The sequence below is a fragment of the Vanessa cardui genome, chromosome 5, assembly GCF_905220365.1.
Source record: "Vanessa cardui chromosome 5, ilVanCard2.1, whole genome shotgun sequence".
NCBI classification, from domain to species: Eukaryota; Metazoa; Arthropoda; class Insecta; order Lepidoptera; family Nymphalidae; genus Vanessa; species Vanessa cardui.
The window spans coordinates 13,400,770-13,687,069 of NC_061127.1; the positions used below are offsets into that span (position 1 = coordinate 13,400,770).

The 286,300-nt window shown below is 32.5% G+C and overlaps 31 protein-coding genes and 1 long non-coding RNA gene across 39 annotated transcripts; 18 read left to right on the forward strand and 14 right to left on the reverse strand.

The window, feature by feature from the left end:
- The first annotated feature begins 21,597 nt into the window (after window positions 1–21,597).
- Window positions 21,598–23,134, forward strand: LOC124530048. Its single transcript, XM_047104025.1, has 3 exons — window positions 21,598–21,713; window positions 22,436–22,672; window positions 22,935–23,134. The coding sequence occupies exons 1-3, from the start codon at window positions 21,632–21,634 to the stop codon at window positions 23,087–23,089; spliced, it is 474 nt and encodes a 157-aa protein (XP_046959981.1). The 5' UTR covers window positions 21,598–21,631; the 3' UTR covers window positions 23,090–23,134.
- Window positions 23,135–23,865: 731 nt separating this feature from the next.
- Window positions 23,866–25,417, forward strand: LOC124529836. The gene is made up of 3 exons (XM_047103758.1): window positions 23,866–23,876; window positions 24,295–24,536; window positions 25,161–25,417. The coding sequence occupies exons 1-3, from the start codon at window positions 23,866–23,868 to the stop codon at window positions 25,415–25,417; spliced, it is 510 nt and encodes a 169-aa protein (XP_046959714.1).
- A 130-nt stretch (window positions 25,418–25,547) lies between these two features.
- LOC124530040 lies at window positions 25,548–26,956 on the reverse strand. The gene is made up of 4 exons (XM_047104015.1): window positions 26,670–26,956; window positions 26,026–26,149; window positions 25,899–25,925; window positions 25,548–25,739 (listed from the first exon to the last, which is right to left on the reverse strand). Exons 1-4 carry the CDS (start codon window positions 26,749–26,751, stop codon window positions 25,625–25,627), a joined length of 348 nt encoding a protein of 115 aa, XP_046959971.1. The 5' UTR covers window positions 26,752–26,956; the 3' UTR covers window positions 25,548–25,624.
- A 1,370-nt stretch (window positions 26,957–28,326) lies between these two features.
- Window positions 28,327–30,501, reverse strand: LOC124529933. The gene is made up of 4 exons (XM_047103875.1): window positions 29,103–30,501; window positions 28,861–28,979; window positions 28,639–28,793; window positions 28,327–28,541 (listed from the first exon to the last, which is right to left on the reverse strand). Exons 1-4 carry the CDS (start codon window positions 29,239–29,241, stop codon window positions 28,373–28,375), a joined length of 582 nt encoding a protein of 193 aa, XP_046959831.1. The 5' UTR covers window positions 29,242–30,501; the 3' UTR covers window positions 28,327–28,372.
- A 942-nt stretch (window positions 30,502–31,443) lies between these two features.
- Window positions 31,444–33,844, forward strand: LOC124530036 (leucine-rich repeat and death domain-containing protein 1-like). The gene is made up of 3 exons (XM_047104011.1): window positions 31,444–32,631; window positions 32,923–33,011; window positions 33,258–33,844. The coding sequence occupies exons 1-3, from the start codon at window positions 31,574–31,576 to the stop codon at window positions 33,518–33,520; spliced, it is 1,410 nt and encodes a 469-aa protein (XP_046959967.1). The 5' UTR covers window positions 31,444–31,573; the 3' UTR covers window positions 33,521–33,844.
- Window positions 33,845–34,098: 254 nt separating this feature from the next.
- LOC124529893 (cancer-related nucleoside-triphosphatase homolog) lies at window positions 34,099–35,378 on the reverse strand. The gene is given in 5 exon segments (XM_047103830.1): window positions 34,099–34,179; window positions 34,372–34,566; window positions 34,655–34,725; window positions 34,728–34,907; window positions 34,993–35,378. Coding segments are annotated over 5 exon segments (555 nt in total). The 5' UTR covers window positions 35,036–35,378; the 3' UTR covers window positions 34,099–34,113.
- A 528-nt stretch (window positions 35,379–35,906) lies between these two features.
- On the forward strand, window positions 35,907–38,767 carry LOC124529892 (probable enoyl-CoA hydratase, mitochondrial). Its single transcript, XM_047103829.1, has 6 exons — window positions 35,907–36,184; window positions 37,043–37,219; window positions 37,360–37,508; window positions 37,884–38,088; window positions 38,284–38,471; window positions 38,634–38,767. The coding sequence occupies exons 1-6, from the start codon at window positions 36,076–36,078 to the stop codon at window positions 38,697–38,699; spliced, it is 894 nt and encodes a 297-aa protein (XP_046959785.1). The 5' UTR covers window positions 35,907–36,075; the 3' UTR covers window positions 38,700–38,767.
- A 1,057-nt stretch (window positions 38,768–39,824) lies between these two features.
- Window positions 39,825–43,537, forward strand: LOC124529929. Its single transcript, XM_047103872.1, has 6 exons — window positions 39,825–40,263; window positions 40,405–40,555; window positions 40,966–41,143; window positions 41,475–41,665; window positions 42,155–42,340; window positions 42,510–43,537. Exons 2-6 carry the CDS (start codon window positions 40,415–40,417, stop codon window positions 43,272–43,274), a joined length of 1,461 nt encoding a protein of 486 aa, XP_046959828.1. The 5' UTR covers window positions 39,825–40,263; window positions 40,405–40,414; the 3' UTR covers window positions 43,275–43,537.
- A 653-nt stretch (window positions 43,538–44,190) lies between these two features.
- Window positions 44,191–58,795, reverse strand: LOC124529693 (glutaminyl-peptide cyclotransferase-like). Its single transcript, XM_047103557.1, has 5 exons — window positions 58,547–58,795; window positions 56,336–56,666; window positions 55,358–55,590; window positions 48,455–48,680; window positions 44,191–46,970 (listed from the first exon to the last, which is right to left on the reverse strand). Exons 1-5 carry the CDS (start codon window positions 58,634–58,636, stop codon window positions 46,819–46,821), a joined length of 1,032 nt encoding a protein of 343 aa, XP_046959513.1. The 5' UTR covers window positions 58,637–58,795; the 3' UTR covers window positions 44,191–46,818.
- Window positions 58,796–60,493: 1,698 nt separating this feature from the next.
- Window positions 60,494–62,014, reverse strand: LOC124529837 (raffinose invertase-like). Its single transcript, XM_047103759.1, has one exon. It carries the CDS (start codon window positions 62,012–62,014, stop codon window positions 60,494–60,496), a length of 1,521 nt encoding a protein of 506 aa, XP_046959715.1.
- Window positions 62,015–62,815: 801 nt separating this feature from the next.
- On the forward strand, window positions 62,816–64,860 carry LOC124529905 (ATP-dependent DNA helicase Q1-like). Its single transcript, XM_047103843.1, has one exon. The coding sequence runs from the start codon at window positions 62,913–62,915 to the stop codon at window positions 64,800–64,802; it is 1,890 nt and encodes a 629-aa protein (XP_046959799.1). The 5' UTR covers window positions 62,816–62,912; the 3' UTR covers window positions 64,803–64,860.
- On the reverse strand, window positions 64,819–66,452 carry LOC124529906 (UPF0193 protein EVG1 homolog). The gene is made up of 5 exons (XM_047103844.1): window positions 66,328–66,452; window positions 66,075–66,255; window positions 65,834–65,991; window positions 65,170–65,385; window positions 64,819–65,087 (listed from the first exon to the last, which is right to left on the reverse strand). The coding sequence occupies exons 1-5, from the start codon at window positions 66,449–66,451 to the stop codon at window positions 64,945–64,947; spliced, it is 822 nt and encodes a 273-aa protein (XP_046959800.1). The 5' UTR covers window position 66,452; the 3' UTR covers window positions 64,819–64,944.
- A 364-nt stretch (window positions 66,453–66,816) lies between these two features.
- On the forward strand, window positions 66,817–68,258 carry LOC124529838. The gene is made up of 4 exons (XM_047103761.1): window positions 66,817–66,901; window positions 66,977–67,179; window positions 67,839–68,110; window positions 68,204–68,258. The coding sequence occupies exons 1-4, from the start codon at window positions 66,817–66,819 to the stop codon at window positions 68,256–68,258; spliced, it is 615 nt and encodes a 204-aa protein (XP_046959717.1).
- Window positions 68,259–68,354: 96 nt separating this feature from the next.
- On the forward strand, window positions 68,355–69,370 carry LOC124529750. Its single transcript, XM_047103655.1, has 2 exons — window positions 68,355–68,539; window positions 68,932–69,370. Exons 1-2 carry the CDS (start codon window positions 68,514–68,516, stop codon window positions 69,311–69,313), a joined length of 408 nt encoding a protein of 135 aa, XP_046959611.1. The 5' UTR covers window positions 68,355–68,513; the 3' UTR covers window positions 69,314–69,370.
- Window positions 69,371–70,046: 676 nt separating this feature from the next.
- LOC124529749 (histone H3.3A) lies at window positions 70,047–71,398 on the reverse strand. The gene is made up of 3 exons (XM_047103654.1): window positions 71,165–71,398; window positions 70,743–71,030; window positions 70,047–70,633 (listed from the first exon to the last, which is right to left on the reverse strand). The coding sequence occupies exons 2-3, from the start codon at window positions 71,022–71,024 to the stop codon at window positions 70,505–70,507; spliced, it is 411 nt and encodes a 136-aa protein (XP_046959610.1). The 5' UTR covers window positions 71,025–71,030; window positions 71,165–71,398; the 3' UTR covers window positions 70,047–70,504.
- A 1,005-nt stretch (window positions 71,399–72,403) lies between these two features.
- On the reverse strand, window positions 72,404–76,427 carry LOC124530125 (sorting nexin-8-like). Of its 2 annotated transcripts, none has more exons than XM_047104128.1 (7): window positions 76,176–76,427; window positions 75,392–75,606; window positions 74,835–75,055; window positions 74,491–74,596; window positions 74,277–74,409; window positions 73,771–73,996; window positions 72,404–73,577 (listed from the first exon to the last, which is right to left on the reverse strand). In XM_047104128.1, the coding sequence occupies exons 2-7, from the start codon at window positions 75,465–75,467 to the stop codon at window positions 73,419–73,421; spliced, it is 921 nt and encodes a 306-aa protein (XP_046960084.1). In that variant the 5' UTR covers window positions 75,468–75,606; window positions 76,176–76,427; the 3' UTR covers window positions 72,404–73,418. The 2 variants fall into 2 exon arrangements, with proteins under 2 accessions (XP_046960084.1, XP_046960083.1); XM_047104127.1 differs by having other exon boundaries at window positions 74,835–75,060; window positions 76,176–76,426.
- Window positions 76,428–76,547: 120 nt separating this feature from the next.
- Window positions 76,548–77,740, reverse strand: LOC124529839 (N-acylneuraminate cytidylyltransferase). The gene is made up of 4 exons (XM_047103762.1): window positions 77,718–77,740; window positions 77,206–77,405; window positions 76,913–77,126; window positions 76,548–76,739 (listed from the first exon to the last, which is right to left on the reverse strand). The coding sequence occupies exons 1-4, from the start codon at window positions 77,738–77,740 to the stop codon at window positions 76,568–76,570; spliced, it is 609 nt and encodes a 202-aa protein (XP_046959718.1). The 3' UTR covers window positions 76,548–76,567.
- Window positions 77,741–78,277: 537 nt separating this feature from the next.
- Window positions 78,278–79,980, forward strand: LOC124530127. Of its 3 annotated transcripts, none has more exons than XR_006966452.1 (4): window positions 78,278–78,925; window positions 79,380–79,463; window positions 79,568–79,660; window positions 79,761–79,980. It is a non-coding gene; the product is annotated as an uncharacterized LOC124530127 (long non-coding RNA). The 3 variants fall into 3 exon arrangements; XR_006966453.1 differs by having other exon boundaries at window positions 78,278–78,555; window positions 78,868–79,463; XR_006966451.1 differs by having other exon boundaries at window positions 78,278–79,463.
- A 170-nt stretch (window positions 79,981–80,150) lies between these two features.
- Window positions 80,151–83,394, forward strand: LOC124530124 (piggyBac transposable element-derived protein 4-like). Its single transcript, XM_047104126.1, has 5 exons — window positions 80,151–80,164; window positions 80,392–80,460; window positions 80,681–80,716; window positions 80,954–81,025; window positions 81,103–83,394. The coding sequence occupies exon 5, from the start codon at window positions 81,132–81,134 to the stop codon at window positions 83,004–83,006; it is 1,875 nt and encodes a 624-aa protein (XP_046960082.1). The 5' UTR covers window positions 80,151–80,164; window positions 80,392–80,460; window positions 80,681–80,716; window positions 80,954–81,025; window positions 81,103–81,131; the 3' UTR covers window positions 83,007–83,394.
- A 776-nt stretch (window positions 83,395–84,170) lies between these two features.
- On the forward strand, window positions 84,171–92,098 carry LOC124530121 (putative E3 ubiquitin-protein ligase UNKL). Of its 2 annotated transcripts, none has more exons than XM_047104124.1 (6): window positions 84,171–84,519; window positions 84,602–84,832; window positions 85,802–86,085; window positions 86,272–86,372; window positions 86,450–86,687; window positions 86,791–92,098. In XM_047104124.1, exons 1-6 carry the CDS (start codon window positions 84,461–84,463, stop codon window positions 87,885–87,887), a joined length of 2,010 nt encoding a protein of 669 aa, XP_046960080.1. In that variant the 5' UTR covers window positions 84,171–84,460; the 3' UTR covers window positions 87,888–92,098. The 2 variants fall into 2 exon arrangements, with proteins under 2 accessions (XP_046960080.1, XP_046960081.1); XM_047104125.1 differs by having other exon boundaries at window positions 84,174–84,519; window positions 84,623–84,832.
- A 175-nt stretch (window positions 92,099–92,273) lies between these two features.
- LOC124530126 lies at window positions 92,274–111,191 on the reverse strand. The gene is made up of 22 exons (XM_047104130.1): window positions 110,648–111,191; window positions 109,131–109,284; window positions 106,130–106,348; window positions 105,957–106,062; window positions 105,209–105,349; window positions 104,691–104,849; window positions 104,469–104,608; window positions 103,541–103,808; window positions 102,778–103,031; window positions 101,842–101,965; window positions 101,527–101,647; window positions 101,051–101,291; window positions 100,815–100,936; window positions 100,594–100,747; window positions 100,097–100,253; window positions 99,833–99,979; window positions 99,334–99,465; window positions 98,875–99,037; window positions 98,541–98,679; window positions 98,292–98,383; window positions 98,003–98,129; window positions 92,274–96,750 (listed from the first exon to the last, which is right to left on the reverse strand). Exons 1-22 carry the CDS (start codon window positions 110,832–110,834, stop codon window positions 96,618–96,620), a joined length of 3,480 nt encoding a protein of 1,159 aa, XP_046960086.1. The 5' UTR covers window positions 110,835–111,191; the 3' UTR covers window positions 92,274–96,617.
- A 211-nt stretch (window positions 111,192–111,402) lies between these two features.
- On the forward strand, window positions 111,403–118,563 carry LOC124529928 (diphthine methyltransferase). The gene is made up of 5 exons (XM_047103871.1): window positions 111,403–111,617; window positions 116,053–116,190; window positions 116,663–117,130; window positions 117,217–117,349; window positions 117,422–118,563. The coding sequence occupies exons 2-5, from the start codon at window positions 116,058–116,060 to the stop codon at window positions 117,744–117,746; spliced, it is 1,059 nt and encodes a 352-aa protein (XP_046959827.1). The 5' UTR covers window positions 111,403–111,617; window positions 116,053–116,057; the 3' UTR covers window positions 117,747–118,563.
- Window positions 111,817–112,167, forward strand: LOC124529840 (cyclin-dependent kinase 2-associated protein 1-like). Its single transcript, XM_047103763.1, has one exon. The coding sequence runs from the start codon at window positions 111,817–111,819 to the stop codon at window positions 112,165–112,167; it is 351 nt and encodes a 116-aa protein (XP_046959719.1).
- Window positions 118,564–118,970: 407 nt separating the features above from the next.
- On the reverse strand, window positions 118,971–133,828 carry LOC124529927 (bromodomain-containing protein 4). 4 transcript variants are annotated; one of them, XM_047103869.1, is made up of 8 exons: window positions 133,214–133,828; window positions 130,518–130,646; window positions 127,138–127,250; window positions 123,259–123,341; window positions 122,690–123,003; window positions 121,614–122,603; window positions 121,269–121,537; window positions 118,971–120,804 (listed from the first exon to the last, which is right to left on the reverse strand). In XM_047103869.1, exons 1-8 carry the CDS (start codon window positions 133,283–133,285, stop codon window positions 120,510–120,512), a joined length of 2,265 nt encoding a protein of 754 aa, XP_046959825.1. In that variant the 5' UTR covers window positions 133,286–133,828; the 3' UTR covers window positions 118,971–120,509. The 4 variants fall into 4 exon arrangements, with proteins under 4 accessions (XP_046959825.1, XP_046959824.1, XP_046959826.1 ...); XM_047103868.1 differs by having other exon boundaries at window positions 130,518–130,652; XM_047103870.1 differs by having other exon boundaries at window positions 127,138–127,235; window positions 130,518–130,652; window positions 133,211–133,828.
- Window positions 133,829–134,190: 362 nt separating this feature from the next.
- LOC124530032 (B9 domain-containing protein 1) lies at window positions 134,191–141,234 on the forward strand. The gene is made up of 3 exons (XM_047104005.1): window positions 134,191–134,440; window positions 134,817–135,044; window positions 141,056–141,234. Exons 1-3 carry the CDS (start codon window positions 134,191–134,193, stop codon window positions 141,160–141,162), a joined length of 585 nt encoding a protein of 194 aa, XP_046959961.1. The 3' UTR covers window positions 141,163–141,234.
- A 6,250-nt stretch (window positions 141,235–147,484) lies between these two features.
- LOC124529618 lies at window positions 147,485–181,048 on the forward strand. Its single transcript, XM_047103426.1, has 3 exons — window positions 147,485–147,649; window positions 174,900–176,642; window positions 179,068–181,048. Exons 2-3 carry the CDS (start codon window positions 174,900–174,902, stop codon window positions 180,838–180,840), a joined length of 3,516 nt encoding a protein of 1,171 aa, XP_046959382.1. The 5' UTR covers window positions 147,485–147,649; the 3' UTR covers window positions 180,841–181,048.
- A 7,895-nt stretch (window positions 181,049–188,943) lies between these two features.
- Window positions 188,944–194,545, reverse strand: LOC124529926. The gene is made up of 3 exons (XM_047103866.1): window positions 193,996–194,545; window positions 191,724–191,865; window positions 188,944–190,726 (listed from the first exon to the last, which is right to left on the reverse strand). The coding sequence occupies exons 1-3, from the start codon at window positions 194,126–194,128 to the stop codon at window positions 190,357–190,359; spliced, it is 645 nt and encodes a 214-aa protein (XP_046959822.1). The 5' UTR covers window positions 194,129–194,545; the 3' UTR covers window positions 188,944–190,356.
- Window positions 194,546–197,108: 2,563 nt separating this feature from the next.
- On the forward strand, window positions 197,109–214,733 carry LOC124529757 (acylamino-acid-releasing enzyme-like). The gene is made up of 15 exons (XM_047103663.1): window positions 197,109–197,244; window positions 198,365–198,410; window positions 198,754–198,965; window positions 199,719–199,891; window positions 200,423–200,601; window positions 200,877–201,014; window positions 201,695–201,827; window positions 202,296–202,429; window positions 203,274–203,490; window positions 204,102–204,217; window positions 204,893–205,034; window positions 205,739–205,870; window positions 208,294–208,591; window positions 213,206–213,415; window positions 213,655–214,733. Exons 2-15 carry the CDS (start codon window positions 198,381–198,383, stop codon window positions 213,758–213,760), a joined length of 2,220 nt encoding a protein of 739 aa, XP_046959619.1. The 5' UTR covers window positions 197,109–197,244; window positions 198,365–198,380; the 3' UTR covers window positions 213,761–214,733.
- A 6,235-nt stretch (window positions 214,734–220,968) lies between these two features.
- LOC124530102 (forkhead box protein J1.2-like) lies at window positions 220,969–223,165 on the forward strand. The gene is made up of 2 exons (XM_047104102.1): window positions 220,969–221,603; window positions 222,061–223,165. The coding sequence occupies exons 1-2, from the start codon at window positions 220,974–220,976 to the stop codon at window positions 222,529–222,531; spliced, it is 1,101 nt and encodes a 366-aa protein (XP_046960058.1). The 5' UTR covers window positions 220,969–220,973; the 3' UTR covers window positions 222,532–223,165.
- Window positions 223,166–225,788: 2,623 nt separating this feature from the next.
- Window positions 225,789–229,530, reverse strand: LOC124530085 (glucose dehydrogenase [FAD, quinone]-like). The gene is made up of 3 exons (XM_047104079.1): window positions 229,307–229,530; window positions 228,999–229,201; window positions 225,789–228,477 (listed from the first exon to the last, which is right to left on the reverse strand). Exons 1-3 carry the CDS (start codon window positions 229,449–229,451, stop codon window positions 227,038–227,040), a joined length of 1,788 nt encoding a protein of 595 aa, XP_046960035.1. The 5' UTR covers window positions 229,452–229,530; the 3' UTR covers window positions 225,789–227,037.
- A 497-nt stretch (window positions 229,531–230,027) lies between these two features.
- LOC124529695 (geranylgeranyl transferase type-2 subunit beta) lies at window positions 230,028–232,167 on the reverse strand. Its single transcript, XM_047103565.1, has 6 exons — window positions 231,866–232,167; window positions 231,653–231,770; window positions 231,365–231,458; window positions 230,942–231,112; window positions 230,583–230,736; window positions 230,028–230,378 (listed from the first exon to the last, which is right to left on the reverse strand). The coding sequence occupies exons 1-6, from the start codon at window positions 232,057–232,059 to the stop codon at window positions 230,108–230,110; spliced, it is 1,002 nt and encodes a 333-aa protein (XP_046959521.1). The 5' UTR covers window positions 232,060–232,167; the 3' UTR covers window positions 230,028–230,107.
- A 5,117-nt stretch (window positions 232,168–237,284) lies between these two features.
- On the forward strand, window positions 237,285–284,206 carry LOC124529940 (galactokinase-like). The gene is made up of 9 exons (XM_047103891.1): window positions 237,285–237,371; window positions 245,611–245,775; window positions 249,128–249,311; window positions 250,753–250,879; window positions 253,591–253,716; window positions 254,026–254,207; window positions 266,474–266,589; window positions 267,734–267,892; window positions 284,064–284,206. The coding sequence occupies exons 2-9, from the start codon at window positions 245,611–245,613 to the stop codon at window positions 284,178–284,180; spliced, it is 1,176 nt and encodes a 391-aa protein (XP_046959847.1). The 5' UTR covers window positions 237,285–237,371; the 3' UTR covers window positions 284,181–284,206.
- The last annotated feature ends 2,094 nt before the right edge of the window (window positions 284,207–286,300 follow it).

Sequence of the window (286,300 nt, forward strand, 5' to 3'; positions counted from 1 at the left end):
TCATGAAGTCAATATCTGTACGAAGCAAGGAAAATATGTTTAATACATTAAATCGCTTCAGCTCATAAACAAATCGCACTCGTTAAGCAAATGCCTACTCTCAGAAAACAGTGATTGATCGAACGGACACGCCCGCGCAAAGTGCGTGTCAACGCAAATTAACCGCTACTTAGGAACCATTCCGGACAACCTGCTTCTAGACACATGTATGTACGTTCAGTTGAAGGAGGTGAAATATGTAATTGTCGTGATATATTTAAATGTATCTCGCATATATTTAATTTTATTAGTACGCCTTATTACCTTTTAATAACCGTTTGCTATATTACATTTATTATATTTTATAGCGATGCTTCCGTGGTTTCTGGTGCATGTAAAAGTGTCAGAAGGCCTTCGTGCAGGTTACACATTGGATGTATTTAAATAGATGTATTCCGGTTTGTAGGCTGAGTGAGCTAGTGTAATTACAGACAAATTTGACGTAACATCTTGTTTTTCCGGAAACGCTTATTCATTACCCGCCGTAACGTAACTACTGAAATAATATAATTTTGACCAACGGCTTCCGTATAAAATACACTCTTTTAATATTCCATAACATGGTTATCATTTCAACTGGTAAGAATAAAAGTAATGAATTATTTAATCGTAATATTTGTATCTTATTCTAAATTATACCTTTGTCTCTCTTACGTTTAAAAATATGCAATGAGCGGGCTTCGTGAAGAAGCCCGCTCATTGTCTTCACTGACGATACAAGTGCTACAATTTGGACCCAGATAATTTAAATTGCCACTCAACGGTCAAATGCTAGGTTAAAAATCTTGCCGACACTCGATGCGATTATATATATATATATATATATATATATATATATATATATATATATATATATATATATATATATATATATATATATATATATATATATATATATACATATATATATATATATATAACAATTATAATAATATATGTATATAATTGATACAAATGTAGTTATCATTTTGAAATATTCTTACTCATTCAAGTCCACGACGTAAATAATTCATATGTTAACAAATGTATTACATACTTTAAATGTTTTATCTTTTAGTATTTGTGGTTCAATTAACGGTATCTTTAATCTCACCATTTAATTAATACCTGTCGTCCTAATTGCAACTACATAATTATGATGCCTTCTAAAACCAAAATTAATGTGTAAAGATCTAAAAACTTTTACAAGCATTTGTGCGTGTTTTATGTCGTGTCTAATTTTCAACAAAATAGATGTAAGTTCTATTTCCACACAGGCACACGAATCCATCTTACATTTGAAACCGACAGACGAGGCATCAATCCAATTTCGGTCTTCTAACAATCCTCTTTTAGCTTATTTTTCCAGATCCTAACAACTTTTCTAGTAAGGGGAGCAGTTTACTCCTGCCCACACAATAAAATGTGATAATCTATATTAACAATTTCGTGCACGTCTACGATGGGCCAGATCGAAACCTATCCAAAGTTATAGACCAATAAAAAATATTATTTTATATTCAACAACATGTCTACCAAATTGGTACAATCGAGATATTTCCATATTAAATTCATGAAATTCAAAGACATTAATTTCAACGGGCTGCCATTGACGCTTATGGGTGCGTTCAGAGAGTTTGTTCAAAATAATTGTTTGTACGGTAGACTCGATGTAAAATTTATATAGTAGGTATAATAAATTAAAGATCGTTAAAAATAATGAATCAGTACCATAAATCCGCTAAGTGTCACCTGCCATCCATGAGGTACACATTTATTGTCTACGAGCGACCCGTCCCGGCTTCGTATGGGTGCAATGAATTTGACATCACAGTAGAAACTTCTAAATTTATCAGATTTTCTTTACTAAACTGACCATGTTATATCTAAAAAAACTTCTTCTCGGATTACTCTATCTACTAAAAACCGCATCAAAATCCGTTGCGTGGGTTTAAAGATTTAAGCAATAGTTTTATACTATATAGTGACTCTATATTAGTACTAGTCTATCTTAGTACTAAGTGTGAAAATTGAAAATGCGCAACTACTGTAAAATAAGCGTTGGAAATTCGAAACATTAATACCATGAGATTATTGTTGGAACTTAAATGAAAAATGAATATGTTAAAAATTATATGTTTTTACTATATTTGTTTATTTGTATTTATTTTACCTGAGCGAAGTCGAGTTTTCATTTAGTATATTTAAACGTCAGTACAGAAATCGCTCTACCCTTATTTATATTAATATAAATCAATACGATTTATATTGTACGAGTATAACAGAGCGAGAAGTGTTCAACTTATCGCTATCAATTAACCGAATAAAATGTAATACATTGAAAAAGGCACTAAATTACACAACCATCAACTGTCGCTTAAAGTGCCCCCTTTTTTCCTGACTTATATCCTAAGAAAGTTCTTTATTGAATGTCAGTATTTGGTTAACAAAAGCGGTATTCGATAATGAAGCCGCTTCATAATTGGTTGAAGAAATATGCGTCGTATGTCCTTATTCAGTTACATATTTTACAACGATTTAAAACTCGTTTGTTTTTATTACAACAATGAAGAGTAAAGAATCGGGCGACCGTAACAAGAGTTATGGGTACGTAAGACAAGGGGTTCTCGAGCTGGGAACAAATTATTGTGTGACGCCAATTATTTACTAGCAAGCTGTAACTGCCATAGCCATTGCCGGCAAAGAATTTTTTTAGATACTTTAATAGAAAGGAAGGTAACAATCTGTAAATATGTCACTGCTGAGCTTTCCTCTCTTAAGAAAACTATTTAATATTTGTAGCGTGGTGGAAAATTAAATTAAATTTAATGTCATATGTCATTGAGTCGAGATGGCCTAGTGGTTAGAACGCGTGCATCTTAACCGATGATTGCGAGTTCAAACCCAGGCAAGCACCGCTGATTCATGTGCTTAATTTGTCTTTATAATTCATCTCGTGCTCAGCGGTGAAGGAAAACATCGTGAGGAACCCTGCATGTGACAAATTTTATAGAAATTCTGCCACATGTGTATTCCACCAACCCGCATTGGAACAGCGTGGTGGAATATGTTCCAAACCTTCACCTCAAAGGGAGAGGAGGCCTTTAGCCCAGCAGTGGGAATTTACAGGCTGTTGTTGTTGTTTTAATGTCTTAACTTAAAGACAATAACTGAATACATGATAATTCGGAAGAGCTAGACCGATTTTGCACTCACAATCATCAATTAAGATTCTAGCCCTTCAACTATCTCGTATCACCTTCAAAATTTGTTAATAGTTTAAAAAATATCTCAAGATCGTTGTGAAAAAAGGATATAATTAATGTCAATAAATATCTTTCTACACTAAAAAAACATTATACTATGCAAAGGTGATATTCGTAGATAAGAACCAGTTGACCTTCGTCCGCCTGTTAGCTAAATTATAGGCCTGCTAAGCCCGGGACTAAATAAATACTATTTTTTTATCAAGAGTAAATACAAAATACGTCGATGGTCGTCGATCATGCTATCGAATTATGAAAGCGAATGAAATAATGGAATCTATCTAATCTATGGAAGTCGGCCGTAGACAAAATATCGTACTGCACATTGCACGATAAAGAAATATATTCATAAAAAGTTACAGACGAGTAACATACACTGAAATGTATATATAATTATGTTTGTATTTTACGGAAAAGATTAATGATGATACCTAATTGCATAGTGATTGTTGTATTATATTTCAAAACATTGTTGTTAAAAATGAGTACAAACTCAAGTTTCGGTAACTTATTATAAATTTAAAGTGAATATAACAAGCAGCATATTTGTAGTGTTTTAGTTTTCTCCTTAAAAGCAATATCAAAGAGCAAACATACAGATACTTACCAACATATCGATATGAGATGATTTAAAGATATTAGATAAGTTCTGTTTACAACCCAAGAAATACAATTAGACAATATCGTGGCTCAAAGCGCTCGCCGCCCATAACTGCCTAATACGGTATACCTTAACAGTGCGCGCAATGCCTATCGTTTAGATTTCAATAAACGTGGAAGAGAAACAATATTAATATTATTATCTGCATTAGATCACGAAGGTCTGGAAACTAGGTGCTTCTTTGTTACGATTATTGTAATTATTGTCAAGATAAACATTCCGCTCGAGACTTCGATTCGTCAATTCATGTATTTTTAAATTTAAAATTTTTATCATTCATCAATCATCTTATACCAGTGTATTATATATATATATTAATTTTTAAATGTGTAATATATGTAATGTTCAATATGTATATATAATAATATATAATAATTGGTTTAAATGTTTTTGTTATTTGTTCAAAAAAATAAGTCTTAAATTATTAAAAGCATTTTAATGATCAAGGGGTAAAACTAAAAAATGACAAAAGTTCGAAAATTCTAGACCTAATTTAGATTTGAATGAACATGGATCATATCACCTAAACTGAACGACGAGGATGTCGCTTTCTCTTTTTATATATTTCCTTCCTCACTTTTTAAAATAGTTTTCTTTTAAATAAACTTATTTTTATGGCACGACAATGTCGATATCTCATGTTTTCATAATAAATACTTTAATAATATTTTTTAGCATTACTAATTGCAAAAGAAATGATTTACAAAAAAATTAAGAGAATACTTTGCCATATAAATAAAACATACGAAAGAAAAAAATATATAACTAGTTATAATTAAGCATTAATTAAATTACCAAAATTATATTTACTCGAATGTATTTAAAAAGTTATATAATAATTGTAATTGAAAACGTATTTCATGGTTTCGTGGAGGTTTTGATGAAAAAGTATTAATTAAAATTTTAAATACATTTATTTTATAATAGAATTAAACCAGCCTTAAGTAAATGACTCTTAAACTATTCGAAATATAAAGTACAAAAGCAGCCTTAGCTTTAGCCTTTCAAAACATTGACGGTTAATGTTAATGGCAATGATGAAAGTGTACAAAGAAAATAACAGTATATAATATAATCCGTCTCATATTTCAATGTTATATTCCTCTCACTAACGATTTTATATTATCACTTATATTGTTCCGAGCATCGCCCGGAGCGAGGCGAGAGTTACTACCGAAGAAATGAGTTATAGGAACAGAGATACAGCGCATAGCATCACTTGATTCTAATTCATGGCCGGTTTGATTAACCGACAACACATAAACAGTGGTGTAGCTCATAAATTCCCTGTATCGAGTAAACTAAGCTCGGATAGAACAGTATTAGAGCTTTGATATGCCATTTATGCTGAAGAATGGTTCTTATTTATTATAATTCTCAAAATATTCTTTAGTTTTTCAGGCGGATCAGTCACATTTTGAAAAGTCACTGACTGGCTATTTTTAAAATATTTTACGTTTTAAACATTTGGTTTTAATTATGACAAACAAAAATACTAATCAATAAACTTACTACGTTACACTTAATGAGGCAAAAGATAACGTAAATATAGATAATAAAATACGCATTTTAGGTACACGGATCTATCTCTTTATGATATTGTTAGCTGGACGTGCAAATATGTAGACCAATAGATGAAAAGTGGTCACTATCACTAACGTTAATGGCACCACCAACCTTAGAAACTAAGATATGAAGTCCAACACGCGTGTAAATAGCTAAACACTTCACTAAGTTTTACTGTTTGCGGTAGATTATGGGATCCTATGGTCCCTAGACGATCTAGTACATCTTACCAAAGTGACAGATAAGTGACATTGTCAGAGGCATAAACGTTAAATACTTCTTAAGTTGTACACAACCAACAACTGGGTGGTAAGACTTAAAAGTCCTCCCACAAGGGTCTTCTTCATCATACGATGATATGAGTTCCAGTTTGAAGGATAAATAAGCCACTGTATCTACTCATACCAGGGAACATAACATCTCCGTTCCCAAGGATGGTGGCGCATTTGATTGATAACAACTTGCAACCAAATGGTGATCACTTAATTTCTGCCAGGCCACTTACTGTTACCAAATAGAAAATTAAATTCAGTCCCTTGGTAATGATTACACTGACTTATAAAAATTAAATTGAAAAGTATTATAATACAATTTATTATAAATATTTGCGGCTATATGAACAGATCACTGAGGACAACAAAACAAACCGCTGAGTTTGTCGTTCATTATAATCAGTTCTGGGTAGTTTGATTTCCTAACCAGTAGAAATTATTTGCTTTAACAGTCAATAATTAAGAATATCTGTTACGCATAAAAATTTCAAACCTACCCAGATAAGCTCGCACAAATATAGTAGTACCACATCCTTGTTGTGAGTAGCGAGGCATTTACACGCTACCATTTCCCTTAACCTATTTCTCCAATAACAATATACCACTCTTGCTAATTACAAAAAGATCTTTGTACTTTAAGCAATTAAACCTTATTATAATTACACTAATAGTTTCATTGGGTACTTTTAACATGGAAATTTCATTAGTCGTATTTAAACTGGAATGAACATTTTAAATAGCAAGTCTTATTGCATTCCTAGAATTCCTCAAAACTTTTATATAAGAAAATAAACTTTTATCGATAAAATATCTTATATTATCGAGCACTGATATTAAGGATCTTATTACTTGACAATTTTAAACTGGTATCAAGTAATGTTACGATTTTATAGTTCGAAGTTTTTAATAAGTGCAAAATAGATGGCCATTATAATTGTTATTTTAAAATAAAATGCATTGATACTGCCGTTAAATAAGCAATTATAATTGATTGCCTATAGAATCCGAAAAAAAACAAATATTTGCGTAACATTTTGTATATGAATGAAACCATCGCAACAAAAGTTTTCAAAAAATATATGGCGCTTATTATTGATTCGTAAAAATTGGTTCGGTTCAAATTTCGGCGAAATTGTTGCCTCCGCTGGTGACTGGTAGAATTCTACTGCCCAAACACCACGCTACAAATGATTTTTATGTGAGTAAAAAAAACTTATTCTTGATTAATATATATTATTATTCATAATACAACGCTATTCCATACGTCTTTCACTTACAAACGTAATTAAATAATATTAATTTGAATGAACTTCTTCTCAAAACGGAGTGGTTCAGACGCTTTTGTTGTCAGCAGTAAATAAAAACAATGGTCAAGGTTTTCATATGTAAATGCAGTTCACCTCGTGGTCCCGTCTAACCCGAGCTGGTCATTTGACAGATGAGTCGATAGCAGCTAAGTTGCAATTTGTATGCGGCACATAATGAACGCGCGAACAATGTCCTGCGCATCGCTACCGATTTTGAGGATTAAATGTGTGGAGTAGTTTCTGTACATTTTTATACAGTATTTTCTTAAGAGCATGGCTATTTTCAAGGTGAATTGACTATTAGATTTATTGACTAATAATGATTCAAACCTTAGTATGAGTAATGGAAATTGTAGCGATGACAATAACCATATATATTATACCGTATACTACCCAGACGATTTTGTGCAAGGCCATCTGGTGAGGAACACCCACTCATCATATATTTGACCGCCAAACAACAAAACTTTATATTGTTGTCTTTCGTTCTGATTGGCATTTCGGTCTGATTGGGATAAAATGTTAGTTGCCAAGGTTGTTGCCACATTGGTGATCTAAGGAATGGTTAATATTTCTTACAGCGCCAAAGTCTATGGGCGGAGGTAACCTACCATCAGATGGCTCGGTAGCCTATCCGCTTCCCTTTTTAAAAAAACTGAGCATACCATATAATTTCGATAAAGCTGCTTATTTTATGCATATATATTTAATTTAACTATTAAACAAAAAGTACCCGGTGCATCTACATTAAAATTAAGAGGCTGAACTATCATAAAATTATCTGCGGGTGGGTACACTCCCTTACTCGTAAATCCTCTCTGCTCTAAGTAGTTTCTCCCTGCTCCCTTTATTGGCACGTGGAAAATTTCATTGGTACAACTTTGGTTCCATTCGCGCATTCGTATATTGGATTCGAACTCGTGACTATTAGTAAAGATCTTGCGTTCTTATCCACAATAAAGACGATCTCGTTTAGAATAATGGTGCAATCGTGTTCCTTTTGGTTTTTCTCTAGTCTGTATTTCTTTTTTCAACCGATGGTATTTTCTTTACAATAATTAAGGGAATCACGTATTAATTTTAAACACGATGTTTCATTTAAAATTAATATGATAAATAAACAAATTTATGGTTTAATAATGTAGACATGCTTGAAATTAAACTAAATGCAAGGTAAATAATATTTTTAACTGAACTTAATGTATGAAGGAATGTCCACTCCACGTCGTTTCGTTCGGTGATGACATCTGCGGCGTGAAGTCCGTCCATTACCAACTATCGCACTTCGTTAGCCCAACACATTCTATCTCCTCGTTACACTAAAGACTATTATCCCTTAAACCGCATTCGATTCCAATACTGCGTTCGTGGTAATGATGCTAAATGCTATCGAACAATTTTAACCTTTGCCGAAGAAAGGTTCGTTTCAATTGGCTGATTTTGTAAAATTGTATCATTGTACCCTATTAAAATAATGCATAAGCTGTTTATTACTTTATATATAACATACGTTTAAAGGCAAATATAACAAGACGTATCTTAACCTACAATTATTATTATTGAAATATTATGTGTATCGAGTTTACTTATGTGACCTTTCATGCGTTTAGAAATCGAAATAATTACTATTTACTACACTTTAGAGAAACTTATTTTTGCATTACATTTACTGGTTTGTGACTACTCTTCCGATTGTTCGTTAACCCACACTTTGGACTAAATAAAAACGCAGAAAAGTTTTTATGTAACAGCCCACATAAAAGGTAGAGTAGTTATTTTTAGCAATGAACAACAATAAAAATATATAAATAAAATGCAACATACAAATAAAAAATTAAAAAAGGAATTGATACATCAATTTATTTAATATTAAAATCCAGTTCTTAAAACAAAGTTTTATAGTATTCATTAGTCGAATCAAGTCAGATAAATATGCATTGTCATCGCAACCTACGTTAAATTTCAACTCCTATGGCTAAAATAAAGTGATTCTAAATTAAGATTTAACCTAAACAAACAAAGGTTGCAAGTTACAATACATATACGTATATATATAACCTTGTAATAATAACAAATAAATAACTTAAAATTGTGTTGTGTTGTTAATTGAAGAGCAAGTGAGTCAGTATAATTACAGGCACAAGGATTATAACATCTTGATCCAAGAGCGGTGCATTGAGAGTGTGAGAAATGGTTTATATTTCTTACAGTCGCAATGTGAATGGGCGGTGGTGACCACTTACCATACATTTGCATTTAACCATTTATCATTATACAATTATATCACTATGTTGAGGTTTACTGCATTAAATACATTCATTTTCACTGACCACCGATTATTTAGCATGTTAAATACTTATATATATTTTTACATTCTGTAACAGTTTCATACAAATGTATAGTAATTTTTCAAAAGGCTAACTAATAGAGTGTTGAGTGTAATAACTGTTTATTGTGAGATTTAACTCGTGGTATATATTTTTTTTAATTTCACCTGTACCGTTACTTTTAACAACATAAATTAAACATCGTATGTTTTTGTAAATGTCAGATAATGTAGCGTTTAAAGATTAGTTCCACACCCATTGCGAGTTGTTTCCGATCAGGTTGATAAAGTCATAAATGTAGGCGGCGCGCCTGATTTCATTACTCTTGTTGCTCCACATAGCTCAGTTATATACGTATGTTTTTAATTCTAACGAGTTTGAATAATAAAACAATTTACTTTACATTAGTACTTCCTCGGAGAGAGGAAATACAAATTGCTGAGAACATCGAGATAATCCGATGCCTTTTTTATGCATACACAGATTTTATATAAGCACTTTATTCGGTAGATGGAGATCAAATTATTTATAGAGAAGTGTGAGTATTATTGTCGTTTGTCGTGTATCACTGTAGCTTGTTTTAATGTACCAGGGGTGTTATAAATAATGGGAAACAAAATATAAATTGAAAATATATATAATATTAATTAAAAAAAAATAATAAGTTATAGTTGGAATAACAGGTGAAACCAATAATATACCTATGGACTCGTATAATGTGTCTTTCAACGACTATGTTTAAACAATGATCCTAGTTTAAGAGAATTTCGTGACATTACAGTTATTTTTTTTTTTTTGAGTATAAATAGTCAAATAAACCACGTAATGTAAGTGGTCGCCACCACCCATAGACCGATGTCTATGGGTGGTGGCGAACACTTACATTGGTTACCACATTTACCAACATTGGTTTCTGTAGTCACAACCTAGTCAAGTAAGTTTGCACAGAGCCCTTCTACCGAATGACGTTATACAAAATATTAAAATATAATTAAAAATAATATTTATGTGGTTCACATCCTGTTTCATTAATGTGTCATGTAATTAGTTTAAACAAAATGTAGTAATTATAATAATACCGTATATTTCTAACTGAATGTTATATTGAGGTATGTTTATAGATTAGTTCCACGCCTAATCTCAATGGTAGCTGATCGGCAGATAAAGATATGAGATGTAGGCGGTTCAACTGAATTCTTCGAGTTGCTTTATTACGTACCAATGAAATTATAAATCAATATACGAATAGTTTTAAAATAATTAATGTAAAATAATAGTTGTAGTCGCAAATATTTGAAAGTGTGTTAAATATTAACTTAAAATTTTTGTCGATTTTATATTTTTCTAATTTAGGAAATAAGTTAAATAACACATATCAGTATAAGGCGTTTACTGATGCCTCTCATATCCTGCAACGCATATAATTTTCCATCCCTCGTTCAAACAGTCGCCCGTTTAAGTGTAAAACCTTTTGTCAATCTACCTCTAGAACGAATGTTCTAAGCCACTCGCCTCTATACCGTATGTGTTCAACTTACAACAGTATTCGATCTAATTACGATATTTTTACCGACCGTTTTAAAGCCCTTTAAAAACTGTTTAAAAAATAATGTTTCCATAGATTAAATAACTAAACTAAAAACAATAAATAAATAATTTGTATGCTGCTGTGATGAATTAGAAGCAAATTGTTACTACACTTAAATCATGTGTCCACGTAACCAAAAATATAATCATATTTTTTTGATTGTCATTTTATTTTTGTAGATATTTGAGCATAAAATAAAATAAAAAAAATAACTAACGTACGTATGTATGTGTGCTTTAAAGCTTTTAATAGGTTTAAATATTGACTACAATATAACTTTCGATGAATTAATTTCAAGAACATTCTTATTTATTGTTTAAGCGGTCTGAAATAAAATATTCTGCATAATCATTAATATAACTAACAATTAAAATATTACCTTTAGAGAACATACTATTAAAAAAAAAAATCATAAGTTTTATTAAATTTTACCGTCTGTTAGTGTCTATGTTTATGTTATTATAAGTAATTTATTTGTAGCCGCTAAAATTAAATGTAGAAGTTGTAATAGTAAATACGTGGTTTTAATATATAAATATATACCAAATAAATATACCATGCTGACCAATTTCGACCGTGACAGCAAACCTCAGGGAAGACTAATCTTTTCACAGGACACATTATAGTCTACAAGCGTGCGCGCAAACACAGGTTAACTCTCTATTGCCTGAATCATAATCAAGTGAAGTCAGGTTAATGAACACACTCCTTCATTTCAGTTTCCGCCCTGTTACTTAGAATTTAACGACAGGACAACCCAATAACAATTTATCGACTCAATCTGGGATTTGAACACAGGACCTCGGAATTTGGGGTCTAATATTTAGTCTCCAGATCAACAAGGCAAGTATGTGTAAATACAGGCATATTATTTAGAAATGCTTGATTCATTTTTATCCTGAATGCGCTCTACTATTACCTGAATGACTTAGCTCCTAATATTTTTTTATTGTTGACTCTTGGTTTGAAGTTACTGGTATAATATCATAAGTATGCAATACGCAACGCGCAAATCGTGATTGATCACAATAACACCTTAAGAGTCATTGCAGAGCATGCCAATCTTAAATTACTAAGCAATTGGTTCTGACCTCGCTTCCCGTCGCTATTAATGCAAAATTGGTAAATTCTACACCAACAATATAAATGAGCTTCTCATAAATGCATACAAATGGGAATATAGGTAATTACAATTTTGCAAAATGGTTACATGTTTAAACCAAACAAACTTTCCTTACAATATATCACCTTAAAACCTCCTTTCTTTATAGGGCTTTCTATTGTGTTGTAAAAAATAAACTAGGAACTGCTATGTTTATGCAAATAAGCAGACATTTCAAATCTTGTTAGTGTGGGATTCTGGAATCCTGATCCGAGAGACCTTTGTACACTAAGAGACGCGATTGAGACTCAATTTTAAATCTTTTACAAAAAAATACGTCTAACAAAAGTAAATTATATTAAATAAGTGTTTCATAATATTCTACAAATAAATCGTCTAAAATAAATTGTAACGAAATTAAAAGATAACTATATCGAGCTTATTATATGAGTAGATAGTTATAAAACCTGTTAATAGAAAATTTAGAGTTACTACGACCCTTCCGTCGTCGACGACGTCTAAAGCCGAAGATCGACCTCACTGTAGACTTTTATATCGCTTTCTCACATAGTGACACTGTAGAGGCCTATATTCTCAAAAAAATTAAAAAAGATAACGTAATGTTTATAATATGACAAATATGTCAGTTATAGCCGCATTGAGGAAAGCTGAGTATCGTGCATCGTGACAATATATTATTTTCAATTATGAAGACCACACGCAAAAAATAATTTATCATAATAAATAAAAATTGAAATTACGAAATGATAACTAACTCTCTGACTACAAGGATACGATCTACACACGCAGCATAGATTGCGCGAATACTCCCAGATATCTCTATCAGATAGATATTGTTCTACATTATTATTATTGCTGTAACACCGTACTTTAAACATTCATTTTTGTTTTTACTTTTAGTCGATTTACTTCTTTTAAGATAAAAGAGAAAGTAGGTGTTATGTTTATTTTATTATATTTTATTTAAAAACATGAAAATATGTACCTACTTACTTAAAAATGACGGTAAATTTCTATTAATTTTGAAATAAGAATACTTAAAAATTACCATTCACAAGGTTGTATACATAATTTCAATTAATTGGAATTATAATAACAATGCATATTTAAATAAAATAATATTTCGATCGTATTATTATGAATTCTTCATTGACTTAGAACTGGCCAGCTGTGATAGATAGAAATACCTTATAAATAATGAATATTACAGAATAATACAGTTGAATAAACAAATGCGGCTCGCCACGGGCAGATGAGATAGCGTACGCTCCTACAGCCGCCGCTACTACGAGTCCTTACTTTAAATGAAATGTTCGAACAGTAATAAAAATTAATAATCTCAAAGTGTGTACTTTAAGAAAAAGTATTTCTATAATACAAAGACGATGTGACATGTGTAACAGTTATTTAAAAAAAAAAAATTTCATCAAAGATCAAACGATTGATCTTTGGTTGGATATTTGATCATGTTGATTTTCTTATTGGCAATCATATCGCTGGAAATTATAATTACTTTTATTCAAAACAAAAATAAATAAAAACATAAGGAAGTTTTTTGGATAAAATCTTAAGGTTGACTTATAGTATAAAAGTTCGCTTATGCATTAAGCTGATTTCACCTCCTTTTAATTTCTTAATGTTCATTCATGTAAATCATCCCCCAACTATTATATATTGATGGCCCTATACCAAAGCCTTCGTACAACTACCAACACACAAAAAACGAACATAAAAAGACATTTGTTTCAATAAATATATAAATTGAATGTTACAAAAATCAAAAGTGAAAAATTGCAATCGAGAACCGATCGTATAATCGAGTTTCTGATATCAACGTCCATAATCAGATATCAGCTGTTTACATCCAGCCTCTGGGGAATTTAAATGTAGCGATGTTGTCTCTTGAACCTGCGGGTTAAGCGATGCAGCATGAGACGTACCGATATGAGAAGAGATTGAAATATAACACCGGAAGACCATCGTTCTGAGGCCTTTTATTTGATCTTAATAATCATTTGTTTATAGTATAAAGAAAATATAATTTCAGGACTTCCTACTTGAAGAGTCTACCTCCTCCTTCAGAATTCTTAGCTTAGGAAGTATCAAACTTATATTGCATAAGGAAATACTAACCAGTAATAAAGTAAAGGGTTTTTTAGGAATGCTAAGTTTGAAAATTTAGATACCATTGGTAAATAAGAATAAATGATTTTAACCAGCTATACTCAGCGGAGACCAACTGCGCAGGTAACATTATAATGAACGCTACTTCTTCAAACTCATGAGTCAATCGGACGGCAACCCGACACCAACGGCGATAGATCAGGCACAAGATCGATGACGATCAAATCCAATAACTAACCTTATCTTGGCAGTCAAAATCAACAACTTCCAAAGAGGCGATTCCCTTATTATCTAATAATAACGAAATGAGAAAAGTCTGAGATCTCATTACGATAACTACCTCATCTAATAAACAGTTTAAATTATTTCTTCATAATTGGAGTGCACAATTCCATGTGTTTATGATTGTAAAACGTGATTTTCCAATTAGTTTCCAATTCCCCTAACAGCTTTTGATTCGAGTCAAATTAGATCAACCATAAATACCAGCAATTTGAACAAACGATTCTCTTGTTTTTACAAAACTTTATCCTGTTTCTTTTATCTTTAATTTACTTGACTTAACGCTGAATTATTACTCTATAATTTAATTAGTCAAGTTTTTAAGATGTTTGTATCGACGTTACTTTACTTATATTTATCATACGGGTATCACGTTAATTTGAACTACTACCACAATCATTAATTAATCCTTGCATATCTACCAAATACAAATTAATGAAAATATACCAAGTGAAAATCAAAAGGTTAATAAGGCAAGAATTCTGTGCGTTTTTATCACCTAAATAATCTATATAGATTATCGATTCAGCGGTTTGTACAAATATGAATAGTCGTGAACTTTCCAAGCTATCCAATAAATCGTGCTCCGTACGGTTTATGATATCTAACACAATTACGTTGACATGGAGAACACGATAATACTAATTAATATCGTTCTGCCAGTTCAACTGTAAATGTTTATTAACCATAAATGCAGCACAAAGCCTGCGCCAAGTAAACAATGGTTTTGCCAGCCACGAACCGCTTTTAACAGATATGGTTGAGGAAGTACGAATAGAGTTTAACAATCGTTAGGATTACTATTATAATCTCTTGAACTTAATGGTGAGGATATTAGGAAATACTTGAAGAATTATTTATAATTTAAGGAGTGATAGCGAACTGGGAAATGCTATCTCACTCTCCACACAGAGTAAAATCATCTGCTTTTAACTAAGTTGGTTCGGAAAAATCTTTTTCGAAACTGTGTTAATTTTTGAATATCCCTAAATTACGTTACAAATCGTGCCGAACCTTTCGAATAACAAGCATGCTTAATAGAATTAAGTACTTATTTTAACGACGATTTTGTAGCCAGCCTATCCAATGCTGATTTGTTTAAGAAATCCATCCAATAATTTGACTTGCAAAAGATTTTTTTTTAATTAGTACCATAACATATTTTCTGATAAAATTAAATCATTCAAATATTTTTTATAAATAGTAAATTCTACTAATACTAGTACTTTTAAAGTAACTTGCTATTTATACCATATTTAAATCATTTGTATTTATTTGTATTGATTAAAGTAATAATAGACATGTAAATAGTTAAGGCTATTATTTTTTTAAATGGACGATTTATCAATTTTATATTATGTAATTTCTGATGTGAAATATATAATATAAATAAACGTACCATATCAAAAGCATTAAAGTAATATCTAGAGCCTGTAAATTTCCCACTGCTGGGCTAAGGCCTCCTCTACCATTAGGAGAGGATTTAGAACATATTCAACCACCCTGTTCCAATGCGGGTAGGTGGAACGCACGTGTGGCAGAATTTCGATGAAATTAGACACATGCAGGTTATCTGACGATGCTTTTCTTCACCTCCGAGCACGAGGTGAATTATAAACACTAATTTAGCACTTGGATATTCAATGGTGCTTGCCTGGATTTGAACTCGCAATCATTGGTTAAAATGCACGCGTTCTAACCACAGGGCCGGCTTTTTATCAAAAGCATTAATAGTACTAATTGAGCTATTGCTAAGAAACTTGCGTATAAAACTTTATAGTAACTTATAAGTAACTGTCCCTTCCGTAAGTATTAACCTTAATCCAACGGAATCGATCGCTATTGTTCTATAATGATTATATTCCATTTTTTTATAAGAGATCTGTCTAATATAAGCTTCATGTAAATATATTACTTGGACACGTGTAATTATGACCAATATAATATTAAATATTTAGAGAATATATAATAATTAAAATTTATATTAAAATAAGTGTGGGTCGAAATAGAACAATTTATATGTCGGCGCGAAACCACGAATTTAAGAAAAACTCCGACGAGCTTGCTCCGTTATATATATATTAACGAACATTAAACTATATCATTCTTAAATTTGATAATATGCCTCATACAGTTCAAACAATACTTGTAACTATTATTGGTACCTTATTTATCTTTCAGTTAACCATACCAAGGTGACGAAATAATAAAAATTAAACATAAATATCTATAAGTATAAATTTACAGCGATCTTTTATATGTACCAATAGATAAATCAATAGTTTATCTACTTTTCACACTGTTATAAAAATACCTTAAAATTGTTAAGATTATAAGAGGGATCTGGGCCCGCGATTTCTCTCCTTCCAGGAAATATTGGAGAGCTTATTAATGTATCATATGGTGAGTACTGCATAGTACATCGAAAGTTCGTACATACTTCTAAATGTGATCATATTACGTTAACTAGACAAAAAATAACCAAGATACTGAGATTTAAAATGATACCACGAATCTTAATTAAATATTCCTTAAGGTAACACAGCGAGTGTTTTGACTTATAAATGGTTTTGAAAGAAATTTAAAAAAAAAGGATAGTGGCTCACACAAAAGCAGGTCTTTTAAATTCCCACAAAATTATATGACAGCAAAGTCCAATGTAAATAAAACTAAGATATAAATTTAAAATAAAATTTAGAAGCAGAATCATTCAATAGCTCAGTACAATTAAAACATTTTATAATTTAGCCTAATTTAAGTTCTGGCTTGAAGTGATTTCAAGTCTCATTTTAATTTTCCTAAGTTAACTTAACTCTCGAACTAGTAAAATTATTCCGCGTCATATTTGATCAATTTGAATAATTCTTATTTAGCTGTAATCCAAACAGTCACTCTACACTGTTATGAGATAAATCGAAAAATAGCCCACGAATTAGGACGAAGCGGGTGCAGCCGCCGACGACAATTAATAGTCAATAAATTCTCCAGACTCTACAATATAATAATATAAACGTTGCAGCTTTGATTGCAATCGGCTATAATCCATTCAAAGGACGCTGGTATCGCTCGATAGGTCTCCGGAAAGCTTGAAAAGTCTACGGTCCGGATTAGTGTTCACTAAATGTCAACAGCTATTTGTAATATCCATTAAATAAGGTAATGTAGAAAACGCTTTAAATATGTACAATGTGTGCTCTGCTTAATGCATAAGCAATTGCTTAATTACAGGCACGTTAATGTTCAATACAAAATTCTTCATTCATAATAAAATATTATAATATCTTAATAATTTCTCATTAAAAATGTTGGTATTTTGCAGTAGACGTAAAAGCAAATTCTAAATTTATACAGATATATTCATATATAAAATTTTATGCTTAATCGGCAGACATGATGGAATAGCAGCTCGTTGAAGCAAATAATTAAGCGATTGCAATCCGAATAAATCATTAATTATTTATATGGAATGAATAACAATCGTTCGTGCTTCGATTACTATTTCCTGCAATGATGTCTCAAACCGCCGCCACCTACAGATACACTTACAAATTATGATCTTTTAAAATTCTTATATTTTATCGACAGAAAATACTCTTCACGGAAATATATTGAGATAAACTCCTACGTCATTAATTAATTATTTATATTTTGCCGCTGTATCGCGCGTGCCTTGTGTTTCCAGCAATGCTCGCATCCTATCTCGAATGCGATTGGCTAAAACAATACGGTTATAAGATGCCCCCTATCGTCTAATAGCGGTAACAATGGTGCCGATAACCGTCTCACCCCATTAGAGCGGCACGAATTTCGCTTGGCTGTAAGGAAAAACGCTTTATAATTTATATGCAAGCGGATTGTAATAAATTAGTATTTACTTATCTGAATACGTTTAATCAATATGTCGGTGAATAGTTATCTGTGCGGCGAATCTTTAAACTGTGAAATTAATATTCACTCAATAAAAGTTCTGATATAAATTATTGTAATTTACTTAAAGATATTTCGTCACTATTTATATTGCACAGATAATATAATATTATCTCACTAATAACATAAAAAAGTAAATCACACGTAGAATGTATGCGTTAACTCTAACTGACATATGTATTTATGTAATTTTTATTTATTTAATCTAACATAACAAATAAACACGTTATCAAAACGCTATCTGTCATAACTTATATATGAATAAGGATACAACATTTATATTATTATGGAGCGTTATTCCAGCAACATTTTCTAAGATTTCGACCCAAATTGATAACTAGTTACACAACCATCACAATTTTATCCTTTAGTTCGAAACAATAAAGCTGAATCGGTTAGTTATTTGTAATTGGCGCCACAATATCTCACAACAATGGCGCGATAAGCATTTGATGTATTATTTTGTCGTACAATTAGTGCGTGCTTTTCAGTGTAATATGCATTACGCACATCTGAGTGGGTTAAAATAAAATAAACTATATACATTGCCTTTTTATAACTGGCAACTAAGAAATGTGTAGCGAAAAATGTAAAAATTGATGTTTTTAACCACTATACTCAAAACACAACTCAGTATCGACGCTCGCAAGACCGTTTGCTGTAATAACGCTGCAGCACTTGGCAGACTTCGGCTTAGATGTAATAAAGTATTCACGTTTACGCCACACTAATTTATTTATTCAAATTTTAGCTTCATTTACGATACACACAAATAATAAACAAACATTTTAAGGCTATTTGAGGCAAAAACGTAAACATAGAAGCTTTCCTTCAGCGAGGGTCAATCAAGCAATAGCTGAGATATTAGAAAGATGAATTTCAGCTAACTGAGTGCACACTCGAACTGCTCGGTTTCGACCGTCGCCTCAATCGTAACTACTAACCCTATTTTTTTCAGTAAAAATCACACGTATTTAATACTTATGTATCACAAGTATTTAATAGTTATGATTTAAACCAGAGTCGGATTTAAAGGCCCCCGGGCCACAAAGCAGTGAAGGCCCTAGACAAACAGAAGCGTAAATACCATAATAATCATATTATTATGAATTAATTAGATTTTTTTTATTTCAATTAACATTACATTAACAAGCTATTTACTTTTATCGGTAACTTTTAAAGTATTAAGTAGTAACATTATTATAATTTGGTATGATATTAGTAACATTACTATATCTCGGTATTTGTTAACTCGGTGAAAACTGACGTGGCCCCCTCATGTGGAGGCCCCAGGGCAGTTGCCCCGGTTGCCCTTCCCTAAATACGGCCCTGATTTAAACACGATTTCAGACAGTTGATGCACATATTCCATGGTTTATATTATTAATAACGAGACTATTGAGAAAATATTGTTAACCATAGTTCAGTTAGTTATTAATTACGTTTGCTAATATTACATGTTCAATATTGCAAATAAATTTATCATTGAATGGCAAAAGTGGGTTTGATATGTCTGGGCACAGCTTAACCTGACAAATTGTAATTGCGACATTATATCTCAATCTTTAATAAGGCGATTAGTGTGTGTATTTTAGTATTTCATCGAGATAAGTTCATTTCGATATCAGGTGTTAGATATATGGTCGAGGCACTGGAATATAACCTGGAATGTGGAAAACTACGTTCGCTCTACACCGAGCTGTTCTTGGATTTAAAAATATTACTTATTTTAAGAATTTTTTAACGCTTCTTTAAGATGGTTTAAAATATAGCTCTACAGTAATTGAATCAATAAATGCGTAATTATTTTATATTAAAAGATAAATATTCGCTTCTATAATTATTACAAGACACGTTTTTTTCCAAAATAAAATGTTAATTTATTTTGGGACTTTTATGATCACATAATCTTGGTAACGTATCGACTTTAAAGTAAAGATTTCAATACTATAATCAATTCATAGCATGCGTGCACACTGCAGTCCTTAGTTAGGGCATACTTGTTATATAGACTGACAATAGTTTAGAAAGTACTTAAATAATTAATTAACTATGTTAATTTTAGGACTACTAAAGTCTATAGTCCTATCGCAATATCAAATTACAACAATTACTAAGACATATTACACGATAGATGATTATATAGACCATAAAAATGCAATAGCATTTGTTAATTTCCATGCAGGATCAATAATCAATTATATTTCATTGATAATTATCAAGGTATATAATTTCATTGCCAATACGCCTTACTTGAGTTTTTTGCCGATTACTCATAGTATAGTTTGCATTTCGCACCAGTGGTAACATTATATAAAAAATTATCTTGAAAAATTTAAAAACAAAAGTAATTAGGATGAAAATATAAAAAAAAAGTCCAATTGTTTTAAATTACTCTATAATCGATGTTTCAAAAACGATTTCCTTTAAATTATAACTATTATAATCTGATGGTGATATTATCTATGTAATAAAATAAAAAATCAATTCTATGATTGGTCATAATATAAAAAACTACTAAGAACATTGATCAAGTCGCCTGTCTTACGTATACAGAAGGCTGCAACGGATCAGATTCCATAAACAGCGTTGCAGTAAATTGTGTGCAAAGCGTGAAATGTGATTATAATTCGGTGCTATCTCTTGTCCCTGTCAAAGGCCGGTAATTAAGGAATTTCATTGTTTGAAGTGCGCAATGGTATCCATTGTTAATTGGTATGAATAAATTACATTCACTGCATTGTCTTGGGTAAATGTTAACAAACGATTTAAGAATCTCATGTTTACATCTGAAGGCATATCTTAAGATTCTTTATTCACATAGGCGTTTAATTAGTTATGAGCATTGACTTTGAGTTTTTTAAAATATTCGAGGAACATGACACCCATTATAACTGTAAAAAATGTAATATTGATTACTTTCCCAAATTTCATCAAATGGATTTCAAATAAATTAAATTAGTATTTCAGGAGTCTAATTTTACTCATGAAACTGCCACTTGTCTTACGAACGCTGAAAAGATTGTTCTTACACCTTGTTTTTGTAAAATAAACGATTTTCTGAACATGTAATAACTATTACAAAATTAATTGCTCTATAAATCTTGTAGTCGTTAGTTTGATTGTTTGAATGATTGCTATTTTTAACGACAACATTTAAGTAAAAAAGCATGGTGTGGAAACTCGTATCGCTTTGTATTTTGATCACATATCAAAATAAATTATGCCATGGTTACTTCGTTGGGGCTGGACGTGAGTTCCATAAAATATTAACTTTTCTCCCCGTATATCTATAAGCCTTCATGATTAAAACCTGTTACAGTGCTCTAGTCGGGATCACGTAACATTTGTTACATTAATTAAAATACCTATATAATCTTTTAATGGACATCAAAAACGAACCCGTCTTTGAAATATAGATATATAAGAATTTACATTAATTCAGTTTGTAATTAGATATAGATTTCCAATCACAGTTATGCAAAAACATCAGTATATACCATACCGGCTCATTCCCACCCGCTTCACTAGGCATTTCGTAAAAAAGGGAACGGAATTCAAAAACTTTATCGTCTATAGCCATTTACGGACGATTCCGCGTCGATTGGCCATAGTCTCATACCGATACGTTCAGTAGTTTTCACGTGATTCACGCACAAACAAAAAGACACAATATTTACATACATACCTATATAGTATAAATTATTAATATTGCAGTCTTACGTTCAAGCTTATATATAATAATTGTGTTTATTTAAGGGTATTAACAAAATCTCGTTATAAATGAACATAATCTAAAGTAAAATTATAAATGCAAAGGAGCTTCAGACGACGACTAGTCGTCAGTGTTCAGTGGTGTCTTCAGTAGTGTGCTCTTTATCGGATCTTAAAGACAAACAGACAAACATTAAACATTGATAGACATTATAATGTCAGTATAGATTAAACGAAAATAACCCAAGATTAATTTTCAGTAAATGTTCGCTTCGCGCAAATGCTCTACACTGACACGAAATATCAAGTACTGAGGGAGGAAATGGTGAAAGTTAATACGAGAAATTTAGTGTATCATTGCAGAGCGGATAAGAGCGACTGTGACGCCGCTTTGGCTAAAATGCGATACAAAGCCAGTAAGCATTTCTACGCATTATCTAAGGCTGTGGTCGATTACGTGAAGAATAAACGCCAAGCACGACCTACTGGTTACGTCGGTAAGTAATACAATTCTATTTTATAAAATGATAATGACCAATTGACCAAATGCAATACATACACATATACATGGTTTTATGCAAGCCCGTCTGAATAGCTGCCACCCACTCATCATATATTCTATTATGTATTTTATTTGTGGTTTAATAAATTATTGAGCCAGTGTAAATATAAACTCAAGTAACATCTCAGATCTTAGGATCTGAGGTTGGTGTAGCATAGCTGATGTAAAAAATATACTAGCTCTTAAACTCATTTTAGGTACAGCCACATTCTGTCAAGACAACATCTGCGTGCCGGATACCGACCCTCCCATCGTCTATGGAGGCTGCTTCACACTCATCTCCTGTGGCGGCAACCAAACCTGGCACCTCGATCCCGTTGTTTACAAGAAGAAGAAGAGCAGATATTATTAATTTATTTCAAAAGGATAGGAAAGTAAACAGAAACTGCTAAAAATATATGTTCGTGTGTTATTGCTCTATGTCGTATTTATAAAAATACCCAATAATATGTCAAGCCAAATAACATATTAATCATTTTTATTGACTTTCCCCAACTATTGAAAATCACTAGAGGTTTATTTTCGCGTTTTTGATTGAAATACTTTATTGTACAGCTTTTCGCAACCCAGTTCAAATGGTAAATTGATTAAACCATATAAAAAAGTGTACGCGCCAATATATGTAGTTGCACAATACCTCACTCTTATGATCCTATGATTGCAACTGATAATATCTTGACAGAAAAAACTCTATCTATCTATCAAACTAGACACCATACGAGCCTTACAAGCAAGGACTTCTCTGCCAAGTACCTAATAACCCATATCGATTACTATTACCCACAAAACCCTACATTTAGATCACGTAAAATTTATTCGTAACGCATATTATATAACATTCTAGCTTACATTCATTCATGACTTAAAAAAGTAACCAAAACCGAACACCTGTTGTATTGTACCGAAACAATGCATCTCAATTGGCATCTATAATTACTTATAGGTATATATACCTATAGCTAATAGCCTCAGATGTTCAGTTAAATTTGTACACTCGTGTAATCTATCTACAAAGTTTTAGGTATGCCTGAGTGTTAATAGTAGTTGCTGAAAATGAAGCGACTTTTGTATTTCTTTACAATAATTTTTTTCTGCAAGAGTGTAACTTTAGAAATAAGGGGGAGTGTGATGTTAAACAAGTAAGTAAATGGAGTCAAATATATATATTTTTATAACTTCGTTAGTATACCTGAACACGTATACTTATATTCAACCCAACCTATAAAATAAGTGCTATGACATATACAAAGAACATGCAATTTCAAGCGCAATAGTAGTTATACATATCACTTACAGTATGGGTAGATGAACGGATCACTTTTCAGTATTTCAATACAATAAAAGTAATTGAATTTTAAAGCACCATATATTTTAAATGTTATTATTATTATATCTATCCATGTATTTCAATGAAAAACTACAAGCGACAAAATAGCACTACTATTTTGAAGACTATTCCATTTTTGTAATTACTACTAACTTGTATATTTTTTACGTTTCAATAGTGATACTTATAAACATTATGTAATATGGACAAAACATATATTTGATATACAGATTGGCGAAAGTAAAGCCTGTGGGTGCAATTGTTAGCAAAAAGTTGATTCCTCTTACGGAGTTTCCGCCACCGCACGTACCACGCTTACATTCGGGGAGGAGACATTTCGAAGACGAGTGCAGCAAGCGGCCCCTCGCGCAAGAAGTATATGACGGGAATAAAGTAGATATTATAGGAGACTATTATGACGAAAAGGTGGCAAGGACTGTCGCTACTGTGATCATACCTGATCATATCGATTGTAAGTTATAATGATTTAGACTAATATTATAAACGCGAAAATATTATAAATGAGATACCTGGCCAGCGCAATCGTGAGCGCCAACTAGTATTTAAGTATATTTTGACGACCTCCATGGTCGAGTGGTGTGTACACCGGTTTTCATGGGTACGCCACTTTGAGGTCCCGGGTTCGATTGCCGGCCGTGTCGATGTACATTACCATTAGTTTTCTATGTTTTCTTGGGTCTGGGCGTTTGTGGTACCGTCGTTACTTCTGATTTCCATAACACAAGTGCTTCAGCTACTTACATTGGGATCAGAGTAATGTATGTGATATTGTCTCTTTTAATTTTAAACTATTCAGAAAATGATGCGTACAAGTGAATTTTATTATTATTATAATTAGCCAGCTTTCAAAAACGAAGATTTTATCGATCAAACTAACATTCTTATTCAACTCGAAAAGATAAAATATTTTCTTTATATATTAAGAGAAACTAGAGTAGGCTTTACTAGATAAATAAAACAGTCGTTCTTTAATAAAACTTCTTCGACGATTTGTACCAAAAAACGAACGAAACGAACCCGCTAATTTTAAATATGGTAACTTTACTTTGTTAACCGATAATTACTCTTTCCACAGATAAACATTTTCAAGTAACTACTCAAGTGCCATACCTAACATTGGGTCCCATAGAAGCTATAGGCTACCACCCAAGCACATTGAAAAGTGAACATCCCAGCGAATGTGAGAAGATCTATCAGGACCATATAGCTGAAATGTATTCCGATGAAAGTACAGATTATTCGGAAGAATCTTTGGAAATGGCAAAAATGCCCGTACAGCCCTTGTCCGCCTCTTTGGAACAGCGTTTGAATTACATGTACGATGAAGTGTAGAATTTTATTATATGTTTTGTACGTTTGTATTTTTTAATACATTTTATATTCATTAATAAAAAAATGATAAGATATATTGATTCATTTTTTTATTTTAAAAACATTCATAGAACGAAATAAAGACTTTACAAATGAATTTCGAATTTTTGCTCCTCATAACATTTAATCTTAAAGCTATATGAGTTCCTACTGAAAATAAATTAAAAACTACACCGGTCCCGCTTGTAAGTTAAATTTGTTTGGCAATTTTACATCTTTATCTTTCTCGTCTGCTATTTCATCTGTCTCGTCGTCATCAAAATCATCTATATCGAGAGGATTTCTGAAATAAATATGGGTTTAATTATAAATACATATAAAGTTATACAATATTTTTATAATAAATAGTTTCTGCAATTATATCCAACTCCTGGTATTTTCTTTTAGCAAAGTCTATTATAAGTATTGCTATTATTGTTTAAATGTTGTTTTATATACTTACTTATTCCAATCAATTTTATGTCGTTTTCTGAAATGCCAAAATAAAAAAAAAATTATTCAAATAATATATTTTACGAAACATCAAATTAACCGACGGCCTACGACACATTAATCGAAATTAATCTCACCTGTTTGTAGCAATATAATCCTGATCCATATATTCTTCTGATATTTCAACGGAGAGAGGCTGTCCGCGGTGATCTTGTAAGATCCCAAAGTATCTCGGTGCTCGGGTAACAGTAAACAAAACACCTAAACAAACAAACACAATGACTATATAATTTGTGGGACTTGAACCTAACCCTTATTTTTGTCACGCAGTTGTTCATAGAGGTACCCAGACCTTTGAGAAGAAATATGGGGCTATAGGAGGGGAGAAGTAACCCCGCGTTGTATCCACTAAACAGAATCGAAAATCTCCCCTTCCCGTTCTATAATTTGTATAAAGTTTCCTTAGAGTATCACCGACACATATTTTTACAGGGAGAGATCTCGTAGAACCTCGTAGACTAAGATCGGCCTCTTCGCATTCCACACGAGGTGCGCCTTCAACCTATTCCGACGTTATCCTGATCCACGGCAAAGAAGTGACGTCATTTATGGTCGTCACTTCGCCAATCTTACACAAGTATTCTCCAAAACAACCATGATCGATAACTTACTGTGTTCTAACATATCGCAGAGTGATACAAATATGTCTTTAATTCAAAGCTAAGGATGTAACGTGAATGATTGCTTAGCGTTTATTAAAATAAAACAATTTGATACTCACTGTCATCTACACTGTAATATCCTTTGAATAGTAAAGACAAAACTATTAAAACAATTTGTAGTTTTAATTGTTTTTCACACATTTTTAAATGTTTTTTGTTAAATACCTAAACCCTTTAACTATTACTTTAACTTCAAAAGTCACCGTACTATTGCTATGACCATAACTTGTGAGTGAAAAATAAATTGGATAAATATCATTCCAAATTTTCTTTTTCGTAATTACGTTCTCACAACTTCCTCTATGTTAAAGTTTAGAAAATAAAAGTTGTTGACCCAAACTTATCCATTGTTGAAATCGTTGTTTGATTTCGTGTTTAGAAAGAACGCGTGACTTAAAACAGTTAATGGAGTTATAACACTTGACCTATGTTATAATCACATACATACCATAATATTAATTAAACAACTGTATCTATCTATATGTATCTTTATTTGGATTATTATTCAAAAAAAATTGAGGGTTAAAGTATTTGGTTATACATTTTGAAATTGTGAATCAATTGAGTTTGCGAATTTTAAAAATACTGGTGATAACGGGCTGTTACTTATCACTGTAACGAAATGTCTTAAAATTTTACAAAGCAACTTAATACCCCTTTTTATCAAAAAGTATGAGCGAGTTGTGCTCTCAGTAAAGTTATATATATATAACATAAAAATGTTTATTATTATTGGTATCTCTATCGAAAAGAGGAAAAAAATAAAAACTACATGATACTTGAAAAACAAAATGGTTTTAAACTTTATCGACAACCTCATTTAAAGTTAACATTAAAAAATGCATGTAAATTAATATTTATACATAGTCTTCTATGAATATACTCAATGTTAAAATGATTTTTGCATTTTGTATGCAAAAAAAAATACAGTAAAAAGTTTAAAAACATATCACACAGAACAAACATTAGGTATGTTGTATGTAGATTCAAACGTTCATATTTAAGAATGTTGAAGTGAATTTATTTATTTAACGCACTTTTTACTTAGTTGCTTTATATATACTTTATTATATTCTTATTACTGGATGGAATATTCGAAATACCATGAATTTAGAGTGAGTGTTGTCGAACGATAATTTCAGTTTGGATTATACGCTTAGACTAGAAACAATGAAGAGTTTATCACAAAAGTGTCATCTAAACCGATTCGTTGGTTTTCAGAAACATTGAAAATAATAGAATGAAAAAAAAAAATGTTACAAAAACATTCAATAGAATCACTTATAATATAAAAACAGTGACAAGGGGAGAAAACCTTTGACTATTTTAGTCTAGCGTCCCATTCATGATTAAAAAATTCTCGTGTGATGCTCGTAGTTATCGGCATAACAAATGACATAATATACATATCGCATATATATAGGTATTTACATGATTTGTTACTTGGCACGCCGATATGATATAATGTACTTATTTACTAAATCGGCGCATATATCACGATGAACCAATAGCCTTAGCAAGTTATATAAACAAACAATTGCATTTTCCATTTTATATTTGGTAGTCAAATAAATTTAATTGCAAAGTGACATAACTTAGACAAATATAGTAATTACCTAAATATATTAATAATATTAGTTAACTATACAATTTTTTTTCGAATAGAAACATAATGGTCAAAGCTCTAATATTTAATGAGTAAATAAAAACAAAGTGTAAGAGGACATTCATTTATTTTATTTTTATTTAATTGACCATAAAATTATCTGTAGAACAGATTCCCTTCACCTCCCCAAAGTCGTCGTCCGCCATAGCCAATTAATTCTTGTCGTATCGAATTGTACTTTTTGAAGAACAATTTCTTGAGAATACGTTTACGACGTTTGTCTTCTTTTAAACAAGATTCCAGTTTATCCATACAGACATCTTCTCTGTAAATACATTACAATATAATAAGGCTCGAAATTGTGAAACAAAATATACATCAGAACTTGACATGTATAACACTGTCGACTGAAAGCTACTTACTTGTAATTTTGATCAAGTAACAACTTAATTGGCTCAGTTTTTGTGTATTTATCAGGAAGTCGGGACCCCGGGGGCATCTTAGCCAATTCCTTCATTACCCCCATAATGGTGTTTTCAAGTTGAGCCAATTTTGGTACCATAAGCCTTTTGATTACCTGTATAAAGAAAAGCCATAACAACACCAAAACATTGCACGAGATAGTAGATTAAAAAAAAACATACCTTTCCACATTTATTACCAGTTTTACATGGAGTTCTAAACCTCCTGCCAAGATCCATGTTTGGTAAATTTTGTATTTGTGTTATCACATTTGAAAATGTGCCAACAGCTGTATTTTGCTCTGTAAAATGTATATTTTTATAAAAAGAAATATATCTCCATATGTATATGTTCAATATATAATACGTTTTTAAATATATCTTATTGCATTATCAATTTTTAAAAAATAAATATGGTATATTACTCATTTTATCTCTTCTTGTTTTTCCTACTCTAGCTATATCCGGTTTGTTGAATTCATCTGAACTCTTGTCACATAATACACAATTAATTATAACTATTAACATGAAAAGCACCTTAATCATAAATGTTTGCAAAATCATTTTAAGTGAATTACATGAAGTGTCGAACACCAGTAACGACTAAAGATTTGCCTCAAGCTGTTTATAAACAAACTGCTTTAACGACGTTATTGAACGAATTAGGCAATTATAGCGTCATGAATTATTGTTTGTAAATATGTTTAAGCGATATTGAATTGACGTACCCACAGAAATAGATCTAATAATGTCTGAAAAAAAACCTTAAATTAGTAGAAATACGGCAATTCTACTAATTTTAGTAATAATAATTACTAAAATTAGACACGGTAATTTTATGTGATATATCCCTTAAAATATTAGTCTTCGAATCTAGACAGATTCAGACAGATTTTTTATCGGCCCGACTCGGTGTCCTATATTCAGAGGAAGAAAGTCCGACTTCTCAAAGTTAATACATCCTTCCTGGGACAGGGTATTCGTTTCTTTAATAAGATTCCAAAGCTTTTTTAAATAAAAAAAGCGTGTTTATTGATTTCTAGGCACAATATATATAAAATAAAATTCTTTACAACGTACTGTGTACTTAAAATAGTGCAAAGCAGTAACTACTTAGTTTCTTGTCGGTTATTTTTGATAATTTTGATAATAGAATCTTATTTTCGAACCAATGGTAGGCTACTTGAAATAAATAATGCTTTTATTTAGATTTTAATTTTTGAATTCGATAATAGTATCGAATTGTATTGTAAAGGTGGTCTAGTCGATAGCGACTAGATCTCCTCCACTAGAGTCTGTCGACTAGAACACTCCACTTTGCACGGTATTTAATGTCATCCTGTCATAAAGCCCTTTAAAGACATGAGAGCTCGGGCGCCTGGGAGGCCTAATTCCAGAGACAAACAACGAGGCACAATCTTATTTATTTATTGATAATGTTACACTATCATCACTTATCTTATCACTAAGCACTTAAATATAACAACTGATGTGTGTTATATTAAAAATGGTACGACTTTAAATATCTTAAACATCATCATGTCTTAGAGCTAGAAAATCGGCAGTAGCTCTGAGCAATAGATCGTGACAGAATCACTCAATAGATTTGCTCATAGCGTTAGAGCTCATCGCAAACAAAAGCGGAAAAAAGACACTTTTAGAAAACGTTCTCAAGCACAACCCTTTTACAAGTTCACCCTACGCGCCAGCTATAGGTTGCTCTCATCAACGTGCGCTATATCACTGGCGTCAGGCATGAGGGCCGGCTGTTTTTGTATGCATTCCAAGGCAATATTTATTTGATAAGTCCCACGATAAAAAGGCTTCTAAATCTATCTAAGAGTCTAGTCTAGAATAGTCTAATATCTAAGAGTGCCAAATGTAGACCTCTCTTTTTGTCCCTGTAAGCGTCAAGCAGATCAAAAGGCAAAAATTACAACCATGGTGCCCAATCCGGTTGGGAACCATACTGACACCCAGTAATACCCTCGGCGGAGCCTGAGGTTGATTACACGTTTGAAAAGTTAAATGGTATGACACATGATCTTGATCCCTTTATAAATTCCGCAAACATAAATACTGCCCCTGCCTTTGTAAACAGAAGGGATAACACTAAAGCGGTCAGTAATGCTTCAAGTGTTCAAGATGCAATTAAAAAACTCAGCAAACACACCAAAAGAGCCAAACAATTTCCACACCTCAATCGCTATGTCATCAAGTCCCACCGTTTTTCAGTTCTTCATGCGGCGATTATTATCCCTAGTTATTCTAGATTGCGTTTCTTGGCCAGTTTCTTTTTTGGGGTAATCATATGGTAACCCCAAACAGGCAACTGACCAAGACTATGTAGTCCATGACAAGTTAGTCACCTTGTTAATATGACATCTTCTGGTCAGTAAATATTAAATTTGAGTTAAATGGGACCCGCTCGAATATCGAACACGGCTGGAAACCCTCTGAATATAGAATCGAATAAAAACATAGGATAAGAATATATACAATAATTAACTATCACAAATAGAAAATTGTGTCGGTAAACATAATATTGTGATAAGAAACAAGCTAATAAATTCAAATGTGAATTTTACTTCACAACAATATTCGCCTCAATATGTATTTCATTCTGTATTTCAATTTCTACCTAATTCAATCATACATAAATAAATGATCGCTGTATTAGTTCTTTTTTTTTTTGCTGTATTAGTTACTGTTTTTAAAAAAGTTTGTTTGACATTGTCACTGTCACTTTATAAGTTGACACTGACTTTTATAACCAACTTTTTTGAGGTCATCCTTTTAAATAAAACACCGTTTATTTTGTTTTTTTTCTTCACTAACTAAATGTTGTTATTATATTTATAATACTAGTCACCAGACACTTTATACTACGTCAAAAATGGAAGAAAATGAAGGAAAATGCATTGTACCAAAAAATGGTCTTTCTACATTAAACTTAATGAAAGAATACATTACTGTCCTCGATCTGAGCAAACATTATACTAATATTATAGAAGAGAATATGCAGCTACCTATAAATCTAACTGAATTATATTTAAAGGACAATGATCTTACTGAAGTGCCTGTTCCAGTATTAAATCTTGAAAAAATTAAAATTTTAGATATTTCGTTCAATAACATACAATTCTTTGATGACACTCCAAACTTTTGCGAAACCATTGAAAAATTAAATATATCAAACAACAAACTATTGGGCCCTCCTTATTGGATATGGTCAGAAAAATGTAAACATTTAGTTGATGTTAATATAGGATTGAATATAAACATAACAAAATCTCTTGACAATGCTTATTTTGAAGAATTACTCAAATATAAGACACTAGTCACTAGAATAACAATTAATAATTGTATGTTAATAAAACATTTAGAGTTATTAGGTACATTTCCAAAAGCAAGAGAGCTTATCTTGGGGAGTTCTGAATTGAGCAATATGTGTTTTACAAACAAAATTGAAGAAGTGCCTTTTAATGGTTTAGATAAATGCTGTGATTTAGAAATATTAGAATTAAGCAATACAAACATTTACAATATGACACCTAATATAAATATGTACAAAAATTTAAAGAAAATTAATCTTTCACTAAACAAATTGTCTAGTCTTCCAGAAGAATTTTGTAGCTTAGTTAACTTAGAAATATGCATTTTGTCATGTAACAATTTGTTATATTTGCCCGATAATTTTTGTAAGCTTGATAAATTAAAAAGTCTTTTGATTGATAGCAACAGCCTGTGCATGCTTCCTAAAAATTTATGTCAATTACCAAATCTTAGAAAATTGGACTTGTATGATAATTATCTTTATGAAGCACCAGATGAAATGGAAAAACTACTGGAAATAGACCTGGCTCAAAATTATTTTGATGAGCCAGATAATGTTGATTATATGAATAAAAAAGAAAAAATTAGATTTAGCCAACTGGAAAGATATGATGGAAGGTAATTAAAAAAATATCAACTAACTCATTACATGTGTAATTAAAAAGTAAACTATTGTTTCTTTATTATATATTTAGAATCATATTTGTTTCTACCTATACGTAAGAGACAAGGCAGGTGTTAGGTATCCAGTTCTTTTTTCTGTTCTTAATAATATGTATGGGGAAAGTGATGCATGCAGTGTGTAAGAATAACAAAGGTTTAATTTTAGTCAGTTACTAAACAATCAATAGTTAAATTTCAATGTAAAATATTATCAATACACCTAATGCAAACTTTTTTTCCTTCAAGAAAATTAGAAGTTACAAAAACCGAAAGTGAATATTCTAAAGATGAGACTGATGATGAACTATTGTTCAGCGAAAAAAGTGAGGAAAAAGGTAAATGTACTAACTTAACATATATACCTTTTAATTTGAGGCATATTACTCTTAATATTTTAATAATCATGTGTGTCTTTACACACATGATTATTATCATAATTAGACAACAGATATAGGTAATATCATTAATAAAAAATAGGATCTTATAACTCGTGTGATAATCTAATAAAATATTTCCATTAAAAAATTTTCAAACACTCTCACTGTCCTGTTTTATTAATTCCATTGAATATATAATTGCAGAGGCAGACAACAGACCACTCGGTTCTCCAGAAGATTGGGATTCCGATGAATACTGGATTCCACATTTCTCACATCAGTCAAATGCACCACTGTCAACATGGCTTTACTTTGTCAAGCAGAAAATGAAAGAAGGCAACTTCTGTCCCATGGATGCCCACCCAGTACCTATAGCTGATAAAGTTAAATATGAAAAACTGTGCCATCCTCAAACTGAATATGAATCAGATGGTCAATTTGATGATTATTCTGGCGATGATAGCTGATATATATTATTTTCTAACTAGATAATTTTTCAAATCCTAAAACTGGCTAAATCATAAAGTAACTTTTAATATTATGAAACCTTAATTTACATACTAGCAATAATAATGGACTGACAACCTCAATTTTATGCATATGAATATAATAAATAATTAGCAAATACATGAAGTAACATAACATAAAAATATTTAAAGATACTTCATTTCTTCTATAGTAGGTAGTATTATGATTATTACTTTTTTTTACAAATTGGTATCCTTTAACTTCATAATTACTGATAATCATAAAAAAGATTATGCATATAACATTAACATAGCATTTTAACAGAAAAAAAAATCCATTTAATTTCCTTTTCTATGTCAAATATGTGAATGTGATGTTATTGATCATCTTTAAAATTTTCCAGAATATAATTTTGTGTTCAATCATTCTGCAGTAAACATATTTTTGTTTTACTTTTATTTTCTAAATGGGAGAAGTGTTTTATATTATGAATAAATAAACTAATTATATTTAATAAAAGATATGACCAGTATCAATATGAAAAACTGTTTATTTATTATTATTTTACATGATAGACTTATTTTTTCATATATTACATTGATAAATTAATTTCACTTAATATTTCTTCATGTATATTGTTCCGGTTCTCTCTTGTTACCTAGAACACATCCTAAACTAAATGTGGCTTTAAATAATATAACAAGATAAGAATCATTATTACTATATGAAATTATTTCTCTATAAAATATGGAAAGTAAATAACGATATATCATAAATATAGGCAATGCTATTCAATGTATCTAACAAAAGTACCAGTAATTTATAAAATAATACTAAGCCTAGTACTTACAGTCCATACTTTTGCCATACTGTTAGTTCTTATAGATTCTATAAGAGGATCACTCTTTCTTACGGGTATTGTGGCCAATACATAGTTCTTTGAATCAGAAGCAAAAATTTCCTTTATTCTAGATTTAAAGCTGGAACTGAAGAACTCCATTTTTCCTATCTCATCAATCACTACTAATGATTGTAATACTCCAGTCTGTAAATTATAATGAATGAAAAATTAATTGATATATTATTTAAAAAGTTAATTTTAATAGTAAAGTGCTTTTTATATGAAAAATTACGTTATTTATAGAGGGCAAGGCTACGTGTTCAAATTCTTGTAGGAGGACACCATATTTCCCTACAGTATATCAGGAGACTGAAGTAAATTTTGATCTCTGGCTAGGCGCCCTCTTATACCATCTAAAGTAACAACATCGAAGCCTTCTCTACATCTGTTTCGTCTAACCTCTTCAGTCAAGAACCCTACAGTTTTAACACCCTTCGAATTTAATAAGGTACATAGTTTCTTTATTAAAGTTGTCTTTCCAACTCCTGAAAATTAAATTAAATAACATTCAATAAATTTAAATAGGTCTCAAATTTAAATATTAAGATTTCGCGCCACTGAATACATAACCCGGATCACCGGTGATGATAAAGAATTTTATTTTCTTTTCCATAGTGATTCTTGTCTAGTTCTTTGTATTAAGAGTTTTAATTGTTAAATTTATTTCAGGATGTAAACTTTTCTTCAAACTTAATAAAAGATTAACAGCAAACAGCTGTTTCTTACAAATTATTATAATGTTGACATTTGTCATTTGAAATTGAAAGTTGTCATTTTTGGGTATAATAAGATGGATCGCATATTTATAAAATAATATATAAATATATGCTATATTGACAATTCTAATTTATTTTAATAATTAATATCTGATGCGGCTCGTTAGCGGAAGGACTTTTTTGATAAATATATTTAAGCTAAATTAATATTTTGTCAACTTCAAAGTGCGTTAAATATATCGTCGTTGTAAATAATACTTCGCAAAAAATCCAGTCAAGATGGAATGCTGTGAATGACAAAAGCAACTACTGAAGACAGTATATCTCTGTAACGTTATCAATAACACAAGGTTAGTTAGGTTAGCACCTAACACCAATAGTCTTGCTACACTGCCCAAATAGATTCAAGAGAGCCTTTAAGCACTCACCGAGATCATACCAAAAACTACGTATGCGTCGAAAACTTCAAAATAGACCCGATGTTATGATGAGCGTTTTACATAATTAGATAAAAAATTATAAATTGCAATTAAAAAGTAATAGGAACTTTGTGATTTCAATTTTACCGCCCTAAGTATAATTTTTCTTGAGGATACGCCGATTGCTTTAAAATTATTACAATCTATAAAAATCAACTATTTCCATTTTCTTCATTTCATGTAACTAAATAACTGGAGAGAAAATTACATAGAGTATTTGTTAAACTATTACTGTATTTCAATTCTCCAAATTCCAACGATATAAATTAAGTAGATTCTACTGGCAGCCCTGGAGATATCAGACGAGTTATCAGTACGTCTGTAAGCCGCTATTTGTTACTTTTGTTGAAAGGATAGTAGGTTTCAAAGTTCACATTTACAAAGTTAATAATATTCCATTTTCATCTTTAGTTTATTTTTTGACTCAACGGTGTTAGGACATTAGTCAATTTATTAAAATGGCTTCAGTTGCCGCAATTACTCGTGCTTTATTAAGCAAAAATGTTATAAATACCGGTCGTTTCGCAGCAGTATCTAATACCAGCTTAATAAAATTCTACAGCACCGGTAACTATACTTTTCCACATTTTGATAGTATTCATAAATGGGCTGTATCCTTAATTATATTATTTCGGTTTATATAAGTATATGTTATACACAGAATTTTGCATATAGTATGGTCTTATAGAAATTTAACTATACAATTAAAATGTAACTCTAGACCAATGAAATTTAGTTATAATCACTGGGCTCACATTTTCATGTATTCAAATTATTGAAATTCATTAAGAATTTTAGTGTAAACTTTAAGCCCCAGCATTTTTGAGTCTTAGTTTTACAGTTGGACAATATCCATATTATATTTTGGGTATCTATTCCGTCCTTGGCTAAATAAAAAACCACTTAATTAGCATGGAATAATAATCAAGTTTTTTATGTGATAAGCATATAAAGGTTATGTGGGTAACATTTAATCTATCTTTGTATAAATTGAATATATAACATGTTTGTTTAATTCAATTTTATAAACTCTTCTTTATCCTCTCTTATTATTTTTTTAACCAGATTACATGTTTTGTGTAATTTGCTGGTGTTAATTTTCAATATATTAAATGATATGATAATAGATTAAATATATGCTTGTCATTCCAAAAATAGATAAAATGTTATTTATATAGATAGATATATACTAGATTATTGACCCATGTATAACAGTATTCAGAGCACTATCTATATTACTGTGACCTTGACTCCTACTAAAAAATATTATCATTTATCTTGGTGATGACATATATTTAACTTTAGCTTTTGATGTTTAATATATAAATACTTTAAACATCTAGATACTTTATCACATATTTTTATTGTAACTGTATTTAAGACACAATGAATTATGATTATATAAATTAAATTTCATTTTTACAGCACCTGAATATGAAAATATTAAGGTAGACATTGTAGGTGCTAAGAAAAATGTTGGTTTAATTCAATTGAACCGGCCTAAGGCTCTGAATGCACTTTGCAATGCTCTCTTCAAGGAACTTGGCAAGGCTGTCATCGATTTTGATGCTGATGAAAAAATTGCTGCCATCGTAATTACTGGTAACTAATAAACTACTATGACTATTGAAAGAATGGTCAGGCACCCCATTTACCCAAATTAATTCTGTCTATGAAAATTATAACAAATATTAACATTTGCTTCAAAATAAAATCTTATTGCAACATTGTTTTTCTATCAGGTAATGAGAAGGCATTTGCTGCTGGAGCAGATATTAAGGAGATGCAAAACAATAATTACAGTAGCAATGCAAAGACTGGCTTTTTAAAGGAATGGGAAGATATATCTAACTGTGGAAAACCCATTATTGCTGCTGTTAATGGATTTGCTGTAAGTATTTGAAGAAGCCTAGTATATATATTTTTCTGCGTTTAATCAATTTATGATACCCATTTAGTTTTGTTGTTTTTATATTTTTAAATTTAAAGCCAATTAGATATTTTAAAACAGTTACACAAATGAATATTCATCTCTTTTTAGTTTCAATCTGTTAGAAAATATTTGCCTTGGTATTTCACATAGGTGTAAATATACTGAGGTCTGCCATATAGTGCCTCAAAAGTAATAGAAACTTGATATAATGTTTTAAACTTATTTCGAAAAAAAAAATTGATTTAGCAATGTCATTTTTAATTAACTGAGTACACAATTAATTTCTATTTCACTTGTAATTCTTTAATTTAATTGTATTTAATATTAAATTAGCTTGGAGGTGGTTGTGAGCTGGCTATGCTGTGTGATATTATTTATGCTGGAGAAAAAGCCAAGTTTGGACAGCCTGAAATCAACATTGGTACTATCCCCGGTGCTGGTGGCACTCAACGCTTACCCCGTTATGTTGGCAAATCTAAAGCCATGGAAATTGTCCTCACTGGCAACTTCATTGATGCTCTTGAGGCTGAAAAAATGGGTAAGAAAATATAAATAATATGGTGCTTTAATTTTTACAGTCATTCAAAAATGGAAAACAGAAAATAAAAAATTTACTATACTAATATTGAGTGAGAAGCTGTAATGAGTCTATTCTTATGTTTCTTTATTAAATGTTGCATATCTTCTCTATTTTTTTAATACCTTTTATTATATTTATTTTCTATTCCATTAGGTCTAGTCAGCAGAGTCTTCCCTGTTGAGAAACTTCTGGATGAAACTATCAAATTAGCTGAAAGAATTGGAACACATTCTCCTCTGATTGTAAAGTTAGCGAAGCAGTCAGTTAACCAAGCTTATGAGACAACCTTAAAATCTGGTCTACAATTTGAAAAATCAATATTCTATGGAACTTTTGCTACGGTAAGATTAATGGTGTATTTCAAATGTTATTTTAATCAATATATGCACCAAGAGGAGATCTTTAGATACATAGTGTCAACTTGCACATTTTCAAAATAATAGTTGTTTTTTTGCAAATTACATTAGATTCAATTTAAAAATGAAATCATTATTTTTTTGCAGGAGGACAGAAAAGAAGGCATGAGTGCCTTTGTTGAGAAGAGACCTCCCAATTTTAAAAATAATTAAGTGAAAATGAATATAGTTCACAGTCAAGAACTTCAAAAATTTTAATCACCATAAAAATATAGTTTTAAGAAACAAAAGAATTTATACACATTTGTAATTTTTTAATATTGATCCTGTTGAATTTTTAAAAAGTATATATATATTTAAAAAAACAAAGGTTGTTCTTAATTATTAACAATTCAAAACCATTTTCTTTCTTATATCTTATTTATTTAAGTGGCCAGTGTAATGTGTTTCTAACACAATAATAACACTTGATAGACATTGGGATAGAAAGGGAATAAATAACTAATATGAGACTACATCACATAAATTACTCTGATCCCAATGTAAGTACCTAAAGCACTTGTGTTATGTAAAATCAGAAGTAACGACGGTACCACAAAAACCCAGACACAAGACAACATAGAAATTTAATGGTAATCTGTATCAATACGGTCGGGAATCGAACCCGGGACTAACGAGTGACGTACCCATGAAAACCGGTGTATACACCACTCGACCACGGAGGTCGTCAATGAATGTTTCTTTAATAAATTAAATGGTCTATTGTATTCTATTTGTAAGTGTATGGAGGAAGAAATCTCTCAGTTCGGTGTATTCTACAGTGATTTGAGGTAGATGCCCCCGACTCTTCTGAAACCACACAACAACAACATTTAAAGAAATATTATGAAATTGAAAATATTGACTATCGTAGTCAACATCGTTTTTACGCAACAGACATCCATGTAATTTCAAATTCATCTTACCCCTCAGTAGAATCTCAATGAAAGTTTTTTCAATGGAATGGAATGTAATAGCAATACCAAATAGATATAACGATTTAATAATTTATTCGATTAAACAAAATCTAGTCTCATTGGGGCCTTTATCCGCCTAGCTACGCCATTAGACTTATACGAGTAAAACTAATATGTTTTTAGTTTTAAACTGTGTGATTAGTGTTTTTGCCTTTTCCAAGAGTAAGGAATGAAATAAAAATCTGTCAACTAAATGTCAACGTTAGTATCAACATCAAGTGTCAACAGACAACAACTCAACAGTCAATTTGACTGTTGAGTTGTAATTATATTGACTGAGTCAATATAATTACACAAATATATTTAGTTTTTAGTGCATGTTTTAACGCATTAATTATTATAAATAAATACTTAAAATATATATAAAAAAAGAAAAGAAAGCCTAACATATTATTTTACACTTTCATGAATTAAAAGAACGTCATTAAAATAAAATAAACGCGAAAGATAGTAAAACATAAGAATCATACTTCTTTAATTACTTTATACCATGAAGTATAACAATATATCAGCCAAAAATATCTCAGATAAAAGAAAGTAACTATTTATATTTGTTGTGGAAAGTAGTTTAAAGAGTTCTTCATGTTTTGGGATCATGTGTACCGAAACGGACATATTATGCAAGAATTTGAGGATATAGAAATACATAAAACAAGCGTATCCGTATTTGTGGCTTTGTTTTACTTGGAAATGTTATATATTTTGATTATGACCTTGTCAATTCTGAATAGACTTAACCAGAATTTATCATCATAATAAAAGTAAACATTTTTTTCTAATTCTATATATGCTTTGGCACTACAATACTATTAGCAAATATAAATAATGTTGTTTATAGTTGAAATATTCAATTTTAATTTGTCTTAAAATATGTTAATAATTTTTTGGAATATGTTTTCTAGCTGATTAAAAATGGCTGAAACAATTCAAAGAAATGATGAACGTCTATATTTACTAAAGGAAGGACAAAATGAAATTTATGTAAATAATTGTCAAAATTTGAAACAACATCAGATAAATGGATTGAGATTTCTTTTTATGCTGTTTAAAAGGGTAAGATAATATATTTATATATTCCTTGATAAATTGAGTTAACTTTATGTATGTGACCTGAGCTACTACAATGAAAAGAATGGATTCATATTTCTGGAAAAAAGATCCTGATTCTATCATAGTTTTTAATATTCTCTATTTCATTAAATGAAAACTTTACAATTAAAGTAGACATTGCCGGTTAACCTGCATTGTCTAATTAAATTCCCCTCATATGCAACTTTTGAAATGGAATTTGAATAAAATAGAAATAAAGCAGTTGAGTTGTTGAATAAATTTACTTAGAAGACCTTCAAAATTGTGTAACCACTTAAAACTTAGAAAATATTATACCATAAAAAACAAAATTGAAATTATTTCTGAATAATTTATTGATTTAAAAAACATAACTATGCATTTTTTTGTTTTAGAACAAGCCAGGTGCAATTGTAAATTTTCCTCAACACTGTGGTAAATCTATTACTGTTGCATTATTCTTATATGCAGTAAGAAATTTATTAGAGAAGCCTGTATTAATACTGTGTAAGAATGAAAATGAAATGTGTATATGGAGAGAAAATTTGTTAAGATGGACTGATTTTAATAATGGTTAGTATTTTAGAGAATAATAATTTTTAAAGATATTTAATGCACATTTGGGTTTCGGATTCTAGCTGTTTGTTTATGTAAGTACAAAAATATGAAATTGTTGCTTATTACATTAAAAGTCTCAATTGAAAAGGGAGCTACTTTGAAATGTACTGTATGCAAAAGATTTATGTATTGTCATTTAATCTTCTCTGAGTTTGGCATTAACAGATGCTCATTTATTTGTAAAGAGACATATTACCTTTCTGTTATATTAATTGCAGTTACATATGTATCTAGAAATATAATTTAAAGGTAACATCTTTATCCTTAACAAATTTATTTTCTACAGATGATATAATAATAGAATCCTCAAAGATATTAAAAGGCAAAAAGATCTTTATCAAAAATATAGATAACCTAGCATCCTACCAACAGCACAGTTGGAGCATTATTATAATCAAAGATGACTCGATCAACAAGGAAATATCTCGGATATCTGATGTTCGGTATAAAATATGGATTTCATCTACTGATATGAAGGTAAATTCTTCTTTGAGCATTAACGGTGAATTGGCTTCTATTGCCATACAACATTATCTATAAAATTACATATTGACATTGGTACAGCTGGTCAAGGTGGTTTAGTTTCGTAGCAACAGATTATTTTCTTTGTTTATTGACATTTGTACAATAAAGCTATACATTTGTGTAATGGTGTATTCCCACAGACATCGGCGCTACAATTTCACGTAACGCCGATGTCTGTGGTTGTAACATAATTGTCATTGTTACATTGTTATTATGTCTTGTACATCGGTAGCTTTATTTTTCAGACTGTAAAACACTGTCTTTCACCATAGTTTTACTAATAACTCAAATTAATGGAAACTTTTAGCCATAATTTTAGCATCAAATAATAAATATACAAAATATGATTAAAGTTGAAAAATTTTTTTGCAATCACACAAATCATTCAATTCAATTTTGAATTTATGTATTTTTCCCATTAAAAATAAAATAATATTACAGAAGGATCTTACTATGATGGCTTTTATTTACGATTGGCTTTATCCAAAACTAAAGATCAGTATTGAAGATTTTATACCTAGTGGCAATAACCCTAAAGACAATTATCTGAAGTCTATATATCTAGATACATTTTTAGAGGATTTTGTTGTAAGGGAAGAGAATATAAAACAATTTAATGAAACAAAGGTTTGTACTTATATATATTTAAAGATATTTTAATTTCACATTGGGGCTACCAAGCTGAAGAAAATATATTTTCATGTACTAATTTTCTATATATAAGCCCAACAAACATTATAAGAAAATAAGGCATTTGGTCTATAATCAATGACCCAGATGATGATTTATTTTCCAGAATTCTTTTACAACAGATATAATTACGAATCAAATAAATGAAAATAAATCAAAACAAACAAGAAAAAATAAAGATGACACAGGAACAAAAATCAAAAGATCGAGAAAAATTATTGATGCTGATTTAATAGAAATGCCAAATGATAATAAATGTAAGGAAACCATTCATGACATGAAAAATAGAAACATAGCGGTCGGAAATAGTGATGAACACAACGAATCTAATGTTACTGAGACATTAATTAATAATTTAAGTTATGAAAAAGTTAGCGAATGTAATAAACCTAACATTGGTAACTCTATTGAGCAAAGACAATATGCAAATGAAGATTCTACTGGAGGTATGGAATCTGATATAAACACAACAATGGAAATAGATTTTACAGAACCAATGAGCTTCGGTAATGCTATTGATGAAGTTGTTAAAATTGAAAATAACAATCAGGAAGAAAAGTACACTGAAGTTGAAATTGATTTTAAAAATAATCAGATTGACTTGGATGTGGAATGTAAGAAAAATATTGTTGAAAACAGTGGCAATAAAGAAGGGGTTCTAGATAATTATTTAAATATAAAGAGTAAAGAAAATGTAAGTAAGGAAATTTTTAATGACAATATAGAAAATGTAGGAACAACAGTAGATGGAAAAAGGGCACAATTAAGACAAGGTCTCCAAAGTCACAAAGACGTGGACACAAAATTATCAGAGTTGGAAGAAAGAACACTGAAAAAATTCAAAGGATCGTTATTAGATAGCATATTTTAATAAGTTCTTACTAAATTTTAAATCAAGTTATATATAGAAAAATATATTTTATTTTGCCAATTTTATACATTTTTGAATTATTACAAAATTAAAATAGCTATTTTATAGTGGTATAGAGTAGCTTTAAGTGTTTTGTTTATAATAATATTCATATGGTTTGAGTTGTATAAATTATTTTATCAATCGCTTAAATGTTACTAGCACAATACTTATTCATGTCCGTAGCACAGATAACCTATATTCAAATATACTATGGAAAACTTGATAGTCGTTTGATTTTATACTCTAGAATTTATACGATTTATTTAATCTATTGCACCCAAATTATTCTACGACCATATGGTGTAATATTTTTTTGCACAAAGGAGTCTTCAATTTCATATGTCAAATAAATTAACTGCAATTTTTATACACTAAGAAATAATACTAAAATAATAAATGCGTAAGTAACTGTCTGAGAGAAGAGCCGAGATGGCCCAGTGGTTAGAACGCGTGCATCTTAACCGATGATTTCGGGGCAAACCCAGGCAAGCACCACTACATATACATACATATGTGCTTAATTTGTGTTTATAATTCGTGCTCGGTGGTGTAGGAATACATCGTGAAGAAACCTTCACGTGTCTAATAGCATTGAAATTCTACCACATGTGCATTCCACCAATCCGCATTGGAACAGCGTGGTAGAATATGTTCAAAACCCTCTCCTTAATGGAAGAGGAGGCCTTAGCCCAGCAGTGGGAAATTTACAGGCTGTTACTTTACTTAACATTATGTAACTGTCTCTCTATCTCTTTTTCACGATCAAACCGCTGAATGGATTTCGATTAAATTTGGCTTTAAGCAATAGAACCGTATCCGGTAGCCGCAGGCGACAACTAATATTATATAAACTAAAAATAAATAAAACAATAAGTAATTTGCAACATTTATATATTATGTTAATGGAATTACTTTATTATAAGCTTTGTATACAGGAATGTAGATTTGCCTATTTAACAAGAAGTAACACATTAATCTAGGCAAAATATTTAATGACATGGAAGTCAACTTTACACATTGCATTTCATTTCAATTTGAAAATAATTATTAATTATAAGAAACCTGAAATGAAGTGTATATATAACATTATGCCATTTGCAAAGCCTTAAGAAAATATAAATTAATCTGTGCTAAAATTCCTAAAGCGTAACATTAAACAACAAAATTATACAATTAGGAAAAGTTAATATTTTAGTACCAGGGCACAGAATATATATATTTTAACATATTTAACTTAGGTCTAGGATTACTTTTGTAAGTATATTTATATGAGTATATTCGTCAATATGATATATCGATTTGCTCATTTCTATATGATACACAACGATTGTGTTCTATACAAAAGCAAGAAGGAATGTAAATTTGAACTATTTAAAAGATATATTTCCAATACGAATATAAAGTATTTTTTATTTAATTACTTGAAATAACAAGTTTTTTTACATTAGAATTATCAGATATAGATATATACATATATTTAAGAGATTTAATAATAATAATAATAGCTTAATGCATGAATTGACAATATATCTGTGATAGATTACACCAATTCGCTGTCTTATATTCGTGTTTAATTTCTGGAGTAGTTTATGTTTATCACAAACAATAACTCAGCACAGACAAACAATGCATTATTTATAAAACAAACGAGACACATATTTCCGTCATTCATATAGCTTTAAAAACCTACGTTCCGATGTTTCATTTTTTAAATTGTGTTTTAGTACTTTTATATAAAGATTAAGAGCATTATACTTAAATCATTATTTAAAGCACTCGATAGGGAATAATAAAATATGATAAAATAAACCAATCATAGAGATAACGTTTGTTATATTGATAAACAAAATTAATACTTATCACTAATAAGCTATTTTACATAAAAGGCACAGCGCTGCGAGTGATTTCAAACGCTTTCGAATTATTTTTAAAAGATAGATATACTGGTAAGGAAAATAATGAGCAATAAGATATTTAAAATCAAATTAGGTGAAAATGATGGTGAATTTTAATACCACTGCTCGAAATAGGAGTAAAATGTTTTCGTGGTGCTTGTATGTGTCTGTTTGTAAGTTTATTCATACGTTCTTCGAAAAAAAAAATCAATAACGCAGGGCGGTCCTTTATTTATTCCCAAATTATTTTTATTTAAGTACCATAGACTTAAAACACGTCGTGTCTGTGAATTTTTCTTATCACATAATGAGCGTATACTTTCTTAAAGCTTAGTCTACACATATAAGCATATAACATATCGATAAATATTTCTTATATACATGTGTCGTTACCATATTTATTTATTACATTCAAATATTACCAAGTTGTAATACTACTACAATATATTATTGATAATGAAATGTCGACAATAAATATAAAATTGAATTAAAATATAATTATAATATAAATAAAATAAATTTTGTAATAAACAACCATCATTAGGAACAAAGATCATCATTAGGATCAAAACAGCTTAGAATATTTTTTTATTAATGCCAAAAATGCTAAATCGTCAATTTCATAAGGAATTAAAAAATACTATCTATTCATGTTTAAATGAATACAAAAATATGTATTTATTAATTTGATTAAGCCTAAATAGCAGTCAATTGCTAGTACATTTGTAAACTAAAACAAAACTATGGAATTTCTTCAAAATTTATATTTTTGGGCTGTTACAATTATACAATATGTTAGTAACGCCGATCGTCGTTGAATTACGATAATTTATACATCATCATCTTATGTAAGATTGCGTATTAATATGCCGTATGATTACTTATAATACATAATTACACATATATGTATATCTCAACATTTTATTATGTATTACCAAAAATGTTGAGAAAATCACTGGAGTGACGTAACATAACACGATGTCCCGCTAATATCGACTATTGTGCGGCATTGTTAACTAAAGTACGATAATATTGTTTGCCTAGTGTGATTGAAGCCATTACAATGAGTCAATACAAATATTTTGAATTGTAAATAAATACATTTTAATCTAAATATATCCTGATTGGAAATACACGGCTTAATTAGTTTAATATGCAGACATTTAAAATTACTTTTCCTCGTTTAGCATTAATATGCATTTGATAATATTACAACCATCTATTTAAGCGCCTTATATCCTTGTATAACTATTTACATAGTATAATATTTTCGACAAGTTTGTCGAAAACTAGTTAGTTTGAGTATGCATTTTGATACATTATGATTTCAAAATACTTATATATAAGCCAAATATAAACATCCAATAATAGAACAAGAATATCTTTAAACTCTTTTTATTTAAAATTTTATCATAGGAATGATATAACATTTTTTTAAATTTAGAACACTTTTCTTTTCGGGCGCCAGCGCCTCTTTGTTTACCTACCGTCATTACATTTGTTTATGGTATATAAATAATTGTGCACGAACATTTTGCGTCAAGACATTCTCGTCAATAATCCATTGCGTTGAGGACGATTGCGGCCATCTCAAATCTCCACCGCCGCTAGGGTGTTAAATGGAGATACTCAGCCACAAACACTCGGAAGATCTTGTTAAGATTGTCTATGGTATTGAAGTCCAGCGCTGTGATATCGTCGTGCGCCGTGTGCCATATTTGCGGGAACGGATTCGGGATTACGTGAAGAATGTCCACGTCTAGAAAATGATAAAACGAATAAATATTATGATATTATATATATAATATAAATGTCATATCACATTATATAATATATAAATATTGTAATGTCATATCATAATATATAAATATGTATTATATATTATGATATGACATTTATATATAAAGCTTCCGGGAGGCGACGTTGAAAAAGGTTGACTCACATTGCTGTATTTTTTACATACTTTGCTAACTTAACAAATAAAGATAAACGTAATTAATAAATTTCGAGGGTGATAAATAGAGCTTGTAACAATTAGTACAATTATGTTGTTAAAAATCTTAATTCGGAGCATTCGTTTCAGAGTCAGTCAGTAAAAATTTAAGAATGGAAAATAACAATAAGATGTTCAGTGTCAGGAATTGCCTAAAAACACGCGATGTAGTTAGGCGAAACAATGCAACGATATTATATAATATTTTATATGAGTAATTAATGATATTGTATATTTTCTATCCTAACGTATCCTGTTGAATTTTAATAATAGGTGTTGCTCATCGAAATATGCATACAGATGATGGTTACATAATATCATTTTATAGATATGATGTTTAATACTTGCATTTATAATTAACAGATTGGTTTTTGGGCTGTGTACCGTATGAGGGTATTTAAACAAATATCTCTCACATTTAATTATCTTCGCGTTATTTGCGTCATGTTTTCACTCCACTGAACTAGCCTTGATTAAAGAGCACGTGGGAAGAATCATTGATGGAAATTGATAAATGTAAAAGCATTTTAGTAGCTATCTATTGATTCACCTGTATCTTGAATTTCTGATGAACTACAAAAAGGGTAATTCGGGGATTCATTATATTATCGTCATCGTTAGGTTAGCCTCAATGTTTTGCTTTCATGTATATGTAATCTAACTGCCCACCGTTCTATTTCTATTACTATGTTATTATAGAAAGACATAGGTAAATTTGATATACGTAGAGTATATGAAAGTCGAGTATGTGTCGAGATGGCCCAGTGGTTAGAACGCGTGCATCTTAACCGATGATTGCGGGTTCAAACCCAGGCAAGCACCGCTGATTCATGTGCATAATTTGTCTTTATAATTCATCTCGTGCTCAGCGGTGAAGGAAAACATCGTGAGGAAACCTGCATGTGACAAATTTCATAGAAATTCTGCCACATGTGCATTCCACCAACCCGCATTGGAACAGCGTGGTGGAATATGTTCCAAAAACCTTCTCCTCAAAAGGAGAGGAGGCCTTTAGCCCAGCGGTGGGAATTTACAGGCTGTTGAAAATGAAAAAATATGAAAGTCTGAATCGGGATATTGCGTCCTCGATAAAGCAATCAACGAACCACGGAACTTGATATGAAAAACATCGTGATAACTATATGTATGTATATGGTTTAGGTTACAACCTGCAACATATACTTATATCCACTAATTTGCATCAGAATGCAGACCAGTCTGTTACTCAAATTGATGCATTAGATACTCACTCTTTTTCATGAACGGTATGTGGTCGTCCTCGATGACAGCGTTCGAGCTGGAGAGCCGGAAGTATGTTTGCTCAGCCTTGCCCTGCGAGTACGCAGACATCTGCCCGAGTTCGGCTAAGCGCTGTTCCGCGGTTGCCATTCGTATGTACCACTTTTCAGTGGACTTGAAGTAGCTGTAGAACACTGGATCGGGACAGCCGAGAAGATCCAAAAGAACTAATACATCCTAAAATCAGATAATGTAAACAATAATTCAATTATCGGTAATTAAATTTTTTTTTCACTTAACATTTTTCATATTTTTTTATCAGTTCAACTATATAATGTTAAGAAACGATAACCGTAAAAACAAAAAAAACCTAATGCATTTGATATTATATACTTTCCGTTTTGGTTAAATATTTAACTATTTTCAATTGCAGAAGGATTGGAGACAAATAAACCCTGTAATAAACCCGTAAGTGGGAAGTTTCGTAAAACTTCGTATTTTTTTTATATATACATCTAATTTTTATTTCATTTATATACGTAGAACCATAATTATTATCAGTATTGTCGATCTCAAGAAATTACAATTATTTATATTCATTCCTTCTGAGATGCAATTTAGATACCATGTTATATAATTATCGTATACTAACAACCCGACTTCGCACAATACTAATACTAAATATACCTCCTACAGAATTTGTTTATTTATTACATTACATTAAAAAATTCTAAAATTATCAGTGTTTCTTTACTATATTGTCCATTATTATATACAAAAACCATCCTCTAGAATCACTCAATCTTTAAAAAAAACCGCATTAAAATCCGTTGCATAGTTTTAAAAGTTTAAGCATATATAGGCATATAGGGACAGAGAAAGTGACTTTGTTTTATACTATGTAGTGATAGTGAAGTAGACTTTTTATTACCTTTATCCTTAACTATAGCCTTCTATAATAGGCTATTTGACATTGCGAAAAATAAATTGTGAATTTTTGTAATCGGTGTATATTATGACTTTAAAAATGGTTATTTTCTAACGAAAGTTGAAAATAATACTTAATTTATTCAAAAATCCATAAATAAAAATGCAAATTTTCAAACGTTTGTCACGTGACACAAAACGCTCCTGATTGGCCGGGCTTATGATTAAGTCACTTTCTTGTAAACTTTGCTTTTCCTCTATATGTACCACAGATTAAAATATATGAAAGTGACGTCACCGACCCCATTGCAGCGCCATATTGTCCAAGTAGCGTTTGTGCGCGCTATTTAAATGTGGAATTTTTAATATGATATTTTTCGGCAAATATGTACTAGAAATAAAAAAAACAACATTTACTGGGTCCCTTACTTCTACTAAATAATATAAAATGGATTTTAAAAACCAGTCAAATAGCCTATTATTGATAGGTTATCAAAGATGATTATTCTGTACCAGAAACCCATTCAAAACCAACTTTTGCTCTAACGACCACAGCAACTAGTATCATACAAGTTAGTTTTACCGACTTGGTCTGAGTAAAATATAAATGTTGTTTAAATTTTTATATAATAAAAAAGGAGAGCAATTTGCTCTCCTAAACTTCGAAATCACTAAAAATTTAAAAACAGTTTTTCATGATTCTTATAAATGAAAACTATTCTATCAAATTTTCTGATTAAAGTATGCATTTAATTGTCAATCATATCATGTAAGTTATTTATTTTTTTTATTTCATGGAATAGGTTGGCGGACGAGCATATGGGCCACCTGATGGTAAGTGGTCACCATGACCCATAGACAATGACGCTGTAAGAAATATTAACTATTCCTTATATCGTCAATGCGCCACCAACCTTGGGAACTAAGATGCTATGTCCCTTGGGCCTGTAGTTACACTGGCCCACTCACCCTTCAAACCGGAACACAACAATACTGCATACTGTTGTTTAGCGGTAGAATATCTGATGAGTGAGTGGTACCTACCCAGGCGGGCTTGCACAAAGCCCTACCACCAAGTTAATGATGATTCCATCAGATTATTTGAAGCTTCGCGCTACCATTGCCAACATATTATATTCCGGTCTCGTATAAGAATCGCGATGCTACAGGGAAATGCTGATATCATTCCACGCATATGCCCATAGCATTGCCATCAGTCCACGCGGTCAAAATTTATACTTTTATACAGTAAATATTTTTAATTCACATTTGTATATAATAAGTCATTTAATGTTATCAATTCCTATGTTTAAAAAAGTATATATATATATATATATATATATTTCAATTTGAAAAAAAAAGTATTGCGCATTATAGAATCGACTACTATAATGATATAGGTACCAATTTATTTATTTTTTGTCGCCTCATGATTACAATGACCCTGATTATTTACGTATTGCAATAATATAATTCTGTTGTACATAAAAGGTGTCACTAAGGTCGCCTTTTTGTTATAGACTCTATTATGTAGTAAAGGCCTATATACGTTATTTCTTGTATGCCACTAACCATACTGAAAATGAGGACATAAGTATATTTGCGTAATTACAACCCGGTAGCGATAGATGGCGCTGCTTAAAAATATCACTTTGCCGATATTACTATTAATAATTTTATATTAAACCTCAACCAACAAACCAAATACATAGGTAATATACATTCCTATATAATCGGTTATATAATATACCACAATATTTAATGTTTTTAGTTTAAGAGTAAGATATTTTGTCAAAGTCGGTAATAGGAGATAATGAGTAGGTATAGAATCTAACATGCTTATTGTAAAGCCGCTTATTACATGGTACTTATAAAGAATAACAAATAACCTAACCTTGGTTAAGATACATTCAATGGTACAGTCTCATTACTTTCAAAGCAATACTAATGATTTCTGGCTTTATGTGTATGACTATTCTAATTCGTTTTTTTAACGTAGCCATTTGTACTTCCACTGACTTTTGCGTTCAATTTTCGCTGTGTTATATCGCAACATTTAAAAATAATATTCATATTTATATGTTAAATGTAAACATCTACATTCGAAAAATAAATACAAATTTATTTGTCTCTTTTCACTGCTTCTGTGCATTACAACCATAGAAGCTGTTCAGGTTTCAAAGTTTTGATTAATACCCGCATGATAAACTTTAAATTCCACGGAACACAGATAAAATATTCGTAAAGCGAAAATGTATACAAAATGTAGTTTCAATGAGAAACAAAAGATCAATATTTTCTAGCGTGTACTGTAAGCGCCACTTTATACGACCGAATGAGCTTAAATTTTTAATAAACAATTTTTGTTTTTGTTTCCTATTTATTAGGGTATATCAATATTTAAAAGAATAAAATTTGAATTTAGAAATTGATAGACGAGCTACGTGTGATTGATTCCAAATACAAATAAGTCGTAAAAAGAGATAAGTCAGAGACGTTTGATTTCGCAATAGTCCACGATTTGTAAACTACTACATTATCTGAGAGTTGTTTTTCAAATTAATGAAATATTTATATTTAATGTAACTTAATTGGGTTTTTCCAGTGACAAGGAGATATGTTTTATTTTTTTCCTCAAATAAATATTCGGAGTCTAGTTCACAGAACGCTAACTTTATTTTTAAATATTTATAGTTATTTTACCATCATAGGAATACATTTTAAGGTAGAATAAGAGTTTATAGTTTCTATATTGTAACATTTACTAACAAAAATTTGTTTCACTTTAGAAGTTTCGTTATTTTTTTTTATAATATCCTAGAATATATAAATAATACCAGAGTATTGTGGTAGTCTTATTATGTTCCAAAGTTAAGAAATGTGTCTCATTTAATAAATATTTGATTTTGATGGCATACAATATTAATACTATGGATCTTTAAGGACTATGATATACCCTTCGATTTAAATACCTATGAAATGCGATTTGATAGCACGTTTAGTACGAATAGTTCTTAATTAAAATATCTATTTATAATACGACACTTTTCTGCTGAACTAATCAAGTCCACTTTTATTTTACTTCAAATATCCAATAACTACTTTGCCAAAATTCAAAAGCCCATTTTTTTATCAGTAAAAATTCATGGATCAATCCATGAAGAATATATACTTTATGGTGATTCGTGAGCTTCTTTTGGTGTCTATTTCAACTAGAATTCGTGTTTCGTTCGAAAACTTTATACTTTTTAATATTTTAATAACAAATATTTTTGCAATGGATTTAAAATGATCAATACTTCTTAAGAATTTCTCTAAACAGATAGAAAGTTTGGTGTAAAAAAATAATATCCGCTACAAATTAAGTAGGTACATAATCGATACATAGGAAAAATTCTATCCCATACATCTTTTGGAATGGAGCGCCGTGTGAGGTTAACTGACGGCGACAAGTACCGTTAGCAAAGCTTATTTATAGTGCCAAACACGTGAATTTGATAAGAAGTCTTGCTTGAGAAATGCCTGTTCTATGAATGGATTAGAATAATTAGATATATGATGATATCAATATATGATTTTGTAATGACAATAATAATAACAACAAATAATTAATAAAATACAGAAAATTAATAAAATTACAGATTTCGTTAAGCTTTCGTTGTCATACTTATCATTGCTTAATTGCATTACCTAATAAAATAACGATTTAGATACTTTACTTTCAATTGTATTAAATTTATCCGATTTATTTTCTGACTCTACACATAATTAGTGCCATGTAACGTTATGATGAAAAGGTCATATCCAAACAACATTTGGAATATCGACTACGACATATTTCGAAGTTTAGTATATAACATGAATAACGCTTCGTTGAAGTTTCGTCAAATTTCGTTTTATCGCGATCGCTGAGTATTTGACGTTACTACTATACTAAATTAAAGTGGTATCGTACCTATTTAGAACACGACCAGACTTTTTAGGGCATTGCAAATAAAGTTAACGCAATACGTGCACTACAAAAACAAACTTAGATATCTTTCATTGATTTGATTTGTATGTAAAAATTTAAGACGCATCAATTTTAAGGCTTTCATAGAAATATCGTATTTATATGAAAGCTTCAATCATTTTGTCGTTGTTTGGAGTAACTATGTGATATTACTAAATATAAATTCATGTCATTGAGAAAACTTATGCAAAAGTTTTATTCCCGTCTTTGACTACGATTATTTACATCATAGTGTATTTGACTAGTCTTAATAAATGTAATGAAACACAAAGAAAGTTTAAAGCTCTTTCACACTAATATTATAATCTTTTTATATATCAATGAATTTATGTTTAAGTCTAAGCATTCGCGTGTTTTATTATTTATACCATCAATTTGAACGTTGCACAATTGTTACTGCAAGCCGTGAAGTTTTATGTGATGGTACTATCACCTTACGTTGAAAATACTGACATAATCTGAATATTGAAATTGGTGTTGCAAAACAAACAAATATTACCATTAGATAATAATCTATATCTAATACTCATATTTGTTTATACTATTTTATTGAATTAATTTAATGTTTTAAGGCACATATCTCTGGAACAACCACTCGGATTTGCAAACATATTTTTGCGTATCATTATCACTTCCATTTACATATACATATCACCGTAAAATATTTAAAATAATAATAATTATAGTTTACCTTACGAAATTAAACCGTCAAAAACAATTTTAGTATATATAATGTTGTCTTAAATTTTCGCGATTTTAGTATATAGTTTATAATATTTCGGTTAGATTAGAATTTTTATAATTCAATCGAAACTCACTTCGATAAATTAATCTTAAAGAAGTTTGTTACGGTTCACAGTCTTTCGTGAGTTTAAAATCTCGCGAGATCTAACGGTGTTTACAATTATACGGTGATACATAAAACAGTAAGTGGCAGATTTATACAATTTTCAAGTATGGTCTATACTATAATATATATCCTCAACCTCAGTGCCTAGTTTATTTCATTCGATTATATACAAGTATAATCTATTATGTATCTCAAATAAACAATTAAAGAAGAATGAAGATGTGGGTAACAAAAGAAAATCGTCTTACAGATTATTCGTTCGCTCTGTTCTGTAGTTAAAATCGAATATAGTAAATTTGCCGCCCGAGACTCAAGAAGTCATTTCAACGGTAAAATGTTCATTTGCAGTACCAGCAAACAGTTACAATAAAGTGGATCGTTAAAAAAACTCCATGAAATAATACACGTATAGGCCAGCTTTTATAGTAAATAAGCTATGATGGCATATTTATATATAACACAAGTATCCTAAATACATATCATTTGATTTTCGACCAAAGTGTGTTATAGTTCTAAAGATAAACAAGGAAAAATCATGTAGTAAATTTGGATGAAAGGGGTTTTCCCCGAACATATTATTTATTAATTATAAGACATTTTTTTCTATTTTTTCGTCACTCTGGGTATGTACAATTCAACCACTATATCCAAAATAGTTATCGAAGATTAAACAAACTCATTTATTTATTCATCTACGAGTATCTATTTTCATTCCAATATTTTATTATTTCCGTAAGATTTGTGCAAAAAAGCTTGTCCGAAGAACTGGGAATATAGCGTGCATAAAATGGATATAAATTTCATTCCACAGACATTTCCTTAATAAACTAAGTTTTATACGAAACTTAGTAAAACAAAAAAGAACGATTCAGATGGCGAATAAAAAAAGAACAATTGTGAATTTAATTCAGAAGAGAAACTCGAAAAAACAAGGAACAAAATGACAATACTTTTTTTCCGTTTTCCTATATTCATTAATCTTCTATTGAGCCAGTCGGAGCGAAATTTCGCTATCAAAATGAGATTTACCTACTTTAAAACCATTGATTATTCACATTTCATATTAGATTGTTTTACGGGTGTTCGGGCCAACCTTTCTAAGTAATAATAAAAAAAATCCATTACCATTCTTTGTAAATGATTAGCACCATCCTTGTACGGAGTCCCGTGCCACATGCTCGCTAAATGCCTGGCACCGTAAATAGAATCTTTGGGTCCCCATTGTCTGAACGCCTCTTCACCGTCGAAGAATATAAACATAAGGCTTGGCGATGAAGTCTTCAACTTATCCAACTGCTTCGACATAACCGCTGCGAGATTGATCATCATAGCACAAGGCACGGCAGAATCAGTCGCCCCTGATAAACCAAGATCAATGTTTGAGTGAGATTACGATATAAATGTTGATTATTATAAAACGAATTATTGAAGTATGCTAATAATTATTCGTTATAAATTATTTTTATCTAGTTTTAGTTTTATTAAGTTTCGGTAGAATCTTATATAATCTGAATATTATCATACTATTATTATAAATGCAAAAAAGTCTGGATGTTTACAATTTGGCACAGAGATAGATTATATCCTGGAATACCATTTATGCTACTTTAATACCTAAAACCTGCATCTTTAAAACGTTAATCTTAATTTAAAGTTGCGGCTTCAAACATATTTCATCTCGCTGATTGAGGAAAATATTATAAGGAGAGCTGCAGGTGTCTGATGATATTCTGCTATGCTTGCGAACCGCGCATTGGATTCGCGTAGTAGAATGAGCTGCCTTTTCGAAAGACGAGTTTTTATTTAACAGTGTAACTTTACTTTTATTTTAGTAGTACTCCTTTATGTGTAATACCTACGTATTTGCGCAAGCCGCTCTTTATAGGTATCACTTACTCATCAGATATTCCACAGTCAATCAGTAATCCTTGATATTGTTATGTTATGGTTAGGGTAAAAAGGCCTATATAACTAAAGGCACAAGGGACATAACATCTTAGCTCCAAAGGTTGGTGACTATTAAAAAAAATTTAAGAAGTACACATTGTGAGTTCTTTGTAATAGACATTGTGATGCAAGTATTTAAAACTACATAAAACTCACCGACAAAAACGTGTTCTCGTGTATACTTGCTGTCGTAATGGCACGCCAATACCAAATATCTGTCAGCATTAGGATTTAATTTAGCAATGATATTCTTAAAATTTAAAGTCCCGAAAACGGGGGTCTTATCGGGGAACACATCTTCAGTGACATCCCAACCTAGACCTCTCATCTCATTGGCAATGTAATTACCAACTTTTTCATGGTTAGGAGTACCGACTACTCTCGGTATCAGAATTTCGTCAAGAACTTTCCTGAACTGTTGTCTATCAGACAATTGGGCTATGTCTTTGATATTTTCATCTGTTAGTTCTTGTGCTTCATGGAAATCCTACAAAGATTAAAAAAACTCATAAATTTGCCCTGAGAAGTCTTAGGCTAATAAATTTATTATAGTTCTAAACTTAATATTATGTAAGTAGTTTAGAATGTTCTAACACTTATTGATATTCAATATATAACACATATTTATTGATATTCAGTTTTGGTTTAATGGATGTTTAATTGTAAATAAAATTAAAAACAGTAAGAATCCACTACCTTCGTACCTACTATTTCTTTCATATATTCAACTTCTTCAAAATGTTTAACATTTAATTTAATTTCGTATTACATTTCAAAATGTTGCCATAAAAATAACATACAAAAAATATTAACAATTGTTTGAAATTTTATTACATTGGTCTGAGATTATAAATGTAAATGTATTGTTTCATCATGGTTCATTAAGGAATTATGGTTATATGGTATGCTTTAAAATGAAGCATGTAGCATTAAATTATATCCAGTCGTTAGTTATTTATATTTATTCAGTTTAATTCAATTACAAAATAATAAGTAATACTTAAAATGTACAACATAAACCAATGAATGTTTCCACTAATAACAAGGGCAGAAAAGAGAATTAAATAAGCTGATAAAAAATAGAAAATACAAATCATAAACTTAAAATTAATTCAATAATTGATCAATACTACTTTAAAAATTAGAAAGAATTATTCAAAGATAGAATATATATTCTACTGTAAGATAACCCATTATGAATATATAATAAAACAAAAGGAATGAAAGTTTGAAACATTTTTCTTTATGTACTGCAATTTTATAGAATAGTAAATTAAATATTTAGTATTTTATTCAGTAGTAAAATGAGATGGATTATGTATCTCTGCAATGTATTTTTTAATATTTGAGACATTTTATTCATAGGATGTTAATTGCATTGTCTTAGATTCTAAATCTAAGAGCATTCAAATGTCATTGTGTAGATATTAATTAATTAATTTTAATGAATGCCTAAAGCAAACATCATGACATGTGTTTCTGTAAATGGTTCAAATCAATTTAAATAAAGATATACTTTAAGTCAGGATATAGGTATTGAATGATTAATCAAAGAAGTTAAGTGTCCAAGGAAATGCGAAGAACTGAGCAAAGCAAATTTATGACAAATGTAGCATAAAACCTTGTGGTTTAGTGAAAGTGCCTTGATTAAGTCAAAGTTGTATATGAGTGTTATAAAAGCAATAAACTTTTTATAACTTTATAGCAAACAAGGCTATATTTCTTGAGCATTAGATAACATTTTCCTTCCAACTATATCTCAATGAGTAATATGGGTATAAAAAATTATTAAACAACATTTTAGAAAATTATTAAAATACTTTATTTGTTATTATGTGATACAAGATAGGTATATAAGTATATATATGATACGCCTTATCAATGTTTTGCTTATATTTCAAAACAAATTTATTCAAAAAATTTACCAACTACAATCATTCAAAAATATTAATGATAACAATTTAGATGATTACATAAACATTTAAACTAAATAAGGTTACTTCTTTATGTATGTCAATTATAAAATGGCTTATTTTATATATACAATAACATTTATTTTGCATCACCCAAAGTATAAACAAAATACATGTTGCATTTTAATTTTCAGTTGTACATTTAAAAAAATAAACATTGTACAGTTACTAAGTGACTGAAATAAATTTTAAATTAAAATTATTTTATTTTATTATTGTGGATTAAAAATCTAAATGAAACTTCTTGAATGATTATTATATTCAGTAATAAATTATATAAAGTTTAAATTATATGCATCTGACATATAATTTATATGTCCAATGTATATAATTTAAACTAGAACTAGGAACTTGTTTGTTAAGTTTTGAATATGCAAGAAAGTCAGTAACATACCTTTTGTTGGTAAAACTTCAATGGTGTGTCCGTGTTTATGAAGGTAAAACATAGCACTGTTATGAATAAAGTTGTAACTATATTAGACATTTTTATTATCAACGTAATTTATCCGTGTATTACCAACATATGTTTAAATAATAGTCTATTAAATCCTGAATCCGCGTACGTGAACAACTAACTCAACTAAACTCATTCAAGTTTAGCCTTTCACAACCTCTTACCCCGTGTTTTAGTAGGTATTTAAGTTACTTTTGACAGGTCAAACCAGTACTGCCAGATATCGAGACTCGATTATCCCGTAAAACTGAAACTGAGATTTAATGCTTATTAAAGTTTTGTTGCACTTAAACTGTCATACGTAAATTTGTCTTTGATTATATTTATTAGTCCCGTAAGATCAGATAATCAATGTTACAGTCATTCCTTTAATTCAATTACAATGCTAATTTTAAATAAAATAAATATGTTAATGTTTACCCTTAAAAGTGGAAGCACCAAAGTTTTGAAACACCGTTCATCAAAGAGTATAATTTACTAAAGTAACTGAAACTAGGTAATGTACAATTTTAATATATGATTTTTTTAAATTTTAATTATATATAACATTAATATCTAATAGTAAGTAAAATTAAAATACATTAAATATTACTCGCAATATGGAACTCTGTATTTACTTACATTAGTAACATTTAAGGCATGAATGCATTATACTCATGCATAAAATATTACTAACATTGACATAAATTGTTTTTATAGTATTTTAATGTACATGGATATACCCATGTGTATTTCAAAATAGTAGTAATTATACTAATTATACCTATTCATTCATCTGTTATCTTCATAGTCTTAGAAATGATTCAGTGACGTCAGCAAGAGTGACGTAGTTAAGGCTTCTCCCAAAGCAATTTCTCGTTCAATCTTTGATATACTTCTTATCTCGTGAGTCTTTAGGTTGAAACTTCAAAAATATTTTTATCTTAGTGTAAACAAAAAACTATGACACAACGTATTATGCAAAATCTTATATTCCTTGTAGATTTACCAGAGATGCTTACGTGGGTGACGCTATTATTAGTTACAAAAGAACCGTTTTCACAATCACAAAGGCCCGTGGGATACAAATCTAGCGTTTTTTTTTTTTTCATTCCGTACAACATTTTTTTATTATTGATTTTTCAGTTATTTTCATATACTTATTTAGTTTTAAACAAAAACACCAATCAACAACGAGTTTCATTAATTTGCTATTGTGAAACACTCTTCGTTCATTTTTATTATAAATATTCCAAAATTATGTATATATATAATTAGATACACTAGTATAGCATACGAACAAGAAAACCTAATGAAATCAATAATATAATTTATTGTATCTTTAAGTTATGGGTTGGTATTTCCAGAAGATATAGGTAGACTTTTTAATACGTATCATAAAGTTAATTTAAAAAAAAAAAACTATTTGCAACAAGGAAAACTCCAATGTTCCCAGTATAACGGAAATCCCCGGGTAACATTTCTCAGGAAAAGAAACTTTCTATAGAAAATTTTAATTCTATTTTATTTTAATTTTTACCTCATGGATCTAATAATTGACGATGATGATCCCCGATATTCTTCCCAATCGCGGATAACATTTTATGATCCCCAATGCTGTGAAAAATGCTATAAATATTGTACTATGAAAAAAATTTAGCTGAGTTACATTATTTATTTATAAATAATGTAATTTAAATAAAAGTATCTATATTTTTTCACAATCTTTTAATAACAAAATGGATTAATCTGTTCTTAAAATAAAAAAATACCCTTAGTACTATAAAGTGCTTATTCCAAAAATTATGAACTCCGTTAACCTGTTATAATTCCGTAATTAACATTTTTCAGAACCACTAACGCTACTTATTTTTTTTACTTATTTTTATTATTCCGTAAACATGAAGATTAATATATATAGGAGTTTATTAGATTGTTGTTTACTCGGTGTCTTCGTTTTTTATCAGAACCTACGCTGCGTCTTAACTTATATTGCATTATGTGGACTTTAGAATATCCAGCTATTCGTACACGTATTTTGTTTGGATAGATTCTGCTAGAGAAGACAACGTCACCATCTCCACAAAATACTTCTATAGAACTGGAATCAACGAAAATTCGTATATAAACGTAATCAACGGGTGACCAATACGCTCTTCGTACACCGTCATTACCACCTCGATCTATACTGATGTATCCATTATCTGCAGAATATTCAATAACAAATTGACCAAATTTCCATTCGAATATAAGTTTAACATCTGAAAATACTGAAGTTGAATTAACTAATAACTCAAAAGATTGACTTTCAGCTTGGTAGAATTCACCAGGTTTATACCAAGCGTTTTCTATTAATTCTTCCCTAAGTTGAATAATTTCCTCGATAGGTTTCATTCGAATTCGACCGTTTTTATTTATGCGCAATTCTCGAACGATCGTCAACATGCTTGCCCAACCAAAGGAAGATTCAATAAATTCACTTTCCCACATTCCCAACCACCCTATTAACAATCTCCTCCCATCTTTAGCACGCATTGTTTTAACAGTGTAAAAATCATGTCCATAATCGAGTTGATTAAAAGTAGCTATAGAAACTTCCATATCGTCGAACTGGCTCTTAACGTAATTGAAATGTCCTAGAATATATCCTGTCTGATATACATTTCTGAACCTCCAACTATCCGCTCCTTGAACTGAAATAATTAGGACATGGTAGCCATCTAGTTCAAATAAATCTGGATTTTCCCACATATTGCCCATATCTCCATATGAATTTACCAATGTTCCATTTAAATCCCAATTAAACATATCTCTTGAGGTATATAAAACTAGCTGACCATTTCTTTCTCGAGATGTTGTTCCAACAATCATGTACCAAACTTTACGGAAACGCCAGACTTTAGGATTTCTGAACTCTCCTATTTCACTCGGTGATTCTCTTATAATAGGGTTAAACAGATATTTTTCAAAGAACATTCCGTCGCTACTTATAGCTACGTTTTGTGTTTGCAATGATTCATAGCCGGATATTACATTACCCGTATAAAATAATGTCAGTAAGTTATTATGGACTAATGCACAACCTGCCAGGCAACCATGCCTATCATATTGATCTTTTGGCATCAATGCTGTTGGAAAATGTATCCAATCTATTAAATTGTCACTGATGGCATGTCCCCAACTTACATGATCCCATGCCCCATTATATGGATAATATTGAAAAAATATATGATACTGCCTCTTGTAATAAGCAAATCCAGTAGGACTACTGATCCAACCTTCTGGTGCTGTTATGTGATAAATAGGTCGGTATTTCTTTTTTAAAAAACGTTTGTCACGATTTAATAACGAATTCACATGTCCAAGATCACTAAAATCTCCAGATAAAATCAAAACCCACAATATGACGATAAAAATATGTATATCCATTATGCAAGTACAATTCGTGAATGATCATAAAATAATGAAGTATGGTAATGAAATGTGAACAACAATAGATTATGTTTACAATTTTTTCTAATAGAGTATTACATCAGATATTTGTACTACGACGTAATGCATTAAACATGTATTTGTTTATGTATATTTTACAATTTATTTAAAACATGAGTATAATCATCCTTCTCGGAACTCCCGACAGAAATGACAACTTAAAGTAATTTCAGTTGAACTATTTAATATTAAAATAGTTTGACAAGAAAAGCTTAAGTGATTACTTAGATGTATGTATATTAATACGATAATATAAGGAAAGGCTATTTAATAATTAAATCTAAAAAATATATTGATTATAAAATATGTTTTATTTTATAGAATAACAATGAGACAGGAGGAGTCTGCCTACCGCTGACCTTTCTGGTAAGCCAAAGCCATATAGGCTGACGCTGTAATGCATTACGTAACGGGGTGGCTTATCCTCCCATGTTCTCTCACTTCAAAAACTTAGACAAGTTAAAGCCTGCCGCTTTCATTGGGACCTATTTCTTCACTGAACAAAAATAAGTTAAATAATTGTTTTAAATTATATTAACATGTTTTTATCAAAGGAATAATATTCATATCATTAAAATATTTTTTATTTTGTTATATACGTATAATAAACATAATACAAATGTCTTTTTTATTACAAATTAAACATCAACACTCAAACTGTTCGATTTATTTATTTGTCATTTTTAATCGACTTTCTGACTTTGACACTTGCACATGCACTACAAGTCAATGTGAGAAGTATTACATTTTTGTACGCAAAGTACTTTTAAATTTAATTTTTTTAACTACATATAGACAATCAGATAACAAAGAATGGTATCATTCAAATTTTAAAATGAAATCGATTGAAGACTTAGAAAAGGAGGTGAAAGAGGTTGATAAAGAGCTAAAAAAAATTGATACTGAGTTATTAAAATTAAAAAATATTCAGCGCGAATTGCACGAGAAGAAATCTTTACTAAAAAAATCTATAAATAAAATAAAGTCTGATTCATTGGCAAGTGTAGATTGGGCTAGAAATACGTATGAATGGTCAAAGAATGTCAAGAAAACTCTTAACGACGTTTTTAGAATAGATTCATTTAGACCAAAGCAATTGAGTGCTATAAATTCTACTCTTGCTGGTCAACATGCAATTGTAGTAATGCCTACAGGAGCTGGTAAAAGTCTCTGCTACCAGCTTCCAGCACTGGTAAAACCTGGTGTTACCATAGTTATATCACCCCTCATCTCCTTAATGGAAGATCAGGTGCGATCACTAAAGAACAGAAATATCCAAGCTACGCTGATGACAAGCACAAGTCCAAAAGATGAAACATTAAAAGCTTTAAATGTACTGAAAGATAAGAATACAAAAATTAAACTTTTATACGTTACACCTGAGAGACTTGCCAAAAGTAAGAGGTTTATGTCCAATTTGCAAAAATGTTATGCTGAAGGTAGATTGCAAAGAATTGCCATTGATGAAGTTCACTGCTGCTCTCAATGGGGTCATGATTTTAGACCAGATTACAAGTACCTTGGCATTTTGTCTAATATGTTTCCCAAAACTCCAATCTTAGGATTAACTGCAACAGCAACATCCCATGTATTAAGTGATGTACAGAAGATACTTAACATTCCTGGTTGTTTAGTGATAAAATCAACATTTAATAGACCTAATTTATATTACAAAATTTTAGAAAAACCAACCTCACAGGAAGAGTGCTTAACAATACTCGAAAAGCTTTTAAAATACAGGTACAAAGGAGAAAGTGGTATTATTTACACTAATAGTATCAAAGATTCTGAAGAATTAGCTCAAGGGCTAAGAAAAAGGGGCTTGGCTGTGGGCTGCTATCATGCCAATATGGAAGCGGAATCAAGATCTAAAGTACATTTGAAGTGGCATGAAAAAGGCTATCAAGCTATTGTGGCAACTGTTGCCTTTGGCATGGGTATTGATAAACCAGATGTCAGGTTTATTATTCATCACACCATCAGTAAATCAATGGAAAATTACTACCAGGAGAGTGGAAGAGCTGGTCGTGATGGTCAAAGAGCAGAATGTCTTACTTTATACAGAATGCAGGATGTTTTTAAAATAAGTACCATGGTATTCTCTGCAGTCGGAAGTATAGATCATCTATATGGTATAGTTAAGTATTGTCTGAATGGAACCTTATGTAGAAGACAGTTAATCGCTCAACATTTTGATGAAGATTGGGGAGATACTGATTGCAATAAAATGTGTGATGTTTGCTCACATCCAAATTCAAATATAAGAGAAATAAGTCTCGAACAACATTGTAAAATACTATCTGGCATTATTGATAATGCTCACGCACAAGATACGAAAGTTACTGCTCAAAAGTTACTTGATGCATGGTACTTAAAAGGACCTGTTCCACTTAGACATAAAGGAAAAGAACCTAATTTTTCAAGGTCTATAGGTGAAGATGTAATAGCATTCCTGCTTGTAGAAGGGTATCTTATTGAAGATTTTCATTTTACAGCTTATTCAACTATTTCATACATAAAGAAAGGTCCTAATATGGAAGCAATTAATGATGACAATTTTACATTGAAAATGCCCTTAAGAAAATATACAGAATTCCATTTAGACAGACCAGCCCCCAAAGATGATTCAGTCATTGGAAATGAAATTTTAGAAATAAGAAAAAGAAAGGCAAGCTCTGAAGTTAATGAGAGTAGAAAGTCTAAGATTATTGTTATTGATGAATAAAATAATTGTTTTTTTTTGTTCTCAAATCATTTATCTTTATTGAAATGATAACCACAATTTATAAGTATATCTTGTTAAAAAAACCTTCTAATATGGTTCATAATAATTATTGAATTTTGATATTTATTAGTACTTTTAGTGCTCATACACGACGCCTTGGAGAATATTGCAATGGTGATAATTGTTCATAAGCAGCAACATTTTCTTCAAGTTTTTTGGTTAATTTAGTAATGTTCCCTTTTGGCTTGTGCTTTTCCTTAATATTATTGGATGTCTTAGAATATTCTGTAAAAATCATAATTGAATGAATTAGTTAATTTTTTTTAAACATTTCACAATTAAAGCCTTCTTTCAATTATATACTTACTGCTTCCATTGGAGTGTTCACTGTGTGCACTTGGAACAACACTGAACCCAGATTTAGTAGATCTGGCAGATGAGCAACAGCTGTCAATACCGATAGCGTCGAGAGCTCTCATCCTTTCAGCGATTTGATCTTTAATCAATTCTCTATGTGGACCAGCATGTCCTAGATCTTCCATGTCTGCTAACCATTCCGCGCGTTCTCGTATTTGAGTCACCACTAAAATGTTTTAAATACTTAATTATTTATAATATTATATTATTTTTTGAAAAAAGAAAACGTAATATTCAATACGAGATTATATACATCAAATAAAAGCGTCGAGCTAATACTTGTTGAATTTCAGGCGGGATATTTATATAGAAATATAATTATTATATACGTATATAATACATACATTTAACTATCATAAATTTGTATTTTAAATGTTGGAAAAGAGTAACCATTGAGGTTTACTGGTTCTTCTCGGTTAATATAGTTTTATACAATGTGGATTCGAAAGTACATATTTCACGTATATTTTAATTTTGTTTAATATTTTCATGATTCAGTACCAAATCGATTACAGATAAGATTAAAATACTGATTAAGTAATTTTGCTGATCATAAATTGTTTTTATATATATGTATCTCCATTGAAAGTAAAATAATTTCTAAATTAACATACAATTGTTCCACAGTTCTTTTTTAGTCGGTAAGTTAGGCTTCTGTCTCAGAAGTCGTGGAGGCGCTGGAGGCTTTTGCTCTATATCCCCATAAGTCATCGTATTTGCGAGTCTTTCTTTTAATTTCTCTCGATCTTCTCCTCGCTTAAGAGGACAATATCTAGTTACAAAAAAATATATTTTATGATAACCATGACAAAATAAAATACCACAAATAAACATTAAATAATATTGGAGGCGTACATTTCAGTATTATAGGCTTCCGATTCCCTTATTGCAGACAACGATCGACGACGTGAGGTTCGCGGTCGGACAAGTGGAACTTCTTCTTTTATTTTATTTTTCTTAAATTCATCTTCCTGGCGTAAAGTAAAAGCACCTTTTTGACGCTGAGCAATGCTCAACTTAGATTCTTTTAGTAAAACTAAATAATATCAAAAAATATATTTTAAAATTACAAATAAAAAATTTACTGTAAAATATGAATATTTAAAACCTTTTAAAAACTCCTGCTGTGCTGCTGACTGGCTTACAGTCCTTGTATGAAAAATTCCTCCGTGTGGAATAGACTTGCTTGGCCACGTTATGTTAACATATCCATGACTATCGGGTTTTTCCATCCCGTTTACAAAATAATACAAGTACTAATAATGTATAGTATTAATAATGTTGTCATAAAAACAAATTTGATTATTTTTAAATATCCCGGGCAACGGCAAGAATCAACATAATAAAGTGTTACCCGTTGATTTTGTATGTGTTGTTATTAAAATATAAACCGATTTTATGAATTACACAAATTCTATCCTAAGATTATAAGCTTTTCATGTAATAAGAGTCACAATTTTTAGTAAACTCAAGTTAAAAAGCGAACGTAACTCAGTAATACCATACTGTTACCATATTCACCATATTGTCATAAAAAAAAAACAAGGACAAGCTTGAAAGCTGTTTAAAACAATTATAATATCTAATACCGAAAAAAATGGAAGACTCTCTTGGTTCAACTATAGAAAAAATCAAACAACAAGAACAAAACAAAGAGGCAAAACTTAAAGAAAAACGAGAAAGTATGTACTGAATTTCAAAAGATTTAGTATATAATTAATTCTTTATTTTAATTATTTTTGTCAAAAATTTGCCAGTCGATACTTTTGTAATTTCCTTAAGAAGAGAAATCCGTGAATGTTATTCTCAAGCTGAAATATATCAGCAAATGCAAGATACGCTTTTTAAAAACATTGCCACGCTGCGTACACAAGTAATATTAGAAAAAATACGCCGAGAATCTTTAACCACTCAGTTACACGTACTCAATAAAGAGTTAGAGGATTTACGAGTTAAATCGGTACGTTTTCTTTTAGTTAAGAAGCTAAATAATTTGAAATAAATCGTTTTTAAGTAGAAGTGATTGATTTGATACGTGAGATAGTCAACCTGAAACTAAACTTTCCGAAGAGGTTACTTTTTTAAATCTTTCAATCATTTATAATTGTAAATACTCAATATGCTAATTTACTGCTAGAGCTTTCTCGTTTATGTATCCTTATACTATCTGCGTCAGCGCAACTAATTACTCTTAATAATTTTCGTGTCGATCAACTTAAATATTGTAATATTTTCATCTTTATGTAAATATTCAATGATGTTGTAGTAAACAGATATGTTATTAACGCGCAAAAAGTGAAGACTAGAAAACGTCCTAATTGGGACGTTTGCCTTTAGTTGTTTTACGTAGTAATACATCACAATTACGTAGTAATACGTTTTGCGTAATTAAAACATCTAGTTATCCCTTTTACTTATTGTTTTTATCAAGCTATCCTTTTTACTTTTAACGAAATGTAAAAATAAATTAAAGTAAACGGTCCCCGGCGCGGCACACTTTTTTCTGTTGTTTAGTATGGATATAACATATCTTTTTATTAGAATATCATTGTGAATATTAGATATATACATTCTATACTTTTATGTAGTGTACATAACTTCTAACTTATTTATGCTTAGATTGAAGGTATTTCTAAGGTGTGGGAACAACGATCTTCTTTATGTGAGAAAATTCACACCACTACTGAAAACTATGATGTTTGGGCCTTACTTATTAAACCGACTTGTTTAGAATTGAGCTATCTCAATAAATCTTTTGTAAAACAAGAAGAAAATAATCTAATGTTAGATAATGAAATTCGATTACAAGAAGCGGTCGCGAAACGGGATATGGCTTTAAAAGAGCGTGATCGACTAAAAGCTGAACCAGACAATGGTGAAGAGTTTCTACGGTAAAATCCAAATCCAAAAAATTTACTAATTCAAAAATTTTACTGTTAATGACGTATTTGTAAATAATTTATTTTTATTTTATTTCTATCCAGGATAAAAAACGCACTACGTTATTCACTAGAAAAAATTGATCAACTTACTAAGTAAATTTTGTTTTTATTCAATATTTTTATAATAATGAATGTACATAGTTTCAAGAAAAACGTTGTCATTGCCAATTAAATATTTCAATTTATTTTTATTCTTTAACTATATTATCAGCTGTTAAGCTGTCAAAATAGTCAAGAATTATTCCAAATGCTAATGCCACTGCCAGTAATTCTCATTTGTTAAATGGTAATGGATATAATTTCATAAATACAAGACAGGATCAGGTCTTGAAATACCTTGAAATCAATCAACATGAGTAAGAATCTTGGTCTTTTAAGGTACTACGAAAATGTTATAATGTCACAATATTTCATACACTATACACACTAGTGTTATTTTGTAATAATTAAAATTTAAAAATAAAGAAAAAAAACATTTATTGTTTGGATCAAACTTTTTTAATGAAATCGGAAATCAAGTATTAATTCTTTAAATACTAATTTCAGTTTATATAATATATTGTCTGAATGATTAATACTCAATGACATAGTAACTAGTGGAGAGACAGAGTATTACCTACGTAAATATTGAAACCTTATTAAGATAAATACAGAACCAAACGAGTAACGATTGAAAGAAATGACGATTGATGAATAATTACATAATAATAACCAATATTTGTAGGGCTACTAAGGGCGCTAAGTTTTTTAACTTTACATTAATTTTTCAGATATTTCATCAGACAAAAGAGATTACACAGATTATACAGCACTGAACTAAAAGAAAATGAACCTATTAAGTTTTCTACAAGCGGTGCTGCAAAAAAAAATGTGCAATCAGTATTTAGAAAAAACACCCCCGATAGTATGCCTTGGTATCAGCCGTTCAGTGTGGTAGGAAGTGTTGCTGTATTTCTTATTTATTTCTGCATACTTAGAGAAGAAAATGATATGGACCTTGAATTTAACAAAACACTCTATGATAGAATACAAGGCTTAGAAAAGGAACAGTTGCTACAAAGTTATAGATTTAACAAGGAACATGGAAAAAGTGTAGAAGACATTGAAAAAAGATTAAAAGAATTAGAAGAAGAAGCAAAGATTGCAATATAATTTAAGATATATGTCAACTTAGTAGGTGAAGTAAAATAAAATCTAAGTTATTATAAACTTCTTGTAATTTATTTCATCTACTAGAGGCCCCTATGATTGAATGAATCATAAAATTTATATGATTACACAATATTATAATATGATTAATTCGTGTATGTTCCATCTACTTGGTTGAATTACCCTTTTAATTAACATCTTAGGCACTTCACTAAATGGTACTGTTTAACCAGTTTAGTGAATGATACAGATCAACATGTCTTCCATGCATCAATCAGGACTCTTGTTAATAAAAATATATTATATTGAAATTTTAGATTAGAACCTAATTATAGATTTTATTAAAGGTTTGAACATCATAAATACCCTTAGTAGTTACAGTAGCAACTGCAGCAAAAAAAAGATTGTACTTAGAATTCTAATGCAAGACTGGGGAAACACAGTGGTATATATGGTAGGCCTCTGATTACAGAAATGTTTGCCAGAAGGCTCAGATTCATACATTTGATTTTGCAAAATTGTCATAGAACTGATTATGTAATGTTAATTTTGCCAATATTTGAGGAGCAGAGTATTGTGCACTACGCATTTTATTGATGTTCAATTAAGCTAGTTGAATATGACATTCAGATATTAAAGTATGATCTCTATAACTATATCAGTAATCTTAACTTTTACCATTGCAATAAATAATCATTTGTAGGGGTTGATATTCAGGATCAGACAGTTAAAACCATTTTTATTCTAATTATATTTATTAACACCAAAGTATTTCATTACACAATTATCGATAAGTGCATCTATCAAATTACTTAAACACAGGTTACCTTTCATGTGGTTACAATATTGCCTATTCTACAACCTAGACATACCACAAGTCACTAAAATACAGGCTATGTTGCTGTACAAGACAGTAAGAAATGATGAGCAACTCTGTGCATGATGACAAGGAAAATTACAATATGAAATGTATTTAAATTTAGCTACATATCTTGTACACACAATATAGATAAACTTACAGAATAAGAACATATTTATAAAAAAAAATTCAGTTCTGCTGTCTCCTTACATTAAATTATTGATTACGATGTTAATAAGATAAAAAAGAAATGCGAGACAATCAATATTAAGAGTTATAGAATTAACATCTATTCGAATTACAAATAATTTATGATTAGGTACACTAAAATTAATTTATGCACGTTCGCCTCGAATCCGTCTTGCCAGCTGGATATCTTTAGGCATAATAGTGACACGCTTGGCGTGTATAGCGCACAAGTTAGTGTCTTCAAACAGACCCACCAAGTAGGCCTCGCTCGCCTCCTGAAAAAGTATTAAAGAAAGTTACATATTATACATATAAGTAAAATAAAACAACAATTTTTAAGACACTATATAGTCATCATATTTAAACCATTTTGAGTCAACCCACCTGCAAAGCGCCAATAGCGGCAGACTGGAACCGAAGGTCAGTTTTGAAATCTTGTGCGATTTCTCTCACAAGTCGCTGGAAAGGCAGCTTACGAATCAACAACTCCGTAGACTTCTGGTAACGACGAATTTCTCGGAGAGCTACGGTACCTGGGCGGTAACGATGGGGTTTCTTGACACCACCAGTGCTAGGCGCCGATTTACGTGCGGCTTTTGTAGCCAATTGTTTACGAGGAGCTTTACCTCCTGTAGATTTACGGGCTGTTTGCTTGGTACGAGCCATTATTCACTGTAATCGAAGAAAAAGCAAATTAAAAAAAAACAATAAACAAGTGATGTTGCAAGAGTATGCACTGATTTTTAACTCGTCCTTATTCAATATTAATATGTTTTTTCACTTATAATACTATGAAAAATACAAACCTTCGTTTAAAATCTTACGAAAAACACAACTTTTATGACGAATAGTTAACAAAGACTAATTTTATTAAAATTTTATCAAGGAGCTCACAACAATGATCATATGCTCAATATCAGACAAAGATGGCGTCGAGAGAATGGCGGGCGAACACTGACGCCTTTTTTAAGCTTCTTGATTGGTCCGATATATTTACGATACTGTTATTTTATTGGTTGTAAAGTGTGGTCTGTTATTGGTCAAACATATCAATATTTATTTTGTAAAACTATCTTCTCATTGGTCAGAAATTTTTAGGTGTTGCTAGATTGAATATACAAATTATATTTTGATATCATTATAATAATTTAATCTATGTTAATGTATCTATCAGGTAACATTCTCGCTTAGATTTCAGCATTTTATAGATTACTATACAGTAAATATTATTAATTTTTATTGCTATATAATAAAGACCCTTAAACTTTATAATTCTTTTATAGAAAAATTAAATATATATCGTTATGGCATCGTATTACTGTTTTCTCTTATAAACAATATTTATAACTATTTAAATGATCAGCAATAATATTACAAGATTATACATATATGTATGTATTTATTAATAATTCGATTTTTAAATAGAATAAACTGATCGTATTATCAATATAAAAATATCACATGAATATACTAAATACTCTCCTGTGTTCTCGAAACTATCACTTTTATTAAACAAATATTTATAAAATAAATCTTTTTTGTGGGAAAATATTTAGATGACAAAAAAATTAAAAACTGAATAAACTTTTCACTTATTTATTGTTATATACTGTAATTTGTTTGCCTTTATATATATCTTCTGTATGTGTGTAATGCATGTAACTAAACACCAAAACGGATGGCCCGGTTTCGATAAAAAAATTTGTTCGTATTTGAGTGGGTTGAATCCGGTAGGTGGCTCTGTGATCGGGATGTGAAAACAATTCTTTCATTCCATATTCGTTCACTGGGATGAATTCTGGATAACCTTATTTATATAAGTTTACGTTACTGTATGTTTGCTTTAAGAGTAAGTCATAATAATGAAATGAGCCAGTTGCTCATAGAGAGGCAGTCGATTTTCCTCAAACATTCGAGTATTTCTGGTTTAAATAAAATTAAATACATAGGAAGTGAATCATTATGAATGCGAAAGATAAAATTCACAAGGCAAAAGGGATTAAACAAAAGTGCAATTAAAAATGAAACAAATTAAATAATATTATGGTCATTTATTGCTTATAAATATTAATTGTAAATACAAATTTATATTACTTATCACAGTATAAAAATAGATTTGGTCATCTACGATTATTTCCCAGCCACCATTAATATATTTTTTATTTTAAAATAATTTAGAAAACATGATTCTTGTATTCGAGAAGTTTGTTTTGTCATTAATAGCTACAGCTACATTTCGACAAGACTGTGCATGTACCGCTAACGAAACACTGACAAGTTTATTTAATATGAACAAAAATAATTTTGATTATAGAAATTTCCCAAATAATATTTAAAAATAATGCTATGAGATATCTTAGTAATTGTTATACTTTAGAATAACATATATTTTAGATTAAGCAAGACGGTCTGTGCTTGCGCTGTTTTGTAAAATATACTGAAAAGGAAAAACCATGAACATATATTCGAGAATTACTGAGATTACTATGATACATGCATATTATAACAGAGAAAATAAGCTCTAATCTGACAGGGTTATTTCATTGATTTTTTATATGCAGTCTGTATTCTTATATATTTAATTAGTATCACCATGTTCAGTAAAATAGTAGTACTTCTTACCGGTTTCTGGTCACCGGTGCAACGGAAGTTTATTGTGAAAATGCGTTACAATCTTTAGATATACTATCTCTTCTCCTTTTCTGGCCTAGAAATACTTATATTAATAAAAACAAAGTTTAAAGAGTCTTTACATTTAGTAGATTAGTATAGTTTTTGAGAATATTTGTAAGTCTACTACTATGATGGATGAGCATTACAATAGTCACTACTATTGTAATGATCATCCATCATAATAGTAAGTATAAATTTTCAGTGTACCAGTGCACCAGTCGAATTCATTTAATATATTTAAATCAACATAAAATAACAATAACATTAAATTGAAGAAATAACATTTAAGATAATATAATACCACTCAATAATATCTCTGGACATCAAATCTGACTTTTCGTTTTTTAATTCATATTTCTTGGCAATGAACATTTAGAGGATATATATTTAATCTCTTGCTGTTTGTTTAGAATTTGGATGTCGTAAGGCGGTATGTAAGTCTGCCCATACAGCCGCTACCCGCGCATGCGCTGTGCCCAATGTGCGCAATAGCTCAGGAAGTAATTCCAACGCTGAGAGAGCGTAGACTCGAGCTATCCGGGCCTCCTAGAAATCATGATAAATAAATTAGTGTCGGTTTTTTATGGATATATTTTTTATACATATAATTTTGAGAAATTTCAGTTCCTACTTTTTTTTTAAATTAATTTAAATAGATATTGAAAGTATACACAATTAATTACATGTTCATAGAAATTTGAACTTAATATGCTAACATAAAAGAGTGTTACTGGCTCACCTCGACGGCGCAGCGCAGCGCGTACCGGTGGCGCGCACGAAGCGCGCGCGCGGCGGCGCACTGCGGCGCGGCGGCGGCGGCGGCGGCGCGCTCGGCGTGCAGGCCGCGCGTCAGCCGCGAGCACAGCTGCCGGTACGCGCCCACCGCGTCCAGAGCGAGCAACATGCCATCCATCGCCTCCTCCTCCGTCACTTCGAGCTGACTTTCGCCCTTTTCTATTGCTAGTCTGAAAAATATTGTTTTTTTTTTTTTATATACAAGACAATATTATTTCAAGTTCATTATCAACTTCACATTAAAGCAACCTACCCAATTTTTAATTTATTCACAATTTAATTCTTTTTGCTCAAATTATAAAAACAAAAGACCGATGGAAAAATATATGTATTCTTATAATGAAATGTACTATTAGTTTCTTAATATAAACTTAATTCTTTGTCATTAGAATAGATCTTTTATTAAATATTTATATTTAAAAAAAAAACGAACTATATAAACACACTCACTCAGCCGCGGCTTTCATCGCATCTCTCATCCGGGACCACCTTGCTGTGTCCGCAACAGCTGGGGAAGAGAGCGCGTTCAATGCAGCGCCCAATTCCCTTATATCGGTACGCTCAGCATCGCACCGACCTTCGACTATTTGTTGCATAAAAACATTAATTATTCATTCAGTTTGAATTTATTTCATAATATGTGTGATGAAATTGCAGAAACAACCTTTTTCAAAAATTTTGAAGAGTCTTCCTAAGCCCAAGTGGGCTAATCTAAGCTGCTCTTGCTCTGATACAAATGATTCCTGCATCTCGTCTGTACTCATATCACTCTGTAGATAAAAAATTATAAACAAAAAAATCAATCACAGAGATAAAAAACCTAAATAATGTATCTTTTGTTTTTAAATACTCACAAAACATCTCTCTGATATGCATGAAAATATTTTAAAATTATATATTTTTTTATTATATAATTTCATCAAAAATATTACTAGGTGTAATAACATAAAACAAAGAAAATAAATCAGTTAATTCAATTTTATTAATAGAGTACGATAAAGTATTTACCTCATTATCTTCTTGTGTACCTGCCAGTATAAATTCATCATGTTTAGGTTTGTCTAATCTTGGAGATGTTTCACATAAGAATGTCCTAAGATCTGCATCATGGGCAAGCACTGGATGTCTTGCCACTAATGTTAACCAACGCTGTAATGCCGCACGTCGCCGCTGTAAAAACAGTGGACTCCCACCTCCAACAACCACACGTTTAGGAGGCAGGCTACATACTGCACTGAAAACATTAATATAATTTTAATAAAATATATTTTGCAGAAAGAACAGTTTTTATAAGAGGTGAGGCTTGAAGGTGAGAGTGTGTATTTAAAGAAGTAAACATTTGAAGTAAGTTTCTGAAAAATTTTGATATCAATTAAACATGAAAACATCAATCATTTGAAGTATTCGTATTGAAGAATTTTTTTGGCAGTGTCACAGATTTGTGTAATGAATTAATATTTCATACAGTGCCAATGTTGATTAGCAGTGACCACTTACCATCAGGTGGGCCACAATAACCCTACTACCTACTTTTAAAAAAAATCAATTGAATAAGCATAACTTACCGATAAGGATACTTGGCATATAAGACATCATAGAGTTGCACAAACTCATTGTATCTTCTTGTAACAGTTGTACCATGTCGTCTTGAACTTACATAATACTCGCAATGTTTTAAAATAAGTCCTTTACGTTCTGGGACCAGCTCTACTGATATAACATCTGTTGCTTCTAATTCTTCAAATGTTACTTCTTCAATGTTATGCGTCATATTAGAAATCTGATAAAAAAAGCATTACCTTAAATTACATTATTTATAATTCCAAGTTACTGAATGAAACAGGCAAAAATTTTGTTAAATATTAGAACAAATAAATAGGTTTAGGTCAATTTAAATTTAATAGTCAAGTTTGATTACAAAATTTTTAGTAGAATTTCAAACAATTACAAGAAAAAGGTAGTTTTATTGTACTAAGAAGAGTTGCTAATAGTTAAGTATTTACTCATTTTTTTAGAGTAAATATTTACAATTATATTTTAATTACAGATATTAGTAAATTTGAACTACCAAAATACTTAGTTTCAATGTTCATTGGTAGAGATATGTAACTTAATATACAATTTTAATAAATACATATCAAACAGGACACAACCGCTGATAGCAGTGAGCCATGTGTTTTATATTTTTCGTGCGTGATTTAACCCCTAGGTAGTTAAAAGTATTTATTTTTCTTACAACAAAAAATAACTTACAATATTTTTATTATGTAAAAAGATTAATTGACATTAACTAAATAATTTATATGTTTATTTATTACACAATTAAGTTTATTAAGTGGGAGTACTTACGGTAATTACATAAATTTATTTTTTATTAAAATATTCGCCAAACGTAAATCGTATTCAGTATCGACTTCTAAACTCTCTTCTTGCGATACTTCCCATACGGTACAACTATAAACATTTGACAGAATTTTTTTGTTTATACACTAGTAAAACAAGTTTTATTGAAAATTGTCACAAAAAGTTTAAGCAATTTTCCATTGTGCCAAAAACTTGTTTTTCTTGTTTGGAAAAGTTGCCACGTCCGGAAACCGGAATTGTTATCAAATGATAAACTTTAGACATTGACATTTGCGTTTTGTTGTCTAATATTTTTAATTCGTAAAATAAATAAATAGAAAATAGTAAAAACATTTTATATAAAAAGTGTGACTATAAAATTATTGTTGAGATAATCCTTACTTATTATTTTGCAAATATCCTTTAGTTATAAGTTCTCGTCTGGTAATATAAAAAGCGCCAGTTTCTATAAATTCACCATTCCAGTCCTGTCTTCGAGGTCGCTTTTTGTAGTCAAAGTTCACTGGTTTAGTTTTCGAGTCTATGTAAGTCCACCTTAGCTTGTAACTTCTACAAGAAAAAACACTATTAATTCGTATACATTTATTCCTGGATATAGAAGGTACAGGATTAGTTGGAATGACATGAAACTGGGAATGCGTAAGGGTCAAGGGAAGAGGACGCTGAAGATGAGAGTCATAAATAATAGCTACAAAAGTTTGGCATACATATAAGTAACATACCTGGTAGCTGCAAAGATACAGTCATAGGAAACTGGAAAATTTAGTTTCGCTAGTGATGAGCTAATATGTTTGGAGTTTACAAATGGTGATGTAGCCTGAAGGAGTATTACGATTTTAATTTCTGATCTACTTTCCATAAATTCAGATACTCCCCAAATCGATGGCGCCCAGTCACTTGATGTAACATAGCTTCTCTTCAAAACGCTTACATTATCTAAAAATCATACTTCTTTCAGAAGTATTTATATTTTAAAGGGCAATAGTAAACTCTTTTTTAATTATACAATACTTACACTTCAAAGCTTCCAATGCTATCAAAGGATGGTCTGTGGATACAGTTATATCTTGTAAACCAGCTAACTTTGCAGTAAGTATAGTTCGACCGAGCAAACTTATGCCGCCGATATTTTGTATATTTTTCAACCGAATACCCTTAGAACCTCCACGGGCTAAGATTAAAACCGCTGTATTTTCACACAAGACTGGAGAAACACTACAATAATAACAATTTTAAGATTAAGTATTAATTAACTAGATACTTATAAATGTTTTATTTAGTTGCAATACGTACACCCCAACGAATAGAAGAAATTTTACAAACATGATTCCAGTGCTCAATAAAATTATTCTGTCCAAACTAAACTTACGTTCGATCAAGGATATTGTTACTAATGGATGATTTCCGTGTTTGGGACATTACGAAAGTTGCTATGTACTTTATGTAATTGTTGATAAGGTTATAAACTTTATTTTCTTATTTTTATTAGACTAAGATATTAGTCAGGTATATGCTTTCTTTACTTACTCACTTACTTTAGGTATTAACATTACTGCGTTCGTTTAATATAATAGAATATTCCTTAAGACGTTTCCTTTAATGGGAAAGTTACTTAATGTTTTTTTTTTATATTATCTTTGTGGAATATAAAACTACAGTGTTGGTTAATTATAAAAGTTTTACGGCGCCTAAATAATTTTAAATTTATATCCTTGCATTAAATGTTTCAAAAACGAACGTTTTTTATTATAACATCATTGTTGAGGGTAGCCATCTTCTGAAAAGTGATAACTAGATTACTAACTTTTAAATTCGAGTTTTAATTTTAGAAGTGAGAGTTTTAATTTTAATGAGATTATTATATTATTACGGTGAGACCAATCTAGTAGTGGCATGTGTTCTGAGTAATTCACGACTTCAGTTACTTGGAAATAACGCAGAATGGTGGGTGAAAGCCAGCTGCTAACATCGAACGCCTATATTAGGTACTCGTCAATTGATATATTAACATAACATAAGTTAAAGGATTTTGATTAGGTAAAAAAGTGAGCATACTTATTGGCCAGCCGTTCTTAGAATCATTATCCACTCAAACGTCCGGGCGACTATAGTCGCCCAAAAATTTTTCCGGTTGAACGTTAGGGCGACTATGGCAGCCCAACAGACTTGTTAATTTTTAAGTCGTTTTTCTTTATGTTATCGTTGAAATAGCTTATTTTTTTCGACACTATACGTATCTATGATAAAAAACGTGTACTGTTTCATTCATCAGAAGTCTGTGGCTACTCAGAAATTAAAAAAAAAAAATGTCAAATATCACTCTTGTGTTTTGGTGAAGTGCTTTGGTTGTGCTAGTGTTTATAATGTAAGTATTTCTGTTTTTACTATTTTAATGTATGATTATCGTATATCGAATTTATTGTTGAGATTCATACTCAACGAATATTGTCAAATATCCTATGAATAAAGTCTGTTGCGACGATAAATTGACATGGAAACAAAATATGTTTTGTTGTTCGCTAGATTTAAGCCATATTTTTCTGTTGATTCTAAAAAATATTGATTAATAATTACTTGTAGACAGTAAACAATTCATAATTACTGCTTAAACACCCTCTCAAGGTTAAAATGTAACAAAAGAAGTGAGTATTTTAAGTTTTATTGTCCTGTTCCGCAGATTTTAATGGCGGGCGACTACGCCGCCCGTAACGTTTACGTATTTTGTCAAAATAAGGGTTTGTACAAACGGCAAACGGTACTGTGCGGGATATGGGTTTTCCACGTTGGCTTTTGCTTTTATTTGGTTTTGCGTTTTTAAAATTTGGTGTGGACCTTTTAATTAGCTTTTTTTATTAAAAACTTTTATTTGACTTTATTGTTTGTTCGGGTTATATCTTGCAACTAAATTTTAAAGCACTTATCCTCATCCTATTGAGTTTAAATTTTGCATACACGCTTATTATGAATGACAATCCATGATTAGTTCTGTGACGAGAAGAATATATAAATAAAAAAATATGCAGTATCATTTTTGTTGCTTTGTGTATGTGTGTGTGTTGGAGTTGGAGTTTTGGAAAATATGTCTAACAAAAAATCTTAAAATTTATTTGCTGCTTTGTATTCTGTTTTAACGTGAATGTGAATATTTTTATTTTTAAGAAATCTAACATTGAATTATACAAATTTTAGGTCTGAGAATATAAATGTTTGTGGTGGCCAAGGCAGTGGCAGCCAAGGCCGTGGGGGACGTGGTGATGTGCTGATTGATCAACTGTAAGTGAACGTTTTTTTAGTAAAAGGGTCCCATATGTGACAACTTTTTATTTTGCAACTATTAAAGCGTAAAGTAGTAGTAACAGTTTATAATTATTTTTTAGATCTATTAGTAACAATGCGGCAAGAGGGGCGCGTCGACGTGGACGTGGGCATGCGCGAGGACAAGGCCGTGGGAGAGGACGAGGTGGACAGGCGTGCGTATCTTTTTCTATGATAGCAATCGAAAAAGTCTGCAGGAAGACATATGTATACAGACATATATTTTACAGCTTTTTTAAAAATTACTTTTTTCAGTGCTATTCAAGAAGACCCGTTACACCAAATCCGGGCGGAGAGGCAACTCACCCAACGCTGCATTAACGCGCTCCCGGCAGAGGCGAAGCGAAAATTTTTAACCCGCAAACGGGAAGCTGAACTGGAGCGCATGCTCCTACCGGATGCACCACCACGCAAACGAGCAACAAAGAATGAATATATATATACACACACACACACACACACACATATATATATATATATATATATATATATATATATATATATATATATATATGTGTGTGTGTGTGTGTTTGTGTGTAATATCGCTATATATTAAAACTATCAGTTTGTCTTTTCAGTAACATATTACAATACATAATTATTTTACAGAAAGGCATCTCCAGAACGAATACCCTGCGTCTTCAAAGACCTACCAGGACGTAAGATCATTACCTCATTGTCATTAGTAATTTGCCTTGTTTAAAGTTCGCTACATGTAAATTTGTTTGTTTCAGAACACTCGTACACTCGTCCAGGTGAACCCGCAGCAGTTCCATCCACATGACGTGGCCCTCAATTTGTAGGTAAGGTCATGACTTGATCGTGTTGTGGTTATTAGTGATTTGCCATGTATAAAGTGCGCTATATCTAAATTTGTTTGTTTCAGAACACTCGTACACTCGTCCAGGTGAACCCGCAGCAGTTCCATCCACATCACGTGGCCCTCAATTTGTAGGTAAGATCATGACTTGATCGTGTTGTGGTTATTAGTGATTTGCCATGTATAAAGTGGTGGTGGTGGTCAAGTAAAGCTATTAATTTAAGAAAACTGAACAGAACCAGCAGTGGTTGCATTTAAGTCAGGCGTATCTCATTCTGTCGTTAAGAAGGTTCTTTCTTATGCCGCACTACTTTGCCTAGTTTAAAATACGTTACATCTAAAGTTATTTTTACAGAACGGTGTCCCTCTGATGCAGCTCTTATTATACCCGGTATGTTTTTTCTGTCTATTTGAATCATGGTAAGAATAATTTTGCGTGAAAAAACTGTTTGTTTCAGTCAACAAAGCTGGAAGAAAGAGACTGGACCTAACAGCAAATGTCAAAAAGCAAATATTTTTCAGAATCTGATTCTGACTGCTAATTAACTAACTTTTACCAATCAAAAGTCAGAATCAGATTCTGATCAATTCTTATTGTTTTTAGTTCAATTAAATTTCTTTTGTACAGAAATCGGTGCAGAAGTTGTCGTTGCCGCGGCATCCACTTCCAGCCCTTGTAGTTCTGGTCCCCCGGCAATTTGTTAGTATTAATAGCCGGTGTTTATTCATACTAGTATCAGTAAGGGTGATGGGTTTTATATACAAAGTTTATTTCAGGTGTCAATGATCACAGTTATGCAACTGACATGGATGAGTGGTTGCGACTGCTTGACTTCTATGACAGTGACAATGATGACAACCTAAATATTGATGACTTGGACAGTGATGTCCTCCCGATTAGATTGGAGCGTAACACTGCGGCTGAACCCGCATGCGTTAATGACTTAACTGCTTTTCAGACCAAAGTTTTACAGGCGGAAGATGACGCTAATGATCGAGCTGTACGTGACATTATGCCCGATGACAGGTACACTTTTAACTGGAGTAAAGACAGACAGACTTTCCACGGTCAGCGTGAGATATTTACTGGAACGTCAGGACCAACTTTTGACGTTAATGTCCAGACTCGACCGACTGACATTTTCGACAAGATGTTCGACGTCGACTTTATCGATGTTATTTGCACAGAGACCAATCGGTACGCAGAGCAGAAGATAGCTTTGCTGCGAGAGCAGAATCAGCTATCCACTCACTCTCGGTTCAACCGGTGGTCTCCTACCGACAGAAACGAAATGATCACATTTTTAACAATACAAATCCTACAGGGCCTCTTTCCTTTACCGGAAGAAGAGGCATATTTTAGATTTAACGGGTTTGGAACATTCCAATATTTTTCAAAAATAATGTCTTATAACAGATTTCTATTGTTAAAAACAATGATTCACTTTGCCGACACGCAGACATTACAGGACAAGACTAAACTATGTAAGATACGACCCATACTAGATTATTTTAACAAAAAGTTTTCGACTCTGTACATGCCTTCGCAAGTGATAGCCATTGACGAATCACTCCTCAAATGGCACGGCAGGCTGAGTTTCGCCCAAAAGATAAAGTCCAAGGCCGCAAAAGTGGGTGTGAAAACATATGAGCTGTGTGATTCGGCTAGTGGCTATCTCTGGGCGTTTTTTGTGTACACAGGCAAAGACACAGAAGTGACTGCTGACAATACAGACGGACAGGTGGACCAACCAGACGACGAACAGCCGATTGACAGACCTGATAATGACGAGACGAATAACAGTCTATCGACGAGTTTTTACAATGACCGACCTACAACGGCTACTGCCAAGATTGTATACGACTTGATCGAGCCCCTGCTTCACCGTGGACATACATTAGTAATGGACAATTTTTATAATAGTCCTTTACTATTGAGATGTCTTAAAAATCAAAAGACAGACTGTTTTGGAACACTGAGACTCAATCGTGAATTCCTTCCTGACGCAGTGAGACACCTAAAAAAGACAGAATTGCGACAAGGTGAAGTAGTGGCCACGTACTGTTCTGATTTGTCCGTTTTGGTATGGCGAGATGCTAACATTGTGAGCTTGATCTCAACATATCATAACCTTCAAATTGAGACTACAGACAAATACAACAGACTGACTTATAAACCAAGCATAGTACTCGACTACAACAAGACCATGGGAGGAATAGACAGGAAAGATCAATTTCTGTCTGCTCAGCCCGTGGAACGTGTGAGGAACAGAGTTTGGTACAAAAAACTCTTCCGTAGACTGTACAATGTTGCAATTTTCAATTGCTTTGTGATATTTTCCAGTGTTCACCGGAAAATATCACATCGTAAGTTTCGGACTGTACTTGCGGAAGACTTACTGAAAAGACATCGACAAATAGATTTGACAAGTGAATCACGACATTTGAATGTCAGATCAAATACGACTGGACAAGTAGTGACGACTGTGAACCGACCTACCGTACGACATAAAACACAGGCCAGACCCATAGTTGACAGCAACCACTTTCCGGTTAGAACAGGATCAAAAAATACATGTTGCTGGATGTGTCCAAAAAAATCCAGGACTATTTGGAAGTGCGAAGAATGCGACGTCAATCTTTGCATCGAGGGTTGTTTTAAGGCCTATCATAAACCGTAGGAAGAACAGGGTGAGTGCTTGAAGAAGAGAGAATTTCAATGAAATTAGACACATGCAGGTTTCCTCACGATGTATATGTATATAACAACTTTTATATATTAAGTATAATTAAATAATAAAACCTAATTAAAATTTACCTTTTATTTTACATAATATGATTTACATTTTTTATATATTAATATTAAATAAAATAATAGCATCTAATATTTGTCTTTTATTTCAAATATGACCATTTGCGCTAAAACTAGTGTGTACGAAACCTTAAAAGGTCGGCCATCTTGACGACATTTCGCTGTCGAGTGTTATCGCGATGCGAGTCGTGATAATTGTGGAGAGAGTGTTTTTGTTTTGGTTTATTTTAAGATTTACGGTATGTTAAGTATTGACTTTTAGTACCAAATGAAAGCTTATATAATCTATTTTCACGATAAATAGATAAAATTAATATAAACTATAAAGTAAAGTACTAAAACTTGGTATAAAATAAAAGTTAACTAAAATTTTACCTATTTTTCTACATTTTTATTTTATTTTTTGTACTTTAAGTTAATATTTGTCTTTTAATATTAACAAATATCAATTCTCCATAGATTCAGCTATGTGTAGGTATTTTTTACTTTGCTATAGCTTTAGTAATTAGTCAGTTATCATGCTTTAAAGTTGATAAGGGAACATACACTCAGCGCTGCGAAATTACGATCGCGCGGGCGGACGTTTGACCGGAAAACAGCTGTCAAACTCGGACGTTCAAGTGGTTATATTATTGTCTTCTCATAGGTATAGTTAAATGGCAAAAATGTGTTGCCATGAAAGAAAACACTTTCATTTATATACTTGAATAAATATTTATATTAATGACGTCAATATATTTATTTATAAATAATTAGATACCGGTAGCAATTGTTTTAATCTTTGTAATATTTTACTTATATCACTAAATATAAGATTCGTCTTTTTAGTTATGCCCTACATCACTACAATGATGATGTATTACTTATCATTTTGCTCACAAAATGCGTTAATTAAATTATGAAAACAACTATTTTATACATTTATTTTTTTAGACTCATATCCCATTCGTTATAAAAATGAGAATATCTTAACTAAAAAAACGACCTATTTTTTATCCTACTTATATCAAAATGTTTAGAGTGCGTATGAATGAGACAAATAGAAAACATACGACGTGACACTTCTGTCAATGATGATTGTGTATAATATTTAATATTGTGCTTGTAAACTTTAAGAGATATAGAGATAAGCTTATTTTAAGTTCAAGGTCGTAAATCGGAAATGATTAGTGGGTTCATAGGAATTATAGCAATAAATAGGTTTTATTTACACCTTTTACTTTGTGACAATATTTGATATCACGTGACCCTATATTGAATTTTAATTGGTCATCGGTGAGCGTGCCCTGCGCGACGCGAGAGGCGCAATAATAGTTCACCAAAATGCCGTCGGAATCTAAGCCTTTGTTGACAGCCCAAACAGAAAAACCAAATCATTATAAGTAATTATACTTTACCAATCTATTCTTAGTGGAATGTGATAGTGCTCGTCGTGTAGTTTCTTGTTATGTGCGTTTTATGTAGTCCGGCTATTTCGTTTCACAGATATCTGAAGGAATTCAGAGTAGAGCAGTGCCCGTCGTTCCTACAACATAAATGTACACAACATAGACCTTTCACATGTTTTCATTGGCATTTTAATAATCAGAGAAGAAGAAGACCAGTTCGAAAGAGGGATGGCACATTTAACTATAGCGCAGACAATTATTGTACCAAATATAATGAAACATCGGGGATATGCGAGGATGGAGACGAGTAAGTGCATCGGGGCTTTGTTTTGTTCTCACAATCAATTTTTATTATCATGATAAAATTGTGTTGTCAAGTTTCGTGTAAACATAAAATATTATAAGTTTCTTCGGAGAATCATTGTACTAAATATTTACTAACATGAATATGCAACCATATCGAAATTCAACACAAAGATAATGTATGTGTGTGAATGGTATACATGTATTTTAGTTATGGTTTCATAGATCCATTGTTCTTGCTAATAAGACTTGCACTTGCTAAAGGAAAGTCTGCTATGACAAACTTATATTCCAATACAATAAAATGGTAGTTGACATTTCATGCAACAGTTACCTACTAGGACAGAAGTTGAAAAAAATGTATTTGACTATTGTACACAATTTATTAAATTAAACACATAACAATTTAAAAAAAATAAACTATACCCTCATGAAATAAAAAAAAAATCTATCCAAAAACAATCAATCAAATCAGAAGCCTAAATATTTAAAAGATGTTTAATATTATTATTTCATTCAAAATAATATAAACTAACTAATAATATAATTATACTAAAAATAAAATAATAATAATAAAATATATAAATATATAATAATAATAAAATTATTCTTTATACTATGAATGTTTGTTAAGATGTTGCACTGTATTAATTACACGTTGATTAAATCATTTTAACACATATACTAAAATTAGTCTAGAGAAATTATCAACTTAATTATTAAATGTTACTTAAGTTCTAGCTGGGTAAATATAGCCATCTGTAAGCCACCTAAATTGTAAGATACTGTAAAACATTGTTAATTTTTAAAACCAAGGAATTGATCAAATGATAAATTAATTATGCCTAGTATGAACAATGTGCACTTAGACTTAACTTATTATCAATAATATAATAGGCTCATAATCATATACATTTATATTATCCTTTTTGATTTATTAGAGTTTTATTCTTTACAAATGCATTTATTGTAGGTGCCCTTACCTACACCGTACAGCAGGGGACACAGAACGTCGATATCACCTGCGCTACTATAAAACATGTATGTGTGTTCATGATACGGATGCTAGAGGACTTTGTACTAAGAATGGGGCACATTGTGCATTCGCACATGGTGCTCCTGATCTTCGCCCTCCAGTGTTGGATATGAGAGAACTCCAAGCACTGGAAAATCCTGATGGGACTGATGGTGATGCGGCAGCGCCCAATGCTTTAGATAGAGAACGGAATTTAATGAATGAAGATCCAAAATGGCAAGGTACTGTAAAATAAGGAATAAACTTAAAATAATACTTTTTACCAAAGGTGTTCTGTATCATTTCTGTTATAAATGAAATAACAAATTATTCAATTTTTTTCTTTAATTATTAAAAGTTTTTGTTACACTTTTTTATTTCAATTTACATTTGTCTTACAATGTGCGAATATATATTTTTTATTTCAGATACAAATTATGTATTATCATCATATAAAACTGAACCATGTAAAAGACCACCTAGGTTATGTAGACAAGGGTATGCTTGCCCTCAATATCACAATAGTAAAGTAAGTACTGATTAAGTTGTAATCCCTCATAATTATGCAAAATGAATAAATATTTTATCATGATATATAAATTGCAGGATAAGCGTAGGTCACCAAGAAAATATAAATATCGTAGCACACCATGTCCTAATGTTAAACACGGTGAAGAATGGGGCGAGCCTAGTAATTGTGAAGCTGGTGATGGCTGCGGTTATTGTCATACACGCACTGAGCAACAATTTCATCCTGAGATATATAAATCCACTAAGTGCAATGATGTTCAGCAAGCTGGCTATTGTCCTAGAGGACTGTTCTGCGCCTTTGCGCATGTTGAACGTAAATATATATTTTCTTATGATTTTTTTATTCAAATTGTTTCTGGATTGCTTAATTGTTCAAAGATTGACACGTCTACATACATTTATTTAATTTGATGCAGCGGAAGATTTGACGGGCGCTCGTGAACTTGCCGCGCCACTCGAATGCGGCACCAATCTCGCAGATCTTCTGTCATCGGCACTGCCGGACAAGAAGGGCGAAGTCAGCGTACTCGGCGCCCTCGGGCTCGAACGGCGACCACACTCGCCCGCGCCTCATGCTAATGGCTCCGGCGACGGCTCGGAGTGCGCCTCGACCTCTTCCGGCGGCTCCAGCGGCGGTCGCGCCCCGGCTCGCGGTCTGCTGCCCCTGGCGTCCGCGACGCTCGATCTCGACAAGCCGCAGCCCGCCTGGCCCCCGCGCGCCACCTTCGACGCGACCGTGCTGCAGGAGGTGGTCGGGAACGCGCTCGACGATCTGCACCTAGACGATCCGCGCAATCTCGTCGCGTCACTCGACCGCGATCTCTCCGACGGCGAGGGACTGCTCGGGGGCTCGGCCCCCGTCAACATTCCGTCGGCGCGGTCCGCACTCCGCGGCTTCAGCCCGCCGCCCGGCGGGTCGCCGCTGCCGCCCTTCCTGCGCTACACGCCCAACGACACGGAGCGCCTGTTCAACTCGCACGCGATCAAGGCGGGCAGCTTCGGCGCGTCGGGCGCGGGGCCGTTCGAGTTCGGCGCCGCGTCGCCGTCGGCGCCCGGCGAGCTGTCGCGCCTGCGCGAGGAGGTGGTGGCGTCGCGCGCCGCCGCCGCGCGCTGGGACGAGCGCATCGCGCAGGCGCGCTCGGCGTGCGAGGCGTGGCAGCGCGAGTCGGACGAGGCGCAGCGCAAGGCGGCGCTGGCGGAGCGGCAGCGCGACGAGGCGCTGGCGCACGCGCTGGCGCTGAAGCGCGAGCTGGAGGCGGCCCGCGCGCCGCGCCGGGAGCTGCGCGGCCTGCCGCTGACGGCGCTCAAGGCCATGCAGGCGCAGGCGCGCACCGACCTGGAGGAGATCGAGAAAGTGCTGTACCTGGAGACGGCCACCAAGTGCATGGTGTGCGAGGAGCAGCCGCGCAGCGTGACGCTGGCGCCCTGCAACCACTACGTGCTGTGCGAGGCGTGCGCGGCCACGGCCAAGGAGTGCCCGTACTGCCAGACGCCCGTGCAGCACCACCAGTGAGGCGAGGTGACGTAGTGCGGCGGCCCGCTGATGACACCGCGCTGCCACTATCTTTTTGAACTGAAACTTTTATAAGTTGTAACCCTAATGACTTACATCTGATGTTTTAATTCTAAAATGGAATGTTCTATGTTTTCTATACATATTACCTTTTTTTACGCGAACTTTACAGATAAATTATGTCTAGATCGTGTAGTCGTCGGGCCGCCTCCGCAGTAGCTCTCTACTCGTTATTATCGCAAAAAATATAATTATAAAAATTATGTTCTGAGCTATCTATAAATGCTAAATTTAAATCTTTCCTTAATATTTTTATATATGGGTACATTGAAGTGTAATATCAGATGATAATAATTATAGGATATATTTAACTTTAGTGAAGAGCAAGACTTATTCTGGTAAATTTATTGAATGAAACGATGTGCAGGAATAGGATTTTCAAATTTACTGCCACTGACATTTGTATTTAATGTTGAGCGACATCGCGACATCGCGACCCGCGTTGCATTATATGAATACAACTATTAACTGACATGATTATTATAAAAGTGAACACTCAAGGAAATAACGAATATTGATAGAATATATTAAGAAATGTTTACCTTTTTTCTACTCTATAGTATATTTTTAACGATAGAACAGCAAATTATGTGTAACCAAAATAAGAATCGTTTATATATTATCTAATAGGGTATAGCTTCAGAATGTTTTTAAACAATGTTATTAATTATGGTGAAGGAATATACACACCAAAGGTAAATAATGAATATTGATAAATGATTGTTTAAATACAGATGCGTACATTTTTATATTTGTCTATTTAAAATATAGTGATTTCTAAATATTTTTCATAAACAAATACAATGTTATTACCTAGAGCATGATAACAAGTAGGTTTGACGTTACAGGTTAATATGCTTTCGATGTCTGATAAGTTTGGTTTAGACGTGTATTAGTGTACTCGTTGCTTTTCTCATATAAATTATACTAATATAGCTATTTACGAGACCTTATATTGAACTTAATAAGAAATTCTTTAATCGACATTAGTACATAAAACTGTGTTTAAATTAAAAAAAATAAAATAAAAATCGAACCAAATGTCAACAAAAGTGCTTGACCGTAGCGTATAACATTGAACACAGGAATATTTTCGTAACAATCAGTTGTTTAAATGTTCTATAGTTGTTTGTAGTACAGAGACAGCACCCGTGTGAAAATATACCTGAGTGTGATTTATTTATACGAAATTATGAATTATTTTGGCATTGACATTGGCGTTGATGCAAGGATAATTAAAATAGGATTAGTGTATTGACTTTGAACTGTACGGAAGTGGTAGATTTAGTTTTATATTCGAAGAGTTTTTGCATGTTCATAGAATGTCTATATCTATATTGACTATTTCAAAAACTGTCTGCTGTTTAAATCGGCGAGTATTGGTTGTTTTTACACTTGGGTAAAATTAAACATGATATAGCTTCCTTCATTTCGGCACATTAGTCTTCTTAGGACGCCTGGACCAATATTGGTAACCTGTTCAGTATACAGTCTGACATTTTTAGTTGAAGAAAAGCCAATTTCTTTATATTTAGTGTCATCTTAAAGATATTTCTCAAATATTTAACATTTTTCTTGTCCGTTGAGGGCAGTTTTTAGTCATTGGCTTTGAAGAGTAATTATAAAGATCGTATTTTAAGCCGAATTAACCGTCTTGTATTGTGTTTCGACTCTAACCAAAACGGTTGGTTGTTGTCGATTGTTATTATTAAATCGAAAGGAAAACGTCATCAAAATGAAGTAGGAGTAATGTCTCGATTAGATCGTTGAGTGCATTTTATGTACATTCCCATTAACGTAGAAGCTTTTTTGTTGTGATACATTGAATTGACTGCATTTTTTTTTAATTATAATTTTAAACATTTCCTTTTCTTAAAACGATTTATGACAAAGTTAACTCGTAGTTTCGGGTGAGATTTAAAAAATATTTGGAAATCTGTTATATTATTTGTATAAATTAGAATTTCGTTTAATTTAATAATATTGTTTTTATTTTTAAACTCTTACATTACATACTTAATTACTCATACATATTTTTGGAATCCATTGAAATTGAATGTATGGTATTTAAAAATGTATGAATTACATTTTGAAAATCGAATTGCATTGATCCAGTTATAAAGACAAATATGTACATGTATATATGTATAACTGAATTATGAAAATATGTAACTAGAAATACTGGCTTGAAATTATCAGTAAACGTCTGCCAGTCGTTAGTAGCTTGATCCACTTGTTGTATCGGATGAACCTAAACTGTTATTTTGACCAATACTAATCTTTTGAACCACAATATTTTATATTGGTTGCACTAGTTGACAAATACGACATCATTTTGTGTAGTTTTAGTGGTAGCTTTTCACCAAAGTATTGCGCACTGCACAATACTTCGATGAATGGATCTCACAAATAACTACGATGTTGTCATATCAAGGAATACGTTTTAAAACGATTTTTATTATAAATCACTTTTTTTTGAATGATGAAACAGAACCGCTTATCTGAGATTTAAGTTTGTATAAACAGCCAGTTGTTATTCCACTATTTAACGTTTTTGTTTTATTTAATATTTTTAAACGTTGACTAATAGAGAGTAAGCATCGATTGTCGAATCTATTGATTTCAATTTCCTTTTACTAAACACAAAAACCTTGTTTATTTGGTTAAAATGTTTATCTTTGTTTAAATTAAGAAATAAGAATCTATGATGAAAAAAATATATACTCGTAATTTTAAAAGCTACCTTTATAACTAACGCATTTTATAGATTTTTTCTAATTTTTCTACAATTTAAAATATTCATATTTATATATTTTGAAAAATAATAAAATCTTAGTTTTGTTTTTTGTATCGGTATATAGTAATAGTAATAACAAATTGAATTTAGAATAATATTTAGATGTAAGTAGCGTTTTCAAATTGTATTGGACATTATTTTAAGAGTAGTTCGCAAGCATCGTGCATTGTAATCGGAAGCAATACAACCACAACCGCCTTTTACTCGATAATATTATATACATATTTATTGGGGTGACCGGCCGTTATTATTATTATTATGGAGGTGTTGAATTCCTTATCATTGAGATCTGCGAGAGGAACAGAGAGAGCATACAAAGGACGGTCCCCTTTACCTAAATGTCGATACGGCACATTTTGTCAAGGTCTGAGCATGCACGCTTTACGTATGTGTGTGTTGTGTTAGTGTAGGAACAGCCTGGTGGAGGATTGACGACTTGAAAAGGAACAGGCTAGAGTTTATCCCTTTTACTATATTTCGTATTTTCCAATTTATAATAATAATAAAATATTTATAAAAAGATATTTAACACAACGGCTTATTGTCAAAACTTACATTATGATGTGTACTGTCATGTTAGAATTCGGAGTAAAGAGTAAAGATATTTTCACTAATATTTCTCTAGTATGAATAGTATAGACAGATGCTTAGTTGGCCTAAATCGTCACAAATAATCGTGTGGAGTCTCGTGAATAATATTAGAAGAGATAAGTGTGAGTAAGTGTTGGAAACAAAATGTTCTGTGTTGCCATCGCCTATAGTAGCTTGCTAGTGTTTGTATTTCTAATAATTTTAAAATTTAGATGTGTATTAGAGTCACATTTATTTTTATATAGAATCTTTATCACATGGAGATTAACTTCTATCTATGAATTGAAGAAAAATATAATTGAGGGTACGTATTCATTACTTTGTATTGAAAGATAAAACTGCACTGATTTTTTGTTAATGCGATAATGGATACTTCAATAACACAATCCACTATTATTTCGCCGTTAAATCAAAACATATCAAACAAACAATACATCCGTACCATCACAATTAGCACAAAAGTACTTTACGTTTGTTTTCATAATTTATATATTTATCAAGAAAATCAAAACAATAACATAATTGTGCATAACGGTAATTTCTCAATCTGCTAACGCGTTATTATAATCGATTTATTTATATTTAAATAAAAATATTTGTTTTTTCCAACTACATGTACAGGCGTGGTGTGGTTCTTGTTGTTGTTTTTTTATTATGAGTATATTATTGTATTAAGCAAATTATTTTATTCTGCATTACGAAACAGTTTTACAGTTTGCATTTTATGTTAGGGTTTTTTATTTAGGACCAATTTTGTTTTAAAACTTTTTAATGTTGTGTAAGCATAATAACTACTCTTTTTTTTAAAGATATTTAATATAATTTTTAATTATTTAATCGTTAGGTAGGTAGGTCCAACAAATTTTTTCAAATTATTATTGTTAATTAGACGTGGATGTTATAGTAACAAATATGTTCACAGAAGATCAAATGTATTGTTTTTTTTTTAATTTTTATATTTATTACTGTATGCATTCAAGCTTGTAATGTCATAGTAGGTATATTATAAACAAAGTAATTTTCAAATCCATGTGATACAAACATGTAACAGAGATGATTATAATATTCTAGGTAGGTAGGTTTAATAAATTTTAAATTCCATTCAATAAAATACGTGTTTTATTTAAAAACCTTTGCCCTCATATAATTAAATCATATCGATTAATAATATTACAATAAATACAATTTATTATATCAAATAAAAACAAAAGCTTATCCTTATTACTAAAAATAAAGTAAAACTATCATAGTTTTACGAACGTTGGCAGGTAATAATAAAAATAAATGATACTAGTTGCTTTGGCTCTCGAGGGACGGATAACAATTTGAAGGAGCTAAATGAAAATTACAAGAAAAAAAATGCCTGTTTCTTTTAAATAAGGACGTTATAGGTGTTACAATAATATTTTTTTTTTTTTAAATTAAATGTTGCATGGTGTTATATTTTATAACATTAATTAGTGTAAATTCATCAAACTATAATTTAGAATGCAAGCAATAAATATTATTTTTGGTTACTAATTTGGCTAAACTTTCGGTTGAAATGAACAGATGCAAATAATAATATCCCCTTACGACCTACTATATTTTAAATGCTTAAATAAAAATAAAATACATTTAAATTCAACACAAGCTTCAGGTATAAATTTATCTATATATGATACTTTAAGATATTTCAATGAAAAGACTTTAAATTATTATACCTTTCATTCAACGTTAAGATCAATAGTCGTAAGTAAAATTAGAATTGATATAACAAGTTATTTTTATTATTAGTATGTTACTGAAATAAAAATACCACCAGAGCCGGATTTAGGGGAGATACATATATAGATATAAAGCCCCTAATTTCGTTATTTAAAAAAACTAGTACAATTCTGTGTAATATATCTACACAATTATATGTGCTAAAATAATTGGATTTGTTTTGTAATAAAATAAGTTATTGAAAATTCCGAAAGAAATTGTATTTAGAATTTTTGATCCTTTTTGGCTCCGGCTCTGATTTCTATGATTCAGATAAAAGAGAGAGCAGAAATATTTTTCTTAATTACTGTTAGGTAGTTTTGGATTCGATACGATTTCTAAATAGTTTTGCTAATACTGCACTATGTTGTAGTAAATATAACGCAATATTTGTCGATCAAATGAACAAGTTGGGTATTTATTATATCAAAAATTATACATATTGTTTTGTTGCCACAGATAATACTTTATAATTTGATTGAATGACTAGGTGTGTGTTTGATCGGTATTATTTATGTAGTTTTTCATGAAAAATATATACTAAATGAAATTGTCTTTCATAATAAATGTGTTAATTCATTGAACTTCAGTTTCATTAAATTAATTAGTTTATCTTTTTGTTATTGCAATATATATTTTTCTATATTCTTGGATTTTCAGTGGCAACGTACATGTTACAATATTATTTGACTATTTGAATCTAATGTAATAATAACTATGCTATATAATATAATTATTTATTTTTTAACTTAACCTAACTAAAGCTTATAGTCATGGTCAAAGAAATGCATTTTTCCATTTATTTTTAATATTAAAATATTGTTAACAATATTTTGATATTAAAACAAAATAAATACGTGAAACATTTTTAAGTTTTAAGATCATAAATAAATTAAATAATCTGAGACAACTCATGCACATAAAAAAAAATTATATGTAAATTTTATTTAAAAATTCAATACATATAACACAAAGATAGATAAACCGTGCTGAAAAAGAATCAATGGCAATTTCATTAAAATTCGTTGTATCTTAATTATAAATATTCCTTTAGGCGACTGTTTTTATCTACTATGAAAATTGTCTATAGTAATAAAAATCTTAGCTTGTAAAGTTATTCCAAGAGATTAAAAAGTTATATTATTCCTTGCCAGATTATTGCTCACGAATATAGTGTGTCAAAATCATTAAGCGATTTCTATTGTATATAATTCAGGGTAGAGGCTGTGAAGTTGAGTACATTCTAAATGGTGATGGTGGGAGCATATTAACCTAATTCAAAATCGGGCTAAAAGTAATAATACGTCGCATCTTTTAACTATGTATTTTGATTATTGTTTAATGCCATCTTATCATAAATAATAACCAATATGGTATATAATATTGCTATTTCTTAATGGCGTTTATGCACTCCTTGCCTCTACCCTCCGTTGTATTGTATTATACAATTAAAATTAATTTATTTCAATTGAATTTTGTTCTAGGTTGTCTTTGGTTGTGTACACTAACTTACAGATCAAATTTGAATTATATCAAGCGCTATTTTTTCTTATGTTAATTGAAGGCCGACTAGATTATATTATTGCTATTATGATTCTATTGATTTTTTTATATGTATGTATACGCGTGTCTATGAACTTCATACATAAAATTTAACTAAAAATATAAAAATAAAACTATTATTATACAAGCATTCGTTATGAAAAAAACAATCACACACTATTTGAATTAAAAACGTAGGTATTTCTAAGAGAAACATTACATTAAAATGGCTTATATGCTATTTATAAAGAAAATATAAGTGTATTGTGCTGCCAAATGAGTTTCATCATTATTATCGTTTAAGCTTACCTAGGTATAATTTTACATATAAAAGTTTAAGATCGGTGTTACACATGAATATGAAACCATATTTGACTTCGATGGATGCTAGTGTTGTAGGGCTGTTAAATCGATAATGTATCGATAATATGGAACTTTGAATGATGAATACTGTTGAGGTATCAGTACACATTTATAGGAAATACTACTTATATAAATTACTTGTCATCATATTTATCCAGTTTTCAAACACAGGCAAAGTTCGCAAATACTCTGCCATGAGTGTAATTACGTACATAATTTTCAAGAATTATAGAAATGCGATAATACATTTAATGTTAAAAAAATACTTACAAAATATTAAAAAAAGAATAATCTCAAAGTACAACGAATAGTTTTAGACTTAATTTACCGTGTAAACGATAACACAACAGTTATTTGAAAAAATCAAACAACTATTATTAAAGTGGCATTTTGATGAGCTCATACAATTCTAAAAAAAACATCTTTACATTTTTATCGAACGAGTAATTTTTTTAAACATTCTGTCCGTCGATTTAGTTTCATATCGCAATAATAATACGAGCTATATTCGATTGAAACGTGTACTACGTTACTAACGAGGTATTGCAAGTCTTTTCATTCCATAATCCATCTTATGAACAATTGATACCGTTCCACGTTAATTAACTACACACTAATTACTATCGGCGGTTTTATCGAGATAGCGTTTTTAATATTGCCCTATTTACTTGTATATAATAAATTTCTATATAATAAGGCATATATACAATACGCGTTACTATGAAAGCACTTTAGCGGTAAATAATTTATCTTATTTCTAATTTATTATGTTTTTAAAATTGCATTTTCTATGTATCTTTGATTTTGTTCAATGAGTTGAAACTAATTACAGTATGCTATTTAAATTTCAATTTATACATAATGTATGTAAATAGATATCCCAGGAAACTGAATTTTACATTATTTCCATTTTGTGTTATATTATAGGTACTGTAAAAGAAATATTTATTTATATTTATATGGTCCTTCGAGCCGGATTCAAATTGATTCTATGAACGAAATTGTTGTTATTGAGATTCCTTTACTTTAATTTAAAATAAATAAAATGTTTACACAAGCTTTCCCATCACGGCTGATTCTATTTGAATACATTATGTTTAGATTGTGGCTTTTTTAATACTATTATACACGTCTGGTTCTGGAGTGCGTTTCATAATAATTTAAAGTGTTCCTAAACATCAATTAGTAATCTATCAGATTTCTTTTTAATAGCAGCTCTGCACTATCTATTATTTTATTTTTTAATTATTTCTAGACCTTCGTGTCATTTATTTTTCAAAACAAATTAAATCATATAGATAGCTATAAATAGTTTACTTAAATAATATAAATTAAGCTGATCATATATTTGTATATGGCAACAATCATTAATATCTTCAGTCATCAGATCATTTCAGTTTTACAATATAATATTAAGCCGTTAATTTAAATCACACAAAAAGAGAGCGTTATTTCATTTAAACAAAACGTACATCACATGAAGCTTATTCTAGTCTCTTCACACAGACTATTGCCAGTGTTAGACACCTCCCAGACGTAGTGTAAACTTACAGAAGCATTTAAATAATATGTTCTTCTCTTCGCTGCTGAAATAGACGCTAGCTGCAAATGTTAACTTTATAAGCGTGTGTTCAGACCGAAGTTCCAACATGTCGGTCTATGTCGAGAGTGACGTCTTCTGGGCTCGCCAGATCCGCCCTTAAACGAACCCCTCGACCAGTCAGAGTCCACCTACAAGCGGCCCTTTCCGTCGTTGGGGATATTCTGTAATGTAATGTTATTATTCAAGTTTGCCTCATATCAAATTTCAAGAAATTGGGTTCACCCGTTTGGTCATGATAGAGCGACAGATACACAGACAGACAGACAGATAGATAGAGTTACTTTCACATTTATAATATTAATACAGATTAATTTATTCCGTTTTCCCACGGGTGCAATAAAATATGTATGTATATTTTGAAGAAGAAACATAAAACAGTCTCGAAACCAGTTTTTAGCGCCTCATTAAGCCATATTGTATATGTCAAAGTGAACTAGTAGAGCCTCCCAGGTTGTCGTCAGACAGGCAGTTATGAGTAAGTGGACCTAAAAAATAGCAATTTATCAAACATGATTCGAGCTCGAGTGGAGGTGCGATAGCCCAGTGGTTAGAACGCGTGCATATTAACGATTGCGAGTTGAAACCCAGGCACCATTGTTTATTCCACCAACACGCATTGGAACAACGTGGTGGAATATGTCCCAAACCTTTTTCTCTAAGAGAGGAGGCCTTAGCCCAGCAGTGAGAAAATTTACAGGCTGTTATTCTTATTTATTGTTGATTAGAGCTCGCGCGGTTGTTACTTTGGTTAAGGGCATTCGTTCGACAGATTTCTCGCGCGATCGCCGTTCTCTACGGAGACCAGCCAACTTTATAAATAATATGTAATCACGCGGCACTCTCTCTTCCTTCAAATCAATAGATACGATCGGCTTCCTGACCAGAGCAAGATCATAGGTGCACGGGCAACGGCTTACTGACGAATCAAATGTGAGAGACAATTATAAGGTCAAAGCAATTGATAGTATTAATCGGTTTGATGCGAGATCGCCCGTGCGAGCCGCGGGGAGCGGGCACGCACCGGCAGCAGCGTTGCCAACCGTACGATTTAAATCGTATGTATACGACCTTTTTGGCCCTTGTACGATGTAAGATCGTGTAATCGAAATCGTACGCAAAACATACGATCTTTTCAATATTCAATACACATAATTGTAAGTAAGTTTGACTTTAAGTATGTTGAATATGAATGGATGAAATACTCGAATCAGTATGAAATAAATACAATGGGAACTGGAGATTTTATGTATAAGGGACATTTTTGTATTCAAATTTGACACCGGTTTTATTTTCATCTACGTTGATTTCTTGTTATTTGATTATGTACTACTTTCTCTATGGAAATGTTGGTTAAATACGGTCTTTTTTATGTTATGGTACGATTTTCCAAAAAATAAAGTTGGCAGCACTGACCGGCAGAGCGCGGAGTCGGGCGTGGCGGCGGGCGGGGCCGCGCGCGCCGCGTCGTCGTCGGGCGTGTCGGAGCCGCTCGTCTCGCTCGTCGCCTCGCTGCCGCCGCCCCGGTATCTCTCCACCTCATCTGATACACGTCAAAACGTTGAGTCAGTAAATCGTAACTATATGTAGTGACATGTATTCGTAACTTAACAAAATTATACCATACACATAATGTATATATTATAATACAAATGAAGTTGCAAGTGAATAATCGCACAAAGAAGAACATAATAATTTGAATAACCTCTGACGTCATCCCGGTCCGGCGTATCATCCAGGCGTTTGAGTATTTCCATACAAAGTTCTGAATCCAGCGGCACGGGGTTATCGGATTCTCTGTAATAGAAGGATTATATTGAGAGAATAAAAGTCGTTGTCGCCCTATGACTTATATTGTAGACGTGTAATATGAATTTAAATATTAATTCTAATATGGTAGGGAGATAAATGGATAAGGGGGTAAAGGGATAATGTAAATATGGGCTTGCAGTACCGGTTGTGCAGCACGAGCGCGACGGCGGGCGTGACGGGCAGCGGCGGCAGGTGCGCGGCGCGCGGGCTGAAGGCCGACACGTCCAGCGCGGGCGGCGGCACGCGCGGCGCCGGCGTGCCGCTCCACTCGCCCCACACGCCTGCCGCGCACACCACACTCAGAACGTCTCTCTCAGAAGACACACTTATATTTATCACAATATTCATTGAATATTCCAGCATTTTTTTTTGTCACCCTTCAAACAGAAACACAGCAATACGAAGTAATGTATGAGTGGGTGGTACCACATCAGAGGGGTTGGAGGAGCTATCGAGTGTCAGTAGTGGTAGCGTACCGGGCGCGGGGCGCCAGTCGTCGCGCTCGGCGAGCACGTCGGGCGGCGCGGGGCTGCGCGCCGTGAGGTCCCGCCAGCGCGCCGCGCCCGCGCACACGCCCGTCTCCAGCGCCACGCGCGCCTCGCTCTCCTCCAGCGCCACCAGAACCTCCGCGTCGAATACCTGAGAACCGGTCTTCTATGTTGATAAAATTTACCACTTCCCCTGGCGAATTTATAGAAAAGGTTATATGTAAAGTAAAGTAAAGTAACAGCCTGTAAATTTCCCACTGCTGAGATAAGGTCTCCTCTTCCATTAAGGAGAGGGTTTGGAACATATTCCACCACGCTGTTCCAATGCGGGTTGGTGGAATGCACATGTGGCAGAATTTCGATGAAATTAGACACATGCAGGTTTATATGTATATTCCATAATTATATGTTCCGTGTATAAGAGTCCCTAGACACTGAGGTACCGACCTCGACGAGCGTGTTGGCGGCGAGCGCGTGCCAGTCGTTGGGCTCGAGGCCGCGCGCCGCCCACCACTCGTCCGCGCGCGCCGCCTCGCCCCACTGCCGCGACAGCTCGGCCGCGCTCGCGTGCACCGCCTTCTGCGACACCCACACCACCACCCGTATATAATCACACTTCGAACGCACTTAACACACACAATAAATGCACTCAATCAAGTTCACGGACGATAAACAATAAGTATGAAACTTATTTTACATAAAATGTCTGTCTAGTCTTAAGATATTTTTATAAAATACGAAGCATGTTGTGTTCTCCTATAATTGTGAGTGCATAGGTATAGGTTAAGTTTTTTGTGTACTAACGTTGGAGATCCTTATAAAATAAAACAAAATAAAAATAAAAAAATAAACACAGGATAGAAAAAGGTTTAATAGTATTTTTCAAATGAGCAAAAGCTGTTTCCCTACAGTTATTATTTGTTAGTAATCGCTCGAGTGCACGTACTCGCAAGTCTTGCGGCAGCATGCGCACGCGCGCGCGCGCCGCGTCCGTGAGCGGCAGCGCCAGGTCTCGCCGCCGCGCCGCCAGCTTCTCGCGCACCGACCACACCAGCTCGCCGCACTCCTTCTCCACTTGCTTGTACGACCCGGTCTACACATAAATAATAATAGTACATATTGCACTTTAAATTCGTATAGGGCAACCACCTCGTTCGAGATAATAAGATTAATAGAATATACCAAGAAATTTATCAACGATTATAAATACCTTAGCAATTTGGACGGAGAAAGGTCCAAAGCATGCATCCACGAAGTGTTCATAATCTCGTAGGGGTCTCTCGATGGCGATCTCGATGTCCGTCGCCCACGCGGCGAGGATGTCTAGTTCTGCGCGCGCGCACACCGCCGCTAATGCCTGCGCCGCTCTAATAATTACGATGCATCTTAGAATCTCATCAAAATCGACTTCCTGATCAATATATTTAACTGTAACAGAATAAATAAAACACTCGCTGCACAGGGCGATACTAAAAACGTAGGACCGGGACTCTGCGTTTAACTTTATGTGTTCCTCTATGCTCACTTGTAAGTACTATTTATGTTTATGACAAAAAAGGAAACGATTTAAAAGAATGAAGTGTAATAAGCAGTCACTAAATCGGTGTTAGTATCGGCGATAATTTTTTGTTTAGAAAAATGTCCACGAAGACAACTGGCATGGTATTGATTAGCACGCGGGCAGCGAGTGTGGGCGGCGGTACGCACGTGATCTGGTAGGAGGCGTGCGAGTGCAGCGCGGGCCCGGCCACGCGCCGGCAGAAGCGCGAGTCGTGCGCCGGCACGCGCGCCGCGCGCACGATGAGCGCCCGCCACGCCACCGCCTCCCACGCGCCGCGCAGCACCCACCAGCCCAGCCCGCCTGCGGACACACACGCTCGGGTACTGCGCTCCCGCCTTCTGCCCGCTCGGGGCCGCAGCTGACTCACCCACGAGCAGAACGAGGGCGGCGAGCGGGCACAGGAAGATGGCGACCACGAACGCGATGATCGGCTGGAGCAGGCCCAGTATTCCGATTCGCCAGACCAGCACTTCGAATAGAACGAAGAATCTGAAATATTAAGAAATATATACATCACTATGATCATTACCGTTGAGGTACTAGCATATTTAGACGTCCGTAAGATAGTCTAAATATGGATATGCTGTTGTTATATTATTTTACCTATTGAGCCTAGCGGGATCAGGACAGTCCAGGTCATAGAGCAGCGCGCAGCCGGCGTGAAGGGCCAGGGCCACTACCGGCAACCACAGCGGCACGCTGGCTGCTGCGATCAGCGACAGCGCGCTGGCCGCCAGCGCTAACAGCGGGAACACCAGCAGTAGCGCCAAGGAGCCTAGTCCGCCGATTACACCGTAGTTCCATAACCTATTTGCTTGCCTGCTGAGCCCTTTGCCAAGGAGTCCTGAAAGACGTTTCAAACAATTTAGTTTTAGAAATATATATGCAATATCCTTCCGTATATAGCTTAATTGAAAATATCTTTGGTACCTCCCACTCATTATATATTCTACCAGCAAACAATAATACTCAGTATTGTTTTCGGTTTTAATGGTAAGTGAGGCAGGCAAAATGGACACGATAATTTAGTTCTCAAGGATGGTAGCGTATTGAAGACGTAAGTGATGGTAACTTCATACCTGTGTCGGGTTCAGTTTCGAATCGCGTCCGTTCCTTCGACACATGGCGCCAGAGTTTCAACAGCAGCGACCACATCGTTTGTTTTTCACTGCTCCGTTTTGGAAACAGGGTACCGTTCACCTACGACAAAGATGTTCATTATATATAATAATATCTTTTGATAGATTTGGTCAAGGTATAAATGTTTTCACTCACACGAAAGTGTGCCCTCCAAAATTAATTACTATAAGAGATTACAGTTACGCCTTATCGACATTTGCGCAAATATCGATAAGAATGGTTTTCAAATGAGGGTACGGTTTCACCCAGCCTACCTGCGACTGCTCAAGGTCGGGCACGAAGGGCTTGACGCAGAGCAGGGTGCGCAGCGACACGCGCGAGCACCACGGCACCAGCACGCCCAGCACGAACATCAGGTTCCACGACCACGACCACGTCCTGCGACACCACAGCTCGATAAAGCCTCAAAAGCTCATTGACCTTCTGGGCCTTTATTGCTTTGTTTTTGAGCTACGAAATTGTGATAATTGCCAATATCCATACTCCTTACTCCGGGCTGTTAGTGAGAATTTGTTGACAAAAAAAATTATAAAAATTGGTGAAATTTAAGATCGGTGTACATCGTAGCAGCTATTTACTAGATTAACAAGCTAGTCAATATCATGGCATAAATGATATAGCTTATAGTAGCGGCACGCTATGATGGCCGTTTTGACGTTTGCCCGCTCATGAAGTTTCGTATTTAATAAATAATTACATCAAAGGAGCAAATTGTTGTTCTTTATTGTCAATAGTGACGTGCAGTTAGTCATAAAATTTATCGAGTGTAATTTCTAAACTATAAATATTAGGGTACCGCGAAGATAGCTTTTTTTTGCGTAAACGTGTGCGTCACACTCTCACACTCGACCTCGTAGTCGGTGTTATATTTGTGTTGTCAGTAAATATTTTATCTATTTTATAAATTATTTATTTTATATTATCTATATATGTTTATTGTAGAAAATTATAATAGAAATAATATTAGTATTCAGAACAGGCAACAGAACGTATTTCGCGATCATTACATGGGAATACTTCAAAAACAAAACAAAGATTTGAATATATTATATCGATATTAAATTTACATTTCACATCACTTTTTTAATGTGTCAAAACGGCCATCGTATCTTGCCGCTAGAATTGTTTTTAGAAACGAGACCATGAACTATTTTGTAGGAGACATTTTATATAATAATAATAGGACTGACCTATGAGCGAAGTTGAGTATCCGCCAGGCGGGCCAGCGCGTGGTGCTGACGCGCACCTTCTCCAGGCGGACGCTGAACACGGGCTGCGAGGGGTCGGAGCGCGGCGTGACGATGTTGGTGGCGCGCGAGCTGATCACGGTGGGGATGCGCTCCGTGCGGCCGCGGAACTCGCGGAACACCTTCCAGTTGCGCGGCCGCCAGATGTACGTCGCCCACGAGAACTCGCGCGTCGGCGTCTTCGCCGCGCGCAGCTCCTGCGGCCCGCCGCGACGTTTCAACGCGCACACAATCATGGCTTGTGCTATTTATTCAATTATCCTACAAACTTTATCCCACTTGGGGGAGGATAGCTGACCATCAATACAGGTTACAACATTCTAAAATATCTTTGATAGATTTATTTATTTATTTGTAATCAACAGCGTATACAGATTATATTTGTACAGTTTTTTTAAATTACATGAAGACTATGGCCACAAAGATTACAATATAAAGTGTTTAATATAATATATTTAACAAAGTGGATAACAAAAAGAAAATAGGTAGTTGTTGACGTTTGGGACAAGAGAATATTCACAAGTGTATGGGTATTTGTATGTGTGTGTGTGCATGCGTGTGTGTGTTTCTGTGTGTATATGTTTGTGTTTGTGTGCGTGTGGGTGTGTGTGTGTGCGTGTCTCTCAACTGTTTAAGTAGTTCGTTTAGTGAAATTAGTGAAATATAGAATAGAAATGGAAACGCTATGTATAGCGTTATAATCAACCTTCATGAGCAGCGGCTCGCGGTCGCGCAGGAAGGCGAGGTCGCGTAGCAGGAAGTAGCGGTGCTGCGACAGCTTGTGCGCCTGCATGGCGGCGGCGGCGTCCTCGAGCGCGGCCCAGCGCAGCTCGCTGCGCAGCGCGTGCGCCGCGCGCGCCAGCCGCTCGCGCCGCCACGCGTCCGCGCGCGACAGCACCGGGTGCGCGGCGCGGATGCGCGCCTCCGCCGACGCCAGCCCCGCCTCCAGCTTCCGCCGCACGCCCTCCTCGGCCCTGCCGCGCAACTATAGGCTCAATGTGCTGTGTAATAGATGTTGTAAGAGTGTGCTAGAGGATCACTCGTTTGACGATCAACGATTCGATTTTAAACATCACTGCTGCTTAAATTGAATTTAATGCTAGCAACGGTTCTTTATCACCGACGAACAACCGACAAGAAAAAAAAAACATAATAGGCTATTTGACTAGTTTTTAAAATCCATTTTATATTATTTAGTAGAAGTTAAGGAACCCAGTCAAAGTTGACTTTTTTATTTCTATATAGTACATATTTGCCGAAAAATATCATTTTAAAAATTCCATATTTAAATAACGCGCGTAAACGCTACTTGGACAATATGGCGCTGCAATGGGGTCGGTGACGTCACTTTGCTGTATTTTAATCTGTGGTACATATAGTAGAAAAGCAAAGTTTACAAGAAAGTGACTTCATCATAAGCCCGTCCAATTAGCAGTGTTTTGTGTCACGTGACAAACGTTTAAAAAAAAAGCATTTTTATTGATTGATTTTTTAATAAATTAAATATTATTTTCAAGTTTCGTTAGTAAATAACCATTTTTAAACTCATAATATACACTGATTACAATAATTCACAATTTATTTTACAGCACATCTCCCATCAACTTACTGGTTCGCGTTGACGGCCTATGTACCTGTTGACGATGACGGCGGCCCGCAGCTGCGAGGCGAGCAGCTCGGGCACGGCGGGCCCCAGCGCAGCGAGCTGCTCGCAGCTCAGCACAGCATTGCACACGCGCGAGACGTATTCTCGCATAGCGGCCGAGCTCACTTCCTAATCAAACATTAAAAACAAAATTTAAAGTCCTACATTCTTTGTCTAATACCGTTTATAAATTATAGAAGTATGAGTTAACCTCTTCTATGTCCTTCATTGGCATCTTCTGACTCGCCAGAAGCGCCGCTCTCCGTTCACGAAAATGTAAAAACCAACCACGAGACTCTCTGTCCAGAATCGTTTGAAGAGATGGTGCTGCTCTACGCAATAACTTCCGTCTGAATAGTCGAAGATCAACCTGCAATTATGTACGTGTTAAATCTTCTAAACGGTCTTATCGAAATCATAGCGTCGTGGACGAAATTAACTTTAAGGTAGGTAGGTAGATAACCTATTTTCATATAAATAAAAAAAGATAATATCGTCTATAAAAAGGATTGTATGCAACAACGATAATTACTATTTAATTCAAATTCCGAAAATGAATAGAGATCAGACTTAAAAATTAATTGTATTTAAACAAACTTAGGAGGTTTAATAAATAAGGATAGTATAATATAATACTTGTAGTCGATGAATATACGGTTTTTTTTTTTAATAAAAAATTGGAAATATTTTTGGTATCTTAATTTATTTTCCATCATTCTTCAAATTTACCTGCGTCCTTTGTGGGGTGGTGTAGAGGTAGGGCACTCGTGGGGCATTGCGTGGGTCACCTCTGGCGTCTCTCATCTTGTTAGGTCGCATCTCTCGCGTCACCCACGCCGCTAAAGCTGCTATGTCTTCTTGATCTTCAGGCTATAGAGAAGTTTCTTTCGAATCATTTCACATCGCTTGTCTTAAATATAATAAAAGGAAACTAACTAATGTTAATGTAACTTCCTACAAGTAAATAAATAGATATTTTTTTCGATACAAAAAATAATAAAATTCTCAAATTTAAAAAAACCTTACAACAACAACAACCGCCTGTAAATTCCCACTGCTGGGCCTCCTCTCCCTTTGAGGAGAAGGTTAGGAACATATTCAATAAACATATCCGCCACGCTGTTCCAATGCGGGTTGGTGGAATACACATGTGGCAGAATTTCTATGAAATTTGTCGCATGCAGGTTTCCTCACGATGTTTTCCTTCACCGCCGAGCACGATATGAATTATAAAGACAAATTAAGCACATGTATCAGCGGTGCTTGCCTGGGTTTGAACCCGCAATCATCGGTTAAGATGCACGCGTTCTAACCACTGGGCCATATCAGCTCAATAAAAAAAAAACCTTGCTTATCAAAATATCTAGTATCTAATAGGCATGAGGGATATCCGAATTTTGTGACAAAGATTTTACATGGGGCACATTCCGTTAATCATAAAAAACGATTCGACATATTTACCATATCATATTCTCACCTTACAAATAAGTTCGGCCACGAGATAACGCGAACGCTCCTCGCGTATCTTCTTTTCAAGGTCACGCGCTTCGAGGGACGGCATTCCGAAGATGATATCCATTAACCTGTGCAGTATATTGTACTTAAAATAAAATCGAATCACATATTTCAATCATACTTACAAACCCTTACCTATGCAAACCTTCCATGAACGCTTTCGCCCCCGCGATCAGCGAGAGAGGTTCATCTCTTAACAATCTGTCCCTGGAAACAACTACGACGAGGGCGATGGCCCTCGCTACGTGACAGTAGAGCTCTTCCCGTGCCCTCGCACTGCCTCGCTGGAGCCACCCAGCTACTCGCCATACGTGCGTCTGCCCAGGGAATTGTCGAGACGGCACCTCGAATTCCCTAAGGAATTAGCAGCCATATAATTATATATATATATATATATATATATATATATTTTACAATAGCTTAAGCTTTTTACATTAAATTTATAAGTCATCACGTAATTTTGGTCAACTGTAACATTTAATTATTCAATGTTTTTTTGAATCAATTGTATAAACTTTTGTTATAGATAACGGAATCAAAAATCAATTGTATTCAAACAAACTTATGAGCTACTAACCTACTTTACCTAATTAGGTCACTATTTGGGTGAAGTGTAGTTAATATTTACCGAGTTGCCAAAAATGTTCGTGGTAATACGCAATAAAATATACATTTTCATAATAAATTAAGCTTAGGTAATACTAATTGGTATTCGTGTCTCGATTGGGAAAATAGGGGCGAATATTGTGGATTCAATTGTTATTAGAATGCGTTCTAACGTGATACAGATGCAGAAAATAAATAAATAAATATAAAAAAAGGAATATATATATCATTAAAAGCGTCTAAGGCAATGACTGTGGGTGGACATGCTATGAATATTTAACATTGGCGCCAATATTATCTATTTTTTGAATAATTAAAAAAAATATGACTTGTCATTTTAAAATGATCAATCACAAAAAATATTTATATAAATTATTTTGTTTTTAAATATTATTTAATATTCGTTTAAAGTTAGACCTTTTTTTGGGCGGCAATTAAAAAAAAGTTAAATGATAGTATAGCTATTTAATATTTAACGCCAATGTGTTACTGAAAAACATAAACATTCCATTAATATCAGGGTAACGTACCCCCTTTCACGAATAGATTCCAATTGCTTTATATTTAGCATCTTCGGTTTATACATTCTGTCCTTGTGCAAGCTTACGTATGAAAAAAAAAAGTATGATAAATAATGTCTATGAATGTTCTCTTAATAGAATGAAGTCGAGACACTGCTGTCGTTAACATTGCAACTATATACAGCAAATAAAAAATAATATGTACGTACTTGATTTTTTTTTTGTGGAGAATTCAAAGTCGAACGAGTGTGAATTTCGAAAATGTGTTTTTTGAATTCATAGAAATTTTATCTTGTATGTTAGTAAAGTATATTTACTCTTAATTTACTGTTAAAGTAAATTCTAATTAAATCTTTTTGTATTTTATGTTTACGATATGAACTAGATTTTTACCATCAAAGAATTTTTTTCGCACAATATGGGCAAAATATAATAATAATTCAAATAGTTGTATGTCTATCTGAATATTTGTAAGAGGATGTAAATATGATTACATTATAATCACTACTAAATCAATGGTTGGACGATACATCAGCGATTATCCCAATATCCGTTAAATTGTATTTTCATTATAATTTGTTTGCAGTTTTCTCGAGTAACTTAGACATATGCATTATGCATGTATGATATTTAAAGGATGAATTATTATTTTCAATGAATATCAACTGGCCGGCAAGCTCAATGATCATATGATTGATAACTTTTTTATTATCGTCACAATTGTACACCAATTAGGTACATATGCGTGTATGCGTTTCATATATGTTTAAAACCTTGATATACGGCCTTATTTTTAGAACGAGAAACATCAAAATCTGATGCGCCTAGTTACTACCAACGTATTTTGATAGAACCTACCTACCTATTGAATTTTAAGTTAAATTATATAATATTTCAATATATTCATTATATAGTCGACAACTATGTTTTTTATAATATGTTAATTATGAAATTAAATACATTATATTAATAAGTAAAACTGTTTCGGTTTATATCTAGACTGTAGGGTATCTCCCATAATATTTGAATTTAATGCGATCAAGGAAAGAGTTGCGAAAATATCTTTCAGTCTTATGAGTGTGATTATATTTGTATAAAACTATACATATAAAAATGATAACTATTATTTGGACGTAAGTGATTATCACTAGTTTCTTAAAACTCCTCGTGAACATCTACCTTATAACTCAATATACGAAAACGATGTGGTAAAAATAGAATATAAACATTATAAAACCTTCAAAAACCTCGAGAGGTGTTATAGAACGGTAGCGGCGAGGGATTGTCTATGACCACTTATGTTCACCCCAAAAGAAGCGCAATTAATATTAAATTTTCAGACAACCCAAGTGCAGTTTAACAAAATAAAATGTTGGTCAACAATTAACTTACCAATTTTAAATGTACCGCTAAGTGAAAACGTTAATTGAAGTTAATGAGGCTGAAGGATCAAAAGCTTCGCGATGAAATGGGGGTTCTTTGTTTAATGAAAATGAATGCATAGTGATGCGCATAAACTCTCTTCATGTTTTTGATTTAAAAATGGAACATGGCTTTTGTTTTGGACGATTTTCAAAAGGAAAGGAGGCTGTTTAAGTCAGAGGATTCGCTTACATTGGATTATGGGTAATGAGGTCAGAAGATCGATAGTTCATTTTATTAAAATACATGTTAGTGTGCCATGAATTACAATTATAAATACTAGTTTAAAATTGTTATTTTGTTTAGTTTCTAATAAGAAGTTATGATACATTTTCAGTGTAACAAAATATTCGAAAAATAATTGAGGATTTATTTCCTTCAAAAACTAAAAGTAACGTCATTATACATGAAGCCGTGAAATTATTGTCTTTTACGTAGAAATTCAGTCTTTAATTTAATTCCTACGCATTGAAAGAACAGGCGTTGCATTTATTTTAAATAACATTTATTGATATAGGTACAAAAAGCTGACAAGAATTAAAAAAAAAAAAAGTTAAATAATATTTGTAATATTCAATTAAGTTTACCCTTTTTCTCGTATTGAGTGCAGCTGTTTCGGCGAGAGGGGGTGGGGTTCGATGCCCGCGTCAAGTGCAGCGGCCTCAAGTTCGTCGCATGGCGGCGCAATTATAATATCCGAGGGACGATTACCCGGACCCGCGAATCTTGACTGAGGAAGCACTATGGCAAGAGAAATATTATAATTTTAAATAAGATGGCTGTAGTTAAAGAAAATACAAAAATAATTTCGGATATAGTAATAAGTTTTAACGTCATTACTCCAGAATAATGAATCTTTTTTATACGGCATCAGTAATGTAACAAGGAACACAATTTAAATAGAAAAGCTTATATTATACTCTTCTATGAGTTTTATTGTCAAACTTCAATATTTTTTTTTAGAATTACAGTAGACTCCCTGTGGACAAATCTATTATTACTTTTCTTTTGACAATCTTCACTTATGAAGATAATGCATGGTTGACCAGATTACAACATATGTGCCACCACTGTTCTGTTTTTTGTCTTGATTTTGATTGTTTAGTTTGAATTGGACTACATGTGATAGCTATCACTTCTTTGTACTTCAAAGCATAACATATAGAATCTTATCATTGGATATGTAATTTGTCAGATTACAAGGTACTCTTTTCCAAAAAATTGCAGACTATTGTGGGTCTTACTCTTAGGCAGTAGGGTACTCGATAATTCCACAATTTTGACACTGTTCTGTGTAGAAATTTTACGAATTGATTGACTTCTCAGTTTAGAAGATTCCAACCTTATTTAAACAGAATATCTCGATATAATTCAACCCATAGTATGATTTAGAGAGACAAGAAAGATTTTTAATATGTTCCAGTTTTATTAAAAATGTTTAAAGTCAGGAAGTAGGCCTTCAATTTCCAGTTTATACACATTATGGCCATCAGGAATACGATGATTGAGTAAACAGACATTTTGTATTTGAACAAGGAATTGAAAACACTATCCATAGAGGTAAAATAGATACAATATCACCTACATTGTAAACATATTCAAACTCACCAATGACAATAGAGAAAAAAAAAATCAAATTAAATTTAACCAATTTTTTTATGGTTGTAGGAGAATCACAAAAAAGTTATGTTAATTAATCTAGGGAAAATCTAATTAATTTTATAAGAATTAAGTTGTCATTGTGGGATAATAGGCTTTGAAGCATCTGATTAGTTGAGATTAAATTAAATGTAGGTATAATAAGCCTAGAAGTTTTATAATTTAAAGCAATGCTTATTGAGAGGTGTATATTTTTTTCTTGGAGAATTTTGTTTAGACATTTTTGGTGATTACATGATACCAATTACACTACTATAATATATAAAAAATATTGAATATTTAAAAGTACAACGTAAATTATTTTAAAAAATGGTAGTCATATATTCTTGGAAGAATAGGCTCCTACCTTTTTCTTCAAAGCAATGGAAGAGTAGCTTGTGGCCCAGCAGTGGCACATTAAGAGACTCTTATTAATAATATTGTTTAGGAATAACATTAATCTTACCAATGGGAAATGTTTTCCAATGATAAAGGAAGTCTTCAGCGACTTGTTTGATGTTATTAACAAGCTGCTCGACCTCTGGAGGAGCTCCGACGAGCTGCACATCGAAGCGCAGCGGCTCACGTTCAGGCGCCGGCACCTCGAGCACCAAGGAGTTGGGACGAGATACGCGTTCGCCCTCTCCAGACATCGTAAACAACACTTTAACCCCTTCAACTGGTCAGCTTTACTAATCACATAATGATCGCAGTGGGCTCTATGGGCGGAGATATCACTTGACACCGACCACTTATTGTTTTATTATTTAAATTCATTTGACCAATTTAACAAAACTATCACAGAAAAAACGAGTACTTCAAGGCATACAATTTTGTGTCAAAGAATGTAGTTCGGAAACAGTAGATTAAGTGTACAGTTATAGAGATAACTAAAAAAATTATAAGAAAGAAAAATTATATTTTTAACTCTACTGAATCGTTCAGCTATAACTTGACTTCACTTTCATTTCATTATCATTACTTGACAAATGTCTTTGTGACACAGACTACTGAAAGCTTTTTGTCAGTTAGTCGTCAGATCGAAAAGTATTAAGCAAATGTCTCTTATACACTTGTATGTTTCTCAATCTTATGATTTAAATGATTTTAATTCAATTATTTTAACGATTGACTTCTTCTAACAGTTTTGGCGTATTTTAAAATTAGTGTTATAAATAAATTAGATTATTTGAATATATACGCTTATATAGTATTATATATCTATTAATTTTCTTTCTCTATGGTAATGTTTCTTGTCAATGTGGTAATTTCGATCTTGTTTGGAAAATACGGGTTTTATTTATGAAATTTGTTTGCATTTACGATAAAATTAATACATTCCAACACTTTATAAGTAAATTCGTTTTGTGAGTTCTGTATTGGAGGCCGTTGTAGTCAAGTTTTGCTTTTGGAACAGGCTCAAGACGTTGTAGTGGGTATGTCCTAAATTGACTATTATCTACTTTTAAACGTTTTATTGTCATATTACCTTTCTTTGCGCGGGCGGATCGTTTAATATATTTTGTGTGAACTTTCTCATTAAGTTGTAATTTTTGTTCGTTTAGGTAAGTTTAACTTTCTTTGATAGATAATAAAAGTTACGTCTGTTATGCTGATATTTTTCGTTTTAGTGATATGGAGGCGATGGATATTCAAGCTGTAGAATCTAAATTGAGTGATGTGACAGTAACAGCGATACCCATGAGCGGCAAAAACAGCCACAAGGATATTACATTAGGTGGTAACAGTCATGCAACAATATCAACTGTCCCTGCTTCATCACCTTCATCAGTTGGGAAAGACAAGGATAACGGTATGTCTAAATATGCTCAACTTTTAGCTGTCATAGAAGAGATGGGTAAAGAAGTCAGACCTAGCTATTCAGGAAGCCGTAGCTCAGCTGAACGACTGAAACGTGGTATTGTTCACGCTCGCATACTTGTCAGAGAATGTCTCATAGAAACCGAAAGGTCTGCGCGGCAGTAAATATAAACAATTAATAATCTCAGTCAATTTAAGATACCTCATATACTACAATGCTTGAGTGTTAAATGAGGTAGAGAGGTTTAAAATTTTTACACGTTCACATAGATATTAACAAACAATACACAAAACTGGAGCTGTTTTTGTCTAAAATAATGTTATTTTTCAATGGTTCTGTGTCTTTACATATTGTTTCTGAAACATTTTAATGATATCTTTAACTTTGTATACCATATAAGAAAATATTAGAATAAAATCAAATTATAATTCAGGGTACTTAGACATTAAATTTATAAAAAATTTTGTGTGACAAACTTTCAGTTTTATATTGAAATTGATAAAAACTATTTTTGGTCATTCTTTGTTTTAGATCAAAGTTTTAAACAGGTCCCCAAAGAGACAACTATCCGCTTTATAAAGTATACTTAAATTGGTAAAATCTTGCATATTTTTATTAATGTTAAGGATATAAAGATTTATTATAAGTAAATTGGCAGTTGTGAATGTTAAATTTTTCATGAAAACATAGATAAAAAGAAATCCCAAAGGTTTGATATGGTGGCATTAATATAAAAGTCAAAGATGTAAATTTAATAGTCATATTTTATACTACTATATCAATGAATAACTTTGTGTTGTTTTAATATTTATCAATGATTGTTATGTGAAGTATTGAAAGTCTGGGAAACTTATAAAATAAATTTTAATGAAACACATTTTTTTTCTAATTGTGCCAAGAAATAACAATGAAAATGGATATGCTAGGTAGTATATATAACATTCGTTTTTCCGAGGAAAGGATCATGTTAATTTCTCTATGGTCTGCATTTACTTATTATATAACAAGGATAATTATTATAATTTATAAGTTGTGTGACTGTTCTGATCAAACACAGGCTGTGATCGCAACATTTATTGTGAACATCTACCTCAAATGCTAAAAAAAGGAAATAAATATTTTAATGTGTAACATAGACAGTTGTATTTTTAAGAGTGACAACTACACTAGACTTAGCCTTTATAATCTGTGCACAATTTAATCAATGATAAATCCTGTTTTCTATTTTTTTGCACTTATTTCAGGGTTCAATATTATATATTTAATTTTAATGAGATATTAATTTGATATTTAAATTAATTTAATTAAAATAGGAATTTTATTTTTTTATTATTATTATTTAAAAAATGTGCAATTGGTTTTATTGAATGAAAAGCTATTAATCTGAAATACTTTTAACCCAATAAGCTATTCAAGTTTTTACAAGATATGTCATTATATTATCATTCATACAGTATAAGTTAATGAACCCTGTCATTAAAATATCAGACAATCATGTCTTAAAGCCTTGTGCGTGACCTCAATTTAGGATATTATAGTTTTAAGGGAAAATGTGCTCATTCATTTTTGGTGAATATTATGTTATAGTTTTTAGGTTGTATATAATTTAGTCTTAAAACCACTAATCCACCTTACTCAAGTCAATGTTCCGTGTAATAAAATAAATGTAACATGAAGAGGTTTTTTGTCAAATGGTAACATTGCTAGGATTCATGAAAATTGGTTATACGCGAACATTACAATTACAATTTTTATTTTGCTCAACTAATTATTATTGTTAAATTTAAAAGCTCCAATTGTTGGTGTAATCCTAATATTCATGTAAAATTCCCAGATCAAATAAGTAAATAAATTATTTTTCTATGTAAACATTATATTACATGAACTAGTTCAAGAGGACAAGTAGTATTGTATTAGTGGTTTGATAGTTGAGTGCTGGGCTGATAAATTGAATGCATAAGATAATCTTCTTTTCTTGTAATTTTTAACAAATTATGTTTGGAAGGAATTGTATTTTGTATTAAGTAGTATAATATATTTGTATTAGCATATATTTTTACACTGCTCTTAAGTATAAGACAAATTTAATGCTACAAGCAACAAAATATATTCTATTAACAGTAATCATCAATTTAGTATTTACCATGCAAGACTTAACATGCCGAAATATTTATTGTTATCTCTTTTTAGATGCTCATTACATAATATGTTTGGACGCAAACAGAAATTTGTGATAAGATATATCGCAAAATTAAAGAAAGAACTTAGCAGTGTTACCATATTATAAAATCTTGTTAAAAAGTTTGGTCCAACTGCCGTTGAAGTATACTTGATAGAGAGTAGTTAGATTTAAGAAGAAATTACGAAATAGTTTTTAATATAAAAGTAAGTTACCATTAACTGTTAGTGTACTTACATAATGTTATACTTAAAAGTCCATTTCAACTGATATTTTTTATATTGAATTTTCCTCTACACAAAATATCATTTTTTACGACAATTACTCATGAAGTATGTCTAGTGTCTGTTTTCGCTTTATTTTGCGAATATGACATAAAAATACTATAGAAAATAGTCTCAAAATGTTATGACAAATATTCCCTCTTAGTGATCAATGTAATTTGTAAGTGATGAACCATAAAACAGTACAAATTTTTAGTAATTTAGTATCGTGTTAAAAATGTGAAACGAAATATATATGTTGAATTAATCGCAAGTACGCGATTGTATACTGTATTTATTCCCATATGGACAATTTTATTATTAATAAATGGATTTAAAGTATTAGTGTGTTTTCATTTACATGGACCCAGAATTAACCATAAAGTTAGTAAGTTAATGTTTTATATCTATCTATTCATATTTATTATATTCTGCTACGTGCACTAGCTAGTAGCAGGATATAAGCCTACTAAGGCATATAGTATTGGAATGGCAGGTTGGAGAGGTCTTTATGTAACTTTGGAATATTATAACTTTACCTTATTTTCTATCTTTTTTTACCTTCATCAGGATGCTAAGATTTTAACTGCGATTTTAGCTTTAGGTTGTATATATTTCCGTGGGTGTAGGTGGATGAAATTGATATAATTAAGAGCAATATATCGTGCAAAGATCTATTTATTCACAAAGTAGGCATTATTACGAAAAGACTACTGCAGGACTTTTGAACTGTTGACAAAGACAAGTCATGTATTAGAAATGCAAAGTCATATTTGGACGTGTATTTCTTCATAACAGCGTTGTCATAAACATCGCCATGGGTGTCGAGTATCGACATACTAATAATAAGACATTTAAAGAGAGTTGTATTGTGATCACAAGCAACTTGACGTCAATAGTACTTTAAGGGCCGCCAAGTAATAAAAAACGTCGCAGGTTCGATCCTTTGGGCTCAGATAGGATTATTAGTCTGTAGAAAGGATAGTTAACAGTGGCGTAGTTAGGTTGGTAAAGGCACCGACGCGATGCTCAGAAAAACGGGCCACGGAAAATATAAAAAAAAAACTTGTAACCAGTGTCGCTGTTTTTTAGCTTCAGGTGCTGGCGAGTTGGTCAACCCGCTCTTTACAAAGCTTAGGTTAAAGGGTTCTCCTGAGTTCCGGGATCTTGGTGGACTGCACCACGTGGCCCTACGATAGCTACAAAAAAAAAAAAACTCTTATTCGATTCTCTTGTACGTTTTTCGTAAGGATTGAAAGTATAATTTTTCTTTACATTAATTTGTTTTGCTCTAGTAGTTTTTTTAAGCGGAAGTTATGAATATTATCAAACGAAATCTTCTGTATCCGTAGTCACAATTTCTTCGATTACTTTTCCAACGTGTGAAAAAGATTTCACACGTCATTTTTTCATCATTGTCATTTGTTACATTTTCGGACACTGGTATTCAAAGAGTATTTGCCACGGTTTTAAATCATGATTCCCTACTTTTCCGGTTTGGCTTGCGTATTCAGTTTATGAAACTGAATACGGAAGCAATACGCAAGTCATCGATTTTTATGGAATAATCTTTAACATATAAAAGAAAAGAGACTTTTACTTTTTAGTATCAATGGCGGTTACATGGAATACTAAGTGGAAGTGGAATACGGGGTACAGCGCCGACTCTGTTGAATGGTGCCCTGTGGAACGCTTCGAACATGTGCTGGTATGCGGGACTTATCAATTGGAGAAGAAAGATGAAGGTGATTAGATCGAAATCATTAAATTAGAATAGATAATACTAAAAAGTATTAGACGAAGTTTTATTTTTAAAAATTTATTTTATAACATGAAAATAAACATATCAAATACTCAACAGCAACAACAGCCTGTAAATTCCCACTGCTGGGCTAAAGGCCTCCTCTCCCTTTGAGGAGAAGGTTTGGAACATATTCCACCACGCTATTCCAATGCGGGTTGGTGGAATACACGTGGCATTATTTCTATGAAATTGAATTCATTTCACGTTTCCTCACGATGTTTTCCTTCACCGCTGAGCACGAGATGAATTATAAAGAGAAATTAAGCACATCAATCAATGGTGCTTGCCTGGGTTTGAACGCGCAATCATCGGTTAAGATGCACGCGTTCTAACCACTGGGCCATCTCGACTCAAATCAAATACTCATTGAGCTTGCTCTTAATTTGAAAAGTGTAAACGATATGATGTTTCAGGTGCAAGTTCTGCTGACCAGCCTAAGCAGAAACGACTGGGACGAATATACCTTTTCTCTATTAATGACGAGACAACTCATTTATCTCCCATACAAGAAGTAGATACAGCTGGTATTCTTGATCAGAAGTGGTGCTATCATACGATAAAAGACTATCCGGTTCTAGCAGTTGTGACATCAGAAGGGTTAATACAACTTTACCGATTGCTAGAAGAAAACGGTACACTAAACTTACAGTTTTGGATAGAAACCACAGTCGGTAGAGAGGCGTTGGCGCTGTCTGTTGATTGGTCGTCAAATAAATCATTTGCGCAGGAACCTAATCTCGTCATTAGTGACTCGTCGGGTACCATTACAGTTTTGCAGATAGTGGGCGATTGTTTACAGAAGATCGGACAATGGAAATCACATTCATTTGAAGCCTGGATAGCGGCATATAACTATTGGAATACAGATTTGTTTTATTCAGGTTCACTTTTTATATAATTAGAAATGATAGAGCATCCATGATTAATTTTTGTATGTTTTTTTTTTTTTATAAATAAAACATTTCAGGTGGTGATGATTGTTTATTAAAAAGCTACGATATAAGAATACCAGAAGCAGTTGTAATAAACCGCAGCCATGAGGCAGGAGTTACTAGCATTAGAAATAATGTAGAAGTTGAAAATCAGCTTATAACTGGAAGGTTAGTATTATTTTTCTTAGTTAGTCCAAAAATTAATTAAAAATTGTCTTATTTTTATTTTTTTTATTTCAGTTACGACGAAAAGGTTCGCCTATGGGATCTAAGACAACTAAAACGCTGCATCAGCGAAACGGATGTGAATGGTGGTGTTTGGCGCTTAAAGTGGCATCCATTTGACAAAAGCATAATTTTAGCGGCTTGTATGTATGGAGGTTTTCGCATTCTTCGGATTGAAGAAAATATTAGCGTTATTTCCGATTATTTGGAACACGAGAGCATATCGTATGGAGCTGACTGGAAATTTGATAATAGCTTGTCTTTAATCGCAACTTGCTCTTTTTACGATTGCAGTTTACATATAAGTGAATTAAAGGTAAAAAATCATCCTTTAGTTTAAATATTTTAGTCTGTGGGTTATCTAAATTTTACATCATTTAATCAAGAATAAAAATACTGTAGGATGCAAAAGCAAAATTTTATTGAAATGAAAGTTATCTTCATTTTAAACATGTTGTATTTCAATTTGCTTATAATGTCATGATAAATATATTTTATAACAATTACATACTTAATAAAGTCATTATTTATCTGCCATATGTGATAGTCTTACACAATTTACAATATGAAGGCTTTGGGATGTTATCTGTTACGCTTTATTAAATGTCAGAATATTTTTTTAAAAACTCTAAACTGGCCTGTTTCTTCTACTATAAATTTGTACCTTAATATTATCTAAATACAGTCTATTTTCTATTCATTGGAATTAAGTTAAATAATTTTATGCTTTTTTCATGCTTTAAATTTACATTTTTTTAAATATAGAATTAAGATAAATGGTGGTGTTTTACTGGCTGATTTTATTGAAATAGTTCAAAGAAATATTTAAATAAAGGTGGTCAGATAAATTTTATAGATAATTAATTGGTATGAATGCTATAATTAAATTAGTATAAGATAAAAAAGAGTTTGAATAGAAAATAGAGGGAAAAGGCATTTTACAATTTTGAATAACAATGTTTAGGCTACTCGACATAACAAGACATTCTACAGGGTCATTTATATTTTTAAAACCAAAGACAATTTTTTCTTTAATCACATGACATAAGACTAGTTGAATTTAAAATGGCAACTAAACAGTTGAAGATACATAAAGTATACTCAATGCATTGAAATAATTTTTTATTCTTAATATCACTGTACTCATACATATAAAACAAATGGAAGTTTACATCAAATGTATTAAAAAATTAAAAAAATTGTTTCTAATTTTATTTTGATTTACTTAAAATATTATTAAAGTTGTTCAAAAGAGCATTCATATAATCAGTTTAATGTCCACTATCATTTTCATTATATTCAAAACATTTTTTTTGTTTTGATTGTCATTAACCAAACATAAAATATTTAAAAAACTGCTGTCATGCTCATTAGATTTTTCAATAAATGTCTAATAAACAATTAAACATATACATTATATAGACTTACTGAATTTTATAATATTCTAAAGAACACAATGCAAATATGAATTTTATTATGGAATCTTTATAACAAATGCTAGACATCAAATTTCAGCATTTAAATATAGGTAATTTCTATCATGCCTTAAAAACAAAACAAAATATACTTTATAATACATTTATTGTAGACTTAAATGTCATACTTAATAACTGTTTACAGATTACCAAAAATGAAATTGTTCAGCATTTTTGCGCGAGTTATATTATTATTATTGGGTAAAACTAACAATACTAAGAAAACATTGCCCAATATTTATTTATCGCCCGCGACATTTGGTTTAATTGCATAATGATGATGCAGACACCCATGCATTTATTTTGGAAAATATTATAAGTCTGTACTGTATGAAATACTGTTTTTCTATTGATTATATCGCCTTAAGTTTAATTTACAATTAAACAAATGGTGTTCTGATGCAATAAAATGGATTTATGTTTTACATCTATATTTACATTATAGCAAATCCAGTTAAGATAATGTGTACAACTATTTATCATAATTACGATATATGTAAAATATTCTGTACATATATGTTGTTAAGATTCATTTATATCAAATGTTGGTAATAATAAATTAGTTCTAAAATGTTAACAAGAATTTATCTACATTTTCTCTATATTACATCTAATAAGACATCTAGTACAGGCAAAATATTTATTGGAGATAAACAGAGCTTGGAAGATTTGTTCTTTAAAAATTTTTTGTAAGCCATTATACCCCATGTAATAGAAATTTTAAAATCATTGCTACAAACATTAAAATATTTTATTAAAATAAAAAATTAAATTACCAGACAAGTTATTGCATATAGTTGCCTCAAACTTTTTTTTATATGACTTAATATTATAATTGTAACAAACTTACATGTTTTAAAATCTAACAAATAAAAAGTTCTTTTTCAATTTTTGGAATATGAATGGGGTATACTACCATTTGAGTATGGCGTTTTGGCATCAGAACACCTTAAAAGCGTGACATCGTTAAACCGACATCACACTACATAATAACATTGTTTTAAGGTATAAATTATTGTAAATACATTAAATCTTACTCTCATGGTCAATTTCATAATAATTGCAGTGTTTGCAAGAAATACAACTTTTATGTTACCAATAAGTTTTAACAATGTTTGTGATTCTTGTGGGCATCAAGAGATTCCGTCATCAGATACATAATGAGTATATTTAGATAGAGTTCTCTGGCAAGTAACCACAACATAAGTACACTGATTTGAATGTAATTCATAGCTGTGCTTGAATTTACGCGAGAATGAGTATTTTTCGCGCTTACAATGTAATTTAGTCAACCGATTGTGTTTTAAAAAAGATTAGCAAATAAAATACCCACAACACAATTTAATAAGGAAGTCATCTAGGAAAACTTCATAATTTTTTATTTATTAAGTCAACTTAATGCATTACAACCACTTAAACATGATCAGGTAACAATATTCTCCCACTCACCACTCGCGAAGCGGAGAAAATCACAAACGTCACAGGTCACCTTCACTAAACACAATCAGGTAACAAAATTTCATCTGTCCGTCTGTCTGACTCGTTGGTCCAAGCGTCGCTTCGTTCACAGATCACTAGGGTAACACTTTCACTGGCTGCGTGACATTCGACGCGGTCGTGTGTAGTCGCTAGGCATGTCTCGGGCAATGCGCGCGGAAGTCGTCGTGCAGGGTCCATGCGGTGGCGCACGGCACATGCGTGGTGGCTCGGCACGCGCGCGTGGCGCACGACAGGGCGGCGCCGGCGCGGCCGCAGCTGCCGCAGCGGGCGGAGCGCGCGCTGCACACGGCGGCGGCCAGCCCCCACAGGCGCGACCCCGCCGCCAGCAGCCCCGGTGCCCAAACGCCACACGATTCATGGAACCAAACTTCTGCGCCACCCGATGATGACGCGAACCGTCGTTTTGACGCCTCGTCCAACGATCTGATGAATATTATTATGATATTAATAATATTACTGAATTATTCATAAATATAATTATAACAGAATTATTTTTAAAATAAGGGGTTGTCCATTAATCACGTCATCTTTTTTTAGCATTTTTTAACCCCCCCTCCCCCATTGGTGATACGTAGTGAGGTTTAAGACCACCCCCCTCCCCCTTCTCAACATCACGTGTATTTTTAGTACCTACAACGAATCTTAAATTTTTCTGAATATTATCTTAATTTAAATATTTTATTCTGAAATTAAGGACCATATTTGTTTAAAAATCGCGCATTAGACGAAAAAATAAATACACGAGATATCTTACTACACCCCTCCTCCCCCTTGTGTTATTTTCGTGATTTTTATCAAACCCCTCCCCCCCCTTTCAAGCCTCACGTGATTAATGGACAACCCCTAAGTATTAAGTATGTATACATATTTATAAATTAATATATTACCTAAATTCTTCACAATTAATATCAATAGCGTAAGGTCCGAAAAGATCTCCCAGGCCAGAAGAATGTGGGCCTCTTTCACAAAAGGCGCATAACCACGACGCGTCTGGGGTTGAAGCGTCATACCGCAGGCCCAGCGTGCTGGCATGTAGGCCTCTCGCACGAAGTCCATTGCGCCACTCGTCGCCGGCGGTCCGCCGCTCCTCTTCCGTTGCACTGGCAGATGCGTTGACCACTGAGACCGATACTGGAGAATCACGAGGTCCGACAATCTGCAAATAAAAAATAATAAAAATGTATATTCGAAAGGTAACATTTTTCTTTATATAAGCATAGGTAGATAATTACCTGTATGTATGGTCCTCTTGACCGACTGGAGCTCGCATTACTGCCCGAATCATATGCATCTTTGACAGGGGCTTCTTTCTTTTTCTTCTCAACGCCTTTTTTCCTAGCTGTCTTTCGTCTCGGAGCCTCATCACCTGTTGACGCGCGACTCGCTCGCTTCGACGCCTTTCTCTCACCTTTCGTCGGAGCCGATTTTCTCCTCTTTCGGGCTTTGGCCGTCTGTTTCTTTTCATTCAAGCCTTTCTCAGCCGGTTCCGTTCCTGTGGGTGCTTCCTCTTCTAATCCAGCAAACATTTTTTCTAGTTGATTTTCGACTTCGACGAAGCTCGCTGCAGTGGGTTCGGCGCTTCCCGCTTCGCTAGCCTCCGGCTCGGCGGGCTTCGCCTCAGACGGCGATCCCACAGGTACATTAGTTAATTCCGAGTTCGAAGTTCTTGCACTTCGCCGTCTGGGCGCTGCAGCCGTCGCTGGCGGTGGTTCTGGTTCGTCTTTTTTAGGGAGAGGCGATTTCTGAGGTGGAGGCTTTATTTCAGGTTCCGGTGACTTCGGGGTTGGAGGTTTTTCGGGTATAGGTGACTTTGCTTCGGGTTCAGGACTCGCTAAGACGCTCTTTAATTTGTCTACTGTGACTGGCACTTCCGTTTCTGGTGGTGGGGTCGGTTCTATAGCTGTATCTCTACGTTCTGCGTCTGTACTGGCGATCATGGCAGCGATGTCATCTATAGTTTCCGCTGAACCGGAGCGGGTTTTTCTTCTCGCATGAGGTTCGGGTGGTTGTGGTGAAGGTGGTTTTTCTGGTCCGTTTTGAGTTGAATGTACTACGTCGCCGTTTTCAAGAGGTGGCTGTGTAGTTAGAGGTGAAACTCGAGGCGGAGACGAGTGTCTGGGTATATCGAGAGGCGGGGGCGGCGGGACGGGCACACGCAACGTGCGCTCAGGTTTCCTTTTTCGTTTCGATCCCGGCGGTGCTCCACAAGAGTCTGCCGAGTCCTAAAATACATATACATATTTGTCATAAACCTTAATGCATTTAAGTCAATAAGTAGATAAGAACGCAAGAAGTTATAAGCCCCTACCTCGTTGGAGGAAGGCGGCGACGGGGTGGGCGCGGCTCGCGAGTGCACAATGACGGAGTGCGGCGAGGCGGGCGCGGGCGCGGCGGACAGCCTCTCGAGCAGCGCGTCGACGCGCGCGTGCGCGGGGCGCGCGTGCGGCGCGGCGCGCGCGATGAGGCTGTTGATGGTGGGCGCGTCGCGCACGGACAGCGCCGGGGCGCCCGTGGACGGGTGGAGGGGCGCGGGCGAGCCGTTGGCACCGCGCGGGCCGCCCACCGTCAGATCCACGCCGCCGCGCGCGTATGCCAAGAGTTCGTCTGCTCGCATTAGTTTCTCTGAAATCATTATTACAGTTTCTTTACACTTCCACCAACCCGCATTGGAACAGCGTGGTGGAATATGTTCCAAACCCTCTCCTTAATGGAAGAGGAGGCCTTATCTCAGCAGTGGGAAATGTACAGGCTGTTACTTTACTTTACTTTTATATATATAATACATATATGTATTATCAACACTTCGATAGTTCTTAACTTGATATGATATCTGAGTGACGATTCTAAAATGTATTAACTTGATAAAATAACGCTTACCTCTTCCCGGCGCCAAATGTGGATAAAGATCGTTCGGAGGTAAAGTTGCCCCTGCTTTTACATCGCCTGGTGAAGGAGTATGCCTAAAAAACGCAACGGGTTCAAATTTTAGAATAAATAAATACGTCTTGAATGTAAGGGTAGGGTACCACTTCAATTTGTCTCTTTCTAGACGTGCGAAAGAAGACAAAGTATTTTGTAAATATTTATTAGTACGGGAGAAAGTTTATAAAGACTGTTGAATGAATTGTCAGTGATACGGCTGTTTACTTCTTTAAATATCATATGAGATCTATTATCTCTTCGCACGGATGCAAATTTTAAGTATTTATCATAGAAATACACAAGTATATATACGCCGTACATATAAGAAATTTTGAGTAAATCGTTATGGTAAAACGTATACCAAAATTATCACAAACCGTACAGGTTTTATTTCGTTAGATCAATTTACGAGACGTATACGTATATAGACGAACTGTAAATGTTATTTACATTCTGACGTAGACACGAAACAGATTACAGTTTATATCTTATATAAACATCTCATTGATATGAGATCGAGTAAGACCTGAGAAAAATGTTCGTGTGTAATGTTGTCGAGGTATTATCGTAATCCTAATAGGATTAGAACGTTTTTGTAAACTATACGGACTAACGATTGAACAATCACAGCAATGACTGATGTTTAAGTTATAGTTTTTTGTAACAGTTTTGCTTAGGGGTGCATTGACCTGTTGTTTTTTTTTACGAATTATTATTATAGGTCTAGTACAGAAGATACCTCGACAACATTACACACGAACATTTGTCTGAGGCCTTATTCGATTTGAAAGTTTATGAAAACAAAAATACGCAACAAAATAATATAAGTTTAAGGTGTCTCGCCGACTTTGATTTCTTACTCGAAGAAGTAGACTATCGTTCCCACAAAATGTGTAATGACAGTTGCTTTTTCTAAGCTAACCTTTTGTCTGCGACAAAATGCGGGCGTACTAGGCCTAGGCTTACAATTGCTATCATATATATAGCTTGGTGTAAAAGTTTTACAAGATATTTACAATCAGGGTGTAAAAAGTATTTTATACATAGTAGAAAAGAAGCATGCATATTTTATATCTATTATAGGACATTTTGGTAAAGAAGTCCAAAGACATGGTCTACGATGCTGTAGCCTGATTGAAAGCCAGTTTGCTTCGTTAGCTGAGACTCGTCAAGTCGTCTAGCAAATAAGGTTCGTAACAACTTTTTAGAATAGCTTTTTTAACACTTTTCGATCGTTACACCCGCAGAGCAACAGTGGTCACACACTTGTGCACAACATATACCATGTATAGAATGGTAATGAAAATAATTTTTCGCCATACCATTTCGTAAAACAAATGGCCAAATATTCAATCACACTTTATATAAATCTATGGTTAAACCATGTATGGTTCGATTGATGAAAACAATTCAATCAATATTAGAATACTATTTGAAATTCAGCTTCATTTCCACCGCAGTCCTGATCAAAAACAGAATTTAATTGAAAGTCTGATGTGTTGTTAAAGAATATGAAATGTTGACAGCATTCGATGTGTGATTTGGAACAAGTAAGGCAGATGGGTCTATCCCCATTCCAATAGATAAACATAGAATTGGAAAAGGCTTAAATCAAAAGTCACAAAACAAAAGTGAGTGCTAACGTCTAAAAATATTTGTTAAATGAACTTGCAACTCTGTATGACGCGACTAAAACGTTATCGCATCGGAGAAGTTCGACATTAAAATTTTTATGATATTCGTGCTTTAATAGGTATCATATATATTTTAATGTAGAATTATTTATTTAAGATTACTTTCCTCCTACGACATCGCTTGCGCTTGCACTGATTACGTTTTCGTGTAAAGCTAGAACAGAAAGTACACCAGTATTTACGCACCTAATTGATCTTATATATATATCCTGTACAGTTTTATTCAAAAAATCTTTAGAATTTTAAAATAATGTACCGCTAAAAAACTATCCAAATCAATTTAGAAAGTAAACTCATATATTAAAACCCGTTAGGTATAAACTCGTTGTCCTAAGTAGCTTGGCTATTAATTCGACATGGAATTTTAACCAGTGACAAAAATACAATAATAAATTAATCATTTTTCTAATTCGTTTGTCTTAAAATTATATTCATAGATTTAAAAAAAATAAACACATTATTTATGAAAATGTTTCATTGCTATAAGGTTATTTATTATGTTTTAACAATAACAGTAAATTATCTATTACTAGGTGAAAACCCGACTTCGCTGTGGTAAAATAAATAAACACTAAACAATTACGGTTTATCATTTACTAATAATAATTAATCTTGGATAAAATTTAATTAAGCTTACCGTACCCCTGCACGAAATTATTATTTTGAAAACACTTACTGAACGCAACCGTAAGTGTCAAACATGGCCGCCCGTTGAAAATCAAATATTCAAATTTTATGCTTTTGATATTGCAATAATGAAATTTTCGTTTATGTATATATATTATCGACTAAAAATCATTATCTTTTAATCTTTTAAAATAACTCTGTCTGTCTGTCGTTCTTTTACGAAAAACAGTTGAAACAAATGACTACTTTTTTTGCCTGACACATGACAACCTATACCCTAAAACACTAGACTACTAGTGATCTATAATTGTGGATAAGTTTCGATCGACGTACCTGCACGAAACTATTAATATATAACCATTTTTACAAAGCTATACATAACATAACAATGTAGCTTAGACGTAAATTACTCAATCCTTGAGAAGCAATCTCGTGTAACATTACGGTATTTGAACTGCTGCGCTTACAGCAAATTCATATTTAGCAAAATTTTCCGTAGCTCCATGCACGACGGATAAAAAATGAATTAATTTAATATTATTAACATATTTTACCGCCAAATTGTATAGTTGTTTTTCGTTTCCACGCTGTTTGTAAATGGGTTGTAGTTAGGTATCCAGATAGACAGTGTTTGGAATGTGTGAACCTATGATTGCAGGATCAGAGCAGACAAACGCAATTGGATAAATCCTTTCGAACTTTTTACCAGACAGCACATCATAAGGATATTGGAACATGTTGTTAAATAGACACCGGAACATTACTTATTAAGTACACTTTAATAAGTATACCAATACGGTCATTGATATCCCAATAACCCATTCATTATATTGGACTAACTGAAACTACGTAGAACACTAACTTTCACCCCTATTTCACCCCAATACAAAAATGTATTGATTCCACGTATAAACTTCCACCCCTCTTTTCACATCCTTGAGGGATTTTTTCTGTAATAATAACAAACCTATGTCCTTCCGAGCAAGACATAGTAACTAAACCTAAGAAATCTAAATTTCATTTGAAACGGTTCAGCGGTTTAAGCGTGAACATTTATATATTAGTACAGATATAGTTTTCAGAGTTTTTTGAAGTTCAAATGTCTCTGTTACACTGTCATCTTTATTTCTCCACATATTATAAAACGACGTCGCTTTCCACCGTCTGTACGCTTTGAGCTTTTAAACTAAGGCTAACAGAGGATGGTATATATGGTATAGTACATATATAGTATAGTACAAAAGTAAATAATAGTACAAAAGTAATTTTTATATTTGGCACATATCGTACCGTGCCAAATCGGGTAAATATTCTGTATGTATAACATATAATATAACTGAACTCTCCCTAAACAATTGGATTGAAACTAAATCTACGATTTTTTTTATATTTATATATAAAGGTCTTTGGAGGTTAGAGGTAAGTTGAGCTGCAATCGTAACGTTAATAAATGGTTTATTTTAAAGGGGCGAAGTCGGGAAGGCTGGTAATGTATGTGTGTATGTATATATACCTGAGCATGTGTTTGTCGGGCGGCGTGGGCGTGTGTCGGTAGAGCTCGGGCGGCGTCGCCGTGTGTCGGAACACCGAGTTGGCGCCGCTCTTCATCGCCTGCAACAAGAGACCCTACCGTAGTCCAATAGACAGTGGCGTTAACTAGTTATTACTTGGGATATAACTTTTAAATTTACAGTTAAAACACAACAAAAGAAAAAATGACCAAGGAGTTTATGTAGTTCAAAGATTTAAGAAATAATGGCAACTGTTCGCTATATGGATATCTCGTAAATTTCCAGTTTTGTAATGCGTTAAAGATTATTTATTTGTATCTAATTTTTTTTACAAATGCATGCACTACACCATCTGATTGCAAGCAGTTCTCTATATCTACAGACATTATAGTTTCATAAAGCATGCAACCATTACTTGTTATTCTAATACGATGTCAGCAATGATGCTATATTACTTCTGATTGTAATGAATATGACTCTCTTATTCTTTAAATCGGAACGTACTACAAGACCTACTAGGCTGGACGTAATAACTCACAGCCTTCTCCAATAACAGTAAAGACAATCAAAACTCAACATAGAATATTCTAAGCGATTTAATAATATGACGGTACTTGGCGTCATTTATGGTCACTTTCCCACTTTCCCTTTACTACTTATATCCACTATCATTTGACTTCCAAAACTCCGATTACAATTTACAGTCAAGTGCAAATTTTTCACGAATCTAATATCATAATATATCATTAATATCCTACGACATTTTAGATCGGATATTGATATCATTCATGGATTAAGTTTTTTGTATGTTTTCATTTCTCCTGTTATTGGAATGGGCTGTAGGTAGGGTTGATTTGGAAATGGCATATTAAAAATGCATGGAGAACTTTTCTTTATAAGAGGTTTTAACACAATCACAATTTTCACACAAATGATCAAGGCTGGGCTAATTACAGGCAGTGTAGGCCTAGAGAGCGTCTAAGACGTCGTAGAAGTAGTACATTACAGTACAGTACAGTACAGTACAGAGGTGCCAATTGACTATCAATCCAGCTCTAAATATCATAGTTTATATGAATACATTCAGATAGTATCCATGCAATGCATTAAACAAACATCAAAAGAAAAAGATAAAAGATACATACGAGAAAGAGGGATGCAAATATTGATACCGGATAGCTGCAGTGAGAAACTTCTCGGAAAAAAAATGCTGACTAAATTTTATCAATTTTGGTGACTTTTAAACCGGCATGTTTACCAAAATTTTCTAAATTAAAAAAAAAATAAGAGGTTTCATTTAATTTTGTCAGGAATACAGCGTTTTCTATTAATCTAGTTAAACAACATTCGTCTAAGGAGCATCATCGATAATACGTATACCTTGATGGAATAGCTACAATATTTTGTATACCAATCTGAATATAAGTCCATTATCATTATTGGCTTCATCAATGGCTTGAGATAATTAATTTAATTATGAAATGGTCTATCTATTTGCATAATAGCTTGATACATAATTAGTCATTAAATTTTATGCTTAGAAGATTTACTGCTTTACCAATAAATATACAGGGGCTGATTAGATATACAATGACAATTTCTACTTAAGAGAAGAGTTAGTAGTTTAAGTAAGGTCTTATTTCTTTATAGACCAAGTGTATGTACGTATGTGTGTGTATGTATGGTATACACATTTGATCCATGTAAATTTGTATGATAATTTTTGTAATATACCTCAAACGAAAAATTATTGAGGCGTTCACAAATTTAAATTAAAAGAATTACAATGACAATAACGTTCCACGAAACATTTTAAGAAAAACACGTTAAATATTCATGATGTGTTTACATCAGTCGAACGTAAAATATAATTACTTTTATACAATTATTCCTTACAGAACCGCATTCGATAATTTTGTATAGCGATATATTATTTATGTACAAAGCAGTGACTGTGATATAAGACAGTTGTTCAAATAGAAATAAAGTTTTTTTTTAAAAAGCATGTTAATTTACATAAACTTAAAATGTTGCGGAATCAAATCTTAATGTAGTATCCTTAGTATAATAGTAATTTTCGTTTGCTGGTTTTAAATTCATTTCGTGTTAAGCATCTTTAGAAAGCCCCCATGACACAGAGGAAATAATGTATATCATAACATATGTTATATTTTCGGAAAGAGAAACATCATTGTAGAATAGGTAGTCTAGAAGATATCTTAGCCCAGTATGGCAACATATAATAAAATAAAACATTATTTATTTATACCGTACCAAGGGAACCAATCTACTTATAAAATGTAATTTTATAGCGATCGAATCGAAAGGAAATCGTAACTTTTTAGCCTCTTTCCTGTTCTTATTGCAGGATCAGTTGCAGTTCAATCGAATAGGGATCGCAATAGAATCGCAAATAGAAATAGGGATATAACGGATGAGCTATTAAATTTGATTCTAAGTTACCATTCACTTGACAATTAATCCTGATGAGAATAATCGAATTTGAATTGGAATAGAATCGGAAATGTATCGGAATCGTTAAAACTTGGTAGAATTCCCCTGGGCAGTGGCTACGTGTGACGCCATATTGCAATGAATATAATTATACACTTGTGTTGTATACATTACCAATAGTTTACCACATACTTACTAAAACGAACGTACGATTAAAATATATTTACATTTAACTTTAAAAAACGATATCGCTTTGGTAACTTGTAATGTTACCAAAGATCCTTCTATAGAAGTTTTTATTAACTTGGTCACGACGAAATGATTTTTGCTGGTATCGGGTACTTTAATATATATAAAAATTTTAATTTTGGTTTTACGTAATTTTAAAAGGAGTTAGGTCTCCTCTCCTCTTGAATAGGAGGTTTGGAACATATTCCACCACGCTGTTCCAATGCGAGTTGGTGGAATACACATGTGGCAGAATTTCTACGAAATTAGTCACATGCAGGTTTCCTCACGATGTTTTCCTTTACCGCCGAGCACGAGATGAATTATAAACAGAAATTAAGCACATGAATATTTAGCGGTGCTCGTCTGGATTTGAACCTACAATCATCGGTTAAGATGCACGCGTTCTAACCACTGGGGCATCTCGGCTCCACCAACCCGCACTGGAACAGCGTTGTGGAATATGTTCCAAACCCTCTCCTTAACGGAAGAGGAGGCCTTATCTCAACAGTGGAAAATGTACAGGCTGTTACTTTACTTTACTTTACTTCAGAAGGAGTATTTAATGAAACTATTACAGTTCTAGCTTCTAGTGATCACGGTCATCAAAAAACCATGCATTGTCGTATCGTATGTCGTTCTAGCTAGTCTTGTGGGGCCATGCTGTAAGCGAATCGAGATAAATGGTGGGGAGTCTCACTTGCAGCGGGTCCGGCGGCGAGGGCGCGGGCACGTGGTAGAGGTGCGGCGGCGGCGTCGGCGTGTGCCACGTCACGCCGCGCTCCGACGCCATGTGCGCTTGCGGCGCGCGCGCGAGGAGGTTCGCCACCTGTAACTAAATACATCACTTATCAATTACCTCCGAAAAAAAAAAAAAAATGCGACTGGCCAAATTATTATTATTATTATTATCGTATTAACTAACATGACTGTATTTTTTTTTAAATGTTGAAAAAGAGTAACTACTGAGTTCCTTGCCGGTTCTTCTCGGTAGAATCTACTTTCCGCGAACCGGTGGTAGTTTCACTTAATTGTTAAATGACGATTGAAAAGGGCTTGTAAGTCAACTTGAATAAAATATATTTTGATTTTGATTTGCTTGTGTATTATTTTGTTTACCATTTTGTTTTTATGGACTTTTGCGTAGACGTTTTTTTTTACTCATTTATCAAATCAAATCAAAATACCCTTCATTGTACATCAAATAAATAAATAATTTAGACACGATTGAGAAAGATGCACGAGGCCTTATCGCTGAAATAACGATCTCTTCCAGGCAATCTTAAGTTAGAGGAGAGATACAGATAGAGAACGAGGTAGGGGCATTTATGTAATTCTGATTAATTTACGTTCTTGTAATTTTACTTGTTGGTACTGGGTGTAGGCCCACCTCATTTGATCCTACCTTTTCGTAACGTTAACAAGTAAACTGTACTAGGTACTTTGTGTTATTGTGTTCTTGAGTTAAGTAAACCAATACAACTAAAAGCACAAGGGACATAACTTTTAATGTTGGACTGTTGTTCGTTGAATAATACGTACAGTGATAATGCCTTTCCAATGTGACCACTTAACATCAGGTGGTAGTCTAATTAAAAAAAAACTTTTAGTTTTTATTAAAAGTACAACCAAATTTGTTCAAGAAAATTATTTTCAGCTTTTTTTTGGACTTCAATCCCTGTGATTAACCATTGTGTTTTGTTAAACTAACCAAATAGAAACTTCATGATTGCTGGAAATACTGACTCATATACCTACTACCTCACACAGAAGCATGACATAAGTCTCTTTTACCCAACAATGACCTTTATGACCTTTGCTTATGTTTATTACCAATTTACTTAACCACTGAGCTTAGAAGCTTAACCTGAGCTAATTATTTTTTTAAACTATTGCTTAACTTTATTAGTACATAGAATAACTACACATGACATATAATATATTTAAATAAATCTTATAAATTACAATTATTAGTGTTTATAGGAGCTCTGATAATGTTCATTTTTTATCTCAAGTTATCGTTTCCAAGTGTCTTATTTATTTGCATTTTCTTCCATCACAATATATGATACTATAATAGATATTGGAATAAAATAATTAATTATCTGCGTGAATGTAATAGAATTATATGCTATTAAACTTTGACCTTAGACCTCAAGTGATTGAAGGAAATTTCTAAGCATGTTATAAATCTATATACTGACAGGTTAAAGACCAATTTTTTTTACTTTCAAATTATATGTTTGTATGATACTCAAAAATAATTTCAACATAAAATAAATCTTAGTACAAACAATTTGAAAACACAATTCTATTAAGATTCTTTCGAACAATGTGCTAAGTTTTATTACCTTTGATAATACAAGGTTATTAAGAAGATATTAATTTAATTTGTAAGTAAGTAAGTAACAGCCCGTAAATTACCCACTGCTGGGTTGAGGCCTCCTCTCCTATTAAGGAGAGGGTTTGGAACATACTCCAAATTTTAATTTGTAAGATGAAAGTTTATTCCATTATTGGTAACAAAAAATGCACATGAGAAATGAAGTATTATTTCACATATACCATCAGGTATACAGATCAATTCATTGTTTAGTTATTATGTATATCTGAATTTATATTATATTTGTGTTTTGAAAAATATACACACTAATATAATGACATTTATAACTTTATTTAAATTTTTTATCACACTATTTTGTATTAAAATTTAATAAATACGATAATTTCGTATTTATTAAATTAGACATAACATACAAAAACTTGTTAATTTTTTTTAAGGATAAGTTATTATATTCATTAGCATGTCACTTTTGATTATTATTCAGGCCTAAAATGGCCATGCAATTATTTCATTTGCCTTTATATATTCAAAAATATGATATCACTTTATATATATAATTTTTCATCATCATATTAAGCATGAATACTTTGACCTTTGTTAGCTGTATTAAAATTAAATTTTTAGTGTTGTTTTGTTTTTTTTTATTACACAATATATTATTTAATTATTTAGTGTATTAATAAACAAAAAAGTTTTGTTTGAATATAAATAATGTGGCAACATTGGCTTAAAGAACTGTGTCAGCTAGTGTTTTAACTAAAGAGGTCAAACATGCAAACAGCTGATTCTTGTATTGCAACATACATATTTATATAGGTATTCAATGAATCTTCAGTCAAGTGTACAATATGAAAACTTGTTTCGTTATTATTTTTTTCCATAAAAACAATGGGCGCTCTTTTAAGTTCGATATTAACTTCAAATCGTTAACGTTCACGTTAATATGAAAAACAGCTTTGTTTATTTATGAGTATTAAAATTATTGTCCGATGCGATTTTACACCATCACAAAAATAATTAGGTAAATTTAAAATAAGAATTATAAGCACCACCTGCAAGGGGCTCCAACCCGATCCGATTTGCGACTGTCTACCATTGGGATTGTGCTGCGACCCGCCAGACATCGTGTGCGAAGTCCTCGCTGCACTGTTTACAAAATGTATTTAATTCCTATTTCGTAACAAACACTCCTTTAGTCCACCATAATGTTGCCGGCAACTTTGAAGCCTTCGCCCGCGTAACTGCGCTCCCTTACGACGTGTACAGAAAGTTCTAAAACGTTTTCATTAGCTTATGTTATAAATTTAAGCATCCATTGCATTTAGTGGACATCGTGAAATAAACACCGCATATATATTCACTTATTGATAGGTTTATTCAAAAGTAAACCACATTTATTTCAAGTACGGTATGGTGTTCACAAATCTGAAGCTCACTTCGCGTGACATTTTGAACGCATTTAAGGTTTGAAAATATGCACTGCACCGATACTTTAAAGTTGAATTAATGTTCGTTGATTGATGAACACTTTATCCTTTTATGGAATTTTATAAATATCACTGATAGGTATTAGAATAAAGCAAATTATATCAAACTATGCACAAGGATCACATCCAACAATGGTGGCCGATTGGGATTTTGAAAGCTTGTACAACGCCATCTTGCGAATCAACATACGAATTATACCCGTCGATAAAGCAGGCAAACGGAAACATGTTTTTTTCTTGTCTCTGCCTTTGAAAAACCGATAAAGTAGAAATTGATACGTCAATTTTGATTTTTCTATTTAATAAATAATAAATCTATTACATATTCTTTAACCAAGTGTAATTTGCATAAAGACAAATATTTTATTACATACATTTAGATTACTATTTTACGGTTTTTTAATTAGTGGCATGGTAACACTCGTTGCTATAGCGACGTTTGTTTGGATTTTGTTAATTGACCCGCGAGAGATTTACTTGTTTACGATGTGAAGATTTTATATAGAAAAATAAAACACAATACATTTACAAATAAGAGTAAGATGAAGGAAAGCGAAGTAACAAAGTTTCTAGTTTCTTTCAATGGAAACATAGAGTATGTAATATTTCCTGCTGGCATATTTGACGAACAATTATATATTCAGTTTGAAGTAGTGTGGGGCATAGATTGGGATCCAAAATCTGGCTTGTGTACAGGAACAAGTCAAATGGCACGACCGGGCAGCGATCCAGAGAAAGTAATATTTAATATGCCCGTTGAAATGGTATTGGGCAGTACTAACGTATTTGGATGTAAGGATTACATTCTACATTATATTCATTCTATAATTTCAGAGACCTTGTAAAGTGATTTATTATATATATAATAATTACTAATACATGATATGTACACGTTACTTACTTACTTATTTTATTTACTTTTCCATAGTAGTTAAATAAGAATAATATGTAACTAAATGATACTAAAATATTTTTATGTTTGTATAACATATAGATATGTACTCCTAAGTATTATTTATTTAATTAGGTTCCCGATAATAGATACCATCGGACGTAACATAAACCTTTTGAATGCGAAGCTATCACCGATTAGGAACGTATTTTTGGGACGACGCATCGATAGAAAAAAAGAAAGCCCGATTTATGATATTAATATAATGTATTTTAGGGCCTCAGCTAGTAGTAACAGTCAGAGCAAAAAACTTCTTCAGCGGAGATACGCTTCGTGGCTACGCCCTGTTTCTTCTGCCTCCCGTGGCTGGTACACATGAAATGACGGCGCCTTTGGTTAAACCAAGGTCGGCTACGATGCTGGGGGAGTGGCTCGCATGGTTGACGGGAAGGCAACCTGAGCTGGTGGATCCTAGGATGCTTGCTACAGGAAAGGAAAATTATTGTAAGTTTATATCGTCGTAAAAAGTTAATATCGCAACTGTTATTTAATTCTTATTATTTAGGCTACGTATCACTCATTATATTGCAATATCAATTATATTGATTAATTGCGTAACGAATACATAAAAACTTTTTCAGTAACTACCCAAATTTAATTTATTAGTAACTGAAACTGCAGCTATACTTTAATTATCGCACACTAACCGTCATTCCATTTTATCCCCTCGTGGTGTTAATAAAATAAAATCGCTTATCCTACCCCAGGACTCAAACTATCTCCATGCCAAATTTCATCTAAATCGGCTTAGGGGCTTAGGTGTAAAGAGATAATAGAGTATTTTTCGCATTTATAATAGTATAAATCAAAACGTATTGAGTAGTTTAAGTATATTTCTAATTAACATTTAAACAAAAAGTTTTTATATAAGTTCTAGGTATCTAATAAACATGTAGGTCTTTCTGATGATCTGAGCTGTGTCGACCTCTGGCACGAACACAACGTTGCATGACAATAAGAGGTTTTAAGGAAGCCTCAACTGACGATGTGATGTCAATCAATAATAATGTATCTTATCCCTGTTGCTAGTAGTATGCACAGACACATGCATTGGTCATTGCGTATAATTACAATATAGAGTTTTGTTGATTCATCAGATTATATCCCTTGAGAATGGTTGCTATAGCCCAAATCAGTCACAATAACGTCTAATACTCCTTAACTATATACAGCAGTAAGTTAATATAGTACGATACAACTTTACATGAAGCAACCAACGGTTCGGAAATTAGATTCTACCGAGCAACCGGCAAGAAATTTAGTAGTTACTCTTTTTCAATATTTAAAAATACATGACTGTATTTTTAAATGTTAGTTAGTTGTGTTGTTAGTTAATATGTCCTGTCTGGAAGTTAATTAGTAGTTATATATAATTAATAACACAAGTGCTTTAGCTACTTACATTGGGATTAGAGTAATGCATGAGATGTTGTTCAACGTTTATTTATTTAAATAAACTAAACTATGCCACTGACTGCATCTAAAGTCGCTTCATACTTAAGTAAGGCTAGGACTGTCTATATACAAAAAATATTAGAAAACCAAACTACAAGAAGTACTTGAGTCGACGTGTTTTAGTGATAGACTTATGACGAGCAAAAAAATCCGTTCAGCCACCTAGGCTGCGATTCCAGGTGATGCTGAAGTTACGGTTACTATGTGATAGTCACTGGTTTTTGAATCGATCAGGCTGGCAGAAGTTGCTCACATCCCTATAACAATTAGAAAAGAAATGACGATCTCCAAACAGCCGCTCAGATGTTTAATTATCCTCCTCATCTGATAGAATAATAATATCATCTATTAAGTAAACTTACAAAAAAAAAAAAAAATCAAAATCGGTTTATGCATTCAAAAGTAACGCTGCCTCAGACAAACACATTTATGGTATAACACATAACAAAGAAATAATTCATTGCTGTTATGTATCAACTTCATGATTTAATGATTTATTTTAGTCATTTATAGATTAATTGATTCATTAATATCAGTAGACGTGTCTATGACGATAGAGACAGTTGTATTTATTATCCAGCGTACTTTCCATTACGCACATTTCAACTGGCGTAAACTTTATATGACGAAATAAATTACATAATTCTTATTTTAATCATCCTGGTAGGCCAGGCTCTTTAGATAGATAGACTAATTGGACAAGGAAAACAGATCTAGTTTTACGACATGCTTGTATATTTAAATGCCTATTTGATTTCTCATGTCAATTCATACTTGACGATTAAGGAAAAGTACTCAAGCCAAATCCTAATTTACCTAAGTTGTATTTGCTGCTAGTATTCTTGCCCTCTTTCCCTGAGATAATTTATGTTAACGTAGAATTATCGCGTGGAATGAATGGATTTTTATTTGAATGTAATCAAGAGCTTAATGTAAATAATACTTTTTTAAATAGGTGATTACTATATCAGTGGAATTAAGCTTAGTATAGTTTTTCTGAAGAAAACAAACACTATATGGGGAGGGGCTTGCTTGGCGAATTCTTAACTATGTTGTTGCTTTTTGTTTAATTTTATCTTTCCTTCTCGATATCGTATGATATAATATTTTTAAAAAACAATTATACCGCATTGATAATCTTTGTCATTTTTTTAGTCGGTTGAGTAAATTTGCTACTGATTTTATCATAATTCTGTTTATTCTTGTAAATGTACAAAATAGAGTTGTTAACATATGGTGAACTATGTATTTCTATTGTACTTAAATAACTCAAAACATATCTCAAGTTTTTAACTCAGATATACATATTATATATTTTGTAATGTGTCGTATGCGGTATATCATAATGCTATGAAAATAATATAACAATCGAGGAATTATAAGTCAGTTATCACTCCTTGTATATTTTTTTCTGTCGTGAATGCTGCGGACCACCCCTTGTAGGGAATGTTTTTGTCTGTTAGGGACTGTTAATAAAGCTTGTGTAGTTATTGATTACATTGAAATCGCTATCGTCAGCTAACAATACAATAATCAAAAATACTTTTAAACATTGTAGCAGACGTCTGGTACGTTTTTGGGTTACTCCCATACAATAAAAAAAATATCTATCTTTGCATTCAGAATGAGCGGTGAATAAAGTAATTTTAAAAATATAATTTTTAGAAACTTTTTTAAGTTCATTCGTTTTATCGATCCAATCGTGGGTCAGCCACCCCCGTAGCGCGCCCCTCGGCTCTGACGTCTGGGGTTTGCGCCGCCGCCGCTGAGGGCTCGCTCTGAAAATCTGTTTCTCCTTTCCTTTGGTCCATAATGTAGATTTATTTAATACTATATTATGTCCGCAGTGCACACGCGGAGAGTTATGTTTATTAAAGAGTCGTATTTATGTATCGTATACTTTTTATAAGTGTTTTTATTGCGTTATTTCGGCCGATGGATAAGAATTTTATTTTCTAACATATCTAAATACATCCTAGAAAGTCTCGTAGAACTTTGTTCCGAATGGTAAAATCAGTCCTGTTTTAAGCATATCATCTGATCCAGATGTGCGTACTATGGAATCGAACTTTAACCTTGCATGTCAACCCTTTCTTAATAGACCATTGATGCTTTCTAATTATAGAAATATTTTATATCGACAATTTAATATATTCACATAATATTTGAAAAACTAATCAAAAACAAAGTTATAATTATATTTAATAAAAATAATTTTTTTGTTATTTTTATATTTATTAAATAACACTATCGGCCGAATACTGAAACGTCACTTAAATATTTAAGTCCAACTCAACTATTTGAGATGCCGTTAAATTAAAATTTCGCATACTCATACGATTCATCAGAGTCATTTTTGAGCATCACTCAAATTTGAGAGTGATTCAAAATAAGTAGCCTTATGCAACTCAAATCAATCTTTTATCCTCTATCAAAAAAAATATGGTCGCCGCCCGCCTGTCAGATATCTTCTGTAACGCTGCGTCGTCTGTCCGGTGACGTCACTAGATTTTCCTTCAACAATATTTAATTCCATCCTAAACATAGAATAGCTGAACCATTTTGGCTACAAGCTGATTTCCGCGTGGGCAAAAACAGTTCAGGAAGGAAATGTTCAATTCAACCGTAAGACTTATAATAAAGTGTAGCGATTATACTAGACAGCACGTTTCCATCTCTGATATTGTCTGCGCCTTGTCTATAAAGTTCGTACCCTTAAAATTTTCTTCATTGAACATTTAAGCATAAGTTATCAGCTGATCATAGGTAATTTAATTTCAAACAGATTTTATACGGAATTGTAGCAATTCTAATTAAGATTCCAGATTAATCACAGATAAATATTTTAACTGGAAAATTCCTGGGTCATTTGTGAGACAAAAATAGCAGATGATTACAATTCACGACATCAAATAAAATGTACGTCACAGCGATCAGCTGGACTTACTTGGATATTTATATGAAATAGTGTTCATGCAGTGGTAGATAACATCATTTGAGGAAAAATCTTATGAATTTGCATGAACCGGACTTTGTTTTATAACTCTTATTCTCTAAATGTTATTATTGATAACACTAAAATATGTCAGTAGCTAAGACAATATTGCTTGACAACCAGAGGGGAAAAACACATTGAACAATTTTGTCTTTTTGTTTTTGTATTGATACATTAAATAGTAGTATCTTAGCATTGTTATAGCTTTTCTAGATCAAATACCAATAAAGTACATCACTGCAACACATTGCAACCTCCAGTTTTTTCCCTATGAACACATAAAATACGAAAAATAGTATCCTATTATGATTCACGCGGTATCACGTAGTGTAGTGATGCGTCACGAAAAGGACTATGTACGTGACATCGGACGGTGCTGCTTAGAAACTAATGAAAAGGTGACAAACGGTTACGACTTAATAGATTCTGGAGTACAAACTTATAATAGTGATCGATATGAAAAACTTAAGCATAGACAGGATAGGTTAATACACGCCCGCCACGGTAGCATGCGTAAGCGATCCCGTGGCGCCCGCCGAGAGACGGAGAGGGTACCGCTGGTTTTTTAGTGGGTAAACCCGGTGGATCTGGGCGTACTCGGCTTCCAGAAAACCGGGGATTCTCACACCCCCCCCCACTTTACATCACGTGGGGGGAAGCGCGTAAAGCGTTTTTCCAGCGAAAAAAAAAGGCTAATACTCATGGAAGGGAATTTTATAGAACAATAAAGAAGCCACACGAAAATTGTAATGGAATTTTGATTGTGATACCGCGTGGAATATAAATTTATAGATACATATACACACAAAAATGCAAAAATCGTTTAAGTAATTAAAAGATAAATTTGATTTAATAAACCAAATTCATGGAAAATACGCTCGTGGAGATTACATAGCTTAAACATAATAAGACCTTGACTCAAATATCTGAATTAATTGTTGTATTTCATGTGTAATTATATAAATTATTTATTCTATTGGGTAATTATTGCTTTAATAATTTTATTAAATCACTCATTGAGGGATATCTTACGTTATTTTCAGTTTATCTCTTCATTGGTGAACAGTAATAAATAATTTTGATAGTTATTTTTAATCAACATTGGTGGTAGAACTTTGTAAACCAGTACCCAGTCGATCGACTGGTTACTGTATACTGTTCGTATTCATTTCATCCTACTGGTAACAGTAACGGTAACGTAAATAGTATGTTCGATTTTGTATGAGTTTAAAGGGCGAGTTTATTTTGGCGCAAGGGTTATAATGTCGTAATATGACATAAACTTGGGGGTAGGGCTTTGTGCAAGCCTGTCTGGGTAGGTACCACCCCCTCATCAGTTATGCTACCGCCAAACATGAGTACAGAACAGAAGGGTGAGTGAACCAGTGTAACTTAAAGGCACAAGGGACATAATATCTTAGTTCCCAAGGTTAGTGGCGCATTAACGATTTAAGGAATAGTTAATATTTCTTACAGCGTCATTGTCTATGGGTAATGTGACCACTTACCACCAGGTGGCCCATATGCTAGTCCGCCAACCTATACCATAAAAAAAAAATTGGGATGATTGCAATTGGTGTATGGGCTACAGTTTGTGTTATTATGTATTATGTTGTATAGTCACATGTGTTACAATAAATTCCATTTACATATTCAGGAATCTTGATAGCGCGTGAAAACTGAAAATTAGATAGATAGATTTACATTTATAAGTGAAATTACATACTCTTCGAAATAATATAAAGTTTGTTCAACGTACTACTTCATCCCTACTAATATTATAAGTGTGAAACTATTACCTCTTTAAGCTTAAACCTTAGAATCGATTTAGATGAGATTTGGTATGTTGAATAGTTTGTGCCCCGAGAAAAGACATAGATCCCTTTTAATTTCAACCTATGGAGTCAAAATGGGGGATGGCTTCGATGCTTTAAGTTTGTAAATTTCGCGCAGGTAAATTCGCGTGTTAGTATTAATGTAGTATTTAATTGTTTTGTTTTTGCAGTGTTAAGAACGGAGTCGTATGGACACGTTAGGTTAAAAATGACGATGGTTTCGAAAGACCTGCGGAAACTGGGCTACGATAACATGGCGCCTGTATTGAAAATGTAGATAATGCAGTTCAATTAAAAATTACCCATATCAAACAGTTGTTTTATACTTGAGTGAATAAAATATTTATTTGACGTCACTTTTTTATTTTATTGTATACTCGTAAATGTTATCGTTATGAATTCTTTGTTGCTTAAGTGGCTATCTTGATAGCTGCAGTTATGGAAGTCCCCGGAAGATGTAACTTATACGTCAGCTGCCCAAAGCTCAACTGATACAACAATGTATGACAGATATAAGCAACTTTAATGGTCTATAAAAGATTCGACGTAAAATGGAAGTTTAGTGACACTATATGTCACATAATATAACTTGTGTATTGATACAAATTATAGTATATCTTCGCCATAAGTCAAATACTTCCAATATGTCATGTTATTGTAGTTATAATGACATTCTTGTATCATATTTTCTTCATTTCGATTTACTTTTTGAATCTTAAAGATAATTTAACGAGACTTTAGAGGTACCTTTACATAATAGAAAAAATGTTTTTAAAAATCGTACCTATGTTAATTGCGCTTCCTCGACATTGAAATTAATTCTAAGTCAACAATAATTAATATTTTTCTATGTCAGCCCCTATAGTATGTGCCGAGGTTGAAATAATTTATGTTTGAGATAAAGGTTTTGTTTGTACCAGATTAACGGCTCATTAAACATACGATGTCTTCTAATGTTTTGTTTTTGTCACGAAATATAAATGTACGATTATGACATAAACGGTAAAAGTCGTAAAATGTTATCGTGCATATTCAGGGAAAGCGTATTAAAAGTATAGAGCTAAATATATTCTGACAGTGCAGTAGGAGGCTATGTACCGCCATAAGCCAATAGGATGGCGACACGTCACAGCTAGAGATTAAGCACGGGTTGTATACAAAGACATAATAAAAATAATTCAAAGGCAAGTTAACACTAAAAAATATATAGGGCTGTTATTTAAAAAGTCAAAAAAAATCGCAATCTTTTCCAAGCAACCTTATCTAAGCTACAGGAACTAAGAGATTTATGAAGTCCACACAATACAAGCAAGACGTTAGACCAATTAAGCATACACGGGCAACCCGGTCCACAATGAATACTCATTGTAGATAGTTGCTTAATTTGCAAAGTATGTTTCCATTACATAAAAGTAACTAGGTATTAAATACTTCTTAAAATGTTAATATTACAATCTTAGATTTGCAAGAGAAAATATTAAGTATAAGAAAGCTAATAAAAACATACTTTGTATTACAATTACTTTTGTGTCTACTTACATATGAAGATGTAAAGTATAATAAAAGTTTATGTACTTCCAAATATATACTAATATTATAAATGTGACAGTTATTCTGTCTGTCGCTCTTTCACTATCAAACCACTGAACTGAATTTGATGAAATTTGGTATGAAGCATATTTGAACTCCAAGGAAATAAGGACATAGGCTACTTTTTGACCACTAACCTAACACATGACAACCAAATCCCTAAGACGAGCGAAGCCGTGGGCGACAACTAGTGGTAAATAATTGTACTGAAGGTAGCTTTGGAATACAAAATAAAGGTTTAATTTTAATAAATAAATAAACAAACAAATATTGTGTGCTAATTGTGTGTGTAAATCTCATTGTCGTTGGGACACAATCAGCGGCAGCATCATGTCACTTGGCAGTAGGCACCACCAGATTTCCAAACATGGACCCAGGTGTAATTAAAGTCTATGTTCAGAGCTGTCAAGTAGGTAATGAAAAATAGTAAATACTGAAGCGTTGGTAATTATAATGTATTTATTTCTTTTATTCAGATGAGTGTATACATTTATCAAAATAATTGTGATACAATAATATATATCTATGTAAGAGTCGAGATATCCCAGTGGTTAGAACCCAGGCAAGCACCGCTGATTCATGTGGTTAATTTGTCTTTACAAATCATCTCGTGCTCAGCGGTGAAGGAAAACATCGTGAGGAAACCTGCATGTGACAAATTTCATAGAAATTCTGCCACATGTGTATTCCACCAACCCGTATTGGAACAGCGTGGTGGAATATGTTCCAAACCTTCTCCTCAAAGGGAGAGGAGGCCTTTAGCTCAGCAGTGGGAATTTACAGGCTGTTGTTGTTGTTGTTGTTGTTGTTATATATTTATCAAAATAATTTTGATATAATAATATATATGTATGTAATGATTACAGTTTTCCTCCAAAGAGTTGGAATTAAGTAAGAAAACAATTAAATGCCACTTTAAACATAATTAAAATGCCTCGATTACAATTTATCTTACAGTAACCTGAACCACTTAGATATCATCATTACATAGTATTAAACTAAGTCTGATTGTCCCTGTGTATACCTACAGATATTTAAAATTACCCAACGGATATTGATAGACAGAGTGTCAAGAGAAAAGTTTATATGTGTCATACATGAAAATTATAGTAGAGAAACACTGATAATTTTAGAGGTTTCTAATGTGATTTCATAAATAAAAACATTCTTTTGCTTATAAAACAAACGCTAGCTTAACCCTACGAGTCTTACGAGATCGATTACAATAATGTAATACAGTACTCTCTGTACACCTTAAAAAAAATTTCAAAATCAACGTTTATCACTTAAGGATAATCCACAATAGCCATGTTTTAACTTTTATTTAGACTGAGAAAAAATAGCTTATTTTATGTATTCCTTTCCAATAGAGTACCTAAGAAACCAGAGCGTTTCATATAGATATATGGCCTTACACTAATTAATTTAAATGAATATCTCGCAGATATTACAGATTTAAAATTTCGGGACAAAAAAATTGAGAACGTTGTATAAAATACATTCTGTTCATTAATTTATTTAGTATCATCATTGCACCCGTGTGAAGCCGGGGCGGGTAGCTATTGTAATTTATAAAAATATATGAGGCAGATAAGAATTCGCTACAATTAATTTTGAGTAAATTCACAAACAAACCGGTATCAGTGTCGATTCAAATAATCCAAGTTCAGGTAATAAGCCAATTTATATTATTATATAGAAACTGCACAATGTGCAAGCATAAATATGACGGCATAAGAGAGCGTTATGCTGTTTGCTGTTACGGAATTTGAGTCTTACCTTCAAAGCGCGCCAATAGACTATCACATTAAGAATATTTTAATAAATAACAAAACATATAAAACCTTTTTTGATTCAATTCTTAGTTTAAGAATTGAAACCTTTTTTGAAACATATGTCAAACATAAGTCATGGGATATTTTGATGTAATACCGTTTTTTTTTAATTTCTAGTCCAAGATGTCAAATGATTTAGCCATTAAACGCTGATCAATTATTGTATCTAGTTCTGTATAATCGCCTGCTGTTCTTAATGAATAGATAAAGTGTTTCGCGACATTGAACCAAATGTTATTTTAACTGTCTCTTAATTAACACAAATTCAAGGTTATACTGATAATATTTTACGTTGTATATATTTCGTGAAAAAGATTAACTACTGAGTTTTGTGTCGGGTTTTCTCAATAGTAAGTATCTACTAAGTTCATACCGTTCGGTGGTACATTTTACAATCATACTTAATCCAATCAACAATTAAAAAATCAATAATTATTTTTTTATATTATTGAATAAAACGATTTGAATTTTCGTTAATTAAATTTTAATAGAAAAAAACAATATATTTTGCTTAATTAAAGTTATTAATATCGGGATATTTTCGACAGTCTCGTGAACAAGACATTCGTAGATAATGTCGAAATATCGAGCAACCAAAAAAAAAACATGGTAAATATCCCGTAATTAATAACTTTAATAATAAAAATAACCATGTTAATTTAAAATCTTAAATATATTTTGTTATTCTATTTGCAGCACAGGTGCAGTTGAATTTAAACAGACATTTTATGTCGAAACAGATATATATAATAGATACTTAAAAACATATCCAATTTGTTATTTACTATATTGGTACCTGTATTATATTTCAAATACGTATATATGTGTATAGGTAAGTCATCTTTCAAGAGTCATCGATTTGAATTAATTGCAAGTCATAATACTGTCATAAAATTTTGTTCAATTAACAAGTTTTATCAGAACTGTGGGTAGTCGTAGGTGATAAACATGATGATATTGGTAAATTATAAACAGAAAACTAAGATATTTTTCCTTCCTATTTAAAATGAAAATGTGAGTATCATTATTTTTATACAACATAGTCAAACAAAAAAATATCAAGCAATTGTTACATCGCAAATGCGACACAAATCTTAGGAGCTAAGATGTTATTTCTCTTGTGCCGGTAATTACACTGGCTCACTCACCTATTATCGGAAATTATAAGTTTCTCGCTGAAATATGCGATGAGTGGAACCTATCGATTTGTAGTAGGGCTTGCACAAAGCCCTACCACAAATAGAGTATGAGAAAAATAAACAAATTACCTATGAAATAACTTACTTAATAAAATAGTGCGGTTTGCATTCGTACCTACCGCGACGTATGTGACACGCCCACGAAACCCGCATAGGGAAATTATATGTAATTCCCATTTACTTACGTATGTAGGTGCGTGATGAAATATTTCATATTTGAGATGAGAGATAATTCTCTTATTACGATCATTTCTTTCAGATATTATTGGTTATAAATAAACAAATTTGACAGGAAATTGACGCGGTATCATTGATAGAGAGTTGATTAATCTATGATTTTTCTTTTTCTTTATGGATATGCGAAAAAATGGCATTTTGAACTTCGATAAAACATTTACAAGTTTAAGTAAATCATAATATATTGTTCATGATCATATGATATGATCACAAATATTGTTGTAGGTATTAAAAATATGTATTTATTAATCATAAAATAATAATAACGCACAATTTAGCTGGTTGATGTTAGTAAGCTCACGTGTTATATGTGTATGAAGTGTATAGTAGACACAGTAACAGCTTGTAAATTTTCCATTGCTGGGCTAAAGCTTCTTCATCCATTAAGAAGAGGGCTTGGACCATATTCCACCACGCTGTTCCAAATTCCAATGCGGGTTGGTAGAATGCTCATGTGGCAGAATTTCGATGAAATTAGACACATGCAGGTTTCCTCACGATGTTTTCCTTCACCACCGAGAACGAGATGAATTATACACACAAATTAAAATAAAATAAAGTATGTAATTGGTTTGATATATGGAAATATTAATTAGACCTTATTATTATTCAAAGAATGGCTTAACATGGGTTGTCATTATAAAAAAATACGTCCAAGAAATGAAAAAAAAAAGATCGTTATAAATAGTTGATCGAATTAAATAGTTCGTCTGATTTATATGTATCTGTATTTTTATGTCTCTTCAGTTGCTTACTTTTGTATAACACTTTCTATTAGAACTATGAAATAAATCCTTCACCGGCTTTGATTATTTACATTTGTAGGGAGAATGTCAAAGCTGAAACGCGTCGACATTCAAAAGTCGCTATTTGTTGGCCACACGCACACTAGTAAAGCTTCAGGCAATCAAGATAGTAGAATAAGTCGTTTGTTTTAATTATAGTGCGACACATATATAAATAATCTAAGTACACAGATTTTTTAGAAGCAACCTTATATACTTGTACTTATTTCGTTTTTTGTTTATTTTTAAAACTAGTTTTTTAATTATTATTATTTTTGTTTTTATGTTGATTTTGTACTTAATTATATGATAAGAAATAATTTCCAACAACTCCAAAATATCTGTCAGAAATCTTTTGTAGGAAATAAATTATTGGTAGGTTTTTTTTTGTTGGTGTGTATACAAAATTTATTTTAATCAAAGCAAAAGTTGTACATAAAATGCAATGCAGAATAAAAACATGATTTACGCAAGAATTAAAAAAAAATTACGTGTATAGTTACATATACATATATTAATAAATAAGACTTTAATAAATTAATATCCAAAAAATATTTACAGATAAAGATTATAGCCAAGCTTTCAAACGTACTCCCATTCAAGGGAGAAAAAGCATAGCTTTTAATTCGAATCGACCTTAAGAAACGACACAGTTACGTCATTAAAGTCATGAGATAATTATCAAAATCGCTACATTACCGTTACAGTATTGTGCTATATAATTTTACCAAAAACATGTCAATTCAAAATCAATAATGCGTCATAGCAATAGTCACTAAAATGTTCAGTCATCTCAAATAAATACCAAAAACATAGATAATATGAAATAGAAAAAAAATAGATAATATGTCTCATCTACAACGAGTAATAATCACTTTTGTGAACGAGCTTACCGACCATTAGCCGCTTATCATTATCAATGAAGTTACCTGTAACCTGCGCAAGCGCATCACTTTATATCGGCAATCATTTAATGCGGTATAAACAGTCGCTGTCCGACCAACGTCCGTGATACACGTTCCGTAGCGAAACAATGACATAAATTGTATCAGTAACGATAATAATTATCGAAATATATTGTGTCAGTGACAGTATTTAGTGCCGAACAATTAACTAAGGTATGTACATTTGTATTTTGACTATTATTTTATATATATAATAAATACTTTTTTCATTAATACTTCTTTTAAACTATTATGAATTTACAGGAATTTATTAGTCATTATTAATCTAAATATTTATCAGCTTCTGTTCTATTTATTGTATATATTTGTATTCTATATATAAATAATGTTCCTTTTAAATAACCTAGATACTTAAAATAAATATATAAAAATCGACTAGGAAGTGCATATGAATTAAATGTTCGAGTGAATATTTTGAATAATTTTATATTTTTATACAACAACAACAACAGCCGGGCAACACTGCTGGGCAAAAGGCCTCCTCTCCCTTTGAGGAGAAGGTTTGGAACATATTCCACCACGCTGTTCCAATGCGGGTTGGTGGAATATACATGTGGCAGAATTTCTATGAAATTAGTCACATGCAGGTTTCCTCACGATGTTTTCCTTCACCGCTGAGCACGAGATATAAAGACAAATTAAGCACATGAATCAGCGGTGCTTGCCTGGGTTTGAACCCGCAATCATCGGTTAAGATGCACGCGTAATTCATTGTCATTGAAGGCGCGATTGTATAGGTACACTCTCTGTAAATGTTAGATATAATATTATAAAAAATAATCGAATTATCACTATACACAACAAACAGTTAAAATTCATCTTATGGTTAGTAATTCAGCTGTAACCAAATAAGCGTCACTAATTTTAGATTTACAAACATTAATTTAATGTTTTATATTTTCCTATATATTTCTTGTATATGTAACATCTAAAAATATAAATTAAAAAAGTACCTATGTTATCATTTCTATCTATGCACTCCGATTTTTGCACTATATGACAACACTCTAAAGATATGATAATGATAATGAATATGATTATTTGAGGAAAAAAAAAAACAAAACAAAAAAGGTTCGAGCAAAATAGGTTACAATGAAGAATACAAACACAAAAAAACAGTTAACTTAAATACCTTTGAGATTCTCAATATTACTTTTACATAATTTTCATAAAACGAACAGACGATATTTGAAAATTAGATGACACCGATTTAGTATTACGTATAAACAATTACAATATATTTTTTTTTAAATTATTTTATTTGTTATTATAAATTAACTGTATCTGTTTTAAGATCTGTTCAGATATCGAATTAAATACCCGAATAAATATAAGTTGTTGAATAGTAATATTTCTTTTTTTTCTGGTACAAACAAAGTTTTTCATCGATTTTATATTTAGAGATTTATTTTTATATAGTGGTAATCCGGTCCCTGTAATCCGACATCGTCTTTTACATATTTATATTTTAAATATCACTTGTAATAAAACAGACTTTGAAATTTATATATGTAATTGAGAAATATTTTAAAATACTATAAATTAAAAAAATCTTTTCTATTGCCATCTCGTGAGAACGAGTATCACTTATGTCAATAATTTGGCGGGATATTTAATTTTAATTAATATTTAGAGGGATGCGCTTTCAGGGGCGAATAGCTGCTATATTCGGGTATGTCATACATATGTCAATGAAAATAGATTATCGTTCGATTCAATAAAAAAATTTATATAAAAAAGATCAACCATTTTGTCAGGTTTGTCATTTTGTAATATAATGATATGAAAATTTTACTCTTGAAATATTCAACAGTGTGGATTAAGAAAAAAAATAATGAGCGTTTAAATCGGTATACTAACTACACCTATTACTAATTCTATGCTTCAATCCACTACGTGTGTCTTTGTTTTTTTTTATCATAGCGCGATAAAAAGTTGCCTAAGGATACATAATAAACATCTCAGTTTTTATTTTTTAAATCGATCGAGTTATTTTTTGTTACATAAAAGCATAGTTAATTAAAGAATAAAATAAAAATGTGTTATTCGTGTAGCTGCTAATTATGCAAGCATATAATATGAAACACATACAGATTTTTAAGATAACCGAATAAGGAAAAGGATAAAAAAAATGTGTGTATGTAATATTTAAAAATGACCTTATATGATAAAGCAAATTTTATGTTATTAAATAATTATAAAAAGAACAGATATAAAATAATCTTATTTTTTTATTTTAATCTTAGTTATAATATGGCAAACTTGTGCTACTTCAGTTGTAAGTTCATTCGTTCGAACCAATTACATAAATAACGAACTTATAGTCTACAATGGCTCCAGGGTTTTTTTTATGATTAAACAATTAATAAAAAAAGGGTGTATACAGGTAGGGAAATACTTTTTGGAACATAATGATTAATACCTTTTGTATCTGTAACTACTAGTTACAGATACAAAAGGTACTGCCTGAATCATTTGGTGCCTAGTTACTAACTACGATCGTAACGTACGTCGAACACTCTGCTTAGTATAAATTAAAAATGAACTATTTTAATTTTTTCAAATATCATGCAATATTTAGACTTCGAATTTTAAATAAGCTAGTTCTGGTTAAAATGGATTATTAGTAAGAACTAATGTGTTTTTGTATACTAATATGATAAGGACGGTGAGGATATAAAATTAAATCCCCAGCGGCGAGGCCGGCGGGCACTGGCTTACGATAGACATATAAAAAATAATAAAAAAAATACAGACGAATTGATAAACTCCTCCTTTTTGAAGTCGGTTGAAAATAAAAAGTATATTTTAAAAATATATACAATTAAGTTCAGTTTGGTACTAATTTATTATATTATTTCTAATCATTTTTTAATCACTGTCAGTAGGATTTTTATACAGTATTTTAATGTTTATAATAATTACGAGTATTGAAAATAATTTAATACTCATAAATATAGTTGCTCCGTTATATAAAACGAGTCATACTATCCATTTCATTCTTTGTAATGTTTCTAATGTTTAAATAAAACATATTTCCATTAGATATTTATTTTATTTCGCCTTGACACTATAATAGATTGGTAAAAACTGCACGTTTTTCACTCTTGCAGCTGTGATTTATATGGCTAATTTGTTCGACGTCAGTGTTGCTGATAGTAAAAACTACGGAACTTTGTGTTCTAGATAAAACAAAAACTTTATTTAATACGCTTTTTAGTTTTTAGTACATACTAAAATTACGTTACATATATTTTATTTTTAATATGCGATTCAAGTTACAGATTATTATTTATAATAATATACATAATTGAAAATAATATATAGTCGTTATACAAAATCCAATTTAAAATAGTCTCTCCTGGTTCGTACCCGACGCAAAGCTGCCCATAATGCAGGCTGCATTTCCACGCTGTACGGCAATTGACAACCTCTGCGCCAGGTAGGACCCGGAGTGACTGTCAAATTATTATTATTATTTATAATTGAATTCGTTAATTTTAGTGATTGAACAGTTGTCATATATGCGGTCTTTGCGAATATAATTTAAAAAAAAAATAGTCTGACGTCACAAATAAAGCGGTTTAAGTTAAATCATTTTCAGAATCCGCATCCAAATTACATCGTACGAGATCGGTTTATTTTACTAGAGTTTTTTTTTTTTTAATTTCATGCGTTAATCTTTCGTTAACTTTGGGCTTTTTTATCTATTACGCCTGATTGCTTGGCCGTATATTGAAGGACGTGGTTAAGACTCGCCATTATAAAACATATATTCACACAAAATTCCTGGCGTGCTAATGAATGATTAAAATACTAGCATTACTAGAAGTAATTTAGAAAAAAATATGTTCTTGGATATTACTTTGCATATTAATTGGTTTTACTATATTTTTAGTATTAGTAGTAGTAATTAACAGTTATTCGGTGTTTCGCTTAAAAGGAAAGCTTTGCCAATATTTGCACAAGGGACATATCTCAAATCTTGAGGTAGGTCATTGATTGTGTTATAAATATTTCTTACATTGGAAATGCTTATCATATATACGTCGCCATGTATAGGTTTAACACAGCGTGATTATACGTATGTATGTGTAGGGAATGGATGACTTCTACTATTTAATTGTGCTAGAGTGGAGACCGCGCTGAGAGAAACAAAGTGCAGGTGTCTTGTGACGTCAAAGGAGACCAACGATTTAAGAAAAAATACAGTCAAATTAAAAACTTCTTCCTTTTTTAAGTTGGTTAAATGTTGCATAGTTCCGGGCTGTCCAAGATCGGGTTAGGAGAGGTGTTCGTTCAGATATTGATGGTAAAAGGCCGGAAAATGTATCACATGTATATATGTATATGTTAAAATCAATAAATTAATTATTGTGTATCAATATCATTTTCTTTTACCGCCTTCTTGTTGCTTATGTTATATATGAAGGATATAAATGTATTGATACCTACTTATGACGGTAAATTATGGTATTCTTAATAGAACCAGAAATGACTATGAGTTATGTAAAAATATATAAAATATACTATATAAGACAGAAAGTCGGATCGATAAAGACGAAATCGATTCGCATTGCTAAAATGGTCCGGCAACTGCGTATAGTACGACACAACATAGATGTAGCATCGGCAAAATTCGTAAAACCGATCACATCCGAATTAAGTACGCTATCCCAAATTATCAATATTTATTTCTTATGTGAATATGATCTTTACACAAAAATAATAACTGGCAATATCCTACGACCGATATTTGCCAATTTGACACGTCGATTTACATGCACTTGCTTTCTCGGGATGAACTAACGCGAGAATCTATAGCAACGAATAGCGTCGAATGGCTCGATAGGAAGCTATTGATTGTATAAATCGGCAGAAATCGGTTTTATTGAATTTGCCGATGCTACATCTAAGTTGTGTAGTACTATACCTAATTATGTAAATCTCCTTCTTAATATTTAGTATTTAATGTTATGTAATGTATCAGACCACCGAATTGTGACTTAAAAGCATTTTTATTGGTAATTACAAATTAAAGCTTAAATATTTCGTATATTTGATTTTTTTTATTTTTTTTTATGGCTTAGTTGGCAAAAAAGCAGGAGGCTCATCTGATGGAAAGTGACTACCACCGCCCATGGACATCTGCAACACCAGGGGGCTTGCAGGTGCGTTGCCGGGCTTTCAAAAAGGAGTACGCTCTTTTCTTGAAGGTTCCCATGTCGTATCGGTTCGGAAAAACCGCCGGTGAAAGCTGGTTCCACAAAGCGGTTGTGCGAGGCAGAAAATGTCTGAGAAATCGCGCTGTTGTGGATTTTCGGACATCAAGGTGGTGCGGGTGAAACTTAGAATTTTGGCGAGATGTCCGAAGGTGAATTTCAGCAGCCGGGATTAATCCGAACAATTCCTCGGAACATTCCCCGTGAAAGAACCGTTACAAATTAATTTATATTCAAGAATTATTACAATTTGATTAACTGATCAACTACAATACTTATTGTTTAATATTTATTGTATCGAAAGATCGTAATTATATTTATACAACTGTTTCGATCTTTATCAATAAATATTAATAAGTTTAAGCTTAGGTAAGAATTATCACTCATCATTATAATATATAATACACGACGATTTACTTGACCTTATTCTAAAAAAAAATGGCGAATAAAACTCAATACATTATACCTTAGTAAGTTCGTTACTATTATTATCAATATATTTGTATAAATTAGTATATAAGTAGTACAATATTTTGATCTATCTTGTAGGGTTCAGCCATCGTTTGCAAACTAAACGTAAAAAAGTGTTTATATACAACATGACATTAAAACTTCTAAAATTATCACTATTTCTCTTCTACATTATGTATATATTATACATATAAACTTTTCTTTTGAATCACTCTATCTATTAAAACGCATCAAAATCTGATGTATAATTTTAAAAGTCTAGGCATACACGAGTCAGACAGACACGGATAAACGACTTTGTATTATGCTACGTAATAATGATACGATGGTTGAAATGTAATAAAATCGATAGTAGGTATGCGCCGAAGATATATGGGAAAAATCGGACGAATTTTTAGCATCCTTCCTTGAAGGCTGGCAATGCACCTGTAAGCCCCTGGTGTTGCAAATCCGTCTATCACATCATAAAAAATGACAAAATTTCAACCAAATCAAATCCTTATGTGTGTAAAATAAGTTGGCCAAATTTTTTAAAAAGCGTATATTTTTAATTCACAAAAGTTTCTGATATAATTTAACATGTGAGCATTTATTATCAAATCCTCTTATCTAACGTTATCTCAACGATCTCGTGTGATTGACGTGTTGTTCAACCGACCCACAATCCACATCACAGTTTCGAAAGTCACGATCGATCACATAAACATTCTATTTATATTTTTATGCGAAACAAAAAGTAAATTATACAAGTTTATGTAACATTTTTATTACATATAAAAATTTAAATTAAAAATGTGCTCGTAATTAAAAATGGTAAAAGTTACTTAAGTGAAGAAATTAACTATTTGTAAAGAAATCATCTTTTTTTTATGGAATAGGTTGGTGGACGAGCATATGGGCTACCTGATGGTAAGTGATCACCCATAGACAATGACGCTGTAAGAAATAGTAACTATTCCTTACATCGTCAATGCGCCACCAACCTTGGGAACTTAGATGCTTTGTCCCTTGTGCCTGTAGTCACACTGGCTCACTCACCCTTCAAACCGGAACACAACAATACTGCGTACTGTTGTGTAGCGGTAGAATGGCTGATGAGTGGGTGGTACCTACCCAGACGGGCTCGCACAAAGCCCTACCACCAAGTAATCTAATATCTAATCTTATAGTAAACCTTGCGTTAAATCGTGATAAGTCGAGGCCAGTCCTCATCTCTTGAATAAAATAGACTTCTATGAACCTCACGCCATTAGATCGTATTGTAGATTTATATCTCGAGATTTTAAATGATACCACTTATTATATTCTCCTCTCGGTCCCTCCTTCCTTTACTCATCTAAACTTATACACACTTCATTTGCGAATTACGAGGCATTAAGCATATTGATATCAGTGACCCCATTAAACAGGCTTTTTATGTCTTATATTAAATTAAGTATATGTGGTGTTTTAATTTCGCACTATAATTTATTATACTGAGCCGAGATGGCCCAGTTGTAAAACCGTGATAATGATATGATGATTGTGAAAATCCGGGCAAGCTTTTGAAGTTTCATGTGAGAGGTCACTAGGACCTCTTCCTCTACGGTAAAGTAAAAATTTAGACGAAAATATGCCACCTTATCCGCCAATCCGCAGTAGAGCAGTGAGGTGAAATTGAATCTTAATCTCCTCTTCGAAAGGATACCTTATCGTTTATTGTATAAATAACATTTTATAATAATAAACTTGGAATATCAATGATAACGATAACATTCTTAAAATCTGATATTACAAAAAGTAAGAATAAAATATTCGAACAAATTATAAAACTAAGTCTAAGTCGTATAACAAAAAAATACACGTTTTGTTATACGACTTATTACTCTATAAAATCGGCCTCATGATATCTTTGTGTCAATAACCTCTTTTGATACTTGTAGTTAACAAGTTATAACTAATTATTTTACTTTAAGAACTTACACGTACGAGGATTTGGTTAGCAACGGGTTTGGTTGATACAGAAACAATTATGTAATTAAATATTAGTTGATTATTTAATCAACATTGGAGCAAATACAATGATTATACAAATTATTTCTTATAGCATACGCATGTTGGGTAAATATATTTAACGGTAAGTGGTCACCAGTGCCTTGATACTGGCACTGCAGATCAACTTTTATATCGTTCAACGGAGGGCACATAGGCAGATAGGGCAAGACAATGTCTGCCGTTTCGCTATTTTTTTATGAAAACAGTTTTATTTACTTAGTAGACAATAATAATATGATAAGAAATCTTTTATCACTGTTTAAATAACTATGAGAGTATTTAAAATGTTTTGTTTATATATGTATGACTTTTCCTAACAATTGTGAATCATAATAATATACTAGCGGCAATTGGAATAAGGGTTCAACTTCAATAACATAAGACTTTCATACAAACTTTCAATCCTTGTTTTACCGCCTTAGGGTGGAGTTTCGTGAAATTGTTTCTTAATTGAAGTCTACATCGTATAAGGAACCTGCCAAATATCAAATTTGTAGATGTAGTTTCTGATATTCCGTTTTTAATCAGTGAGTGGTATCGTTCTACAATAATTAAATTATTATTTCTTTTTCTCACACCGTTTTGTAACACGATGAATACATAGAAATACTTCAATAACTACACTAATGTAGCCCATTCCAATTACATGTACTTACACATCATGTGTAAGAAGAGAATACAAACAGTTCTAAGAATTAAGGTCTAGTACTATAACCCACGATATTTATCCCTTCTAATTAATGTATATAGTTTCTAATTACTCCGTACGATTGTATGTTATGATTTTTTACGAGTATACTGTCGAGATATTGAAAAATATAGTGACAAATGCTAGTTTGTCAAACCATACAATTGTAGGTGTTTGCGTTTATTTATTGAAATGTTAAATAGTAGCACAAAAATATACTTTATTGGTAAGGCAACTGGACGAAAGCCTTTCTAGGCTACACAGACATATTGTTCCTTTAATTTTTCGCTCGAGTTCGAATAATTTCACAGATTTAACTAAAAGTCATATATAAACACGCTGCACAAAAAAAACAAAACATGCTAAATACTCTCATAGTTATTTAAACATTGATAAAATATTTCTTATCATATTATTATTGTCTAAATAAGTTGGCGGTGGAAACTCATATGTATTTTCTATTTTATTTTGTTTAAGCTCTGTATATTTTAAGTATAATTATTATATTTAGATGTAATGTTGTTAAATAATAATTATGCTGATCTAACAAAAAATATACAAAAAAAAATTGTTTAGTGACCTATTTGGATTTAAACATTATTCTGGCAGGCTAAAAATGCAATTATGATTTTATTCTATATCTAGATAGACAGACAAAGGTGAAAACGTGTCGAAATAAATAGTTGCCAACTCTTACTTCTTGCCTACTAAGTACATAGTTGTTTTAGTTCTTATGTAGTACGACCCTCGATTTAATATAAATATTGTATGGTGCAAATCTTTTTCATCAATGAAAGGATTTTAGCTTCGATTAATGCAATAATTTTGACAATTAATGAAGGTCTTTCCCATTTTTATATAACGTTACAAATTATTTAAAAAAAATGAGATATTTCCACTATTTGTTCGTGTGTAAAATTACTTCCGTGATTTAAATCATTCTAAAATTCTTTGTTTTATTTTAGAATGTGTTCTTTGAAAATTAAGTAATAGAAGGATCCAATCTTATAAAAACTTTCCTCGCTACTTCCCTAAATACAGGGTAATAGGGGATTATTCGCGATAATTTCAATCCCCTTATATTATGATGCAAAGGTGAACCATTTTTGATGAACCAATACACGATTATACGACGGTAAATAAAAAAAAGAAAATTTATTTTCGATATTCGATAATGATATAAATATTTTATTTGGAAGAAAGTTTTTTTATATATTGGACAAGTGATGAATATACGCTTTCTTAAAATAAAAGTTTTAGTAATATTTGCGTCATAGTCCTTGTATATGATTTGCATGAAAAATTAATTTATGAGGTAAGCGGTCGAAGTATGAATTAGTAGACGGTTAAAAAAAAACATCCTCGTTTTTAGTAAAGGAATCAAGCTTAACGGCAACGGATTATAAAACTTATGTTAATAATATTTACTATGGGAATATTCATAGTTTTAAACTTAGATTTGAAGTATTAAAGCAGAAATTTGGTTAAGCGGTTTGGTCATGAAAGAGCGACATACAGACAGACAGAGTTACTTTCGCATTTATAATATTAATATATATTATGTTGTCTCAAGTATTAGTAAATATTTCGAAAAATATTATTTGTAAATAAATAAATTAATTAATTAAGTTATACATTATAAATGATCGTAATTATTTATCCATTTATTTATCATTAGGAATAAGTTTATTTATATCAGGTCGTCTTATAGCAAATAGCCGCCAATAATTAACATATGTAACAAAAAACTCAATACGGACCTCTTTAATCTTAGTCTCGTATTATATTAATCTAAAACCGGTATTGTTTTTTTGCATAAAGCCTTTTTTGTGATTATTCTTTTATAATTTATTTCAGTAAATGTATTTGATCAAATTGTTGTACCGGTTTTATATAATCTGTATTTTTGTATCAGTACTTTTTAAATCTTTTTAGAGTTGTAACCTTCAATCTTCATTATAAGTAAATACTTTGTTTTCTATTATATATTTTAAAGTCGCTTGTCAGCGTTAACATTACTGGCCGATATTTATTAGACAATAGTAACAATTAAGTACATAAACATAAGACCTTCCATCCTTAAGTGACAACGCGATCGCTTGCCTTGTTACGTTTTTGTACAATTAAAAAATTACTTAGATCCATAGCTAATCAAATAATAAAGACGCCATAAAAATGTACATAATGAATTAGTTTATTTATGAAGTGAAATTCATTTGAAGTAAATTTATTTTTATTGATTGAAATGTGACTTCGGTTAAGCTAAAAAGATTCGCGAATGCCTTACCGTACCTATTAATTTTATTTATTATTTGCTTATATGGTATTTTATTTTACCGACTTATAAAACTGCTAAAATTAAATTGGTATTGAGTTACGATGTGATGTAAAAAAAGTAGAAATAATTTTCAATGAGAGCTACGTTTGAAAACTATATGTAATAATAGTGTAAAAAATCAAACATACAAATCGTAAATAATATATTGTTTTATATAAGTTGTTACGTAGAATTATACAAATTTAAAATATTATGTACGTAGCGAAAATTTTATACAATATTTATGAATTCACTTGACTACCATTTATATCTTATCCATGTAGTAAATAAGTTAATAGTTTAAAATGAACTGCTTCATCAATTGAGGAGTACAGAAAAGTTATCTTGTCTGCACACACTCTCGAATATAACGTCAATTTATATCGTTGATCATCGAGTAAGCTCGTAATTGTTTTTTTTTTAATAACACGTTTATACCGGCCCCATGTTATAGAAATTAAGATTGAGAAATATATACATCTTTCAATTGAATTCCGCCCCTCATTTGAGATTGCGTAATAAACTTTCGAATACTATAACGTTTTTTTTTTTTTTTTTACGTAATTAGTTGATCCAAAAATCTTAATGTGATAGTAAATAAGTGTCATCATATTGTAAGTTGCGGTAGTAGTGACGTAGATTATTCGTTCAAGTAGCGCGGCGCAAGCGCAAGGAAAACTATCACGGTGTCATGGCCGTGATTGGTTGCGTTTTGGAGGTTAACCTATTAATTTAGAGACGCGTGATATATTCCTAGTGACAATTTTATCATAATGCAAATCGTCCATAATTACTTTAACTCAAGTATCTTAATGTTTCTTTTGGCTGGGTGAATTATAAAATAAATGAATATAATTATTTATAATTACCATTACCTATCCGAAATTAATTGATGAAAGAGAGTTATAATTCATACATATAGTAACTTATATAGAGAACCTACATACCTAAAAAATAACAAAATTAAAAACGTGTGAATTTTAAGTTTAATAAATAAAATTAATGTTTGGTATCAAACATTAAAGAGATGCATGTAGGGAATATGACTATAATTATTTAGAAGTTAAATTAATCTATCTATCTATTCTGTTAACTGATTAGAAACGGTACCCTCTTTTCGCGAGTCCGAATTACACTTGACGTATGTTATATGTATTATATCATATTGGGGGGCGCTTCGTCGATGATGATCAAATTTTGGATTATCAATGAGGTGTCTCCGTAGGTGTCTTATAAATCTTTTTTTGAAAGGGAGTGACCGCTTGAAACTGCTTGTAACGATTAAGAGGCATGTGTCTGACAATTGGTCTAATATAATAGTCCTTACATAATAAAAATTTTAACAAAAAGAAAAACCGACTTCAAACAAAACACTATTTTAAAAAAATGAATATGCACGAAAAAGTAATAAAAATAATTGCGTATGCAACATATTTTTTAGAGTCTTCCTAAGTTAAATGAAATGAAAAATATTAGACTACTTAAAAGTCGATTTACGATTATATAATGTAGTTATAGTTATTGGTATATTTGGAGCCGGTGTCAGCCACGGTGCCCTTGCCCCAACAATTAAAAGAAAGAAGCGATACGAGCCCCTTGATTGATCCAGTATATTATTGTGTAAAGGGTAATTTGTAAAAAACATATTTGTTAAAGTATTCTCGTATTGTTTTTTTGATAGATATACTGTAGGGTTTTATTGGCTGTGAACAAAAATCATGTCTGGAAACATTTTTTACATTTCATTTCAAAAATATATCACCAGTTATATCATGGGTCCATTTGATTAAAAAAAGTATTGCAGTTAAATTGTCGTTGCAAGGAAAATTATTATTATTCATTGTTGTGCTGTTTCTGGAGGTCAATAACTACCAAAGTACAAACAACACCAATGTCAATTTATACTCAATGTTTATGTGGTTCTATACCTTCATGGTTTAAGTATAAACTACATAAAAAATAAAAATGGCCTTTTTTAAATTTGACTTACGAAGGTGGATTGTTGAGTGGGTCAATAGGTAGTCACAACTGACTATAGATATTTGTAAAGCAAGAAATATTAATCGTTTGTCACGACACCAAAGCACCACCAACCTTAGGAATTAAGATATAGATGTCACTTGGGCATGTAGCTATATTAGCTCCGTCAGGGCGCCACGGTAGCATGCGTAAGCGATCCCGTGGCGCCCGCCGAGAGACGGCGAGGGTACCGCTGGTTTTTTAGTGCGTAAACCCGGTGGACCTAGAGCACTCGGCGTCCAGGAAACCGGGGAGTCCCCCCCACCATCCATCACGTGGGGAAAGCGCGTAAAGCGTTTTTCCAGCAATAAAAAAAATGTAGCTATATCAGCTCAACAACAACAACAACAACCTGTAAATACCCACTGCTGGGCTAAAGGCCTCCTCTCCGTTTGAGGAGAAGCTTTGGAACATATTCCGCCACGCTGTTCCAATGCGGGTTGGTGGAATACAGATGTGGCAGAATTATGAAATTTGTCACATGCAGGTTTCCTCACGATGTTTTCCTTTACCGCTGAGCACGAGATGAATTATAAAGACAAATTAGGCACATGAATCAGCGGTGCTTGAGTGGGTTTGTACCCGCAATCATCGGTTAAGATGTGCATCTTACAGATGTACACCAAACCGATGATGGCCCAGTGGTTAGAACCTCTCGGCATCTCGACTCATATTAGCTCACTCGCCATTAAAATCGGAACACAGCAACTTCAAGTATTCCTATTTGGTGGTACAGAGACAACCTTTAGATACAACATGTTAAGCGTATAATAGTAACTTTCCTATAAATTGTTTTTAAAATGAAAATTCCATACCGATGATCGTTCAAACTTTCCACAACACGATAATTTATAAGAGCTTCCTTGAAAGTTTTTAATATCGGTTCACGTATCAATGGTTCATTTGAGTGGTCACTTACAATATATCGATTAGGTATTGGAATTACCGAATATTTGCATTGTGATACCACCCTGATTACATAAGTGGCACCTACTATACCGCTATTTGCCAATTAATTTTATCATGAATATCACCACAAAATAATAATTTTAAACAATAAATAATGTTATTAATTAATTATTTTGTAAATTCTGTAAATTTGATCGAAATATTGTAACAACACAGGATAGTCTTCGCTCGCTAATTAAATTTAGTCATTAAATATATTTCCAATATTTTCTACTATAATATTTCTAGGGCAAAATTTTATAAGAGTTAATCCAGTTAATGAATCACAATCATAAATATTCAAATATTTAATGTGAATATTTTTATAACACCTCTTACATACATAAAAACGATTCGAGTCTAGTAGGGGTAGTCAACTTTGATCTTGAATTAAAATGATATTAGCTATAAAGTTTATAGGTACGGCATATTAAGTAAAATAATAGAGAAAATTAAATATAAACTTTTAAGTTTTTCATAAAACCCTCAGGAAACAGCTCGATACAATGGCAATAAACGCATCAAATTAAATAAGATCGAAATTAAAGACAGAATTATGACTAACTGGTTATATTTACGGACTGCTTGTGAAATGCTGATTATTTAATGTGCCTGTTGAATGGTCATTGGTCAGTGAAAGCCTATGACGCAACAGGCGACCAATCAGCGTTCAGAATAGAGGCAGGTTAGTAAATCTATCTTTGACAAGGTTGTCAGAAATTCAGGGAAGATAGAAACTACATAATTAATATACAGTGTATATTTATGTTAATTATCAAGTTTCAATACATAGTTCTGAAAATTACGAAATTTTTGATATAAATGTAACTCAGATTCTTTAAAATAACGGAATTAAGTCTTAAAATAGCATACTTTCAAAGAAGAAAACTATTTTCGCCTGATGATGAGCAGCGAAGCGTTGTGTTATAGCTATTACTAGTAGTGGCCCGTGGCTTCGTTCGCGTTTTAGGATGTTGGTTGTCTTGTGTTAGGCAAATAAGTATCCTATGTCCTTTCTTGGATGTCAAGTTAGTCATAAATTTCGGTTCAGCCGTTTGGTCGTGAAAGAGCGATAGAAAGACAGACAGAAAGGCAGAGATACTTTCACATTTATAATATTAATATAGATTTACAATTATTTTTGTAGGTTAGAAGTTTCAGTACTACACAATCACTCTAAGCGATAATATAATTGCTTATTTATGTCAATAATATTTTAATAATAAGAATTAGATCGTGAAACGTCCTGCCTTGACAAAGACAAAGTCACATAACAATTCTCTTAAATATTTATTTGCATAACAAATACAGAGTTTTGCTTAAACATTTTCTATTTTTATGTAAATTACACGTAAAGAAAATGTAGCGTCATTATTATTGTAATGTACTACAAATTTTGTCGTTGTACAACTATTAAGATACATATTTACTGCTATCGTTATTTTGAATGATACTCAACTAGATTTTACTCGCGTCTTTGCTCTCGTTTTACGGCTTGGTTGTCAGGTATTATATAATTATACATACGATAACTTTACAAATTATAGTCCATGTTTTATTTTGATGTATACGCTATATAATTGTTAAGTTCTATTAAAATCTATTCAGCAAGTTTTGCTTTAAAGGGTAACAAACGTCCATACATACAAACTTTCGCTTTTATTACATTAGTAAGGATTTCTAGTGTTTGTTCAGCAGGTATTTTTGATAAATTAATTATTTGTTGGAGAAAGGCGAGAAAAATATAGCAGAGAAATGAAATTATAAGCACGAGGGAAATCCCTCAAGACAATATGACATTAAAAACACATTTGCCTCAAAGGAAAATTGTTTACTGTCACTTCAAAGATTATTTTATGAGATGCGGTACTCTAAAGGCAAATGAATACTCGAGATAACATAATGAAGGTGACTCGAATCGAAAAGGATTTGACAACTGATAAAATATATGAACTCACCCTATAAGACTTATAAATTTTTATTTTGAGCATTATTAATATCCTTATTAGAGCTAGGTGATTATTTTCAATACCATCATAGACTTAAATTAATTTACACCAGCTGAAAATTTTGGCTAGCCTATTTTATACCAACAAATGAAAATTAGAAATCAGTTATTTTAATCCTACCAAATTAGATGATTACTGCAGACAGACATTATGTAGAAAATATCTATTTTTTTATCAAAAGATAAATTAAAAAATAATAATTGTATATTAGTTTTATATATTTTTGGTTTTGTATTATTTAATTTGTAGTATATTAAACCGTAGAGAGTAGAAATGTTTAGATCGATAAACAGATAGGAATAAACCAAGGACGACCGGTGTCATAAATTATATCGAATAGGGCGAATATTAGTTATTAGCGTCAAACTAACCAAGATTAGTTCAATGAGTGATTGCACAGACAATGGGTACTTATTTTTTATATTGTGACAAATATGTCACACTATGTAATGAAACGATTTTACGTCAAGGCTGTAAATAATTTCGCGATTGATATCTAAAACGTTTAAATATCATGCTTCTGTCAACAGGGCTAATAAAATAATATGATTATAACATTACAATTTACACTATTATTATATTACTCAACCATACTTACTAGTACTTACTAGAATTGATACCATATTAATTTTAATATAGTATTCAAATTTGCTAATAAAAGCCTATTTTAATTAATTATAATATTTTGATACGGTACAACAAAATATTAGTAGGTATTTACAATTCATTGGACCTTAAGATATAAAATAGTCTTTACAATTTACTTCAAAAAGAAATAAACATTACAACAGTAATATTAAACATAAAAATAAGGTTTACAAAAACCATTTATCAATACATGGCAACATTTTATTTCTGGTCGTCGATATTAATATCCTAAACATGTTTTCATATGCGATGTTAGCAGAACTATTATTAGTTTTATACCACGTTTACATTCAGCTTTCCTCATCGAGCGAGGAAGTAAACCTTAGGTAAATACTCGGCCGTGTAAATCGCAAATAAAGTATTTTCGGGGAGTAAATACGGCAGTGCGAGGAGCAGCGGAAGTCTGCTATGTAAACCTGGTATTAGATGTCGACAGGTAGTATATAATATATTACGAGAGAACGTAGGCATTTAGAATAAGGTGACATTCTTAAAAGGTCAAGTACTTCTTATAGATGAATCCGTACATTAGCGATTGGATTATTTTGTTAAAATTATTTTATTTATCACTTAATTGATTTATGTTGTGATTCTTATTTTTATATCGTTGGTCTCATATGGTCATGGCTTACTCGACTGCTAAATATCATTGATAATTACTGTTTGTCTGTAGTGTGTGTTTGTCAACAGACAAATATTGTGGAGCATTGACGATGTTAGAAATAGTTATTACAGCACTAATGTCAATGGAGGCTTCTTACCATCACTTGCTCTATTTCCTAGTCCGTTTAGCGAAATAAGAGAGTATGTATGTAAAAATATATACCTAGCCGTTTTCGGCTACAGTGACTTAGCTTTCTTGAATTTGTAATTAGTAGGTAATATTTAAAGCCTGCGATGCGACCTCACATGACTAACATACCCAATCTTTGCACTAAACGTGCGGCCACATGTGTCGCAAGTGAGTGTACCATTTACATAATTGTATGTTATATTAGCAGGTGGACGTGCTTTTATTTTGTCGCGTTTGAGGTCTAGTTCTATTTTCCTGTTATCTTCATAGGCATGTACTTTTTCATGTACATGCCGTCTCCACTCAGATCTGTTTTCAGTGAGAGATTCCCAGCGAGAGGCCTCAATGTCGCAGCTCTTCATGTGTCTTTTCTGAACATCTTTAAAGCGTAGGTACTGCCCCCCGCGTTTTCGTTTACCGAACTCTAATTCAGAAAAGAAGATGCGCTTCGCCTTTCGCTCGTCTGACATTCTCGCAAGGTGCCCGCACCAACGCAACTGACGCCGCATCAAATATGCCTCAATGCCGTAAACATTAGCTCGACGAAGAACATCGGTATTGCGAATCCGATCCGACCATTTAATGTTTAAAATTTCTCGGAGGCATCTTAGATGGAATCTGTCAAGCATGCGTATTTGGCTACGATGTAGACACCACGTCTCAGATGAGTACAAGATGATGGGCAGTATGATCGCCATATACACCTGTATTTTGGTACTTAATTTGATATTATGGGATCTGAACACCCGGACTTGGAGATTACCAAAAGCAGCCATTGCAGAACCAAGTCTACTATTGATTTCCGAATCAAGGTCGCCTTTGGCTGTTATGCTGCTACCAAGATAACGGAATTTATCTACTTGCTTCAAGTTATTTCCGTTAATGTGTAGATTCAGTGGAGCCTGATTTCCGGCACCCATAGCAATCACTTCGGTTTTTGCGATGCTAATTTTTAAACCAAATCTAACACATGTGGTATTAAGTCTCGTGATAAGCGCTTGTAGTCCTTCAGAAGTATCCGCAACAAAGCACAGATCGTCGGCATACATGAGTTCGGTAATAAGATCGTATGATACCTTTGTGTGAGATTTAAGCCTAGCAAGGTTAAATATGCCACCATCCGTACGATACCGTATTCGAATACCTTCTGTGTTATTTTTTAAACTTTCCTTCACAACGACTGAGAAATACAGAGCAAAAAGTGTCGGTGCCAATACGCAGCCCTGTTTTACACCACAGGTGACGGGAAACTGCTCTGACTGCGCACCGTTCACAAGCACTCTACACGTCATATTCTCATGAAGAAGCTTTATCAGACGTATAAATTTGTCAGGACACCCCAATTTCGATAGAACAATCCATAACGCCTCACGAGGCACACTGTCAAAAGCCTTCTCTAGATCTATGAAACAAAGGAATAGAGGTTGGTACTGCTCTCTGCTTTTTTCCTGCAATTGCCTTAACGAGAAAATAGCTTCACAGGTGCCTCTGTTTGGTCTAAAACCAAATTGTGTTTCAGGTAATAACCTTTCTGAGAGATCCATTAGGCGGTTTAAGAGTACCCTAGCAAACGCTTTTCCAGCGGTGGAGAGCAATGAGATACCTCTGTACGAGTTACACTCTGAGCGACTACCTTTGTTTTTATATATGGCACAAATGAGCGAGACACCAAAATCAGAGGGAATTTCTTCCTCCTCCCACATCTTTTGAAAGAACAACCAGATCTTATGGTGTAGCGCATCTCCTCCATACTTCAGTAATTCTCCAGGAATATTATCTACACCAACAGACTTTTTGTTCTTTTGAGCCTTGATGGCTTCAATAACTTCCTGGAGTGAAGGAGGTTGAACTAAATCTTCTCTTTTGGGTAATTCAGGGAGTGTTCTCAAATATTCAAAATCAGCCAGCCGATCAACATTGAGTAAGTTATTAAAGTGCTCCGACCAACGATTCAGAACATCTTCCTTGGAGACCAGGAGAGTGCCATTAGTGGATTTGATGGGCACACTTACTTTATGTGAGTTTCCGACGAGTTTCCTAATCTCACCAAAGAATTCACCTAATTGTTTGGTGTCTGCAAGCCATTGGATGTACTCGATTTTGTTCTGCCACCATGCATCCTTTGCTGTACGGGTAATTTTCCTAAGTTCAAATGTACTCTGTCTTATTCTATCAGAAATATTCAGATTCAGCTGAGCTTCATCCATTCCACGAAGAAATTGGCGATGTTTTGCCAAAGCATCTGATAACAACTTTTCATTATCGTCAAACCAGTCTGCACTTGAGCGAGGTTTAATATCAAGAATTTCTTTGGCAGCTCTGAGGATGTTAGCAGATAGATTATTCCAAGCTTCGGTAGTGTTGTCAGCAGCAGGGTCAATAGTTGTTGTTAAACTGTTGATAGCTTCCCTGTACTTATCAACAGTTTCGCCTGACTCCAGCTTTTTTAGGTCGAGGCTAAACTGCCTGATCTTACAGGGTCTTCGGCGAGGCCATAGACGCAAACGCATTTTGGTTATCACGAGTCGGTGATCTGACCAACAGTTTGCGCCACGCATAACCCGTGTAATAGTGACATCGGAGATGTCCTGCTGTCTAACGAGGGCATAGTCAATAAGATGCCAGTGCTTAGACCTTTGATGCATCCAGGTGGTTTTGTATTTAGCAGGTAGTCTAAACATGGTATTGGTAATAGCCAGATGAAATTGTGAACAGAGGGTTAAAAGTAACTGGCCATTGCTGTTCATATTTCCAATACCATGACGCCCCAATACACCAGGCCAAGCTTCAAAGTCGCGTCCAACACGAGCATTAAAGTCGCCGAGTAAAAGTATTTTCTCACAGCTACGAATTCTGGACAACGTTTGTGAAAGTTCTTCGTAAAAATGGTCTTTCACGTCGTCGCTTTTATCAAGCGTAGGTGAGTATACACTAATAATATTCAAATGCTTGTCGTTTTCAAGGTGAAGGCGCAAGAACATTACACGATCTGAAATACCAACAGGATATTCTACCAATTTAGAGGCTAGTGTGGTTTTAATTGCAAAGCCTACTCCTGATCGTCTTGGTTCAGAAGCTGGTGTACCTTTCCAAAAGAACGTGTAACCACCACCGCGCTCGACGAGTTCTCCCTCATCAGCTAGATGAGTTTCGCTAAGAGCAGCTATATCGACATTGTACCGTCCAAGCTCTCGCGCTACGATGGCGGTTTTTCGTTCAGGGCAAAGGTTGTTGGGTCGATCTAAAAGAGTTCGGACGTTCCATGCGCCAAAAGTCATAGTCCGTTGGATTATTTTAGCTTTCCGCTTCTTTGTGGTGTGACCACGCATGTGTGGGATGTCCAGGTAGCCGTGGTTACTACCTCCCATTAAATTGGGATGAGCATTTGTTTGGGGCACCTTTTCTAGCCCCCTCCTCGGCTGGGCGAGGAAAGCAGTGCCTCTCTAAATAGAGCTGCTTTGTCGCAAAGGGTGCTGCCGAACCGCACTGTCATCCCATCGCAGTACAGGAGCGACCACTCTCCCTAAGCCGCCTATGTGCAGGTATTAGACAAAGAACGGTATACATCAAGACCGGCCTTCTCTACCTCTACCTATCGCCACAGGACTTCTAGTTCGAGAGTACCGTTAATCAAAAGCCAAGTCAAGTACGCAGGATATATTTAGGTGCATAAGTGGACGCGCAATACACAGATGCACCCTCTCGTCTACCTCCCCTTGGTCCAATGGAGTGGATAACCGCTACGATCGGAGGAGAGGAAGATGCAGTCTCTGGCAACGATACATCACTCCTATCGCCACCTTCAGGCCTTCAACATTGCCTGGTTGTCTCGCCACTGAAAGTGGACTGCATATGTGCCAAGACAAACAGCACTTGCACGGGGAGTTGCCGTGTTAAACTCGAAACACTGACATAAGCCATCACAATTACGGAAAATGTCAGTGCTCGAGTCCCCCTCAACCAGGTTTAGCCCGCGAGTCGACGCGGTTCCCAGGGTGTGGCCGCTGTGTGCTGACAGCTGCTAGGAGCCACTGGTGAGAGGTTTTTGGACCATCAACGATTTTATAATTGCAGAAACTGTACCTTTAAGGTTAAAGGTCGACTAACAGTAGCTGACGCTGACAATCTAATACACCCCGTGAGTATGTATGTGATATGTAATGGATAACGTAAAACTGCTAGCCAGAAGACGCCTCTTTCTCACGGACATATATTATCATAATTAAATGTGGTAAATATGAAAATCAGGACAAACTAAACTGTCCAAAGCATGCTTGTTATAATCGAAATTTATTATTAATTAATACCATTTTATTGTCTTCATAAATAAAATATAATCAATAAAATTTATTCATAACATTATATCTTGAATAATTTATTTTAATTTTAATTATTCAGTATGTAGAATCCGGTTTTTTTGTTTCTAATTATATGCAAATTGAATATAAAATGAAAACTACTTAATTTCCTTTTTTGTACCCAACTTTATCTTGTATGAGGTCGATCGCGACCTTCACCTTTGGAAACAAAATTCGTTAGACGAGTTTTCAGTTTGTTTTGTTTTACGAAAACAGTTTATATTTAATATGCAAGTTTTGGCAAGCAAAAAAAGGCGCAATATTCTCATGTGAACGTTTATAATAAAAGAGTTATTTAGTAGACTTAAATCAATATGAATAATTTCGTAAAGTTTTAACATGGGCCTGATTGAAATCTACTCATAATTACAGATTTTTAAGAGATGATAAATTTTAGTTGAAAAAATATATATATTTCAATAAGAAATCCATAAAGTTCAAGAAATCATGTTCAATGGTTACCGCCCTTTGATCATGATTTCTTGAATTTTATGTTGGAATTTACGTTTGCGTTTCATCAAAAAAAAAAGTGTTTTCCAAATTATAATAATATAAATGATTACTACGGGGTACGTTAAACTCAAGAGGGCACGAGAACGAGGGTACGAGATCCCAACCCATAATAAATTGTTAGAAAAAGTTTTAATTATCCCGACCGAATCCAGGATTTCATGCATTTAATTAAAAAAAAAAAAATGTACTTAAATGCATAATACTTATTTAACTGGAAAGTCTCTACTATATAAGATAATATGCCTAATGATACACTATATTTAGTGTATCATTAGGCATATACTCGATTTTATTTAAATCTTTTTAAATTATTTTATTTTTTGATACACTTGAACACGAGTTCGTAACGTATTGGACGATTAGATTTGCGCAATAAATCTTTGAAATAAAATAATACTTCCTTAATTAAAATTAAAACTCTGTAAGAAGTAAATGTTATATTTATGACTTTGTTTGAAATTAAAAGATTTGGTAGTTCTTTTCTTACTTTTTTGTTTGGTCCTTCGTTTCTCATTTGTTATTAATTATAGCGCTTGCCATACATTTTTATCACTGTCCCATCCCAGTAGCCATATCTATAATGACGTCATATACTACATACATACATGTTTTCTTCCTGTTTCTAAATCAATTTATTAAAAAGTAATCGCATCAATAACACGTTAATTTTATTAATAACAAATATTGTTTGGAAATAAAATAAATACTTATTCGTCTGATGTTGTTATCAAATCAAATCAGTTTTATTCAAGTAAACTTCACAAAGAAGCGTTTTTGAATCGTCAATAATTTAAATAGTTAAATACTACCACCGTTTCGGAAAGCAGCTTCTAGCGAGAAGAAACGGTAAGAAACTCGCATAGTTGCTCTTTTCAACGTTGAGTATCTAAAAGTAATTTTTTAAAGAAATTCTTTGCCTAAAATTTGAAAGCTGGTAGTTCTTATAATGTACATTTCTGTGTCACTGAGACTACGGTTAGTCGTCTGAACTGTGTCAATATTTTCGCCAAAATAGATAACATATAATTATTATTTTATGTTCGTAGAAACATTAGATCGTTTCCGTTCATTTTATCTCTTTCTCCCTCTGTTTCGTTTGATGTATTTATTCAAAACCTTGCAACACATTACATAGGAGTTTTCTATTCCAAATATCACTACCAGAAGTCACTATTAGGTTCCCAAGTACTTCACAAAACTCGAATAAATGTAAAAGTATTGTCCTTATACGGCTGTTAATTTAATAAATGCTTTTATTAAAACCAATAAAGTTTTTATGATGCGAGGGCCAATAGCGTGTGCCTGTGTTGATTGAAAATAAAATAAGTAAACTTCAAATACGAGAATATTAAACTTATTATGTTCACGTTTTATGACTTTATATAGCCCGCTAATAAACCCGGATATTTAAAATTGGAAATAATTAAAACATTAAAAATAGTGTTGATATCGTACTCTATAACATTTGCAAAACTTATACATCATAATTATATTTACACAGCTGATAGCACATTATGTGTTATTAATCTTTTATAATAGGTATTAAATGAACCAAAACAAAAAAATATCTTAATTAAACATAGGATAGAAATAAAACGCAGTACACTCTTCGATCGATGTCAGGCCGAGGTCGGGTCGATAAATAATTATTGGAATTTATTAAAAAAAATCGAAGTAATATTTCGGAGTTGCTTGAACTATTTCTGGTCTTATTTTTTTCTAAGAAAACAAACAGTACAAAACAACAAATTTAAATAAAGTACAAATTAAAAACTTTATTCAATTAGACTTTTACAAGCACGTCACGGTAGCATGCGTAAGCGATCCCGTGGCGCCCGCCGAAAGACGGAGAGGGTACCGCTGGTTTTTTAGTGGGTAAACCCGGTGGACCTGGGCGCACTAGGCGTTCAGGTAACCGGGGAGTCCCACACACCCCCCCACTTTCCATCTCGTGGGGGAAGCGCGTAAAGCGTTTTTCCAGCGTAAAAAAAAGGCTTTTACAAGCACTTTTGAATCGTAATTTTACAATTAAGTGAAACTACCACCAGTTTGGAAAGTAGATTCTACCGAGAAGAACCGACAAGAAACTCAGTAGTTACTCTTTTTCTTTTTCAACATTTAAAAGAGAAAACATTGACTAATACAGTTTACAAAAGTATATAATACATGTATAACGGGGCGCGGTTACTTTGGGTGTTGATTTGGATAATTGATGAATTGAGTAGATGGCAATAACATTTGATGGCTGATTTAGTCTTAAAAGTCACCCCGAATGGAGTAGTCAGTGTCATGGCAACGTGAGCCGTTGCAAACCCATTTGCTCTTAATCGAGATGAATTATTGTAATCATTTATTTTTATGGTGTACGATTATAGAATCAATTAATACAGTAATCAGGCCATATTAAGTACGTTTTATAATGTGAATATCTCTGTTACACACACACACAGTCTTACAAATGTCGGATCAATCCCCTATCCCAACTGTTTGGCATCCTGTTCCTCCGACATGTATATATTTTTAAGGCATAATATATAACGTAACGACAATGTGGCATATAAATCAAAATCGAAATATACCTATTCTATTCAAGTAGACTTTTACAAGTCATTTTAAACTATATTAAGTGAAGCTATCACTGTAAAACCACTATATCAATTGTCTCGTATTGTATTCATATTAAAGCGAGTGCCGTACACAATAACAGCTATCAAAAAATGCCATAGATATAAAAAAAAGCCATAATACAGATAAGAACGTGTGTTGTCTTCCTATGTTAAATAAAAAAGTGTCACGTCTTACGGCGGTAATGGCACACAAATAGATTATTTGATAAAAAAACCAAGAACAAGGTTATATTTCTCATTGTTTGCTAAAAAAAGTCAAACCCTTTTTGTAAACACAATAATGTCATATTTGTTTATTGTTGTTAAAATGCTTGATAAAACGCTAAAACAGATTGTTTGATTTGTGAAATGATGTTAAAAGTGTGACAGCCTTTTTTATGGTAAAAGGTAGGCGAGGTCCACTTGATGGCATGGTCACTATCGTCCAGGTACATTTGCGCACTACTTAGAGAGATGTTATGTCGCTTGTATATTTTAAGCAGGAACAACAATGCTAAGTAATGTTGTTTGGCAGTAAAATATCTGGTGAGCAGGTTGTACCGTCCCAGACAAATTTGCACAATGATGGTACATTGAGTAAAAGAGAAGTAAAACACTTTTCGAATAATGTATATACACACTAAATTTGTTGTTTCTTTTTTTGTAAATAATTAATTTGTATTTCGGTATGATTCCAAAAAAGGATGTATATTTGACTATCATAGATGTTGTTATTTTAAAAGATGATTGCAACAGAAACATTGCAATTTGGTCAAGGTAAAAAAATCTGTTAGAGCAATTTTATGCAAATTGAAATATGATTACGAAATTGATAAATATACTAATTTGATACTCTTTTATTTCTAAATTATGTTACAAAATTTAAAAAATAGTTACTATATTTTATAAATTTTCATATGTTGTGTCGTTTTATGATAGCTTCATGTTAACAGATATGATCTTTTTGTGTAGAATATTTTTTGCATTTACTATTATATCCATTGAATAGATATCATCTTAGAAATAGTCATTGAAATATATTAATTATTTAATTGCATTGATCATGATAACGCCTACCCTAAGGACATAATTTCAATATATTTTGGCGCATCTCTGTCAAACCTCAAATGTATTGAAAAGGTGATATATAAGTAATGTACTTAATTATTATCCCGTGGAAGTATTCTTTAATAAAGAAAACTTGAAATTTCGTAAAGTTAACGTACATTATAATATTTCGTTCAATAATAAATATGTATATGAACATATATATCACTGCTGAGAAATAAAAAGTTTCAATTACGAGCAAAATAGTAAAAGAAAACAATTTTTTCTATCAAAATAAGAACACGGTCCTTGAAGAAGTCGATAACAAATATATTTCCTAAAGTTTTCCAGGAAGCGCTGCTGAAGTGAACGCACGTAATTTTGACTGGTTTTCCTTTAAGGATATGTCGTGAGACGTACATGACATGACGATTTTTTTTTTTTTTTTTTTTTTTTTTTTTTTTTTTTTTTTTTTTATGGTATAGGTTGGCGGACGAGCATATGGGCCACCTGATGGTAAGTGGTCACCATCACCCATAGACAATGACGCTGTGAGAAATATTAACTATCCCTTACATCGTCACTGCGCCACCAACCTTGGGAACTAAGATGTTATGTCCCTTGTGCCTGTAGTTACACTGGAATACACACACGATATATATGACGAACAATAATCATTATAATTCAAGATTGGTTCAAATGAGAAATAGTTGAATTGGTTTATTTGTTCCGAGTCTTATCATGTTAAATTGCAGTGATGTTCAAAGTGTTAACAATACCATACTTGAATCATTTGTTGCCTTGTAAACAAATTTACCTAATCAAAACCAATAACAACATTGTCAAATGATTATTATTATCAAATATTGAAAGTGATTTCAGTTGAAGTGTAATCCATACAATACTCACGACTAGACAGACAAATTAGTCATATAGTGTTGTACAGATATATGTAGATGATGGATTTTTGGAATGTAGACACCTTCCTAACTACAAAAAATCTGTAATATATAAGATACATTCGGAAGATTTCTGTTTTAATAATATTTCCGGGCTACATAGCTGTCATTCATATAAATATATGACTGCAGTCTTATAGATCACGTTAATGATAAACATTAATCTTTGTAATGCAACCGCGAAATCAGTTAAGGTAGCTTACACTAAGGAAGATAAATTCACTTTAATTTATCTATATGGTACACATATCCGTCCGTGTGAGTGAATGTTTGTTCGATTACGAAACAAAACGATTTTTTTTTGTTTAAGTCTCTTTAGTGACGGTATATTGTGCCATTATGATTATCCTACCAAATGTTATCGTTTATTCAACTTAATTAAATAAAACTTTCGTAACATCACCAATGGCCACCTTAGGAACTAAATTGTTATGTATCTTGTGTCTGTAGTCATACTAGCACACTCAATCATGAGTGTGCTAGTATGGCCGATCATCTAGTCCTTGTTACTGCTAATTAAGGAAGTTCTAAAGGCAGAAGTCATTATTATAATGTATGTGTTATATATAAGTATATTTTTGTTATTAGTAAATATAAATCACTTGTGAGAACTATATAATAAATTTATAAATAAAAATGCATTTCGATGGAAACATGAATGATTAATTCGGTGAACAATTTTGAACAAATTTATATTCCTGATCTCGACCTTTCATAAAGAAATTATATATTCAATAAAAATATATAACATTTATATTTTTCCTGTTTCAGATGCAGCGGTTTCTACTAGCTGTGTTGTCCTTGTCTGTGGCACACGCATCTGATTTACCGCCGTCGTGCAGTAAGCCAGTGTATTGCAACAGCCAACTCTTGCATTATGTTCAAATGTCAAAAATCTATCCCGACTCAAAAACGTTCGTCGACCTTCAGATGAGAAATGACGAAAATAGCACACTCGCCGCTTTCGATGTCTTACTCACGGAAACAAATAACAATCCTACTAAAGAACAGATTAAAACCTTTGTAAACGAACATTTCGATACGACGAGTGAGCTCGAGAATTGGACTCCTCCTGACTATAGGCCAGATCCAGCATTTCTTGCAACTATTCAAGATGAGAAGTTGAGGCAATTCGGAAAGGACATCAACGATATTTGGCCTACTCTTGGCAGAAAAGTAAAAGCTGAAGTTCTCGATAATCCTGGCCGATTTAGTCTTATTCCTGTAGATCATGGTTTTATTATACCCGGAGGAAGATTTAAGGAACTTTATTATTGGGACACATATTGGATTATTGAAGGCCTTCTCACAAGCGGAATGAAAGAAACAGTCAAGGGAGTTATAGGTAACCTCATCGAATTGTTAAAGACAATTGGACACATACCTAATGGTAGCCGATGGTACTATCAAGAACGAAGTCAGCCGCCATTATTGACGGCAATGATGTCTCTTTACATTAGAGAAACGAAAGATATTGATTTTCTTAAAGAAAATATTGATGCTCTCGAAGAAGAACTAGAGTATTGGCTGAAAACGCAATTAATTACATTCGAAGCGAACGATAAAGTCTACACACTGCTAAGGTATTACGCACCTAGTGAGGGTCCACGCCCGGAGTCATATTATGAAGATTTTACTGAAGCCCAAACTTTTGAAACACCAGAACGTCAAAGTCAATTCTACACCGATATAAAAAGCGCTGCTGAGAGCGGTTGGGACTTTTCCACGCGTTGGTTCATTAACGACGAAGGAAACAACAATGGTAGTTTGACGACTATTCGTGCAAGTGAAATCATTCCCGTTGATTTGAATTCCATATTTGCTAATGCTCTCCAAGATGTCGCCCATTTCCAAGCTCTCTTGCGGAATCGTCGTAAAAGCGCACACTGGGCGTACCTTGCTAAGCAATGGCGCAGTACAATTAAAGAAGTGTTATGGAATAATGATGATGGAATTTGGTACGATTGGGATTTAGTAAACAAACAACACCGCAAGTATTTTTATCCGAGTAATGTAGCACCGTTATGGATGGGCGTTGTTGACCAACGATTCATCAGAAAAAATGCCCCCAAAATTCTCGAATGGCTTAAAGAGTCGAATGGCCTTAATTACCCTGGCGGAATTCCCACTTCCTTGATAAGAAGTGGCGAACAATGGGACTTTCCTAATGCATGGCCTCCTCTAGTTAGTGTTGTAGTAAATTCCTTAGAGGCTTTAAACACCAAAGATTCAGTTCGATTGGCTTTTGAAATTGCCCAAAATTGGGTTCGGGCGTGTCACACTGGATTTTCTGCTAATAAACAAATGTTCGAGAAATACGATGCCGAAGTACCGGGAAGGGTCGGCGGCGGTGGAGAATACACAGTCCAGACCGGTTTTGGTTGGTCTAATGGTGTAGTTTTAGAGTTCCTAGGGAAATATGGTCATAAAATGACCTTGCACGACTCAACAGATGATTTACTTACTGTAATTCCATCCAATACTGCATCGTCAGAGAATACGGGATCTGAGAATGCTGAAGATAAAAAGATAGATTCGGAGAGTGAAGAAAAGGATTAAAGTATTATGCCTTATAAAATAAATAATTAACAGTATTCAATGCTAGCGAAAAATTAAGGCAGTCTTAACTGATTTGAAAACCTTTAAACCTAAGCATAAAAACCACTTCTACTGAATATACGTCGGTCGCGTGCCATTTACAAATAAGCACAAACTAGTTTTTATTCCTATTAAATAATAATAAATATATAAATATCACTATCATGTACATATATTTATAAAACTATATTTTCCTATATACAATTATTTATGAATAAGTATTGTTGTTCGTTACAATCAATGTGACAGTTAGGACCTGCGTGTGATTACAAACTAAAAATATACGCCTAGTTTAAAAGGCATTTACTATATGTAAGCAAATTTTGTTACTGCATATTAATAAGGAATAATAGTTAAGATTTTGATCAAATATTTTTTTCATAAATAAGATATTTCATCTTCGCGCTTATAAGCAATTTATTCTTCAAGCCTGAATACAGACAAATACTGTAATTTGAACAAATTAAATTTGTCAACAATTATTATTTATCCTGAGAAACATAATTGTTTTTTTTTAATGTGTCTTAAATGATGATTAATATAATTATTAAATGACTATTTTCTTATGTATACAAACTTATTTTAAAACTTTTAATTTTTGATCATGTTCAACGTGTTATGTTTAACTATATTTTGTTATTCGTTATATAAGCGTGTTAAATTGTTCTTTAATATAATAAATTTTAATTAACAATTAATGAATATGTGTAATAGTTTCATATATTTAAGAGAAATAAGTTTTAAATACAACAAAAAATAGTGATTTATTTTTGTAATGTAACCATATACATATATTTAAATGTACTATCACAATTATAAACACATTAGATACCTTAATAACGAACAAAGAAATATAAATGATGTACTTAATAATAAAAGGCTGTGTCTTAACTAGCTATATTGTTTTTTTTTTATCTATATCGGGCAGCGTGAGAAATTACTTTACACCGTGATTTTTTTGTTCTATTCTAATTAAACGATTCAATTAATTATAGAACTTCTATATGTATTAATTTAACACGTGATAGAGTTTTTGCTTTATTTACATTTAGTAAAGTTAAATGTTTTATATAAATAAAAAACATTTGTACATACAGGCACATACATATTGTTTGTCCTCTATGCTTTCCTACTCCATCCATCTGTTGGTGATGAAACTTTATCAAGTGGTTTTGTATTCCCGGTAAACTTCTTGGTCCAAATAAGACCAAAACCTTATATTATTATTAGTTTTATTGTACCGAAGTCGCCACAAAAAGTGAGTATTCTAGAACTCTAAGAAAATGTACTTCTATACTTTTGTAAGGACAATGAGCAAATGAGTCATTTCTTGATAAGTGGACACTGAAATTTAAATAGACTCCGACACAGTAAGCTGTATAAGAATATATTGTATGTTAATTTTTTGAGTCGAGACGAGCCGGTCGATTGGCGGTTAGAACACTAAATCAAAGATTGTATTGAGGCCCGCAAAGTACTAAATTATCAAGTGGTAATTTAAAATTATTTAGTTAAAATATTGACATGAAAAAGCTGAATAGATCCCAAAAAAAACAACAAATATTATGCATCATGCATCATATAATGTTTTATTAATCTAACTTAGGACCAGATGCATACTGAGCGGCTAAGGAGCTCAAATACAACCTCATTCGATTTAAAACAGAGGTTAGCGCAATTTGTCTTAGCAATTTTTTACATAGTAGCAAAAGTTTACGAAACATACAGGCGCAACGACGTATTTAAGCTACTAAGCAATGTTTGATACAATGAATGTAAGTGTTTGTTTTTTATATACTGATTTATTTTATTACCTCAAAGACAATAATAAATATTAATATCTGCAGCAATAAAAACAATAAATAATAAAGTAATTAAATACTATTAATGTTATGTATTATAAACTTGTTACATTAAAATTGAGTTATTTAACGTTGCACCTGACGTAACAATGACGACTGCTACTCGTGTACGCATGCATGCGTTCACAGGCAATAATAATAGACAAGACCAACGATGATAAGACAGATTTATCACGTAATATTATAACGTCAAACTGACAGTTACGTCTGATGCGTCTAGTGAACGGCACGCGGAGCGTAACTTATAAAATCGCAGTGTTTTCGTGTTCCAGCTGATCTAACGCTGGCTAGATTGCAGTGAAAGCGCTTACGTCCGCTGCGATGGGGCATTTGACCAAGACTCGCTGACATACATCGGTCATGGCTCGGATTATGTGTTTAATAGCAGTCACAAGGCGGACGTTCGCCCTATCGGTTTGTTCTTGCGTTACGACACAAAGGTTATGTTTATCGAACGCGTCCGCACACTCGCCGGCTAGAGTGCGAAGAAAATTTTAACTGAATTAAATATGCTGATACGGCTTCGACGTTATGTGCCGCTTTATCCGGTACTGGGATTGTTGGGTGCTTGTGCGCAAGCTATCACCTTAGTTCCAACTTGCAATTCATCTGTTTATTGTTCTGGAGAACTCTTACGAAGAGTGCAACTTGCACGCATTTTTCCTGACTCGAAAACTTTTGTTGATCTGAAGTTACAACATTCTGAAAATGAAACTTTAGTAGATTTTGCGAAACTGATGAGCGAAACAAATCAAAATCCCACGCGTGAACAACTTGTTAACTTTATTGATAAGCATTTCGAAGAAGGTAACGAGCTTGTAGAGTGGAGACCTCCAGATTTTGATCCCGATCCACCGATTTTGCAAGAAATTGCTGATCCTAAATTGAGGTCATTTGCTAAAAACATTATAGCAATATGGGAAAAATTAGGACGGAAGGTACAAGATGATGTACAAACTCATCCAGAACAATACAGTTTCATTTATGTACCAAATGGTTTTATTGTGCCAGGTGGAAGGTTCAAGGAATTATATTATTGGGATTCCTTTTGGATGGTGCGTGGTCTTCTCATTAGTAATATGACTCAGACTGCTAAAGGTATGATAGAAAATTTATTATATTTAGTTGAAAGATATGGTTATGTACCCAACGGTAGTCGCGCGTATTACTTAGGCAGGAGTCAACCGCCTTTATTGGCCGCCATGGTAGCAAGCTATTTTGCAACTACCGGAGATATTTCATGGCTTGAAAAGCATATTGGAACTGTTGAGAAGGAATTAAAGTATTGGTTAAATAAAAAAAAGGTAACAGTCGAAGTAAAAGGTAGCAAATATATGTTACTAAGATATTTGGCAGATAGGAAAGGAATTGGGCCACGGCCAGAATCGTACTTTGAGGATTATTCAAATGCTCGAATTTTGCCAAATGAAGATGAACGCCAAGATTTTTACACGGAAATAAAAAGCGCTGCAGAGAGCGGCTGGGACTTTTCTTCGAGGTGGTTTGTCACACACGATAACAAAGCTGTTGGAAATCTAACGGACGTACATGCGACTCGAATTTTACCAGTTGATTTAAATTCAATATTTGCCGGGGCCCTCGAACTCGCTGGTAATTTTCGAAATACACTAAAAGATCGAAGAGAGGCTCAAAAGTGGTGGAGCTTAGCAAAGTATTGGAGAAATGCTATAGATAATGTTTTGTGGGATCCAGTAGACGGTGTTTGGTATGATTATGACGCTCAAGCTAAATCGCATAGGAAACGTTTCTATCCAAGTTGTGCAACGCCATTGTGGGCAGGGGCAGTCGAGGAATACAATGCACCGAAATATGCTGCACGGTTAGTGAAGTATCTCCTATCGACCGGTGCGCTCGACTTTCCTGGTGGTATACCGGCATCAATACAAAATTCTGGCGAACAGTGGGACTTTCCGAATGCTTGGCCACCTCTTCAGAGTATATTAATCGGTGGATTGGAGGCCAGCGGTAACGAAGAGGCTCAACAATTAGCCAAAGAGCAAGCCCAGTTATGGATTCGATCTAATTACATAGGTTTTAGTTTATGGCAGAAAATGTTTGAGAAATATAATGCAGAAATACCAGGTCACGAGGGCAGTGGGGGAGAGTATTTAGTGCAAGATGGTTTTGGGTGGACAAACGGAGTGATTCTCGAGTTGTTGCAAAGATACGGCAAGGATATGACACTTGTTGAAAATCCAGTTGACCCTTATCCTTCTGTTAGCTTAATTTAATAAGTCATAATTATGTATATTAAAAAGTGATGTTTAGACTAGTTATAGCAACTTTTTCAGTGTAGTGTAGTATACGTTTATAAGCGAAAACATGTTTTATACATTACTCAATATAAAAGTATTGTAATTTATCTATTAAGTTAAATGTGATATTAACAGTTAAACGATTATTTAATTTTTTAATTAAAGACCTACTGTTTATCATTTCCATACATTTATTTATTGATACCCTTAGCCTATAAGGTAATTAACTTGTAAATTTAACGTAATCCAGTAACCAACAATGAATTGTTAGTTATAGAAATGCATTTTCAATATAAACATGAGCATATATTTCAACTTATTTTCAAATGTGTTACGTTTGTACTTGTTTCGTATTAAAACATATATAATAATATCATATCATTATTATACATGAGAAAAAACTATTGATAACGTTTTTATAACTACAAATAATGAGATATAAATATAAAGTGTCTTCAATAACATTTATAATATATTTATTATTATTACAGACGATAACATGACATAAATTATTGTTTTTTTTTAAACTTTGATTGTAGTATAATAATGTGGAAGTTAAGCCTCAAGTCATTATTATTATTGCGTACTATACAACAAATAAAACCCGTACGAAGCCGGGCGTATCACTATTTTTAGATATAAATTAATGTGGTTTATTAGAAAGATAAAAAGTAGAGTTATTGAGTAAAATAACAGTTTGAAATCCCACAGCTGGGATTTTTTTTTAATTTTAAGAAGGTTTAAAGTTTATTCGACAACGCTGTTCCAATAATGAGTTGGGCTTGGTCAATAAAGAAGATTTAATTCAGAATATTTTTTCATACAGGAAAATAATAATAACAATTAATTATATCTCAGTAATAACCTGCTATTATTAACAAAAAATCCTAAATTAGGACTTGTAAAACTTTAAGTATTACATATATGTAAAAATGTTCCAATTGGAATATGTTCCAAACCCTCTCCTTAATGGGAGAGGAGACCTTTGCCCAGCTGTGGGAAATTTACAGGCTGTTACTTTACCTTTTTTTTTAATATTCTCAAGAGTTCGTATCATCGCATATCACCGTACGTCTGTTTCCTCTTACTTGCAATTAATATTAATTAAAATAAAGTTGATGCGTTATTAAGCGAAGTCGTTAAATGAAACGCGATTCACTATGCGTATAGTAAATCGCGTTCCACGCGCCACTCGCGTTTACTAAGCGTGTCGTACCTTAAATAACATGAGATCAAACATAAAACAACAACAGTCTGTAAATTTCCTAGCTGTGGGAAATGGTTTAGACCTCCTCTCCGTTTGAGGAAAAGACTTTAATTTATCCCACCACGCTGTTCCAATGCGGCTTGTTGGAAATTAGACACATGCAGATTTCCTCACGATGTTTTCCTTCACCAAGGAGTACGAGATGAATTATAAACACAAATTAAGCACATGAGCAGTGGTGAATACCTGGGTTTGAACCCGCAATCATCGGTTAAGTTGCAGGCGTTCTAACCCCTGGGCCATCTCGGCTCACTGCACTGGGCCATTTCGGCTCGATCAAACATATTGGTATTATAATCACACTCAACAAAACATTACTTAATTTTTCAATTCAAGCGAACATAGCTTACTATGAAACTGATTGCTATGGAATTTTCATATACCTACTGATCAGATTTCAAAATATATTTATTACCTTTATACATATATAGTTCATAATATATTTTATTTGATATAGCTTATAATGACATTTAAGTGAGATGCTTACTTCATATTATTTGAAGCAAGTACCTCACAAATAAACTTCAGTTTTAGTGGCACTCATCATTACATATTATAAAACAAAGTCACTTACTGCTGTCTGTCTATATGTATGTTTTTTGATGTGGTTTTTAATATATAGTTTTAGTGTTTCGAGCGGAATGTTTTTGTATATAATACATGAAGAATATAGTCTACAAATACTGATAATTTTAGGAGTGTCTAATGTAATATCGTAAATAATAAATTTTGTAGTATATCTAGTATCAGTATTGCACCTGTGCGAAGCCGGGCGGGGCACTAGTTGGAAATAAAAGTTGTGGTGTACTTCCTACAAGATATGTCATTTTAACTTTTATTCATTTCTTACTTTGGGGATTTGTGGAAGCTCGTCTGGGTAGGTATCACTTATCATATTCTACCACCAAGCAGCATTATTTACCTATTGTCGTTTCGTTTCGTTGTGAAGAAAACATAATATAATGACAGACAGACAATTATGATATTGATCCTTTTTCTTTATTTACATTAATTTTTAACACTTATATGGAAATTTTTTAGGCGTATTCAAACGGTCGAACTTTCTGAGGTTATGTCAGCGTTTTAGTTTTAAACTTATAAGTCGTCAATGCCACGTACCTGTCGTACCTAGTCGTACCTGTACACGATTTCTTAGGCGTACCGGTATGACTTGGGTATTAAGAGAATTTTTGTACAATGTTCTTATTTATCAAGTAAATAATAAATATGGTGAATCATAAAAAAGAAAAAAACTACACTAGATATAAAAAAGGAGACAAAACAGAAAATGGAGTCAGAGAAAAAAAGTACAGGAGAAATATGTAAGAAGAATAAAAAACACAAAAAAATCCTTGGTTATGTTAATTGTGTAAGGAAGATCGTGAAAAAAGCATGATATAATGTACAAAATGTAGAGGTTGGATACATGATCTATGTACTGACGTTGAAAGCAAAATAAAAGAATATTTGTGATAACTGTGTTCAATAATGTTTTATTAAGCATTACTTTAATTTTAACATATTTTAATATTTTTTTTCTTTTAGCTTCGACTTTAAACCTAACAAATTAAAAAAAATTGATCTCAAATTAAATTGTTTGTAGTTTTTTAAGTGCCTTTCTTGACAGTTTTTAATGTTTACTAACATTTGTTTTGTAAGTACGACTAAGGCCATAGGTGGTACGATAAAAACAACTAGGTGCCTTAATCGTACCGAAGGTATGTTTTTGAAAAACGTTAAATACTTATTTACATTAAAGATATTAAAGTTTTGATGGTTATTTAATAAAAGCTGATTAAATAAATTATAAATATATATAGAAGGTTTTGTTTTATTTTAATCGCAGTGAATATTACAGTGGAATTTCCTTAGGGGGTACGACTTAAGCAACCTTATCCTAATTAAAGGCAACAAAGGACATTTATTGGAAATCATAGATCTGCAATTTCATTTTTTTATATGATTCCATGACAACATGTGATTTAATTTTAATTTATAACATAAAAATAAACTATATAAATGTCCGCTACAATATTGGATACATATTCTCTACATAAAATTTATCAATTAATTTATTTATTACATAAAAGAAAAACTAACTTTAAGCATTTTTATTGAGAAAAGTACCATATATTAGTTATATATATTTATATGATTTATGGATGTATATATGAATATGATATAAGTCCAATAAATTGTTCGTTACGTCCATTATTGTGTACTATATTCAGAAGGATACAGGATAAATGGTTTGAAACTATACTGATTGTGTTAAGTAGGTACCTATGATATATATGTCAATATATACTAATCAAAATACATAATTATAATGGCTTACATTATATTTTTAGTTAAATTAGTTAAGCAGGTGCATTTCGATTTTTAAAATTAATACTGATTTTTGTCTGATAACAGTTAATTTAAAGAAAATTAAATGATTACAACTTATGAATTTATATAAAATACATCATGCTTTTAATAAGTGAGTTAAATATGAATGGGTTAGTCAATAGTGTAAACTAAAAATAGGTAAATAAGGTTATAAAAAAATAAAATAAATCAACGCAAAATATTTTGATGCGGTTGTTTTTAATAGATATAGTGATTTGAGAGGAAGGTTTTTGTATTTACAGGGTTATTGGTAATTCGACGTATATGCATAATCCAAAATTGAAACATTTTTGAGTTATCACGTTTATTAGGTTTTTTCAAAATTTGTCAAAAATGCAACTTCAAAAATTTATTTAAAAAAAATTCTCATAAAATAATATTTTTCTTTTGTTTTTTAAAAATGATTAGACACTGGATATTTGTCAATATTTAAACAATAATTATCGGTCTAAATTTGAAAATGCGAGACGTAAAACGAAATTATTTCAATATTTTTTAGATTTTTTTTCTTAAAAATGCCTTAAAAACTAAAAAATCGTTATAAAACTTGGCTTGCAGATTAGTTTAATAGCATAACCGTTTTCTAAGCTTTCTAAAAATGTATAAAAAGGAGTAGTATGTAAGTAAGTTTTTTTTCATTGGTTGTTATTTTTAGTACAATACTTTGACAATTTAGTAAAAACACTGATAATTTTGGAAGTTTCTAATTTGATGTCGCAAATAAGCAAATTCTGTAGTAGATTTAGTATCAGCATTGCACCCGTGCGAAGCCGGGGCCGGTCGCTAGTAAAATATAAAAAAAAAAAATCCTAATTATTAGAAAAAATATATTACAGCTACCAGGAAATGGGTAAAGGGTCCTTGACACGTGTATTGCTTAGGGGACCTGAGGGTTAATCTCGCCCCGATTGTATAGGTAAAAAAAATATTTCACTTTTATTGTATATGTGTTAATGTGTGTGCAAATTCCTCAATATCATCACCATCAATTTTATTGTGTAAACATTGATATACATAATTTTTTCTAGGAGCAATAATTTAGACAAAGATACATCAGGTTTCATTCACGACCAAACGCAAGATGACCTATAACTCGTATAGCCATAAATTAAAAACATCTTAATTAAATGGTAACACACCACTGGACTTTGAACCCACAGTCATCCGTTGAAATTGACGTGTTTTAAATACTTTGAACCCACAGTCATCCGTTGAGGTTGACGTGCTTTAAACACTGTGCCAGCTTAATTATTAGTGTTTATTTATTTATAAAATACAATATAGGTTTTATTTTTATCTTAATTAATTTAAAATTTTAATCATGTGCCTTTAAAACCGGTAATGTAAAATGTGTTATAATAAAAATCGCCAATAAATGAGAATGAACTCTGCAAAATTGTGTCTTTATTACATATTCTTGAATTGATTATATTGTTTATAAACTCTAACAAAATAATAGCATAACATTAATGTTCGAAGAAACCATTATTTACATTAATATTAGCTGAGCTCGCAAACGCTACAATGACTAGTAATAAAACTTTGACGAGTACAATTTAATTGTTTCGCTTAACTAATAATAATCGTCGTTCTGTTTGTTAATACGTAATGTTTAATACACTTTTTGAGCATATTCTTTAACATGTGACGTATTTATTTTTTATTGTTAATATTTTATTTTTTCGAAAACTTTTTAGATTCTTGATACTTTAATATACGCATATTTTTGATACTTGAATATTTATTTAAATGTTTGTCCTTTAATATTGCCTTTTTCCCCCTAAAGAAGCATACTAGAACTACTGGTACACCGCATAAGAACACTATTTATAGTATTAGATATATATTATAAAAAAAATAGGCGATATAAAAAATATTGTGACGCAAGGAAACACTTGTTGTATAGTATATAGTTTTATTATTAGCAAAAACATTTAACTAAAGCATTCCATTTATTGAGAATTGCTGTCGTGTGATTTAGACTTTAGACATACCTAATTGCTTTAATTAGCCTTAATTAATGCCTGATCTGTCTATAATTAGTGTGTCGTAAGTTTATGTGGCGCTTAGTAACAATGTATTGAAGTAATGTGTCAGTTCTCTTGTTGTTAAATTGATTCTAAGCATATCATTGAACTGAAAAGGAATCGTGTCCGTACATAATTTATTGTAATTATTATTGCGTGTACTCGCTATTAACAGATAACGACAACAAAAAGTCACGGAAATATGATATACATAATATAATATGTTACACGGGGAGACTGTCATACATTAGTTTTATATTTTTAGTATGCACTGCATAATCAGAGCAGATTCAGCATAGATTATTACTATGGTAAACAATGTATCTTTCGATAAAATTGACGAATCACTGCCCCACCTCCAAAATCGTTTTTTTTTTTCTATCGTTCTTTACCAGTAGCCTGTAATATCCTAACTAATAATAAGGAGCATGGCTTGGACGTCTTTAAAAATTAAATAAAGGAAAAGGATATTTGAATCGACAAATGTACCTTTTTTCATTTCTTGATTATTTTTATAGTAATGATGCACATTGAAATTTATGTATTAATTTTCATATGTGTATTTATATAACTTAAATTTCCTTTTTTTAATACAACTCCACTGACCGTGAATATTTTGGTGCTGGTTCTCTTTTGTTATGGGGATGATTTTGAAGCATGTTCTTCTCAACTTTGTCTATGTTTTTTTATTTAGTTGACATTGATAGATTATAATTTGGTATTTATCGATATGCATTTATGATCTCCTAAGTCTGCAGAAGTTCAAAGTTTAAACACCACAGTCGGTTAAGATAAAGATCCACGTACTCGGTCAATTTAGCCGTCTTTCCTTTATAAATAGCATAGATTATTTATGTATCTAGATAGAGTGTCGTCACTACATAAGAACTAAATCAAACCAACGATCCGATTTCAGTAACTTTAGTGTGCGGGACAGCTACGCTTGACACTCGACTTAAGTACCTACTTAGTTTCCAATAGGCTATTTGACTGGTTTTTAAAATCCATTTTATATTATGTAGTAGAAGTTAAGGAATCCAGTAAAAGTTGTTTTTTTTATTTCTAGTACATATTTGCCGAAAAATATCATATTAAAAATTCCATATTTAAATAACGCGCGAAAACGCTACTTGGACAATATGGAGCTGCAATGGGGTCGGTGACGTCACTTTGCTGTATTTTAATCTGTGGTACATATAGCAGAAAAGCAAGGTTTACCAATCAGGAGCGTTTTGTGTCACGTGACAAACGTTTGAAAAAATGCATTTTTATTTATGGGTTTTTGAATAAATTACCTATTATTTTCAACTTTCGTTAGTAAATAACCATCTTTAAACTCATAATATACACTGATTACAATAATACAGTAGGTACAGTTTATTTTTCGCATTGACAAATAGCCTATTGTCGGCGACTATTTTTCCACATCTAATAAGACATATAAAGATATTTTTACTATATTGATAGCTTCATTATTTCGTAAGAAACTTCAATTTGTTTTAAAAAATAAGATAAACAAATTTATTACTTATTGACAAAGCTCATTCGAATTATTATTTCTTACATAGATCACTGTATATATGTATAGATTACTAGCGAGGCGTCCCTGCTTGCAAATTGCGGTATAATGATGATACTTAATACACTACAGAATGTTTATAAACAACGTTGACAGCTTTTTCGTCATTAGACAATACAAACCGTAATGCAGTAATGTAAACGCAGGAAGCGTTTTAAATGTAACTTAAAAACCAAAGTAAATGAACTAATGTGCTAAATTAATTATTAGAATGTATACTTACCAAAATAATAATTTATAAAATATTTACTACACAATTCAATTACAACTGAATATAGCAATCTATGAGCTGAGATGGCCCAGGGGTTAGAACGCGTGCATCTTAACTGATGACTGCGAGTTCAAACCCAGGCAAATACCACTGTATATATTATATGTTCTTAATTTGTGTTTATAATTCATCTCGTGCTCGGCGGTGAAGGAAAACATCGTGAGGTGCATGTGTTTAATTTCATCGAAATTCTACCATACGTGCATTCCACCAACCCGCATTAGAACAGCGTGGTGGAATATATTCCAAATCCTCTCCTTAATGGAAGAGGAGGCCTTATATCAGCAGTTGGAAATTTACAGACTGTTACTTTATTTACTTTTATAGCAATCTCATTAAAATGTGTAAATTGAATTAAAAATTAATACCATTGTTATATGAAAATTAGTCAAAAAAATATTGTCTTGTTATTTTTGGCCAATTATATTGTAGGAATATTATTATTCGTACCCTATAATTATTCAATAAATAATATGAAAAAAAAACAACTTATTCGTTTGTGAAATAGGTTTTATTATTACAATATTTAAAACGCACATTGGGTATTTTGTTTTGATGTTAAAAATGTTGTGGTGACAAAATATTTCTGCTTATTATAAAATTATTAATCTAAAGTAAATATATTATTAATAATTTATTTAAATTCTTATTTATTATGTGAGGATATTCCGGATTCGTAATTATATGCTACCGGCGTTACCCGTAATGCCCGGTTGAGCTTAGCTCATTGACCATTTAGATTAGAACTGACCTTAAGAATACCTCGTAATATATTTAAAACATCGACATCATGTAGTAAGAAATAACCTAAATTAATAAGTATTTACGGTTTCCAATTATTCGGATTAATAAATTAATGATTTTAAAAACTGCTTATAATTTTAAAAATAATACTTTCGTCTGACTTCGTATTTCATGAATTAAAAAAAAGTAAAGAATTACTTTATTACAGGTCAATGGTGTATCTTCATATGTGTGTGAATCTAAATTATGACTATTATAAATTATAGTACGACACAACTTAGATGTCGCATCGACAAAATTCGTAAAACCGATCACATCCGAATTAAGTACGCTATCCCAAATTATCAGTATTTATTTCTCACGCGAATATGATCTTTGCACAAACGTAATAACTTGTAATATCATATGACCTAATATATTCGTCAATTTGACGCGTCAATTTACATTGCACTTGCTTTCTCTGACGCGTGAATCTATAGCGACGAATAGCGTCGAATGGCGCGATAGGGAGCTATTTCTATTGGTTGTATAAATCGGCAGTAATCGGTTTTATTTTCATTCCATTGCATTTTCCGATGCTACATCTAATTTGTGTCCTACTATACATATTTATGAACTATTTTTGGGAAGACAAATTTAACATTTAGAAAAATATCTAGATCTACTCGTACCTTATGGTTCAGCTGTGTTTGGAAGGTAATGAATTAATCAAAATATATTTAAATAACTCCCAACATATTAACATGTTGATATTGGAAGTAAAGTATCTTATTTGGTACTGCTCGCTTCAAATAAAATAAAATGTCTTCGAAATTTGTCTTATGGATAAATTATAATCAATTATTATGTTTGAAAATAAATTGATCTCATTTCACGTAGCCAGATTCTCCCACCTCTTGGCAGTAGGTACGCGTAGCTTATTTATAATAAAAATAACTGACTAAGGGTTAAATTTTGCTGCACTAAGTATTGAATAGTATCATTAAAATGGATCATATTTCTACATTCAAACATCTAACGAAGTATATAATAAGTTAACTTATGTATGTATATACATTTAAAAAGACAAATACCTCGGTAAATAAATATAACCTTGACATATATTTGAAGTTATCACTAAGGTTTAATATTAATTGGGCAGCTAAATTCAAGTGAGTTTTAGCGAAAATATGATTCCATTATTTTCACATTTAGGTGTTCATTAATGCTAGTTTCATTCAATAGAACCTTTAACCTTCTTGTAACCACAGTCACTTGCCGGAGTGACGGTAGGCGGTCCCATTTTACACCCGAACTCGGCTTCATACAAAGCTTGCTGGATTTTGAGTCGAGCGGCTGCGTTCTGTTTTGAATTTAACCTTTTTAGAGTTGAAGCGCAACTGAGGAGAAACAGCTCGTCTAGATCCGTTCTGTTGCACTGGCAGGGATCTTCTTCTGTTGAGTTGAGTCGCATCTTTTTTGCTTTTTTGAAGTCATCATCGTCATCCCTTTCACGAGAATCGGAAGATAAATCTGGGAGCGAGTTTCCGGGGCGACTTCGATTTTCTTCTTCGGGGTCTGAGTCTGATGCTTCACGTTTGGTTCTGAAAATTATTATAACAAGATTATTTAACACATTGTTGTTCCTTATTAATTTTCCGGTTTCAGCTTATTGTTAATACTATCAGGGTTCGAAAAAAATACGATTTTTATAATAAATACCAAAAATCCGATTTTTTTATATATATATTCGATATATATCTGATATATCCAGGCAAAGAAAAAGACGCTAATTTCATTCTATAAACACTTAATTAAAAACCTGAAAGTGTCGAAATACCACAAGTTTATTGTAAAAAAGTAACAAAGGAATTAGTGTATATCTATTTGAGAAAGAAATTTTTAATGAACACTTAAAAAAACAAGTTTTTTTTCAATAAAAAGCTAACTGGTAAGTTAAAGGGGATTTGCCCTGCTTTAAATGTGGTTGCTATTTTGGGAAACAATCTCAAATATTCTGAATTGTAGTTTTTCGCTACGTGTTGCCAGGGTAAACATTAATCTACAAAATTTGTAGTTCAGAAGACAGGAAAAAATCAATTGATATATATATATATATATATATATATATATATATATATATATATAGGTATATATCATGAAATATCTTCGCGAACCCTGAATACTATGTTAATAACACATTGTTGGAAATATTATATATTAATAAAAAGTAGCAAAATTGTCTATGTCCCATGGTTTCTAATAGATATATAATATTTGATAGTACGCCAGAATATATTATATGTAAGTACCTACTAAGAGTAGGGTCTATGACGGAAACTCCTTATTATAATAACCAGTATATAGTGTAAATAAGATCATGAAATCAATTATTATGATTACACAGTCTTGTCTAAAGGTCAAAAGGTATCAAAAATTAGATATAAAAAATACTGTTTTCAATTTTACTAAGGAATTAAAGAGGTTTATCGAGTGGCTAATTCCTTAACATGGGTTGATTTCAGTAGATTCATATTGAAAGATAGAAAAAGAAATAGGGAAAATATATAGAGAGAAATAGAATATATATTCTAGACATACGGCACATCGTTCTTCGCCTCAACGTGTGGAATCAGGAATCGCATTGCGTGAAGATATGGCCATCTCGTTCTTCCAGCGTGCGTCCGTTGGAGTTTGATGAATGAATCGCGCAGTGAACGCCAGCGCTTCTTGCATTCTGATTCTGAAAACAACAAAACATTCGTTGGATTTTAATGTTATCGCATAAATTCATGGTTTAAATAAGGATGTAAGTTATTAATTACTTAAATCCCCAATGCCTCCATAACCTTCAAAACTTACACCGGTAAAATTTATTGATGAGTGAGTAGTGCCTATTCTGGTGGGCTTGCACAAAGCCCTGCTATCAATGACACACTGGCGACAATACTTAAGTAATAGTAATAATATCGGTTATTGTACATATGATGACCATTGCTGCCAAAGTTTTCGTGGCTTTTGTTGTTATCCATTAAGTAAAATTATACAGACTCCAGAAAATTCTACGTAATGTAAAGAATCTTTAGAAAAGTTTCTCAAATAAAATACTTACTTTGAACTTTGATGAAAGTAAAAGTTCAATGTCAAATTTAATGAAAATATTATGAGGTTAATGTAACTGTTACACAATGTGTAATGAATGACACGATTTTTGTTTTAATTAGTTGTATAATGTTCTACAGTTAAAAAAGTTTTTATTTTCTAAATAGGAAGCCTTAATTTTAAAGGTCAAAACATCTTTAACGCAAATAAACCAGTACAATTACATACAATTACACTTCTTGTTCTTTCTCGCGTATTACTTTTTTTAAAACGTTGATATATCCTGAATATTTAATTTCTTTTTGTTTACTACAATGGATCATATACATTATAAAATTTGCATTTAGTTCCTGTTTTGTTCTTAACAATTATTAGAAAGCAAGTAACTTGTCTACCGGCACGCACAAAAACAGAACACTAAAACAAATGCATGCACTTATATGATTTTTTTTAATTACTAGAGATAATTGTATCATTTCTTATAGATACATGTAGTTAATTTTAATTTACAACTTATGCGCACTACAAGAGATATTATATAAATATAGTCCAAGAAATCAGAAATTTAGATAACTACAATTCTACACATTGCTGTACTGTATTGGGGCTATATGCTCTCGTATGTACATGACATTAAAATTGAAAATAACATTGTTGTCGTATAATGTGGCGTTTTGACCGAAATTCAAGCAAAGCGGTCGGTATCTAATGTAGTTTACTTAATACTCAGGATAATACTATCAAGTATCCACTCAAACATAAGTGGTTACTTATTCCCTCTCCCTATTTATGCGATGAGACTATTGTTGTCTCTGGACTTGCTGGGAACATACAAACCGTCAGACCAACTAGTGTATGAATGATGAATGCATTTTCTATCGTAAACTCCATAGGTCGCAAATTCAATCCACTAAAGAGATTGTGTCGCGTTGACCGATTTCGGCCACGGCATCTAAACTCAAGGGCGACCAGACAAGACGCAGGTCACATAATAGTGCACAAGTGTTTGAGCAAATAAAAGTGATTATATGTCTATTTCCTGATTCTCATAATTCGATAGGACCGGAAAGAGCTGAAGCGAACCAAGCACTTTACGTGTTTTCAGAAGTTGGGTTTCATCCAGGACCTTAGGATTTGCGACTTTATATCGAGTTACTAGACCAACGAGACAGCTAAAAAGAAATATTTTAACAAAATGTGTGATATCCTATACTGGACTAAACCCTCCTCGTATTTTTGCGAAGAAGGTTTGGAGATGATTCCACCTCTATAATACTGGTAACATGGGGTAGACTTTTAAGTATATAAAAGGTGCGTCTGCGTTTAAAAAACAACTAAGAGCTCAACTTCAAAATAAATAAAAGTTGTATATATAAACATTATAAGATTTTTATTACGTGAAAGTGTCTATGAAAAGTTTTGAATGAAAATCGAAGAAAAGTTTTTAAGTACGATTAATTATAAAAGATTATTGCTAACCAAATGTAATATCTACTTAGTAGGGTTTTTCTGAAGTCGGCTCCCTCGAAGCAAGACAAATGAAGCCTTATTCTATACTTAGGGTGGAATGCTCGTCAAATTTGAATTGGATCCTTGAGTTATTAAAAAAGTTTAAACGCATTCCCCCTTCTTTTTTGCCTACTAAAAACTCTTACACTTCCATAACAGTATATAGGTATACTTCACTTTATGAGTGTAATGTTAATAATTCTACACGAAATATAGTAAAAGAGTGTTTAATAATAAAAAAATATGGAATGTTTTGACTCACCAGATACATTGAGAGCTTCTTGAACTTCCTTCCACGCGTCGTCCCTTAACTTAGTTTTATTAAAACCGCTGACTGATTTATCGTATAGAATTGGACGTTTCTCGACTTCTTTTATTAAGTCAATTTCGTTCATTGTTTGTACTATTTTTAATGTTTAATTGACTAGCTGTATATGCTGTTGATATTCTTATTGAGTATCGATAGGAGATAATGCAACTTTACTCTCGCGTTGCTATAGTAACCGCTTACCGATGTGTTAAAGTGTGAAATTCAAAACTTTTTTAAATACGAAGTCTCTACGCCATGTATATTGGCACCGTGTTTCGCGGTCACCCAACACTTAAAAACTCTATATTTAATTAAGATTGAAAACAACTTTGGAATTTATTATTAAAGCTATTTAAATATTTTTACAAAATATTAAAGGTATCTTATATTACGATGTTGAAAATAAAATGGATGGCACGGTTTTATTGTAATTTTATTAAAAGTCTGACTAATTTGTGTCCTCCGTGGAAGGGTGTGTTCGTCGCGGGTGAATACTGCACTGACGCGCGGGGCGTACGGGACGTGCGCGCCGCGCGTATCGAGCGGCGCGGCGTCGCGACGCAGAAGTCGCAGTGCCGTATACCGACTTTACTTTTATGCTAGTCGTCCATCGAACAGAAGCGGATAATAAGGGGTGCGATGATAAACATTTGTTTCTACCAACACTGAAAATAAATTAAGAAATCGGTATTGTAAATTACAAAGACATTGGCAAAAGTATTTAAAATAAATTCCAATAAACTAATAATTTTATGGTAAAAATATTAATTTTATTGAATAGTTTATTTACAGATTGAGAGCTAGTGATCGGCAGACTAATGTTATAGAAGCAAGCTCAATATTACTTCCAGATAGACTGCTTCAACTGCTGTTGGTGATACGGAGGCACACTATTCCCATCGAGGGTTCCTTTGAGCGTGCTATGGAGTTGAAAAGCATAAAAATCAACTTTCTAAACGTGATCGCAGCAAGTCTGCCCCTTTGATATCTTAAAATATATAAAAAAATATATATAATACTTCAATGGCAGACATTTACTCTGGTTCCTTCTATATCTTCTATCTATATGTATAAAGTAACAAGTCCTGACTGATTGATTAATCATCGCCGAGCGTAAAGTATAAAAGTCAGGGATTTGAAATTTGGTAAGTAGGATGAATTTATTGAGTAGATACCCACTAAGAAAAGTATTTTGAAAATTTTACCCCTAAGGGGGTGAAATATTGGTAAAACTTTTGGTTGAAATTCTGTAATTTTTAACATGAAATTTTATGATTAAAAACAAGTCGATACCTATTTAAGCGTTTTAGGATATTCTATCCCTAAAGGGGTGAGTGAGTGTTAAGGTGAGGTTATATGCGTAAAAATCCTCCATTGAATTCAAATATTCTCCTAATCGACTTGACTTCATGCCAGTAAAATTATTAAAATTATATCTACGGATAGGTGTCTAAAACTATTGGTCTAAATATATGTGCCTGGAATTATATTTCGGATTATCACATTATTGGATAATAATCCGCTAATCTGATCATTTATCGATTTCATTGAATACTGTGCGACGGCCTTGATAATCTACTAAATACAAAGCCGCATATACCCTAAGTATTAAATTCAAGCCCCAAGTCAAGCCGATGAACAGTTATTGTGTTTTTCTCTATATGAATCTGAAAAATAAGTATACAAGCTAGTGACTTAGACAGCACGTAAACGCACCATGGGTTTACGTACGCCTAAACTCTTTGGTTGGTTAGTTTAGTAAAGACGAGAATATCACTGTGACAATATAAATCAATCTATAAAGGTAATTTCGGTGATATTTATATTTTACGATAACTAGGTTGCGACCGCGACCGTTGGTTAGTGTGTAAGGCTTAAAAAACGTTTTTCATTATAAGGTACGTTTACATTATTATGTATAGCAACAGTCGCTAATTAATTTAAAGAGCAAACTTATAAAACATTTCACAGAATGATAGCGAATTACGTTCATCAACTCATACTTTTGCTGACGCCTTGTTCACGATTCCCCGCAATAAGCACCTTGATTAGAAGATTCAAGACGTTGCATTTGAAAACACATCCACTACTTGGAAAGCTTGGCAAGAGATATGCAGGAGCCGAGCTGGCGACGAAAGTTACACCAGGTGGTCGCTATGAATTAAAGGTACTAAGTAACGTACGTGACAAGACCAATCAAGCGGTAGTTCAATGCATGGAAGGGTGCATGGTACCCTGAAAGTTGCGCATCATTCGAGGGTGAGTTCAATCGCTTTTATTTACAGCTATGAGTCTATGTATAATGGAAACGATGGCGGACCATGAAAGTCTGGCAGGTAAAAAAGTAATGTAAAACGAAGGTCTCAAGTAAGCCACCTGATTGAAACTGTGCCAAATGTTATCTAATCATGTCATAATATAAGTACTGCGTAAACTGCCACTGCTCGATGGATCTATAACGTGGGCATCGCGTAATACTGCTTCTGCCCAAAGGTAAAGTAAAATGGGCATCGCGTAATACTGCCTCTGCCCAGGACATACGTCTCTGTCCAATAAGTTTTATATTTGTCCACATGCTTAATGAGTGTGATTAACGAAATAGATAATGGCTGAGTAAAAGAGGGCCGCATAAGTGTTATGAATAGAGAGATTAGGCAAATATTTTTCTATTTAGTTTATTTTTAATAAATTATTTTCGACAAATGCGTGTCATGACGATGAGATCGTAGATGACGCTACAATCGGACCTTCTGCGAATCTCATCACTCATCAGCAATAAAGAGACAATGTGGGTGCCCGAGGACGGCACACCGTCAAGAGAAGAGGTGTTGGAATAAACAAGCAACATCTGCGTCAAGTCACACATATTCCCTTAAAAAAAGGATATTTGCGGCTGAAACATTGTGATCGCCATTATGATGACTACGGTGTAATGTGATTATTGGAGGTTAGCCTACTTCTTATTTCTGGTTTTGTGAAAATTGTATGGTAATTTTCTGTAAAACAAATTATATACTTAATACGGCAACACCAAAAATAATACGATTCAATGATTGCTGACAAGTCAAGACTGTCATTATTGACAGGTGTCAGTTTGACAAATTGACGTTTTACAGTAGAATCAAGAATGTAAATTCGAAAACCGCTACATCAGCTGTTTGCGAGTTATATTTGCAAACGACAGACTCTACTGCAGTACAGGTAATTTTAACTTATTAATTAAAAATTATTTTTCACCGGCTAATTTATTACATTTAAACATAATAATGTGCCAATATGCATTTCATTTTATGTGTGGAATATTTGTATTTTATAGGATGGGTTTCCACGAAGCTTGGTATACTCGCTTATAAATTATATCTTTGAAAATGTTTAATCATCAAATGAAAGTACTGTTACTGTACAGTTAATTACTCGATTTATAATTTCATATTTGTATGTTATAAAATATTGTCAAAATACTTTGTATTACAGCTAGTCATGTTATAACAAAGGAAATACTTTAATAGGTATCATAAAACTACTGATATCAATATAAATATTTACTGATTATTAATAATAATGTAACAAAGAAGTGAGTAAAATAAAACTTATCAAACCAAAATTTATCAGAACAGCAACCACAATTGTTGCTATTCTGATAAATTTTGGTTAAATATTTTTTCTGTAATATATATTCTGCATAATTTTTATCAAATTCAGTCTCTTTATATGCTCAATAACCAACAATTGTATAGTGACAAATAACAATTTTTAATCTAGAAAAACACTAATTATTGTTCTTGCCTCTTTAATTTCATATAACTTATAAAAAAATATACCATAGGATTTATTATTACATTTGTACAAGGCTGAGTTAATATAATAATACAAATGCTACAATATTTTAATTTATAAATTGTTTTTTATTTAAATTCAATATGGATTCCAAAACTAGTAAAAGCCTACTCCATATTGCTCTTTGCTTTGTGATCCAATATTAAGCAATTTTTATTATACCATTAATACATTTTTTGGACTGCCTCTTTCTTTCCTTTGGTCCTTGCTAGGTAGTTAGGTAGTCAGACTCTGTGTCCATTTGCCATACATGCCTAATGACCTTCCAATTAGCATTTGCAAATGTTCCAAAACTCTATTATTCTTCTGTTTGAATGTATATTTATAAACCCCTTTTCTAAATTATGTGAAAATGTTTATATTTAGAATATAATACGAGAAAAGCAATTATATAATGAGGCTTATTTACATGAGTTTTACGAAGTAAATAGTGATAATTGTAATCAGAGATCTACATTATAAGATAATAACACTTTTGTTTCAGATTGTGACAGTTTAAGATGGGAGAGATATGGAAAATGGGTTCCCATGTAAGTTCTATAACTTTTTAAGATAATTTATGATTATTAAAAACTTTTTTTGAGACTAAACATATCAAGTATGACATATGGCTTTCAAATATTAAATAATGTGTTAATGTAATTAGTGGTAAACAAAGCAATAAAATAAACTCATTGACCAGAGACATTAAAAAGTGGGAACAAAACTTTTTGGTTATATCAAATTATTTTAACTTAAAGATACAGCAGGAGCTATACTGTACCCATACAAGAGAATTATTACTGTCAATTTTATGAAAACGTTTCAAAACGTAATATAAATGACTTTGTATTTATATATTTATTTTTAAAGAGTATTCATCTCTTATTTCAGATGGAAAGTGTAATAAAGGCTTACAAGACCTTGTCAAAGATACCGTCAATAGTCGGTGGAAAATTGAACAATCAGGGTAATAGAGTGACTTCTAGGTGGTCCATACGTAATTTAGACAGAGGAAAAAATACACAATATATGATAGACTACTTTTTGGATACTAACTTGAAAGTTCAATGTGAAAGTGAATTTGCCGTGGACATCAGTCATGAGTAAGTTTTTCCAATTAAATATGATGAATTTTTTTTAAATTGGAACTTTGAATGTGATTGACAATTGCCCAATCAGAATTGCTACTGATTTATTGACTAGGATCTTTCCAAACTATTGATCTATTGGGGATCTAAATGGTTTTGTTATGGGTTATCATAACTGGAATTTAACTCCTAATACTTTAACCGATTCCAATGATATGAGTATTGGAATTATCAATTTTGACCTTGAAATGGTGTTGCTGGACATCAAGCTTATTTTAAAATATTGTATAAATTATGCGATTATAAATCAGGAGTTTGAAATTCAAGTTGAGAGGATATATTATGAAGAATGTCAGTGGATTAGTATTGCTTTACAAATGAAGACCTAATAACTAGTAACATTTTGTCTCTCATGATAGAGAAGAGCTAGTAGTAAAGCAGCATAAAATATGTAAAACTAAAGTTTGTTCTAATCTTCCTACAGTGTAATATTTATACATATTTACTTTCTTTGATTCAGGTTTAGTTACACAGCTGTTAAATATTATACTCATAATTGTTCGAGTGATAATGATGAATACCTCTTTTTCTATACTGTTAAAGTAATATTTATTAAATTTTATAAATAAAAATTGACATTCAAGGTCTTTATATTTCAATTATCTGTTAATAATAAAATAAGAATATATTAATTCTCATTTTAAAAGAATGCACATTATCTGAATATTGAAACTTATACCTATTATAATTATGAGTGTGACATCTTAGATTACTTACTGCTGTATCTCCGAAAGAAAATTATAAAGCTGTGATCCGGGAAGAAAAAGATGACAAAGAAAACTCAAAGAGAAAAATCTTCCTTGAAGTCTGGACTAAGACAACACTCAAAAATTCCATCGATCTTACTTCATTGGATATTCATGGAGATGTTTATGCAGATTGTAAGAAAGAATTTGTAATAAAATCTTTCAAACTTTTTTATTAATACTTTATCTCATATATTTGACAAATTGCCCACTTGATGGTTAATGATCATCACTGACTTTTGTACTTTATGATCATCGATCATTCGTCATTTACCTTAGGTGTAAGATCTCATGTCGTTCGTACCTAGTCACACAATCACAGAAAGTATTCTATCATCTTTCGATATTATACAGATTTATTGAAAATTCACTCCATGTTTTGGTAAAAATATTAAATAATTGTAGCAAAACTGAGAAGATATTTTGGTTTTGTTTTAATTTTGGTTGTGTTTAATTTCACAATAATTCAAATTCTTTTTAAGATTATTGATTGAGCAGTAGATATCTTTCTTGTTATGTATCTTATTTGTTTCTTAAACATATACACTGTTATCATTACAAACGACAATTGATATTTATTTCATGAAAACAATGATTTTTTTTTAACTAAAAATTATTGAATACGTCTGTTTTTAGTTTTTATAATTATTTTAATAATTATTTCAGCTGAATTTGGCTGTCTGGAATGGTCATCAGATGAAAAACATATTTGCTATGTAGCTGAGAAGAAGATAAAAAAATCTGAACCATTTATTAAAAGAAAACCTGTGGATGATAAAACAAAAGATCTTGATGAGAAAACAGCTGATGACAAAAATAAAGATTCGGACAAGAAACCTACACCAGTACGAAAATTGTATATTTTAAATGAACAGAAATAATTTGTTAAAATAATTAGTAATGGTTTTAACATATTATACATAATTTGTTATAGTTATTTTGTATTTATATTATAAGCTGTTTATTTATAATTAATTAACCATAATATCCAGAATATACATATCTATTTACACACAAATGCAAACGTCACAACATATATAACAAAAAACACTAATTGTTTTATATGTTGTGACATTTGTAGCAAGAACAATGACTAATAATTTTTTTATTTTAAATTCAGGGAGAAGAGCATATATACAGAGAGGATTGGGGCGAACAGTTGATGGGCAAGCACCAAACTGTGGTGGTAGTTTTCAGGGTTGCAGACGAAACCTTTTCAATCTTGGAGAATATTCCCGATAACTTGTGTCCTGGACAGGTAAATATGTATTCAATATGTAGTGTATTTTATACTACTAAAGATAATAGATGATAATATAAGGCAGTAAGTAATCTATCGACAGCTTGTTTTTTTTGTGCCCAATTAAAAAAATAAATAAGTCAATAATAGTACCATATGGAATATGTCACATTTCTGGGCAAAAATCTTTCTTTTTGAGATATAGGTTTAGGGCTCAATATGTTCCACTACTACTATGCTTACACAAAGCGCTACTTGGTGGTAGGGCTTTGTGCAAGCCCGTCTGGGTACCACCCACTAATCAATTATTCTACCGCCAAATAACAGTACTCAGTATTGTTCTGGTCCGGTTTGAAGGGTGAGTGAGCCAGTGTAACAAGGGACGTAGCATCTTAGTTCCCAAGGTTGGTGGCACATTGACGATGTTAGGAATAGTTAATATTTCTTACAGCGTCATTGTCTATGGGTGATGGTGACCACTTACCATCAGGTGGCCCATATGCTTGTCCGCCAACCTATACTATAAAGAAAATAAAAACTATGAGCAGAATGTCGCTAGACCATCAACATGCTTTTGAATCTATAGATTATAATTGCTTAACTTATAATTTTTTTCCAAAGCGTAACTTATCTTGACTTTATATGGTATCCAATTTCAAGTTAAATCAAAATTGTGTAAGGAGAAATTCTTGTTACAGGTTAGGTTCACCCCCGACGGAGATGCCTTAGTAGGCGTGGCTTGGGACATATCGGGTGTGAGGCGCTTAGGGCTGATCTATTGCACCAACCGGCCTGGATACATTTTCTTATACACTCTAACGGGAAAACTGAGTAAGTATGTCATTATTAATAACAAAATAATTTAACTTTGCCGCTCAATAATTTTACGCCCATATTTTAATAACAAATAATTAAGACTAGCTTTAATTTTTTTTTTCAGTAATATTTATAAGGTAAAACCTTTTTATTGATATCTACGTTTGACTTTAAATTAATTATAGGATTTTAAATTAACATGGTTATTTTTATTATTAAAGTTATTAATTTTGGGATATTTACCATGTTTTCGTAGACAATGTCGAAATATCAAAATAATATCTTGTTGAACAAGACATTCGTAGACAATGTCGAAATATCAAGCTCCACCGAACAAAAATAAAAAACATGGTAAATATCCCGAAATTAATAACTTTAATTTAAATTAATTATTTTCCAATGAGGGTTTATAATATATATTTCAAGGTGAATGTTTGAACATTATTTAACCACGTTTCAATCATTATATAACAATACTTTTAGAGAAGTTAAGTGAGGAAAACAAAGCGGTCCGGTCGCCCCGTTTCTCCCCCGCGGGTGAACTGGTGTGGCTTCAGCGTGCGGCGGGCGGCCCGCACCACGCGTGTCACCAACTCGTGAGAATGTCTGCGAACGCTGTTAGTAAAAACTCCACTTATAATAGGCTATATGACTGGTTTTTAAAATCCATTTTATATTATTTAGTAGAGGTTAAGGAACCCAGTAAAAGTTGATTTTTTTTATTTCTAGTACATATTTGATGAAAAATATCATATTAAAAATTCCATATTTAAATAACGCGCGAAAAAGCTACTTGGACAATATGGCGCTGCTATGGGGTCGGTGACGTCACTTTGCTGTATTTTAATCTGTGGTACATATAGTAGAAAAGCAAGGTTTACAAGAAAGTGACTTCATCATAAGCCCGGCCAATCGGGAGCGTTTTGTGTCACGTGACAAACGTTTGAAAATTTGCATTTTTTTAATTGATTTTTGAATAAATCAAGTATTATTTTCAAGTTTCGTTAGTAAATAACCATTTTTAACTCATATATACACTGATTACAATAATTCACAATTTATTTTTCGCATTGTCAAATAGCCTATTTAACATATTGGTAGATATTTCATATATAAGTAATACTTTAATTATTGAAGGTCAATTTCAAGGTCGAATTTGATGACGTCACAAACAATGTCGTCATGTCACAAGTTCAATCGTTTCAATTCTGTGACACACTTATTTCAGTTCTGGCTCTTCTATTAAAGTTAAATAATGTTAAGAGGCTAATATGATGAATATATGTCATCAATCGTGATATATGATTGTTGTGTTGTTGTTGTTGTATTTTATTATTGTACTATTTTTGTTGAATGACAACAATATCCTTTTGTTATTTTTTTGTTGACGGTTTGTTTGTTACTCATTGAAAATATCGAATTTATCGAAAATATTATTATTATTTTTGTTTTTTCTTTTAGGTTAAAAGTATCATAGAGTCTGATGATTATGATATTCGCGATAAGATATCAGTGGTGATCGACATTGTTCAGAATAGCAAGGACATTTGCAATGAAGAAACATTCTATGGGATATATTGTCAGGGCCTACCGAGAAAGTGCTTCAGCAGCGATGGAAAGAGACTGATCTTTAGTACTCCACAGCAAAATGAGATAAGGAGTTATGTTGTTGATATTGGTAAGAATCGATTGAATACTAATAAAATGATCCCATTTGGATAGGGTACTCAACTCAATACATATTCAACTGCCAAAGAGTATTACTTAATTATGTCGGGTTATAGTTTGAACGGTGAGTGATCCAGCGTAGCAACCACAGGCATAAGGAATATAGAATCTTAGGTCTTAAGATTGGTGGAGCAGTGGCGTAGGTAGGTCATATAGGGCCCCGGTGCATAGAAAAAGAATCAGGCCCTCAGCCTTCTTTCCCATCCCTCTTTAACTAATAATTACCCTTTAAAATAAGAAATCTTGTGCGCAGGGTCTTGAATTTCTAGCTTCAGAAGCTTAAGGTTAATTTAGAGGGCCCCCTGAACTCCAGGGGCCTGGTGAACTGCACCATCTGACCCTACGATAGCTACGCTACTGTGTTGGAGCATAGTGAGGAATGGTTGATTTTTCTCATGAAACCAATTTTTATGGACCTGTGTTGCAGCACACTGGTCCATAAAGATTACACAGCACACACAGGTGTACTCTCAGAACCGTACACTAACTGACAGTATATAAATATGGTGCAATATAATACTTCTGTGTAGTTTGTATATCTAATTTTAATGTATATTTCAGAGAGTGGCGATATAACGGATATATCGAACAAGGAAAGCCCGGGATCGACGTCAGTGCTGAGCGTGCGGGCGGATGTAATCCTCGCTACCTGGTCGAATTTGACCACGCCAGGCCAGGTACGACGAAAATATATATAGACGTTAATTTTTTAATATAATGGTTTCGGGTTAGATCTATTTAATCGTCACTTTGCAGCTCATTTAAGCTATGGATCGTTGATTATAATTTATTATTAACAAAACAAAATTACTTTAAACAAATTTATTACAGGAATATAAAATAATCATAATTAATAACACAATACTTTAAACATTTTCTTGTTTTTATTACAAAAACAGTATAACAGTGACACGTCTGAGTGTATTTCTCGCTGTTTCCCGCTTGAGTTGAATGAATTTAAAAGTAATGTCAGTTTGACGTATGGCTTTCGGCGGAAATGAAGTTTGCCTGACAAGTATTATTCATTATTCAATTCAAAATATACTTTATTCGAGTAGGCTTCATTGGTCTAGTTGCTATATAGATTTAAGGCACATGCTGAGCAGCCTGAGTTCAAACCCTTCTGAGGGACTGATAAAAAGTTAATGGGTTTTGTATCGAAATACTCTTAGTTGGAATCCATGTCAACTGCTGGACCGAAATTGTTTAGGACGTGAATAGTCAGCTAGTACGACTCCCACTGAAAAATTGTGCCTTTCCATTTCCCTCGCCACATATAACTATTAAAGGTGTTTGTGTAATACACTGTTAGAAAAGGTGGCAAAATTTTCATTTTAATATCGTATTTGTAGCTATTCGTGGCAAAACTGCCCGCTGCGGGACAAGAGCGGGACATATCGTGGGTGCGGGTGAGCACGCCGTCCGCGCCGCCCACTGCCGGTATGAGCGTGCAGTACGTGCCACTGCGACACCAAAACGAGGCAGACGCCGTTTGTGAGCTTACTTTGCATTTTTTTTATATTATATAACACGAAGATACATTTATGACAAATTATCTTTAGCAGCTTGTAGTCTGGAGACTGGGTCAAGCGCTTAAACTCATTCATATTGTGCGGATTTTTACTCCCAAACGGGTTATAAGAGTTACACATTGCATTTATGTTTTCGCACACACAATATACAGGGTTATTGGTAACGACGTATATCCGTTAGGAGGTGTTAGGGGTGACTATTTCCTATAATTTTAACTCCCATATGCATAATCCACAAGTGAACCATTTCTGAGTTATCACGTTTTTTAGCTTTTTCAAAATTTGTCCCTATGATTATTGTTTAAATATTCACAAATATCCAGTGTTTATTCGTTTTTATAAATCAGAAGAAAAAAAATAGTGTTTAATTGATATTTTTTTCTAAATAAACTTTTGTAGTTGCATTTTTGACAAATATTGTACTTCGAATTACCAATAAATATATATATATACCTATATATTATCCTGAGCAGTTGTTCTCTTATCAGAATGGGCTGAAGTGGCCATAAGCTGTTAGCAGGGAATCATCATTATATTCACTCACTGGTCCTTTATGTTACCCCCCCCCCCCCCAGCGTCGTTCAGCGCGCTGTACAGCGGCGCGGCGGGCAGGGAATCATCACTATCTTAACTGACTGGTCCTTTATGTTATCTCCCCCCCCCCAGCGTCGTTCAGCGCGCTGTACAGCGGCGCGGCGGGCGGCGGTCCGCGTCCGCTGGTGGTGTGGCCGCACGGCGGGCCGCACTCGGCCTTCTGCAATGCCTACTCGCTCGAGGCCGCCTTCTTCAACATGATCGGTGAGTCAATTGTACCTGATCGGTTATTGAAGACCTGATTATTGATAAGTAAATTTGTAAGACCCAGTGCCTTAGGACATTGTTTATATTAGAACTAGCGCGCACTGGTAACTTTTGTCACGGTGACTTTAAAGTATTTGTCACTGTCACGTCATGTTTCTGAGTGCACTCATTAATAGAGACAGTGACAAAACATTTTCGAAATCGAAGTGTCATTTGCCACTATGGATTTCGAAGAGACGGTGGTTCTCTGTGAACTCGTGAGACTCTGCAGAAAAAGACTTTAATTTAGACGTGAATATCTGAATACTCTTTTAATTTTTTCTGACACACGGTTAAGACTAGTTCAGAAGTCAGGGCTGCACTATTGTAAGATGTAACAAATGGTTAACAATAAAGCAAAGCAAGCAAGCATTTTTTATCATAAAGAGCTGGTCTCATTTCCACTTCTTCTATTAGAACATAATTATCAGTATCGTCTTCACGAATGTTTACGTTTTGAATAGATGGTGACGCCATTTACGCGCGTCAAAGTCGGCAGTCAAAACGCAGATAGCGCAAGACTGACGACGAGAGTGACAAAATTGGTCGCTAGCGGACACAAATGTCACCCAATTGTCACGTCGTAACGTGCGCGCACCTCCATACATATTCATGGATTCGACAAGAGTGACGAAACAATCACCGTGACAAAAATCACCGGTGCGCGCTAGTTCTAAGAATATATATACCAGTTAACATTTTGCCTACTCACACGTGCAATAAATCGGAAAGATCGGAAACAATATCTGCTCCTTGTTTAATTATATCAGTAGTATACTTCACACCAATAGAATAGGCTATTTGACAATGCGAAAAATAAACTGTGAATTATTTTAATCAGTGTATATTATGAGTTTAAAAATGGTTATTTACTAACGAAATTTGAAAATAATACTTAATTTATTCAAAAATCCATAAATAAAAATGCATTTTTTCAAACGTTTGTCGTGTGACACAAAACGCTCCTGATTGGCCGGGCTTATGATGAAGTAACTTTCTTGTAAACTTTGCTTTTCTACTATATGTACCACAGATTAAAATACAGCAAAGTGACGTCACCGACCCCATAGCAGCGCCATATTGTCCAACTATCGTTTTCGCGCGTTATTTAAATATGGAATTTTTAATATGATATTTTTCGGCAAATATGTACTAGAAATAAAAAAAATCAACTTTTACTGAATTCCTTCCTATTGTGCGCAGGCTTTGTGGGCGCTTCCTTAGTTTCAATTTATATGCAATTATCTCTCCATAAAAGAGTTGCATTGGATTATGTATACTTTCTATGCAAGTATTACGAAATAAGATCTTATAATATGTTACCAAATGCTAAGTGTACATTGGGTTTTAAATAATTGTAAATGAAAACAAAAGTTTTTCAGCGTGTATATAACTACATAAAAATAATTTTATACGATAAACGTGTATCAACTGATCGCCTATGATAAAATGTGATTATAGAAGTTTTCGGCTAATTTGTATACATAATTTAAATAGTTAAGTCATATTTCATAAATAACCCTAAATAGGCTATTTGACTGGTTTTTAAAATCCATTTTATATTATTTAGTAGAGGTTAAGTAACCCAGTAAAAGTTGATTTTTTTTATTTCTAGTACATATTTGCCGAAAGATATCATATTAAAAATTCCATATTTAAATAACCGGCGAAAACGCTACATGGAGAATATGGCGCTGCAATGGGGTCGGTGACGTAACTTTGCTGTATTTTAATCTGTGGTACATATAGTAGAAAAATGGCAAGGTTTACAAGAAAGTGACATCACCATAAGCCCGGCCAATCAGGAGCGTTTTGTGTCACGTGACAAACGTTTGATAAAATGCATTTTGATTTATTGATTTTTGAATAAATTAAGTATTACTTCCAAGTTTCGTTAGTAAATAACCCTTTTTAAACTCATAATATACACTGATTACAATAATTCAGAATTTATTTTTCGCGTTGTCAAATAGCCTATTGTGTGATTACTAACTTTGTAGCATGCTAGTAATTAAATGTCTTCGTCGGAAGGTCGACATTAGAACACCTTTCGTTTTGTGTGATTTCAAATAGAACGAATGTTTGTTGTGGCCTGGAGGCGTTCTGGTATTTTAATTCATATCTTTGATAGAGTATGATCTAGTGCTGATTGTGGAGTTATTTATTTATCTTTATCAAAAACAACCGACAATCGACTCGACTTTTTTTTAGGTAGTTTTGCGTTCTGGTTTTAAGGGTAAATGAGCCAGTTTAACTAAAGACACATTGGAACATAACATCTTAGTTCGCATTGATAAAGTGAGGAATAATTAAAATATCTTACGGTAAAGTCTTAATTGGCCCATTTGCCAGGCTGCCTATCAATGAACATTCAATTCCAGGCTTCGCGTGTCTCCTTATCAACTATCGAGGATCAGCTGGGACGGGTGATGCCTCGATTTTCTTCCTACCGAGCCGTATAGGAATAGCTGATGTCGCAGATTGTAAACTAGCGACAGAAAAAGCGATAGAACTATTTCCTATTGATGAAAAGAAACTTCTCCTATACGGGGGCTCTCATGGTGGTTTCCTGGTGGCCCATCTCAGTGGATTATACTCTGGTTACTATAGCGTGACGGTCGCCAGGAACCCCGTCATTGATTTGGCCTCCATGTTTAACACCAGTGACATTGCGGATTGGTGAGTTATTTACGATGTACTTGTGCATGTCTTTGTATGTTATTACGTTTTTGTGGGTTGTTTTAAAGCTGCATAGTTAATTGGGTCAAACAATTCAAGAATGCTCTTGTATGAATATGCATTAAAAATTGGAATTTATTTGGAGGCAAAGTTTGGGCTTACATTTAATTTCGTAGTTAGTTAGTTAGTAGTTGTAGTCGTAGTTTAAAACCAGAACAAAAATCGAATCGAAAGAATAAAAGCAAGTTTACGTTTATTCCTCTTACGCAATGGACGCTTAGCATTTAAGATTAATAATAACCGTAAGACTTTTAAATCATCAAAAATTATAATGTTTATCTATAACAGATTATGAAATAAATAACCAATTAAGAATGGAAAAAAATTGACCTGACATTATTAATCGTGTAATTTCAGTAGTTCGGGATGGACAAAATAATATTATCTTTTACAATCACGCTTCAATCTATCTATCTTTTGTTAGAATGCCACGCTATAGTCTATAATGTAATGACAGCTCAATCATGCTATGCGATGCTAACCAGCAGCTCGAAGTCACGTAGCCCTAAGCCCAGTCGTTGGTAGTTCTCGCATCGAAGATTCGTTTCGCAGTCCCGCGCTGATAAGACCAGCAAACTTTGAGCAGGATCGGTTGCCGCTTTGCTGAAGAATTCTCGCCAGCCGTTTTATGAACATAGCACTTAAGGCTCGCGCAAACTATAGCCGCGGCGGGCCTCAACGCATCGCATTGCAAAATTGCGCCAAAGCATATAGCAGACGCATCGGGCCGCACCGCAACCCAATATCTTATAATCAGTCAGGTTTTGGCAATCTAAGAAGATGGATAGTTCTGACGAAGAGCTTTTTTTATTCAATATGCTGTTTAACGAAGAGATGAAGAAGAAAATAAAAAGAAAAAGTAGGATATGGGTACACGAAATTTGCAAGAAGAGAAATGTGTATGGTGAATTTCACTCCCTTTTTAAAGATTTATTAGAAGATGAAAGAAAGTTTTTTCAATATTTTAGAATGACATGTGAAAAATATTCTGAGCTTCTTGAAACATTACGCCCAGTTTTGAAAAAAGCAAGTAACTGCTAACGCACACTGAGACGGGCCGCATTGCAACGCATAACATCGTCGCAAAAATACGCCTGGCTAGTGATGCGCCAATGCGTTGCGATGCGGCCCGTCGCGGCCAGCCTGAGGTGTGCGATAGCCCATACAAAATGTATGAAACTGATTCAGGAGCATTTTTGTTATGCGTTGCGGCCCGCCTCGGTGTGCGCCTATCTTAAACATCCATTTCAATTGCTCGACGAAGTCGGTAGACCGAGGAAAAGCAGTTTGCAATGAAAGTGTTTTTTTTTTCATCTGGTCGAAACTTCCTGTGACTTTATCATCTATAGTCGCGATCCATTTTCTTTTCAGCAGAGAATATTTTTAGGTCGTCTCAAAGATATTTTTCTGTTTCGTCGGCCGCCGAAGTAGTTGAAGTCAGACATAGTGATAGTGATCTTGATCCTGATCCCAATTCTGAAATGTAATTTCAGTAGTTCGGGATGGCCAAAATAATATTCCCTTTTACAATGATGCTCAATCATACTTAAAAAAAAAGAAATAGTGATACATGCCAGTATTAAATGCTATGCAATATAAAATAATATTAATTACAGTTTTACAAATTATTGATCAATTAATTACAATAATCATTGTATATAATAAAGTAAATTCAATAGTAAATTCAATAATGCTATATTCATAATATGCAATAATAATGTGATATAAATTATGTTATAGAATCAAATGCCACAACACTGTATTGAAGGCTAAGTTTGCTCTCGTAACAATCGATATAATCTATGGTTTTCGTTATTCGTTGTGTGCGCGATGACAGCGCCCCTAGTGGCTACAACTATTCAGGACTTGTCATCTGTCAAATCTCTCCGCGTCTGACTATTTGCCTCCAATAAAATGTTCACTGCATATTGTATCATGTCGTTTTGGGTGCCACGGGGACCCATCAGCACTAAACAAATAAAAAAGGAATGTAATTTTGGAACGCTTATTATTATTATTATAGGTTCAATTTCTTACTTTTTTCTCTTCACAGCAGCTATCAATTTTATCTTTGCTGTAATGTCCACTTTGATGTTGGAAACGAGTAAAACTTGCACGAACTATTTTTCTCATTGTTTTTTACAATTTACGACACAGCATGTACTATGACCCATATCGCAAACTTTTACGTTTTTACTTAAAATTATAAATGAAGTTATGAAAATAAAGCAATTCGACATATCCAGCCAGCCCAGAATTAATTCGCATTTCTGCCACGTCGTGCGCTACGATCGATTTGCCGTTTTCCCCACCACCCACTTCGCACATAGACAATACGTTTTGTCACCGTTGTTGTCGGTACTTTGTTGTATTATAAATAAATTGGTTAATATATGTCTAGAACCGTTTGTTGACTTGATTATGAATGAATATTAAAGGTTATTTTTATATATAAAACAATATAACTGCTAAAATATTTATTTTCTTATTAGTAGAATTCAGTGATAAATCATTAAGGCCTGGCTTTAAACTCGTGATAATCGTTGAAAATCCACGCAGTTTTATCAATGAGCTCGGCTCTATTGTGATTAGTAATATATGATTAACTCAGGTATAAGACGGTGAGCTTTGTTCGCGACGTAGGTATATATTTATTATTGATATGTACATAGCCAGTTAATCCACAGAAAACTCGTTATTTTGTCACTCGTCTTCTTCGCTACCTAGTCGTAGTACATAAGAATCACTAGACCGAATTTAATTGCCAACTGTTCCTCATTTTAAGACGCACAAACGGACATACAGTACTTTTATATTGTTTTATTTTATCGGTATTTATGTTAACTTTACAATAATTAAAAAATAAAATATTTAAGAAGTAGGCACGACATTCGTCTTTAACAGAAATACACGTCACAAGTTTGAATTATTTTGAGACAAACTGTTTTTTAACAGAAAAAAATGTTTCAGCTCCAAAGGTGGACTTAAAAAAATACATAAAACCATTTATATAATCCACAAAGGTACTGAGAAGCTACATGTAATTCGAAATAAATTACATCAAAATTAGTTTCAACAGAGAAAAAAAACGATAACCCTCAAAACTAAATTTTTATTGAGGTTTTTATTTAATTATTTCCCCAAATATCTCAAATACGATTCAAAGCTCGTTTAGCTGTTTGTTAAATCAGTCACCAACCAACAACCATTATCAAACTCTATATTTAATGTATAAAAATATTTAATAGGATTTTCCACTCTACGAATTAACTATCGCGGTTCGATCGGCTGCGGAGACACTAACGTGAGGTGTCTTATGGGTAACATAGGCGACTACGACGTAAGAGACTGCCTACTCGCTGTGTCTGCCCTCAAAGAGCAGGGCAGGGTCCAAAACGGTTTGCTATACGGTGGGAGTTTCGGAGGATTTATTGCGGGACATTTGGCGGGACGCTATCCGGATATGTTCAAGGCCATGGTCCTTAGGAATCCTCTGATAGATCTAGCTACTAAAATTAATTATGCTGACAATCCAGATGGGTGAGTCTATTGACTTTTTTATTAACACAAGATTCGAAAATGGTTTAAGAAAATGACTGCTAAATGGAAATACCTTCATAGCAACAGTAACAGCCTGTACCAACCTTCCCAATGCTGGGCTAAGACCTCCTCTCAGTTCGAGGAGAAGGCTTGGAGCGTATTCCACCACGCTGCTCCAATGCGCGTTGTTGGATTCACATGTGGCATAATTTCGTGGAAATTAGACACGTGCATTTTCCTCACGATATATCATGCAGGTTTCCTCCACCGACGAGTTCCAGGTGTATTATAAACACAAATTAAGCACATAAAAACCCAGTGCTTGCGGGTTCAAACCAGGGCGGTTTGAACCCGCAAGCACTTCGTAGCAACATTCTAGTCAATTACGAATACAGTTTTGAAATGTTTGATGACAGAAATAGTCGGGACATAATTGTTCATAGTGTAATTTGTCTTTAAATACCGAACGCCAAGCGAAAGAGGAAATTTGAAATTTGTTTTTTGATGTTTTCTAAATATTTTTTCATTCATATTTTTATCTATATACATATATTATCTAGTGATTCTGGTTTTAAACTAATTCCATGGAAAATTTTACTTTGTGCTCTAAAAGCTTGTTGTTTGTGTGTGTATTTTTAATTACTTTCCATGTATGTTTATTTGCTATAGTAATGTTTTGGAAAGGAACAATTACTGATTGCTTTACACTTAAATTCGAATAATCTTTAAAGCATAAATGCAAAATTGAATTAATTATTATGTTTTTTAAAGTATTTACAACAGATATAATAGATAGAAAAGATAAAGGGAGCATATGCTGGCCAGTGTACATCATCGCCCATAGACATAAGCGTTGTTACCAATATTAACCTTACATCTCTGATATAGCTCCAACCATGGGAACTCACATTCGCTGTACTATCTTGTTAATACAAATACAATAAGTGCCTTATATCGACTCACTTAATTTTGATCCTGTAAGAAATGTTAAATAAAATACCAATATGCCTCCAGGTGTTCCGTAGAAGCAGGCTTCCCATTCACAGATGATGGTCCAAGTACTGAAGACCAACTCTTGGCTCTCCGTCGATTATCGCCGATAATCCACGCCCATAAGGTGACCACGCCCACTGCCATCATGTTGGGAACGAAGGACAAACGGGTACCCTACTACCAGGGATTGGAGTACAGCAGGAAGTTAAGGGCTAATGGAGTTAATACCAAGTGAGTAAAAGTTTTAATAAATACATTTATTTAGTATTAAAGCTGACCTTTTTTTTATTGGTGAACCGCAGTATTATTCTGAAAGTCACTTCGAATCTCATTATTTTGTCGAATTATAGTATAAGTATGGATATATGTACATGTTTCACGCATTCCATCTACCTTTCATATCGGAAAACACCATTTGGCCGGAATGTTGTTCTTGTATTCTTAGTTAAAATAAAACATTTGCTCTACAGAGTTTTCATGTACGAAGATAACCACTCGCTAAGCAGCCTGCCTGTTGAAATGGACAACCTTATCAACGCTGCTGACTGGTTCATCTCAATGATCAAAGATAAATAAAATTGTAGTGGTGTAAAGAGCACATGCGTGGGGCACAACTGAGGGGGCGCCCGGATCTGTTTCTTTAGGGTTGCCAGTAAACATTTTGTAAAAAATCTGCCATGGTAATTTTGAAATTCGAATTCTCAAATTCGATTTTCAAATATCACTTTAACCTAAAGAAGCTATTACTTTAGTTACAATAACTATGAAATTAAATATTGGAAAACTTATGATTGTAAAAATATCAACAATCGTATAAAAATGTGAATTAAATATGTATTCTAGAAATCGTATCGTAATATTTATTCTTATAAGTATAATTGATATTTGCATTTATGCAACTTATTGTAAGTTTTGTAGAATATTGAGAAAGGGAAGTTTGTTTAATCAATTAAATATGTCAATTTAAATCATAATCAAAAAATATTTATACAATAATACATTACACACATTATTTATTTATTGATAGAAACAAAAAAATACTACGAGTTCTGAATTTAAAATCATTCATACCTGAAAAAATAGATTAAAGGCTATTTTTATAATAACTATTTCAAGGAATGTGCCGTCTGATGGTAAGTGATCGCAACTGAAAATTTTTGGTCATAACCTTAAATAGCCACTTCGCCACTAATTTGCCAAACATTTGGCAAAAAGATGTTAATAATATATGTTTCACTCACCCTTATAAAACCCATAGAAAAATAAATATTCAATAAATTATAATAATAACTTGTCCGTTTTTTTTTTAAATAATGCGATACTTTTTATCTTTAAGTGATGTGGGTTGTGGGTGTAAATTCTACAACGACTTATGTTTAATGATTATATGTAAGTGAAGTCATTGTAGTAGTATAGTATTAAGGTAAAAAAATCAAAGTTAATACAAATATTTTTTACTGATTAATAATGATATCGATTTAACTATTTACAAGGAAATTACGTAATTTTTCATACACATTTTTTTAAATAAAGTGATGTGAAAATGTCATAATATTTGTTTTATTGTTATCCTTTGGAAAAATATTGTCTATGATAAAAAATATTTTGGTTATAGTAATATATTAAATTTAAAATATTGTTTTATGTGGCTCTCTCTCATATCAATATAGAACTTTAAAAAATCTGTCAGTGGAGGAGAGGTGCAAGATTCCGTTACAATTACTACATGCAATTAATAATAAGTAACGTAATAAAACTAGTTTTTGTTATATACCTTTATTTTATAAAAAAATAATTTGTTATTATTTATATCAAACTTATTTTTTTAAATTTGATTTAATTGTTTCATTGGTGTCAATACTATTGATAATTTGTCGTATAAAAATTAAAAAAGTACGACTCTGAAATAATTAAAAAAATTAATTATAGCAAATGACACTCTCGATGATATGAAGATTCTAATGATATATATACAAATGTGTCCGGGTATTTAAGAGTTATGATGGAATACAGACACATACATAGCTGAACCTTGAAAACATTATGCTCCTTTATTTGGGTAATAGTAAAGAAATATACTTGCTTGTATACAGCGGGTACATATAAATAATAATTATTAAGAATTATATTAAAACATCGAGTCGAGATGGCCCAGTGGTTAGAACGCCTGCATCTTAACCGATGATTGCAGGTTCAAACCCAGGCAAGCACCGCTATAAATATATGCTCAATTTGTGTATAATTCATCTCATTATCGGTGGTGAAGGAAAACATCGTGAGGAAACCTGCATGTGTCTCAATTCAACGAAATTCTGTCGCATTGGAACAGCGTGGTGGAATATGTTCCAAAACCTTTTCCTGAAATGGAAGGGAAGGGAGGAGAAGGATACCGTGTAAAGATATAGAGATTTAGTCATAGACATTTTTTCTACTTTTTAGTAAGTAATGTCTTAATATTAAAGTGTTAGCTTGTCCGTAAAATGTGCTTTAATTACCTTTACAGAAAACAGGAAACCTTGGCAAGCTATAACTACTTTATGTATATTTAGAAAAAAAAAACACATTCGGCTAGTAGCGGTAAATAATGCATATCAAACCAAATTGGAAGAAATTGTATAATTGGTGTCGATTTATTAATAAATACAATCGAAACACGGATGACCTTGGAAGTGAAGAAAATGGACGTTTATATTTTCTGTAATAATTATGTTGGGCTACTAAGGCGTTGTATATAAAGACACCGCAGGCGCTTCAGTATCGGATGTAGTGTGCGAACTGCCTCTTGTTGTCGCACGGTAGAAGTTTCTATGTTAATCCACAACCTGTGACCTGTCGCGTAGGCGGGTTAGTTTATGTTATTTGTTTATTTCAGAATGTTGGGAATACATAACAAAACAATTGTATCATACATATTCACGAATTTCACCTTAAGTAAACGTTTGCCCTCGAAACAATCGATAGCAATAACATCTGAACATCTGTATATGTGTATTCTTGGGTTATTTCCTCTTACAAGGCAAGTAAATCTTTTATAGACTAAGGCTCCTTGATTTTTGGAAATAGTTAAAGCTTATTCCACCACGCTTCTGCGATACGGATTGGTGGATACGCTAAATAAAAAAATCGATATAATTATCGAAACGTCGTACGCTATAGCCTAATGCACGCACATAGAAGTGCCATTTAACTAACCCTTTAAACACACATCTATCATTGCGCAACTGACATTAAGTTCCCCTCTAAATACAAAAGGGCCAATAAAAACAAAAAATACGTGGCTCCTACAGGGTGAAACAGGTGTCCTCAACATATGGACACCCTACAAGTGAAATAATGATTAAACACAAGGGAGTTATTTATCGAGTAGAAAATTGATATTGTCACGATCATCGATTGATATAGGTGATGTAGGAAGGGGTGTAATCTTATTAGACGAGCTTTTTCACAGTGACCTCTGCGTGAAAATAGCGGTTCATTAGTTTTTTTGGGACTTTTTTTTTTAAAAAAAAAGTAAATAAATGTATTATTATTTTAGTATATTCACAAATCACCAAACTCAAGATAAGTTCATCATCATCATCAGCCCGTTTTTGTCCACTGCTGGATATAGGCCTCTCCAAGCGCACGCCACTGTGGTCTTTCTCCGGCTACTCGCATCCAGCTCCTGCCTGCCGCCTTGCGTATATCTCCAGCGTGCCTGAGGACGTCCTACACTACGTTTGCCGATAAAGATAAGTTACAAACACAAAATCCGCTCAACTTAATTAACTAAATGGTAGGAGCAAGCCCATCTGGGTAGTAATAGTTAATATTGTCGAGTTCAGGTTTGAAGAACGGGTGAGCTAGTGAAACTACAGAATCAAGGAACTCCTACAACTTAATAAGTTGGTAGAGAATTGGGTAAGCAAGAAATGGTTAATTACATACGGCACCGATGTGACCACTTACCATCAGGCAGCTCATTTGCGCGTAAGCCTACGTAGGTTATAAATCGACTTTGGTCAAAATTGAGCCTCTAAATCACAGATTCGGGGGTGAAGTCGAACGCAGTATGTGTCGTACATTTTGACAAAGGACGATCTAAAAAGATTCAGCATTGCATTTTGTTGCCTCGACAATGTCACACTCATCAAGTAACCGAAGGTGATTTTTCACAATGATTAATGTAGTTTCATTTTATCCTTGAATCCGAAACCGTAGGTATGTGATAGTATGTTGGCCTGTAAGGCGATAGTTAAAGAACTTTATTTTGTAGAATTTTCTCACAGTATTAATCCGGTTAGGCCTCACGTAGTACAGTAATCATTCAGTCGATATGATTATTCTATTATCCAAACTGTTTTTTGGTTTGTAGTTGAAAGGTAAGTAAACTTACAAAACACACACACTTTCAAATTATTATATGACAAGAAGGACACACGACGGACTTACAAGGGTCGTTACCATATTCGTTTGTTTAGTAGTAGATACAATCTTGATATCGATGTTTCGACATCAAAAAGTATAAAACGTTAACAAGAAGAAATGTTTACTGGCAATTAATTCGACAGATTTGGTAAAACGGTACACTTTTTCGATAGTCTAAAGTTATTATAATTCACACTTATATTTAAGTCTTGTTATATTATATATTTATATGTAAATGTAATAGATATTTATAAATAAGAAAATAATAGACATTTTGTAAACGAAGACACTGAATAGGATTTTTCGTGTACAAAATAGATTAATGACGTAAAGGTCACGAACTTTGAACCTCACTGAAAGCAGGAGGAACCTATTATCTATTTATATTTCCTTTTGTTAATAGTTCACAATCAATTTCTCTGGATCGTTATAGGCTGTGAGGCGTTCATGACACGGATTATTTTCAATAATAGTATTTAGTTTAGTTTATCTCATATACAACTATTTTTATGAAAATTGTGAGAAAATTACACTGTCTGTCTTTCCTTTTATTGTCAAACCACGAACCTGGAAAGTCATGAAATTTGTTTGCTAAGTAAGCTTTAACCTTAAAGGAGAAGGCTACTTCTCTACTTATTCCAATAGTGAAGTCGCGGGCTACCACTAGTAAACCATAGACGCATTTCTTATTATTTATCGTGCCCAGGCCCACACGAACATAGCCTACTGGCGTACTGACAAATTTTATAGATAACTATCTAATCTTTTCAAAGGCTACTACTTTTTAACACGTCTTATATGTTCCTAATATAACACTGGCTTATTTACCAATTCAAATTGAATCATTTCATTACGGAGTAGTTTATTATTTTAGAAGAACTAGTAGACTGTTCACTTTACCCAAGTACACAACGAGATGGCCCAGTGGTTAGCACACGTGCATCTTAACCAATGATTTCGGGTTCAAACCCAGGCAAGCACCACTATATATATGTGCTTAATTTATATTTATAATTCATCTCGTGCTCGGCGGTGAAGGAAAACATCGGGAGGAAACCTACATGTGTCCAACAGCGTGGTGGATTATGTTCCAAGTCCTCTCCTTAATGGGAGAGGAGGCCATTATCCCAGCAGTGGGAAATTTACAGGCTTTACTTTTACAACTTATTTAACTAGGAGAAAATCCTCCAAAGCGTCTTCAATTATTACCGCTAAATGTTCTCACAGCATATCTATAGAATGTATCATAAAAACTTGTAAAAACGTAGCAGCGACAAAATTCGGATAATAAATTAACGTATTTACCGTCAAACAGAAATAGCGATATTATGGTCTGGTTTAAAGGATGAGTGAGCTAGTCTAGTCAAACTATAGTCATAAGAGCCTAACATCTTAGTTCCTAATATTAGCGGTACATTGGCAATGGAATTATTGGTCAATTGTGCTTACAGGACTAAAGTCTATGGGCGATGGTGATCACTAACTTTCAAGTAATCCTTTTGCCCATCTCCCAAGTTTAGTATTTATATTTTGTAATTTATTTAAGAAAATATGCCTAAAAGTCGGTTAGCTGGAATCTCACTTCATCTTGATAACCAGCTTTGCCTGGAATCGATAAGCCTGCTTATAAACTAAAAGATAAACTCAATACAAATATAAGAATATCAGAAACAATTCATAGTATATATGTAGCTATCACAGAGTTAAAAAAATGTTAGTGCCAATTATTTATTGGGGCATATCAATGTTTTTCAGGGATGATTAGTTTAATAATGCTCTTCTTCTTTCGAATACCAAATTGTTGGTGATAGAAAGAGATAAAATAGTACTTGTTTAAATAAACACCGTGGCTGTAACAGATTAGTTTCTTAAGACTAAATTGTACTGGGGACTGTACATTATTGGTAATATAAAAATGCGTGGTGATAAGAACACTTAAGTTGTATTTAAATGTATGCGTTACGAAATTGTTCCAGGGTTCGTTATCCCCATGTACATTACAATTAGGATATTCAGTAGGGGTTGTTGCGATTGTTCCCGGTGACTGGTACGAGCGTGACGTTCCGCTCCGATGCAGACACCTTACGCTTTGGTCGCTGACATGTGGGAAACGCGCGGGAAAATAGTTCATAATAGTTTTTTTTTAATTGCTCGTCCGAAATGTAGATCGAGGAAAATAATTTGACTATTACTTAATACCAATATTTACATATTTTCTCACACGTCAAATACAGTAACTCTTACAATGAAAATATTTATCAGTGTCAATCTACAAGACTTTATACAAATATATATATATATATATATATATATATTAGTTGAATTTTTCATGAATTAAAGAGTTAAAGAGTAAAAAAATGCATAAAATTACTTTTAGAACTTAAAGTGCTTATGTATTAAATTACTTTATTAATTTACAATTGTTTTGTTTAATTAGATAAATTTATATTCTTTAAATAACACACAGACAGTAAAAGTGCAAATATACTCGCTGTTTACCTACGACTAAATATTTTTAATACTTTTTCTTTTCAAAAACCGCGTTCAACCACACATCGAATCATTCCGAGCCTTTTCCTCATCTATTGCATTACATTAAACAAGAATGTTGGTCTATTAATAATAAATTAAAGTAATACGAATATCGTAAAATGACAATTTTCCTTAGAATTCACTCCAGTATGAAATTGTCCAAGCACTTGCCCTAATTGCTCGTCAGTGGAGGGTGCTTGACATTATTTATTCTCGTCAAATAAACGATTAAATCGATATAAGTACATATACTGCTTTCCGAACAATTTTGTTAGTTTAATAGTACATAACAATGCCTTATTTTTCGAAATCTATTTTAATACACGAAAAACGCCTGCTTATATGTAAACATTTTTTGATTAAAAGTAGGACAAATAAAATAGCCTTAGTAATGAAACATTTTCGCATAATGCATAAAGTTCATTAACAAGGAAGTACCCGCAGTCTCCGATAACGAGTCCACGAAGTCTAGCGATAACCGTGACTAATTGTCCGGAGCTATCGTATGCGGGCTGGACTTCTTACGGGCGGAAAAATATCGATCGGCAACCAACACACCACCTGTTCACAATGGGGAGAGCGCACCTGCCGCACAAGCTAGCGCGACGCCGGCACGCGCGCACATACGCACCGGCATTCGATCGAGACACAGCCTGGGCGGCGGGGGGTTGACCATCGCGACGTCACACCGTCCGCGCGCCGTCGCCGATCGATCGACTACCATCTTACCGCACCACCACCACCATTGACTCAGGTACACCCACTCGACCTTTAGCTATTGTTGCGTTAGAAAATTCGGCGAACAGTGATTCACTGTTTAATTTTAATTACAGGAATGTAGTTAACTACGATGCACATAACGTCGGGTTTGTCGCCGGCGTCCGGCGAGATGCTGGACGCCACCGTTAATCTCTACGGTGATTCAGGAGAGCAATGCGGGTTCTTTGCTATGGACCACGCGGTCCCAGAGTCTTCGCACACTGTCGAAATCGAATATGTGTATGAGCAACCTGAAGCTTATGCGTATTGCACTGAGGAACCGACGGAAATACAAGTGGAGCAACCTACAATAGATGTGCCTCCACCGTCTAAGAAGAGCCAACTCAAACAACAGGCAAAGGTGGCTGAAGAAGAGCCGGAAACCGATTTGACGAATCTAACGTGGTTGCAGAACATAACTAATATAATGGCAGTGCCACAATTTCCTATCCCGCCGATGTCGCCTAACCCCCAAGTGAAACCGCAACCTCAGAACACGAGGCTGCAGAAGTTTAATCAGACTTTAGCAAAGTGCCAGAAAGATTTTATGGAGAACAAAGCAGAATATCAAAAGAACAGCGAGAGGAAGCCACCGTATTCGTACAGTACGCTGATATGCATGGCCATGAGGTACAATAATGACAAGGTGACCTTATCGGCTATTTATTCTTGGATCAGGGAGAACTTCAAGTATTACAGGAACGCGGACCCCACATGGCAGGTGAGCGTTATCTACTCTATACAGTAGTAAACTCTTCCGATCAGATTCTAATAAGCGGCAAATCTGTTTATCTGATAAGATATCATTTAATTGAATTCGGCAAGTCATTCAAGTGTTGTAGTGACATATTACATATAGATAGAACCCCTAGTAATCTAATAAATATGTATATAGAAATTATCTGCGTGTACGTAAATATTTTATTATATTAAAACTAATATAGTAAACCTATGCACCTTTATCGTCATGTTTAGTTCACTAGGTAGCATGGAAGATCACTTTTTAGCAACTGCTCTTATAAGATCTCATTGTTTTATTTGTCTGATTTTCTTGGTATATAATGAAGTTTTAAGGATTAAAAAAAGTTAATGTAATTTTTTAAATAAAATGGAGAATACTTTTGAATAGTTACAAGAAGTAAATAAGTTTTTAACATTAAATAAAAATGTTCTTGCAGAATTCCATAAGGCACAACTTATCTCTAAACAAAGTGTTCGTCAAAGTGGCGCGCTCAAAACAAGAGCCGGGCAAAGGAGGCTTCTGGAAGCTGGACCTCGCTCATTTAGAAGGCACAAAGCGGATTTCCAATAGACCTCATAAAAAGAAGAAGAACAATGAACAAAAATTAGACCCAAAAATTGCCGAAGAGAAAATCGCAGTCGCCAACATACCTCAAGTGGAAAGTGTAGATGTTATAGCCAATGAAATCAACCAAGCTGTTACGTTACATTTGCCGGAGTTCAATCTTCCAACATTGCCAGACATTGATATGGAGGCCAACATTGGAGCCAATGTTATAGTTGAACCGGTCGCGCCTCCGCCGCTGATACCAGAAGACGATCTATCTTCCTGGCTGCTCAATCCTACAGACTGGGAGGATTTGCAGTTGGATGTTCTCGACAACTACTTAGACTCGTGTTTCAAGTAAGTCAATATCAAATAATGAGTCGTTTAAAAAAACTACGGCGTCTGCGAAAGAAGTTATTTTTATTAATGAGTAAATTATCTTTTTGATGTAGAGTACGAATATGCACTAAAATATAAAGAAAGTTTTCGTATTTGCCTAGATTGTAGAATTTCATGAAATTTGAAACAATATTAGTGTCCTTTGAAGTTAACGAAGTATTTCTTAGATAAATCACTGCAATTGTAATACGAAGGATTAAAGATTATCAGACGTTGCTCAATCAAAGCTCAGTTGGTAAAAATAGTGCGATTTTAATAAAAAATATAATTTTTGTGTAAAATAGACGAATTTATTGAAATAAATTGACACATTTTAATTTTACATAAATAAACTATCTCTATATATACACTTGTAGTAATATAAATACTATGTATATAAAAAGTAGGTGCCTTATCCTAATAAATAAAAGTCATTATGTTTTAAAATATTTGTGATAATGACGACAATTTTACCGCTCAGTATTAGACATACAATGTAACGGATAAAGCTAAAATTAAATAATCAATAGTATTATTAAAAAATAAAACAAAAAAGTTTTTATAAATCTAATTGAATATTATATCGTTATATTATAATGATGAATTACATCAATAGTGCATCATACCCCAATAGAAAATGTCGTTAAAAACTGTGGATATTAGTAAAATTTTGACCAGCAATTAATATACTTATTGGAAATATTTGGTAACATTACTTAATCAAGTATTATATATCACAATGACCAGGGTTAATTTAATAGCTAATTTAACTAAAGGATCGAGTACTGTTTTTATTTAGTTATTATTATCTATGAGGCTAGGATTTCATCAAATATCAATACAATATCTAAAAACGACATTTATGTTTTAAAAGGTAGTGTTGACACTATTGATATATTTTACAGTTTATAATTGGAAACATTTTCTTTACAGAAATAAATCTAAGATTAAAAAAAAAAAAAAACAAACCATCGATAAGGTATCACATTTTGTTTCTATATTCTTTTTTATCGATGAAATTAATTATTTTATAATTTCAGAATACATAAAATACCGTTTGAATTAATTATTGTAAAATTGATCGTATATTTTGTAACGAGTTATGTAGGATATAGTGTTTAATGAATATGCAATAAGCATTATTTCTGCTTGATAAGGTTAAGTGAAATGTTATTAATAACCAAATCAGACATTCCGTCCAGTATTATTGTGTGCAGTATTGCATTGTGTACGTTTTGCTCAGCACAAAGTGAATTATTTATATTTATATATTTAAAAAATATTTGACGTAACATTAGAATTAATGTGTGTTACAAAGACGCATTATTTTTTTGTAAATAATTTTTCTAGTCGATATTTATAAGAGTTTGTGAAAAGTTATTTGATTGCACAAATTTTGTTAATTCGCATTTAAAATGTGTATAAATTAGAATTACTTTAGTTAAACTTCCGTCCGTTTCTTGACTAGACTGTCAGTTGTACGCAGCCTTATTCAATCGAATAACATAGTATATATATATTGTGGTATTTTGAAGGAAAAATATACTTATAATAAATTAGTGTGTAATTCTAAAAATGTCGTTTAAATCATATGAAAAATTTAAACATGTATGTATATAGCGACTGAAGACCTTGATAAAAAAATAATTGCTTAATATAAAATCTCAAACCCCATTTAGAAATGGTCCATAGGTTTGAAATATAATATAATCAATTAAAAAAACTTATGTAAACGTTTATTTGAATATGAAGTGTAACAAGAATTTTCATAGATTTAGTATGTACTAGACAAATATCAACGGCTGCGGAAAAAACCCGCTTTTTTAAATTATCTGTAGCTTACCATAGACATCTGAGCGGGATTTTAGAAAACCGTCTCTGATTGCTCTAGATTTTATACATAATTAAAATGCAAAACGTTTCTGGGTGAAATTTAATCATTTACACTGTGGTAAATTAATTAATTCTATTCAAATGGTGATTGAGCCAATGTAATGAGACATCATATATAAGATTACGATTTTGAAATTCAAATTCTTATACTGGTAAATGAGATATGTCTAAAGCTTCTTAGAGTTGTAATATTTATGAAAAAAAAATTGACATTTCATTGTAATAAAAATTTAAAATAGAAATGTATAATTACGTAGCGAAGTTGTAATTAAATATTTATAACGAACGCAATTTTATACAACGCGTTGATAATGTTGATATCGTGGATTTTATTCGAATATTTGTAATCATTTCGAGAAGATATTGAAAACAAAACTTGTAGTCGCTTTTGTAGAATTACCTGTTTGTGACTAAAGTTAGAAAACTTATATGTATGTATTATGTATTATACAAGAAATAGAAGCCTGAACACTTAATGGAATTTTACTTCGCACGTATTTTAATTTAAAAGCAATAATGTACTTTAAAATTGAAATTAGAACATAATGTTTTAATCAAGTAAACAAGAATGGTCTTTTTATAGTCAATCAGTACTAAACTAATAAATTGAAACATATTATGATTAAAATATGAGCAAATATTAATGATTAATTTATTTATCACATACGTGCTTGAATGTAATAAATTTTTTGTACTTGTAGTAATTTTAATTAGTTTTACGAAATGGTTGTTTCAGGAACGTGGCTCAAAATATGTATGAAACATTTGTCTATAGAAGTGTCCTTAAATATATTAATAATAAAATGTTTAATGCAGCGTTTTATTTTATTGAGTCTTTAATATTTATCCAAAAAAATAGTTTTAAGGTTTGTATAAGTTTGGTAAGTACCTAGAGTCGGATTTAAATGTCTGGAGGCCCCCGGGCCACAAAGCAGTGGGGGCCCTAGACAAACAGAAGCGTGAACAACCTAATAATTATATTATCATGAATTAATCACTTTTTTATTTCAATCAGTAAGCAATGATTTAAATAAAACTATTTATAACGGATGAATCGCAGTGTTTGCAGTGTTCGTGGTCACGGGCCCGTGACCACGAACACTGCAAAGTGCTCGAAACGTCGGGATGTTTAAAAATAAATAATATACGCGATTCATCCGTTATAAATAGTTTTATTTAAATGTGTAATCATCGCGAAAATTTAAGACAACATTAAGCAATGATTTATTTACTTGTATCGGTAACTTTTAAAATATTAAATAATGACATTATTATAATTTGACTATATTTCGGTATTTGTTAACTTACTGAAAACTGTGGCCCCCACTAATGTGGAGGCCCCAGGGCAGTTGCCCCGGTTGCTCTCCCCTAAACACGGCCCTGTAAGTACCTACTATTACCGTACCTGCTCACTATTATCTATTCTATACCTAATAATATTTTTATGCCTTGTCTTGTGTGTTTTGCCTTAATTGGTTTCTTTAAAACTAATTATTATTACGTATTACTGCATAAAATTACTCAACACCTACTAACTTAAAAATAAAGCAACGACCTTTTTAAATCGCACGCATTTACATATACTCATACGACATACAGACATTAATAGACCATTAACAGAAAATGTAAATATATATAATTTATTACATCCATTTCGTTTTTGGTGATAAGTCAACGACTTAAGTGGATTTCAATCGTATGGATGATAAATTCGAAATAATAATATCTAATATAAATAATTTATTAAATCAAATATTAAAAATAATCATTGTCTGATTTATTTATCAGTCATCCAATAGGCAAACGATAGTTCCTACACTGCAATACAAAGTACTCTGTATCGTGTATGCTGGCACTTATATTTTAAAGTTGAGGCGACTTTAAATGGCTTTTACTTATTGCAGTCAATCCAATGCTGCTAAAAGTTCATGGAGGTAACCTCAAGGGTCTGCCCCTAGCCAGCGTGTGTTTCTACGGTTAACACTACGTTTATATTTTCAAACATAATTTCAAGTTTTGTAGATACATCAATCCGATTTCGTGTTATTTTTTGCATGATTGTTATTTAGCGTATACCTAATTTCGGGCCCATATTATGATCCAGTGGTTAGAACACGCGAATCTTAACCGATGATATGATCAATAAAAGATCATCCATTCAAAATAAAGTGTCTAATAATAAAAATTATTATAAGCGTTTTAAAATATATATTTATTTACATTCTGGAATTTACAAACACGTATTGCGAAGGTAAATATCATGACTATGTGGAATGATGTCCGGAATGGTAACGGCGTTTCCTCCTTGTAATAAAAAAAAAAATAAAAATCGAAAAGATCAATTAATAAGTTCCTACTTTAACGAAATTGTTTCGTGAACACTAGCCTTAATTATTTTTTATGAAAATTGGTCTAAATTGAGCCCTACTCGTACTGCTCATATAACATATATCCATAAGTCATATAACTCGCGTACAAAAGGTTTTGTAATAAATAGTAACCGTGTAAATAAAATAGTAAAAAGTATGATCGATACTTCCTAGTTTTTCTTTCATTTATAAATATTATTAATTTGAATTAATTCATTACTGATTTTTCATCTCACTGGGCAGGTATTTAACAAAAAATCATGAAAAGAAACTTTATTACAGAAATTAATTTTATTAATCTTTAAAATTTCTTTAATATTATTTTCAAAAAATATATTAGCCATCATAGCTATTGCCGCGTTAATGTTACCACTTGGTAAAGTTGGCAGCACTGAGCCGTCGACAACATACAGATTGTCAATTCCTAAAACTTTAAATGTCGTGTCTACAACAGAATTATTCATTTCAGGCAGACCCATTGCACACGTTCCTACTGGATGGTAGCTTGTTAAAGTGAGATGCTTTACATAACATTCTAGGTATGAATCTGAAAAAAATTCGAAGTTTTCACATCCGGGGAATGGGATGTTATTTATATGAGCTCCAATATTTTTTAAAGAGTCTGTTTCAATGAGTTTCCTTATCACATGAACACCATCTACTATTGTTCTTATATCATCTTTGTGAGACAAATATTTAGGATCTATAAGTGGAGGTACAGTAGGATTCTTACTCTGTATGCGTACTTCGCCCACACTTTTAGGGTGCAGTAGTAATGTTAAAAACGTTGCTGTGTACTTATCAAATATTTTACTAAAATAGTCGTTCCATACAGTATCTCTTATTTTCAATGCTTTTCTCAAATGACTACCCCTATCTGCTGATATGCCTACTGGCAACACCATGAATTGCAAATCTGGTGATGTCTCATTTTTTGTTGAAATAAAACCTACTACTTCACATCCTGGTGTAGTAAGTGGTCCCTTACCATTAAAAAAATATTGAAAAACATTCCACAGGTTCATAATATCAAACATTTCAACTGATTGTGAATTATTAAATAGTACCAAGTCCAAGCCTGTACCGATATGATCTTGTAAGTTTTTTCCAACTGGCAAAGATTTGACAACAGGTATATTTAGAGAGTTCAATAAATTTTCTGGTCCAATACCAGATAATTGCAGGATTTTAGGTGAATTAAATGTTCCTGCACTTATAATAACACCTTTTTTGGCAAACAGCTTCATTTTCTTTGGAGTAGTAATTTGAGCACCTATACATTTATTTTTTATAAAAAGTAATTTTTCAACTAAAACATTTGTTAAAACATGTTTCGAAGTTTCTAGATTGTAAGACGTAGTCCATCTTTTGCCTTGATTTTGGGTGACAATGGATTTCATGAACCCAATTCCAAAGTCCTGTTTTAATAGCTTAAAATTTAATTCTTTGGCTGCTCTCAACACAGCTTCACCGAGGTTGCTGTCATATTGAATATTATTTAGATGAAATATATTTGATTCTATATATTTAAACTGGTCCTCTATATATTTTTTGTTGTATTTACCATGGAACCATTCAACATAGTGTGAAGTGTTGCCTCGAATATGTATCATATTGTTTAACTTTGATGATCCCCCTAATATTTTTCCTTGAGTTTGTTTACATCTCTGTAACAATTTAAATTATTTAACATAATTACTAAATTATTATATAATCAAGTATGATTGAGAAAAAATAATTGGACTTTTAATATAATAAAAAAATTATACAAATTAAAACATCTTCAAAATTAGTAACAACTATTGAACTATAAATAAAAAAAAAAAAATTATATCCATGAAATTACTAGAGCGATTATAATGAAACTTACACTGTTCCCTAAGTTGAAGCATACCTACTCAGGTCAAAAATGATCATGTTAATTAGTTTACGAGAAATTCTTGGACAAACATACATACAAACATACACTTATGAAATTAAGGACACATTCTTTCAGCCTAAATGGATCGTTTTACTCAAATATAATTAAATTCTAACAATGTTACATACATATGTACATGACAAACCAATAACCTCCATTTTTAGAAGTTGGTTAAAAAGTATGATTTAAATGTTTATTATACTAATTCATTATGATATTGCAATTGTGACATAAAGATTATCTTTGATAAATTTTGAGTAATCTTACTGAATTTTCCATTGCAAAACATGCATTTTCTTGTGGTTCTGTTTCATAATTCCAATCAAATACAGATTGATGTAGTAAGGGGCCAAATGCTGGAATATCATGAAAGGGATGGCTTCTACCCCCGGCCTCTAACACTATAAATGTGTAATTAGTTTCTTTTGCTATTCTATGCCCTATTAATGAGCCAGCTGTGCCAGAACCCACTGTAATTAAAATATATATATGAATTTTACAAATATAGTTTTGTGAAACAAGTATATACGCTAAAACTATTTTTTGATAGTGTAACAAAATATTAGAATACTTACCAATAATAAAATCGTATTCAGACTGTATTTCACTAAAAAATATTGAAGAAAACAAATCGTAGTAGAAGACTAAATAAGTAAATATAGAAAAAGAATAAATACCAATACTAAATAAACATAATTGAGCAAAGTGAATAGGGGACATTTTTAATAATTATAAATATATTGGGTTTACATTTTTAATTGTGCCATTTATTTAAGGTTATATTTACAATAACATAAAATTGACGCATGACGGCTGTCAATTTTTACTGTCCACCACTCGACAGTTATATCAATGACAAATAAAAGTAACTTAATTAATTATTTTAAGACATTTATTAAATTGTACAATTTACTAATAAACTATTTGAGTATTTTTTAATTTGAAGTTAAAACTACTGCATATTAATCATTCATGATTCAATCTATATAAAATTAAACGAAAATTAATGATGTCAGATATTTTCAACTGAGCTGAAAAAGGAGGAGGCTATCAATTCATCTGTATTTTTTTTAATTGAATTAATTTCAAATGAGAATTATTCTACTTCGATCTAATTTGTAAAATCAGAATACAATTTATTCAAGATGTTGAAATGTATAATGTTGAGCAGTTGAGATTAGAATATAAATTGCACTTGCTTTTCTTCCACTACAAAATATTATTTAACTTAAATGTAAACATTTTAGGGAACATCTTTAAGGCTAGGCGCAAGAGGAGTTAATTAAAAAACGTTTATAAGATAGCAAATTTATATTAAGTTATAGCTTACAAATGTAGTAAGTATATAAAAGCATAAATTATCTTCATATTTAAAGCTAAATATATAAAATCTGAGGTTCTAATTTTAATCTATCAATTGTTTCTTGAGGCATACAGTATGTAGGATTAACACGCTTTATACTAGAATTTCCCAGCAGAGAGAGACCAGCCAGGCCAAACAATGTATGGAAGGGGTCTGTTATGTCACCTGGCCTATCACTGAAACCTCCTGTTTCAGCATCTTGACAAGCAAGGATGTATTGTTCTAGATTATTCTTGTCTACCCAATGTATCCTATTCAACATTGATAAAGATGACATTACCCACCTGAAAATTGGATTGATTTTAAAGATAGTATATTTTGAAAATTATTTTCTAGAATTGTATCAACATGCTTTATTTTAATAGACTTTTATGATTTATTTTAAAATCGGTATTACTAACATATTAATTGGCAAGGTCTTTTATTTGTAAAGTAAAAATTCTTAAAAAGTAAATTATAAACAAATACAGTGAAAATAATCATATTACCAGGAGTAACACAAATCCGGTAATTTTTCAGGTCTGCCGTTAAGGCCACCACTTGGTAGCTGCCTTTCACAGAGCCACCAAGCTAGTTCATCACATTTCAGAGCATCCATACGTTTGCATATTGATAGTGTGCCGACACAACAGTAGATTAGTCCTGCAAATTATATTATATGTCAATAATAGTTGATAAAAATTGTCATATTTCATTATTTTATTAAAATTTCAGAAACATATACAACATATAAATTAAACATTTTGTGCATTGAAATTTTTGAGTATGGTAACACAGTTTATATATGTAATTCTTTGACTGCTACATAGATTAATAAAATGTGAATATTGTTTGATAAAACCAGTACCAGCATGACTCTCAGATCCTGGTTTTGATCCAAATCCTCCATCAAAGTTCATACAACTCAATACAAAATCAACTGCTTTGTTAACATTGATGGCGTCAAGTCGATGTAGCAGAGATAGGCACATTACAGCACAGAATGAGAACCTCGTATCAACTTCACCCCATTTGTCTCCTAAAAATTTTCTACATATTAATTAAATGTACACAATGATTTGTATATAATAATCTTTTTACAGCTTTTTATGAAAATTATTATTTAGATAGATTATATTTTTTTATTAAAAAAGGAAGAAAATAATTGATGTCTTTTAAGGCGAACTGAGTATGTAAGACACAATAGAGGACATCATTGCCCTGTATTTATTTCAAAAACACATGTAATTAAGTATGATTGAAAATGCTTAATTATAAAAAGTAATCATACCTGTAAAGCTTCCATCTTCTTGTTGCATTGAAGTCACAAATCTTACCACTCCTTCAGTATCAATTGCATCCAACCTATCATACATGGCCAAAACCTAATAACAATAAACATTAATAAAAACAAATCTATAAACTTTTTTATTTTATATTTCTTTATTTGGCTACGGCCACAATTAAGAGAGTTTTATAACAAAATTACAAGGTATAGGTAATTTTACAAATTAGATGCTATTAACTTTCTAATGTATATAAAACTATGTTATAATTATTTTGAAAACAAATTTTATACCTGCACAGCACTCAATGTATACAACATATGAGGATCATGCCCATTGCTAGCTGAAAGGCCCCCACTCTCACTGTCTTGACATGACGAAATAAAGGCAATTATTTCATCCTTGGGCATTCTGTTATAAAAAAGGGATATTATAATTACCATTTCTTGTGAGGGGGAGATCATTAAAAAGTTAAACTAGTTCACACAATTAACGTAAAATATTACCTAGAAGATTGGTCCATAAGTTCCATAGCAGTAAGACTCCAATATATGCCAGACATACGCAAATATTCTGTCATACAATACTCATAGTCATCCTTATTTACACCGTAACTAGCCAGGAAATCTGAATGTTTCTGTAATAGAAGAGTTTTTGGTCGATCTTCAGAGAGAACAACGTCTTTTGTTTTAAAAGACATTTTATTTATATGTTAAATATACAATATAAAACTAATTAATCTAAGATTATATATTTTTATTATATTCAATAGACACATTCATGTTCCATTGTCAATTCTCAATTGCAAATTTAGTCAATGTCATTCATTAATATTGTGTACTGACACTGACATAAAGTCGCTGTTGCCAACTGCTGAACGATTAAATAATATAGTTTAAATAAGAATATTACAAATAAATAAGTCACGAATTAAACTAACGAAAACCTAAGTTTTTGGAAGTAACTATTATTTAAAATAATATATATTAAAAATACTGGGAATATGAGAAATCATTAACTAGTAGTAAAATTGTTTTTGTCTCGTATTGTCTTTGAATAACTTTGTTTTGTACAAAGTTATTCAATATTTATTTATATAGTCAAGTTTAAAGTTGCACATCTAGAATGCAGTCTCTTTTGTAAGCGAAGTAAAACGGAAAACAATCCATTTGCATCTCGCAGAAACAAAACGTGCCTGGTGGAGCGTCATTACCTGAGTTGATTGTATTACTGATAATATTTCGTTATAATAATTATTGGATATTGTAAAACAACCTCATACACGTGATTTTAATTCTCTTCGCCCGACAACCCACGATCGCTCGGCGGCCACATATGGGTACCAAAAATAATGATAACGGCAATGTGCCGTTAAATATATATAATAGGGAAGATGCAATATTTTTATTTTTGTGTTTTTTTTAAAGATCTCCATATAGGATAATATTTATCATACTTGTGCTCACTGGCTTTCATACTTGTGCATTTTTTCTCGACTTTGGGATACTTTTTTGTAAAAATTTAAAACGGACTACTCTATACTCCGAAATAAGCCGTATTGACGTATGTTTTATGCCAATGTGTTCATCTACTTCAACAAAATTTGAAATAAATGGTTTTTGAGTGGACCTTATGATACAAAACAGAGGAAAAAGTGGTTTCAAGCTGAAAAGAGGAATCTGGAGTCTGCTTTGACAAACCCAACATCCATTCATCCAATCCATCCATTATTCGAAATACTCAATTAATTTTCGTTCCCTTTTTTACAACAGTAACCTCAAATAAGTAGTTATAACAGGAGTGACGTCACTGAATGCTAATTAGTGTTTTGAAATACGTTCCGTTTCAAGTTACTTTAATTCGTAATTATTGTTAAAAAAACAACATTGTATCAAATATAAACCTTGTAGGGGTAAACCTTTATACTTTTTTAACATTTTTATAGCAAAATTTTCATATATATTTGCATTTTCCCTATTACGTAAACACTGCAATGCCCTTAATTTTACAGTCTTATTTCAAAATAATTATAATTATAATTTGAAGTGCATACTTAATATGTAGCTAAATTAATTTGTATTTTAAATGTTGGAAATGGTAACTGCTTTGTTTCTGTCCTTCTTGCAAGAATCTATATTCCGAGCCGATGCTCAGAATATAGATTCTTAATTACCACCGGGTAATTTCGAAAGTGCCTGTAAAACCCTACTTGAATAAAGTATATTTTGATTTGGTTTGCTTTATGGGTGAGTCACGTTAAATATATCGCTGTTTATCTATTCAAGTGATGAATTACAAAAAGTGAAAAAGTCCCGTGTATAATTTTGTACTAACGTGTTTTATTTGTTTGCATCAAAGTAACTTCAAAGTATAATTTTATCAGCTTTACATCCAGGAATAACGGTGAAATAAGCTAATGTCCTTCCTTCTTATCATTAATTTATTTCTCTCCCCTAATCATAGGGTATGCAGACCTAGAGATGGAACACTTTGATGTGTTAATTAGGTACCTTGTGGCTTATCCAGGATTATCGTTTCGCAGGGGCTTGCTTAGGTTTGCCGACTCATATTTGCGAATATGCACGAAACTTGTAATTTATATGTGGGACCTGGTCAAGAACGGCAGAAGGAAGAGTAAAAACGAGAGGGAATCATTGTAATATTATTTTTAATTTGGCTCATTCCGGTGGACGTTTCGCTTACGAGTAGCTTGGGAGAACGTGCACTGCAAGTACACATGGTGTTATTTCGGTCTCATTTGGTTAGGCTTTTCAAAGAGCGGGAAAATTGGCGATCTTAAGCTCTCTCCGCATCAATCATATAATAATTGAATTAGCTCAACCTTAATCCCTCTTCACGAAATTCCTACTGCCTTCGTAAGGACGATCAACAATCGGATATAAAAACGGAATTCTCTACGAGCACTCGTGTTACAAGGGCTTCTCATTTGTAGTACAAGTCTTGATCATCAATAATCGGCGTGTCTTCCCCAAATACATCTCATCATAATTTAAGGGTTTTCTGGATCCTGGATTGTTGAATGCATGTTCTGTTTAAAAGTCTCATGATTTTCATTGTTTATATTAATAATATAAATATTAAATCGATTAAGCTTGTAAGCAGTGTGGGTAGTCATACTTTCTGATTCTGACTTAATTAGAAGTGATCTAGAAACAAATCATGGATGAAAATTTTGGTATAATGTTCACAATTTTTGTTCCTTACGATGGTAAATATTTCTGCTATTTTATCACGTAATAAAACACAAATTAATTTGTCCAGCTTACAATTTTATATAATTCAGTCAGTGGAGCCGGTGTCAGCCAATAAAACCCTACAGTATATCTATCAAAAAACAATACGAGAATACTTTAACAAATATGTTTTTTTACAAATTACCTTTTACACAATAATATACTGGATCAATCAAGGGGCTCGTATCGCTTCTTTCTTTTGATTGTTGGGGCAAGGGCACCGTTGCTGACACCGGCTCAAAATATACCAATAATTATAACTACATGATATAACCGTTAATCGACTTTTAAGTAGTCTAATATTTTTCATTTCATTTTACTTAGGAAGACTCTAAAAAAATATGTTGAATACGCAATTATTTTTATTACTTTTTCGTGCATATTCATTTGTTTTAAAATAGTGTTTTGTTTGAAGTCGGTTTTTCTTTTTGTTAAAATTTTTATTTATATAATATGTGTAGGCGGACGGGCAATGGCGCTGTAAGAAATATTAATCATTATTTAGCGCTATGCACCCTTTGGAAGCTATTTAATGCCTCATGATACACTGGTTTACACACCCATTAAAACTGACCACGGAAATACTAGGGATTACTGTTTGGTGCTAGAATATCTGATAGGGCAAGTACTTACTAATGGGCTAGCAGGAACTTAACTATAAAGTATACTACTCTACGATTTTTACTTCCTAACTTTTGTCAAGACGTAGTTGTTTTTTAATTTGTTCACCATCTCTAGGCACAAGTCCTTTGTATTTTTTGTCTTGTGACGTCATTATCGAATCTAGCTGATTACTGTTTATTATTTATGATAAAAAATAATTCCGTACCTAAATAAATTATAATAAACTTCGAATTGTAAAAAATGAATGGGTTATTGAACAATTGTATAAAGTTTAACAGTTATAACAACTTTACGACAGATAACTACTATCAGAGATACAAGGGGCAATAAACAATGAAGTTGACCGCTCGATAACGTTTACAAACTAAAGATGTAATCACAATGACACAAATGAGTTAAGACTTCAATGACACATATTGAAAAAAAAAAGCTTTTTAAGCAACCCTATTTAATTTTGATCTTTTTTATTTATGTAATTTTTTTATTGACATTATAATTAACAACATTAAATGCTTAAATATATATATACAAATATGAAAAAAAATTGGTTACTGTATAAATCTTGACCGCGTGGAATGGTGGCAAGAATGCTAGCAGCATTTCCTCGTTGAATCGCAATTCCGATCCTATGGATCTTTTTATTTGGTAATTTAAATAATCGATAATAACATTTTCATAATGGAGCGTTTCTATGTCACAATTTAATTTACAAAATCATTTATAATTATAGTTTCAGCCAGAAGGTTGTACAATATGAAGTTCTTTTAGCGTTAAGTGAAGGAAATTGCAACGTAATGTTAAAATCATTTTCCGGTTTAACTTTGATCACATTTACCGTGGAGCTGAGAGGTTCAATTAAAATTCTATAGTATTATTATAAACATCGCTGTTATAAATATAAAAGAGCCGAGATGGCCTCGGGTTAGAACACGTGAAGTGGTGGATTTACCTGTAAAGCCTTGTTATTAACTTTGCAGCAATTTATGTATGTAATATCGTAAAATGATATATATTTCTCAGAAAATAAATTATCTTGATTATCTCAGTTTGTTTAAGGATTTAAGGGTATAACTGTCTCGACAAAATATTTTATTAACTAATAATTACAGTACAGTTTAATTTCATATCAAGAGCTGAGATGGCCCAGCGGTTAGAACGCGTGCATCTTAACCGATGACTTCGGGTTCAAATCCAGGCAAGCACCACTATATATATGTGCTAAATTTGTGTTTATAATTCATCTCGTGCTCGGCGGTGAAGGAAAACGTGAGGAAACCTGCATGTGTCTAATTTCATCGAAATCCACCTTAACGGAAGAGGAGGCCTTAGCCCAGCAGTGGGTAATTTACAGGCTGTTACATTTACTTTTTCATACGCTGTAATCATCGGTGATTTGCAATTAAATATATGTATGCACTATAATTTAAGTGATAGGGGAAATACGGACAGAATGACAGGGTGTTTTTTAATTATATTTATTGAATGGTATTAAAATAAGTGTCGTTTCTAGTTATCTTTGTTTTATTGACTATCAGTAAAACAGACTTTTAATTAAGTTGGAACTATAATAAAATATTTTATCTGTATTTCCCTTACACATAATATATTGTTTATACAATAAACAATCCTTGAATTCGGCGATAATTCATAAAGAATACGTAAACAATAGTTATTATAAATAATAATTAGATGTTTATTTAAAGTATAATTTTAGTGTTAGAAACATTTTACTTCTAGAATTAAATCGCATCGTTGTAAATAAAATTTAATGCATATACAACATACAACATTGGGAACTAAGATGTTATGTCCCCAAGGTTGTTGGCACATTGACGATGTAAGGAATAGTTAATATTTCTTACAGCGTCATTGTCTATGGGTGATGGTGACCACTTATCATCAGGTGGCCCATATGCTCGTCCGCCAACCTATACCATAAAAAAAATTTATTTAAATTAGTTACAATAATGTCGCATGTTATAAACACATCAATGTACATAAGGCCTAATAGATCACGTATTTGAATGAACATCGTATCATCCCGGAGCGGCGGTTACACGCGAAGCGAGCTACAATTACTCTCGTTTTAACCGCGAACAATATCATTTTTTTTTATATTTCAAAACACTTGAAGGTAAGTGCAACACTTTAAGTCACTTTTATAATATTATTTTTAGTTTATACCATTCATACTATTGAACCTTGTTTTGCTTTTTTGTAACGTTTACGATAAATATTCAACGTTTTGTTTTTAAATATGTATAATGTAAAAGATAAAGTGTTTTATTTTAAATTGAAATAAATAATAAGAAAAAACCTATATAACATTCCGTCAATGAAGTTTCAAATTTTGATTTTTAATAAATAAAAAAAATACAGATCAGGTTTTATACCTTGCTATGCTATGCTCATTGTGAACATATTATGTTAGCTATGTTATAAGAGTAGCTACGTTTTCCTATTTGCATAATTTTGCGAAAGAAAATATATATAATATTTTAAAAATCTAAATTTATTTATATTAGAAAGAAGAATTGTCGTCGCCTAATCTTGCTAACGATCGACTTAACGTGCTATAAAGATTAAATATTTATAAAAGAGCTTTAAAATATAGACTTTTTAATTTAAAATTAAGAATATATAGCATACTAGACAGTCTTATTTACTAATTTAAATATATCACCAACTGTGCATCAACTGTGCATCAAAAATATATAAGTGAAGTAATGCGCTCCAATTTTTAAGGACATGTATGTGATATCAATAAAAACATTACAATAGTATATGACTTTAAACATATTATGATACTAAATAAAATTATTATTCCACAATGTCTGATGATTGAACATTGTACAATGTCATTTGAAGTATTTATTTAGCTGTTTGAAAATTAAATTCTTTGTGCTGTGTTAAAAATAATCTAATACCATATATTTTATAAAATAACAATAATATTAATTAAAAATATAAAAATATTAAAATACTTTAAGTAAGAAAACAGACCAAAATCTAATATTCATAAGTCATAAGTCTAAAAAAATTTAGACTAAACCTACACAGCTTTAATAGGTATTAATTATCAATTATTTTATTTTTAACGAACGAGAGTCTCGTTAACAAAACATTCGTAGATAATGTCGAAATATTGAGATCCACTGAAACAAAAAAAAAAATATGGTAAATATCCCGTAATTAATAACTTTTATAATAAAATAACCATGTTAGTTAAAAATCTTATAACTTAAACAGTTTTAGTTGCATGTTTATGTGTATATAAATGTAAGAAATGTAATTCGGGACTGGCAATTGAACTTGGCACCCATTTAGATCGCACTTATTTTATCGTTGAAGTCAATAACCAAGACTTATATATCTTAATTTTGAACTTGGCTCTCATTTTCAATTTATGTTTTTGAGGGGTTTGTTTCATCAACGAAAACCTCTAAATCTACGCCTCAAGTTTTGCAATTATACCACTGATGAAAATGACAAAAATTTCACCTAATACGATTAGCGTAGTTTACTTTAACAATCTTATCTACTATGTAAACATCACCTTATGTTATGTCAGCTAATGGGTGTCAATTTATAACAAAATGACGCTTATGAAGATCGTGTCGGCTCGCGCAATTGTTATCTTATTATCGAGAGAACATACTATTTTTATTAATTTTTGGTAATTTACGTATCAGATATATCCGTTACGATAGCAGTTTCTCATTAACTATATGAGATATCTGCACTAGAGGATTCAATATAAACATGCGTGTAACATTAAATAAGTTTGGTTTGTTAACATGTTCTCTTAAAATATATAAGTACCTGAATTAAAATAGTAAGTCGTAAGTCACCACATAGTACCTTGTAACCGACAAGGCAATCTTACATACAATTCTCCCCTGATTACTTTGCGCTTAAACAATATAAGCGCTACCACAGATAAAAGTTTGATACGTAACATTGTTGCGTCGTTCGTGGAACGCACCAACAACCCGCATTTGATTATGCTTCAAACCTTCTTCTGAAAGGGAGAGGAGACCTTAGCCCAGCAGTGGCAAACAGGCTGTTGTTGTTGTTGTTGGCGTGGAACGACGAGACCAACGGCATAAAATGTTATCGTTATACCTTGTAAGATGACATAATATAATGTGACGCGAATTTGTACAATGAGCAATGACTTCCATGACACGACGTTACAATGTTACATGACTGACGTATTCCACGTCATGACATTTATGTCTAGCCCTTACTCAAAGCTAATGCTTTTCTTACGTCATAATTTATTTACAACTAACAAATTGTTTTAATATAAATACATAGTATATTATTTGTTTATTCATAGATAACGCGTACATAACATTAACTATTTAATTAATATGGAAAGATAAACATTCAGATAACTACTTTTAGTGTTTTTATCATAAATTCAAGTTAGTTTTAACTTTTGATGTTTATAAATCATTAATAAAAATAACCTTTGCTATTCAGGTGAATTTTACGAAACGATAAACAATTTTAGTTGTTTTTGTAGGCGAATATTTAATCCAGTCGATATAATCAGGACTTAAACGAGAGTTTATTAACGATATGATCGGTCGTCGTTATAACGTAGCTACGTTTATAAAGAGTCACCTTCAACTTAAGCGTTCGATTAGAAGTCATTAATCAACATAAGAAACTTAAACAGAATGGCGTGATGTAGGTCCTAACAATTTTATTAGGAGAGCCTATTGGAAATTTATTAATGTATTAATTTTCCCTACAAATAACTTTTAATTTATTACAAGTACTGTATTTATCAATTTATTATAATCATAACTATATTATAGTAAATAGGAGCAAGTTCGAAATTGGCATTGACAATTTGACAGCCAATAAGTTATGAGGAAGGCGGCTATTTTGCTATGGGCATGTTATGCGGAGGAATGAGGAACATATTTTGAGGAAGGTTTTGAACAGGAGTGTGGATGTATATAGAGGTATTGGACAACCAATGAAACGATGTATGGATTGTGTGAAAGACTAAATGGATGGAAAGAATGTCACTTGTGATATGACGTCAAATAGGGAAGAATGGAAGAATATGGGATAAGGGCAGGAGGATGATGATGGTCTATTTGTCAGGATATCTCTGTCACAAATATTAAAAGTCCTCGTTAATTATTTCTTGAAAAAATAATACTAATCCAAGAAAGTCGTGATAATCTAAAAGCGAATACTCGTAAATAAACAATTCTTAGGTCAGCGGAAACAATGCTATGCTGAGCAAGACATTTTTCTCGCTAAGACTTTAATGTGATATTAACGATCTGTAAAGGTATTTTGTAAGAGGAAACTCGTAAGTCACCACAGAACTCGAGAGTGAAATGTAAGATTGTTTGTCATTATCATTTTCATCTTAATGACTTATCGCCATAAGTTGGTTGTCAATGTTTTACCACTGAGTTATGATGTTAATTCTTTCAAAAGCGCACTATTGTAGAGCCAAAAATTAAAAACGGGTCTAACTTACCTAGAAAACAATAGCTAAATGTCTGTAAGTGTATTGCGACGTGAACCACAATAATTTCAAGGGATATTTATATAAATATAATGTATTCCTGTAAGTCAGTTTTCAACGTAACCGACCACGATTAATAGTAATGCTTTTTTTTTTAAATAGTTTTCACACTCAAAAATCAAAATCAAAATAAACTTTATTCAAGTGGGCTTTTACAAGCACTTTTAAATCGTCATTTAGCAATTAAGTGAAGCTACCACCGGTTCGGAAAGTAGCTTCTAACGAGAAGAACTGGCAAGAAACTCAGTAGTTATTCTTTTTCAATTTTTAAAAAATACAATCATATTAATAGGTTGGGGAAAAAGTTTCTTCGTATTTTACATGAAAATTCAAAAAGTTTTTTTTATAGTTTATTTACATTTGACTAAAGTATGTAGGTGCCATTTTGTTCCATAACTTTTTGCCATCTTGTTGGTAGTGACATGATCCCATTGCTGTAAAAATTTTGGGGCTTCTGATCGAAAAAACTACGACAAGTGGTTTTGGAAGTCCTCTCGTGATGTTAACCTGACACTGCCTAAGGAATTATGCAGAGACCGAAACAGATGAAAATCTGAAGGTGCAAGGTCAGGACTATACGGCGGATGCATTAATACCTCCCAGCCAAACTCTCGTAATTGGCTAAAGATGTGTGAGGTCTAGCGTTGTCATGGTGAAAAACCACACCCATTCTGTTGGTGAATTCTGGCCGCTTTCTCTCAATTTCTTGCTTCAATCTCATCAATTGTTCGCAATACAGTTCTGAATCGATGGTCCTGCCGGGCGGTAACAGCTCATAATGAATGATGCCCTTCCAATCCCACCACACACAGCATTACCTTGTTGCGAGTTAATCTGGGTTTTGCCACAGTCTGTGAAGCTTGACCGGCCTTTGATCACGATCTTTTTCGCACGTTCTTGTCGTATGTGATCCACTTTTCATCACCAGTTATCAGCTTCTTCAAAAATGGTTCGGTTTCATTACGTCGTAATAAAGAATCAAAAATGAGTACACGGTTCATTAGGTTTCTTTCAGTGAGTTCATGAGGCACCCATATATCGAGCTTTTTTGTGTACCCAGCTTTATTCAAATGAGTCAAAACCGTTTTGTGGTCAATTGCCAGTTCTTCAGCTACATCGTAACTACTAATATGCCGATCTTGCTCCACTTTTTCAAAAATGGCATCAATTTTGTCCGTAACAGGGCGACCAGAGCGAGATGCATCTTTGATATCAAAATTTCCGGTTTGAAAACGCTTAAACCAAACTTGCGCTACTCTCACAGATACTGCATTAGGTCCATAAACATCACAAATTTTTTCGCGGCTTGAGTTGCATTTTTACCTTTTTTATAGTAAAATTTTAAAATGTATCGAATTTCTTCTTTAGATTAACTCATTTTAACAACAACAAAAACAAATGAAAATCACACAAATTCCTAATTTGAATTTGGAAGTGCCTTCTTTAAAATTAAAACTTTTTAATGATACCAAAACCAGCCAGATACAAATGGTATAGCCAAAGAGATTTTATTACAAGTTCATACATACTATATGCGAAAAGACTTTTTCCCCAACCTAATAGTATATATGTATGTATGTAATGTATCTTGCCAGGAAGTCAACAAGTATTAATTCCAAGCTTTTTTATCATCTTTTTTACCAATGTATTTTTTATAAACGATTTGAATTTACGAATATATAATAGTTTATATGTATGTAGGTATATTAAAATATTATAAATGGGAAAGTAACTTAGTCTGTCTGCCTGTCGCTTTTGACCGCTGAACATTTTTAAATTGATTAATATTAGTAACTCTTGAAGCCGCTGAATTCAATTTTATGAAATTTGATATGAAGCAAAGATGAACTCCAAAACCAACCAATACCCAAAAAGGGGAGCGAAGTCGCGGGGGACTACTACAACAACAACAATAGCCTGTAAATTCCCACTGCTGGGCTAAATACCACCTCTCCCTTTAAGGAAAAGGTTTGGAACATATTCTACCACGCTGTTCCAATGCGGGTTGGTGGAATACACATGTGGCATAATTTCTATTAAAGTTATCACATGCAGGTTTCCTCACGATGTTTTCCTTTACCGCTGAGCACGAGATGAATTATAAAGACAAATTAAGCACATGAATCAGCGGTTTTTGCCTGGGTTTGAATCCGCAATCATCGGTTAAGATGCACGCGTTCTAACCACTGGACCATCTCCGCTCGGGGGACGGACGGAATACTAGTCGCTCATAAATGATATAAAGTGTGAAAACTATTCTTAAAGAATAGCACTACTGTTTCTACACCGATTAAAGTCGAGAACAAATTGGTTTGTGGGACTTGATAGTTTTTGTTCGCATCTAAGAGAGCGTCTTTGTTAAAAACACCGTCTTCTTCCGTGATCTTACAGCTTGCTAAGTGTTATCAAGAAAAATATTTTCAACTATTTGCTTTTTAAAGAGATCTTTTACTATTTTTAAATTTGTACAAACACTAGTTTCGTTAAACGCCAGTTCCTCGGATTGGAAAAAAGCTTGCGAAGATATTTACTGCCATTGTTTTTATCTATAATCTTAACATTTTCTACAATAAATTTGATACTTGGTTGTAGGGCTTTGTGCAAGCCCGCCTAGATAGATACCACCCACTCTTCAGATATTCTACCGCTAAACAACAATACACAGTATTGTTGTGTTCCGGTTTGAAGGGTTAGTGAGCCAGTGTAACAGGCACAAGGGACATAGCATCTTAGTTCTCAAGGTTGGTGGCGCATTGAGGATGTAAAGAATAGTTAATATTTATTACAGCGTCATTGTCTATGGGTGATGGTGACCACTTACCATCAGGTGGCCCATATGCTCCTCCGCCAACCTATTCTATAAAATAAAAAAATAAAAATAAAATAATTAGATACTGTGATCTTATTATTAGAAAATTGTTGTGTATATATATATTGATTGTACGTGTGTAGTGTGGTGGTCATAATAAATGTATGTCCGTAGATATTATCCAATATGTATTGTGAACACAATCAATACTTTAATTTCGTCTTATAACGTTGATTGAGATAATTCCATGATAATTTGGGGCCCAGTTTATATGTATATGCACGTATAGGCACTCTTCTCTTTTACTCCTACTCTTCTCCAACAAAAATATAGTATATTCAGCATCAGTTCGCATGATAAGGGAGAGAGAGGTATGTATCGCACAAAACTGTTAGTCCCGTGTAATAGTAGTTACAAGTTTCTAGTGTTAAGAATATGTCCGTTATATTTCTGGAAAAATGTATTAAGAACTGTTTGTGGTCTTATCACGTAATATGAAACGCTGAAGTCATTTTATTGCTTCACGATTGTTATATGCAATTTCAACATTTCAAACGTTTCATTGTGTTAGTCATACTGTATTTTATGATTTTGTTTGAACGAAAATTGTAATAGTAACATTCTTTTGCCAAAGTGAGTGTGTTTGTTAGAACATTTTTCCCAAATATTCCAATATCAGTCTTGAATAAAAATATAATTTATTAAAGTAGGCTTGTAGAGAGACTTTTTAAATGTTTTACATGAGTAAAAGTTTGAAACCATCGTTTCGGAATGTAGATTGTACCAAGAAAAGTTAGCAAGAAACTCAGTAATTAATCATTTCCGTCAATCAAATTACTCAGGTACTTTGATAATTATAAATAAATTACTATTTATCGTGCAAAGATTTGCAACAAAATGCTTTGTAGTAATATTTTTACATGAGATTTAAACGTTGTGATTTGTAAATCTAGAAGACGATAAATAAATATTTTCTTAAACCTTTTCTTTTCTGGGCACGAAAGCAGATTGGGTCTAAGGCAGATTATAGATGAGTCAAAACTTTTTTCATTCATGCAGGTTTCCTTAAAATGTTATACTTCAGTCAAGTAAGTTAGTCAAAATGCAGTCGTGTTTGGTGCGACTTGAACTAAGAATCTATGATGATCTCGCCATTTAAATATGAGGAGTTACCCTAATTTGTAGCACAGTAATTTCGAACTCGGAAAAATAAAATATTTTAATTACAATTTGAACAATACGTCAAAGTAATGTGGGTACTATATTCAAAGAAACGCACACACTTATATTCAAAACGATCGTGCTAAGTTCTTTAATTTATATACACTATACTTAATAATATTACCGTTGATTTGTCGCAGTTAAAATCTTTGTACAACACACTAGAATACAATCAAAATCAGGATACATCCTAAGCATAGTACAGATGACAATCCAGCTCTAATCTAGATTTAACCGGTTAATTTTACTCGGAGCAATTGTGACATGACCTCCGCAATATTACAGGCGAGCCAGCAGCATGTTTAATTAAACTTCCTGTCAATAGTGCTACGTTTCTATGATTAATACCTTTCACAGAACTACTGGTAGTTTTATGTTTAAGTTGCAGAAACTCGATTCAAAAATGATAGTAAAATAAGATTCCTTAAATACAGTAAACTATTTGTGATAACCGACATAGCTCGAAGAATTGTTAAAACTTAAGTGGCAGTGGGCGGGGCATATCGCTCGAAGAACCGATGGCTGATGGAGCCGAAGAGTTTTCGAGAGGCGACCACGGTCCGGAAGACACAGCGTGTGTAGCCCCCCTCATGGTGGTCCGACAACCTGGTGAAGGTCGCGGGAAGCTGCTGGTCTTGTGCAGCAGGCGATAGGGGGAGGCCTATGTCCAGTAGTGGACGCTCTTCGGCTGACATAGATAGATAGGCACATATGTAATTTGGTTTCATGTCTTCTCCAATTTCTTAGAGTAATTATTATCTAGATTGTTTGTGTACATTTCAGATGTCAGAAGCTGTAGCGAAAGGGGAAACAGCACTGTTACGTCTAGCGCGCGACAAATTCGTCGCAGCGTATGGTCGCAATCCTGTCGCAGCGGCCGGGGCTCCGGGTCGTGTGAACCTCATCGGCGAACACGTGGACTACTGCGAGGGATACGTACTACCCGTGGTTAGCAACTTAGTACTTCACGGATTATGAAGTAACTGACACGTTACATTTATATTTATGATCATCCGTGCTCGCAACTTTGTGCGCGTTTGAATATAAAAAAAGGTATCGTTACTTAGTAACTTAGTTACTCCTAGTAGACAGACGGATAAAAAGTGAAAAGTATTTTGGTAGATGTACCGTTTATACATACATATGTATTTAGTGAAAAGTGGTTAGAACAACACATAGATAAATTTTAACAAAAAGAAAAACCGACTTCAAACAAAACACTATTTAAAAACAAATGAATATGCACTAAAAAGTAATAAAAATAATTGCGTATTCAACATATTTTTTAGAGTCCTCCTAAGTAAAATGAAATGAAAATATTAGACTACTTAAAAGTTGATTTATTACTTAAAAATATTTTTACATAATATATATAATTATGTAACAATATTTGTTTTTTTAATTGGTCAAGTTAAGTATCGTTACTAAGCTCGTCTCCAGGTGATTAAAATGCAGTGATAAATATTTTTAATGTATCTTCCCTCAAATATATGCTAAGAACCTTCCTTTAAACTTAAATCTAAATTGAAGTAATTAATAGTGAGTTGATAAATGATTATTGGCTTTATATATGAAATAAATAATAAAGATATATTTTATTGTTACCTTAGTAAAAATTCACGACGGCAAACATTTTTATTTTTTGATAACAGCAATAAAATAATTGAGGTTTCATATCTCTTAAATTCTGACTTATATTTAGTTAATCACTTTATTAGGATAATATAAGAAATGAAATGAATATGTTAATTCATTAGGGATATTCTAATATGAAAAATATAAATAATAATAAAATAAAAACAATACGGTAGCTTTAGGTAGGATAGGTACCAACCACTCATCAGATTTTCTATCGCTATGCAGTAATACAGAGTATTGTTCTTTTTATACCTCTATTATTTATTGCAAATAAAAAACGTCAACTTTAAATTGTTATATTTATAGTATAATAGATAGGTAGCATTCATAAATCAAATTTAAAAAAATAATAGTCTCATCAACGTATCGCTAATAGCAATTAATTACGTCAGTAAGTGGTCTACTGTAAATGCCTGCCAAATCAACACACACTTCATATACATCTCTACATGCATAAAATAAAACCGACTCGCTTCCCGCCGCCTCTTCACTTAGATCTTTTAAACTACGCAATGAATTTTAATCGGATTTCCATCAATAAACAGAGTAATTGAAGACGAAGCTTTATATGAATAACACGTGTGTTACGTACATCTCCAGTCGGAAAAATCTTTTCTTTTTATATAAAATAAAAATCAAAATAAACTTCATTCAAGTAGGCTTTTACAAGCACTTTTGAATCGTCATTTTACAATTAAGTGAAGCTACCACCGGCTCGGAAAGTAGATTCTACCGAGAAGTGCTTTCTCAAGAAACTCAGTAGTTACTCTTTTTCAACGCTTAGAAAATACAAAGTCATGTTAGTTAATACAATTATTTAAATTAATATAACCTGCTTGGAAATCAACTGGTATTAACTCCACGCTCTTTTATCATCTATAAAATCTTGTATCGAATAATATGCTCTTTTTACCAATGTATTTTTTACAAACGATTTAAATTTACGAAACGGCAAAGTTATGTTTTTCCATCTAAAGTTAAAAGTTCCATCTAAACTGTAAAGCCGAGACGAGTAGTTTGTTCAAAATAATGACGATAATTTAATAATATAATGATTCATTAAAACTTGGACGTTTAAATAATTAATTGTATATAATCTATTACATTCTTAGTGGGAGAGGATTTGCAAGCCCGTCTGGGTAGGAACCACCAACTCATCAGATATTTTGTCGACGAGCAGCCATACTTGGTATTTTGTTTCGGTTCGAAGAGCGAGTGAGCCAGTGTAACTCAAAGTACAAAATACATAACATCTTGGTTCCCAAGGTTGGCGCATTGGCGAAGTTAGGGATAGTTAATATTTCTAGCAGTGCCATTGTCTATAAGCCACCGCTTATAGATATTATATTAGCATCACCATTACTATCGCTATATAATATAACATAAAAAAAATAATCACCTACAATAATGGCATTCAGGATAGTATAACGGCATGACTTATTGACAGCAATGTAATAATCGTTCTTTCGATCCTGCCCCTAAGGCGATTGCCTCATAACCTTCTTACTGTTCTAAAAATAGCATTGCTCTCATTCTTTATTTAAATTAATGACTGAGAGGCAAGATAAAACCGCCAAATGCCAATTGTATCTGGCCATGATGAAGATGTTCCATTTGGTATTTCAAATCAATTCAATTGTTATATTTACTGACTTAATATCATGTACTTCGAACAAAATCAATAACGTTTTGACCCTCAAAGTTTTGGACTCAGATGTTTTCAGTTGTTCCAATTTATTTATCAAATTAGTTATAATTGTTTGTTTTATACACCATAAAAATTTACTCGTTTGCTAGGAAAATTATTCAATAAAAAGAACTTAAATTTTATACTCCTTATGATTGAATAATTATATTTTATGTACCTAATTCAATTACATTTTGTGTATATAAATAATCATATAAAAATATACTTTCATCGTTGAATCGTATCTTGCAAGATTATTAACGAATATAGCTTCAAATTACATTTTATAAATATATATAAAATAAAATTTTGTATTGGTGATGCTATCATCAGCTAGTAAGAATCAGTTGTTACTTTTATTTCATCAATCATAATGAATTGTAGTGTATATAATCAGTATGAAAATCATCAAGTACTAACTCCAAGCTCTTTTATAATACCCAGTTAAATATATTTATTATTATTATTTTAATTGTCTACAGGCATCATTAGGATTTGTCTCGATAGATGTCTTTAATTTATTTGGAAAATTAATAAAATCGTGTACAATTCAGGTAAATTTATCTTATCTTTTCTACGTGATTGATTACAAACACCGAACAAAACTTTGGTATTAATAATATCATTGTACAAAGTTGGATCGTCTGCCAATAAAATATACACATAATAAATAATTAGTTGGAATGCCTGTTTGTGATATTAAAATAACCGCTTTTTACTAAATGCATAAGTATACACGGTATATTTGACTAAATTACATTTTTAAAATTTTTGTCTGTCTGTCTGTCTGTTTGTTCCGGCTAATCTCTGGAACGTCTGGTATTTTAACGGGATTTTCTTAGGCAGAAAGTTGATGTAATCAGGAGAATCTTAGGTTATTGAACATCAGTTTTTTTGTTATAATTAAACGCACACGAAGTATAGTCATAAAATATATATTTAAGGTTAATTTTACTATGTTGTTTTTTATCACAGGCTCTACCTTTTCTCACGGTAGTGGTAGGAGCATACAATTACACAGATGAGTGTAAAGTCCTATCAGTCCTCGCGAATGGTGAGGAGGTAACGGCTACCTTCCCAGCAACTACAGCATCAGCTCTAAAGCCTGGAGAACCAGCTTGGGCGAACTATGTTAAGGGCGTCGTTGCAAATTTTCCAGGTCAGTTTTATAATTTAACAGATAGGTGTTTAATAATTATAAAAATTAAAGATGAAAATAAATTGAAAAGAAAAAATAATTGATCAATATTTTTGGTTAAAGGATACGTAACAGAAAAATTTTTGAAAACGTCTCGCAAAGTCCTGAAGCAAATCGTAATATCTGTACTAATTTCACAGACAAGGCAAATACGCAGGATAAGTGATAGTCCCTACCTATTATAAACCAGAGTCGCATCCTGCCGTCAGTATTCTTTGATGTTTTAAACTTTGCATCGGATTGAAATGCCGTTATCTTCAATAAACAGATTGATCCAAGAGTTAAGATTTATATAATACATACATAGTATAGTAGAGAAAAACCAATACTTTCAATTTTATGTTTGTTTGTCAATTTATAAATTTTATAATGACTCGTGTGAAGCCAGGACTAGGACTAGTACACATTAATAAGTGTATACAAAAACCTAGGATACTCACTACATTTTCATAATACGATGATTTGATCCCGGTTTTGATCTCGAAGCTTGATGGGGTCTGTCTTTTTGAATTTGACAAACTGGTACCACCACAAGGCAATGAAAGTAAAGAATAGCAAGATAATATGCCCGATTTTGCTGCTTGTAGAACTTAGGTCCTAAGGTTAGTCGTCTTTCTGCAAGACGTAGGTTACGATTTAAAAGATTCTCTAGGTGGTAGGGCTTTGTGCAAGCCCGTCTGGGTAAGTACCACCCACTCCTCAGATATTCTACCGCTAAACAACAGTACTTAGTATTGTTTTGTTCCGGTTTGAAGGGTGAGTGAGCCAGTGGAACTACAGGCACAAGGGACATAACATCTTAGTTCCCAAGGTTGGTGGCGCATTGACGATGTAAGGAATTGTTAATATATTTTACAGCGTCATTGTCTACGGGTGATGGTGACCACTTACCATCAGGTGGCCCATATGCTCGTCCGCCAACCTAAGCCATAAAAAAGGTACCAAGAAAATATTAAAAATAATCATAAGTGTTTATTTGGTCGTCAGATTTACGCAAGTCCATTTATGTACTTAACTTATCACTGATGATGATTTTGACATTCTACAAATGACATAAAAAGAAGATGTTATTGTTGTAAATTCTAAACCTATTAATGTTTTCCTCCTAAGATTAGAAACACGTTCCGTTGGTATGACTCTTTTTTATTGAACAAAAGAGCTTGATTACTTTTGCATAAACTTCTTTTGATTTTGTTTGTGAAAAAATACAGTTTGACGTAAGCTTGAAACGAAACTGATTTAATTGCTAACTTTAAAATGAGAAATAATAAAGTAAGTAAACTCATAGAGCTGTGAATATGTCCCGATTACGCTACGAGATTACAAGGTTCTCGAATTCGTCTGCGCTATGAATATGAGCCCATTCAAATGTCACTTCAATAATGTCATTTTGTTTATTTAGATAAAGTTCGTGGCTTCGATGTCGTGATCGTCTCGGATGTGCCAATGGGATCCGGTGTTTCGAGCAGTGCATCCCTTGAAGTTGCCTTCTTCACGTTCCTGGAAGCGCTTACAGGCACAAGGGTTGAGTATGTTAATATATTTTATAAGAAAATTAGTTAATTGTATGAACACGAGAAGTTAGTATAAACTTATAACGCAAAGTTACTGACACCGCAAACTCAACTCTCTTGGGACAAGGTATTCATGCAACGATTAAATTTGTTAGAACACATTAATAAATAAGGCATATTATTCAACACCAGAAAATATGGCGATTGATAAAATGTTAATAGCTACTTGTTGAATTTCAGGCATGATTTATTATTTATAAATGTATTTAATTAATATAATGTATTTTAAACATTGGGAAAGAGGAGGTTCAAATATTAAAAGAAAAAAAATAAATCCATGGACAATGTCAAATATTTATCATTTGCGTCGTGTCTCTGGAGTTGATAAGTTTCGACCAAACATTCCAAATTTAAATAAGTTTAACTAGTAATGCGTTTTTATTGACACAGATAAAATAAGATATGTACGTGTATATTAGTTAGTCTATGTAGTAATAGAATATAAGTTATTAATTTAAAAAATATGGTCTTTTTAATCCGATTTTTTATTTTAGAACACATGAATAACATGAACATTACGTACCTACTGTTTTTGTTTATATATTTTTTATATCGTCGAAGCATTAAATACTCCTTACGTTACTGAATTGGAATTAAATCTTAATGTTCAAGAAATATAAATAGCCTTCTAAATAAAATATAAAGGGCTATAATGTCCAATCATACTCGCCACTTTTCTTTTGCTGTGTCTGCACACAATTACTCAGAACAGTTGGAAAAAGGAAGGACATTAAATTACGTTTCTGAATACGTAATGCAAGTGTTCAATAAAATATATATTTCTTAAACGATATAATACAAACAGAGATACGCTCCATCTTTGAACAACTTTAATTTATTAATAATATAGATAAAAACATAAATGTGTATGATTTACTACACTAAAGAATAATATATCTTTCTAACCAGTGAAAAAAATTTAGGTGTCATACAACAACAAGCAACGACCGATTTAAAAAATAAATCGTTTGAAGAATGGGCGACACACGATAGCATTGCTTTATATGTACTTGCGATAAGCATGTTTTTATTACAAAGGCTTTATATCGTTATAAAAATTAAAGGGTTTTATAAAAAAAGAATATGCTAATGGTAGCTACAGGTTATTTTTAAATATCATTTATTATTTTCTATCCATTTTTTAACACAATATTAGCAATTAAAAATACGTATATATTAAAGAATAATATTTTAATAAATAAATATGAGACAGCATCGCATACATTACTCTGATCCCAATGTAAGTAGCTAAAGAAGTAACGACGGTACCACCCACTCACCAGGGTTTCAATGTAAGTAGCTAAAGCACTTGTGTTATGGAAAATCAGAAGTAACGACGGTACCACAAACACCCAGACCCAAGACAACGTAGAAAACTAATGACAATCTACATCGACTCAGCCGGAAATCGAACCCAGGACCTCAGAGTGGCATACCCATGATAACGGGTGTACACACCACTCTTCCACGGAGGTCGTCAAATTCAAATTTAGTAATTATATTATATCGTGATCAAGCAAAAGTCTTGATAATATAACGTGCTATAAACATATATGCTTTATTTTATTGCGTACTTTGAACTGAGTTTAATTATACATACATACAGAGTCGGATTTAAAGGTCTAGAGGCCCCCGGGCCACAAAGCAGTGGGGGCCCTAGACAAACAGAAGCGTGAACAACCTAATAATTATATTATCATGAATTAATTACTTTTTTTATTCCAATCAGTAAGCAATGATTTATTTATTTGTATCGGTAACTTTTAAAATATTAAATAATAACATTATTATAATTTGACTATATCTCGGTATTTGTTAACTTGCTGAAAACTGTGGCCCCCACTAATGTGGAGGCCCCAGGGCAGTTGCCCCGGTTGCCCTCCCCTAAATACGGCCCTGCATACATATATCAGTAGTTTCGTTCGATTCAAACGTTTTTACTCTTCTTAAAAGAGGGTCCCTTAAGCTTTTTCTACCTCTCTGCTCCGATGCGATTTCTAACAATCAATATCTGTCAGCTGTAATAAAGCTTTAAGTGATATTGGAAAGTCACGGGTGCTCGATGTGAGTAAGTTGTAAGTTGCGATACTACGGTTGTAATGGGAAATAGGTAATTCAAACTTTGAGGGGAATTCATCACGGTAGTATAAAGGTCGTATGTCAAAACGTTTTTAATTTACCAATTTAGTGCTTTAATAGTAACGTTTTACGGTATTAAATATGATACGCTCAAGTTAGGAGGAAATTGACAGTTTCCATACGGGAGAGAATAAGTGCATTTTCACATACGACCTTTTGTACTAGTATGTCAATCATTATTATAGTGACATCATTATTTTTGACTTTTAGTCGCCGAACGATTTGAGTGTTTTGGATCCGTAGAAAGTGTCTCGTAAGAGTTTCCTGCTTTACAGAAAAAATCTTAAAAAAGGTTTCTCTTCTATATATTTATGTAATAAAAGTATGTTTCGTTATGTGATTTTAAAGTGTTACAGACCTGGCCAAGCTATGACTACGAAATATATTGTATGATAATGGTCAGCTTAAATATCAAAATATTCAGCGACATTTTGGCATGAAAAAAAAAGGCATTATCTACTTTTTTTTTGTAACTTTGATCTGATAGTCTATTATATAGGTCTTATGAATGTTATATTCATTTGCAGGCCAGTAAAAAAGGCAGAGTTATGTCAAAAAGCCGAACACGAGTTTCCAGGAATGCCGTGTGGAATAATGGACCAGTTCATCGTTACAATGGGCAAGAGGGACCACGCTTTGTTGATAGACTGCAGGTGGGTTTGAAGTGTGAAGTGACATACCTCATTTGTTTCATAGCTTATTTTGTTAGTAAAGTAAAGTAACAGCCTGTAAATTTCCCTCTGCTGAGATTAGGCCTCCTCTTCCATAAAGGAGAGGGTTTGGAACATATTCCACCACACTGTTCCAATGCGGGTTGGTGGAATGCACATGTGGAAGAATTTCGATGAAACTAGACACATGCAAGTTTCCTCACGATGTTTTCCTTTACCGCTGAGCATGAGATGAATTATAAACACAAGATAAGCACATATTATTATTTTTAAATATTTTTTTTATTGTAGATCATTGGAATCGACACATATACCCATGGATTCCAATGAGGCCGTCATTCTGGTGGTGAATTCGAACGTGAAACACCAGCTGACGGGCAGCGAGTACCCTCAGCGACGCGCTCAGTGTCAAGAAGCCGCTAAGAAATTGAAATTGCCTTCGCTAAGGAGTGCGAATGTTGACGACTTGAAAGGTATGTCTGTTATGTTTTACTAGTTCTTGCTCCTGTCTTTACTCGCGTTTTAGGGTTTGGTCGTATAAAAAAGTAGGTTAGGTTAAACCAATGATACCTCCATTAAATAAGTTAATTCTCCACCGAAGGTTGGACGCACGTGTAGCTGAATGTCATGGAAATATGACACATTGTAGGTTTAGTCATGATTTCTGACACTGCCGAGCACGAAATGAATTCTAAACATAAATGACACACATAAAACTCAGTGGTGCTTGCCTGCGTTTCAACCCGTAATCTTGGCTCATTTTTAACAAAACATAAATCAACTTGAAATGTAAACGAGTGTTAACATAACAGAAAATGGTAACTGCGCAAATGAATTATCTATGAAGTGAGCTGAGCTGAGAAGAACGAAAATAGTCGAACAAATAAAAAGGTGTTAATTAATATAAATACTGTTTAAGACATAAAATATTTGTGTACAACAAATTGAGTAATCTTGTAGTTGATTAGTCTACGTTTATGTAGTTGTGTGTTTGTTTTTAGTATCTGTTTATATCACACACAAATACAGTATCAGTAAGTCAAGCTTATTACTTTGCGAGCGTAGATCGATCGTGCAGTTTGTCGGCGCTTCAATTATAAACTGTTTACGTCTATAATATTGTAACCTCTAAGGATTCCATATCATATTAGTAATATAAGTGACTTAAATTGAATAATATTCAGTGTTTATTAAGCGTGACGTCAAATTCGATCATGCAGCTTCAGGTACTACTAATTGTTGTGATTAATACATACACCAACGGACGCATAAACTGCATCAGTTCAGGATTACTTTCGAATAAGATTGCATAATCTTTATAGATCAAAATAAATGAAAACTTGGAGAATATCATAAAATAAAAACAAAATTTAAAAATAGACCATTTAGAAGAGAAACATTTCGTACCCATAAATATGGACACTTTGCCCAAATAAACCGCTCAAATAGAGAAAAAGGCACGGGAAGACTTGGATCAATGAACTAAACCAATCTACAGTTTTTAGATTATAGCGAAGTTTTCTAGAGGCAGGTATACAAGCAACCATCTGACCTGAAGACCGTTTTGTTTTAACTTCCCAACGGAATCATTGCCTCACGTCGGTAAACATCAAAACAAAACTAAATGAAGTGCGTGGAGTAAACACGAGTGCACGAGCAATAAGAAACAGGCTTAAGGATCGGAAATCTCTCTTCAGACCAAATGTTCCAATAGTGCAACGCACAGACAAGTTCGCTTAAGATTTGCCTGTGAATATCTTAATTGTAGTAAAGAGGAAAGAAAAGAGCCTCCATATTATTCACCGATGACAACAGTCATCTAGCCTAACCTAACCTAACAAGGTACGGTTAAATGGTACAGACGGTCGCAGGACTGTCTATTGTCAAAGTGGGGAGCGATATGCTCAAAGTAGTATTGAAGAGCTTTTTTTGGAAACGGAGATGAACGGAACTTGTGTTCATCAACATGGTTCGTCAAAACAGTAGAAGAGATGGTTTAGCGGCTCAATGATTTAAGATAACGGTTTTGGAAGCCTCCATGCCGCTGACCAAGTTCGGAAATATTCCGAAAATGTTGTGATATGTACCATGAATTGGTCAGTTCAGATCAAAAGTAAAAAAACCTATCCTTCAACATTTTTTTTATATCTAAAAACAAATTTTTCGCTATATCAACTGACACCATTTCTGTGGAATTGTGAAAAAAATGGATAAATTATTTTTTTTAAAAATGAATGGTCTATATCCTAAATCCAGCTATACAGACATACACTTAAGGAAATGATACAACGCTAATGAATAAGTTAAAGAGTTAAATTTAATTTTGTACATAAAGTATGGATTTTATTTCCATGAAGTAAATAATCCAATAAGGAAAAAACTGAGAATAGAGTTTGTTATTAAAGCATTTTATAAGTAGTTGGATATGGACGAAGTTGGTACCAATTCTTCCCAGGGCGAGATATTCGTCCTTTAATAAAATTCTGTCGATATTTTTTTTTATTTTGCCATGAATATTATTAGTCTCTTATTTGAAGTATATTTAATATTAATATATTTTTAATAAGAGTTTTTATAGATAAAAGAGTTAAAACCTAACAGATAATAAATAAGTCTTTTTTTTTTATTTTCAAAATCGCGAGTTATAAAATATACGGTTTTAAGGCAATACGATCTGGCAGCTCAAATCTACGGCTGTTATGTTAGTCTGCGAATAAATCCCCTTACTCCACGTTCTAGTTTATAGCCGGTATTACGCATGATGTAACTCGAATAGCCTAGATCAAATTTGAACCTTGGATGAAATTCTTTTTTCAATTGTTGCTATTTTTTTCGTTACTGTTTTATTATAAAAGTTTTGTTTACATTCGAAATGACTAAAAAAGATTCAACAATTTTAGAAAAATTAAAACCTTTACCAAAATTGATGTTAATGTTCTTATGGAAATATCTATGACATATTTTACATAAATTAAAATATTATTGTTTGTGTTCTTAGTTGTGTGCTTTTTATACTCTCTGAGGTATAGTTGTGCATCCCTGTTGACTTTCTCAGTTCGAACTTTTTGAAGCTTTGAATGAGCATCTCTCAAGAGAATCACTCGATTTTTGTTGAAAAAAAAAAATACAAAAACAACCGTACAAACGAATGTTAATTTTTTTTATTTTAATTCAAACGTGATACAAAAATTTGAAAGAGCTGAAAATTGTGACGTGTCATGGTTGTAGTGTTAAAATAGAAATGTCAAACATGCTCACCGATTTAACGTCCGCTAAAACAATATTCAAGGTCAAAGGTCAACAGTGACGGGTTTTTGCATTTTTCTCGTAAGCGGCGAGTATTCTCGTGAAAATACACTGGCGGACTCTTAACTGATTGTTGAAGTTGCTTTTGGTTTGTTTGTTGAAAAATTACTTTTTTCTAATAAAAAAGTGGATGCGTATATTTTTTTCTTTCTTTTTATAAGTTGCATTGCCTCTAAGATAGACTGTAATCGGTTATGGCATAGATCTGATTAGGGTTATTAAACAGTCTTTCGGAATAGTGTGCTATTGTCGTAAAAAAACGCAGTTACCTCTAACACTGTCGCGAGCACAAGATTTCACACATATATGTAATACATTTGTTTAAACTGTTTCAAACGTGATCACTGGGGTGAAGGTCTTTTCTTCGCGGCCAATTCATGCCTTTATTTTGTCTCAATTTAACTATTCTTATAGGAGGTAGAGGCTGAATAAAATTTGTAAAAACAGTCTTGCGTATTCATGAATGGCCTCTTATGGAAATAAATATATAAAATAACTTCATGAGAAGCGTGATTCGTTTTTTTTATGGTAATGACATCTGCGTCGACGAAGGCAATGTGCGCGACGCACCGACGCCAAATATAAAACCTTAATGTATTTTTGACTCTGTGCCTTAACGCGGCGAATTAATAATTTGCAAATTGACATGCAACTTGACTTCGCTTTCAGACAGTGAATGCGTGAATGCGTTAACAAATATTTTAAAATGCGGGAAATAAATGTTTCAATATCCTTCCTTATTTGTATTCTTTCAATTCTTTAATAAAATGATGACCCTACTCATAAAACATTCTACAGTCAAACACTGAGTATTGTATAAGATGAGTTCAAAGAAAACTAAACATAAAAATTAACAGTTCTTTATTGGACGTGCGTACTGTTTGGGAATTTAAAAACGACCTTTTCGTAACAATAAGAGGAGCATAGCTCGAATATTGTGTGCGTACCGTCTAGAACTGTAATATATGGTCGCATGCGTATACAATAGGTGGTACGTTGAGGTTGCTAAGCCATTTATGTCAGGCGCTAACACTTACTATTGTTGTGTACCAGATTAAAGTGAGTGAGCCAGTGTAACTATAGGTACACGTACATTGACCATCTATGTATAACTTACTTAAAAAAAGCAAGTTCTCATGGAATTATTTTTTATGTTTGTCACCTCAGATTTTCGCAACTCATGAACTGATTCGGCAAATTATTTTTTTGTTTGATCCGATTTAAATCTGAAAATGAATACCACCCCTAAAGTAGGAAGGTAAGGAAGGAATACGTGATGATTTTATTAATAGGCTCGTTTTATATGTATCTCGTATCTCAGAGTATTTATTGGAAGTCAGTTTATTCAGAGAAATTTATTTATATGTGTGGACTGTGGTGATGGTCAATGAAGTACGTCAATGTTTATTTAACTTTTTTATTTATTACATTATAAAAATGTTTACCTTACACTTGTTTTTTTTTGTTCTGGTAATTTTACTTCTTATCTTGCTATTGTTAGGATATATTTCACACTTGTAGTCGCCCACGGCTTCTATCGCGTTTTAGGGTGTTGGTTGTCATGTGTCAGGCAAAATGGAAGCTATGTCCTTTCTTGGAGTTCAAGTTTAAAGTAACAGCCTGTAAATTTCCCACTGCTGGGCTAATGGCCTCCTCTCCCATTAAAGACAGGGCTTGGAACATATTCCATCACTCTGTTGCAATGCGGGTTGGCGGAATGGAAATGTGGCAGATTTTCAATGAAATTAGACACATGCAGGTTTCCTCACGATAAATTCATTCACTGCCGAGTACGAGATGAATTATAAACACAAATTAAGCATATATATATATATATATATATATAGTGGTGCTTGCCTGGGTTTGAACCCTTCATCAATCATCAATCATCGGTTAAGATGCACGCGTTCTAACCACTGGGCCATCTCGACTCTTATTTATAAGTCATATTATATAAAGACATTAGAAAGAAATTATAAGTATTCTCCAACTCAAAGAAACAACGGCGTAAGACAAATAAATTAAAAGAGAAAGTGATACAGGCTTGCTCTGCGATTTTCGGATTCCATCTTAATCCCAAACATGTGCAACCTGGAATCTGCTGGAAATTTAGTTCCGTTTACGTTGTCCGCCTCGTGTGTCAATAGGGTTGCCATAATATAAAAATAACATAACATTTAAATTTGGAAACAATACTAAATATTATATAAATATAGTATCATATAACGTTTCGGCGATTTTACTATATTGTATTTCGTTTTTCCTAGTAATCTTTCATGATATTATAATATTCTAAAAATAAATTTATTGTTTAGATTTTAGATGTTAAGGTTAAATTTGTTTTTCAAAACAATTTGTTTATAAAAAGGTTAGTGCAACTAGTGTTTATCTTAAAAAAAAAGAAACAAAACACGTTTGAATATCTGACCTTAACGCATTTCTTTCAATGCAGTGGAATTCAGTTAAAATTTTTCGGAGCGGAATTTAGCGATGTGAAATGTATTTCAGCTTTTGACATAGCGAAGCATTATTAATTGTTTCTGGCATACAGTCACAAACACTAAAATTAAAAGTTAACTTTTGAATATGGAATGACGACGACACATGATAGAAAATACAAAATTGAAGGCAAAATATGCGACACATTTATGTACAATAAGTCAAGATCACTGTATCAAATAGACGACTGGCTGCCGTGAATCAAAGAAAAAGTGCAGTGATACTTTAACAAACGGCCTGCCCTACACGTAATGGACAAAGTGATTTATAGAGCCATTAGAATTGCCCAGAATGTAACGTCATCAAATGCAAATGAAATCGTTTGTAAAAATTTAGCAAAGACGTTTTTTGTTTCATATTTATTGTTTGCGTATGTCTTATGATGTAGCATAATATATTTTTAATAGTTTAACACCTTTCAAACTATTTTCAAAATAGATTTAAAATATTTCCACATATAAAATGGTCGTTATAAAATATCTAGGTTAGTCTTAGATTTAACACTTTCTGTGTTCACTATTGTTCTATATATTTGAATAGGGAACATTACAGTTTAACAAAATTTCGTCATCGTTTAAAAGATAGTCGCTCCTCGCGGTCTGTACGTTTAGGTCTTTAAAGCTACGCAACGGTTTTTAAAACGATTTAAAATGAACAGATTATATCAAGAGAAAGGTTTAGATGTGTGATTCATGCACACATGTGAACCTCTTGTGTAGAGGAAAGCTAAGAATTTCAACTTTGTTAGCTAAAAAATAAAAATTCTTCAATCTAAAATTTGTATATTTTACACGAAGTTGGGTAGTTAGAGAAAATAAGTCACCAATTTATTTTTATCTATTAACATTCCTACACGGTTATAAGTAAACTTTTAAAATCGTTGATATTTAATAATATACTGTTTGTGTAAATTTAATTTCCCTTGCCTTAAATTACAGGCAATCATTTATAAATTGGGCTTCGCATTTTCCTTTTTTAATTAGCTCGAACGAAATTTTCGGCCATTACTTTATTTTTTAATAGGATTTTTTTTAATTCAAATTAGGATACGTTGGTATCAGCTACTTATAGTATTACGAATCAAACTATTGCGGAAGTGGAAGTGGGCTGGTCATGTCTCCAGGCGCCTTGATTTGCCGATGTATCTGACACGTGCCAGTCTGAAAACCATGCTTAGGCAAACATAGTATGCTAGTATACTATGATACTCCTAATGGCTTATAGGATGATCTGTGGTTAGTTTGACGGACGATTTAAAAAATATGACATATAGAATGCGGGATTGCCCCAGATCAGTATGGATGGATAGTGTGCTTTCTATGGGGAAGGCTTTCATCTAGCTGTGGATGGCAAATGTCTGAACAATAAAAACAACACTACTATTAATTCGATTTGGTAATAATTGTAGTTTCTAGTTTTAGGATTGATTTAATAGAGTATATACTGTTATACGTCTTTACGATTTTTTTAAGATAAATTACATTTCTTATGGTAACCCTATGAGACTTGCTTACACAAACAAAGGATCGTTGTACCGTAACCAACATTTTAAGACATACATTGACCTGTTCTTGAGATTGGTTTCTGTAAAAAAATCACTCAAGAGCATTTTATCTTAAAAATATATACTAGCTTTAGGAGCTGAGATGGCACAGTGGTTAGAACGCGTGCATCTTAACCGATGATTGCGGGTTCAAACCCAGGCAAGCACCACTATATATATATGTTCTTAATTTGTGTTTATAATTTATCTCGTGCTCGGCGGTGAAGGAAAACATCGTGAGGAAACCTGCATGTGTCTAATTTCATCAGAAGGCTCCCAAATGTGCATTTCACCAACCCGCATTGGAACAGCGTGGCGGAATATGTTCCAAACCCTCCCTCCCTCTTCCTTAACGGAAGAGGAGGCCTTATCCCAGCAGTGGGAAATTTACAGGCTGTTACTTTATTTTACTTTTATATACTAGCTTTAAGTTTATTTACAATTTTGCTTAAGAAATATTCAGTAGTTATGTGCGATTTTGTATGAATTCGATTAAGTATTTTTGAATTTTTTGTAGAAATGAATATATACGATAATTATTAAATTCAACTATTCTAGTAAGCTTTTCTAGATAAGGTATCTCGTGTTTGTATCTTATTGTGTGCCAGTGTCTTTAGTGGTGGGCACGTAGCATCAGTTGCTTGTCCACCCGTCTAACTTTTTTACATAAGTTTGTTATAAAAATACCTCTGTTTGTTAAATTTGCGATGTAGTATTATAAAATGATCGGGATTGGTAAGAATAAAATGTGGGTGAATGTTATTTTTTCTGTACTGAAGTATTGAAATAAAAAACATTTATTATTATTTTTTTATTGAATATACGACAATGGTACGAGAGATACAAATGTTTGTTAACACTATGGAAACGAATTTAAAAAATATATATATGAGAGTACTTAATTTTTCATATATGATCCGCTTACAGGATTTTCGGGACCCTTATAAATAATGATATGTCTATAAATATACTAAAGTAGCTGCGATAAATAATATCAATATAAATTTAATTAGTATACATATTAATATTATTGAAAAAAGAACAAACGTAATGACTAATTGATTTTCATTGTAACTATTTTTTTATGAATTCTAATTTTTCTGTGCATACAATTATGGTATATAATTATGATCTAAATAAAATTAAAAAAAAATGTACGAAAAATAAACACATACCAATTCTATAAATTTTTATTAGTTGTATTTCCTAAAGCCTGTCTCTGCTTTAAAATTATATGTGACACATACGACGATTTTGGAGGCTCACTGAATGATTACTGAACCCCAAAATTATACAATATATCATTCATTCGTTCCTTTATATCGCTCTTATAAAAAGTCTATTATAAAATCGTAAATATTTATTCTCTGTTTTCCTTCTTTCCTCGTTTCAAATATGCAATATTTCACGTTTTCCTCGTGCGTGCAAATGTAAAACTTGTTTATTTATATTATGCTTCACTTTGATGAATATGAAAAGCTACGCAAAATCAAAAGATTCTTTATTCAAGTAGGCTTACGAACGCACTTTATATCATTATGTTACTGTATCGAATTAAATAAGCTACCGTCGATTCGAAAAGTAGATTCTATCGAGAAGCACCGACAAGAATCTCAGTACTCTTTCCCACCATTTTAATTATAGATTATGTCAATGAAATACTATTCAATTTGTATATATCCCGCCTAGAAATCAAAGTCCACGCTTTGTCATTATTGTTAAAATTTTGTATTTTTGATGTGATTAAGTAAATAGTAGAAGATATTGTTATGTGGTCTCTCTTTCTAATCGTTTTGAAAGTTAATCTGATCAATCGCTTATCATGAAATTTTCGCAAGTTGAACTGTAGCGACCGACAAAAGGTACCTTTTCACACGTTGAGCAGTCATATTGGGAGTAAGGGGATTGTATACAAGTTCTTGAAGCATTTTCGTCATAAATTGAATTCTAGGCGGGAAAAATGGCAGGTTCAGCTGATATTATATACGTATTTTATGAGAAGATACGTATATTGCGAGTTTGAAGGCTGCTGGCAGACTAAAATCCGCGGAAGCGTTTTAGCTAAATAAATGACAATGTATTCAGGTTTGGGATTTGAAATAAAATATTATTATAATACAAAATTCGAAAGTAGGTTGCACTCGTGTAAAGAATGCAAATTACTCTCTGAAATATTACTCGAGTTCTGACATAGTTCACGTGGATTCTGGGTGACAATGTTATAGTTATAATGTTTTATATCCCCTGGGAACCCCTTCATTTTCGTTGTATAGAGGTCAAAATTACAATTATGAAAATATTATCCGTTTTACAAAGTAGGTTTAAAGTATAACTGGACATTGTTTTCTTGATCGAAAAGAGGTTCTATATTTCTTAAAAAAAATTAAGTTATAATATTGTGTTTTAATCGTTAATCATTTATTTTTAAAGGGGCTTTAGTTGTTACTAGATAAGTGTTTTTTATGATATAAGTAGCCCATGTGATAGTGAGTGGTCGCCACTACTTATCGGTAATGGCGCTGTAAAAACTATTAACCATTTCTTACATTGCCAATACGCAACCTTGTGAACTAACACGTTCTGTTATGTCCATTGTGGCTGTGGTTACACTGGCTCACTATAATTTTAAACCAGAGCATAACAATACTAAGTGCTGCTGTGTATTTGAGAGTACAGTATAAAATATATTAGTATTCAATAAAAAGTCTTTGTGATTTTTAAGGTCGGAATAAATATATTAATTGTATCGTTACTGTAATTTCAGTAGTTCGGGATGGCCATCTCTCTCTCTATCTTTTGTTGGAATGCCACTATCGTCCAATTGTTTCTAATAACAGCTCAATCATATTTAAAATAAGAAATAGTGTTAAATGCCAGTATTAAATGCTATGCTATATAAAGTAATATTAATTACAGTTTTACAAATTATTGATCAATTAATTACAATAATAATTGTGTATAATAAAGTAAATTCAATAGCTCCTGCTATATTAATAATATGCAATATTATTATAATGTGATATAAATTATGATATAGAATCAAATGTCATAACACCGTTAACATAACACACATTATTGAAGGCTAAGGTTACTCTCGAAACATTACGTAAGTAAGCAATATTGGTAAATTGCAAGTTATGCTTGTGTTACTTTTGTTAATGAAAAAAGTTTTTGTTACACCACATTACAACGTGCTCGTAAAATGTTTCAAATGTAAACTAATTTGATGCTGAAGCGCTTTGCCCTTGGAATAGTAGTGCTAAAAGCTTAATTAAAAATATAACACCTCGCCTTATTGCCTCCACTGGTGACAGGAGAGCTGGTTCGCGATCAAGATTTATAGAGTAATTAGTTTTAGTTTATATTTGTATATATTTATGGATTTACTGCTTATAATCATTATGTTAATAAATGTTTTATATAATGTAACTTATAAAAATAAGAATTTGAAAATTATGGGAAACTTTTGATATAATTATTTTTCTAGAACAACGATACAGTTATATACTTTATTCAAATATATATTTACAACGAATATTTTATTTACGTAACAATATTTATACTAATTAAGCGAAACAAGCGGAATTCCTAACAACCAAGGTTTATTCTAAAACAACTTTATTGAGTAGCCCAATTAATTCTATATTTAAAACGTTTTAATTAATATTATATGTTCGGGTTCGATTCCCGGCCGAGTCGATGTAGATTACCATTAATTTTCTATGTTGTCCTGGGTCAGGGTGTTTGTGGTACCGTCGTTACTTCTGATTTCCATAACACTAGTTCTTTAGCTACTTACATTGGGATCAGGGTAATGTGAAGTCCAATATTTATTATTATTAAATGTATTTGAAAATTTAAAATTAGGCCGCGTAATAAACGAATTGGTAAATAAATAACTATTATAACAGGTTCTACTATCACAGGGTCAATACCCTTGTTCAAGATGAGCTGTTTAACAAACTAATCCAATAACAACTTAGATCGAATTAGATGTATCGTGGGACCCAATCGGAAGGCAGTTGCTTTCTCTATTGCTATCTACATATTATGTATTGAATAACAATAACAAGAAAATAGTTTATGTAATTTTATATCAAAATGGAAAGATAGGAAAGGGAAGGGGGGTGGGCGTGAGGTACATAAATAATAAAAATATACTTACATCACAATTTCTGCCCGTATACTCTGATAAAGTGACGTCAAAAAAAATTGTTAATAATAAGTATTTTTGCCCAGAGGATCGGAATTGGGATTCAACGGAGAAATGCTACTATCATTCTTGCCACCATTCCACGCGGTCAAGATTTATACAGTTACTAGTTTTAGTTCATATTTGTATATATAAGCATTTAATGATATTGATTCTTATGTCAATAAACAATTATAATTTTTAAAATGAGTATTATCATTGATAGACAATTACCGATTTAATTTGCTTACCTTGTCTTGTAAACAAAGTTGATCGATTTTTTTATCTTAAATATATTCTAGGTGATGTAACGAAAGGGAAATAAATCGCTTAGACATAAGCTTACGAGGAGCAAAGGATGTGTTACTATCGTACGCTGACGTAGTATTCGCCCACTTCCAGCTCATACTACATGTGTACATCTTATATTTCTATTGAGCCATATAAAATAGTAAATTCTACGTATTGCCTCAGATATCTTATCAAGAGGTACTCGAGAAGAATTCTATAGAGTTCGAATTAAATACAGCTATTTTTAAAGGGGCTAAAATATTTCGGGCAAGCGTTGCTACATTCCGAGTAATTTAATCGCCTTTAATGTATACTACAATATTATAAAAGTGAAGGTCTGTCTGTTTGTCTATCAGTTGCTTTTACACGGTTAAACCACTTAACCGAACATCTTGAAATTTTATATGAACCAAGCTTGAGCCGAGTGACTCTGTGGTTAGGACGCGTGCATCTTAACCGATTATTGCGGGTTCAAACCCAGGCAAGTATCACTGATTTCTTTGTGTTTATAATTCATCTCATGCTCAGAATGGAGGAGGAGGAAACCTCCATGTGTCTAATTTCAAAGAAATTCTCCCACGTGTGTATCGACCAACCAGCATTGGAGCAACTTTCGCCTTCTGGCTATTTCTACTCATATTCAATATGTATGTAATAAAACTCGCGCAATTTTACACTTACACATACACCGGTTCTTTTCAAGTCAGGGTATTCTCTTTTCCGAACCGGTGGTAGTACTTAATTTTACTGTCAATAATTAATTAATGCTTACATATTGAATAAAGAAATTTGAGTTTGAGTTTGAATGTAAGAGAAAACCCGCCAGACGTATTGATTGTGTATATTGCCTTGACCTTACATAGTGTCAAATAAATAGTGTATTATCTTTTTCTTGTTTTTTTTTTCAGAACTCAGGTTGTTGAACTGTGATGAACTTGTATGCAAGAGGGCGATACACGTCGTGGAAGAGATCGCTCGTACCGTCGAAGTGGCTGAGCTTTTACCACAAAAGGCATTTACTGAGGTAACTACTTAAGCCTGTTACATTTCAGATATCACCCGCGCATCCCATACACGTTCCTTTCGAAACGCGATCCCATTTCTATGCTTTTTATAACTTCTCTTTTTTATTTTTTGACATTTAACATATTACTATAGTTAATTTATAAATAGGTATGGTTCTTATCATTTGTAAGAAGTGATAAATGAGATTTAGAGGAAAAACGAGTAATTACAGTTATAAATTATGGGATATTTACCATGTTTGATACTAAAACAACAAGGTACAAAAAACATGGTAAATATCCCGTAGTTAATAACTGTAATAATAAAAATAACCATGTTCATTTAAAAACTTATATAAAAACGAGTAATATTCAAAGATATATATTATTTAATAATAAAAATAAAGTTGCTTTTTTAATTTAGCAGAATCTTTTAAATTTTCCATACGATGAAAAAACAGTAACCCAATCGAATATTGATTTTCAAAAACAATAACAAAAAATCTGATCTTATTGTAGTCTCTATGAAACGTCGTTATAATATTTTTTACGAAATCAGACCTATTTTAGTGTCATGCTGGACTTTATACAATTGGTCAAAGGCAGGCTGATTTGGAGGCAGGCTACTTTGATGTGTTGGTCGCGTGACCTAATTACAATTCGCCAAATGAAACCGAGGATTGAAACGGATTCTGATCTGCATTTGTCTTATGCTATTTACTATATGTACATGTTAATTGAATTTCTGCATAACAAACGTGATAAACAATGAGTCTTCAGTGTTATATTATATATTTGACAAAAAGCTATCGAAGTATTCCCGATCCTGTATAACCATATATCCTATTTAATTTCCTTTATCGTAATCAATTCTAAGGCTTCTCTCCCTTAAAGGAGGTCTGGAACATATTCCATCACGCTGTTCCAATGCGGATTTGTGGAATACTCATGTGGCAGAACTTCTATGAAATTAGACACATTCAGGTTTCCTAATGATGTTTTCCTTCAACGCCGTGCACGAGATGAGTTATAAACACAAATTAAGCACATGAATATTCAGTGGTGCTTATCTGTGTTTGAACCCGCAATCATCGGTTAAGATGCATGCGTTCTAACCACTGGGCCATCTCGGATATAATCTAATGTTATCATCATTTTTCTAAGGTTGGTCAACGTTTCTACCAATCACACGAATCGCTCAGTAAGCTGATGGAAGTATCATGTCCGGAATTAGATCAGTTGGTCAGCATCATGAAGACATCACCGGGAGTTTATGGCGCTAGGATGACTGGTGGCGGATTCGGAGGCTGCGCTATTGCTTTGGTAAGTGTCTCAGTAAATTTGATTACAAAATAAATAAAAATTTTAACAAAAAGAAAAACCGACTTCAAACAAAACACTATTTTAAAACAAATGAATATGCACGAAAAAGTAATAAAAATAATTGCGTTTTCAACATATTTTTTAGAGTCTTCCTAAGTTAAATGAAATGAAAAATATTAGACTACTTAAAAGTCGATTAACGATTATATCATGTAGTTATAGTTATTGGTATATTTGGAGCCGATGTCAGCCACGGTGCCCTTGATTGATCCAGTATATTATTGTGTAAAAGGTAATTTGTAAAAAACATATTTGTTAAAGCATTCTCGTATTGTTTTTCAACCGACTTCCAAAAGGAGGAGGTTATCAATTCGTCTGTATTTTTTTTTTTTTTTTTTTTTTTTTTTTTTTATGTTTGTTACCTCATAACTTTTTACTGGGTGGACCGATTTTGATAATTTTTTTTTTGTTTGAAAGGTAGTGCTTCCCGTGGGGTCCCATTTTTTTTAATTTTTTTTCCGATGATGGTATCCATATGAAAACGACATAAATCTTAAATTTGCATTATGTATATGCGCGACAAATCGGTGAATAACTGAAAATCACGTTAACCAATTTTGATAATTCTTTTTTTATTATAAAATATATACTTCAAGGGTAATTTGGTGAAAGTCTGGTAAGGTTCTGAGCACAGGATCCATGACAAAGTAACGGAACGGAATGGAACGGAACAATTCTGAGGAGCACGTTAGCGATACTCGGTCGAATCTTTTATTTATAGGTTATTTGGATATTTGAGTCACCTTCCGTAATGTGGTTATGTTTATGTAATTTTCATAGTCGAATATTATAATCAACTAGCTACGCACCCCGGCTTCGCACGGGTGCAATACTGATACTGAATATACTACAGAATTTGTTTATATACGACATCACATCGCGAACTTCTAAAATTATCAGTGTTTCTTTACTATATTGTTCATGTATTATATACACAAACCTTCCCCTTGAATCACACTATCTTTTAAATAATATAAAATTTTAACAAAAAGAAAAACCGACTTCAAACAAAACACTATTTTAAAACACACCGACTCCAAATATAACAATAATTATAACTACATGATATAATCGTTAATCGACTTTTAAGTACTCTAATATTTTTCATTTCATTTAACTTAGGAAGACTCTAAAAAATATGTTGAATACGCAATTCTTTTTATTACTTTTTCGTGCATATTCATTTGTTTTAAAATAGTGTTTTGTTTGAAGTCGGTTTTTCTTTTTGTTAAAATTTTATTTATAACTTAAAGACCTCTTTTGCCTTTCCTCTCAAAGTCACCAAAAATGACATATTACTGTAACATGTTTTGTTTATTTGGACATTTTAATGAAACGAAAATGTGAAAACTTTTGGAAGCCATAGCCCAGGGCGCTTCGGTGGTCAAGTATATAAAACATGTGGATCTTAAACAAAGCTTACAGGCTACCATGTACATTGTACATTCACTAACTCGCAGTGGAGCAGTATGGTACAATAAATCGTATTGCCATCGTACGAGAGTATTCACTTGTCCAGCAAGACGTGCTGTTACTACCTTTTCAACCGACTTCCAAAAGGAGGAGGTTATCAATTCGTCTGTATTTTTTTTTTTTTTTTTTTTTTTTATGTTTGTTACCTCATAACTTTTCACTGGGTGGACCGATTGTGATAATTTTTTTTTTGTTTGAAAGGTAGTGCTTCCCGTGGGGTCCCATTTTTTTATTTTTTTTTCCGATGATGGTATCCATGTGAAAACGACATAAGTCTTAAATATGCGTTATGTATATGCGCGACAAATAGGTGAATAACTGAAAATCACGTTAACCAATTTTGATAATTCTTTTTTTATTATAAAATATATACTTCAAGGGTAATTTGGTGAAAGTTTGGTAAGGTTCTGAGCACAGGATCCATGACAAAGTAACGGAACGGAAGGGAACGGAACAATTCTGAGGAGCACGTTAGCGATACTCGGTCGAATCTTTTATTTATAGGATATTTGGATATTTGAGTCACCTTCCGTAATGTGGTTATGTTTATGTAATTATCATAGTCGAATATTATAATCAACTAGCTACCCACCCCGGCTTCGCACGGGTGCAATACTGATACTAAATATACTACAGAATTTGTTTATATACGACATCACATCGCAAACTTCTAAAATTATAGGTGTTTCTTTACTATATTGTTCATGTATTATATACACAAACCTTCCCCTTGAATCACACTATCTTTTAAAAAAAACCGCATCAAAATCCGTTGCGTAGATTTAAAGATATAGGGACAGAGAAAGCGACTTTGTTTTATACTATGTAGTGATGGAACTTCTATACGGCTCGCAGTTAGGGTGCGATATGGGGCAGAATTTCTTACTATCTTTAATCAAATTTTGTGTATGTGATGTGATGTCATATGATGTACGAAATATAGTTGGTCTTTTTCAAAGTTTTTTTGCTGAGTTCGATTACAGCTCTTTCGAGGGATTCTTGTAGTTTACGCCGCGTGATGTATTAAATCCGCATTTTCGAAAGTCTATTTTTGCTTTATTCGCAAGTTTCCTTTGAAATTGTCCTCGAAGTAGTTTCTGACTCATATAAACGTAACGATTAATCTATCCATATTAAAAAAAATAGTTAGTCAACATCAGCTTCACTTAAAATCAAAAAATAAATAAAAATTTTAACAAAAAGAAAAACCGACTTCAAACAAAACACTATTTTAAAACAAATGAATATGCACGAAAAAGTTTTTAATAATAATTGCGTATTCAACATATTTTTTAGAGTCTTCCAAAGTTAAATTAAATGAAAAATATTAGACTACTTAAAAGTCGATTAACGATTATATCATGTAGTTATAATTATTGTTATATTTGGAGTCGGTGTCAGCCAATAAAACCCTACAGTATATCTATCAAAAAACAATACGAGAATACTTTAACAAATTTTTTTTTACAAATTACCTTTTACACAATAATATACTGGATCAATCAAAGGGCTCGTATCGCTTCTTTCTTTTGATTGTTGGGGCAAGGGCACCGTGGCTGACACCGGCTCCAAATATACCAATAACTATAACTACATTATATAATCGTTAATCAACTTTTAAGTAGTCTAATATTTATCATTTCATTTAACTTAGGAAGACTAAAAAATATGTTGAATACGCAATTATTATTAAAAACTTTTTCGTGCATATTCATTTGTTTTAAAATAGTGTTTTGTTTGAAGTCGGTTTTTCTTTTTGTTAAAATTTTTTGATAGATATACTGTAGGGTTTTATTGGCTGACACCGACTCCAAATATAACAATAATTATAACTACATGATATAATCGTTAATCGACTTTTAAGTAGTCTAATATTTTTCATTTCATTTAACTTAGGAAGACTCTAAAAAATATGTTGAATACGCAATTATTTTTATTACTTTTTCGTGCATATTCATTTGTTTTAAAATAGTGTTTTGTTTGAAGTCGGTTTTTCTTTTTGTTAAAATTTTTATTTATTTTTTGATTTTAAGTGAAGCTGATGTTGACTAACTAATTTTTTTTAATATGGATAGATTAAGCGTTCCGTTTATATGAGTCAGAAACTACTTCGAGGACAATTTCAAAGGAAACTTGCTAATAAAGCAAAAATAGACTTTCGAAAATGCGGATTTAATACGTCACGCAGCGTAAATTACAAGGATCCCTCGAAAGAGCTGTAATCGAACTCAGCAAAAAAACTTTGAATAAGACCAACTACATTTCGTACATCATATTACATCACAACACATACACAAAATTTGATTAAAGATAGTAAGAAATTCTGCCCCATATCGCACCCTAACTGCGAGCCGTATAGGAGTTCCATCACTACATAGTATAAAACAAAGTCGCTTTCTCTGTCCCTATATCTTTAAATCTACGCAACGGATTTTGATGCGGTTTTTTTTAAAAGATACTGTCATTCAAGGGGAAGGGATGTGTATATAATACATGAACAATATAGTAAAGAAACACTAATAATTTTAGAAGTTTGCGATGTGATGTCGTAAATACACAAATTCTGTAGTATATTTAGTATCAGTATTGCACCCGTGCGAAGCCGGGGTGGGTAGCTAGTTGATTATAATATTCGACTATGATAATTACATAAACATAACTACATTACGGAAGGTGACTCAAATATCCAAATAACCTATAAATAAAAGATTCGACTGAGTATCGCTAACGTGCTCCTCAGAATTGTTCCGTTCCCTTCCGTTCCGTTACTTTGTCATGGATCCTGTGCTCAGAACCTTACCAAACTTTCACCAAATTACCCTTGAAGTATATATTTTATAATAAAAAAAGAATTATCAAAATTGGTTAACGTGATTTTCAGTTATTCACCGATTTGTCGCGCATATACATAATGCAAATTTAAGACTTATGTCGTTTTAATATGGATACCATCATCGGAAAAAAATAAAAAAAAAATGGGACCCCACGGGAAGCACTACCTTTCAAACAAAAAAAAAATTATCAAAATCGGTCCACCCAGTAAAAAGTTATGAGGTAACAAACATAAAAAAAAAAAAAAAAAAAAAAAAAAATACAGACGAATTGATAACCTCCTCCTTTTGGAAGTCGGTTGAAAAGCGTTTATTTTGCCAGTTATAGTGTCAGAATGATAAATTATTACAAGAACCATTGAATACGATGTTTAAAATTGTTGAGATTGCCATTACGGTCCGTTTTTATTAACAACTGCCGGGCAATACTGATACTAAATATACTACTGAATTCATCATTCATAATTTACGATTTCTCATTACACATTTCTAAAATTACCAGTGTTTTTTTAGTATATTATCCATGTATTTTTTATAAACATTCCTCTCGAATCACTCTATCTGTTAAAAGAAACGCATCAAAATCCGTTGCGTAGTTTTATTAAAACATACAAATGGACAAAGGGACAGAGAAAGCGACTATTTCTTATACTATACTTAACTCGGTGGTAGGGCTTTGTGCAAGCCCGTCTGGGTAGGTACCATCCACTCACCAGTTATTCTACCGCCAAATAACAGTACTCAGTATTGTTGTGTTCCGGTTTGAAGGGTGAGTGAGCCAGTGTAACTACAGGCACAAGGAACATAAAATCTTAGTTCCCTTGGTTGGTGGCACATTGACGTTGTAAGGAATAGTTAATATTTGTTACAGCGTCATTGTCTATGGGTGATGGTGACCACTTACCATCAGGTGGCCCATATGCTCGTCCGCCAACCTATACCATAAAAAAATATGTATTGATGATACAATAAACACATGGAAAGTCTTCAAAATTGGTAATAGAATACCCATATAACGATTTCAAAAGCCGCCCACTCCTTCAGAACTTGCGATCCAATCGTTTATAGCGCCCTTCTAATGTAAAACTCTATAAAAGTCGTGATGCATCGAATGTTCTAGTAATGCAGAAAATTTGACATAGTTTGCCACAAAGGATTTCTCAAATTCTTCGTAATGGACATAAAGTAGGTAGTTATAGAGGAAGGCTTGCCTGATGAGATGGCCCAGTGGTTAGAACGCGTGCATCTTAACCGATGATTGCGGGTTAGAACCTAGGCAAGCACCAGTATAAATATGTGCTTAATTTGTATTTATAATTAATTCATCTCGTGCTCGGCGGTGAAGGAAAACATTGTGGAAACCTGCATGTGTCTAATTTCATTGAAATTCTGCCACATGTGCATTCCACCAACCCGCATTGGAACAGCGTGGTGGAATATGTTCCAAGCCCTCTCCTTAATGGAAGAGGGGGCCATTAGCCCAGCAGTGGGAAATTTACAGGCTGTTACTACTACTACTTGCCTGATGATTTTGTACTGTTCAAAAGGATCTAAGCTTACCTCAAATAAAAGTTTTGTTATTTAAATATTTTATTATTCACAATCATATTCCACAAAAAATTGTCAAGTCCTTTAAATCCCGTTGCCATAGTTACATAATTAAAGTAAGTATGTGACTATGGCCAGTTATAACTTATGAATTTGAAACTTATAAGTGAATATATTACATAGTATTAAATAAATACATCATAATATAATATCTTGGCTAATTAACCTTACATGTTAAACTTGTTTATTAATCATTTTATGTAAATTCACATTTGTTTTTTTATTCACGTCAATACTGCTGATTGATAGGAAACTTTTTCATCATTTTAGTTTATAGTTTAGAACAAACGAATATTATATTATGATATAAATAATATTAGATTACTTTAAAAGGTTTGATGTGTATAAATAAATCCTTTTAAAATGCGATTCGAAACGCGCAAAAACAAATATTGATGCATTAGCACTGGATAAGGTAAATAGATTGGTTAGCGAAAACATACTATAATATTAGTTGTTAGTATATTTTTATAAAATATTTATAGTGGAAGTTTATTCATGAATGTAATATCAGTATTAATACTGGATAAAGGCTCTCTACTTTTCAGAAGAAAATAAGGTTTAACGTTATTCCATCACACTGCTCTAATAGGGATTGATGGCCGCGTGTGTCCAAATTCTAATTCAGCTCAAATTTTCTTAACCGTAAAACATCCTTTCATCCGACACAAGCAGGTTTCCTCGCGATATTTTCCTTCACATCCGAGCTCGAGATAAATTGTAAATGGAGACTCTGTCTGACCACTGGCTTACCGGGATTTAGATCACTGCTCTCTGCGTACTAACAACACAGAATTTTTCTCTAAAATTTGCAAATTATCAAGTTTTTACATTAATTAAAGAACGCTACGTTAAAAAACATTGAGAGAAATGGCTTACGTTGGGTCGACATTTTATGAATAAATTACTAATTTGGGATATAATATAAAGTATATTTTCACAATACAATAATAATAAAAAAAAATATTTAGGTTAAAAAAAATAAAGTTTTTATTTTTTTTACACTTAAACCCAAAGTTTGTGATAAACTGTGATAATTTGATTTTATTGTTACATATGATAAATAAAAATTAAAACAATAATAATATGTAAAGAATACAACGAATAATAAACATATATACGTACACCAGCTGCGATTTAGTAACATTAGATTCTACTTTAGTGTCAACAATAGAATTCGTGGTCGTATTATTTCGCTTACGTAAGCGTTGGCCTATTTTGGAGGATCCCATTAGCCGAGTGTACAATTTGCATAAAAATCTTCTTGAATTAAATGTCTTTATAACTAGCGCTGGATTTACAGAATGTTTTAAAATTTAGCACAAAATTACACTAAAGAATATTTCAAATAAATTTATCATCACGCAATCATCAACTGCGCATCAGCAACTGGTACTACGATTTCTTTTCCTACTATTTCTGTAATACCAGGAACCCTACAATGGCTTTAGGTGCTAGGATTGGCTAAGTCGTTTGCTGTCATTAATATACATGGATAGATCACAGTCAGCTCTCTTTACGAGCAATCATGTGGGAGCAGATTCTTTCCCACAGCGACAGGAGCTTTCTCCGAGGGTAGGAACGCTCGGGGAAAGCTTCGCTGAGCCACGAGTGGTGCACAGAACAGGACAGTCTGTATAATATCAACATGATCCAGTACCATCTATGATCCGTGTCGAGGGCGGTTATTTCACTGGTCCCTTCTTAAGGCGTCCTCTCTGTGCAATAAGGTTATTTCTTTGGTTGAGTAGTTAATATTTAAAATATTTGTTTATTTCGAAACCAAGTTCACGTTTATAATATTTGCACATGTATTACTCAGGACTCTTTCATTATAAACTGTTTGAAACTTCAAATTCTGCAAAAAAAGTGTTTTTTTCCTTGAAAATTATTGGGAGCAATTTAATCGAAATTGTTACTATTCCTGAAAACGTTTGAGTTATCCGAAACGTTAAAATATATTCTAAGGGTTTGATTTAATAATAAAAAAAAATATACACAATAGATATGATTTAATTGAATACATTTTAAAAGGTTTTTTTTTTATTATTATATACTAGCGACCCGCCCTAGCTTCGCACGAGTGCAATGCTGATACTATTCATTTAAATTACTTGCTGTGAAGCACCATATTGATCTATATTAAATGCAAAATGTATTTAAGGTTCTTAATTGGATAATGATTGATGCCGTATAGCTTAAAACCACCTCAAAATTAAACTATCATTTCTCGTAAAAAGTAATGGATAATAAATGGTTATTGTGGGTTATCCCGAGCAGATAAACATTTTTTAGATTTTTTTAAGGTTTACAATACTGTAGTATATTATTTTGATCTATCTCGTAGGGTTCGGCCAGCGTTTGCAATATAAGCGAGTTTGTTTACGTCACATCTTCTAAAATTATATCAGTGTTTCTTTACTATATTGTCCATGTATTTTTTCATTGTGTGTTAATCGCATGAAAACTAAACTTATCTGTTTGAGATTCTGATGAATCGGCGTTTGTTGCTATTAAATTTTTAAGTTTTGTTAATCCTTCCAACTTTTTTATTTAATGTCGGGTGAAACGGGCTTCGCTGTCTGGGTACGTGGGTTGTTTCTGGCCCTCCCACTCACTAGTATAAAATAATATTTACGCTATATTTTACGTATGAAAATATTTTTAGTAGAGGAAGGTCATCCGAGTTCTTCTGAAAATTATTTGGAATTGTAGAGGTGAACGTTTATGAAGAATTTGTGAAATTTAACCAAACTTTAAAAGTTTTATGCGTTTCATTGTAAGTTCAATTCTCTTTAATATTTTTTCCGGTGAATATTAAATCGCATCATATTAATTCAGTGTAACGAATATTTACATTCTATTTGCTCTTGTTTTCGGAATTTTATAGATAACTTAAATCTCAGAAATCTGTGTATACCAACTAATGTGTCTTTAATGTGTAGCAAAACGGGTTGGAGCAACGAGGTGGAATAAACTTCAAATAGTCTCCTCAAGACGAGAACGTCTTTTCCCAGCTTGGAACATTTACGGACTGTTACTGTGTTGATACGTCCTGACTGATCCTGGATAGGGCACATAATCTCAAGGTAGACAAATCGCAGGACATAGTATGCAAGTGTGTGCGAAAACACAGATACAGTCAGAGTAAAAAAACCTTCAGTTTTAAAATTCATTCCTTTATCAAGTCTTAAACTCTTAGCACCTTTTGAATCTCAACATCAAATCATTGCGACGCAATATGTCATTCTCAATCGGTTAAGCAGATTATCACTCATACTGAGCACACGAAAATAGATCTTAAGGTGTCGAACCTTTTCTTGCTCCGATTGTACTTTTTATTCTGTTGAGATAGCCAAAGCACATAGAGTTCAGGTGCAGAATATACAACTATACGTACTTTTCATAGAATATACATATCTAGACTCGAGCCAATAATATATTTTTAGAAACCAAAAGTAGAAATTATTAAAAAAAAACAAATACGAACATCGAACAAGACGAAGACAAAATTTAGAGGGACAGAATCGTCTAACAGTAAAATAATCAAGAAATACTCAATACTCTCTGAGCGCCCAGCTTTTTTTTATGTGTGTTGTATTGCTGTTGGCCCTACTGGCCTTTACAGCGTTACCGGACGTTCGGGAGAGAACTAATGTCCTCAGCCCTGAGGTTGGTGGCTCTAATTTATAGTTCTTCCTGAGGGTGTCTCCTATAAAATCGCACCTCGGCTCTGAACAAAGTCGGTGGGGTGTGATTCTAACAATAAACGATTTTACAGACGTCTCAGCCGCCTCCGTGACGTCGCTAGTCTGGGTCCTCGTTTCCGCCGGCGGAAACGCTGTGAGTGTGAGGTGTGTAGTGTGGTTTTCCCTACAAATGGCTCGTTTGCGATAGTGAAGCTATCGTCTCCGTCGTTCAGGACGTGCATAGGTCGCCTGAGTCTATCTGGAAGATTACCTCTGCGCGAGGTGTATTGACATGACTGAGCAATCAGTGGATTGCTGTGTTGTTTAGCTCTCTCAAAGTACGCCGTAGACAGTATTTTGAGATGCTTCGCGATCGAATCGATGTCGAAGTCTTTATGTAGGTCTACGTTACTGATGTACCACGGCGAATCCGTGGCAATGCGGATAAATCTATTTTGCATTGTTTGCAATTTTTTAAATTGCGTCGCCTTGATGTCTGCAAAGACAGGGCTCGCATAGGTCATGATAGGACGAATGCAGGCTTTGTATAGTGTCGTCTTATTTCTAAGGGACATTTTGTTCCGCCCGCATAACATCATATACAGTCTTCCTAATACGAACGCTGCTCTGTTTCGGACTCTTGTTACGTGTGAATTGAAAGTTAGTCTACTGTCTAGGGTGACCCCTAGGTATTTCGCCTCCGGTTTCCACGGTATCGGTTTGAGCGCCCAGCGGTCTATCTGCTCTATTTATAAGCAGTTACGGAGGGCAGTTGTGTTGTTGTTGGGGTAATTGCTGATAATATACAAAAGGTTACTGTTGTAGTTATGTTTTGATATCTGGCTTGTCATAGAAGAATAAAGTTAGTTGTCAATGACGTGATGTCTTTAATTTACAACATGCTGTGGTTTAAAAAAATATTAATAAATAATATTTAAAACGCGAGAAATGCGCTAAATATTTATTTATTATATAATTATTTGTTTTACAATATATATACAATATGGAACACGCGCGACCGCCATCTGAGTTAAATATGGTCGGAGTCGGCGGACCTGTCGGCCGAGCTGAGGTATGGAAAAAATGGAAGCAGCAATTTTTATTATTTTTGAAAGCTTCAGGAGTACATGCTGAGTCAATGACTGTTCAAGCTAGTTTATTGATTAATCTAATAGGTTCAGACGGATTTGATATATATCAAACTTTTACATTTGTTCAAGAACAAGACCGTGATGATGTCAATGTATTGATAAAAAAGTTTGATAGCCATTTTGGTATTAAATCAAATGTCACATTGATGAGATACAATTTTTTCTCAAGAAACCAAGAAATAGGTGAATCCATTCATGAGTATGTCACAGCGCTGCGCCTTTTAAGTTAACAATTGTGAATTTTTGACATTAGAAGAAGATTTGATTAAAGATCGAATTGTATGTGGTATTCATCAAATTACGGTCAGAGATCGTTTACTGAGATGCGAAGAGTTAAATTTAGATAAAGCAATAAAGATTTGTGAGGCAGAAGAAATATCAAAAGAAAGTGAACTTCAAATGAGTAGCAAGAATGGTGTCGGGAGTACTGCGTACGTCGATGGCGTGAAAGTGAGAGGTCGTGGCCAAGATGTAGTACCAGAATGGAGAGCTCAAGCGCGGATTAGTAAGGCTACAGGCACTTCAATTCAAGGACGTAAAAATATTAATGCTGGTAAAAGTCGCTGTTCAAGGTGTGGTTTTACACAATGTGGTATAAACGGCGATTGTCCGGCTCTACATCTTCGGTGTTTTTCATGTGGTAATCAAGGACATGTTGCGCGAATGCGTAAGTCGTATCGTTTTTCAAATAGATCTGCTCAGAATAAGGTCAATCAAGTATATGAAATTGAAGATGACAATAATGTTAGTAATAGTAATTCTGTTGATAATATTTTTTTAATTTCTGTAGTTGAAAATATAAAAAATACTTCAGAGGACTGGAGTCAGGAACTTATCTCTGTAAACGGAAAGGAAAATTTTAAGTTGGATACAGGTGCTGATTATAACGTAATGTCTTATCGTAGATTTAAAGAGTTAGGTTTTAATGAATATATTATAATTAAAAAACAAATACCTTTAGTGTCATATACACGTAACACGATACCGATAAAAGGAATTTGTTTTCTACCTTGGTCTTATAAAAATGTGACTTATAAATTAAAGTTTGCGATAGCTGACATGGAATGTAATAGTGTGCTAGGTCAAAAATCATGTGTGGTTCTAGGCTTAGTTAAACGTATACGAGCTATTGAAATATCAAATTATAATGATGTTTTTGAAGGATTGGGATGTTTACCGGGGAAATATCATATAGTCGTTGATCAATCCGTTTCACCGGTCATATCGGCATCCAGAAAAATTCCTCATGGCTTACAGAATCGATTAAAAGAGGAGTTAGAAAAAATGATACAGTTAGGTGTTATTAGGAAAGTTGCATATCCTACACAATGGGTGAACTGAACAAAGCAGTACAACGTTCTCATTTCCAACTTCCGACTGTATCCGAATTGGCATCCAAGCTGCACGGTGCGCGGTTTTATTCTGTGTTAGATGCTACCGCTGGTTTTTGGACTGTGGCGTTGGATGACGAGAGTGCAGACTTGTGCACATTTAGCACCCCTTTTGGTAGGTACCAATTTCTTCGTCTTCCATTTGGTATCAACTGTGCCTCAGAAGTTTTTCATGGTAAGTTAAGACAATTTTTAGAAGATCTAGATGGTGTAGAAAGTTATATTGACGATGTAATTGTTTGGGGTGAAACAAAAGAGATTCACGATAAGCGTTTAAAAGCACTATTAGAGAGAGCTAGAGAAATTAATTTAAAGTTTAATAAGGATAAATGTAAATTTTGTGTGGAAGAAGTTAAATATTTAGGACATGTTTTTAATGCCAAGGGTATTAGTCCGGATAGTGATAAAATCAAAGCAATTAAAGAAATGCAAACACCGAAAGATAGAAAAGATTTAGAAAGATTCTTAGGTGCAGTTAATTATTTATCTAAATTTATTCCTATTCATTCAGAGATAGCTATTCCTCTGACAAATCTTTTAAAAAAAGATAATCAGTGGCGCTGGGAAGAAAGCGAACGTATAGCATTTGATCGATTAAAAGAGGCAGTCACGAGCGCAGGTGTTTTGGCGCTTTATGACCCATGTCAGCCCGTTGTAATGTCAGTAGACGCGTCATGTAATGCGTTAGGAGCTGTACTACTGCAGGGTGGTCGCCCTGTGGAGTATGCATCTCGAACCCTTACTGACGCACAAATAAGGTATGCACAAATCGAAAAAGAAATGTTGGCGATCGTTTTCGCATGTGAGCGATTTCATCAATATGTTAATGGTCAAAAAGACGTAGTTCTAGAATCTGATCATAAACCATTAGAAAGTATTTTTAAAAAACCTTTAATGTCTGTCCCAGCGAGATTACAACGTATGCTGTTAAGAATTCAAAGTTATGATTTAGTTGTTACGTACGTTCCAGGAAAGTATATGTATATTGCTGACATGTTGTCCCGAGCAGCACTGCCTGATCGGTATAGTGATGAAGTGCATAGTAATATTGTATATCAATTACAAATGATAATTGGAAATATACCGATGTCTAATGACAAGTTAAGCTTAGTAAAAAGGGAAACTAAAAAAGATAACGAGTCGCAAATATTATTAAATTACATAAATTCGGGTTGGCCAAGTCATGAATATAATGTTTCTAATGAGGTAAAATCATATTGGTCAATAAAAGATGAATTATATGCCGTAGATGGAGTTTTGTTTAGGGATAACGTTGTACTTGTTCCGAAAGCATTGAGGAATGATATGTTAAAGATTGTTCACGAGGGACATTTAGGCATTGATCGTTGTAAAAGGAGAGCAAGGCAAGTGATTTTTTGGCCCAGTATGTCCCGTGATATCGAGGAGTATGTAAGGCGATGTCGTACGTGTCAAGAACATACAAACGCACCTTCAAAAGAACCAATGCTACCAATAGAAATACCTGCACTGCCTTGGGCTAAAGTAGGGTCAGACATTTTTGAATTTCGTAAAAAATATTATCTTATTGTAACAGATTATTATTCTAACTTTGTAGAAGTTTGTAAATTGAATAATATCACATCGTTTAATTATAGAAAATATGAAGGACATATTTTCGAGACACGGTATTCCTACGGTTTTGATAACTGACAATGGCACGCAGTATGCTAGTCGAGAATTTAAAAAGTTTGCTGTTAAATGGGGATTTGATCACGTTACATCTTCTCCGAATTATGCACAATCGAATGGTAAAAGTGAACGCGCGGTACAAACTATTAAAAATATCTTAAAAAAATCTATCTCGAGTAAAGAAGATTTTTCGTTAGCCCTTCTTAATTACAGAAATACTCCTAGAGATGGCCTGAGTTCTCCAGCTCAGTTACTAATGGGTCGAACATTACGATGTAAATTACCTGTACATCCTAATGTATTAAAACCAAAGCCTATTGATCCAGCTGAATATAATACTATGATTAAGAAACAAAACAAAGCTAAGATGTATTATGATAGACATTGCAAAACTCTACCGATTTTAAAAGAAGGTGACCCTGTAATTTGTATTGATGGAAAATATAGGAGTAGGGCTAAGGTAGTCGGTCCTACCAATGCTCCTAGATCATACATTGTATAAAACGATATAGGCTGTAAGTTTAGACGAAATCGTCGTCATTTGATAAAATGTAAGTCTAATGAAAACTCTGATAATGACAACAGTTTTGAAGTGTTTAGTGACGCTAACGAGGATGTAAGTTCATCAGAAGATTTGCCTTTACTTAAAGATGTAGATATTTCAAAAGATAATGTAAGCATTGCAAAACCTACATCCCCGAGACCTTTTCGTAGAGCCAAAGAAGTAGCAAAGCAACGTATAGCTCAGAATATATTTAAATAGTTTCTTTATATTAAGAAATATGTTGTGTGATATTTGTCTTTTTTATTTTTCATTTTTTTTAAAGGGACTTCCCCTTTAAAAAAAATGAAAATGTTTGGTTATATTAGTTACTTTAGTACTTATTTTGTGTTTTGTTTATTAGTTGTTATTTTGTGTGAATAACATGTTTGTTCAAGTTTAATTTTAATACTTATTAAAAGGGGAAGATGTTGTAGTTATGTTTTGATATCTGGCTTGTCATAGAAGAATAAAGTTAGTTGTCAATGACGTGATGTCTTTAATTTACAACAGTTACAATATTACCTACCAAGGAACTTAATGCGATCGTTTGATTTGTGTATCTCGTATTATTACTTTATAAACGTATACTTGGTAAAGTAAGCAATGTCAGATTAAACAAAGGTCATGTCTTACTTTAGATAATTCGATTACAAACGATAATTTAGCAATTCAATTGATTAAAAAAATTATTAAAACATTTTATTCTGAAATAGATCTACCCAATATAGATCATTTATTGTATAACAATATAAACAACTTAGTAACATACTTATAATAAATTCATTATAAATAATTCATTCAGAGTAGCGAGAAAATCAGCGGGGGTGTTTACGTTTAGTTTTAGTTAAAATATTTCGTTATTTGAATGATACTTTTATTTTTCTAATTTCTTATAGTACGAGAGCCCTCAAACAAAACTGTGTGTATTATACAACTATGTATTATACACTACGGTTGGAACTAAATAATATTTTCAAATTATATTATTCTAAACTCGACTAGGTGAAGATCAAAAGTGTAGCAACTGCGTGAGAAGCAATATGTTGCGTCAAAAAAGACAGTCATAGCAATACTGATATTGGAAATTTATATTTCGATTTTCCTGTGATACAGTTCGGTATTTTCTTTTATGATTGGCCGTTGTATAGTGTACGTGAAATAATTATTATATTGGTTCTGATGCGGTTTTGGCTAACAATTTTGGTCATATGAATCTGATCAAAATGAATATGATTATCATGAGGATAATTTAGCAATAGACATATGTATATCATGGAAATGGTATAGATTTTTTTAAATGTTTCGGAAGGTCCCTTCTATCGGCTATTATTTACTAATTAAGTCCATATTATAAATGCAATAAGTGTACATTTTTAAACATCTTCAAACCTTTCGAATTTGATATCTTGTGATTTGACTTAAAAAAGTTTAATCGGTCCATTATTTTGATATTTTTTTCTCAGTCGTTTTTTCAAAAATATAAATGAAATAAGCAGATATATTATTTTAAAGAATATCAGCATTTTATCGTGCAAATGGATTACCTGATGGCAAGGGGCTACCACTACCCATAGACATTACCGCTGTAAGAAAAATAAATCAGTCTTTATATTGGAAATATGCCCCCTACTTTGTTAAATAAGTTTTAATTCATTTTTTGATTAGTAGGTCGTACCTAGTAGTACCCACCTTGGCGTACTTGTATTCACAATAAAAAAAATGATGTACTGTTTCAAGATTTAAGCGTAGTATATTTTTTTTTTTATATTTTCAGGTCAAGAAAGAATACGTTGAAGATGTTAAGAGGCATGTGCAGTCACAATACAACGGTAAGCCGGTATTCTTCGTATGCCAGCCAAGTGACGGCGCTAGGATATTGAAGTTAAATTAGATTAATAAATAAATTTTATTTTTTAATTTTGTATTCATTTAAAATACCCAACAGATTTACTTATCCAAAATCCCTTTAGTAGAAATTATTTCTTTAACAAATTTCATCGCAAAAAATAATTTACTTTTATCTCTAAAGGTAATATGAAAACTATCTGTATAATAATTTAATATACGCTCATCGCTTCAACTTCGCATCGCTAGAACTAACATTACTTGAAAATTTCCTAGATAATTTGTACCGACGATAATATTATATCTTCGGTACTATCTTCGATCTTTTAAGATCAGAGCGTCGGGCTGTGGGAGTTCCGAAACGACGCTTCGATCAGACAAACCCACGAAATGAGCTTGAGATTATATCTAGCATAAGAAACATTTCTGCACCGGTTTTTAAACTCACCTTGGTTTCAAATATCACCATTTAGTCAGCGATTAATGCTGTGAAAAAATAATGGAACTAATACAACAACACCAGCCTATAAATTTCTCACGCAGAATTTCTATGAAATTAGTGACACGCAGGTTTCCTCACGATGTTTTCATTCATGCAAAATGCGAAGCATATCTTCTTTCATACTTCTCCGTCTGACGTTTCCAGCCATATCATCTTTCACACAATCCATCTATCGTTTCATTGGTCATCCCCTTCTATATATAAAAATATATATGAATAATAGTAATAATACCCTCCTGACCCAGTTACGGCTTTTCTTAAAGACGGGCCATGTACGAGAGATACTTTAGTGTACCAGTTTGAACGTAAACACGATTAAGTGCACCCATGCCTGCTTGTGAATTGTGATTGACGTAATCCGACGGTACAACAATCTGACAGAGTTCAGCGACCTCTTTGACAACTTCACGCAATATTTTCAGAATGAAAGAAATGTGAATTTTGCTGACATCGGAATTCAAAGCCGCTGCTGAATTATTTTTCGCCGAAAAGTCTAATAACTTTTTTACCGGTGAAAATGGGGATTTGAATTCAGGATCGTAGTATCAGCAGCCTTTTATGTTGTGTCACAATCATTCTGATGTACATTTTTTTTTCAGGGTTTCACTCACACTGTACATATAGACGGTTAAATTTTAAGTCGTTTATTATGTCATCATCGTCCTCAATGAAGCAACTTTAAGAATAAAGTTTATAAAAATGTTATATGATTTTAGTATCTAGGTCTATTCATAACAAAATATAGCATGTTGTTTCCCTGTTATATAACAGGGAAAAGTTTATGAAAAGTTACTAGAGATACAATATTTGATAGTAAAAAATATTTATATTTGTAGGGATAGGATTTGAAAACATTTGAATCTTTAATAAAAATCATTGAAATAAATCAGTGAGTTAGCAGAGAGTCGATTCAATTTTAAATACTTTAATTAAATACCGACTACGGCATTCAATAAATCTGCGAATCTAATTCTATCTACTCTACCGTGAAGCGGAACGAAAAATTTGTTATTAATTCTTCTCGTCGTTGGCATATTTTACAATTGGTTCTCTGCGCAAAGGTTCCATGAAATATATAGCTACTTTTCCAATGAGGCTGCCTGTTGCACCTTTTGCTTTTCTCGCTGGAAAAACTCTCGTGTTACGCGCTTCCCCCATGTGATGGAAGTTGGGGGGAGGGAGGGAAGTTCACCGGGTTTATCCATGCATCCTAACGTGCGGCCTGTTACACCTGATGCAACTTTGTTCCGCTTATTGTGTGCATATGTAATTAATATATTTTGTTCTATGAATATATCCAACTGCTGAGCTAAGTATTTGAGAGTTTTAGAGCTCATGCACCAAGCCGCTCTAAGGCGGGCTAGTGAATAATAATATTTAATTGAATTATTGTCTTCCCTGTCATTCCAAAGCATGTTTCTTTATCCATTATATAGGTAATATATTTATTTTAATAACTTTTGATTATGAGTTCAACCCAATGGTTTGTACACGATATCAATAAAAGAAAAAAAAAAACATCCATAAATAGTGCAGTTAATTTCAAAGGTTTTAGACAAGTAGATATTAAGTCAGAGTATAAGCTTGTTACTATTCCAAATTTCATCAAAATCCGTTCAGTCATTTTAAGGGTGTTATTATACGCCAATAATAAATAAAAAGGA

Coding starts and splice junctions, on each gene's coding strand:
- LOC124529839 (XM_047103762.1), bottom strand. CDS start 77,740: ATGTTAATACCTAAAGTAAGTGA. Junction 77,127..77,205: donor AGCATTGGAAGCTTTGAAGT/GTAAGTATTGTA, acceptor TATGATTTTTAG/ATAATGTAAGCGTTTTGAAG. Junction 76,740..76,912: donor TGTATCTTTGCAGCTACCAG/GTATGTTACTTA, acceptor TTTTTCTTGTAG/AAGTTACAAGCTAAGGTGGA.
- LOC124530102 (XM_047104102.1), top strand. CDS start 220,974: ATGCACATAACGTCGGGTTTGTCGCCGGCGTCCGGCGAGATGCTGGAC. Junction 221,604..222,060: donor ACGCGGACCCCACATGGCAG/GTGAGCGTTATC, acceptor ATGTTCTTGCAG/AATTCCATAAGGCACAACTT.
- LOC124529929 (XM_047103872.1), top strand. CDS start 40,415: ATGGCTGAAACAATTCAAAGAAATGATGAACGTCTATATTTACTAAAG. Junction 40,556..40,965: donor TTTTTATGCTGTTTAAAAGG/GTAAGATAATAT, acceptor TTTTTGTTTTAG/AACAAGCCAGGTGCAATTGT. Junction 41,666..42,154: donor TTTCATCTACTGATATGAAG/GTAAATTCTTCT, acceptor ATAATATTACAG/AAGGATCTTACTATGATGGC.
- LOC124529693 (XM_047103557.1), bottom strand. CDS start 58,636: ATGTCTAATATAGTTACAACTTTATTCATAACAGTGCTATGTTTTACC. Junction 55,591..56,335: donor ACGAGAACACGTTTTTGTCG/GTGAGTTTTATG, acceptor TTGGTTTATCAG/GGGCGACTGATTCTGCCGTG. Junction 48,681..55,357: donor CTAATCATTTACAAAGAATG/GTAATGGATTTT, acceptor ATCTGATTTTAG/GATGTATTAGTTCTTTTGGA.
- LOC124529836 (XM_047103758.1), top strand. Junction 24,537..25,160: donor CATACCTGATCATATCGATT/GTAAGTTATAAT, acceptor CTCTTTCCACAG/ATAAACATTTTCAAGTAACT.
- LOC124530126 (XM_047104130.1), bottom strand. CDS start 110,834: ATGTCTGGAGAGGGCGAACGCGTATCTCGTCCCAACTCCTTGGTGCTC. Junction 106,063..106,129: donor TTCATGGAAGGTTTGCATAG/GTAAGGGTTTGT, acceptor TATACTGCACAG/GTTAATGGATATCATCTTCG. Junction 98,130..98,291: donor GGACCGGGATGACGTCAGAG/GTTATTCAAATT, acceptor GACGTGTATCAG/ATGAGGTGGAGAGATACCGG.
- LOC124529933 (XM_047103875.1), bottom strand. CDS start 29,241: ATGATTTTGCAAACATTTATGATTAAGGTGCTTTTCATGTTAATAGTT. Junction 28,794..28,860: donor CTGGTAATAAATGTGGAAAG/GTATGTTTTTTT, acceptor TTCTTTATACAG/GTAATCAAAAGGCTTATGGT. Junction 28,542..28,638: donor TTACTTGATCAAAATTACAA/GTAAGTAGCTTT, acceptor ATGTATTTACAG/AGAAGATGTCTGTATGGATA.
- LOC124530040 (XM_047104015.1), bottom strand. CDS start 26,751: ATGTGTGAAAAACAATTAAAACTACAAATTGTTTTAATAGTTTTGTCT. Junction 25,926..26,025: donor GATTATATTGCTACAAACAG/GTGAGATTAATT, acceptor TTGGCATTTCAG/AAAACGACATAAAATTGATT. Junction 25,740..25,898: donor CATAAAATTGATTGGAATAA/GTAAGTATATAA, acceptor TATTTATTTCAG/AAATCCTCTCGATATAGATG.
- LOC124530121 (XM_047104124.1), top strand. CDS start 84,461: ATGCCGTCGGAATCTAAGCCTTTGTTGACAGCCCAAACAGAAAAACCA. Junction 86,086..86,271: donor TGAAGATCCAAAATGGCAAG/GTACTGTAAAAT, acceptor TTTTTATTTCAG/ATACAAATTATGTATTATCA. Junction 86,688..86,790: donor CGCCTTTGCGCATGTTGAAC/GTAAATATATAT, acceptor AATTTGATGCAG/CGGAAGATTTGACGGGCGCT.
- LOC124530036 (XM_047104011.1), top strand. CDS start 31,574: ATGGAAGAAAATGAAGGAAAATGCATTGTACCAAAAAATGGTCTTTCT. Junction 32,632..32,922: donor CTGGAAAGATATGATGGAAG/GTAATTAAAAAA, acceptor TTTTCCTTCAAG/AAAATTAGAAGTTACAAAAA. Junction 33,012..33,257: donor CGAAAAAAGTGAGGAAAAAG/GTAAATGTACTA, acceptor ATATAATTGCAG/AGGCAGACAACAGACCACTC.
- LOC124530032 (XM_047104005.1), top strand. CDS start 134,191: ATGAAGGAAAGCGAAGTAACAAAGTTTCTAGTTTCTTTCAATGGAAAC. Junction 134,441..134,816: donor CAGTACTAACGTATTTGGAT/GTAAGGATTACA, acceptor AATGTATTTTAG/GGCCTCAGCTAGTAGTAACA. Junction 135,045..141,055: donor TACAGGAAAGGAAAATTATT/GTAAGTTTATAT, acceptor TTGTTTTTGCAG/TGTTAAGAACGGAGTCGTAT.
- LOC124529837 (XM_047103759.1), bottom strand. CDS start 62,014: ATGGATATACATATTTTTATCGTCATATTGTGGGTTTTGATTTTATCT.
- LOC124529750 (XM_047103655.1), top strand. CDS start 68,514: ATGAGTAAGAATCTTGGTCTTTTAAG. Junction 68,540..68,931: donor AAGAATCTTGGTCTTTTAAG/GTACTACGAAAA, acceptor TTAATTTTTCAG/ATATTTCATCAGACAAAAGA.
- LOC124529927 (XM_047103867.1), bottom strand. CDS start 133,285: ATGTCTGGCGGGTCGCAGCACAATCCCAATGGTAGACAGTCGCAAATC. Junction 123,342..127,137: donor CCCGACAAACACATGCTCAG/GTATATATACAT, acceptor TGCGTTTTTTAG/GCATACTCCTTCACCAGGCG. Junction 121,538..121,613: donor CAAGAGGACCATACATACAG/GTAATTATCTAC, acceptor TTTTATTTGCAG/ATTGTCGGACCTCGTGATTC.
- LOC124529838 (XM_047103761.1), top strand. CDS start 66,817: ATGGAAGACTCTCTTGGTTCAACTATAGAAAAAATCAAACAACAAGAA. Junction 67,180..67,838: donor AGGATTTACGAGTTAAATCG/GTACGTTTTCTT, acceptor ATTTATGCTTAG/ATTGAAGGTATTTCTAAGGT. Junction 68,111..68,203: donor AATGGTGAAGAGTTTCTACG/GTAAAATCCAAA, acceptor ATTTCTATCCAG/GATAAAAAACGCACTACGTT.
- LOC124529892 (XM_047103829.1), top strand. CDS start 36,076: ATGGCTTCAGTTGCCGCAATTACTCGTGCTTTATTAAGCAAAAATGTT. Junction 37,220..37,359: donor TGCTGCCATCGTAATTACTG/GTAACTAATAAA, acceptor TTTTTCTATCAG/GTAATGAGAAGGCATTTGCT. Junction 38,089..38,283: donor TCTTGAGGCTGAAAAAATGG/GTAAGAAAATAT, acceptor CTATTCCATTAG/GTCTAGTCAGCAGAGTCTTC.
- LOC124529695 (XM_047103565.1), bottom strand. CDS start 232,059: ATGTCTTTTAAAACAAAAGACGTTGTTCTCTCTGAAGATCGACCAAAA. Junction 231,113..231,364: donor AGAAGATGGAAGCTTTACAG/GTATGATTACTT, acceptor GAAAATTTTTAG/GAGACAAATGGGGTGAAGTT. Junction 230,379..230,582: donor CCGGATTTGTGTTACTCCTG/GTAATATGATTA, acceptor TCCAATTTTCAG/GTGGGTAATGTCATCTTTAT.
- LOC124530124 (XM_047104126.1), top strand. CDS start 81,132: ATGGATGAGTGGTTGCGACTGCTTGACTTCTATGACAGTGACAATGAT.
- LOC124529928 (XM_047103871.1), top strand. CDS start 116,058: ATGGCGGTTACATGGAATACTAAGTGGAAGTGGAATACGGGGTACAGC. Junction 116,191..116,662: donor ATTGGAGAAGAAAGATGAAG/GTGATTAGATCG, acceptor ATGATGTTTCAG/GTGCAAGTTCTGCTGACCAG. Junction 117,131..117,216: donor TACAGATTTGTTTTATTCAG/GTTCACTTTTTA, acceptor AAAACATTTCAG/GTGGTGATGATTGTTTATTA.
- LOC124529749 (XM_047103654.1), bottom strand. CDS start 71,024: ATGGCTCGTACCAAGCAAACAGCCCGTAAATCTACAGGAGGTAAAGCT. Junction 70,634..70,742: donor CCGCTATTGGCGCTTTGCAG/GTGGGTTGACTC, acceptor ATACTTTTTCAG/GAGGCGAGCGAGGCCTACTT.
- LOC124529905 (XM_047103843.1), top strand. CDS start 62,913: ATGAAATCGATTGAAGACTTAGAAAAGGAGGTGAAAGAGGTTGATAAA.
- LOC124530125 (XM_047104127.1), bottom strand. CDS start 75,597: ATGACGCATAACATTGAAGAAGTAACATTTGAAGAATTAGAAGCAACA. Junction 74,597..74,834: donor GTACACAAGAAGATAATGAG/GTAAATACTTTA, acceptor TTTTATCTACAG/AGTGATATGAGTACAGACGA. Junction 73,578..73,770: donor CGCTGCGCTGCGCCGTCGAG/GTGAGCCAGTAA, acceptor CATGATTTCTAG/GAGGCCCGGATAGCTCGAGT.
- LOC124529906 (XM_047103844.1), bottom strand. CDS start 66,451: ATGGAAAAACCCGATAGTCATGGATATGTTAACATAACGTGGCCAAGC. Junction 65,992..66,074: donor GAAGCCTATAATACTGAAAT/GTACGCCTCCAA, acceptor TTTTGTAACTAG/ATATTGTCCTCTTAAGCGAG. Junction 65,088..65,169: donor TGAACACTCCAATGGAAGCA/GTAAGTATATAA, acceptor TGATTTTTACAG/AATATTCTAAGACATCCAAT.
- LOC124529618 (XM_047103426.1), top strand. CDS start 174,900: ATGCAGCGGTTTCTACTAGCTGTGTTGTCCTTGTCTGTGGCACACGCA. Junction 176,643..179,067: donor AGAATACGGGATCTGAGAAT/GCTGAAGATAAA, acceptor CTCGCCGGCTAG/AGTGCGAAGAAAATTTTAAC.
- LOC124530085 (XM_047104079.1), bottom strand. CDS start 229,451: ATGTCCCCTATTCACTTTGCTCAATTATGTTTATTTAGTATTGGTATT. Junction 229,202..229,306: donor TGAATACGATTTTATTATTG/GTAAGTATTCTA, acceptor TTTTAATTACAG/TGGGTTCTGGCACAGCTGGC. Junction 228,478..228,998: donor GTTTTGCAATGGAAAATTCA/GTAAGATTACTC, acceptor AAATTGTTACAG/AGATGTAAACAAACTCAAGG.
- LOC124529840 (XM_047103763.1), top strand. CDS start 111,817: ATGGAGGCGATGGATATTCAAGCTGTAGAATCTAAATTGAGTGATGTG.
- LOC124529757 (XM_047103663.1), top strand. CDS start 198,381: ATGGGAGAGATATGGAAAATGGGTTCCCAT. Junction 201,015..201,694: donor ATAACTTGTGTCCTGGACAG/GTAAATATGTAT, acceptor TTCTTGTTACAG/GTTAGGTTCACCCCCGACGG. Junction 205,035..205,738: donor AAACGAGGCAGACGCCGTTT/GTGAGCTTACTT, acceptor CCCCCCCCCCAG/CGTCGTTCAGCGCGCTGTAC.
- LOC124529940 (XM_047103891.1), top strand. CDS start 245,611: ATGTCAGAAGCTGTAGCGAAAGGGGAAACAGCACTGTTACGTCTAGCG. Junction 250,880..253,590: donor CTTACAGGCACAAGGGTTGA/GTATGTTAATAT, acceptor ATTCATTTGCAG/GCCAGTAAAAAAGGCAGAGT. Junction 254,208..266,473: donor GAATGTTGACGACTTGAAAG/GTATGTCTGTTA, acceptor TTTTTTTTTCAG/AACTCAGGTTGTTGAACTGT.
- LOC124529926 (XM_047103866.1), bottom strand. CDS start 194,128: ATGAACGAAATTGACTTAATAAAAGAAGTCGAGAAACGTCCAATTCTA. Junction 191,866..193,995: donor AGAAGCTCTCAATGTATCTG/GTGAGTCAAAAC, acceptor TGTTGTTTTCAG/AATCAGAATGCAAGAAGCGC. Junction 190,727..191,723: donor GAGGCGAAGAACGATGTGCC/GTATGTCTAGAA, acceptor AATAATTTTCAG/AACCAAACGTGAAGCATCAG.
- LOC124530048 (XM_047104025.1), top strand. CDS start 21,632: ATGGTGTGGAAACTCGTATCGCTTTGTATTTTGATCACATATCAAAAT. Junction 21,714..22,435: donor TTACTTCGTTGGGGCTGGAC/GTGAGTTCCATA, acceptor ATTAATTTTCAG/TAAATGTTCGCTTCGCGCAA. Junction 22,673..22,934: donor ACGACCTACTGGTTACGTCG/GTAAGTAATACA, acceptor AACTCATTTTAG/GTACAGCCACATTCTGTCAA.